The sequence below is a fragment of the Acinonyx jubatus genome, chromosome E2, assembly GCF_027475565.1.
Source record: "Acinonyx jubatus isolate Ajub_Pintada_27869175 chromosome E2, VMU_Ajub_asm_v1.0, whole genome shotgun sequence".
NCBI classification, from domain to species: domain Eukaryota; kingdom Metazoa; phylum Chordata; class Mammalia; order Carnivora; family Felidae; genus Acinonyx; species Acinonyx jubatus.
Genome location: NC_069396.1, coordinates 54038598 through 54312882, shown reverse-complemented (window position 1 = coordinate 54312882; position 274285 = coordinate 54038598). Strand labels below are relative to the sequence as shown.

The following is a 274285-nucleotide window of genomic DNA, read 5'->3' as shown; positions in this document are numbered from 1 at the left end:
TCTCCTTAAGATCAGGAGGTCAGGTTTGGCCCGCCCGTGAATAAAATCTGGCCTCGCTTCTATTCGGCGTCTGGTGGTTTTTTCCGACAGCACCCTGTTTCAATTGGAAGTCTAATACAACAGGGGATTTAACTCCAAAATGGAAGGACTCCTACCGGGTCATATTATGTACTCCCTTCCACGGCAGTAAAATTAGAAGGACATTCCTCATGGACTCACATATCAGAAATTAAACCTGTACCTTCCTCAAAGGAATCTAGTATGCCAGCTGACGCACCTCCTTATTCCTGTGAACCTGTAGAAAACCTCAAATTTCTCTCTCTTCTAACGACAATGAAGGCCTTGAGGAAAGTTCAGATTAACTACCAAAGGCTGTTTTTATCAGGCTTCTTCTTATAATAATATTAGCCCTAATTTGTTGTCGTTTCTGGTGTCTCCCTGCCTGGTGCCCAGACTCCTAATACTGCTCTAACTTGTAGCTGACAGATGATCCTTTCTACTCCAGGAAGTTTATATATGTTGTCCACCTCGGAATGGCTGCCTCTGCCTTTGGTAATTGTATATAAATACCCCACTTGACCAACGTTGACCCATAGGTGGGGACATCTCTAGCCCCTTTTCAGCTGGAGGAAACTACAGATGAGACCTTCCACCCTCAGCAACCTTAAAGGTTTCAGGGTCAAAATGGTTCAGGGGGGAATGATGTGGGAAACAAAGACAGAAGGAAATGATAGGTAAAATTAAATTTCCTTATAACCTGCAGCCCATTGACAGATAGATACCTGAGGCAGTGGAGTAAAACATTTCTCCAGAAATCCCCACTGTTTTCATGTTAATGTCTTACTCAGGGAAAATACAACCTTAGGTTGACAATAGCAAGGCCTCTAGTATCTTGTGAGTCTTCTTTTTTTGGTTGTTGTTTTGTTTTGTTTTTGCGTTTTTCAGGTTTATTTGTTTTGAGAGAGTGTGTGAGTGGGGGAGGGGCAGAGAGAGAGAGGAAGAGGGAAAGAGAGAGAATCTTAAGCAGGCTGTGCACAGTGTGGAGCTCAATGATGAGCTCGAACTCACAAACGCTGAGATCATGACCTGAGCTGAGGTCAGACTCAACCAACTGAGCCACCCCCGAGTGCCCCTCTTGTGAGTCTTCTTTAGCGTATGAAAGTCCTTTTGGAAACTTCCCTTTTGCCTTTCCCTCCCCCAAGGCCACAGTATATAACCAGTCACTCCTCACAACCCCAGCACATCTCTTTCTGCCCACAGGTTCTATCCCTGTGCTTTAATAAAATCACTTTTTTGCACCAAAGACATTTCAAGAATTCTTTCTTGACTGTTGGCTCTGGACCCCCACCTCCACTCCCAAACGCATCGTCTCCAGCTGTAACACAGGGCTTGGCACATGGGAGGTGTCCAGGAAACAGAATTTGGATGAACAAATACCCAGTGCCAGCCACTGCCCTAGGCATCTGATACACGTGAACTCATTTAAGGTCACATAGCATGTGCAGTAGTGGCCCCATTTTATGGATGAGCAAACTGAGGCACTGCGAGGCTAACTAATTTTGGCCAAGTTGAGCAGGTGGCAGGAGAAGTGGTAGGTAGATAGCTGTCTGGGCTCCAACCTGGTGACTCCAGCCCTCAACCCGCACACTCCAAATGCCCGGCTCTCGGGTCAACTCTGCGTCAACACCAGGGCCAGAGTCTGAGGCGGCCTGGGATGAGGACAGTGGTGGGAAGGGGGACCCATATGCAAGGGGTCAGGAGGCCACAGGGTCACTGGTGGCAACCACATCTCTAGGGACTGCTGGGGACCGAGTGACGTCTACCTGATGTATTTGTACCTGAGAACTTACCTTCCCTGATGCCGCCTGGCTTCTCAGCCTGGGAGCCTCTCCTTAGAGCCCCGTCGTGTGATAATGCATTTGTCTGATCTCTTCCAGCGCCCATGGGCTCCCATCCCAGGGAGCTAGCCAGGTGGTGTTCCCTTCTCTTCCCTGTGCAAACATGGTGCCCGAGGAAAGGGCTACTACCGTTCTGGGGCCTTATCCGCCTAGACAGGCCTCGGTCCATCTCCAGTAACTCCCGGGCTCCCCTGCAACAGGCAGGGAGGCAGGAGGAGATGATTTCTCAGCCCCGGTCTACTCCGCCCACCCCACGGCCTGTGCTGCCCAAGTTCCCCTTCCGTGGTGACCACAGCTCTGTCACACACGGCTTCCCGTTGGGGCTTCCTTGGCCTCACCCCACATTTGGGGCATTTCCCTCCCTGACAGAAGGACCTGGATCCGGGCTCCTGCCCTGGCCGGTGCAGACATGGTGCCCCTGCTGCTGCTGCCCCTGCTGTTGGGGGGTGAGTGGGCCTCGGGAGGAGGGCTGGGCACAGGTGGGAGGGGCTGGAGCCCCGGCTGAGCCTCCGTGTCTCCCCCAGGGGAGGATCAGGAGTACCAGCTCCAAGTGAAGGAGTCCGTGACCGTGCAGGAGGGTCTGTGTGTCCATGTGCCCTGTTCCTTCTCCTACCCCTGGAAGCCGGGGTATTCCCGGACGATGCTCTACATATACTGGTTCCGGGATAGGGACACCTCAAGCAACCGTTATCTGGTGGCTACAAACAACCCACAGAGAGCAGTGAGGACAGAGGCCCGGGGCCGATTCCGCCTCGTCGGGGACCCCTGGGCCAAGAACTGCTCCCTGAGAATCAGAGACGCCATGAGGAGTGACGAGGGAGTCTACTTTTTCCGAGTGGAGAAAGGAGAAGACGTGAAATATACTTACACACATACGACGATGACTCTGCGGGTGGCAGGTACAGCAGGGGCCCCAGGGGAGGGCTCTGGGAGGTGGACACCCCCTCTTAGAGCAGGCACAGGACGCCGGAACATTCCCTGCTCCGGGTCTTGTGGCTGGGATGGTTGGAAGGGATAACGGGGCCCGGGGTCAGCTTGGGCCCTGAGGCCCGGACCCTCTCAGGGTCACCCCGTGGGTCCCCACCTCCCTGGGGCCCGGGCACCTCCCTGTCTCCTCCTCAGCCCTGACACAGGAACCCGACATCCACTTCCCGGAGCCCCTCAAGTCTGGCTGGCCCGCAGAGCTGACCTGCAGCCTGCCGGGGTCCTGCGAAGGGGGAAGACCTCTCACATTCTCCTGGGTGGGGGCTGCTCTGGACTCGCTGGACCCCGAGACCCTGCACTCCTCGGTGCTGGCCTTCACCCCGAGGCCGCAGGACCATGGCACCAACCTCACCTGTCAGGTGAAACTGCCAGAAGTTCAGGCCACCGTGGAAAGAACCATCTGGCTCAATGTCTCCTGTGAGTGCTTGGGGGGGGAGGCCTGGGTCCCTCAGGGCAGTGGGGTTTGAGCAGTTCTGGGAGTAGAGGGAAGGGAGACAGCAAGGACGGCCATCCCCACCTTCTCAGTGCTCCCTACCCCTTTCCAGTGCTCCCCTACCCATTTTCTGTGCTCCCCCACCCCTTCCCAATGCTCCCTACCCCTTCTTAGTGCTCCCACCACTTCCAAGTGCTCCCTACATTCTCAGTGTCTCTACCCCTTCCCAGTGCGCCCCTACCCCTTCTCAGTGCTCCCCACCCCCTCACAGTGCTCCCCACCCCTCTGGGGGTGCTGGGTCAGCTTCCATCCCAATCCTCATCTCTGAAGCAGGACCATATCTTTCTACCCCAGATGCCCCCCACAACCTCACCATCAGCATCTTCTTCAGCAATGTCACAGGTAGGAAAGAACTGTCTTCTTGGGGGCTGGGGCCAGGCCTGGGGTGGGGGTGAGGGTTCAGCTCCCAGCAAGGGACCATCTGGCTTACTGTCTCCCATGAGTGCTGGAGGGAGGGCTGGGTCCCAGAGGGCAATGGGGGGAAGAGGGATCCTTTTCCCGGAGGACATTGGGGGAAGTCTGAACACCCCGTCCAAGGTTTTCACTTACGGGGCTTCTGGAACAAAGGGCAAAAGCCCACCCCTCTCAGCCACACGGCAGTTGATGACCACCCACAATTTGCAGGGACACAACACAGGCAGGAAAGATCCTCTCTTCCCTGGGGCTGTGATAGGAACTGGGTCTCTGCGTGCTCAGGGCTCATGGTTCAGGGCTTGGGGATTGAGACCCTCGCCCACTCCTCAGCCCTGTGGTCTGGGTCTGCCCCCCCACCCACCTCACCAGCGTCTCCCATCGTGGACCCTGTATTGCTTTTGGCTGCTGCCTCTTCTTTTCTCTGGTTTGTATGTATTGTTTATGTCTTACTTTGGCTGAGGACTAATCGACACATAACGTTGTATTGTTGTGTTCGTTTTAGCTATACAACATAATGATTTGTATTGTGACATGATCATCACCACAGCAAGTTCAGTTAACATCCCTCATCACATGTAGTTACTGTTCTTTTTTCCTGTGGTGAGAACATCTAAGATCTGAGCTCCTAGCAGCTTTCTTTTTTTTTTTTTTAATTTTTTTTTAACGTTGATTTATTTTTGAGACAGAGAGAGACAGAGCATGAACGGGGGAGGGGCAGAGAGAGAGAGGGAGACACAGAATCGGAAACAGGCTCCAGGCTCCGAGCCATCAGCCCAGAGCCTGACGCGGGGCTCGAACTCACGGTCCGCGAGATCGTGACCTGAGTCGAAGTCGGATGCTTCACCGACTGAGCCATCCAGGCGCCGCAACAGCTTTCAAGTCTGGGGTACCGCTATTACTTATGGTCTCTGTGCCTGCGCGTTACATCCCGTGACTTATTTGTTCTATAACTGGACGTTAGTTCCTTTTGACCTTCTCCATTGTTCCTTAGTTTTAAGGTCTGTGGTTTTTTAAGTTCATTTTAGGTTTTATTTTAGCGAGAGAGAGAGAGAGAGAGAGGGAGGGAGGGGCAGAGGGAGAGAGAGAATCTCAAGCAGGCTCCGAGCTCAGCCCAGAGCCCTACGCGGGGCTCGATCCCACCACCCTGGGTTCAAGATCTGAGCTGAAATCGAGAGTCAGACACTCAACCAACAGAGCCACTCAGGCTCCCCAAAGTCTATGTTACTTGTAGTGAAACAGACACAGGTAACACTACCTTCCGGGTGTTTAAGGGTAGAGCTCAGCAATGTCCAGTCCATTTGTGGTGTTGTGCAACCGGTCTGCAGGGCTCCCACCAGCTCCCAGAACCGAAACTGTGTCCATCGGGGCACCAACTCCCCTCGCCTCCCCTCCCACACCTCCCCTCCCCTCCCCCGCTCCCTGGCAGCCTCCATTCTACCTTCTGACTCTCCAGGTTCTGTTCCCTGGGCTGGAGTTGCTGTCTGCTCTCCTGCCTCTCTGATCTGGTGGACCCTTCCATGTTCCCCTTCCCCACAGCTCCAGCCTGGACCCCTGTTTCTCTCTGTCTCCACTCTCATGGGCTTGCTCATTCTGTCCCTGTCTCCACCTGTGCCCCCGTCCCTATCCTGACCCTATCCTGGTGCCTCCCACAACTTTCTAGTCCCCTCCTTGCCAGCATCCCCCCACGAGTCGGGGAGTCTCGAGGACCTCACTTCCCAAATCATTCCCCTCTTCTTGCCCTTGGCCCCAGACCCAGCTCCAGTCTACTCCTGGACCCTGAACCCTCGCCTCAGCCTCCCTGCCTCCTGGTTAATCTCTTCCCTGCACTCCCCACTTGGCCCCAGCAGGATCTCTCTAGAACTAGTGCTGATTCTGCATTTCCCCTGCTTTTACAGCCCCTACTGCTTCCCAGTAACCTCAGGGCAAATCTCAAGGCGCTCTGTCCGGCCCTCAAGGCTCACCCCACCTTCTCTCCCACCGGGATCCATCGGGACGGTGTCTGTCCTGGTTCTCCCTGCCCAGGCGCAGGCGTTCCTCCCCTCACGTGCCAGGCCCTCAAGTCTTGGCACATCTCCACGGGAGCTGCCCGCCCACGGCTCACCCTCCCCACCTCAGCGCAGCCCCCCTTCTTTCTGGTGGCCTCACTTGACCGCCAGGGTCGTTAATCAGCCACGAGTAGCCCCGCCGTCAGCCCTTGTGGCATGGCCCTGTCTTTCCACTGCTGGCTCTGCGGGCACCATCCGGAAGGGACTCATGTCCCGGCTCCACCCGCCTCGTGGTGAATCTCTTACCCAGTCCCCAAGACGCTGTGCAACGGTATGTCGCTGCCGGTCCTGGAGGGCCAGTTCCTGCGGCTGGTCTGCGTGGCTGACAGCAATCCCCCTGCTGAGCTGAGCTGGTCCCGGGAGGGGAAAGCCCTGAGCCCCTCCCAGCCCTCCGCACCCGGGGTCCTGGAGCTGCCCCACGTAGGGGCTGGAGATGAAGGGGAATTCACCTGCCAGGCTCGGCACCCGCTGGGCTCCCAGCACATTTCCTTCAGCCTCTCTGTGCAGAGTGAGTCGCAACACGGGTTGTGGGGGTGGACAGCCTGGCCGGGTGTTTGGGATGTGGAAGGGCCTGGGGCCTGCGGGCAGGACTTCATCCTCTGTCCCCCGCTTCGCCAGGAAGCCTGTCTTCCTGCAACTGTGTGACTGACGAGCAAGAGGGCTCCTGGCCCCTGGTCCTCACCCTGCTCAGAGGGGCCCTCATGGGGGCTGGCTTCCTCCTCACCTATGGCCTCACCTGGATCTACTACACCAGGTGAGCGGGCCTGTCCCCCCCCCCCCCAGGGCAGTCTCCAGGAAGTCCCTGAGTTCCAGGTGGGACGCAGCTGTCCCACCCGCCTGGAGTTAGAATGAAAGGGACAACTCTCTGATCTGAGACCCATGTTGTCCCTGCAGGTGTGGAGGCCGCCAGGAAGCAGGGCTGAGAGTCCAGACCGAGCCTCCCTCCCTCTGGAGACGGGACTGAGGTGTGGCCCTGGAGCCCAGAGGGACAGATATGGGGCCCTCGTGGTCAGCTTCTTCCTGGAAGCTCTCAACTCAAGCCTGCTCAGTTCCTGGGAGTTTAATTTGGAGAGCGGACTGAGTGACAATGTGGGGAGGCCGCGCCATCAGAAGAAGGGACTACTTAGGTTTCAGCAGGGGCTGTGGCACGCCACGCCATTCAGGGCCACAGGGGCAGAAGCAGGTGCAGGGAAGCCTCGCCAGAGACGACAGAGACCTGTGGGAAAGGCCAGGCCGGGAGGGCAGCTCGGGACCAGCTAGTTTGAGTCATTCTGGGGGGGCCTTAGCCTAGAGGGGGGGCTCTAGGTGTCTGGTTCCTGTCCTGAGTGTCTTAGGGCAGGGGAAACGGTGGCCTGGCGTGGGAGTGAGAGAAAAGGGGTGTTTGGGGGACACGCTGGGGATTGGTTGGTTTGCTCTGAAGGGACTGAGCCCTCTGCTACCTTTAAGACCCGGCCCGGCCTGGAGGGGCCGTCTCCCCAGGGATGGCAAGATTTTTAACACATCAAAAGTCACAAGATACAGGAAACAAACAATCTGACTAGTACACACCCCACGGGCACCCCCTCTCCCCCGTCTGTGCCTGTGGGTGTCTCCTTCTGTTCAGCCTGCTCCTCCTTGCTGGTGTCACCCCTCCCACCCTCCTGCTCTCCATCCCCAGCCCTGCCCCTGCGAAGGGAATGAGCTTCATTCAGGCTTATGTTCATGACCCAGAAGTTACCTGCCTAACCCCCGACTTTCTGGTCTCCCAGATTTCCTGCTCAGTGTAGACGTCAATGCACGGTGGAGTCAGGAACACGTCTTTCCCACCCGAAAGACGCCTACCTCATAATAATTGCAAGAGAATATCACAGGATTTTTTAAGTTTATTTATTTATTTTGAGAAAGAGAGAGGGAGAGAGAGAATCCCAAGCAGCCTCTGCACTGGCAGTGCAGAGCCCGATGTAGGGCTTGAACTCATGAACCTTGAGGTCATTGACCTGAGCCTCAGTCAAGAGTGGCACGTTTAACCGACTGAGCCACCCAGGCACCCCCAGAACATCACGTGTAATTATAAATACAAGTCAGTGGCACCTGGGTGGCCCAGTGCATTCGTTGGGCGTCTGACTTGGCTCAGGTCATAATCTCAGTTTGTGGGTTCGAGTTCCAAGTCAATCTCTGTGCTGACAGCTCAGAGCCTGGAGCCTGCTTCTGACTGTGTGTCTCCCTCGCTCTCTGGCCCTCCCTGCTCACACACTCTCTCTCTCTCTCTCTCTCTCTCTCTCTCTCTCTCTCTCTCTCTGAAAAATAAATGAACATTAAAAAAATAAAAAATTGTATATACGAGTTTGATTAAAAGTGAGACGTAACTATTGATTTTATCATTTAATGTCTATAGAAATTTCTAGAGCAAAACTATGTTTTAATCTTCTTTTTTGTCGAACAGTTTCTAACCAAGACTTTTCGTTCATTCGTTGTGTTTGGGGGCCTAACTTAAATAGAGTAAAATATGCAGATCTAAAGAGTGCAACTCGATCAGTGCTTACCTGTGTCAACACCCTTGCTTCTCCCACCAAGTTCAACCTACAGATTCTTTCCACTTCCTCCTGGAGGTCAGGTTCCACCACTAAGGTGGGGAGGGTGAGCGGTGGGCGGGCAGTCAGGGTGGAGATGTGCCAAGACCTGAGACGGCCCTGGCAGATGAAGGGGAGGGCCCCTTGCCCGCCGCGCAGCAGGAGTTCCAGAAGCACCAGAGACAGGATCACCGTGGGAGAGAAGGCAGCGTGAGCAATGTTGGAGCCTTGAGTGCCCAGCTGAAGGCATTGGGCTTTGTCTTAGGCCCCTTCAAGTCACACATTTACAACTGTATGGCCTCCCTCTCTTCTGTCCCTGCAGATCCTCAGCGCCTGTTTTTTGTGCGCTACGAATGGGGGCTCAGATGCTACACAAGCTTTAGGGTCTGACTTCTTTCTCTCAGCTTTAAGTTTTTCAGGTGTGTCCATGTTGTTCCACGCATCAGTAATTCATTTTTGGTCTTGGTATTCTTTTTGCTTGTTTTAATGTTTATTTATTTATTTTGAGAGAGCAGGGGAGGGATAGAGAGAGAGAGGGGGGGGAGAGAGAGAATCCCAAGAAAGCTCCGCAGTGTCAGCCCAGAACCCAATGCAGGGCTCAAACCCACAAACCATGAGAACGTGACCTGAGCCGAAATCAAGAGTCCGACACTTAACCGACGGAGCCACACCGGCACCCCAGTGTTTGCTTTTAATTAGTATCGTAGGTTGGACATCCTGCCATCTGTTTATTCTAAAATACAGTGACTGCATTTGTTCCCGGGGTTTGGCTTTTATTTGTGATGATTTATTTATATGATTTTTTAAATTTGTTTAAGTAGGGTCCATGCCCAACGTGGGGTGTGAACTCATGACCCTAAGGTTGTAGGCTCTACCGACTGAGCCAGCCAGGCGCCCCCGATAGGAAAGTTTCGCTGAAAAAGAAGGAACGCTAGCACTCTGCTCCATCACGAGGTAGGCGTGTAATCAGCTGCAGAGAATATCATGAAAGCCTTCTCCCGAATAGTCACGTGAATTCACATCCCCATCACCATGTTCATGTTTTCTTTTAATATTTTAATTTTTCCAGCCTTTATTGAGTTTCTGTATTTGTTTTCAGAGAGAGAGAGAGAGGGAACGCTCAGGGGCCAGGGGAGAAGGGGACAGAAGATCCAAAGTAGGCTCTTGCCGACAGCAGAGAACCCGATGTGGGGCTTGAACTCACTAACTGTGAGATCATGACCTGAGCCAAAGTCAGACGCGTAACCACCAGAGCCACCCAGGTGCCCCCCCGTGTGCATGTTTCAAAGTTCTAACCTTACTCCATCCAGCAATTTCCCTTCTAGGTAGATAGATGCCCAGAGGATGGAAAGCAGGGACTTTCACGGATCTTTGTGCATCGGTGTTCACAGCTCCTTCTCCCTCAATAGCTGGCAGCCGACCAGCGTCCATCCGTGGCTCCATGGATAAACCACATGAGGTGTATACACACGATGGGACCTTATTCAGTCGTGAAACGGAGGAACTTTCGAACACGTGCCACGGCGTGGGTGAATTTGAGGACGTTATGCTAAGGGAGAGAAGTCAGACAGAAAATGTGAGGTACATGGACCGTGGTCAAAGTCACAGAAACAGAAAGTAGAATGGCGGCTGTCAGGGGCTGGGAGAGGGGGAAATGGGGAGTTGGTGTTTATTGGGTACAGAGTTTCAGTTTGGGAACTTGAGGAAGTGCTCGAAATGCACGATGGTGATGGTTACACAACAGGCTGAGTGTACTGAATACTGCTGAAGTGTATACTTCATGTATTATTATGTTTTGAAACAGTTGCTTATTTTTGAGAAAGTACAGCAGGGGAGGTGCAGAGAGAGAGGGAGACGCAGAATCTGAAGCAGGCTCCAGGCTCCAGGCTCGGAGCTGTCGGCACAGAGCCCGACGCGGGGCTCGAACTCACGAGCCGTGAGGTCATGACCTGAGCCGAAGTGGGACCCTTAACCCGCTGAACCACCCTGGTGCCACTTGAAGTGTATACTTTAAAATGGTCCAGGGGTAGGGGCGCCTGGGTGGCTCAGTCGGTTGAGCGGCCGGCTTCGGCTCAGGTCACGATCTCAGGGTTGGTGAGTTCAAGCCCCCCATCGGGCTCTGTGCTGACAGCTCGGAGCCTGGAGCCTGTTTCAGATTCTGTGTCTCCCTCTCTCTCTGACCCTCCCCCGTTCATGCTCTGTCTCTCTCTGTCTCAAAAATAAATAAATGTTAAAAAAAATTTTTTTTTAAATAAAATAAAATGGTCCAGGGGCACCTGGGTGGTTCCAACGGTTAAGCGTCTCTTGATTTCGCTTCAGGTCATGATCTGGAGGCTGTGGGACTGAGTCCCGTGGTGGGCTCTGTGCAGACTGGGGACCCTGCTTGGGGTTCTCTCTCTCCCTCTCTGTCTCTGTCCCTCCCCCACCTCAAAAATAAATAACTTTACAAAAGAATAAAACAAAAAGGTCAAGATGGGCAAAATGGTCGTTTTTGTGTTCTGTCTTCCGTACCCAAACGAAAGCCTTCTATAAACCTAGTCAAGACAGACAGAATGGGAACAGGAGACGGATAATGCCGCCCAGTGGAAGCCAGACGAGAAAGCAGGCACAGCCCCCTGGGTTTTCTCTCTTCTTGCCCGTGGTGCACAGCTGTCGTGGTTGGAGCCCTTGAGAATCGCTTCCCCCTACCTCGGCCCGGCCGCACGGCACCATACGCTCAGGCACGGGGGTTACCACTCCGTTCCCAGCGCCTCTGTCTCACTGAAATGTTGGCAAGTTGTGCTGCACCTGACTGTCTTATTTCAGTTTTATGCTACAGCGGCAGATTTGAGTTTTGTGGTACAAACCAGCACAGCAAATCCCGCACCCTGCTCAGACTTTTTTATTAAAAAAATTTTTTTTTCTAATTTTAGAGAGAGAGTGGGAGAGGGCAGAAGAGAGAGACAGAGAATCTTTTTCTTTTTTAATGTTTATTTTTGAGAGAGAGAGAGAGCACAGGGAAGGGGCAGAGAGACGGAGATAGAGCACACGAAGGAGGCTCTGCACTGAGAACAGAGAGCCCGACGTGGGGCTCGAACTTACAAACTGTGAGACCGTGACCTGAGCCAGAGTCGGACGCTTACGTGCCCAAGCCACCCAGCCGCCCAGAGAGAATCTTAAGCAGGCTCCGCGGTCGGCGCGGAGCCCAATGCAGGGCTCAATCCGGAGACACTGGGATCGCGACTTGAGCCAAAATCAGGAGTTGGATGCTCAACTGACTGAGCCACCCAGGCGCCCCTCATCCTTCTCAGATTTAACATCCACAGAAGGTGACTGGATCTCTCACACTTACTCATTGCAGAGAACCCAAAGCTGCCAACCCAGCATGATACGTGGGAGGCTTCCTGAGGGTGATGTGTGATTGTCACAGGCAAGCTGATGTCCTTTCCCTCAGCGTGAGAACAAAAGCTTCTTCCCCGCATCCCCAGCACTCAACCCAAGGGTGTTTTGTGTCAGGCGTAGGTTCCAAGGCCCCCAGGGGATGCCTGAACCAATAATCCTATATATATTATGTTTCTTCTCTCTCTACAAACCTATCATAAAGTTACATACGAAGCACAGTGAGATATGAGCCAGCGGAAGTAATAACAAAGCATAACTGTGGTAACCATATACTGTCCTATAAGGTATGTGAATGTGATCTCTCAGGCTCTCTCTCAGAATTTCCACTTGTGCTGTCCTCACCCTTCTTCTGAATGCGACGATGCAGATGATAAAGCGCTACTTTCTGAGACGAAGCGAGGGGAATGAGGTAGGCTTGTGATGTAGCGCTATGGTGCCATTGACCTTCTGGTTGTCCTAAGGAAAAAGCATCCAGACCGCAGCTGACCTCAGGGGAACTGAAACCACACAAAGTGAAACTGTGGACTAAGGGGACCCGCTGTCCTGTCAGGCAGTTTTGCAAAGTGACCGTGCTCATTGACATTCTCACCAGCAGGGTCTGAAGAGGTCTGGGTCCCCTGCATTCTGTCCAACACTGGATAAAACCAGGCCTTTCAACTTTAGCCCCCCCTGGTGTGTGCAGATGTATGTTTTTTTTCATGAGTCTTAGTAAGAACTGTGATTTAGGTCTCAGGACTTGACTTTATTTTTTCAAATGTTTATTTATTTTGAGAGACAGAGAGCGAGTGCACCCAGGGGAGGGGCAGAGAGAGAGAGAGAGAGAGAGAGAGGATCCCAGGCAGTCTTCACACTGTCAACTCAGAGCCCGATGTGGGGTTTGAACCCAGGAACTGCGAGATCATGACCTGAGCCAAATCATGAGTCAACGCTTAAGTGACTGAGCCACCTAGTGCCCCTAAAGATATTTTCATTTTTAAGTATTCTCTACACTCAATGTGGGGCTCAGACTCACAACCCCGAGATCAAGAGTCCCATGCTCTACTGACTCAGTCAGCCACGGATCCCTACTCCAATATAAATTTTATAATGAAAATATCAAGTTCTTCAAAAATCACTCCGGGGGATTGGTTGATATATGGCTCTGATTCTGCATATGAATTTAGGTAGACTTGACTTTTATACAGTATTATTTTAAACCCATTAACATGACATATTTTTCGATTTACTCACACATTTAAAAATATTTTTTAAAGATATTATTTTTATTTTATTTTATTTTTTTGAGAGAGACAGGGCACAAAAGCAAGGGTAAGAGACAGAGGAGAGGAGAAGAGAGAGAGAATCCCACCAGGGACAGAGAGAGAGTGGGTGGAGAGAGAGAGAGAGAGAAAGAAGCAGGGCTCATGTTCATCTGATGTGGGACTTGAACTCACAAACCGTGAGATCATGACCTGAGCCGAAATCAGATGCTTAATGACTAAGACACCGAGGCACCCTTAAAAAAATTTTTTTTTAACTTTTATTTCTTTCTGAGAGACAGAGCATGAGCAGGGGAGGAGCAGAGAAAGAGAGAGGGAGACACAGAATTCAAAGCAGACTCCAGGCTCTGGGCTGTCAGCTCAGAGCCCAACGAAGGGGTCCGAACTCCCAAACTGGGAGATCATGACCTGAGCCGAAGTCGGACGCTGAACCGACCGAGCCACCCAGGAGCCCCCGGATCTTCGCTATTGTAAATGCTGCTGCAATGAACACACAGGTGCACATATGTTTCTGAGTGAGTGCTTTCATTTCCTTCATATACAGACCAGAAGTCCATTGCTGGATCATGTGGTAGTTCTGGTTTTAATTTCTTGAGGAACCTCTGGACTGTGTTTCAGAGTGGCTGCACCAATTCACATTCCTTCCCATCAACAGTGCACAACAGTTCTGTCTTTTCCACATCCTTGTCAACACTTGTTGTTTCTTGTCTTTTTGGTCATCACAGCTTGAGATTTGTCAGACCGACAGCTGTCGGCACAGAGCCTGATGCGGGGCTCGAACCACTGAACTGTGAGATCGAGACCTGAGCTGAAGTCAGGGGGAGGGGTGCGTTGGGGAGGGGCAGAGAGAGAAGGGGGCAGAGAATCCCAAGTAGGCTCCATGCTGTCAGCAGATTTACCATGCAGGTCTCAAACCCATGAACCATGAGATCATGACCTGAGCTGAAGCCAGAGGCTCAACCCACTGAGCCATCCAGGGGCCCCCACATATGAATTTTTTTTTTAAATGCACCATGTCAAATTGCAAAAGCAAAAATGCTCAAAATCCAAAAATAAGATATCTCACAAGCATTAGAGACTCCTTTCATCAGTCGTTTGCGATACCTCTCTGGCGTGTATATATGTGTGTGTGTGTGTGTGTGTGTGTGTGTATTAGGTTTCTATGTATTGATTTTTGTAACCTCTACACCCAACGTGGGGCTCAGAATCATGACCCTGAGATCAAGAGTGGCACGCTCTTCCTACTGAGCCAGCCAGGAGCCCCAAGAACTTGACTTTCAATCCTACAGCCTGCTACGGGAATGTCTAAAGTGTTTATGATCATGGTGCAATTTGAGGAACGCTTTATCAAGGTTGAGCCCCTCCCAGTGCTTTCAGAAAGGGTCCCTGAAAGGTAGAGCCTCATTACCTTCATGGCAGCAGGGTAATGCTGCTTCTCTGCTAAAGTCACAGATTTGGGGTGTCCCTGCCCAGTGGGGTCCCGATCTCCCTTGATCTGTCATTTTGTGCGGCCTGGGCCATCAAGACCCTCAGATCCGCAAAGACAATCATTTGAGGATGCCGTGTTCCCAAAACCCGTCAGGGCAGAAGGGCTTTGACCCTGAGCCTTCCCCTGCTTCCCCCCCTCCCCTGGATTTGGGTCCGGAAATGCCTTCCTTCCTGGCCTGCACTTGAATGGTTTTAAGGAAATGGTAAATGATCCTTTTCCAGAACCAGCAGTGGTTTTCAGCTGGAGGGTGAGTCACACTGAATCTCTAGGACTTTCCCCTTTCTCTCTTTAGAAAGGATTAATTACAAGACAGCAATCTTTTTTTTTTTTAAGAGACTAAACACGATCAGAGGGGAGGGGCAGAGGGAGAGAGAGAAAATATCAAGCAGGCTCCAGGCTCAACGTGACGGGGCTCCATCCCACCACCCTGGAATCATGACCTGAGCCAAAATCAAGGGCCGGGCATTTAACCGACTGAGCCACTCAGGTGCCCCAAGACAGCAATGTTTTATTGAAACTTCTTTTTTTTTTTAGTCTAAAACAATGGGAGGAGAAACTAATCTCTTCATATGTTCCTAGGAACATAAGCCTAATATCACTATTCCAAACCAGTATTATTTACAAAAATGACTCTTTACTTTCTTGCCAGGTTCACAAGGACTAGTTTTTTTTTGGGGGGGGGGTGGGGAGTAAGCGAGAAATACAGAGAGAGAGAGAGAGATTGGGAATTGGGGCTTATACTCACGAACCATGAGATCATGACCTCAGCCAAAGTTGGACGCTTAATCGACTAAGCCACCCAGGTGCCCCACGAGGACAAAATTTTAAGCCCACCTCAGCGTAGCTTTGCGAATCTCCCTGCCATCAAATGCCCGACAGTCCTTACGGTGGAAAGGTCGGCCTTTTCATGGCCATGGCAATATTCACCGTGCACCGGGACCACAGAACCCCAGGCAGCAGCAACAAGATGAAACCCCTCCACACCATTCCTGTTTGCCTTCCAAAAGCATGCTGTGTCTAAATCTCCCTTGTCTATCCAGACTGAGGCAGATGAACCCCAGAGGGTTTTTTTGTTTCCTTTTTTTTTTGAGGTCTGTGCTCAAATGTCGCCTTATCGCCATGGGTTCCTCGGAAGGATCTCTCTCAGAAGATGCCCTCCCCTCTCCCCCGGGGCTCACCACTTCCTCATCTGATTTTCTATCAGCGTTTAGCAAAATTTTCCTTAAAGGGCCAGGGCCAGTATTTGCAGCCATCGTGTCTCCGCATACAGTTTTTCAACTCTTACTGTAGCACAGAAGCAGCCGTAGGCCACGACCGGATGGGTAAGTCAGACTTGTACACAAAGTGGTTGGCCAGATTTGGCCACATGCCCGCATTCCGGACCCCTGTTCTAGATGAAGGCGACTACGGATCATCTCGGGTCCTGTCCTTTCCCGTTACGGAATTGCAAGCTTCGCGAGAGAAGCCACACGCTTTTGTTCACTGGATCTTCAATGCCAAGAGCGACTGGCATCGACCCCAATGTTCACGGGATAACAGAAATCCATACTTGCAATACCTTCTGGTCCTACTGTGTCTCTTTCCCTCCTCCAGTGGAGGAGGTGCTCCTTCTGCTCCGTCTGTCCCCTCAGGATGCTTCCCTTGTATTTACTCCAACTAGACTCCACCCTCCTCTAGAGCAGAGGTGGGTCTCTTCCATTCTGGAAGCCCCGGGCGCATCAGAATACTTAACCGAACACACTCTATAGATCTGCACGGAAAGAAGAAATCGGTCACCACAAGAAGATGGGGGTAAGAATCGAGAAGGCTAAGCGGTGATGGGAGAGGAGCTTCTAGGGAAAAAGAGGATCGTGGGAGTGAGTGCTGGCCATTTTCTCTGAGTATAGAAAACAGGGACGATGTTCTGCGGTACGATTTGTCAGCCAAACGCTACCCACAGGGCTTTGTTCTACGGCTGGTGCCCGTACTTTAAGATGGAACATTGTGTGGTCCCCCAAGAGAAATTTAGTGTTAACTAAATTCACCACTTCAGAAAGTGAAGTGTGCATATGGGTGAGCTGCTATGGACACCAGCAGATAATATAGAAAACTTCAGGGGCGCCTGGGTGGCTCAGTCGGTTGAGCATCCGACTTCGGCTCAGGTCATGATCTTGTGGTCCGTGAGTTCGAGCCCCACATCGGGCTCTGTGCTGACAGCTCGGAGCCTGGAGCCTGCTTCTGATTCTGTGTCTCCCTCTCTCTCTGCCCTTCCCCTGTTCACGCTCTGTCTCTGTCTCAAGAATAAATAAACATTAAAAACAAAAATTAAAAAAAAAAGAAAACTTCAGGGGTGCCTGAGCTACTCAGTTGGTTAAGCGACCAACTCTTGATCTCGGCTCAGCCCACGACCCCAAGGTTCGTGAGATCAAGCCCCGTGTCCAGCTCTCAGCTCAAGAAAGCCTACTTGGGATTCTCTCTCTCTCTGCCCCTCCCCTGCTCGTGTGCCCACTCGTGCTCTCTCAAAATAAAGAAATAAACGTTTCTTAAAAGAGAAAAGAAACTGCCTTCCAGTTAAACACATTGCTAAAAATCTTTCAAAGCAGATAAATAAATTCAAATGAAAAGGTTCCATAATGAAAAGTGCTGGCTTATTATATAGTTTCTGCCAGACTCCGAGATCCTGGGTGCCAGAGAGTAATTCTATCCCAGTTGTTGGTAAAAAGATGAATCTCGTTTACACTAAAAGGGCGGTATTACAAGACCCTGGTGTCACCTGTCAAAACAAGAATGTCTAGAATGGAAATTCCAGTAAACCCTTGGGACGAAGGGCACTCAGAATACAAGAGCAAGCAAAATGCACGTAAATTAACTCCTAATTTGAGAAATCAATAGAGTGTGTGTGTAAATTGATACACACTGTCTAGTGGGTAGCTAGTTTCTAACTCAATTATGACGATCCGGCCTCTGCTCTCTTCCCCGGATCAGTCTGTTCCAGAAGGACCCCCTACAGCTAAGCAGAGGGTAGCTCCGAGGCGATCGCTTCATGTATAAATCTGTCAGATACTAAGTACCAAGGGAACAGTGATAACCAACAGGACAAGCACCAGAATACAGACGTTCTTGCGAGATTTTCTTTTCTGATCGTAAGCAGCTTGCGGAAACTGACCGGCGTGGCTCTGTCTGCACGCACCTCTGGGCCTTCTCCGTCGGCCTCCGTGCTGTCAGCGGGGTCTCCTTGGTCACGGATCATCACGGGCAAATCTTTAAACCTCTGACGGACGTCCAAAGTGTGAGCCTGCAGCTGCCGAATTGCCCTTTCCCTCTCTTTAATGAGTTCCAGTTCCTGCTCCGAGGTGGCCACATCATCCCCCTGGTTCTGCCTCTGGTCCCACTCGTCGTGGCCATCAAAGGACAGGCGCTGCTCTTTCGTGGCCTCCCCTCTGCAGGGAGACAGGCGGCTCTCGCTCTGGCAATCTTCTTTTCCTTTGCAGACCCTCCTCCCCACCCAGCCTGGAAATCCTTTAAGGCTGCAGAGAAGTCATTCAGTTGGCGTCCTTTGTTCTTTCCGAGCGACCAGTTCCTAACTATTGTATTTCCTGGGCAAGGTGCTTTGTGGACTGTTACAACTGTTGCAAATTTTCCTCCTGTTGCTTGAGTCCTGCTGACTTCCTGGTAGGCTCAGCAAATTCTTTGAGCAGTGGCTGGGCGTCCCCGCCCACCCGTGACTGCTGAAGTCCCGGGGCTGGGGCTCGGAGGGCCCCAGGTTTGGTAAAAGGGACTGTAGGGCATGAGGAGGACCTAAGACCCACTGGTCTTGCACGAAACTCCTTGAAGCAGCCCCCACCTGGTTGCACAGGCTGATGGGGATCTGGGAAGAGAAAGGGCTGGGGGAAGGGGCTGAGGCTGCCCACAGGCTCCCTGTTTCTCTTTCCCAGCTGCTCTTGCCCTTCGCTCACCTCACTCTTGACTTAAATGGCATTGGCCGGGTGACCACCCTCAGATTCAGATCTGGATAGCACCCCAGCCTCCGGGGCCCTCGGTATTTTCACGGGCTGTGTCAGATGCAGAGATGAGACAAGATAATTTCTTAGTTCCCAACTCACCGCACCCCCCTACCCCCCCACAGCCTGTGCTGCCCAAGTTCCCCTTCTGTGGTGACCACAGCTCTGTCAGACACGGCTTCCTGTTGGGGCTTCCTTGACCTCACCCCACATTTGGGGCATTTCCCTCCCTGACAGAAGGACCTGGATCCGGGCTCCTGCCCTGGCCGGTGCAGACATGGTGCCCCTGCTGCTGCTGCCCCTGCTGCTGCTGCCCCTGCTGTTGGGGGGTGAGTGGGCCTCGGGAGGAGGGCTGGGCACAGGTGGGAGGGGCTGGAGCCCCGGCTGAGCCTCCGTGTCCCCCAGGGGAGGATCCAGAGTACCAGCTCCGAGTGAAGGAATCCGTGACCGTGCAGGAGGGTCTGTGTGTCCATGTGCCCTGTTCCTTCTCCTACCCCAGAAAGCGGTGGTATTCCCGGACGATGCTCTACATATACTGGTTCCAGGATAGGGACACCTCAAGCAACCGTTATCTGGTGGCTACAAACAACCCACAGAGAGCAGTGGGGACAGAGGCTCAGGGCCGATTCCGCCTCATCGGGGACCCCTGGGCCTACAACTGCTCCCTGAGGATCAGAGACGCCATGAGGAGTGACGAGGGAGTCTACTTTTTCCGAGTGGAGAGAGAAGACATGAAATATACTTACACACATACGACGATGACTCTGAGGGTGGCAGGTACAGCAGGGGCCCCAGGGGAGGGCTCTGGGAGGTGGACACCCCCTCTTAGAGCAGGCACAGGACGCCGGAACATTCCCTGCTCCGGGTCTTGTGGCTGGGATGGTTGGAAGAGATAACGGGGCCCGGGGTCAGCTTGGGCCCTGAGGCCCGGACCCTCTCAGGGTCACCCCGTGGGTCCCCACCTCCCTGGGGCCCGGGCACCTCCCTGTCTCTTCCTCAGCCCTGACACAGGAACCCGACATCCACTTCCCGGAGCCCCTCAAGTCTGGCTGGCCCGCAGAGCTGACCTGCAGCCTGCCGGGGTCCTGCGAAGGGGGAAGACCTCTCACATTCTCCTGGATGGGGGCTGCTCTGGACTCGCTGGACCCCGAGACCCTGCACTCCTCGGTGGTGACCTTCACCCCGAGGCCGCAGGACCATGGCACCAACCTCACCTGTCAGGTGAAACTGCCAGAAGTTCAGGCCACCGTGGAACGAACCATCTGGCTCAATGTCTCCTGTGAGTGCTGGGGAGAGGGCAGGGTCCCCCAGGGTAGTGGGGTTTGAGCTGGTGTGGGGCAAGGAGAGAGAGCAAGGACAGCCATCTTTACCTTCTCAGTGTTCCCCTACCCCTTCCCAATGCTCCCCACCCCTTGTCAGTGCTCCCCTATGCTTTTCCAGTGCTCCCTACCCCTTCCCAGTGCTCCCCACCCTTTCCTGATGCTCCCCACCCTTTCCCAATGCTCCCGGCCCTTTCCCAATGCACCCACCCCTTCCAAGTGCTCCCCTATGCCTTTCCAGTGCTCCCTACCTGTTTCTAGGGCTTCCTACCCCTTCTCAGTGCTCCCCTACCCCTTCCCAGTGCTCCCCACCCCTCCGTGGGTGCTGGGTCAGCTTCCATCCCAATCCTCACCTCTGAAGCAGGACCATATCTTTCTACCCCAGATGCCCCCCACAACCTCACCATCAGCATCGTCAGCAATGTCACAGGTAGGAAAGAACTGTCCTCTTGGGGGCTGGGACCTGGCCTTGGATGGGGGGGGGGCGGCTTCCACCATGTGGGATGGGGATCGTAGCTGGAATGGGACCAGATAAGGGAAGAGCACGGATAAAGATCACCACCCTCCCTCCTCCACCTTGCCTGGGTGCAAAAGTGGCTGCTCAGGCACACTCTGTTCACCTCTACGGGGCGCTGCTGTGGTTTTCCTCCTCCCCTCCCGCCCCAGCCTCCTCCATCCTGTTTCCTGCCGAGTTCACTGACCAAGGCCACCAAAAGATCCAGGCGTGTCCCAGTGGGGGCACCGAGCCCTCTCGGAAGATGTGAAGCCCGGACACTTGAGGTCAACCTCTTTTGGGCGTAAAGCCCAGCCTTTGAGCCCTGTTGGACCCAAGTCAGTGGGCCAGGGATGGCGAGGGAGATGCCAACCAGATCCTGGGACGGAGGGAGACGTGGAGACTGCCGGTCTCCAGCGGCTGTCTCAATGTCTCTCTCTCCTCTCTCTACATCTCTCCCCCAAAGCCCTCAGCATTCTGGAAAACACCTCATCCCTTCTCATCTGGGAGGGCCAAGCTTTGCGGCTGCTCTGTGCTGCTGCCGGCAACCCCCCCGCCGAGCTGAGCTGGTTCCGGGGGTCCCCTGCCCTGAATGCCACCCCCATGTACAGGACCCACATCCTGGAGCTGCCTCAAGTCGGGGCTGCGGAGGAAGGAGTCCTCACCTGCCGAGCTCAGAACTCGCTGGGCTCCCAGCACGTCTCCCTGCGTCTCTCTGTGGTCTGTGAGTGTGGGGACCCCCGGGGGGGGGGGCGGGACACCCGGGGCCTGGGGAGCAGAGGCGTCGCTGACCCTGCCCCTCCCCCACCCTGCAGGCCCCCCGCGGCTGCTCGGCCCCTCCTGCTCCTGGGAGGGCGAGGCGCTGGGCTGCACCTGCTCCGCCCGAGCCCGGCCGGCCCCCACCCTGCGCTGGCGGCTGGGGGAGGGGCTGCTAGAGGGGAACCACAGCGACGCCTCCTTGACCGTCACCTCCAGCTCCGAGGGGCCCTGGGCCAACAGCTCCCTGAGCCTCAGGAGGCCTCTGGGTTCCGACCTCAGACTCAGCTGCGAGGCCCGGAATGAGCACGGGGCCCAGAGCACCGACGCCGTCCTGGTGTTGCTGCCAGGTCTGGGGGCTGTGGGGGAAGGGTGGGCAGAGCCGGGGGTGGGGGGTGGGGGTGGGGGTAGGGGTGGGGAAGGAGTCTGCATCCTAGAGAAGATGGTCTGGGTAGGCGTGGGGCGGAGGGCGATTGGTGGGACAGGGTGGTCCATCTTGGGCCTCAGCAGGCCCTTCAGTGAGTTCTGCAAGGAGCTAGGAAGGCAAGAGACTGAGTCCTGCAATTCGGTCTCCCTCTCTCCGCAGGGAAGTCGCTGTCCCTGGCAGAAGCCGCGACTGCAGCTGTGGGAGGCGCCGGAGCCATGGCTCTGCTGTGCCTGTGTCTGTGTCTCCTCCTCTTCTGGGTGTAAGTCTGTGCGGGGAGGTCCCTCATCCCAGAAGTACAGGGCTGAGTAGGGCAGCTCGAGAGAAGAAATGTACTCCTTCATTTTCATCCTGTGCCCATCCTCCCCCAGTCCTAGGGGACCACCAGTCTATTTTCCATCTCTCTAGATTTGCCTCTTCTGGACTTAAACAAAAATGTTAACGTTTATTTATTATTGAGAAACAGAGAGAGACCGAACATGAGCAGGGGGAGAGCAGAGAGAGGGGGAGACACAGACTCCGAAGCAGGCTCCGGGCTCTGAGCTGTCAGCACAGAGCCCGATGCAGGCTTCGGACTCACGAACCGCGAGATCACGACCTGAGCTTAACCGACAGAGCCACCCAGGTGCCCTGGCGTGTACAAGTTTTTCTGTGTTAGACGGATCTTTCGTGATGGAAGTTCAGTCTGGCCAAACCTCTGGTCACCCAGGGGGATGGAGTGCTTCCTGGCCTGTCTGGTTCCAGACCGGATACCTCAGCGGATTGGCCGGGGAGCAGACAGCCTGCCCACGGGAACCTTCGTGGCTGCAGTGTGCTGCTTTCTCCTTTTAGGGTGAAAGCCCGCAGGAAGCAAGCGTCTAGGAGTCAAGAGGGCATGGCTAATGAAGACCCTGTCATGGGTACAGTCGACTGGGTGAGTGATGCCGGGGTCTTCTCGTGCAGTGGGGGGGCTCTGGACCTGTCCATTGGGACTCCACACGGAGCTCCTCAGCATTTCCCCGCCCCTGCCCCAGCCTGGTCACCTGAGCAGTCACCTGGGAGGTGACTTCCCTACTCCACTCTTCCCTACTTCCCTTCCAGCCCTTCTGGAGTTTCAATGATGCTTGTTCCCAGTGCTTTGAGAATCAAGTCACATTCCTTGTCCCATGTTTGAAGTCCTTCAGGAGGTGTCCCTTGATGGCCACTCCAGCCCTGGTCTGGCTATGGTGCAGCCACACTGGCTTTCTCGTGGTCTCCCCTACCGCTTGGACCCTTTGCGCATACAGCTCCTCCCACCAGAAATGCCCTTCTGTCCCCATTTCCGTCACCCCACTTCACGTATCAACATCTTCTGCTCTGGGAAAGCTTTGCCATTTCCTTCCCTGCCAACGCCCACGCCTCCCTCCTCTACGTCCCCAGAGCTCTGTGTCCAGCCCCGTCTCAAGGGGCACATCCCACAACACCACTGCATTTCCTCATGTTTGGGATGTCTTTGCCGGCGGGGGCTGCAGTTGTCTCTCACTCCGCCCCTGTCCACCATGTCCCTTCTGCCCTTTTATGAAACTGGGGCCGTGTTGCCCTACATGGAGTTATCCGGAATGCGTTGTTCATGACCAGTCCCTGGAACGGGCATTGTTTGCTTGCACGTACTCGTTTTGTCCATAATATGATGAGCAACGATGAACCCGGTTGCCACTGTTACCCCATATATGTGTGTATACCTGAGATACGCGCTGTTTCGTGTAACTATTTCTGAACCTACAAAGGGTGGCACCCTCTGTGCCCGCTTCTCCGGCTCCCTTTGTGGACTCATCAACCCTGCAAATTAGGTCCTGGAGATTCATGCCTGTTGTTAGCTGCGGTTACCTGTTTACGGTGTTTCGTTTTATGATCGTGTCTATTGCCTAAGCTCCTCTTGCTGGACATTTGAGTTGCTCCAGATCTCATTGGATTCACATACGAGCGTTCGTTTTTTTTTTTTGTTTTTTTGGCAACATTATGTAAGAATTTAATTACTAGGTCAGAGGGTGTGTGAATGTTCCTATCATGACAAATGTTTTCCAAAGCAGTCGCATCCATGTGTACACCTGTCTGTGCCTCTTGGATCCTGTTGACCTATACAGTCTCTGTGCTTGGTTTTCTCAATTTTTTGGGTCGTCTCACTCTCCCGCTATGGTTTTGATTTGCGTTTCGTTAGTTGTCAAGGAGCATGACAATCTCTGTCTTCAGTGGCATATGAACACCTCCTCTCTAAAATGCTTGGTCCCGGGACACCTGGGTGGCTCAGTCAGGTAAGCGTCCGGCTTTGGCTCAGGTCATGATCTCACCGTTCAGAGTTCGAGCCCCGCATTGGGCATAGAGCCCACTTTGGATCTTCTCTCAGAGCCCCTCCCCTGCCCTCTCTCTCTCTTTGTCTCTCAAAAATAAAATAAATGTTAAAAAAATAAAATTCCTGGTCTCATCTGCTGCCCATTTCCCTGCAGCCCATAGGGTGTTTGACTTTCTTACTGAATTGATTGGTGAGCTTTATACATTTTCATACTGGTTTCTTTTTTTTAGTTATATGCACTGTAAATATCTTCCAGTGAGTAATTTGTCTTCTCTTTTTAAAGGTGACCTTTGATGAACATAAGTTCTTAATTGCAATATAACCATATTCACTAACCTTCTCTGTTCTTTTTTTTAAAAGATAGATTGACATAGCTTTCTTTTTTTTTTAATTATTTATTTATTTATTTTGAAAGAGAGAGAGAGAGAGAGAGAGAGCAGGGGAGGGGCAGAGAGAGAGGGAGAATCCCAAGCAGGTTCTTCCCTGTCAGCACAGAGCCCGATGTGGGCCTCGAACTCACAAACCATGAGATCATGACCTGAGCCGAAATCAAGAGTTGGTGGCTTAACCAACTGAGCCACCTGGGAGCCCCTGATCTTCTCTTTTCTGTTGAATGCCTTTTGGGTTTCATTTAAGACAATCTTTCTTTTTTAATTTTAATTTTTTTTAACTATTTGTTAAAGTTTATTTATTTGTTTTGAGAGAGAGAGAGAGAGAGAGAGAGCACGCAAGCATGAGCAGGGGAGGGCCCGCACTGTCAGCGCGGAGCTCAACGCAGGGCTCCAACTCAGGAACCTCGAGATCATGACCTGAGCAGAAATCAAGAGTTGGACGTTTAACCGACTGAGCCACCCGGGTGCCCCTAAACAAGTCTTTCTTCTCCTAAGATTAGAATGATATTCAAGTATAGTTTCACTAAAAGTTTTACGTATTCCTTTGGACATGTGAAGCCTTAATCTACCCGGAGTTGATTTGTGTGTGGTGTGCAGTGTTGATCTATGTATGTTCCTCCTCGACGTGTGGAATAATGTCTCTCTCTCCTCTCTGCTGATCTGCCATCTACTCTGTCAGACATCAGAAGTCTATACATGCGTGGCCTCTGTCTGTGGCCTTCTATTCTGTTCCAGTGGTCGATTTTACTGTCCCTGAGTCAGAACTGTCTATAGAGGCAATAGAATCTACAGACTCAAAACTAAGTCCTACTGTCTGATAGAGCAGGATCATCTCCTTAATCTTCTTTAAAATAGTGTCTTGGCTATACCTGGACTTTTGCTGTTCTATTAAATATTAGAATCGGTTTATCAAGTTCCAAAAAACACTCCTGTTAGTGTTTTGGCTGGAATGACATTGCATCTGTAGATCACCTTGGGAAGAATATACTTCTTTATAAACTCAAGTCTCCTTGTCCGCAAAAAAAACAGGTTATCTATTAGTTTAAGGTTTTTTTCCCCAAGAAAGATGTAGAAATCCTTCAACACATCTTGCGAACCTTTTGTCAGTTTTCTTCCTTAATACTAGTTTTGTTACTGTTATAAATGCCATCTTTTTAAAAGTGCATTTTCTGATCACTTATCGCTGATATGCGGAATGAAAACATTAAAAAAATTACAAATTGGTCTTAGATGTCATTTAGAGTCTTGCTGGTTTGGTAGCTGGAGCATTCTTAGATATGATTCATAAGCCTGCTGAACCATTCTTTTACAGAGATATGGATACTGTCTGAAAAGTTTGTGATATTCTTGTTTTAAATTGTCGTGGCTTTGGGGCGCCTGGTGGCTCAGTCGGTTAAGCGTCCACTTCGGCTGATCTTGCAGTTCATGAGTTCGAACCCTGCGTCAGGCTCTGTGCTGACAGCTCAGAGCCTGGAACCTGCTTGGGATTCTGTGGCTCCCTCTCTGCCCGTCCCCTGCCCGTAGTCTGTCTTTCTCTCTGTCAAAAATAAGTAAAATATTAAAAAAATTAAAAATTAAAAGCATTGCCATGGCTGCTGAATCAAAGCAGCTGATTTCATGCAAATATAGTGTCATTTCCTTCAAAAATCAACTCATCCTTTTAGACTTTAGATACAGAAGAAGAAACACCTGATCTCATGCATTCTCTGCGGATGTATTTTTCTTCTAAGATATTTCTTTTTTTTTTAACTTGAGAGAGAGAGAGAGAGCGCACATGCACAAGTGAGGGAGAGAGAGAGAGAAGTGAGGGAGAGGGGGAGAGAGAGAGAATCTTTCTTTTTTCATGTTTATTTATTTTGAGAGAGAACACGCAACAGCATGAGTGGGGGAAGGTCAGAGAGAGAAAGAGAGAGAGAGAGAGAGAGAGAGAGAGAATCCCAAGCAGGCTCCGCATGTCCGTGCAGAACCCGATGTGGGGCTCCATCCCGTGAACCGTGAGATCATGACCTGAGCTGAAATCAAGAGTTGGACGCTTAACCGACTGAGCCACCCTGGCGCCCCAAGATTCCATATTTCAACAAATGACTCACTCCCCTGAATAAGTGATGGGGAAAGTAAGCACACTCAGACTCTGGCCTCTGGTAAACAGAGGTCTGTGGAGCACGGATTGTGGGCAGTAAGTGACTAAAGACTGAACACCAGCCAGTTCCTTCATTTGTTCAGAGAGCTCCTCCTACTACTTTCCCCCTTATGGGGCCAAACCGCCCCACAGATTCTTCTGGGGCTTCGCTGTAAATGTTCACGTCTTTTCAGTGACACCCGCCCCTTCAGGGGGTTAGTGGTCTGGATCCTAAGCATTGTCTTCAGTCTCTCAGTAGATGCAGCAACGTATGAAACGCAATTATGTGCTTGTCGATCTTATGTTCTTCCAGCTTGCTAAGCTCTCTTGTTTGTTCTCATCATTTGTATGTAGACATTGAACTATTTTTAATAGGGTTTTTTTTTTTTTTTTGATTTAACAAATATCACAGGGGTGCCTGGCTGGTTCAGTTGGAAGAGCATGTGACTCTTGATCTTGGGGTGGTGAGTTCCAGCCCCCACGTTGGGTGTGGAACCTACTTAAAAAATTAAAAAGGGGGGTTGTGGGAGGGGGGATGGGCTAAATGGGGAAGGGGCACTAAGGAACCTACTCCTGAAATCATTGTTGCACTATATGCTAACTAATTTGGATGTAAATTTTTAAAAATAAAAAATAAAATAAGTTAAAAGTAAAAAAATTTGTAAAGGATCCTAGGTTGGGGTGCCTGGCTGGCTCGGTTGGTGGAGCTTGGTTGATCAGAGCATTAAATAAATGTTCTCAAACCCACAAGTCCTCAGAAGTCTTAATACAAGAAAACCCAAACTGAAAACACATTACACTTTCCCTTTGGTTCTGATATTCTCTTTTTTCTTCTTAAAGCTTTTTTTTTTAAGTTTATTTATTTATTTTGAGGGAGAGCAGGAGAGGGCAGAGAGAGAATCCCAAGCATGCTCTCCGTCCAGCAGTGCTGAGCCTGATGCGGGGATCAAACTCACGAACCATGAGATCGTGACCTGAGCCCAAACCAAGAGTCGGACACTTAACTGAGTCACCCAGGCGCCCTGGTTTTGATATTCTTAAAATTTACTATACTGTATTGGTGTGTGAGGTTTCCCTGGTCTTTTTTCTTGTGCTTGTGGGCCCTTTCAGCTGGAATGGTTTACCTCTCTTCAATTCAATTTTATCTCCACTATTTTTGTTCACATATTTTCTTCTCTTTTTATTTCCAATAACACAAAAGACCTGAGTTTGGTTCCTGGCTCTGTCTGTTACTAGATGAGTAATCTTGGGCCTCCCACCTCAGTCTACCATGTCTGTAAAATGGGAATAAGTATCATTCATACTGTGTGTGTGTGTGTGTGTGTGTGTGTGAATTAAATGTAATTAGTAAGCCTTCAGTATGGCCTAATCAGTCATAGCGTTACAGAATTTTAAATGGATGCGTGAAGGGCACCTGGGTAGCTCAGTCGGGTAGGTGTCTCTTGACTTCAGGTCAGGTCAGGCCAGGTCATGATCTCACGGTTCGTGAGTTTGAGCCCAGCATCGGGCTCCACACTATCAGCTTGGGGTTCTCTCTCTCACTCCCTCTGGCCCTCCCCTGTTCTCTCTCTCTCTCTCTCTCTCTCTCAAAATAAATAAGTAAACTTAAAAAAATAAATGGATGAGTGAATCATTGGGTTCGTAGGAAATGTGTGTGAATAGGAGGATGAATGAACAAATGTCCCATTAGCCCAACCTCCCTTGAGGGGGACCACGTCTGCCTCATTCCTTCTCCGACTCTCTCGTTTCTCTTTCACTCAGGGTTCCAGGAAGAAGCCCTGGCCAGACAGCCCTCCAGATCAAACGACCCCTGCCGGGGATGACCCTCCCTCGGGGGAGCAGCAGGAGCTCCATTACGCCTCCTTCAGCTTTCACGGGATAAAGATGAGGGAACCTCAGGACCAGGAGGCCACCAGCACCAGTGAGTACTCGGAGATCAGGACGAGCAAGTGAGGGCCACCTGGAGCCAGGAATCCCAGCCCCTGCGGGGAGAGGAGAAGTCAGGCGCCAACTGATGAAGCGCGTGGAGCCCTGTGGCGATATAAAGGAGCAGGACTGTCCGGGTGTCCCCGGGTAGAGCAGATCTGGGCTCAAACGTAGCCTGTCAAGCAAGTCGCTTCATCTCTGCGTGCTTCAGTTTCCCGTTCCGTAAATCAGAGATCATGCCTTCTGCCTCAAAGGTGGTTGTGAACAGTAAAGAAATTAACACAGAGAAATCAGCCAACAGAGGTCCTATCGCACCATGGGGCTCAGTGCCTACTGATCTGTCTTCTTTGGACAGAATGGTCCTGCTGGAAAGTGACCCTGGGGCTGAGGGTGACCGCCCCAGCACACAGTAGCAACCGGCTGGTGTCATTCTCCTTCAAAGCCTCCCCAGGGAAAGACCAGCCCCTCAGCCTGGGTTTTGGTTTCACGATACAGCATCTTATCATCTCTGTGGGGTCTTCTCTGCGTCCCACTTGTATCTGTCCATTCTTCCAGCACATTCCATCACCTCCTGACCTCCAGTCCCTTCCCTGTCTCATTTATGGGCCCCCACAGGGATCCGTCCAACAGCCAGAGAGCTGACCCTGAGTCTCCTCCACAAACCCATTCAAGGCTCCCTAGGCTTAGACAATACATCACAAACATCTGCCCCCACCCCTGGCATTTGAAGTCCACCAACCACCCCCCCCAACCCCTGCTAACTACTGTTGGAAAAGAAACAATGGGCCCCGAGTGGAGGCACTTACCCCCACAACAGCAAACCCAAGACTCACTGAGGTTTCAACCTCTCCCAGAAATGTGACCTTTAAACAGTCGGTCTGAAATTTCCTGATCAGCACTGGTGAGGTCACCTGCAGGGTAAGATCTTCCCCCAAAAAGATGGCCCGATCTGGGGGGCAAAAATCCTTCCTTTGTTTTGAGAATACTTCCTCATGCCACCCTCCTGCCTTTAAACACCGTCTGCTACTTACAACTCCTCAGGGCACCCATCTCCTTACTGGAAGGGACACTGCCAAACTTATGAGCCTTTGAATAGAGCCAATTACATGCCCAGATTTCCTCGGTTGAGTTTTTATTCTTTTTCAAAAATGTTTATTTATTTTTGAGAGAGTGTGCGAGTGAGGGAGGGGCAGAGGATTCAAAGTGGGCTCTACACTGAGAGCCAGATGCGGGACTTGACCTGTGAGATCATGACCTGAGCTGAAGTCAAGAGTTGGATGCTTAACCAACTGAGCCACCCAGGTGCCTTCAACAAGCTTTTCTGATCCCAGCTGCCTGACACTATGCTTTTGATTGCCGTACAAAAGAAAAGTTTTTCTAGAAGGAGGCGAGCAAGAAGGTTATCAGCTACAGGAAAGGATTGTTTCAGGCAAGACTGCTCTCCTCCTGTGTGTGGGGTAAAGATAAGGGGTCTTCTTGTGCAGATGACCTCGTCTTCCTTTAGGGGATGGAGAGGTCCTTGTGGCCAACTCATTGGCACTGATTGTCAATAGCCAAAGTATAGAAAGAGCCCAAATGTCCATTGATGGATAAATGGATAAAGAATATATATATATATAGAATATATGTATAGAATATATGTATAGAATATATGTATAGAATATATATATATATATATTGCGTGTGTGTGTATACACACACACACACACACAATGGAGTATTACTTGGCAATCAAAAGGAATGAAATCTTGCCATTTGCAACAATGTGAGTGGAACTAGAGGGTATTATGCTAAGTGAAATTAGTCAAAAAAAGACAAATACCATATGACTTCACTCACATAAGGAAAAGATATAAAACAGATGAACATAAGGGAAGGGAAACAAAAATAATACAAAAATGGGAAGGGCGACAAAACATAAGAGACTCTTAAATACAGAGAACAAACTGAGGGTTGCTGGAGGGGTTGTGGGAGGGCAGATGGGCTAAATTGGCAAGGGGGCATTAAGGAAGACACTTGTTGGGATGAGCACTGGGTGTTATATGCAGGGGATGAACCACTGCATTCTACTCCTGATATTATTAGTGCGCTATATGCTAACTAACTTGGATGTAAATTTAAAAAAAATAAATGATTAAAAAAATTCCTGACTATAAAATAGTTCAATGTCTACATACAAATGATGAGAACGAACAAGAGAGCTTAGCAAGCTGGAAGAACATAAGATCGACAAGCACGTAATTGCGTTTCATACGTTGCTGCATCTACTGAGAGACTGAAGACAATGCTTAGGATCCAGACCCCTAACCCCGTGAAGGGGCGGGTGTCACTGAAAAGACGTGAACATTTACAGCGAAGCCCCAGGAGAATCTGCAGGGCGGTTTGGCCCCATAAGGGGGAAAGTAGAAGGAGGAACTCTCTGAACAAATGAGGTTAAGACTGTATTTCTGGGAGAGAACAAGGACTTTAATCATCTCCACTTTGACTTTGGTCTGTACTTTCTAATTAAGTTCTTCTTTCCAGCGTATTTCTTCACTCAGGCAAAAGACCTTGCAGGCAAAGCATCCCTCGTTGGGAACTGAAACTACTCCCTCAAGCAATAAAAAGACTGCCCTGGGCCAGCAAGACCCAGCATGACTAATCCCGAGACCGTGATCAACCTGACCTTTACTGCCCAGCCACATGTCCCCACTGCCCTTCATCCCACATTTTCCTTATATAAACCTATGAATATTTTCAGCACTCAGGAGACAGAGTGAGACGTTAGTCCTGCGTCTTCCCTGGGGTTGGCCTCACTGGAGTAAATCCCTTTCTTGTCCACCTCTGCTTATGTCTCTGCCTTCAGATTTTGTCAGCATGTGGCCAACCCAGTCTGTTTGGGATCCTCAGAGCAGGTGCACTTGTGACTCTGTGCCTTGGTTATAGGAGGTTGAAACTGAAGTTAGGTATGTGTTAATTTAAGTGATGCCATTTTGGGCCTGTGGGTTTTCTTTTCTATTTTGTCTTTTCTTTTCTTTTCCTTTCCTTTATATTTTATTTTACTTTAGTTTTTAGTTTAATTCCAGTATAGTTAACATACAATGTTGTATTAATTTCAGCCGGTACAATGTGGTGACTCAACAGTTCTATATCTTAGTGCTCATCATGAGGATACGTGTACTCTTAATCCCCATCACCTATTTCCCCCATCTCCCCCACCTCCCCTCTGGTAACCATCTGTTCGTTCTCTAGAGTTAAGAGTCTGTTTTTCAATTTGTCTCTTTTCTTCTTTGTTCATTTGTTTTGTTTCTTAAATTCCACACATGAGTGAAATCATATGGTATTTGTCTTTCTCTGGCTGACTTACTTTGCTTAGCTTTATTCCGTCTAGATCCATCCATGTTGTTGTAAATGACAAGATTTCATTCTTGTTTATGGCTGAGCAATATTCCATTGTGCATGTATACCACGTCTTTCTTACCCACGTATCTCTGGATGAACACTTCTCTCTTCCATAATTTGCCTATTGTAAATAATGTTGCAATAAACATCGAGGTGTGTATATCTTTTGGAATTAGTGGTTTTTGTATTCTTTGGGTAAATACTCAGTAGAATTACTGGATCATATGGTAGTTCTATTTTTAATTTTTTTAAGGAACCTACGTACTGTCTTCTCACCGTGGCTGTGCCAGTTTGCATTCCCACCAACAGCTCATGAGGGTTCCTTTTTCTCCACAGCCTCACCAACATTTGTTGTTTCTTGTGTTTTTGTTTTTTGGTTTTTTTTTTTTTGAGAGAGAGAGAGAATGACAATGCAAGTGGGGGATGGGCAGAGAGAGAGGGAAAGAGAGAATCCCAAGCAGGCTGCATGCCTAGTGTCGAACCCGACATGGGGCTCGATCTCACGACAATGAGATCATGACCTGAGCCGAAATCAAGAGTTGGACACTTAAGTAACTGAGCTACCCAGGCACCCCTGTTTTTTTCTGACGTTTATCTTGTTTTAGATAATCTCTACACCCAACGTGGGGCTCAAATTCAAGACACTGGGATCTAGAGTCACATGCTCTTATGACTGAGCCAACCAGGCACCCCTCTTTTTGATTTTAGCCATTCTGACAGCTGTAAGATGATGTGTGTGGGTTTTTAAAAAAGATTTTAAAGTAATCTCTACACCCAACACGAAGCTTGAACTCACAACCCCAAGATCAAGAACCTCATGCTCCACCAACTGAACCAGTCAGGTGCCTGGTTTTTGTTTTGTTTTAAAATCTCTGCACATTCTTCCCCATTATGCCCGGCTTCTTCCCCAGTTCCCTGCTCCGTTATAGCTGACTTAACATTCTCAAAAACTACCCTCTCTATAGATCACACCGAGATCTTAATTCTTAGTGGAGGCCTGACAAACTTGGTAGCTTCTCTAAAATATTGAGTTCACAGGAGAACTTCCTCTTCTAGGGACATTCCACTGGCAAATGCTAAGTGAAATCCACTCTGTCACTAATAGCGAGCATGTTGCATGTCCACTAGGGCAGAGTCTCCTGAAATTGTTAGAAGATGACATGGGGACTGGTCCTTGGAGACACGATCTTGATACCTTTAGATTCCCCCACCCCATGGTGGTCTCTCCTTCTGCTGTCTGCTGTCACCATCAGTCCCGGACTATTGTCTGATGGTCTCCATCCCTTATAAATAAAACCCCTTCCCAGTGTGCATCATCTGCTTTCCCGGGACCAGGGTACAGTGGGTTCAGGAGTCACTATCTATGGTGTCAGGTTTGTGTGGATCACAACCCCAGCCCCCAAACGTACAGTGATCTCGCAGTGATGTGAGACCCTGTGAAGGTGGCTTATCACATCAAGTCTCAGTTTCCCACTGGATGAGGAGAATTGTTAGCCAGTCTTCTCTAGGATTGGTTGTGAGGGTTCAACAGGGCAATATGTAGAAAGGTACAACCCTGAGTCAGCACATGAGGACCTCCAGTGAATCTCCATCTCTTTCCTAATCCTCTGCTCGGAGGGAGATCCGGGCACAGGGTTGCTTCTTAAAGTGTGGTCCAAGGGCCAGCAGCATGACATAACCTGGAACCCCAGAGAAGACCTTGTCCCTCCCTGTCCCTCCGCCAGCAGACACCACAAGGTGAAAAGCAAGGTGAAAAGGCAACAAGAGGGTTGAGGGGAAAAGCACAGAGATGAGCCCAGTCCACTCCACCCCTTCTTCTGGCTTCTCCTTCCTAAGAAGGCCCCGGAGTTTCAGAAATTGCTGCGACCTAGGTGCCCTGCTAGCCTAGAGCTCGGGACCTTGCACCTATGGATTGGGGTCCTTGGCAGAGTTGGGGTTTCCTGAACTCACCCAGCTTTGCTCCAGAACCATGGACAGCACCAACCCTTGGGCTGGGAGGTCCCCAGGTCTGGCAGGATGGGCGGAGCGCCCCCTGGAGGTAGTTCCCTGACTTGCCTCAGATGCAGAGATCAGAAGTCAGGGGACTGACTGGCGTGATATTCTGTCCTAGGGGACAGAGATGCTGGCCAGAGCACGTCCAAGCTTCTCCTTAGTCACCCTCTGAAAATCCACTCATCCTGGGGACTCAGCTTCAGAGACACAGTGCATTTCTCACAGAACACTGGATGCCTTGCCCCTCAGGGCTGACTCTGCCCTCACCCTATCCAGAAAACCCTCCCTCTCCTCACTTTCCAGCGGGTTATTTGCTGTTGCACTTTTTAAAGTTTATTTATTTTTGAGAAGGGAGGGAGGGGCAGAGAAAAGGAGGGAGAGAGAGAATCCCAAGCAGGCCCTGAACTGTCAACACAGAGCCTGATGTGGGGCTTGAACTCATAGTGAGATCATGACCTGAGTTGAAATCAAGAGTCGGCCGCTTAACTGACTGAGTCACCCAGGCGCTCCCGGAGTCGGGAATCTTCTTAATCCGCTCTGGGATTGAGTGTGTTTGAAGCTGGGTTCTGGTGTTTTTGTGGATGGCCTACTTCCGGGTGACCCTTACTTCAAATTTGTAACCCTACTTGGGTCCTAACAGGTGCTTACCGGGCCTCTACTTTTTAGGAGACCCTGAACTTCAGACTGTGTTTATCCTGTTTCATGAGGCTGCTCAGGGGACAAGAGCAGGTGTTGGGCTGACTCAACACTGTTCCCTCCCCCCAGATTCTGGCCCTTCTAGTCCCTGCCCACATAGCTCTGCACTCCAATTCTGTGTCCGGTCCCATGACACCGTTGAAAGTTCTGCTCAGATCCCCAGCCTCTTTACCCTGTTTTCTGCCTGCTTCCGCTTCTGGCCCCTCCAGCAGAATGAGCCTCTTTTCTGTGGGATCCTGGCTGCCTTTCCCGTTGGCCTCAGTGGAAAAGTTCTGGCATGATATACTCTGTCGTGGCTGGAAACCTCCCTTGCTTTATTTTGGTCTCCTGAGTCACTTTCTCAAAAAGGCCCTGACCTCCCAAACTGAAACAGCACCCCCTTCACACTTTTGCGTTAAGTTCTTTGTTATTCATACATAGCTCACATCATCAGAGGTCAGATTGCATACTGATTTGTCTATGCCTCTCTCCCAAATACTAGAAGTTCCACGGCTGATAGTTGGTTTTTTTGTTGTTGTTGTTTTTTATTTGAGAGAGAGAGAGAGAGTGCGCGCGCGTGCACGAAACCAGAGGAGAAGGGCACAGGGGGAGAGAGAATCCCAAGCAGGCTCCTTGCTCGTGGATCATGACCTGAGCCGAAATCAAGAGTCTGTTGCTCAACTGAGCCACCCAGGCACCTTGGAGAGTTCTTTTTTAAGTTTTCTTTTCTTTTTTCTTCCAGTAATCTCTGCACCCAACGTGAGGTCGAACTCACGACCCCGAGATCAAGAGTCGAATGCTCTTCTGACTGAGCCAACCAGGTGCGGGGAATGAGGGTTTTTTGTCCACCCGCCCCCCCCCCCACCTTTGTTTCCTCAAAGGTAAACATCAAGGTTACTGGAAATGAGAGTCCCTCAAGTGAAGCGGTTTTGCTTATGGTGCAACAGGCAGACATGACACATAGTAGGTCCTACAGAAGCGTTAGACTCTCCTGAGCATGCCCAGAACCTGGCAGAGTATGAGGCAAGCAGCCCCCTAATTCCTACCGGCTCTGAGACACAGGAGTACTGGCCCCTCCAGCCCCTTTGCCAGGCCCCCAGCCCCTCCTCCCTCAGACCCGAGAGTCCTGATCCCCAGCCCCTCCTCCTTCAGACCCAGGGGTCCCGGCCCCCAACCCCTACTCCCTCAGACCCAGTTCAGGCCCCCAGCCCCTCCTCCCTCAGACCCGGAAGTCCCGGCCCCCAGCCCCTCCTCCCTCAGACCCGAGAGTCCCGGCCCCCAGCCCCTCCTCCCTCAGACCCAGGAGTCCCGGCCCCCAGCCCCTCCTCCCTCAGACCCGGAAGTCCCGGCCCCCAGCCCCTCCTCCCTCAGACCCGAGAGTCCCGGCCCCCAGCCCCTCCGCCCTCAGACCCGAGAGTCCCGGCCCCCAGCCCCTCCGCCCTCAGACCCGAGAGTCCCGGCCCCCAGCCCCTCCGCCCTCAGACCCGAGAGTCCCGGCCCCCAGCCCCTCCTCCCTCAGACCCAGGAGTCCCGGCCCCCAGCTTCTGCGGGGTCGGCGGTGACCGGTCACCCTCCCAGCCTCGCACCGAAGCCCGGGCGGAGGTCCCTTGGGTTTATTCGCAGCGCTCTTTACAGGTAGCCCCGCACCCCCCGGCGGCAGGGCCCGGCGCAGAGCCGGGGTCGCTGGGAGGCGGGGGTGGCGGCCCCGACGACCCCTCCTCGTCGCGCCCCCCGCGGCCCTTGCCGATGGCCAGGCGGGGCCGGCCGCGCTGCAGCCCGTCCAGGAGGGCGCAGGCCTGGCAGAGCGCGCGGCTGGCCAGCGCCCCGCAGCGGGAGCAGGCGCCGGGGGGCGGGGGCCGCGCGGCCGGGGCCAAGGCCAGGCGCTCGGCCGAGTGCACCAGGTCCAGCGCCGCCGACGGCCGCGCCGCCTCCAGCAGCTTGAGCAGGTGGCGCGCGTGGCCGCGGAAGGCCTCGGGCGCGTAGACGCACTCCTCCGAGAAGTAGTCGAGGCGGCGGAAGTGCGCGTACAGCACCACCTCCTTCTGCGAGGCCAGCTGCAGGGGGCGGCAGCGCGGCAGCGCGCCCCCCTCGCCCCGCGAGCCCAGGCCCCCGCCCCGGGCCAGCCGCCCCGCGTCGCCCCGCAGGAAGTTCATGAGCACGGTCTCCGCCATGTCGTCGGCGTTGTGGCCTGGGGGAGAGAGACGGGGAGCCGGTGAGATGGGGGCGCCGCCGTGGGGCAGCAGGGACCCAGACGGACGGGGAGGGGCCCTGGAGAGCGGCACAGAGTGGGCGACCCGGGCTGGAGACCCCCACCCCACCCCACCCCCAGACACTGCAGGACGCCAGGACCAGGAGAGAGATGGGGGGGGGGGGGGGAGAACAGTAGGGAGGGCCGGACAGGGCCATGGAGACCCCTGGGCACCGCGCGACAGCCTGGTGGAGGTGGGTGGTGGGCACAGTGAGAAATGAGAGGGGACACACAGGCCTCCAGGAGGCAACCCGGGGGGCCCTCATTTGCCACCCACTTATCGCCAACCAGGCCCTGTGCCAGTTGCTTTTTCAGGAGGGTCGTAGAAGTGCTTTATGCTACAAATATCTTTTCAGTCTCAGTTGAAGGTGTTCGTCACACGGCACCGGAGAAGTCAAAGCGGCCGCTAACGGTCAGTGGAGGTTGTCAAGTAGGCTGCTGTCCCAGTGCCGGGGAATGCGGATCACCGCGTGCAGGAAGGCCAGCGAGAGCTTCAGTATTTACTCAACAGTCACCATAAACGTCACCTAAACGTCTACCTATTCTGCATCTTGTCGTCTTATACTTGGGTCTGTCTGGTCCGACAGACACTGGTCTTCTTGGGGCTTCTCCAGTCGGCCACCCTTCCCCTCCTCAGGGCCTTTGCACCAGCCACCTCCTCTGCTCAGACCCCAACAACTGGGTCTGCCCTTCACTGGTTACTCAGGCGGCCTTCAGGTCAGGCTCACTCAGGAACCACTTCCTAACTCCAGGCTTCCCCCTTCACTGGGTCCTCCTGTTATAAACTGGCAAAGTCTGTGTGATTTTTCCTTAGCAGCACTTACCGGGTTATAATTATGGACATGATGGGAGGGCAGGGGCAGAGGCTGTCTTGGGCAGCATCAGGACGCAAACATCTCTGTGAGGCCTGCTGTTTGCCAGTCTCTGGTCTAAGTGCCTCACACAGCACTCACTTTATTCCCAACGACCCTGGGACCTCGATATTATTAATAACCCCGTTTTACAGATGAGGTAACCGAGGTTAGGTGTTGCTCGAGGCTACAAAGCGTCTGGTACAGAGGAGATGGTCAACAATCACGTGTTGAAGCAACGGTTGGGAGAGAGTAAGTTCTCAAGTTCTCAGAGAGAAGAGGCCGACAGAGAAGGGGGGGGGGTCTAAAGAGTTGCGTTTCAGACTACAGATGGCTTCTGATGGGTGGTGTCACTTCACTCGCCTCCTTTTGTGAAGGGACACAGAGAATGTCATTTTGAAAACTGCAGGGAACACAGCCCCAACCCCCGGAGAGCACCCCTGCACCCCTCCACGGCCAAAGCGAAGGCAGTGACTCAAAGCTTGCCGCGCCCAGCCCCGGCGCGCGCACACTCTGCCCACGCACCTTCAGCGGACGTGCGCACCCCCTTCTCGTGGAGATCCCCCACTGCGGGCACCCCCGGCGTCTCCTTCACCCCTTGCTGGGCACGCGCCCAGCCCCCTTGCAGCGCCCGCCCCGCGCCCCTCGGCTGCGGCGCCAGCGCTCACCCGTCACGATGTGCGTGGCTCCCACGAGGCGCGCCCCTTCCTCCAGCGCGCGGCGCCGCAGGACCCCGCAGAAGGTGCAGCAGGCGCGGCTGCGGCCGGAGCCGGCCGTGCTGCGGGCCACGGCGTCCATTGTCCAGCCCCCGAAGAGGTCGGCGTAGGCCACGACGGTGAGCGGGAGGTCCCAGCGCGCCGCCTGGCGCCGCACGGCCGCCAGCGCCGCGTCCCGGTAGCCGCCGATGCCCTCGTCCACGGCCACCAGGCGCAGCGAGACGCCCAGGCGCGGCGCCAGCTCGCGCAGCACGTGCGCCAGCACCGTGGAGTCCTTGCCGCCGGAGGCGCCCACGGCCACCACGGCGCCGGGCGGCAGCAGGCGGCCCGCCAGCACCGTGTGCAGCACCTCGGCCTCGAAGGCGGCGCAGAAGCAGGCGCCGCACAGCGCTTGGCCGGAGCGCGGGCGGCGGAGGGCGGCCCGCGCCGCGTGGCAGGAGGCGCACTGCGGGGCGGGCATCGTGGGTTCCGGGCGGGCGGGCGGGGAGGAGTTGGCTGCCCCTGGACAGGGAGAGAGGGGAGGCAGGTTACGTGCGGATTCCGGATTGCGGGGTCGATGCCTCTGGGAAGCCTGCCTGAATAGCGCCCAGAGTGCATATACCCATTGCCTGGAACCCTCTCCCAGCACATGTGCAGGATTGGCACCTTCAAGTCTCAGCGTAAGCTTTTCATCATTCATTCCTTCATTCGACAGGTATCCATTCATTGCCTCCCATCTACCCAAAATGCGTTCGATACTGGAACAGCAGTGAACAAAATAGGAAAGGTTGCAGGCACGACGTTCTAGGGGAGGAGCCAACCCATGATAAGTAAATAACCAAGACACTTGACAAATATAAGGAGTAATATGAGGGAATTATCCTCTGAACTGGGGCCAGAAGGATGAGAAGGAGTCAGGCAATTAGATCAGGGTGGGAAGAATGTTCCAGATAGTTAATAGCAAAGGCAAAGGACCTGAAGGGAAGGGCCTATATTCAGTTGTTTGGAAAGTGAGTTATGGGTGAGGACAAGAGAAGATCGGGGACTTGGAGGTTGGCAGGGTGAAAAGGTTGGATTTTATTCTGAATCAGCTGAGAACCGTTAGATGGTTGAAAGCTGTGGAGTGATAGGATGTGATTTATATTTTGACAGGATGCCTCAGGCTGCTGCGTGGGAACAGAGAGTGGAGTGGCGCGGGGCAGACACCGGTAGACCAGTGAGGAGGCTCCTACAATGGTCCAGATGAGCCGTAATGTGGCTAAGGGCTGAGTAGAGGCAGTGGAGAGAAGTGGTCAGATTCTGGATCTCTTCTGGAAATAGAGTAGGTTGGACTCACACGAGACTTGGTTGAACGAGGCAACAGATGAGAGAAACAGAGGACTGACGACTTCAAGGTTCTGCCTTCAGCACTTGCAAGGATAGTGGGACCATTTCATGGGGAGGACGTGGGAAAGAAGGAAGAATAGGGGAATATTGCGAAAGGTGTAGGTTTAGTCCAGAGAACCTGTAACTTTGTTTGGGCATGGTAATTTGGAGGTCCTTTGTTTGCTCTGAAGTCTTTCCTGAAACCTGATCTGGGTCTGGCGCCTCCTCTGGGCTCTCATGGCCGCCTGACACCCCCCCGGGCCAGCCCTGATCACTCTAGATTGTAACCAGGGCAGAGGAGGCTGCGTTCGAACCGCCCTCAGGTTGAGGGTGGAAGCTAGGAATCAGAACCTAGACAGGCTCCAAAGCGGGTCAGCAGGGGCACCGGACACAGGCGTTGGAGGATCGCGGAGAGCGGTGCCATCTCTCCAGGGATGCCTACCGGAATGCGTGGGAAGGTAAGATGGAGACCCTCAACTCCTACACCGCAGCACGACGAAGAGCGGAGATCGGCCCGCTGAGGAGGGGAAACTCACGTGAGTAGAACCCGCGCTGGGAAGTCCAGGCTCCGAGAAAACGCGGAAGCCTGTGGAGGGACTACGATTCCCAGAAGGCTTTGGGTTTACCCGCCTACGACTCCCAGGTGCCGGCGCGGCGGCTTGGCCCGCATCGCCTTCAGCTGCGAGACCAGCTGGGCACACACGCTGCCAACCTCGCCGTGACGTCACGCTCTCCGCCCAAGGCTCCCAGAGTGCTCCCGGCCAGGCCGGCACGTCTCCCGTCTGCGCCTGCGCAAAAACAGGTGGGCCGTCTGATTTCTGTGTGCCGCCGTACACTGTGCACTTTATTCTAGAGAAGGAATGAATGCTTTCCAGATTTTCTGCTCTTATGGAAGTATGATAGAATTTATGGTGCGACTGGAGAGTTGTCGGGGTGGGGGGAAGAGAGGGATAAGGGCACGCAAGGGAGAGGCCGCGCGTGCAACCGCACATTGCAAAGCTTGGGCTGCGGCGCCCGGCGCAGGGTGCACGAAGTGGGCTTTTATGCGCTCCGCCCGCAGGCGTGGGAGTGGGTGCGCGCGGGTTCCCAGAGCCGCGGCGGTGCGGGCTGGGGGCGCCTTGCGTCCGCGGAGCCGACAACGGGCGGTTTGCGGTTCCCCACGCGGGTACCGGGCTGGGGGCGGAACCCAGTGGGCAGCTACGCTCAGGTGTAGCGCACGGACGAGTGCGCGCACCTCCAGCCTTGTGGAGTTGAAGGCAGAGCTCGAGATGGAGGACAGGTGAGCCCCAAGACACGGAGGGTTTCCGAGGGCACAAGCCTCCGAAAGCAAAAAACCGAGCACTCTCCCGGGTGCTGGGGCACATTTGAGTATCTGAAGCTGTCGCGAGGGTTGAACCCTGGTTATCGGGCTCCTACGTTAGTGATTTCCTGAGGCTTCCTGTGTGCCGGGTCCTGCCCTCGGGGACACAGGAGTGTCATGCCTGGGTGGGGAGTTGAGGGTGATGAAGCTTGATGTGGAGGGACCAGATGTCAGGGGCTGCGGGAACCCAGAGGTTACAAGTGCCGCTAGCCAGGACATGGAAAGAACTGCGCTCGCTGAGCAATTAGCAGGTGCTCGGCACGTACCGTCTCACATTCCTCCTCTGTAAAGGGCGCCTAACAACAGAGGCTGCCCCACAGGCTGTTTGTGAACATAAATGAGTTAATATGGCACGTGTGTATGCGCCAAACAGTAAACTTTCATTATTCTCCTCCCATTTAATTCTCCTAATCAAGGTCAGCTTCTCTTTGGGGACCAAGCCTAATAGTTCTTTTCAAGAAAGGAGATGAAGTTTCAAAACTGACAGGTTTTAAGCCAGTCCTCAGTTTGGGGTGGTTTTGTGCCCCAGGGAACATTTGGCACTATCTGGAGACGTGTTTGGTTGTCACAACCACGGACCAGGGCAGGGGTGGGACTGGTGTTTGGTAGGTAGAGGCCAAGTGTGGTGCTGAATACAGTGTGCACAGGCTGGCCTCTTACTGCAAAGAATTATCCAGTTTGAAACGATAGTGCCAAAGCCGAGGAACGCTGGCCTGAGTGGTGTTCTTCTGTGATGTGCATTCATTTTTCTGCCCCAAAACTAGTATACAAATTCAGGTGTTTCTGTGTTGGTTTTAGTCTCCTACTTTGCAAGTCTCTCTAATTAAATGTTTGAGTAGATCTCAACACCACCTGTATACTTTTGAGTGAGACGTTAATAACAAGGATTACCCTCAAGACTAGACGTCATTGGCAACAAGAGGATGTGAAAGCCAGCCTGCGCCACTTACTTAGTCATGCGACCTTGAACCTTTCTGTGCCTCAGTGTCCTCTGTGGGGGTGATAAAGCAGTTGTTGGGATAAAGAGGTAAATGAGTTAACGTGTAAAGCTTGGGAGTGCCTGGGTGGCTCAGTCGGTTAAGCGACCGATTTCGGCTCAGGTCATGATCTTGCGATTCGTGAGTGCGAGCTCCGCGTCAGGCTCTGTGCTGACAGCTCAGAGCCTGGAGCCTGCTTCAGATTCTGTGTCTCCCTCTCTCTCTCTGCCCCTGCCCCACTTGTGCTCTGTCTCTCCTTTTCTTTCTCTCAAAAGTAAATAAACATTAAAAAGTATATTTAAAAACATCATATAAAGCATGAAGGTCAGTGCTTGGTGCTTAATAAGTGTTTGGGGTGGGGGTGTGCTGGTCCCTTATGTCACTTCCCTGGAGTGGCAGTGGTTGGGAGTGTTGAGAATGGGACCAGTCCCTGTAGTCCTTAGTGGCCACATTCACCAGCAAGCTGGCACAGTTTGGGCAGAGGTTCCTCACCGATGTTTTGCAAACATTTTTATGTTTTGTTTGCTGCAACATGTTAATTAATATTCCAGTGGAAAAGACTGTAAGTTGGTGTTGGGGGTTTCTGGAGATGGCAGATGACTAGCTCTCATCACCTGCAGGGTAAGGTCGAATCCCTCAGCCTGGTGTTTGCAACCATGCCCTTGATGACTTTTTAGCCTCTCCCATCCCCGAGATTCTGGCAGGTCCCCCACAATCGCCAGCGAAGTAACTTTTCTGCCAAGTGTTTGCACGTTTTGTCCGCTCTTCCTGAAGACCCTCCCTCCCTCACCCCTCCTCCCCACCACACTGATTCCTGTTTGTCATCCGAGTAGCCATGTGGATGTACTTTTTCCAGGTAGACTTCGGGACCCATCCTACCTTGCACTGCGTTAACAAGCCACCTCTAGGCTCACTTTGTCAGAGGCCCTGTCACCTTGGGCTGTGACTGTGACTGTTTCAGTGTCTCTTTGGGTTGGGAGCTCCTTGAAAGAGGGCTTCGGTTGGATTTGCATCTGGGTCCCAGCGTCTAGGCACAAGGCCTCGTACAGAACAGGCAAGGTACTCAAGGCCCTTGCTGAGCTGTTGCTGGCTTACCTCTCCTTTCTTGTCCCCTACTGTGATCTGTACCCCAGTGAGCATGAAGCCCAGGCAGGAAACTTGCCACGTGGTATTGTGGTTAAAGACAGAACAGCTTGGTTCTGATCGTGGGATTACCAACCTGGTTGTGTAACTGTGGACAGCTTACATATTCTCACCTGTAAGGTAGAAATAATAATGGTACAGCCTTCACATGATGAGAGCAGTGGTTCTCAATCTGAGATGATTTTGGCCCCCAGAGGACATTTGGCAGGGACAGTTTTGGTTGTCACACCTGGGGTTGAGGCATACTGGCATCCAGCGTGTTATAAATCTCAAACACACAGGACAGCCCCAATAGCAAAGAACTAACATGCCCAAAATGTCAGTAGTCCTGAGGTTGAAAAGAGGGCACACTTGATGAATACTTGTAACAGCTCTTGGGCCACAGTAAGTGCTCCGTAGATCTGGCTGCCATCACCTCCGCTACTTACGCGTGCCAAGCTCTCTGGTGACTCCTTCTCCCTCTGCCTAGAGTGCCTTTCCATCACTTGGCATTGGTGTTGAATGCCTACTTACCCTTCTGGAACTACCCAGAATGCTACCTCTTTGGGGAAGCCTTTCCTGACCTCTGTCACCTTCAGCCCCCAAGACATCCTCAACCAGGCAGTGGAAAGAACTTTGGAATCACACATAGGCCTAGACTCAGATTCATGCTCTTTTCTTACATCTGAGTGACTTTAGACCTCAGTGCCCTTATCTGTGAAATCAAAGGGTGGCTTTGAAGATGAAATGGATCCACACTGGATTAGTGTTCGATTAAGGTCAGGACTCCCTTTGTGGATTACATTAGTTTATAAAACCTAGAAGCTTAGTGTTGGTTTAGATTAGGGGAAATTGTTGGGGTGCCTGGGTGGCTCAGGTAGTTGAATGTCCGACTCTTGATTTCGGCTCAAGTCGTGATCCCAGGGTTGTGAGATCGAGCCCCGCATCTGGCTCTGCGCTGACAGCACAGAGCCTGCTTGGAATTCTCTCTGCCCCTTCCCTGCACACGCATGCACTCTTTCTCTCTCTCTTTTAAAATAAATGAATAGAGGGGCACCTGGGTGGCTTAGTCGGTTAAGCAGCTGACTTCAGCTCAGGTCATGATCTCGCGGTCCGTGAGTTCGAGCCCCGCATCAGGCTCTGTGCTGACAACTCAGAGCCTGGAGCCTGTTTCAGATTCTGTGTCTCCCTCTCTCTGACCCTTCCCCGTTCATGCTCCGTCTCTCTCTGTCTCAAAAATAAATAAATGTATTTAAAAAATAGGATAAAATAAATAGATAAACAAATATTTTTAAAAATTTAAATTGACATCTGACATTTTTCAACATTAAATTTTTTTCTTGTCACTCAGAGCCAGAAGTCATTATACATTGTATGAGGTGACAGGAGATGGGGATTGTTTGTTAATAGAATGACTATTTTATGACATGATTCACATAAGCTTTAAGTACCTAAGAGAAAAATGCACACCATGTCTAATGGGGGATCATTAGTTTTTTACCTGAATGTTTTATTCGGTGTCACTTGAAAACTTTGTCCCTGAAAACATTCCAGTTAATTTTTTTTTTTTTTTTAAATTAGCTCCTCTAAGCTGTAATGCTTTGGTTGTTCTGAATACAGGATGTCCCGACATGGACCAGGAGTCACCTTCGAGGAGTAGAGTAGACGTACAGTCCTGTGTGGGGAGTTGTGTATACCCCCCACTCTCAAGACCTCTTTTAGACAAAACAGGGTCTGTACATACAGATACGTTTCCCACCTTCTTGGACGTACGTCAAGAAGCTCAGGGGTTGCTTTAGAGCGAACACACAGTCTGGTCTGGGGCATGTATGTCTGAGCCTATCAGATCCAGCCCGAAAGAGAACTTCCCCGTGAAGAAGAAAATAGGTTTCATTCTTACAGAAGAACCACATTTCTAATGTTAGAGTTTCTTGGGAATGAGGGGCTTCCGGACGACTTGGTTTCAGCATCCTCCCTCTGGTTGGCCATGTGTTTTCTGGAGAGTGTGGGCCTGGGAGGGTCAGTAGTGTGTGTGACAGGTCAGCCAGAGGCCCTCTCCCTTTTCGTGAAAGAGGGACCTGATGAATGTGGGTTGGGGCAGAGAGAATGCTAGGCATTGTCATCCTCAAACCATAGCCCCCCTCAGCCTGACTCCAAAAACAGAGCTGGGGGCGGGGAGTATGTTAGGAACCCTCCAGGATGAAGGGACTACTTCCTGGGCGGAACCAGAGAGTCCAGACTCCTTGGGGGAGACTCTGGGTCTCCTGGGTCATAATAGGCTCTTAAGGGATGTACAGACACAACATGGCAGCCAGACAGCCTGCTTTCTCCAAACGCACATACACCTTATTAAATGAAACTTGGAAACCTGTCACTTGGAAAATGTGGGTGTGCTAATTTGAGTCACATAACATGCGTGAAGGTTGCTGTTTAAGACGTTAGACTTTTTTTCTTGAAATCTTACATAACTTTGGGAAACCATATGCAATTGATTTTATACTAGCTGGTTCACCTTTCAACACTAGTGGAATGGATCCTTTTCTGTTTTTTGAAGAAGTAACAGGAACACACTCTTAGGCTTTCACACCTATAGTCACACAGTTATGCTGCCAAGTTCTTTTTTAAAAAAAAAATAATTGTTCAGGGGCACCTAGGTGGCTCACTTGGTTAAGCATCTGACTTCGGCTCAGGTCATGATCTCAACGGTTCCTGAGTTCAAGCCCCGAGTCGTGCTCTGTGCTGACAGCTCAGAGCCTGGAGCCTTCTTTTGGATTCTGTGTCTCCCTGTCTCTCTGCCCTTCCCCAGCTGACACTCTGTCTCTGTCTCTCTCTCAAAAATAAACATTAAAAAAAATAATTGGTCATAGTTGGGGCGCCTGGGTGGCTCAGTTGTTTACCCGTCTGACTCTTGATTTTTGCTTAGGTCATGATCTCACGGTCGTGAGATCGAGCCCCGAGTCGGACTCTGCTGAGCATGAAGCCTCCTTGGGATTCTCTCTCTTCCTCCCTCTCTGTGTCTCTCTCTTTCTCTCAAAATAAAAATAAAGGAAATCATTGTTCACAGTTAAATTTTTGCCACCAAGAGCCCAAATAACAGTAACACCCTGTCTTAAGTCATAACCTCTGTACTTGCAATAGGGATTTGTGATAAAACGAGGAATGAGAAAATGATGGCTCATAGTCTACAAAACTCGCAGGCTCTACAGTGCCTGTGGAGAGGGAGGGGTTATGTTTACTGGGCACTCCAGGAGACAAACCACACTTCTGGGCAGCCTTTCCTGTCCCGCAGGAGGAGGAGGAAGTGTGGAAATGTGGGTCTGAGGGGGTCTGGGTGTTCTGACATCAGATGGTACGTATCCACGCTTGCTTAGTTGCGGGCTCCACAGAAACCACCAGATGCAGCTGAATCCTGTGTGAAGAATCATGTCTGGGGCGCCTGGGTGGCTCAGTCGGTTGAGCATCCAGCTTAGGCTCAGGTCGTGATCTCACGGTTGGTGAGTTCAAGCCCTGCATCAAGCTCGCTGTCAGCGCAAAGCCTGCTTCGGATCCTGTGTCCACCCCCACTCTCTCTCTCTGCTCTTCCCCCACTTGTGCTCTCTCTCTCTCAAAAATAAACAAACATTAAAAAAAATAATAATAGGGGTGCCTGGGTGGCTCAGTCGGTTAAGCGTCTGGCTATGGCTCAGGTCATGATCTCGCGGTTTGTAAGTTCGAGCCTTGCGTCGGGCTCTGTTGCTGACAGCTCAGAGCCTGGAACCTGCTTTGGATTCTGTATCTCCCTCTCTCTCCGCCCCTCCCCTACTTTTGCTCTTTGTCTCTCTCTCAAAAATAAATAAACATTAAAAATAATAATAATAATCATGCTCCCAAGAGCACATATACCGTGGAAAACTCCTCGTTCCTACAAGTTCGCTGACCCCCTGCCTAGAAAGGGGAAACAGTCACCTCCAAGTCTCTGTTGGCACCTGCTCGGTTTACATAGCAGCTGGACACCAGCCAGCATGGCAGGACTAGGGCACCGTCCACACCTGCAGCATTCCCAGCTGGGAAACAGGCATTAGGTGAGCCCTGCTGTTTTGAGCCCAGCAAATACATTCATAAATGGCTGCTGGGGCAAGTCTACCAGGATGCTTCAGACACTGGTTTTGGTCCCAAAGGGCAGCACCAAATCCAGCTGAGGTTCCCGAGAGGCACTTGATGATCCGTTGTCTTCTATGTGTGAATGGGATGCTTTTCCGCCATGTTTGGGGGTTTTGTTTCTTCTCGCTTTGCTTAAAGGAGGGGTGTCCGAATCCAGGAGTGGTTTTCTATCAACAACGCTCCTTTGTAAGCTGTCTTTCCAGCTGGAAAGCTGAAGAGAAATTCTGCCGGTGGGTAGCTCTTTCTGCCTGTCCCACAACAGAGAGTTTGCAGCTGAAATTGGACTCTCGTTTCAGGGCTCCAAAATTTTAAGGATTTTCTGTCGCTGATGACATTCGTGTCTTGCCCCACATTTGAGATCCCATGAGATAATGTTTTGCTTCATCTAAAAGTGTGCTTGTGGACTGACTGACAAGGACACCGGCCTGTGTGTAACCATTCAATGCCCCTTGACCCTCTCCCTGCCCACCTCTGGACCTTTCCACCTCCTCCTCGTCCTCCAGGGCTCCATTTAAGTGTTACTGCCCAGAGTTAGTCTCTGTTTCTTTACTCTTGATCCGTTTCCTCCTCCACCCCCTTTTTTTTAAAGTTTATTTTGAAGTGGGGTGCAGAGAGAGAGAAAGCAAGCAGGAGAGAGAATCCACAGCCAGATCCCCCCTGTGGACACCAGTAAGGAGGACCTGCCCAGCTGCCCCCTCATCCCACCCTACATCAGTAAGCTTGTTGGGGCATCCCACACTCCCCAGCCCTGCCTCTGGCTGGCAGGACTCCCTGGGGAGCAGGGCAGGACCTGGAAGCAGAAGTTACAGGGCTGGTGGCCCCAGAGGTGATGGAGAGTTTTTGCTGATCATGTGTTGCTGCATCAGAACCACCGACCCCAGAACTTAGTGTCTTTGTTTTTTTTGTAATTAAAAACAAAATTTAAATGTATTTTTAAAAAGTTGCATTATTTTTGAGAGAGGGAGAGTGGGGGAGGGGCAGAGAGAGAGGGGGACAGAGGATCCAAAGCAGGCTCTGCGCTGTCAGTGCATAACCCAGCGTGGGGTTCGAACTCGCGAACCACGAGATCATGACCTGAGCCGAAGTTGGATGCACAACTGGCTGAGCCACCCAGGCGCCCCAGAACTTAGGGTCTTTAAACAGTCATCAGCTCTCAACTTGTATCTGGGTCGGGAGTTTCGGGAAGGGTCCAGCTGTAAGAAGGGCATTTTGGCTAGGAGATACTGGTGTGGCATCTTTGGCAAAAATACTGGCTGCTAGAGAGAGGGGGAAGAGCCACAGCGGGGGGCTGGGTGGGTCACCCCTCGAACCCCCTCAGTGAAAGGGAACCGAGGAGGGCAGTCTAAATGTAGGGAGAGTGGGTGGTCTGAGAACCATCCCAGGGGAGGCACCCTTAAAACAATAGAAAATTGGGGTGCCTGGGTGGCTCAGTCGATTAAGCGTCTGACTTCGGCTTGGGTCATGATCTCACAATTCGTGAGTTCAAGCCCCGCATCGAGCTTGCTGCTGTCGGTGCAGAGCCCCCTTCAGATCCTCTGTCCCCCTCTCTGTGCCCCTCCTCCATTTACACTTGCTCTATCATAAATAAACCTTTAAAAAAAAAAAGTTACTCTCCCACAGTTCTGGAGGCCAGAAGTCCAAGGTCAAGATGTCAGCAGGGTGTTCCTTCTGGATGCTCAGAGAGAAACCATCCTATGTCCCTCCCCTAGCTTCTGATGGCTGTTGGCTTTCCTTGGCTTGTATGCTCATCACTTTAATTTTCGCCTCCATGGCCGTCTTCTCTCCAGGTCTTCACATGGCCTTCTTATGAGGACACCAGTCGTTGCATTTAGGGTCCACCCCAATCCGATACTTCCGCATTTTAATGTCTACATCTGTGTAGACCCAGTTTCCAAATAAGGTCACATTTCGAAGCTCTGGTGGACGTGGTTTTGGGGGGACATGATTGAACCCAGCTAGGTTGTGGGGGTTGTGGGACGGGGCCCTGACCATCCCTGCCACTCTCAGATGGCCCCTTGAAGGGGACGATCCCAGAGAACCTGATGGTGGAGGTGACGATGGAGGTGGTGGGAAAGAACCTGCTGGTTGGAGCTGGGAGGCCAGTACTGGCCACTTGGTTGCTGGACGTGGCTGCACACAGTTGCGGTGCCCTACTACGGGCAAGTCTGGCACCAGCAGCACCTGCCCTTCCACCCGCACCCCTTCCCACAGAGTGCCATACACATGGTGAATCAGGTGCAGTCGGAAAGGGGAGGGTCGGAGGCGAGAAGATGGGTCTGAACATGGCTGTGGAGTCAACACTGAAGTCTTCAGTCTCTGGGCTGACAGCGTCTGGGCCAGAGAGTGCCTGTGGGGCTGGATTTATGAGCCAAGAAGAACTTGAACTGGGGGAAGTCAGAGCCTGAGCTATAGACTGGCCGAGTGCGGGATCAGCTTAAATGACTCTCTGAAAGGCTCAGTCCTGCCGAGTCTGAGTCTCCCTGAGACCAGGGCTGGCCAGGTTGGGCAGTGAAGCCAAGCGGTCACTTAAAGCACTGGGTTTGGAGTCCCTTAGATGTTTGTTTGAATCCCAGCCTTGCCCATTACTACTTGTATGGTCAGTGTGTGGGACCAGTCATCTGTCCATCCGTTTGTCCATCCGTCCATACATCCGTCTGTCCACTCATCCATCATCCACCCATCACATTGTCACTTAGTATAATCATGTATGAACTTGGGGAACTTCTCTGCACCACTGTTTTCTCATTCATGAGACAAGGATGATCATAACACCTCCATCACTGGGCTGCAGGAGGGATTCATTGAGTTAATGACATTATAAAGCTGTGAGGCCAAGGCCTGGCCCATGGTAGGTGCTCAGTAACGATAGTGCTAATGGTCATGGTGATTCTGTTGGTGGTGATGATTGAGATGCTGCTGCTGTCGGCGGTGAGGATGGCGATGGTAATAGTGATGGAGGGAGGGGACTGTGTCGATGGTGTTGGAGATGATGAAGATAGTGGTGACAGTGCTAATTAGCGCTGATGATGAACATGACAGTGGTGATGGTAATGATTAAGGTGGTCATGATGGGGGCGCCTGGTGGCTCAGTTGGTTAAGCGTCTGAATCTTGATTTCGGCTTAGGTCATGATGTCACGGTTTGTGGGATTGAGCCCCGAGTCAGGTTCTATGCTGACAGCGTGGGGCCTGCTTGGGATTTTCTCTCTGCCCCTGTCCCACTTGTGCGTTCTCTCTCTCTCGCTCTCTCTCAAACAAACTTAAATGTAGGTGGTTCCTGCTCACCCTAATCTCTGCCTCCATCAGATGATCTCTTGCAGGGGATCATCCTTGAGAACCCTGAACATGGCCAAGGAGGCAGAGCTGGGTGGCTAAAGATAGTGACCCTGCCCAGGATGGGGGTGGGAATCCAAGGAAAGTTTTCCATGGGAGGGAACCTTTGAACTGTGCCCTTGTGGACGGGTCTGGGTTTGCCAGCTCTGGTGGGAAGAGAGTCCAGGCAAGAGAATGGTACTTGGAAAGGGGAGAAGAGGGGCCTGGCAGGTGGGGGCATGCTCCTGCCTGCTGGTGAGGAAGCATTGAGCATCTCCGTCCATCCCAGGTACACAATACCGCCTTCAGCGCTGGGCAGGCTGCACAGTGTGGGCTTCTGGGAGGCCGCACAGAGGAATAAGACTGCCTCCTTCCACCATGTGAACCTCCTCCCAGAGGATGACAGCGACCTCTACATCTGTGACATCTTCCCCACCCTTGTGTCTGTTGGTATAGACGAGTCCAGCTATGAGTGGATGGAGGGAGGGGGCCGCCTGTGGGGGACGGTTGGCCAGACCCTGCGCTTCCCTGGACGCCACCCTGCCTATCTGTAAGGTCCAGGCCCTGATCCCTGGGGCCGACTCTGGGACGATGGGGCGGGGAAAATCCTGGGAGACAGGGAAGAACCTTCCTTTTGGATGCAGGTGTCACAGGGGTCCAGTGGTAGACAGAGGGGGTCATGACAAAAGCCAGAGAAGAGGAATGTATGAAAGGAGGGGCTGGCCAGGGGGCAGGAAAGGGTGTTCTTAGGGATCTGGGGAGAAAGGGCCATCAAGTGGTCATCAGGTGGGCCTGTCAGAGGATTTAGAGGAGGGGATATCCCAGGGGTCGAGGACCTGTCTGAAGAGGCAGAGGAAGGGCAACCGCAAGATCAGGGAAGGGGACACCCGAAGGGTCAGGGGAGAGGTTATCACCGGGGTGAATGGAGAAGGGGGAATGCAGAAATAAAGCTTAGGGATAGAAAGCCAGGGCCAGGGCCCTGTTGCCTGAAACTCCTGGCTTCCAGCTCTCTCTGCCTCTCCAGGCTCCCCTACTGTGGCTTCCTTGGAGGCATGTTTGCCCCGTGCCCCATTCGCTACCTGAGGATAAACGGCTTCCCCAACTCCCACCGGGGCTGGGATCATGAGGATGAGGACATGGCTGCCAGGGAGGGGGGTGCTGCTTGAGGAGCCCACAGGGAGCCGCAGGTCCCTCCACGGCGTGGGGGGCGCAGGCCACCTGGCCTCCCTGCCCTCCCCCCTGTAAGGCTGCAAAGACGCTCCTCTTACCACCCCGTCTGTTCTCCGGCCACCACCGTTTGCCGGAGGGCCGGGACCTCTGCCAGGAGCAGAGCCACCAGAGGTAAACTGGGGTTGGAGGCAGAATGTTCTGTCTTGGGCGGTCCTTAAGTCCTGGGCTCCTGTGGCTGCCCCTCCCCCCATCCTGGCTTTTTGGCCCCAGTCAGCTGCAGATGGCATGAACTCCTAGGGCTCCAGGCTGCTCTCCAAGGAGCTACAGCCCGTCCACACCAGCCTCCCCATGGACATCAACTTCACAGCCCTAGGAGCCCCAGTGCCAAGCCGAGGGTTTGCTGGAGGCTGGAACAGAATCCCCGGGACCAGAGCTCCCACCTGGTTTCTTACTAAGGAGGGCTGATTTTACTCACTTCTCCCCACCAGCCTTATTCCCCCGCCTTTCACTTCCACGCATCTGTTTTGTCCAAGTGCTTAACACGGACCTACCTGTTTACTTCTCACAAAAGGACGTTGGCATCGTCCTTCTGAAACCCAGGAATTAAACACTTGCCCAACTGACGTAGGATCAGATACAGGTGCCTGGCTCCTGGGCCTGTGTCCGACAACACTATGCTATTCTTTCTTGTAGCAAAAAAAAAAAGTGGGGAAGAGAGTAAAACCTGTGAGGCTGGTTGAATAGGTTAGAGCGTGTTCACCCTACAGCATATGGTGCAGCCACCGAACGGACGTGTTGCAGCTCGAGAAGAACGAGGCACACACGCCTGTGACAGGATCCGATACTGACAGAACCAAGGACAGAGCTCCGACACAAGTGTAGGATTATGAGCATAGGGATGAGTGTGTGCGGACACCAGGTGCTGGCAATCTCCCGTAAGGGCCGGAGGGTAAGTATTCTCGGCTTTGCGGGCCACGTGGGCTCCGCCACGGGTTACTCACGCCCGCCATACACAAACAGATGAACGTGGCTGTGTCCGGTAAAATTTTTATTTAAAAAACCCGGGTGGCCAACGGCCAGTTTGCTGACCCTGGGGAGGTGACCAGGAGGCTGTATAAAAATGGGGAAAAGTCCACACCGAAAGGTTGACGCTGGTTATTTACGGAGATGCTCGCCAGAAGTGGTGGGGGTGGAAAGAAGTGGGGAGGGGAGAGCTGGGCTAGTCGTGTAAGAGAAGAGGTGCCCCGTGAAGACCAGTATACATCGCAAAATTTTATCTTGTACTACTTTATTTTTTTAACGTTTATTTATTTTTGACACAGAGACAGAGCATGAACGGGGGAGGGGCAGAGAGAGAGGGAGACACAGATTCTGAAACAGGCTCCAGGCTCTGAGCTGTCAGCCCAGAGCCCGACATGGGGCTCGAACTCACGGACCGCGAGATCATGACCTGAGCCGAAGTCAGATGCTTGACTGACTGAGCCACCCAGGCGCCCCTCTTGTACTACTTTCTACAGAGACACTTTTCTCAAGGTTAGTCCGGGTTTCTTCCCAAGAGAGTTTTATAATCCTTGACGAGGTTAGTACGAATATGGACACTTCCCCTCATTCTTAAATGTTCTTGTCTAAATGACTTCCTTCATATAAAACAAGGTGTACCTTTGCAACAATGCAGCGCATTCCGGGGGTCCTTCTGAATCGTGGATTCTGTAACATACAATTGAATCAGACTCTACAGAGATTTTTTTTTTCCTTCGAGAAATTTAGACTTTGTTTCACTTTATGTTATTGCTGATGCATACTGGGAACGGATGTCTGGGTAATGCCTTTCATGCAGTAACTGCTCTCGTAAGGTCTGTCTCTGGTATGAGTTGTTTGGTGTTTATTAAAATTGGATCTGTTGTTGAAGGCCTTCCCACACTGAGGACACGCATAGGGCGTCTCTCCCGTGTGAATTCGCCGGTGCACTTGGAGCTGTGGTTTCTTACTGAAGGATTTCCCGCAGTCCCCGCATTCGTGAGGCCTCTGTCCGACGTGAGTTCTCCGATGTGCCATCAGCTCTGATTTCTGGCCAAAGGCGGTCCCGCATGTGTGGCAGGCAAAGGTCTTCCCTCTCGTGTGAGTCATCTGATGTTTGTGGAAATTGGACCTGCCGTTGAAAGCCTTCCCACACTCGGCGCACACGTAGGGTTTCTCACCCGTGTGGACCCGCTGGTGCTCTCTGAACTGTGACTTGGAGGTGAAGGCTCTCCCGCAGTCGCTGCACTTGTAGGGCTTCTCTCCAGTGTGGGTGCGCTGGTGCATGTTGAGGATGGACTTCTGGGTGAAGGCCTTGCCGCAGTCACGGCACACATGCTGTCTCTCTCCCGTGTGGATCTTCCGGTGCATGTTGAGGTGTGACTTCTGCGTGAAGGCTTTTGCACAGTCACGGCACTCGTACGGCTTCTCGCCGGTGTGGATGCGGCGATGTATGTCGAGCTGCGACTTGCAAATGAAGGCTCTCCCGCAGTCGCTGCACTTGTAGGGCTTCTCTCCGGTGTGGCTTCTCTGATGCACGGTCAGGTGGGCCTTCTGCACGAAGGCCTGGCCGCACGCGAGGCACGCGTAGGCCTTCTCCCCCGAGTGGATCCTCCGGTGCAGGCTGAGCGCGGACTTCTGGGTGAAGGCCTTCCCACACTCGCCGCACGCATACTGCCGCTCGCCGGCGTGGATTTTCTGATGGATGGCAAGGGTGGACTTCTGGGAGAAGCCTTTCCCACACTCGCCGCACTCGTAGAGCTTCCCTCGAGTGTGGGTTCTCTGGTGTCTGAAGAGAGATAATGCCTGGAAAAAGGCTTTTCCACATTCCTGGCATTTGTGGGGCTTCTGTCTGGCGTGGCTTTTCTGGTGTGTCGTCAGTTCCGACCTCTGAGCGAAGACTTTCCCGCACTCCTTACATATGTACGGAACGTGTCCTGCATGAGCGGGCAGATACGCGCCGAGGTCTGGCCACAGGGCAAGGCTCGTCGTGCATTTCCCGCTCTCCTGGAGGTTTTCCACGCTGTGGAATCTCTGCTGCTCGAGGGGTGGCTTCTGGCCGAAGCCCCTGCCACATTCGGCACATTTATCGGGTTTCTCCCAGGTATGAACTCGATGTTGTGCGTGTGGCGGTTTACGGCTGCCGACTTTCATATGTGGATTCCCTTCACACAGGTTCTCTCCTGGACGAACGTTCTCGTAGCCAGGACCGGAAGGGCTATGGGGGAGTAGCCGGCCAGAGCCGACAGTCCCATCGAGGTGTTCTGTGCCGTCGCTTTGCTTTTGAGGACTTCCTTCTAGGTTGGGCTTCAAACTTTTCGCAAATGAGCCACGTTTAGGAGGTCTTTTTTGTGGAGAAACAAGATGGGGCCTCACAGGAGCGATTTTTCCCGGGTCTTTACACCCGCGGTCTCTCTCTGTATCCGGTGTTTCCCTACTGAGGAGAGCCCCGTGCCGCGAAGGTTTCCCTTGCTTCTGCAGACCCCTCGTTGTGGGGTTCACATCTCCCAAGACGGAGCACCCTGACCCGCCTCCCGGGGCCGCAAGTTCCTTACCGTCGCGAAACGAAGCTTTTTCAAAAATTTTCTGTCGTGAGGTTTTGAGTCCAAACTCCCCTTCTAGAAGGAGAAAAAGATGAAGAGGTAGGCACAAGTTAACAGAGGAAGGAGGACACGTCAGAGGAGCGGATGGAGACCGAACACAGAAATTGCAAGTCGCAGGATAATGACGGGGGCGAGGCTGGTGATGACGAGGAAACAGCCACAGACTTTACTGCGTGTCAGCCTGTCTGCGGACAGCACGACCGCGTGCCAGACCGTGCGACATCGTGCCACAGAAACTCCTTCAACCCTCACACCCCTCCATGCGTAACGGCACTTACTACCCCTGTCTCACGGAGGAGGAGGTGCAGCATAAGGAACTGACCACAGTCACCTCGCTGAGCTCTGGCGGGAGTCAGATTCAAACAAGGGCAGCCTGGCTCCACTTCCGCGGGCAGACGGTCCAGAGACCCACAGATACGCACACCTATGGACGACTCCAGGAAACACGGACACGGGCAGCATGGGGCAACGGCCGGGGCGGGCCGGAGGGGCTCGGCGGCCAGCTCTTCGTTAGCTTTCGGATCTAAGTCGTGACTCATCCCCCATCTCCCCCCGCTTGTCAGAAGGTGGATTTGGTGAGTCCACCCGCCCTACGTGTCGTCTGCAAAACGGAGACGGCACCAGCCCTGACATGGCCAAGCAGCAAGAGGGTACCGCTGCCCAAAGGCAACTCTCCAGGAAGCTGAAATCTGTTTGCTTGAACCTAGAAATGAACTTACAACCCAGGAAAGGAACACTGGAAGAGTGGACAAGCAAGCTGTCCCCCGAAATCTGTGTCACCGTCTTTCATAGAAGTTAACCGTGACCAGGTACGTGCCTGCCAAGCTACGTAACCGTTCTCAACGTCCTTTGTGATGAGATGTGACCGGGAGACAGTTTTGGCTGATGGAATACGCATACGACATGATGCACCAATTCCGGCCCCGGGGGGAAAGACCACAGCTTCTCGATACCCCGCACCCCCCTTCTGCCTCACAGAACCTGCCTTGGGATGCAGTGCACATTCAGTTGCGCACATCGACAGAAAAACTGAGAGCTTTCCCCCGAGATCAGGGACGCGACAGGGATGTCCACTCTCACTGTTGCTGTTTAACATAGTGTTGGAAGTCCGAGCCTCAGCAATCAGACAACAAGACAAAATATTAGGCATCCAACTTGGCAAAGAAGTCAAACTTGCACTCTTCACGGATGACAGGACACTCTACGTGGAAAACCCAAAAGACTCCACCAGTCATGCACATGGACAGTGTAATAAAGCACAGTGCAACAGCTAGGGAAAACCTTAAACACCCGGAGAATACAAGAAGTGAGGCTTCCTGCTCAACTGCCTTTTGAACTTTTTACAGGAGAGAAAAGTATTCTAGAAATTACTAAACTGAACCTTGGTCTCTTTGTAGAACTTTCAGCCTTATGCTAACCTAATGTATCGTTTTTTATCCACCAAGAACAGGAGTCATCGCTCATTCAGTTGACTAGTATAGAACACAAGATGCAAGAGATGCTGAACAGAAAAGGAAGGAGCGCCTGGGTGGCTCAGTCACTTACGTGTCCAACTTCGGCTCAGGTCATGATCTCATGGTTTGTGAGTTCAAGCCCCGCGTCAGGCTCTGTGCTGACAGCTCAGAGCCTGGAGCCTGCTTCGGATTCTGTGTCTCCCTCTCTCTCTGCCCCTTCCCTACTCGTGCTCTCTCTCTCTCTGTCTCTCTCAAAAATAAACATCAAAAATTTTTTAAAAAAAAATACAAAAAGAGTGATGGCATTTTATTATTCATCTGCCCTGAGATTTAAATACCAACTGTGAAGAGAACATCATATCTTATTTCTTCTGTCAGTCCCCTGGAGAAACTGTATCTCAGACCTTTGTCCTGTCCCCAAACCTCACTCATCATTCACTTATTTATTTAAAAAAATTTTTTAACGTTTATTTACTTTTGAGACAGAGACAGAGCATGAACCGGGGAGGGTCAGAGAGAGGGAGACACAGATTCTGAAACAGGCTCCAGGCTCTGAGCTGTCAGCCCAGAGCCCGACGTGGGGCTCGAACTCACGGACCGTGAGATCATGACCTGAGCCGAAGTCGGACGCTTAACCCACTGAGCCACCCAGGCGCACCCAGGCTTAGTTTTCTGAGGAATCACCGTACCGTCTTCCATAGTAGCTGCATCATTTTACATTCTCAACAACAGTGTGAGGGTCACATCCTTGCCAACACTTACTATTTTGATTTTTTAACAGTAGCCAGTCTAGCAGGTGAGTTGGTTACCGCTGTGGTTTTGCTTTGCCTCACCCTAATACTGAGCATCTTTTCATATACTTGTTGGCCACTCATATGTCACCTCTGGAGAAACGTCTACTCGAGTCCCTGACTTTTTATATCAGGCTATTTGGTTTTTTCTTTCATTTTGCGCTCTTATATAGCAATTTTACCTAAACACTGGCTTTCACGTTTTCTGAAGACATTCTACTTTGAGTTCCCAGACAGTGATTTGACCATTTTGAACGGTTCATTCAGATCATAAAACTCTTGGAGAACCCAATGAAATGTACATCACTACTGAAGATGCTCAATGTAAAATATCAGCACTATGCTGAAAAGCTTGTCCATAATTCTCCAAGGCAGCTTAACGTTAATAATGCTGTTCCGGGGCGCCTGGGTGGCTCAGTCGGTTAAGCACCCAACTTCGGCTCAAGTGACAGAATCAGAGTTTGTGAGTTAGAGCTCTGCATCAGGCTCTCTGCACAGAGCCCACTTCGGGTCCTCTGTCCCCCCACTCTGCCCCTCTCCTGGTCACTCTCTCTCAAAAATAAATAAACATGTAAAAAACAAATAGGAACACTTGGGTGGCTCAGTTGGTTAAGCGTCCGACTTTGGCTCAAGTCATGATCTCATGGTTTGTGGGTTTGAGCCCCATGTTGGGCTCTGTGCTGACAGCCCAGAACCTGAAGCCTGCTTCAGATCCTGTGTCTCCCTCTCTCTCTAACCCTCCACCAGTTGGATTCTCTCTCTTTCTCCCTCAAATATTAAAAAAAACAAAACAAAAAAAAACCCCACAAAGCTGTTTCCAAAAAAAGTCTAATTTATTCCCAAATCCAAGCATATTCTCACCTCTTCTACCCCAATTTAGCTTTAGAGCTCACAGCTGCCATGCAGAACAGTTACAAGTACCATGTCCTTCACGTTACCCCCAATGCCACTCCTCTGGGCTGATGCCATCGCCTTGGACCTTCACAAGCAGTCACTCCCTACACCCTTCATCCTGATATGTATTTTTTGAGTTGGCCTCCATTAAACAGACAACATTAATGCCAAAAGGCTGATGGTTTTAACATCTCATGTTGTTACCCACTCTGTCTAATGATGAACTCGGTGTCTTTGTTTTTGAGACACAGGAGAGAGAGAGAGAACAAACAGGGAAGGGGCAAAGGAGAGGGAGTCGAAGTCAGACGTTTCACCGACTGAGCCACACAGGTGCCCCAATCTTGGTGTCTTTGAATTTACCTCAGCAGGTATTTTGTTTCCTTCCAAAGTAGAAAAAAGTATTATTTTTTGCCTATCTTCAGAAATTCAATAATTTTTATATCCTGAATGGTTTCCTCACGCTCGATACTGACATAACGAAGATTAAGTACGGAAAGTGGAGATCAATCAGACCACGCAGACAGGATCATTCTACAGACAGTATATACTGTCTATACTGATGTATATCCATCTCTGTAGTAGACAAGAAAATAGGAACACTAGGTACAGCACAAGCAATGAAACTCTCTAGATACATTTGAATGTAGAAATACGTGAAGCACCTGGGTGGCTGGCTCAGTCAGTTGAGTGTCTGACTTTATTTTTTTTTTTAATGCTTTTATTTATTTTTGAGAGAGACAGAGTGTGAGCAGGGGAGGAGCAGAGAGAGGGAGACACAGAATCTGAAACAGGTTCCAGGCTCTGAGCTGACAGTGCGGAGCCTGCGTGGGATTCTTTCTCTGCTCTTCCCCACTCGCTGGCTCTAATAAACTTTAATGTTTTTTATTTATTTTTGAGAGAGAGAAAGAGAGAGAGTATGAGCAGGGGAAGGGCAGAGAGAGAGGAGACACAGAATCCTAAGCAAGCTCCAGTCTCTGAGCTGTCAGCACAGAGCCCGATGTGGGGCTCGAACTCATGAGCATGAGATCATGACCTGAGCCGAAGTCAGACGCTTAACTGACTGAGCCACCCACGTGCCCTGCTCTAATAAACTTAAAAAAAAAAAAAAAAAAAAAAAAGAATCTAACAAAATGTAAAAGGCTGAGAAAAATGTTTGATTTGGTAAGGATTCCAATTTCTGATCTCCAGCAAATAAGGTAAGTGAGCCATCCTGCAGGAATTGTCCACCACACCACTGAATAAGGTAAGAGAAGGGTTTAGGCACAGGAACTGGAGGGGTTGATCTAGAGATCACCAGAAAAAAACCCCTGAGGCTTGGTGTTGTGAAGAGAAGGGCCCTTCAAGGGAATTACCATATGAAGGGATGACCAGAGGGTAAGCCTGGGGCTCTGCGGGGGAGGAGCCACAACTAGGGGAAAAGAAGAAAAATATCCACCATAGAAAAGACAAACCAGTGAATTCAGGGGGCAAATAAAAAAGAAAAAGGGCCTTACGAAAACTCCATGGACACAAAAGGACCGAACAAGATGTAGAAGCAACGTATAGACGGAAAGCCCGATCGTGAAGGATATGAGGAGATACTCTAACTCGGTATTAGCTAAATGACGTTAAAACAAGAAACAGCCCAATGGCCTATCACATGGGCCAGGAGAAACCTGATCAAGGCCACGCTGGCAAGCAAGGCGTACAAGGGTGGGTCCTTGAGCCTTCTCACGCCAGAGCACGGATTCTGTAGCCCATCAGAAGAGTCTATGGTTTACTTAGTCACACTAAGTACGCTTGTGTCCAGGGATCAGGGAAGCCCGCTCCTGTCTAGTCACCTCTGAGAAATTCTTACGCCTGCCCCCACGGCCATCACAGCGTTAGTTGTAGAAACCGGGAGAGCACAGGGCGTGTGGTCCACCCACCGGGGGATGGGTAGGGTGGCAGGCTGAATAATGCCCCCCCTCCCCTGCCCAGAGATGTCCACGTGTCTGCCAGGTAACAGTCACTCACTTGGACGCCACTGATGTGGGAGCTGAGCCTCCCTTATCCATGGCTCCTCTTCCTTTTCCATCCTGAAAATCATCTCTGGCCTGGGAATGGGGTACCCTGTTCGTGAGAAAGAGTATCGGATTTGGATGTGGTCTTGGGCTTTACAGGCCATTCAGTGAAGCTTTGCATTGGCCCCTCGGAAAAGTCAACATCTTTTACTTAGGAACTAAGTACTATTCGAAAGGGCCCTAAAGGAACGACAAGACGGGGACAAATCAAAGGCAAACAGATAACATACTTCATTTGCCCTGCTGCGTCCCACAACAAGGAGGGAAATCTCGACGAGGTCTGTCCGAGATTCGGGCGGGTGGGAGGGCAGGGGTGCTCACCCAGGGAGAGGAGGTGGCTGCAGATCTCCAGCATCACGTCCCAGTACAGGCATCTCTGGGCGGGGCCCAGCTGCTCCCACTCCTCCCTGCTGAAGTCCATGGTCACATCCTCAAATGACACTGATACCTGTAACATCAAACCCCAGGTCAATGCGAAATTACTCCTTATTGGAAAGAGGTCACCTGCAAACCTGTTCTTAATGATTTTTCCCCATGATGTACATGGCTCTCCACTAACCACCCACTTCATGTCGTATTTTGGGGGATTAAAACTTTTTAGAAATACCCTGCAATCTTACTACATACTCGTGATTGAAAGGGCGGGCCTACGCCAGCCGACTCCATCTTGTTCTGTGTCCTTCACCTTGACCACACCTCCTCCCCTTGAGTAACCCCCCCCTCACCTGCCTAACTGGACTCGGACCCTTCCCCAGGACCCTTCCCCAGCCAATCGGCTGAGGCCACAGCCATTACCTCACCAACTGCCCCAGGCCCCAATAAAACCTTTGTCCTTTTGAAACTCGCTCTCTTTCCCTGGTATCTCACCGCTGCGTCAGTGCAGGTAGGGGATTGAGCTCGAGCTAGCTCGAATAAAGGCTCTTTGCTTTTGCATCGGACTCGGCTCCCTAGTGGTCTTTGGGGATCACGAATTCTGGGCATAACAGTGATACTGTGGTTAGTTCCAGCTGTCTGGCACAGAGCTCTTAAAACACTTGAAAAATTTTTTGGCACAAAAACAGACACTCAGATCAATGCAACAGAATAGAGAACCCAGAAATGGACCCACAAACATATGGCCAACTCATCTTTGACAAAGCCGGAAAGAATATCCAATGGAATACAGTCTCCTCAGCAAGTGGTGCTGGGAAAACTGGACAGTGACATGCAGAAGAACGAACCTGGACCACTTTCTTACACCATACACAAAAAGAAACTCAAAATGGAGGAAAGACTTAAATGTAAGACAGGAAACCATCAAAATCCTCGAGGAGAGAGCAGGCAAAAACCTCTTTGATCTTGGCCACAGCAACCTCTTACTCAACACATCTCCGGGGGCAAGGGAAACGAAAGCAAAAATGAACTACTGGGACCTCGTCAAAACAAAAAGCTTCTGCACAGCAAAGGAAACAATCAACAAAACTAAAAGGCAACCGACAGAATGGGAGAAGAGATTTGCAAACAACATATCAGATAAAGGGTTAGTATCCAAAATCTATAAAGAACTTATCAAACTCAACACCCAAAACATAATCCAGTGAAGAAATGGGCAAAAGACATGAATAGACACTTCTCCAAAGACGACATCCAGATGGCCAACCAACACATGAAAAAATGCTCCACATCACTCATCATCAGGGAAATACAGATCAAAACCACAATGAGATACCACCTCACGATAAAGGCTTGAGGAAGAAGATGGTGGCGTAGAAGGACGCTGGGCTCACCGCGTCCTGCTGAACACTTAGATTCCACCCACACCTGCCTAAATAACCCAGAAAACCACCAGAAGACTAGCAGAATGGATTCTCCGGAGCCAAGTGTAGACGAGAGGCCCACGGAAGAGGGTAGAAAGGGTGGAGAGGCAGTGTGCACTACACGGACTGGGGGGAGGGAGCCGGGGCAGAGGGGCAGCCCGCCGGCCGCGCAGAGACCCTGAGTCTGGCTTGCAAAAACGGAGGGGCTGGATGGAGTGTGTTCGGACAGCAAGCGGGACTTAACATCTGGAAGGTTATAAGCTAACAGCTCTGCTTGGAGAAGGACAACGGGAGGGAGAGTTGTTGAGCCCCGGACGACAGAGCTCAGTTTGGCGGGGAACAAAGGACCTCGCCAGTGCCATCTCCCTCGCCCATCCCCCACCAAAATCCCAAAGGGAACCAGTTTCTGCCAGGGAACTTGCTTGCACCGCGCAAACATCCAGCGCTGTGCTTCTGCGGATCCATCCCTCCGGTGGCGGGTCTGATTCCCTCCCGGTGCTGCAGGGCCCCTCCTGAAGCAGACCACCAAAGGAAAAGCAAGCTGAGCCTGCCCCTCCTGCCCCCGTGCACCTTGCCGATCCACCCTGGCTGATAAGCCAGATCCCCAGCACCACAAGCCTGGCAGTGTGCAAGTAGCCCAGACGGGCCACGCCACCCCACAGTGAATCCCACCCTTAGGAGAGGGGAAGAGAAGGCACACACCAGTCTGACTGTGGCCCCAGCGGTGGGCTGGGGGCAGACATCAGGTCTGACTGCGGCCCCGCCCACCAACGCAAGTTACTCAAGACAGCACAGGGGAAGTGCCCTGCAGGTCCGCACCACTCCAGGGACTATCCAAAATGATGAAACGGATGAATTCCCCTCAAAAGAATCTCCAGGAAATAACGACAGCTAACGAACTGATCAAAAAGGATTTAAACAATATAACAGAAAGTGAATTTAGAATAATAGTCAGAAAATTAATCGCTGGGCTTGAAAACAGTATAGAGGACAGCAGAGAATCTATTGCTACAGAGATCAAGGGAATAAGGAACAGCCAGGAGGAGCTTTTAAAAATGCTATAAATAGCTGCAAAATAAAATGGAGACAACCACAGCTCGGATTGAAGAGTCAGAGGAGAGAATAGGTGAACTAGAAGATAAAATTATGGAAAAAGAGGAAGCTGAGAAAAAGAGAAATAAAAAAATCCAGGAGTATGAGTGGAAAATTAGAGAACTAAGTGATGCACTAAAGAGAAATAATCTATGCATAATTGGTATTCCAGAGGAGGAAGAGAGAGGGAAAGGTGCTGAAGGTGTACTTGAAGAAATCATAGCTGAGAACTTCCCTGATCTGGGGAAGGAAAAGGGCACTGAAATCCAAGAGGCACAGAGAATTCCCTTCAGACATAACTTGAATCGATCTTCTGCATGACATATCATAGTGAAACTGACAAAATACAAGGATAAAGAAAATTCTGAAAGCACCTAGGGATAAACGTGCTCTAACATATACAGGGAGACCGATAAGACGCGTGACAGATCTCTCTACTGAAACTTGGCAGGCCAGAAAGGAATGGCAGGAAATCTTCAATGTGATGAACAGAAAAAATATGCACCCAAGAATCCTTTATCCAGCAAACCTGTCATTTAGAATAGGAGAGATAAAGGTCTTCCCAAACAAAAACTGAAGGAATTCATCACCACTAAACCAGCCTTACGAGAGATCCTAAGGGGGATCCTGTGAGACAAAGTACCAGAGACACCACTACAAGCATGAAACCTACAGATATCACAATGACTCTAAACCCCTATCTTTCAATAATAACACTGAATTGTAAATGGACTAAATGCTCCAAGCAAAAGACACAGGGTATCAGAATGGATAAAAAAACAAGACCCATCTATTTGCTGTCTACAAGAGACTCATTTTAGACCTGAGGACACCTTCAGATTGAAAGTGAGGGGATGGAGAACTATCTATCATGCAACTGGAAGTCAAAAGAAAGTTGGAGTAGCCATACTTATATCAGACAAACTAGACTTTAAATTAAAGGCTGTAACAAGAGTTGAAGAAGGGCATTATATAATAATTACAGGGTCTATCCATCAGGAAGAGCTAACAATTATAAATGTCTATGCACCGAATACGGGAGCCCCAAATATGTAACAATTACTCACAAACATAAGCAACCTTATTGATAAGAATGTGGTAATTGCAGGGGACTTTAACACTCCACTTACAGAAATGGATCATCTAGACACACGGTCAATAAAGAAACAAGGGCCCTGAATGATACATTGGATCAGATGGACTTGACAGATATATTTAGAACTCTGCATCCCAAAGCAACAGAATATACTTTCTTCTCAAGTGCACACGAACATTCTCCAAGATAGATCACATACTGGGTCACAAAAGAGCCCTTCATAAGTATACAAGAATTGACATCGTACCATGTATACTTTCAGACCACAATGCTATGAAGCTTGAAATCAACCACAGGAAAAAATCTGGAAAACCTCCAAAAATATGGAGGTTAAAGAACACCCTACTAAAGAATGAGTGGGTCAACCAGGCAATTAGAGAAGAAATTAAAAAAATATATGGAAACAAACGAAAATGAAAATACAACAATCCAAATGCTTTGGGATGCAGTGAAGGCAGTCCTGAGAGGAAAATACATTGCAATCCAGGCCTATCTCAAGCAACAAGAAAAATCCCAAATACAAAATCTAACAGAATACCTAAAAGAAATAGAAGCAGAACAGCAAAGACACCATAAACCCAGCAGAAGAGAAATAATAAAGATCAGAGCAGAAATAAACAATAAAGAATCTAAAAAAAACTGTAGAGCAGATCAATGAAACCAAGAGTTGCCTTTTTGAAAAAATAAAATTGATAAACCTCTAGCTAGGCTTCTCAAAAAGAAAAGGGAGACGGCCCAAATAGATAAAATCACGAATGAAAATGGAATTATTACAACCAATCCCTCAGAGATACAAGCAATTATCAGGGAATACTATGAAAAATTATATGCCAACAAACTGGACAACCTGGAAGAAATGGACAAATTCCTAAGCACCCACACACTTCCAAAACTCAATCAGGAGGAAATAGAAAGCTTGAACAGACCCATAACCAGCGAAGAAATTGAATCAGTTATCAAAAATCTCCCAACAAATAAGAGTCCAGGCCTAGATGGCTTCCCAGGGGATTTCTACCAGACGTTTAAAGCAGAGATAATACCTATCCTTCTCAAGCTATTCCAAAAAACAGAAAGGGAAGGAAAACTTCCAGACTCATTCTATGAAGCCAGTATTACTTTGATTCCTAAACCAGAGAGACCCAGTAAAAAAAGAGAACTACAGGCCAATATCCCTGATGAATATGGATGCAAAAATTCTCAATATGATACTAGCAAATCGAATTCAACAGCATATAAAAAGAATTATTCACCATGGTCAAGCGGAATTCATTCCTGGGCTGCAGGGCTGGTTCAACATTCACAAATCAATCAACATGATACATCACATTAATAAAAGAAAAGAACCATATGATCCTGTCAATCGATGCAGAAAAAGCATTTGACAAAATTCAGCATCCTTTCTTAATAAAAACCCTCGAGAATGTCGGGATAGAAGGAACATACTTAAACATCATAAAAGCCATTTATGAAAAGCCCACAGCTAACATCATCCTCAATGGGGAAAAACTGAGAGCTTTTTCCCTGAGATCAGGAACACGACAGGGATGTCCACTCTCACCGCTGTTGTTTAACATAGTGTTGTAAGTTCTAGCATCAGCAATCAGACAACAAAAGGAAATCAAAAGGAAATTGGGAAAGATGAAGTTTTCACTTTTTGCAGATGACATGATAGTATACATGGAAAATCCAACAGACTCCACCATAAGTCTGCTAGAACTGATATATGAATTCAGCAAAGTCGCAGGATACAAAATCAATGTACAGAAATCAGTTACATTCTTATACACTAATAATGAAGCAACAGAAAGACAGATAAAGAAACTGATCCCATTCACAATTGCACCAAGAAGCATAAAATACCTAGGAATAAATCTAACCAAAGATGTACAAGATCTGTATACTGAAAACTATAGAAAGCTTATGAAGGAAACTGAAGAAGATATAAAGAAATGGAAAAGCATTCCGTGCTCATGGGTTGGAAGAATAAATATTGTCAAAATGTCAGTACTACCCAAAGCTATCTACATATTCAATGCAATCCCAATCAAAATTGCACCAGCATTCTTCTCGAAGCTAGAACAAGCCATCCTAAAATTCATATGGAACCACAAAAGGCCCCAAATAGCCAAAGGAATTTTGAAGAAGAAGACCAAAGCAGGAGGCATCACAATCCCCGACTTCAGCCTCTACTACAAAGCTGTCATCATCAAGACAGCATGGTATTGGCACAAAAACAGACACATAGACCAATGGAATAGAATAGAAACCCCGGAACTAGACCCACAAAAGTAGGGCCAACTAATTTTTGACAAAGCAGCAAAGAATATCCAATGGAAAAAAGACAGTCTCTTTAACAAATGGTGCTGGGAGAACCGGACAGCAACGTGCAGAAGGTTGAAACTAGACCACTTTCTCACACCATTCACAAAAATAAACTCAAAATGGATAAAGGACCTGAATGTGAGCCAGGAAACCATCAAAATCCTAGAGGAGAAAGCAGGAAAAAACCTCTCTGACCTCAGCCACAGCAATTTCTTACTTGACACATCCCGAAAGGCCAGGGAATTAAAAGCAAAAATGAACTATTGGGACCTCATGAAGATAAAAAGCTTCTGCACAGCAAAGGAAACAATTAACAAAACTAAAAGGCAACCAACGGAATGGGAAAAGATATTTGCAAATGACATACCGGACAAAGGGCTAGTATCCAAAATCTATAAAGAGCTCACCAAACTCCACACCCGAAAAACAAATAATCCAGTGAAGAAATGGGCAGAAAACATGAATAGACACTTCTCTAAAGAAGACATCCGGATGGCCAACAGGCACATGAAAAGATGCTCAACGTTGCTCCTCATCAGGGAAATACAAATCAAAACCACACTCAGATATCACCTCACGCCAGTCAGAGTGGCCAAGATGAACAAATCAGGAGACTATAGATGCTGGAGAGGATGTGGAGAAACGGGAACCCTCTTGCACTGTTGGTGGGAATACAAACTGGTGCAGCCGCTCTGGAAAACAGTGTGGAGGTTCCTCAAAAAATTAGAAATAGACCTACGCTATGACCCAGCTGTAGCACTGCTAGGAATTTACCCAAGGGATACAGGAGTGCTGATGCATAGGGGCACTTGTACCCCAATGTTTATAGCAGCACTCTCAACAATAGCCAAATTATGGAAAGAGCCTGAATGTCCATCAACTGATGAATGGATAAAGAAACTGTGGTTTATATACACAATGGAGTACTATGTGGCAATGAGAAAGAATGAAATATGGCCCTTTGTAGCAACGTGGATGGAACTGGAGAGTGTGATGCTAAGTGAAATAAGCCATACAGAGAAAGACAGATACCATATGTTTTCACTCTTATGTGGATCCTGAGAAACTTAACAGGAACCCATGGGGGAGGGGAAGGAAAAAAAAAAAAAGGAGGTTAGAGTGGGAGAGAGCCAAAGCATAAGAGACTCTTAAAAACTGAGGACAAACTGAGGGCTGATGGGGGTGGGAGGGAGGGGAGGGTGGGCGATGGGTATTGAGGAAGGCATCTTTTGGGATGAGCACTGGGTGTTGTATGAAAACCAATTTGACAATAAATTTCATATATTTAAAAAAAAGTGTAAAAAAAATATATACCACCTCACACCTGTCAGAATGGCTAACATTAACAACTCAGGCAACAACAGATGTTGGCAAGGACGGGGAGAAAGAGGACCTCTTTTGCACTGCTGGTGAGAATGCAAACTAGTGCAGCCACTCAGGAAAACAGTATGGAGGTTCCTCAAAAAATTAAAAATAGAACTACCCTACGACCCAGCAATTGCACTACTAGGCATTTATCCACGGGATACAGGTATGCTGTTTCGAAGGGACACATGCACCCCATGTTTATAGCAGCACTATCAACAATAGCCAAAGTATGGAAAGAGCCCTAATGTCCATCGATGGATGAATGGATAAAGAAGATGTGATATATATATATACAATGGAGTATTACTCGGCAATCAAAAAGAATGAAATCTTGCCATTTGCAACTACATGAATGGAACTGGAGGGTATTATGCTAAGCGAACTTAGAGCAAGACAAATATGACTTCACTCGTATGGGGAATTTAAGACAGAACAGATGAAGGGAAGGGAAGCAAAAATATAAAAACAGGGAGGGGGACAAAACAGAAGAGACTCATAAACATGGAGAACAAACTGAGGGTTACTGGAGGGGTTGTGGGAGGCTAAATGGGTAAGGGGCAGTAAGGATTCTGCTCCTGAAATCATTGTTGCACTATATGCTAACTAATTTGGATGTAAATTAAAAAAAAACAAACAAAAGAACCTTGAAAACTTTTTAACTTTTTTTAATGTTGATTTTATTTTTGATAGAGAGAAAGAGAGAGTGCAAGCAGGGGCGGGGCAAGGAGACAGGGAGACACAGAATCCGAAGGAGGCTCCAGGGTCTGAGCTGTCAGCACAAAGCCCGATGCGGGGCTCGAACCCATGAGCTGTGAGATCATGACCTGAGCAAAAATTTGATACTCAAGTGACTGAGCCACCCATGTGCCCCAAACCCTTGAAATTTCTTAAGTGAGGAAGAGTGATAAAGGTGTCTCTTACTATGTTGATGAGATGAGTTTTCGGAATGGGGGGCTGGTTGCCAGGGGAACCAGAGCAGTGACTGGAGGGTTAGAACTGACCCCCAACGTCCAGGGGGGAGAGAGGGGCTGGAGGTGGACAATGGCCAATCACCGATGATTCCGTGCACGCTGCCTGTGTCATGAAGCCTCCATAAACACCCACAAGGGCGGGGTCTGGACAGCTTCCCGACTGTGGAACCAGATCCAGTACCCAGGGCACCCTTCAGGGCCTCTGACTGGGGACAGAAGCTCCTTTGGAATCTCACCTGATGGATCTCTTCATCTGGCTGTTGATTCTTATTAGTTAATATCCTTTGCAGCAAACGGGTATCGTAGTAATGGTTTCCTGAATTCTGGGGGCTACTCCTGAAAATTAACTAAACCCAAGGCGGGGATCCTAGGAACCTCCGAAGGCCACTGGAGTTTTGGTTGGCATCTGAAGTTGGGGGAGAGGGGCTGCCTTGTAGGGTGAGCCCTTACCCTGTGGGATATGACCCTATCTATGGTTAGACAGTGCCAGAATGGAGTTCAATTTGATAACAAAAGGTGCACCTGGGTGGCTCAGTTGATTAAGCGTCTGACTCTTGATTTCTACTCAGGTCACGATCTCACAATTCATGAGTTTGAGCCCCACGCCAGGTTCTGTGCTCACAGCACAAAGCCTGCTTAGGATTCTCTCTCTGCCTCTCTCTCTCCGCCCCCCCCTTACTCATGCTTGCTCTCTCTCAAAATAAATACACTTAAAGAAAAAAAAATTTTTTTAACCTTTATTCATTTTTGAGAGACAGAGACAAAGCATGAGTGGGGAAGGGGCAGAGAGAGAGGGAGACACAGATTCTGAAGCAAGCTCCAGGCTCTGAGCTGTCAGTACGGAGCCCAACCTGGGGCTTGAACTCATGAACTGCGAGATCATGACCTGAGCCGAAGTCGGACACTCAACCGACTGAGCCACCCAGGCGCCCCAAGAAAAAAAAATTTTTTTAACGTTGAGAACAAAAGACCCTAATAATCAGACAGCAACAGCTAACGGACAAGATGGGTTCCCTCATGGCAAGGGAGAGAAAACAGAAATTTTCACCAGGCCAGATGACCCTGAAGAATAAAAGCACGGCCTGTGGCAATGGGCCCGCACAAAATTCAGCAAAATTCACGGGAAGACACATGGTATCGTGCTCCTCCTCAGCTGCCACACCCTGGAGCCACTGCCAGAAACGGAGGGCTGGGTCCTGCTTGTCGTCTGCTCCTGAAGTTGAAGTCTGGGGTCGGACCACCCTCGACAAGGGGACAAACTTGCGGGTTTTGCCTATTTAAGCCTAAACCTTCCCCTCTGGAGTGGGCTTTCCGTTCACAGCCGAAGGCTGTGGTCTCCCCAGTCTGCAAATCGTGGCAGCAAAGCTTCCCCTTGCCTGTGACCAAATCGTGGCATCCCAGGAGTTTCTGCTGACTAACTGCAGGACACCCAGCTGGTGTCACAGGGAAATGAGTGGCTGTGGGGAAAAATCTCCACGCATTTGGTGACCAGGAGAGTCAGAGGCGCCGTGTTCTGTGTGGGTAAAGGAGCCACACAGGAGAAGCGATTTCCCTTTACAACAGGGACTGTGAGGGCGCCTGGGTGGCTCAGTCAGTTAAGCGTCACAGTTCATGAGTTCAAGCCCCGCGTCAGGCTCCGAGCTGCCAGTGCAGAGCCTGCCTGGGAGTCTCTCTCAAAAATAAACAAACTTGCAAAGAAAACAAAACACGGAATACTACTCTGAGCAGAAGCTGACCTCTAGGAAGAGTAGGCATGAAGGCATGCCCGTGAGTGCTGCAGGTGGGAAGAACACAAAAGATGCCAGGCGCCTGGGTGGCTCAGGCAGTTAAGCCTCTGACTTCAGCTCAGGTCATGATCTCAGGTTCATGGGTTCGAGCCCCACATTGGGCTCTGTGCTGATGGCACCCAGCCTAGAGCCTAGGGCCTGCTTTGGATAGTGTGTGTGTGTGTGTGTGTGTGTGTGTGTGTGTGTGTGCGCGCGCCCCACCCCCACTCACTCTCTCTCAAAAATAAACATTAAACTTTTTTTTAATTAAAAAAATAAAGAGGCTCAATGGCAACCTGAGCAGACTCTGAGGTAGTGCTTTTTTTTTTTTTCTGGACCAAGTTCCACCATATGGGTGGAGGAAGGGGGATCCCCTCACACCACCAGGCGGGATCCCTACAGTGGGGTGGCCTACAGCTCAACTTAATTCTGACACCATCTACCTGGAGGTGGCATCAGATCCCACAGGTGAGGGCACTCTCCTGGAAGCCCCGGCTATCACCCATGCTTCTGATCAGCAAGCAGGTGGGGGGCTGGAATTAGAGGTTCCCATGACCCCCTTCTTGGGCTCAATTAACATGCTAGAGAAGGGGCGCCTGGGTGGCTCAGTGGGTTAAGCGTCCGACTTTCGCTCAGGTCATGAGCTCATGGTTTGTGAGTTCGAGCCCCACGTCGGGCTCTGTGCTGACAGCTTGGAGCCTGGAGCCTGGAAGCTGCTTCGGATTCTGTGTCTCCCTCTCTCTCTACCCCTCCCCTTTTCATGCTGTTTCTCTCTCTCTCAAAAATAAGCAAACATTACAAAAAAGCAAAACAAAAAACCATGCTAGAGCAGCTCGAAGAATTAAGGAAACCCATTTACTCCATTGGATCACTCACTATAAAGATAGTAAAAGATATGAATTAACAGCCAGGTGAAGACATGCCCTGGACAGGGGGTGTGGGGGAAGGAGGCTAGGGCTCCCATGCTCCCCTCCAGTGAGCCACTCTCGGGGCACCTCCACCCCACTAGCAGCTCCCAAACCCCACCCTCTTGGGTGTTTCTGGAAGCTTTATTACATAGCTGTGATTGACTTGGAGTGTATCACTGGCCTTGGGTCACTGATTCCACCTGCAGCCCCTCCCCCATCTCTGGAGGTGAAGAGGTGGGGCTGGAAGCCCCGACCCTCCAATCCCAGGGCTGGTTCCCTTGGCAACCACCATCCTTAGGGGATTTCCAAAATTCCCCTTACTTGTATAAACCCAATAGTGGTGGACAGGGGCTGACACACACCAGGGTTATGGCTCTAAAGGGTTTGGTTTTTTTGCCAGGAACTGAAGACAAGACCAAATATTATGACAGAAGATGCCCCTGCTGCTTAGGGCTCAGGAAAATTCCAAGGATCTGGGGGGCTGTGAGCCAGGAACCATGGATGAAGACCAAATATCCTCATTTCTCCTAAATCTCAGCATCCCACAGCTTTGTAAGAGTGTCATTAAAAGATCAGGAAGTGAATACCAAAATATTTAGTTAACAGGGTAAAAGTTCATTGCCTCTAAGGAGAAGAGACAATGTTGACAGCTGTTTGTTTGCTTTTTCAAGCTGGAACACTGTGTAAGTCTATGTAACAGCTGGTCTTTGGGAGGAGAGGTAAGTGGAACAGGACAGACCTTCCAGCGAGAGGAAGCTTATACTGTGTCACACAATTTCCATCATCTTCCACACAGCGGTGCTTGCAAAGACAGCTGTTATTATTTACAAGCCTAGCAAAACAATCTTTTTTATGTACAAATAAAACCAAAACCACCTGCAAAGGAAAAAGTGCCAAATGCCTCAGAAATGTACGTATATGGGTGATGAGTATTATAAAATATATTTGAAAACCAGAGGCTAAGACAAACAAAAATATACAACACAAACATAAATTATAAATCAAAGGGCAAGAAAGAAGTTAATTCACACCCAAAAAATATGCCTGACACCTGTCAGGATGGCTAGTATCAAGAAGACAGTAACAGGAAGATGGCGGTGTAGGAGGATGCTGGGCTCACCTCGTCCTGCCGATCACGTATATTCCACCCACATCTGCTTAAATAACCCACAAAACCGCCAGAAGACGAGCAGAACGGAGACTCTGGAGCCAAGCGTAGAGGAGAGGCCCACGGAAGAAGGTAGGAAGAGCAGAGAGGCGGTGCGCTACCCGGACTGGCGGGAGGGAGCCGGGGCAGTGGAGGGGCAGCCCGCCCGGCAAGGCAGAGCCCCTGAGTCTGGCTTGCAAAAGTGGAGGGGCCGGACGGAGTGTGTTCTGACAGCCAGCGGGCCTTAACATCTGGAATGTTAAAAGTCAACAGCTCTGCTCTCGGAGAGCGGGGAGAGCAGGGAGAGCGGGGAGGGCAAGAGGACACCGGGAGGGAGAGTTGTTGAGCCCCGGAGGACAGAGCCCAGCATGGTGGGGAACAAAGGCGCTGGCAAGCGCCATCTCCCTCTCCCATCCCCCGGCCAAAATCCCAAAGGGAACCAGTTCCCCTCACCGAACTTGCTTGCACCACGCAAACACCCAACGCTATGCTTCTGGGGAATCCATCCCTCTGACAGGTCTGCCTCCCTCCCGAAGCGGACCGCCGAAGGCAAAGCGAGCCGAGCCTGCCCCTCCCACCCCTGTGCACCTTGCGGATCCACCCCAGCTAATACGCCAGATCCCATCGAAGCAGCACCACAAGCCTGGGAGTGTGCAAGTAGCCCAGACAGGGGCCACACCACTCCACAGTGAGTCCTGCCCCTGGGAGAGGGGAAGATAAGGTACACACCAGTCTGACTGTGACGCCAGCGGTGGGCTGGGGACAGACATCAGGTCTCACCGCAGCCCCGCCCACCAACACAAGTTACTCCACACAGCACAGGGGAAGTGCCCTGCAGTTTGGAGCCACCACAGGGACTACCCAAAATGACGAAACAGAAGAATTCTCCTCAAAAGAAACTCCAGGAAGTAGCGACAGCTAACGAATTGATCAAAAACGATTTAAGCAATACGACGGAACAAGAATTTAGAATAACAGTCATAAAATTAATCACTGGGCTTGAAAAAAGCATAGAGGACAGCAGAGAATCTACTGCTACAGAGATCAAGGGACTAAGAAAGAGTCACAAGGAGCTAAACAATGCTATAAATGAGGTGAAAAATAAAATGGAGGCGGCCATAGCACGGATTGAAGAGGCAGAGGGGAGACTAGGTGAATTAGAAGACAAAATTATGGAAAAAGAGGAAGCTGAGAAAAAGATTTAAAAAATCCAGGAGTATGAGGGGAGAATTAGAGAACTGAGTGATGCAATCAAATGGAACAATATCCATATCATAGGAATTCCAGAAGAAGAGAGAGAAGGGACTGAAGGTGTACTTGAACAAATCATAGCTGAGAACTTCCCTGCTCTGGGGATGGAAAAAGGCATTGAAATCCAAGAGGCGCAGAGAACTCCCTTCAGACGTGATTTCAATCGATCTTCTGCACGACATATAGTGAAACTGGAAAAATACAAGGATAAAGAGAAAATTCTGAAAGCAGCTAGGGATAAACACGCTCTAACTTATAAAGGGAGACCCATAAGACTAGTGGCAGACCTATCTACTGAAACTTGGCAGGCCAGAAAAGAATGGCAGGAAATCTTCAATGTGATGAACACGAAAAATCTGCAGCCGAGAATCCTTTACCCAACAAGTCTGTCATTCAGAATACAAGGAAAAATAAAGGTTTTCCCAAACAAAAACTGAAGGAATTCATCGCCACTAAACCAGCCCTACAAGAGATCCTAAGGGGGACTCTGTGAGTGAAATGTTGCAAGGACCACAAAGGACCAGAGACATCACTACAAGCATGAAACCTACAGACATCACAATGACTCTAAACCCCTATCTTTCAATAATAACACTGAATTGTAAATGGACTAAATGCTCCAACCAAAAGACACAGGGTATCAGAATGGATAAAAAAAATAAGACCCATCTAATTGCTGTTTACAAGAGACTCATTTTAGACCTGAGGACACCTTTAGATTGAAAGTGAGAGGATGGAGAACTATCTATCATGCTACTGGAAGTCAAAAGAAAGCCGGAGTACCCATACTTATATCAGACAAACTAGACTTTAAATTAAAGGCTGTAACAAGAGATGAAGAAGGGCATTATATAATAATTACAGGGTCTATCCATCAGGAAGAGCTAACAATTAAAGGTCTATGCACTGAATACGGGAGCCTTCAAATATATAAAACAATTAATCACAAACATATGCAAGCTTATTGATAAGAATGTAGTAATTGCAAGGGACTTTAATACCCCACTAACAACAATGGATAGATAGATCATCTAGACACAGGATCAATAAAGAAACAAGGGCCCTGAACGATACATTGGACCAGATGGAACTGACAGATACATTTAGAACTCTGTATCCCAAAGCAACAGAATATACTTTCTTCTCAAGTGCACATGGGACATTCTCCAAGATCACACACTGGGTCACAAAACAGCCCTTCATAAGTATAAAAGAATTGAGATCGTACCATGCATACTTTCAGACCACAATGCTATGAAACTTGAAATCAACTTCAGGAAAATGTCTGGAAAACCTCCAAAAATATGGAGGTTAAAGAACACCCTACTAAAGAATGAGTGGGTCAACCAGGCAATTAGAGAAGAAATTAAAAATATATATGGAAACAAAAGAAAATGAAAATACAACAATCCAAACCTTTGGGATGCAGTGAAGGCAGTCCTGAGAGGAAAATACATTGTAATCCAGGCCTATCTCAAGAAACAAGAAAAATCCCAAATACAAAATCTAACAGCACACCTAAGGGAAATAGAAGCAGAACAGCAAAGACACCCCAAACCCAGCAGAAGAGAAATAATAAAGATCAGAGCAAAAATAAACAATATAGAATCTAAAAAAAATGTAGAGCAGATCAATGAAACCAAGAGTTGGCTTTTTGAAAAAATAAACAAAATTGATAAACCTCTAACCAGGCTTCTCAAAAAGAAAAGGGAGATGACCCAAATAGATAAAATCATGAATGAAAATGGAATTATTACAACCAATCCCTCAGAGATACAAGCAATTATCAGGGAATATTATGAAAAATTATATGCCAACAAACTGGACAACCTGGAAGAAATGGACAAATTCCTAAGCACCCACACACTTCCAAAACTCAAACAGGAAGAAATAGAAAGCTTGAACAGACCCATAACCAGCGAAGAAATTGAATCAGTTAACAAAAATCTCCCACAAATAAGAGATGGTTGTCTCCCAATAACCAACCAGATGGTTTCCCTGGGGAATTCTACCAGACATTTAAAGCAGATAATACCTATCCTTCTCAAGCTGTTCCAAAAAATAGAAAGGGAAGCAAAACTTCCAGACTCATTCCATGAAACCAGCATTACTTTGATTCCCAAACCAGAGACCCAGCAAAAAAAGAGAACTACAGGCCAATATCCCTGATGAATATGGATGCAAAAATTCTCAACAAGATACTAGCAAATTGAGTTCAACAGCATATAAAAAGAATTATTCACCATGATCAAGTGGGATTCATTCCTGGGCTACAAGGCTGGTTCAACATTCACAAATCAATGTGATACATTACATTAATAAAAGAAAAGATAAGAACCATATGATCCCATCAATCGATGCAGAAAAAGCATTTGACAAAATTCAGTATCCTTTCTTAATAAAAACCCTTGAGAAAGTTGGGATAAAAGGAACATACTTAAACACCATAAAAGTCATTTATGAAAAGCCCTCAGCTAATACCATCCTCAATGGAGAAAAACTCAGAGCTTTCTCCCTGAGATCAGGAACACGACAGGGATGTCCACTCTCACCGCTGTTGTTTAACATACTGTTGTAAGTTCTAGCATCAGCAATCAGACAACAAAAGGAAATCAAAGGCATCAAAATTGGCAAAGATGAAGTTAAGCTTTCACTTTTTGCAGATGACATGATAGTATACATGGAAAACCCGACAGACTCCACCATAAGTCTGCTAGAACTGATATATGAATTCAGCAAAGTCGCAGGATACAAAATCAATGTACAGAAATCAGTTACATTCTTATACACTAATAATGAAGCAACAGAAAGACAAAGAAACTGATCCCATCTACAATTGCACCAAGAATCATAAAATACCTAGGAATTAACCTAAGATGTAAAAGATCTGTATGCTGAAAACTATAGAAAACTTATGAAGGAAACTGAAGAAGATACAAAAAAATGGAAAAGCATTCCGTGCTCATGGGTTGGAAGAATAAATATTGTCAAAATGTCAATACTAGCCAAAGCTATGTACACATTCAATACAATCCCAATAAAACTGCACCAGCATTCTTCTCAAAGCTAGAACAAGCAATCCTAACATTTGTATGGAACCACAAAAGACCCCGAATAGCCAAAGTAATTTTGAAGAAGAAGACCGAAGTGGGAGGCATCACAATCCCTGACTTCAGCCTCTACTACAAAGCTGTCATCATCAAGACAGCGTGGTATTGGCACAAAAACAGACATATAGACCAATGGAATAGAATAGAAACCCCAGAACTAGACCCACAAAAGTAGGGCCAACTAATTTTTGACAAAGCAGCAAAGAATATCCAATGGAAAAAAGACAGTCTCTTTAACAAATGGTGCTGGGAGAACTGGACAGCAACATGCAGAAGGTTGAAACTAGACCACTTTCTCACACCATTCACAAAAATAAACTCAAATGGATAAAGGACCTGAATGTGAGCCAGGAAACCATCAAAATCCTAGAGGAGAAAGCAGGAAAAAACCTCTCTGACCTCAGCCACAGCAATTTCTTACTTGACACATCCCCAAAGGCAAGCGAATTAAAAGTAAAAATGAACTACTGGGACCTCATGAAGATAAAAAGCTTCTGCACAGCAAAGGAAACAATCAACAAAACTAAAAGGCAACTGATGGAATGGGAAAAGACATTTGCAAATGACATATCAGACAAAGGGCTAGTATCCAAAACTTATAAAGAACTCACCAAACTCCACACCCGAAAAACAAATAATCCAGTGAAGAAATGGGCAGAAAACATGAATAGACACCTCTCTAAAGAAGATGACCAACAGGCACATGAAAAGATGCTCAACGTTGCTCCTCATCAGGGAAATACAAATCAAAACCACACTCAGATACCACCTCATGCCGGTCAGAGTGGCTAAAATGAACAAATCAGGAGACTATAGATGGTGGTGAGGATGTGGAGAAACAGGAACCCTCTTGCACTGTCGGTAGGAATGCAAACTGGTGCAGCTGCTCTGGAAAACAGTGTGGAGGAGGTTCCTGAAAATGTTAAAAATAGATCTACCCTATGACCCAGCAATAGCACTGCTAGGAATTTACCCAAGGGATACAGGAGTGCTGATGCATAGGGGCACTTGTACCCCAATGTTTATAGCAGCACTCTCAACAATAGCTAAATTATGGAAAGAGCCTAAATGTCCATCAACTGATGAATGGATAAAGAAATTGTGGTTTATATACACAATGGAGTACTACGTGGCAATGAGAAAGAACGAAATATGGCCCTTTGTAGCAACGTGGATGGAACTGGAGAGTGTGATGCTAAGTGAAATAAGCCATACAGAGAAAGACAGATACCATATGTTTTCACTCTTATGTGGATCCTGAGAAACTTAACAGAAACCCATGGGGGAGGGAAAGGGAAGAAAAAAAAAGTTAGAGAGGGAGGGAGCCAAACCATAAGAGACTCTTAAAAACTGAGAATAAACTGAGGGTTGATGGGGGGGGGGAGGGGAGGGTGGGCGATGGGCATTGAGGAGGGCACCTGTTGGGATGAACACTGGGTGTTGTATGGAAACCAAGTTGACAATAACTTTCATATAAAAAGACAAAACAAAAAAACAAAAAGACAGTAACAAGTGTTGGCAAGGATGTGGAGACCAAAGGACCTTCACGCACTGTGGGTGGAAATGTAAATGGGTGCAGCCACTGTGGAAAACAGCATGAAGGTCCCCTAAAAATTAAAAATAGAAATACCACACAATCCAGTATTTCTGCTACTGGATATTTACCCAAAGAAAATGGAAACACTGACTTGAAAAGGTTAGGACTTGTCGAAGTCCTAACCCCCAGTACCTCAGAGTGTGCCTGTATTTGGAGACACAGTCTTTTAAGAGGTAACCTATGTTTATTGCAGCATTATTTACACCAGCCAAGATATGGAAGCAACCTAAGTATCTATCAACAGGTGAACGGATAAAGAAGATGTGGGGTGCGTATAAATGTTAGACATACGTGTGTGTATATACCGTGTATAGACCGGGAAGGTCTTGTGCTAAGTGAAATAAGTCAGAGACAAATACTGTATGATTTCACCTGTATCTGAAATCTAAAAAACAAAACGAATGAACAAGCAAAGCAGAAACAGACCCATAAACACAGAGAACCAGTGGTTGCCGAAGGGGAGGAGGTTGGGGAGATCGGCAAAGGTGGGGAGTGGGGAGTACAGGCTTCCAGCTATGGAACCAGTGAGTCTCAAGGATAAAAGATACAGCGTAGGGAACACTTGTGGTGACAGATGATAGCACTTGTCAATTTAATATGTTGTACGCTTGTTACCAACGTAACATTGTGTCACTATACTCCAATTTAAAAAAAGACCAATAAAACAACGTAAAAAATACAAATTAAAGCAGCCGTGGCATCTATTTATTTTTGATCAGACTAACAGGCTTAAAAAGTAGAGAATAACAACACAATATTGGCAGAAGCCGAGGGAAGACCACGATGAAAAGACTGCGAATGTTGGTGGCAAATAGCCTAACACGAACAGAGAAGCTGAGTGAAAATCTGAATTAGCAACGGGAGGATCTACTGAAACGGCAAAACGAAAACCAGGGCAAGCCGGCAAAATTATTTTCATCATCTAAAAGGAAATGAGCCGATATGAAGTAACATGTGTCATAACACCCACTTGAACACGCTTTCAATCCTGCTCTTAACAGTTCAACACATATCAAGGCAAAAGGAAAGGCATTTACCTACGATGTACTGTTTGTCACCGTTTATGGGCTTAACTGTGTCTCCCCTCCAAGCTCCCCGCACCCAAGAAAATTCTTATGGCCAAGTCCTAACCCCCAGTACCATGGAGACATGGTCTTTTAAAAGCCTGGGTGTCTCAAGGGGCGCCTGGGTGGCTCAGTCGGTTAAGCGTCAAACTTCAGCTCAGGTCACGATCTCGCGGTCCGTGAGTTCGAGCCCCACGTCGGGCTCTGGGCTGATGGCTCAGAGCCTGGAGCCTGCTTCCCATTCTGTGTCTCCCTCTCTCTCTGCCCCTCCCCCATTCATGCTCTGTCTCTCTCTGTCTCAAAAATAAATAAAAAGGTAAAAAAAAAAATTAAAAAAAAAAAATAAAAGCCTGGGTGTCTCAGTTGGTTGTCTGTCTGTCTGACTTTGGCTCAGGTCATGATCTCGTGGTTTGTGGGTTCAGAGCCTGGAACCTGCTACGGATTCTGTGTACGTGTGTGTGTGTCTCTCTCTCTCTCTCTCTCTCTCTCTCTGCCCCACCCTCCTCCGCTCGCACTGTCTCTACCTCTCTCTCAAAAATAAAGAAACATTCAAAAAAATAAATAAAAGAGGTAACCAAGTTAAAATGAGGTCAGTAGAGTGGGCTCTGATCCTGTATGACTGGGGGTCCTGATAAAAGATTAAGGGGCACCTGGGTGGCTCAGCTGGTTAAGCCGCTAGTTTAGCAGCTGACTTGATTTCAGCTCAGGTCTCGATCTCAGTTCATGAAATCGAGCTCCTCCCCAGTGAGGAGCCGGCTGTGGATCCTCTCTCCCTCTCTCAAAATAAATAAGTAAACATGAAGGGAAAAAAAGAAAAAGAAAAAAAAAAAAAAAAAAGGAAAGGAAATGAGACAGACCCCCACAGAGGGCAGATCACACGAGGACAGTCAGAAGCCATCCATCTACAAGCCAGGGAGAGAGGCCTCAGAAGGAAGAACCCTGCTGACGTCTTGACTTTGCATTTCCAGCCCCTAGAATCATGAGAAAATACATTTCTGTTGTTTATGCCACCCAGGCTGTAGCACTTGGTGACGGCAGCCCGAGAAAACTAACAGTCACACAACAAAGATCTTGGACAGTTCTGGGTGAAATTAGGATGTTTTACCTTTTCATTTTTGGCATGCCTTTTAGGGGGCACCTGGGTGGCTCAGTAGGTTAAGCGTCTGACTCCTGATTTCAGGTCATTACTTCACGGTTTGGGAGTTCAAGCCCCACATCAGGCTCTGTGTGGACAGTGCAGAGCCTGCTTGGGATTCTGTCTTCCTCTCTCTGCCCCTTCCCTGCTCATGCTCTCACTCTCAAAAAGAAATAAACATTTTAAGTTTTTATTTATGTACTTGAGAGACAGACAGTGCAAACGGGAGGGGCAGAGAGAGAGCCAAAGAATCAGAAGCAGGCTCCAGGCTCTGAGCTGTCAGCACAGAGCCCGATGAGGGGCTCAAACCCTCAAACCCCGACATCATGACCTCAAAGTCAGATATTTAACCGACGGAGCCACCCAGATCCCCCCAAAATAAACATTTTTAAAAAAAAGAATGACTTTTAAATATCTGCGGCAATATCTTTTAATTTTTAAATGATTTTTACTCGGCATTTATTTTTAATAGTGTTAATGTTCTTCGATGTTTTCTATTATCAAATGTTTCTGTCAGGTGGAGTAGATTTTAAACATAATTGAAATATATAATCTTCTCACAGTATGTTGGTTCACAGTGGTAATAACCCATGCATTTACTATACTTAAAAAACAGGACATCTCTCTGTAACTGATTATAAACCCATCACAAGGCAGTGACACACGGTTTATTATTATGGCCACCCATTACTGTTTTTTTTTTTTTTTTAATTTTTTTTTTCAACGTCTATTTATTTTTGGGACAGAGAGAGACAGAGCATGAACGGGGGAGGCGCAGAGAGAGAGGGAGACACAGAATGGGAAGCAGGCTCCAGGCTCTGAGCCATCAGCCCAGAGCCCGATGCGGGGCTCGAACTCCTGGACCGTGAGATCATGACCTGAGGCGAAGTCGGCCGCTTAACCGACTGCGCCACCCAGGCGCCCCCCATTACTGTTTTAAAACACAATGTCATGGGGCGCCTGGGTGGCTCAGCTGGTTAAGCGGCCGACTTCGGCTCAGGTCATGATCTCGCGGTCCGTGAGTTCGAGCCCCGCGTCAGGCTCTGTGCTGATAGCTCAGAGCCTGAGCCTGCTTCAGATTCTGTGTCTCCCTCTCTCTCTGACCCTCCTCCGTTCATGCTCTGTCTCTCTGTCTCAAAAATAAATAAACGTTAAAAAAAAAAATTAAAAAAAAACAACACACACAATGTCTTTTTTTTTTTTTAATTTTTTTTTCAATGTTTATTTATTTTTGGGACAGAGAGAGACAGAGCATGAACGGGGGAGGGGCAGAGAGAGAGGGAGACACAGAATCGGAAGCAGGCTCCAGGCTCTGAGCCATCAGCCCAGAGCCCGATGCGGGGCTCGAACTCCTGGACCGCGAGATCGTGACCTGGCTGAAAAGTGGGACGCTTAACCGACTGCGCCACCCAGGCGCCCCCACAATGTCTTTAAATACACAGACTAACTTGTAATTTAGGAAGTCTTGAGTATACCCAAGAATCTTTCTTTCTTATTTCCATATATTAAATATTAATATCTGGGGGCAACTTAGAAACACTATTCTCTGGCATTTTTATTCATCTTGAAAACAGGAAAACCCACACGTGTCCTTAAAAGGCAGTTCTCACTCTAGTATCCTATGTTCCTGTAACCCATGCGGAGACGGGAAACCAAGCAAACCCCTGCCAGCAGGTAAAGAGAAGTCAGGTAGGGGGCAAGCGGCTGAGAACATGCGGACACACCCAGTGGTGGATGAAGTTTCGCATTTCCCAGCCAGTGGCTGGGGCTTCTCACCTGGATCAGGAGCTACCTTTTCCTCTCCCTCTGCCCCAGGGCCAAGCCTCCCCTCCATCAGCCCGGTTTGGTTTCCTCTACAATACAGATGGCCTGTGAACGAGGGGACATCAGCCCCCGCGGCCCGCTCTCAGCAGGCGGATGCACATGTTCTGAGCGACACAAAGTCCAGAATCTGCTGCTTTCTGTGTCTGCCCTCAATTTCTGGAAACTGTCCCTGGAGTGGCTCCTGCTTACCTCGCATGGTCCATCCTGCTCCTCTGAACCCAGGGCCTGGGACCTCTGGGACAAATCCTCACCAGCAGTCATGTCTCCTCTGGGCTTCACTTCTCGGTCTCTCTTGTGGGCAAGTCCTTTCTTCCCGGGAGCCCAAAGCTGGGCGGGCATCTGGAGGCTTCAGTCAGAGCTGCGGGGGAGAGTCTGGCTGGGCTTCTAAGGAGACCAGCAGCGTCACTGGTGTGGTCTGATCCGGGGGCTCTGCAGAGCCACCGGGAAGTCCTGGAGAGGGAACACCCACACAGTCATTCATCGAACATTTGCTCCGTGCAAGTATTTTCGAGAGTCCTTCGGGGAAGGCCACTGTGCTAGACATAATTTTTTTTTTAATGTTTATTTATTTATTTTGAGAAAGAGAGGGAAACAGAATCCCAAGCGGGCTCCAAGCTGTCAGCACAGAGCCTGATGCGGGGCTCGATCCCACGACCCTGGGATCATGACCTGAGCCACGCTTAACTGACTGAGCCACCCAGGTGCCCCTATGCTAGATACTATTGATGTGGGATCATAAGGCAAGCTAACATCCGCAACCCCCACCCCCACCAGGTGGGATACATGTGATATCCCTCAGGCACTCGTGGCTGCCCAAAAACAAAGGAAAGGGGCAAACGAATGGTTAACTGACCTGGTTGACTGACCGAGGTCACAGTCAAGCAGGACAGGAATCCCGTGGGTTTACGTAGGTCTTGGTAAATTACAAGAAAAAGACAATCTTATCAATAGCCTAACCTCCAGAAACCCAGACTCAGTCTCCTGGAGCCTTAACATCACCCTCCCCTGCATAAAGATGCGGGGAACAAAGGCAAGAAGGAAACGGTAAATAAGATTAAATTTCCTTATAACCTGCAGTGCATGGAGGCCAGAGTGAAACATTCCTCCCAGAACTCCCTACAGTCTTAACGTTAATGCTTTGCTAGAGAAAAAACAACTTTAGCTTAACAACAGCTAGGCTTCTAGTATCTTATGAGTCTTCTTTTCTTTAGCACATGAAAATCGTTTTTGGAAACCTCCCTTTTGCCTTTCCCTCCCCCAACTCCATAGCATATAACCAGTCACCTGTCACAGCCCCAGTGCGGCTCTTTCTGCCCACGGGTCCTGTTCCCATGCTTTAATAAAATCACCATTGTGTATCAAAGACATCTGTCTCAAGATTTTTTTTTTTTAATGTTTATTTTTGAGAGAGAGAGAGAGAGAGAGAGAGAGAGAACACGTGCGTGCGTGCACCAGCAGGGGAGGGGCAGAGAGAGAGAAAGAGGGAGACACAGAATCCGCAGCAGGCTGCAGGCTCTGAGCTGTCAGCACTGAGCCCGACGCGGGGTTCGAATCCAGAAACAAGACCATGACCTGAGCCGAAGTCAGACGCTCAACCAAATGAGCCACACAGGCGCCCCTGAAGATTTCTTGGCCGTCAGCTCTGAACCCCCACCACCACTCCAAAACCACACTGCTATGGAATAAAAGCTCAGAAGATCCCAATTATTTTTTTTGAGGTTTTTTCTTTTATTTTTTTTTTCTAACGTTTATTTTTGAGACAGAGAGAGACAGAGCATGAATGGGGGGAGGGTCAGAGAGAGAGGAAGACACAGAATCAGAAGCAGGCTCCAGGGTCTGAGCTGTCAGCCCAGAGCCCGACGCGGGACTCGAACTCACGGACCGCGAGATCATGACCTGAGCCGAAGTCGGGACGCTTAACCGACTGAGCCACCCAGGCGCCCCAAGATCCTAATCACAGTAAGAGTCTGCTCTAGAGGACGGTTGAATTGTAGCTCTGCCACCTTTTAGCTGTGAGAATATGAAGATGTTACTTTAACTGCAGTTTCCAAAATGGAAATGCAAGTTTTTATCACAGGCGACGGGAAACTGGTACATGCTGATGAGGCTTACGACGCCTCCAGCACCTGCGCGGCATGCGGTGAACGCTGGATAAAAATCAGCAAGTAAGGTTATCAGGTACCTGGTTCTACTTGCATGTAACCCTGTCAACTAAACATTACCATCACGATTATACCCATTTTGTGGATGAGGAAACTGAAGCTGAGTACTGTTACATAATTTGCCTTGCGGTCACTCAGTCCGCAGAAGGAAGGAAGGAAAGAGAACCAGACTTTCCTCCGCCTTTTTTTTTTTTAACATATATTTTTCAATGTTTATTTATATTTGAGAGAGAGAGGGAGGCAGAGAGTGAGCGGGGAAGCGGGCAGAGAGAGAGAGGGAGACACAGAATCCAAAGCAGGATCCAGGCTCCGAGCTGTCAGCACAGAGGCCGACTCGGGGCTCAAACTCACCAACTGTGAGATAATGACCCGAGCCGAAGTCAGATGCTTAACCGACTGAGCGCCCCAGGTGCCCCTCTCTTGTGCCTCCTAAATTGCACACAGCTGCCTCTATCCCACGTGGTCCCCTACCCGGTCAGCTTCCATAAACACCATCCATCTCTATCTCCCGTTGCCTTCAGAGAGCTGAGGCTTTGAGCCAGCCACGCTGATGTGTCTAAGCTTCTGGACATTTCCGTGCCCATCCATAACACCCTAGACAGCCCGGACTTTTCTAACAAAGATAAAACTTAAATTTACTATACTTATGGGGCGCCTGCGTGGCTCAGGCGGTTAAGCGCCTGACTCTTGGGTTTCGGTTCAGGTCATGATCTCAATGTTTTTGCGTTCGAGCCCAGCATCCGGCTACATGCTGACCGAGCAGAGCCTGCTTGGGATTCTCTCTCCGCCCCTCCCCTGCTTGCTCTCTACCTCTCCCTCCCAAAATAAAGTAAGTTTACTGCACTTAACCCCTACCTTCACCCCAAAACCTGCAGACATGCATCAGGACCCCGATCACCTACCATGTCTTGACAATACATAATAAATTGCCTTCCAACGCTGCACCCAAATGCAGTCATGACAGCAAGGACCTCCAGATATCCCCGAAGAGTGAACCACAGGATGGCCAGAAGGTCGCCTAATGCCTCCCCCGACACAACACGGTCACAGCCAGGCTCCACAGGCTGCCAAGAAAGGTCTCTCTCCCAGGCACTGAGTTGCACAGAACCTGGAATAATCCCCAACACCGGCTTCCAATTAATGCATCCCAAGAGGAGATCCTCATCCATCTGTTCCACTGCCAATTTCTGACCCTTATCACGTCCACAAGGACCTAAGGAGAGACCTTGGAAACCCCCATAACAGATTCCCTAGGCCTCCAGTCGATAGGGTCCCATATGCTACCCTCAGCGCCCCACTCTACCGATTTCTATAGGTCCGCAAGTACACTGGTCCCCGATGTTACAATGGGACCCTCCAAGTCCCCCAATCCCTGAAGCCGCTTGCCCCTGCATCAATCACTGCCTCCAGGGAGTCACTCCCCCAGCGTCCCCAGTGCTACCTGAGGCCCGTCCAAGAAGCCAGTTCGCCGTCCTCAAATGAACGACTGTCAAGGACCAACAGTATAAAAGTTGGTATTAAAACACACTTGGAATTTAAGTTCCCCCCAAATACTTACACACACGGAAAACACGCAAAGACTGACAATGACGGAGCCAATCACCCAACTCAGATTAGCAGCCACCGCCTACCGCACAGCTCCCGTCACTAAAGACCCCATCACTCGCAGACCCTCGCCACTCGTCCCCCGAGCCCGTCACACTCACCGCAAGCCGAGTTCCCCTCATTGGCCCCACAGGACGTCCACTGCTGACATCCTAAATCACCGCAGCGTCCCACGCAGGCGACGGACAGGTTAGAACCAGTTAACAACCTAAGCGAAATGGCCGCGCTGGGCCACTTCCGGCCTGGGTTCGATTCCCGTGGGCGTTTCTTGGCGCCCCGGCGATTGAATGGTGCGCAGACTCAGTAGAAGCCGTGAGGCCACGCCCTGCCAGTAGTTATCATGGCGTACTACAGTCTATTCGGCGGGTCATCTTCTTACAGCGGTTGTCAAGGGAAGGACATGGCCGCGTCCATGAGGATTATGATACCGGAGGCCGCCATTTTCCAAAGACTTCCATTCCGTACAGCCAGGGAGGGCGTTTGCAACCTCACCAAGTCTTGGGATCCATCCCACCTTGGCAGATGTATTACTTACTTGTTTGTGTATGTATTTCTAGGAGAAACTGGCATTGCATATCCCGAAAAATACCTTTTCTTTGTATTTTCACACTGATTTAAAACTCCACACTCAGGAGGTGCCTGGCTGGCTCAGTTGGTGGAGCATGCGACTCTTAATCTCTGGGTTGTGAGTTGGAGTCCCACACTGAGTGTAGAGTTTACTTAAAAATAAAATCTTAAGAAATAAACAATTTTAAAGAAAGCTTAAAAAAATGAAAAATAAATAAATGCTCAAAATCCAGGTGTTCTGCTCCCTCTTCCCTACCACAACTCACCCTGCAACAGAGATGCTAATGGTGAGAGGCAAATGGGATCCCAGAGGGTGTTGAGTCTGGCACTCAAACTCTCCATCCATCACCAGATTTCCCTGGAGGCAGCTGGGACACCAGGCTCTGAGGACTGGGTAGGCTGGGGGCTTGCTTCTCAAGGGTCCAGCTTAGTCTGGCAGGAGTTGCTGACAATCACGGAGACCAAACACAGGGACTGGCTCTTCAGGACTGATAGAGAGGAGCCATTCCCCAGTGTGGTGCAGCTGTGGTAAGAAAATGGTAGAGACAGAAAGAAAGAGACAAAGCCAGACCTAGTGTTCAGAAGGAATTCCTCTCTTTCTGTTTCTCAGTCCCCATTTTCTAATTATTTATTTACAAAGTTCTGTAGGCTTTGCTGTTGTGGGGAACAAAGGCAGAAGGAAAAGTAGATAAAATTAAATTTCCTTATAACCTGCAGCCCATAGACAGATACTTGAGACAGGTGAGTAGGATGTTCCTCTAGGAACTCCCGACTGTTTTAATGTTACTGCTTTGCTAGAGGGAAAAACAATCTTAGCTTGCCGGTAGCTAAGACTTCCGGGATCCCGCACATCTTCTTTAGCATATGAAAATCCTTTTGGAAACTTCCCCAATCTTTACTTCTCCCAATTCCCAAGTATGTAATCAGTCACTCCTCACAACCCCAACGCAGCTCTTTCTGCCCTTGGGTCCTGTCCCCGTGCTTTAATATAAAAACCCTTTTGTGCCCCAAAGACATCTCAAGAATTCTTGGTGATCAGCTCCAAACCCCAACATTTCCACATCATTTACTGCAGTATGTATAATAATTCAGTACAAAGGTTCTGGAGCTGGACTCCCTGGGTTTGAAGCCAGCTGTTCAGATTTGGGCAAGTTAGTTAACCCCTCTGTTCTTCAGTTTCTTGTTTCATAAAGTTGTGCTTTTGGCGGGGTACCTAACCCGATTTGTGTGAGAGCCGGCGGCGGCATGGGTAGTGAAAGAATCCACCCAAGGCAGAACAAGGAAATAGAAGTTTAATGAATACACCAGAAGGGGACTGGGGAAAGACAGTGAGGGAGACACTGTCTGCAGGGAGGTAGTGGGTGGAGGCTGTATTTAAAGGGGTAAGACCCTTGGGGCGTCTGGGTGGCTCAGTCGGTTGAGAGGCTCAGGTCATGATCTAGCAGTCTGTGAGCTGGAGCCCTGCGTCAGGCTCTGTGCTGGCAGCTCAGAGCCTGGAGCCTGCTTCCGATTCTGTGTCTCCCTCTCTCTCTCTGCCCCTCCCCTGCTTGCTCTCTGTCTCTCTCCCTCTCAAAAATAATAAACATTAAAAAAGAATTTTAAGGGGGAAACCCCTTTTGGTATTTGGTAACTGTGCCTGGTTGTAAGTAACCCATTGATTAGTTAGCGCCTGTGGATATTTTGAGGTGGGTCACCTTGATGTGGGAGCAGAAGGCAAGCCTTCACCCCACAAACACCCTGCCAGGTGGGATATGTGTGATATCCCTCAGGGACTCCCGGCTGCCCAAGAACAAAGGAAAGGGGGAAATGAATGGTTAACTGACAGAGAGCACAGTCATGCAGGACAGGAGTCTCCATCAGTTTACCTATGTCTTAGTAAATTACAAGAAAAAGGCAATCTTCCAGAAACCCATAGACTCAGTTCCCTGGAGCCCTAACATCACCCTCCTCTCCATAGTGATGTGGGGAACAAAGGCAAGAAGGAAATGGGAGGTAAAATTAGATTTCCTCATAACCTACAGCCCATTGACAAATACTTGAGGCAAATACAGAGTAGAACATTTCTCCAGGAACCCCCTACTGTCCAAAAGTTAATGTCCTACAGGAGGGAAAACAACCTTAGCTTAACAATAGCAAGGCCTCCCTTATCTTAGGAGTCCTCTTTAGCACATGAAAGTCCTGGAGTCCTCCCTTTTGTCTTCCCTCCCCCAATTCCATAGTATATAATCAGTCACTCTTCACAATCCCAGAGTGGCTCTTTCTGCCCAAGGGTCCTGTCCTTTAATAAGTCACCTTTTTGCACCAAGGATGTCTCAAGAATTCTTTCTTGGCCATCAGCTCCGGACCCCCACCACCACTGCCAAACCCCATCAGCCTGATGGGCCTGATTGTTTTCAGTTGATGCTCTGTTGGTCTCTGTGGGCCGTTTCTCTATTCCATTGCTGTTGCCTAAAAGCAGCCTCTACAATGATCATATTCAAAATGTTTGAAACAGTGATTTTACATAATAAGAATGAGCTGTCACTGGAGAAAAATATTCTATTTCATTCATTCAACAAATATTAGGTTCCTATGATATGCCCAAGGAAAAAAAAGTTAAGGATTTTATTTTTAAGTAATCTCTACACCCAACATGGTGCTAGACCTCACAACCCCAAGATCAAGAGTTGCACGCTCCACTAACTGAGCAAGCCAGGAGGCCTCCAAGAAAGACTTGTTGAATTTTTTTTAATGTATATTTATTTTTGAGAGATTGAGACAGAGTGTGAGCAGGCGAGGGGCAGAGAGAGAGGGAGACACAGAATCCGAAGCAGGTTCCAGGCTCTGAGCTGTCAGCACAGAGCCCGACGTGGGGCTCAAACCCACTAACTGTGAGATCGTGACCTGAGCTGAAATCAAGAATTGAATGCTTCACTGACTGAGCCCCCCAGGTATCCCTGTAGTTTAGTTTATAAGTCAACTTCTAATGCTGTCATTCCCAACTCTGAGATTATATATAACGTATATATAATACACAATGTATGTGTGTATAAACACACATATTTCACATATTTATATTTATGCTTATATTTATATCCTGCCAAGTTTTCCTCTTTTCACCTCTGCCCTCCAGATTTCCACACACACTCCTTCCCTCTTGCCTTACAGGATTAATTTCCACAACCTGAAAATCCAAGGCCATTTCGATCCACAGTTGTCTTTGCTCTGCTCTTCCTTCTTCCTAGCATGCTTTTCTACTCCAAAATCATCAGATGTACACTTCTACTTGTCCATCTTACTCTGCTTAAGTCCCTCTTCCTCCAGGAAGCCCCTCTTGATTGTTGTCTCATTGAGCTGCCTCCTTAGCCTGAGTTACTACATCACAACACTCGTCGTCATCATAAATTTCATTAAGCTTAGTCCAAATCTCCTGGTATTTTCTTTCTTTTTTCTTTCTTTTTCTTAGTAGTAGAGTTTGATTTTTCTGAGTTTGAGCCTTGACTACTCTCCCTGTCTAGCACAATGACCTTTACCTGAGGGTGCCCGGAAATTTTACGTGGAGACCATGTGGGTGTTGCCTCTCCAGGACTTTTTGGTGTCTCTGCAGAACCCCCAGGTCAGACCACATCACTGAGGCTGCAGGTCTCTTCACACCCCAGCCAGACTCTTCCCAGCAGCTCTGATGGGAGCCATCAGATGCTCACCTGGCCTGGGGGAAGTGGAGTTGTCAGCAAGAGAGACTGAGAGATAAAGCCCAGAGGACATGCCTGCTGAGGCCCCAGAGGAGCAGGATGGACCATACAAGGTATGCAGAAGCTCCGGGAACAGTTCTCTAGAACTTGAGGGCAGACATAGGAAGCAGCAGATTCTGGGTTCCCTGCTCCTGAGATACTACTCAGCAATAAAACAAGTGACCCACTGATGTATACGATAGCATGCAGGCATCACAAGAAGCCAGATGTAAAAGAGTCTACCATATGATTCCATCTTATGAAGTCCTAGTGTGACCCAAACTAAGCTATGGCGATAGAAATCAGTAAAGGCTGCCTCAGGGAGGGAGCAGTATGATGGAAATGTGTGTAGAGATGAAAATATTCTACATCTTGATTGGGGGGGGGTGAATACATTTATCAAAACTCATTAAAACCTGGGTACTATATATAAATACACTATACAAAATGTATTTATTATACACAAATATATTTGCATGTTATATATGATGAGTATATGTCATGCATATATGATAACATGTATGTAAGATAGGGTAATGGTGGATACATGATATTATGCTTTTGTCCAAACCCATAAGACTGTACAATACACTAACAGAACCTTAGTTTGAACTATGGACTTTAGTTCATAATGATGTATCAATATTGAGTCCTTAATTGTAATAAATGTATTATGCTAATGCAAGATGTTAATAATAGGGGAGACCGTGATGAGAAGTGGGTATATATGGGAACTCTCTGTACCATCTGCTCAATTTTCTGTAAAATGAAAACTGTTCTAAAAAATAGTCTATGGGGGGGGGGGGCAGTGCGCCTGGATGGCTCAGTCGGTTAAGTGTCCAACTTCAGCTCAGGTCATGATCTCATAGTTTGTGAGTTTGAGCCCTGCGTCAGGCTCTGTGCTGACAGCTCAGAGCCTGGAGCCTGTTTCAGATGCTGTGCCTCCCTCTCTCTGCCCTCTTCTGCTCATGCTCTCTCTCTCTCTGTCTCTCTCAAAAATAAATAAACATAAAAAAATTAAAAAAGAAACGGATGGGAAAAGTTGTTATAATCACACCAATGCAAAATAAAGAAAATATAAATATAAAACTACTTTTCTAATCTTGAATTAGCAAAAGTGAAAGAAAGTCCATCATACCAGGCACTCTTATGGGGTGTCTGCAGATTTAAATGCATTGGAAAATGTCATGTTGGCTTCAAATAGAATTGGAAGAATCATCTCCACTTTCCACATAATGTATCAATGAGGAATGCATTTTGCTCTAAATTACGAGGCAGACTTTCAGGAACCTTAATAAATAAGGTTTTATTTTTCTTTCTTTCTTTCTTTTTTTATGTTTATTTATTTTTGAGGGGGGCGGGGAGAGATGAACAGGGGAGGGGAAGAGAGAGAGAAAGACACAGAATCTGAAGCAGGCTCCGAGCTATCAGCACAGAGCCAGACGCGGGGCTCGGACCCATGAATCCTGAGATCATGCCCTGAGCCAAAGTTGGCCGTTTAACCGACTGAGCCACCCAGGCGCCCCAAGGGGCCTTTATTTTTCTCACAGAACACGATGTCTAGAGATGGGCTGCTAGGAGCTTTGATTTCAGCGGCTTGGCAGAGCCTACTAGACATTCTCCGGGGCAAATAAGGAGGAGGGAGAGGGGCCGGCTCCTCCCTGGTTTTCTCACTCCTAGGTGGGCCCAGTCCTGACTCAGCAGCTTTCCTGGACTGAGACCCTTCCACACCGCCCAGATAGTCCTGAACTCGGGACCGAATCCTGCTTCAGCACCACGGACAGCGCCACATCCAGCTTTGGGCGGGAGAGCGCGCTCCCCGGTGGGCAGGTGCTGGGAGAATTGAGAGGCTTGCGGACGGATTTGAACGGGATAGGTGCCCACCACCCCCGCTCCAGTCTAGCTGTGCCCTTCCTAGACTCCTTGACACCGCCGGAAAATTAGGGCCTTAGGGTCAGTCATACCCTTCGTGTGGGACTGCTCACATGCCCTTGGTTTCTTGCCTCTCAGGGCCAACTCCACCCCCAATCTCTTCAGAGATCCCTCCTTGTCTGGGATAAACCTTTATTCTCTTCCTCACCTCTTACAGGCAGGAAGGGATTCTCTCCCCAAGAAGCTGATCTCTTCCTCCTCCTTCCCCTCCCCCTTCTCTTTCCCTCCCCTCCTGCTGTATCTCTCTCCCTCTTCCTCTCCACGTGTCCCTCTTTCCTCCTCCTCCTCCTCCCCCTTTCCTCCTCCTCCTCCTCCCCCTTTCCTCCTCCTCCTCCTCCTCCTCCTCCTCCTCCTTCTTCTCTTTCTGTCTCTCTCGCTCAGTCTCTGGCCAATACCCAAATGGAGCTCTGGAGGACTGAGAACAAGACTCACCACCCTTTCCTGATTCTAGCTGTGTCCCAAATCCTGAAAGATGGTTTAAAAATATGCCTCTGTGTCTGTCAGATAAATGAAGGAATGGAATATCAGGAGCTGACTGAGGCATTGTCTTTGGGAGCCAAGGAAGACATTCAAAGTGTTTAGGCACATGTGGGACCTTGCTTAGATTGGGAAGAGTTCTGTGACCTCAGAGATGGAGCACTGTCCATGGGAGACTGGGAGGCTAAGTGAGCCTCCATGGAGGAGAGGAATTGTGGCACCTGGAAGAGTGTGGGGGAAAAGGGGGGAGAGAGATTCTGTATGTGCAGAGCTCAAGGGAAATGTGAGAAGAGGTAAAGACCCAGTCACAAGTTCTACCTCACCCTGAACCCAGGCTACAGATTCAAGTCTGGAGCTGGAGTCAGGGCTCCAGGCTCAGTCCCAACCTCTATGCCTGCAGACGAATTCAACAGTTCAGCCAGTACTTCCTGAGGTCTCCAGGGTGGGTCTGACATGGAGAGGATTTGTTCTCAGGAGTGTCTTGGTGTTCTGTTCCTCCATCTTCATAAGAGGGTCTCCAAGAGGGGTGCCTGGAAGGCTCAGTCGGTTAAGCATCTGACTTCAGCTCAGGTCATGATCTCATTATCTGTGGGTTTGAACCCCACATCAGGCTCTCTGCTGGCAGCATAGAGCCTGCTTCAGATCCTCTGTCTCCCTCTCTCTAACCTGTTCAAGCTCTCTCTCTTTCAAAACTAAACATTAAAAAAAAAAAAGAGGGTCTCCCAGAAACCTATCTGGGGAAAACAGACATTTAAACTCCACATCTCTCTTGAAGGAAGTGGACTGGTCTTCAGAAGTTGAGAGGCAGGGTTCTGGGGCACAGGAGGAAGGAAACCCCCTGCCCCCCCCCCACAATGTGGTTCAGAGAGTTAAGGGCTCCACTTTCACTTCCTCTGCAGTGGCCTGAGGGAGAGAGAGGTCTCCCTGTTGAAGGGAGAAGCTGGGGACAGAAACCATCCATTGAATCCAGAAAGCATCCCCCCCTTCTACCATCCCTCAGATGCCTCCCCCTCCAAGCTGGGAGAGGATAATCATAGTGTTAAGGGAATCTATCTAGACTATTCTCTGCATCCCAGAGATGCCAATGCTGCTGTGGTGGCCACAACTGTGAGGGCAAGAGACGTCTGAGGAAGAGGTCTGAGTGGGGCTGTGGTCAGACACTCTGCTTGCTACCATGGTCCCCGGAGGATGGTGTAAGTATGATTTATATCCTTCCATCAGTGACAGTGAAGGAGGCCTGTGCCTCCTATCCCATTCTGGACCGACTTTGACCCATCCACACCCACCTTCAGATCCGAAAAACATCATAATCCTTCTCTGGCCACAGACCCTATCAAAACCAAAAAGTGAGAACCTCCTCTTGGAGGGGCCCCCAGTTGGTCTCTGAGCATCAGATTTCCCCAAATTCAGACGAGTGGAAATAGTTTAGGATACAGAAATATGGGGGCGCCTGGCTGGCTCAGTTAGTGGAGCATACAACTCTTGATCTCGGGATTGTGGGTTTGAGCCCTATGTTGGGTGTAGAGATTACTTCTTTAATTGCACTCTTAGTGAGGAGCCCAATGAGGGGGTTGGAACTCATGAACTGTGAGATCATGACCTGAGCGGAAAGTAAGAGTCAGATGCTTAACTGACTGAACCACCCAGCCACCCCTGTGTAGAGATTACTTAAAAAAAAAAAAAAAAAAAAAAGGAAAGGATAGAGAAATATGGTTTCCAATATATGAGACTGTCTCTGAACATGACAAATAGCCAAAGCTCCCCAGGAAAGAACCCCAGAGATGGGAACTCATCTCCTTATCTAGAGGGTGGGGAAGATGTACAGAGCCCCGAGGCTCATAGAAGAAGAGGACACTGTAGAGGTTGTACCCAGGATCACACTCCAGGGTCTGAGTCTTTTCCTCTTCTCCAGCTTGTACCAGATACCCCAAGTCTACACCCTTCTAACATGTAGTGCAGAGTCAATTCAGAATATAATTAGCACTTTGCCAGGAGCTTGCGTAAGAGGATGATTCTCTCCTCCCCAGACCCCAAGACCCCCACCCCTGAGTACTCATTCATGTCTTCAGATCCCAAGATCACAACCCCAGCACTACACATCAGGTGACCTCCCTAGGTCTGTGACGGACAGAACCATCTGAGAAGGTCAGCCCATGGGTAAAACATGTATGTGATTTTCCAGGCCTGATCATAGGCAAATATGAAGGCTTTCCCTGGAGGGCAGACCCCTGCGGGTGGGGGTGGGGGGCTGGGAAGCTGCCCTCCCCACTCCAGACTTGGTGACAGCCAGTGCATCAAAATCCCAGAAGGGAGTTCCTCCCGTCGAGGACTCAGACATCTCTGGCTGGCCATATGCTTTGCACCCTGGGCCAGCTGCCTTCATTCCTACCTCTCTTTATCTGGGTTCTTCAGGTGCCTCTACTGAGGCCTCCTGATGGGGGAAGGAGGAGGAAAACTTGAAGACACTTTCCCCACCCAGACTCTGCACTTTCCACCCCTAGCTCCCCACCCCCATCCCTTGCAGTCATTTCCTCTCAGTAATTCTCCTTCCACTGACCCACCCCCTGCTCCTTGGTGATAAATTCCCACTTTTCCTTACTGTATTCAGAGTGGAGTACTGGCCTCTCTCCCCTCCTGCCACACCCCATTGTGGTGGTTCCTGTGGCCCCAAATACAGTCTTTACCTTTCCTTAATAAGTGTCACAAATAATTTTTTCCTTGACAATCCTATTTTTTTCCCTTTAGCACCCAACCACCTTTCTCTGGGGGGGAGGAAATGGAAAGGGGAGGTGCTTTCTCTGATTTAGCTTCTTACCATCGCAGTGTGTGATTAAAGGCCTTGTTGTTACCTTTCATTTTGACTCATTGTTGCTTCAATTGCCTACTTAGGTATCTCGCTTAGCTAAGCTCCAGCCACCACCTGGCTCAGCACCTACTACTGTTGCTGGTCAGGACACCTGGGTCCCCGAGGGCCTATGTGACTTGATGCCTGGCCAAAGACCTGGCTTGAGGAAGGAGAAAAAAGCCCACAGACAGCCTCCCCTCACCACCCCTCTGTGGATCCAAACAAAGGATTAAAACCAGCCCCTTCCCACCATTGAATTAGAACATGTTGTCATTCTCTGGTCCAAATATTGATAAGAATCTCGCTGTTGGGCCCTGGTAGGAAATGGCGCAGGTAGGGAAGAAAGACTCTGCTCTGGGGCAGTGATGCAAGTGGAGTTTCTGCTGCTCAGGGCAGAGGTGGGGTCTCAGACCTCCAAGTCAGGGTGAAGTTGGGGTGGGGCTCCGGGAGTCACTCCAGTAGTCCCTCCCCCACCCACCGCACCTGTCTTTCATTTTCAGTTCCTGAAAGTGTCTTAAATCACTCTTGCTTCCATTACCAAGGCTGCTGTCTCCACGTGGGCTTGGGTTTTCCTTTTCCCCAAAGTCACAACAGTTTCCTCTCTGACCTTTTGGCCTCCAGCCTCTCCCTTCCGGCTCTTCCCTACACTGGCCTCAGAGGGATCATGTTGATTACTATATGATCCTGCCCCTTTCCTGCTCAAGAACCTCCCATGGCTCCCCATTGCCTTCAGATAAAGCTCAAGCTTGTCTGTCTTCCCCCACTGCTTGAACTAGTTGAGGGTCAGGACTGATTCAAATCTGTCCTTTTTTTTTTTTCTATGATAGTTTGTGAGTGAATGAATGAATGAACGACATAAGTGAGGGTGTGTGTTACTTGTCCAGATGAGGACTCTTTCATACCTCTGACACTATGTAGGCTAGCCTGAGAGAGCCATCCCGAGAAGGGCACCTCCACGAGGGTCCCAAGGCTCTGACTCTCCGGAGGGGCTGGCCAGGTGAGATTGTAACAACACTCCGACCTGCTGGAAGGGTGAACTTGCTTCAAGCTAATGCACTCCTTGCTTGCTGACTTCAGACCCTTTATCTGTACCAGAACTAGCTTGCTTTCTTTGAGGTTTGCAGCTCACTGACCTTAAGCAGTGAAGGACCAGACTTTCCCAGAAGAGAGGCGGGACTCCATTCGAAGACAGCTGCCGTGGATGCCAGCCAGTCTGTTCAGGGTCATGTATCAGGTCCATGACCAACCACTTGGGCACCTGCTTCTCCTGCACTCAGCTCCCCTCCCTTTTCCTGTGCCGTCTTCCCAGGTTGCCAGCTTCCTGAATAAAGCACCATCGACTCATCTCTCGAGTATTGATTTTTTTTCTTTTCTTTTGATTCCAGTATAGTTAACATGCAGTATTATATTAGTTTCAGTTATACTGGTTTACATGACTATTATTTATTTCCAAGCGGTGAGCGGCTGCACCTGACTTCAGGACCAGCTTTCTGTCCAGTTAACAGCTCTCGGCTACAGACAACTGGGCATGAGCCCAGGAGGCAGGGCTTGGGGGCTCCTGTCCTTCCTTACTGCCTTACTTGAGCAAGACCCTTGCCTCCTCTGAGTCTCAGGACCCACCTGCCCCACGCAGAAAGGGGACCAGATTATCTCAAAGATTAATCACAGCTGACTGTGAGTCTGAAGTTCTCTTTTCTAGGTTTGTGGCCTCTTGTACCTACCACAGGCTTCCTGTCTGAACTTCCTCTGTCCTCCCACAGCCCACGGATTCCTTTCTCTGTCAGAGGGGCCACAGAAGGCAAACTGTCCCAGGGCATGACAGAGGGATGCCGCTGTGGCTGCTGCTGCTGTGTGGAGGTGAGTAAACTGAGGGGAGAGGGAACCCCATTTGGGGGAGGCATCGAAGCTCCGAGCTGAGTCTTTCCCTCTCTCTCCAGGGCCCCTGCTTCGGGTTCTGGGCTACCAGCTGGAGCTACAGGAGTCCGTGACTGTCCAGGAGGGCTTGTGTGTCCACGTGCGCTGCAAAATTTTTTTGCCCTGGTTTAGCTTTGGATTCATCTCCATATCTTGGTTCCAGAAAGGGGCAGATGTTTACTACGATCCTCCAGTGGCCACAAACAAACCAGACAGGAAGCTGCATGAGAGGACCCAGGGCCGGTTCTTCCTCCTTGGGGACCCCCAGACCGAGGACTGCTCCCTGTACATCACAGATGTCAACATGGGGGACAGTGGGACTTACTTCTTACATGTCGAAACACACTCCTATCTATATAATATGCTTTCTCTGAATGTGACAGGTATGGGAGGGGCCCAGGGAAAGACCCCAGGGTGTGGGGCATCAGAGATGGGAAAATGAAGGTTCTGTGCCTTTTGGGGGTGGTGTGGAGTGGAGACGGGCATGACAAGACACTGGGGCGGGCTGACAAAACACCGAGGGGCCCCAACATTGTGTCTGTCCTCACCAGCTCTGACCCACACACCTCACATCCTTACCCCGGGGACCCTGGAGTCCGGCCGCCCCGGGGACCTGAACTGCTCTGTGCCCTGGGCCTGCGAGCAGGGAATGCCCCCCATCTTCTCCTGGACGTCAGCCGCCTTCACCTCCCTGGGTCCCAGGACGCGCCTCTCCTCAGTGCTCACCCTCACCCCACGGCCCCAGGACCACGGCACCAACCTCACCTGTCAAGTGCAATTCCCTGCAATTGGTGTGATGGTGGAAAGGACCATCCAGCTCAATGTCACCTGTGAGTGGAGGGCCAGGAGCACCCAGGTGCCTGAGAGGTGGGGCCAGGGCAGAGCTAGGCTGTGGTTTAACAATGGGGTCTTGGTAGCTAAGCGGGAAGGGAATCCCCTTATCTGTGGCCCCGGGTCCTGGGGGAATGGCCCACCACCCACTCCTCCGTTGCCATGAAAGCCGAGGCAGCCTCATCCTTCTGTCCAGATGCTCCACAGAACACGGCCATCAGGATCTTCCAAGGAAACAGAATAGGTAGGAAAGAACCTCTTTTCTCCGGGGCTGGGGTGGAAACCCGGGCTCTGCCAGGACAGCCCTACTTGGCTCTCGAGCTTCTGCTGGCCAGGAACAGGCCTGAGACACACATACAAGAAGCCGGACACTGAGTTCAGACAAAGGGAGCGGTGGGCCGGCCAGAGGCCTGCACAAACTTGGACTCCCTGAAGTTAATGTTTGTGCACCATATGTATCCCCTGTCTCAGCCCTCGGGCCTCCATCTGCTGGACGGTGGGGGCAGCTCCCGGGCAAATCATCCCCGCCTCGACTGCAGGCCTGCTGCTTGGACTCTGCCAGTCCCCTCCTCAGAGCGAGTGTGGACATCACAAGAGGAGAGAGTCACCGGCCTCACCCAACTCCTCTCTCCCTCTCTGCATCTCTCTCCCCCAAAGCCCTAGAGATTCTGCAAAACACCTCGTCCCTTCTCATCAGGGAGGGCCAGGACCTGCGGCTGCTCTGTGCTGCTGCTGGCAACCCCCCCGCCGAGCTGAGCTGGTTCCGGGGGTCCCCTGCCCTGAATGCCACCCCCATGCGCACGACCCACATCCTGGAGCTGCCTCAAGTCGGGGCTGCGGAGGAAGGAACGCTCACCTGCCGAGCTCAGAACTCGCTGGGCTCCCAGCACGTCTCCCTGCGTCTCTCTGTGGTCTGTGAGTGTGGGAACCCCCGAGGGGGGGGGGGGCGGGACGCCCGGGGCCTGGGGAGCAGAGGCGCCGCTGACCCTGCCCCTCCCCCCCTGCAGGCTCCCCGCGGCTGCTCGGCCCCTCCTGTTCCTGGGTGGGCCAGGCGCTGGGCTGCACCTGCTCCGCCCGAGCCCGGCCGGCCCCCACCCTGCGCTGGCGGCTGGGGGAGGGGCTGCTGGAGGGGAACCACAGCGACGCCTCCTTGACCGTCACCTCCAGCTCCGAGGGGCCCTGGGCCAACAGCTCCCTGAGCCTCAGGGGGCCGCTGGGCTCTGACCTCAGACTCAGCTGCGAGGCCCGGAATGAGCACGGGGCCCAGAGCACCGCCGTCCTGGTGCTGCGGCCAGGTCTGGGGGCTGTGGGGAGGTGGGGTGGGTGGGGGGTGTTACCTGGAGGACTAGGAGCTTGGTCCTTGCACTACATCCCTTGCTAGAGAAGCTGTGACAAAGTCCCTCACACTGGGCAGTTCAAACAATGGAGATTTACTCTCTCCCAGTTCTGGATAGAATCAAGGTGTCCACAGATCAGTTCCTTCTGAGACTGTGAGAACCTGTTCCAGCCCCCCCCTGGCTTCTGGTGTTTGCTGGCAATCTTTGATGCTCCTCAGCTTGTGCAAGCATCACCCCTCCTCCGCCTTCATGGTTTCCTGGCACCCTCTTGGGTGTGCGTCTGTGTCCAAATGTCCCCATTTTATGAGGACACTTGTCATATTGGGTTAGGACCCACCCTAGCGATCCCATTTTAACTTGATTACCTTTGTAAAGACCCTGTTGCAAGGAAAGTCACATTGTGAGGGTGGAGGGGTGTACCAGAGGGCTGGGACTTCAGCATAGGAATTTGGCAGGGGACACAATTCAGCCCCCAAGAGCCTCAGAGAGATGGGGCTGGGGTGGGGAGGCACCTAAGGCCCCAAATGGAGCAGCTGTAGGCTTAAGATCTTTAGTCCTGAGGCCAGGGGAAGGGGCCAGTCCAGCGTCCACAGGGCACTGGAATGCCATGTGATGGGTGGCGGGTTATACTAAAGGGACACAGAGGGAGAGAAGTGGAGGGTTGGAGGATGTCATGTATTGGAACTGGAGCTTACACAGAACTCCAATTTTCTGCAGATAAGCCAGAACCCAGGGCCAGTGGCGTCCTGGGAGCCGTCGGGGGAGCGGGCATCATGACCCTGCTACTTTCTCTCTGCCTTTGTCTCATCTTCAGGTGAGAGTGGGCTCCAGGGATGGAGGGAGAGGCCTGGAGTGGAAAGGGCATGAGGTCATGGAATCTTAGAGAGCCTGAGCTAGAGGCACTCGGGCTGCTGGGAACTCCAAGAGCCAGGGAAGGAGGCTGCGTGGTGGAGTGAAGCATCCCGTAGCCAATCGGGCCAAGCCTGGGTTCTCTTCCCAGCCCCTGGTCCAGCTCTTGGATTAGGGGAAGCACTTGGAGACTGGACCCACACCCACCTGCCTCCTTCTATGCTCTTCGTGGGATGCAGGGGATGCTCTGCCCGCTGCACGCCCCAAATAACCAGGCTGAAAGTCCCGGGGCTGTTCCCTTAGAGTGAAGACCCTCAGGAAGAGAGCAGCCCAGCCAGTGCAAATCATGGATTTGAACCCAGCCGGTGACTCAGGCTCTGGGGTGAGTGACAGACCACGAGCTCCTATCCAGCCTATGCCCTTTGGAAGCTGCCCTCAGTGAATAGTCGAGCATTTCCCTTTTTAACATCTAACACTTGCTCCAGTTCCAGTTTTAAATTATTGATTCAACTGCTCTAATCCTTCTGCTTCTGATGGAGTGTGGATATAATCCGGTTGCTCATCGAGGGGCATTTATGCCTCCTATGTCAGAGTATTGCATTCCCCTGGAATATTAGCCTTTTTCTTGTGGTGTTGGTTACCCAGAAGCGTAAGGGCCCTAGCTTAGTGTGGGTCAGACCCACTGAGTAGGGAAGTGGTGACTCGAGCCCTAGGGTAGAGACTGGGGCACCCCGAAGTCACACTTTGCGCATCACTCCCATTTTGCATCCTTCAAATCTACCACTGTCAATGGTAGATAAATATCAACCTCATTTATTATATGCACTTTACGTATAATAAAACACACCCATTTGAATGTGAATTTTGACAAACGTGAATGTTTTTTTTTTTTTATTAAAAAAAATTTTTTTTTCAACGTTTTTATTTATTTTTGGGACAGAGAGAGACAGAGCATGAATGGGGGAGGGGCAGAGAGAGAGGGAGACACAGAATCGGAAGCAGGCTCCAGGCTCTGAGCCATCAGCCCAGAGCCCGACACGGGGCTCAAACTCACGGACCACGAGATTGTGACCTGGCTGAAGTCGGACGCTTAACCGACTGCACCACCCAGGCGCCCCTTGACAAACATGAAAGTTAAGAGCATATGTAACCATGTTCTCGATCAAGATGTGGAACATTTCCAGGGCACCTGGGAGGCTCAGGTGGTTAAGCGTCTGACTCTTGGGTTGGCTCAGGGCATGATCTCACAGTTCATGGGTTCGAGCCCCATGGGTCCGAGCCCCGTGCTATCAGCTGCTTGGGATTCTCTGACTCTCTCTTTTTCTGCCCCTCCCCTGCTCTCTCTCTAGCTCTCTCTCAAAATAAATAAATAAACTTAAAAGAAATAAACCATTAAAAAAAAAAAAAGATGTAGAACATTTCCATCATGTCCCTAAATTCCTTTGTTCCCCTGCCCAGTCAGTTCAACCTTTCCAGAAATCACTGATTTTTATCATTGTGGATTACTTTTGTCCCTCTGGGACTTTATATAAAAGGAATCATGCAGGGGCACGTGGGTGGCTCAGTCAGTTATGTGTCCGACTTCGGCTCAGGTCATGATCTTGCAGTTTGTGAGTTCTAGCCCCGTGTCAGGCTCTGTGCTAACAGCTTGGAACCTGGAGCCTGTTTCGGATTCTGTGTCTTCCTCTCTCTGCCCCTCCCCTGCTCATGCTCCCTCTCTGTCTCTCAATAGTGAATAAACATTAAAAAAAAAAAACTAAAAACAAAAAAAGGAATCATGCAATATTTACTAATTTATCTGGTTTCTATCACTTCATGAAAAGACACAAAAATCCTAAACATGTATTCCTTCCATAACAGAGCACCATTGATCAGAATAAGTATATTTGAAAACTGACAGAACAGCAAGGAAAAATAGACATACTGGCAATCGTAGCTGATTATTTCAAACTCTTCTTTCCGTAACTGGTAGAACAAGTACACACAAAATCTTTTTTTTAAGTTTATTTATTTACTTCTAAAGGGAGGGAGAGCACAAGCAGGGGAGGGGCAGAGAGAGGGGGGGGAGAGAGAGAATCCCAAGCAAGCTCCATGCTGTCAGCACAGAGCCCAACATGGGGCTCGATCCCATGAACTGTGAGATCCTGACCTGAGCCGAAACCAAGAGTTGGACGCTTAACTGACTGAGCCACCCAGGTGCGCCCCCCCCCCATATCATTTTAAAAGCTTAATTTACGTAATTCCCTGTCTTGTTTCTCCTTGGTGGATCTTGGGGAACGGAACCCTTAACATGAACTAAATCCCCATCTTGTCGTGAATCACGACATATATCTTCCATTTCTTTACCTTCAAATTCTCAATTTTTTTTCCTTTAAGCGAACGTCTCTTGTGGTCAGTACAGTATAGTGGTTCAAAGCATGGACTCCGGAGCCGGACTCCTGCCTTCAAATCCCATCTTTCCCTACGGACAAACTGGGTGACCTTGGGCAAGTGGCACACACCTCCGTTTATTTTTGGTGACATGGGAATGTTAAGAGTATAGAGGGTAGTTACAAGAAGTGTCTAGAACACTAGCTGGCACGGGGTAAGCACCGCGTTCATTACTACAGTCAGAGTCGTTACCTCCTCTAGCGAGTAAGTCCTAAGAGCGGTTTGTTTTGTAGCTATTGTTTTATTCCCGCTTGTGTCCCCAGAGACCAGAGAAATGCCCAACAGTTTCCTCTTAATCCGAGAATTATTTCTCGTTTTGCCTCTCTCAGCGCCTGTGTGAGGGCTTGTTTCTTTTTTCTTTTTTCTTAAGCTTATTTATTTATTTTTGAGAGAGAAAGAGAGCTAAAGCTTGCAAGTGGGGGAAGAGCATAGAGGGAGGGAGAGAGTGAATCCCAAGCAGCCTCTGCACTGTCAGCGAGGAGCCAGATGCAAGGCTCGAACTCACGAACTTCGAGATCATGACCTGAGCCAAAACCAAGAGCTGGACGCCCAACCGACTGAGTAACCCAGGCGCCCCTGTGAGAACTTGTTTCTTGCTGCTGTCGCCTGGGGGTGTCACGGGCAGGGAGCAGGTGTGGGCGAGGGTGTCTGGTTGCCATCTTGACTGTGGGAACTGACCTCTGCGCCGTCTTCTAGAGCTTGTCCAGAAACGGGATATGTCATCCCTGCCTTGCTTCATATTTCTAAATGTCTCCTAACCCAGATGTAGAACTTGGAACGTATTTGTTTTCTATTTGTTTAGTAATTGCCTCTCCTAGGAAACCATAAGCTGTGTGGTACCAGGAAGTGTTATCTGCTTTCTTTGTCACCCCACGCACTGCACCTCACACACTGGCTGGACAAAGGACGGTACTATCATTGGAAAGAATTGGTTTTGAGTCCTGGCTCAGTGGTGCCTTTATTTTATTTTATTTTATTTTATTTTATTTTATTTTATTTTATTTTAATTTAATTTAATTTAATTTAATTTAATTTTACTTTATTTTGAGAGAGTGATCAGGGGAAGGGCAGAGAGAGAGAGGGAGGGAAAGAATCTTAAGCAGGCTCTGTGCTGAGCACAAAGCCTGCTGACGCTGGGTTCCATCTCACGACCCTGAGATCATGACCTGAGCCCAAATCAAGATCTGATGCTTAATTAACTGACTGAGCCACCCAGGAGCCCCAGTGGTGCATTTATATAGATAGGTGTCTTTCTCTTTTTTTTTTCTTTTTTTTTAAATTTTTTTTTAACGTTTTATTTATTTTTGAGACAGAGAGAGATAGAACATGAACGGGGGAGGGTCAGAGAGAGAGGGAGACACAGAATCTGAAACAGGCTCCAGGTTTTGAGCTGTTAGCACAGAGCCCGACGCGGGGCTCGAACTCACGGACCGCGAGATCATGACCTGAGCGGAAGTCGGCCGCTTAACCGACTGAACCACCCAGGCGCCCCTAGATAGGTGTCTTTAGGACAATGTATGTATATAATCTCTCTTAGCCTTGGTTTTACTATTTGTGTGATGAATGTGATAATAATATCTTCTCCCAGCCTTTAAAAAAAAATGTAGGGGCACCTGGGTGGCCCAGTTGGTTAAGCACCTGACTTTGACTTTGGTTCAGGTTGTGGTCTCACAGGTCATGGGTTCAAGCCCCTCACTGGGCTCTCTGCTGTCAGTGTGGAGTCCACTGTTCCCTTCTGTCTCTGCCCCTCCCCTGCTCTCATTCCCTCAAAAATAAATACATTAAAAAAAAAAACAAAAAAAATTTAAAAACGTAATGCAGTTAAGATAAACACTGACTAAGGGCTGGCCAACCTTAATTATTAAATATTCAAAAATAAATGAATGGGTGAATGATAAAAATTCCATCAGGGCCCGTCCCCTTCTGGCCCTTGGCTGCTTTCTCCCAGACCCTGCTGACTGGCTCCAAATTCCTCCTCTTCCTTCCACTCAGGCGCATCGGCACCAGGTCTGGACAGACATCCCTGCAGACCCCCCAGCTCCTGCTGGGACTAGCCCCGTTTCAGGAGAACAGGAACTCCACTATGCTTTCCTCCGATTTCCCAAGCTGAAGCCTCGGGAACAGGAAGGCATCAACACCGAGTACTCAGAGATCAAGACATACAAGTGAGGAATTGTTTGTCTCCTAGTTCTGGAGCCTGGAAGTCTGAGATCACGTGTCAGCAGAGGTCTCTCTCCTTGGCTTGTAGATGGCTGTCTTCTCCCTGTGAACTTACCTGGTCTTCCCTCTGTGTGTCCGTGTCTCAATTTCTTCTTCTTCTTTTTATTTTTTTAAACATTTTTTAATGTGTTTTTTTTTTTTTTTTTGAGAGAGAGAGAGTGCAAGCAGGGGAGCGGGAGAGAGAGAGAGAGAGAAGGACAGAGGATTCGAAGCAGGTTCTGCTGATAGCACAGAGCCCAGTGCAGGGCTCCAACTCATGAACCATGAGATCATGACCGGAGCTGAAGTTGGAGGCTCAACCAACTGAGCCACCCAGGTGCCCCTCAATTTCTTCTTCTTAAAAAAAATTTTTTTGGGGGCGCCTGGGTGGCGCAGTTGGTTAAGCGTCCGACTTCAGCCAGGTCACGATCTCGCGGTCCGTGGGTTCGAGCCCCGCGTCGGGCTCTGGGCTGATGGCTCGGAGCCTGGAGCCTGTTTCCGATTCTGTGTCTCCCTCTCTCTCTGCCCCTCCCCCGTTCATGCTCTGTCTCTCTCTGTCCCAAAAATAAAAAAGAATTAAAAAAAAAAAACATTGAAAAGCATCTTTTAAAAAAAAATTTTTTTTAATGTTTATTTATTTTTGGGAGAGACAGAGACAGAGTGTGAACAGGGGAGGGGCAGAGAGAGGGAGACGCAGAATCCGAAACAGGCTCCAGGCTCCGAGCCATCAGCACAGAGCCTGACGCGGGGCCCGAACTCACAAGCCATGAGATCATGACCTGAGCCGAAGTCGGACGCTTAACCGACTGAGCCACCCAGGCTCCCCAATTTCTTCTTCTTATAAGGACGCCAGATATACTGGATTAGGGCCCACCCTAGCGACCTCATTTTATCTGAAATTGTCCCTTTAAAGACCCTACTCCTGTAGTCACCTTGAGAGTCCTGGTCGTATCCCTTCTGCCAATTCCTTCTAGTTTCCTAGTGTCCTGGTGTCTTGTCCAGCTTCCCACTGGACAGTAAGTGGTGTGTCCTGGCCGGTCAAATTTCCACCCCCCCCCCATCTCCTTCAGAAGAGAGTGGACTTCTCCCTATGTGTTTGGAGAATGCAAGGCAACATAAGTTAATGAAAGACTGCCTCCCCATGTTTAGAGAAACACAACTAAAATGTAAGGATTCAGGGGCGCCTGGGTGGCTCAGTCAGTTGAGCGTCCAACTCTTATTTCGGTTCAGGTCATGATCTCACAGTTTCATCAGTTCGAGCCCCATGTCGGGCTCTGCACTGGAGTCTACTTGGGATTTTCTCTCTCTCTCTCTCTCTGTCTCTCTCTGCCCCTCTCCCCTGCTTGTGCATCCCCTCTCTCTCAAATAAAATAAAAATTAATTAAAAAAAAATAAAATGTAGGGGCGCCTGGGTGGCTCAGTCAGTTGGGCATCTGACTTCAGCTCAGGTCATGATCTCACAGTCTGTGAGTTCGAGTCCTGCATCAGGCTCTGTGCTGACAGCTCGGAGCCTGGAGCCTGCTTTGGATTCTGTGTCTCCCTCTCTCTGTGCCCCTCCCCTGCTCATGGTCTATCTCTCTCTGTCTCTCAAAAATGAATAAATGTTAAAAAATTATAAAAATAAAATAAAATAAAATAAAATAAAATAAAATAAAATAAAATAAAATAAAATGTAGGGGTACCTAGATGGCCCAGTTGGTTAAGCTTCCAAAATTGACTTAGGTTGTGATCTCACGGTTCATGAATTCAAGCCCCGTATCAGGCTCTGTGCTGACAGGGCAGAGCCCGCTTGGGATTCTCTCTCCCTCTCTCCCTGCCCCGCCCTGCATGGTATCTCTCTCTCTCTCTCTTCCTCTCAAATATATAGGCTTAAAAAAATAAAATGGAAAGATTCAGAAAGGTTGAAATGACAAGATATCGAAAGAGATACCATGCACCATGCAAGCACTAAACAAAAGAAAGCTAGTGTTGGTGTCCTAAAAGCAGATGAATGAGTCTTTGAGGCAAAAGGCATTAAGAATGGGCACTTTGTAGGGCGCCTGCGTGGCTCAGTCAGTTTAGCGTCCTACTTGTGCTCAGGTCATGATCTCAAGGTTCGTGAGTTCCAGCCTGCTTCAGATCCTCTGCCCACCTCTCTCTCTGCCCCTCCCCCTCTCGTGCGGGCACCCTCTCTCTCAAAAATAAATAAACATTCGGGGCGCCTGGGTGGCTCAGTCGGTTGAGCGTCTGACTTCAGCTCAGGTCATGATCTCACGGTCCGTGAGTTCGAGCCCCGCGTCGGGCTCTGTGCTGACAGCTCAGAGCCTGGAGCCTGCTTCAGATTCTGTGTCTCCCTCTCTCTCTGACCCTCCCCCGTTCATGCTCTGTCTCTCTCTGTCTCAAAAATAAATAAACATTAATAAATAAATAAATAAACAAACAAACATTAAAAACAATGGGCACTTCATAAAGATCAAAGGCTTAATTCACACACACCCCAAATATACAAGTGTAATATGTAGGCATCTACAAATGGAATTTTGAAACACACAAAGCACATATAATCACAGAATTACAGTTACTTGTCACAGAGAGCTCCAGGTGCTGGACACTTACTGTTTTACAGTGACTCTTGAGGCCGTGCCCGGGGCTAGTGTGTGACCTCGTGAGCAGGGAAGGGATGCCCACTACGTGGATTCCGAGGGAGGGAGGACAGTGGGCCTCCTCACACCCCCTTCTAGCCTCCCCCATCTCCCAGGTCCTGATGTCCACCCCACCCCCCCCGCCCCACCGGCAACACTGACTTCCACAGACATGTACGGCCTGTGATTCAGGTGGTCTGGCCCAAAGGAAGGAACCCTTTTTCACTTTGCAAAAAAATGACCCCAGAAGGGAGGGGCATTGGCAGGAAGGCGGGAGATGGGGCTCGAGCCCTGCACAGGGTGTGAATTTGGGCGAGGCTCTCACCCTCTCTGGCCTTTAGGCCCAGGGTCCCCAGCAGTGGAGATGCGATGGTGGATGGCTGATTCCCAAGGGCTGTCCCGGCCCTGACAGCGTCTGCGTGCGAGGTTCCTTCTCTGACGAGGGCCACTGTTCTGACATCACTGTCACCTTCCTGTCGGGGCCTCCTCTCAATCTTGCAGCTCTTAGCTTCTGAGAGACAGACCCGGAGAAACAGGCTACCCGGGGACCTGGCACCTCCAAGCTCAGACATGCTTCTGATGCTGTTGGTCCTGCTCTGGGGGACGGAGGGGGCCGAGGGCCAGAGGGGGGCCGGGAGGGGGCCACAGGGGGATTACTGGCTGCAAGTGCAGGACGCAAAGGGGCAGGAGGGCCTGTGTGTGCGAGTGCCCTGCAGATGCTTCTATCCCCGGGAAGGCTGGTCTGAGTCTACCCCAGCTCTCAGCTACTGGTTCCGGAAAGGGGCCGGTGTACAACAGGATGTTCTAGTGGCCACAAACAACCCAGATGGAAAAGTGTGGCAGGAGTCCCAGGGCCGATTCCGCCTCCTCGGAAACCCCCAGGACTACGACTGCTCCCTGGACATCAGAGATGTACGGAGAGGGGACTCGGGGACATACGTCTTTAGGGTGGAGAGAGGGCCTTCTGTGAGATATACTTACACACGGGACCAGCTCTCCGTGCGTGTGACAGGTAAGGAGCAGATTGTGGGAGAGGCCACAGGGGAAGGTTGGGGGTCCCAGGACAACCCGGGAGGGGCTGGGGGTAATGCATGTTGGGGCTCAGAGGCAGGGGCTGGACCAAAGCTTGAGGCTTCTCTCAAGGCTGCACCTCAGACCCTCCTCCTGATCCCCGTGTCTCCCCATCTCCCCCCAGCCCTGACCCAGACACCTGACATCCTTATCTCGGGGACCCTGGAGTCTGGACGCCCCAGTAACCTGACCTGCTCTGTGCCCTGGGCCTGTGCGTGGGGCACGCCCCCCATCTTCTCCTGGACATCAGCAGCCCTCACCGCCCTGGGCCCCAAGACCCACCTCTCCTCTGTGCTCACCCTCACCCCACGGCTCCAGGACCACGGCACCGACCTCACCTGTCAGGTGACCTTGCCTGGGACCGGAGTGACCACAATGAGGACCATTCACCTCAACGTGTCCTGTGAGAACCGGGCCAGGGCCACCGGATCCCTGATGGGGTCCTGAGGGCAGTTGGCTGGGGGGGTCAGGGCCTGGGACCTTGGGTGTCGGGTCCTGGAATGTGGGCTGGGAGGGGGTCAGGAGGATCTCCACCCTCTTCCATTTCTGCAGCTCCCGTGGGGCCAATGTCCACCAGCCCTCTCCGTTGACGCCAATCTGCCATGTCTTTCTGTCCCAGATTCTCCGTGGAACTTGACCGTCACTGTCTTCCAAGAAAACGGCACAGGTAGGATAGGGGCTCCTCCTAGGGTGCAGGGAGCAAGGGCAGGGCCGGGTCCCTCTTGTGGGTCCCCCAGGGGCCCTCCCCCTCCCCGGCCCCCATGGCCCTGTGAGCAGCTGTCCCCTTCGGCCCCTCCCTCCCCCACTTCTGCCCTCCCCCTTGTTATCAGGAGAGCAAGCACAGGGCGACACTCACCTGGCAGAACTGCCCCTTATCGTGCTCCTCCGGACGCCCTCACCTTTTATCTTCCTACCAACCGTTTATCTGAGTGCTTTTGAACAGCTAATCTCTTCACACGGACACGTATTCATAACGCCCGGCAAAGTCGGCCTCAGATGTCCAGTTCCCTCCCGGAAAGTGTCTCGTGTCCAGAGGTTGCTCTGAGCCTCAGTGTGTTTGCTAAGGATCTAAGGGGCCCTTTGCCGTCAGTAGCACAGACTGTCCTCCTTCTGCTCTGTGACTGCGCACTGTTCCTTCACGTGGGCGGGTTCTGCTTCTGCGTGCGCCTTCCACTAACGGGACATCACGGCGTTCGTTTTATTCTATTAACGGAAACGCTGCAATGGATAATCTCGTACTCTTACCCACTTTCTCAGGTGTGTGTCTATGCCTTTGGGATAAATTCCTGAAAGTTAAGTAGCTGGGTCACGTGTTCAATTTTTTTCTTATTGAGGCATAACAACTTGACATATAACAACTTATTAGTTTCAGGTGTGTAACGTCACGATTGGATATTTGTATATGTTGCAAAATGATCACCTTGGTAAAACTGGGAACATCATCGTCCATAGTTACAATTTTCTTTTCTTGTTTTGAGGGCTTCAAGATTTATTCTCTCGGCAGCTTTCTAATATGCAATGCGGTATTGTTAACTATAATCACCTTGTTGTACATTACATCCCCAGGATTTATTTATTTTATAACTGGAAGTTTTTACCTTTATAAAAAACCTTTAATGTTTGTTTTATGTTATTTTTAAAAAAACGTTTAATGGTTGTTTATTTTTGAGAGAAAAAGAGAGACAGAATGCAAGTAGTGGAGGGGCCGAGAGAGAGGGAGACACAGAATCCGAAGCAGGCTCCGGGCTGTGAGCTGTCAGCACAGAGCCTGATGCAGGGCTCAAACTCACGAGCTGTGAGATCATGACCTGAGCCGAAGTCGGACGCTTAACCGACTGAGCCACCCAGGCACCCCAGTTTGTACCTTTTTAAAATGTTTATTTATTTATTAGGGGGGGCAGGGAGGGGCAGACAGAGAGGGAGAGGGAGAGAATCCCAAGCAGGCTCCGAGCTGTCAGCTCAGAGCCAGATGTGGGGCTCGAACGCACAAACTTCGAGATCATGACCTGAACCCAAGTCAGTGGCTTAACCAACTGAGCCGCCCAGGTGCCACCCCCACACACACCACTTTGAGTTTGTAAAAATAAACTGTCTGCCTTTCCTCCTGTGGTGTCCTCTCTGAAGGCCTTCTTCTATCCTACACTCCTTAGCGCCGATTCGGTAGGTCCTCTTAGATGTTCTTTGGACGTGTTCTGTCCTTGGTTGTCTTTGCACTCTCTGTTCCTCCTTCTTGCCGTGCCCTTCCCAGCCCTGTCATCATTTTGCCGCCCCTGCTTGCCTCTCACACTTGACTTCAGAAGCTGCCTCCTCCAGGAGGCCCTCCTGGATCTGCCAGTCTCATTTACATTGCCAGCTCCAAGGCTGCCCAGCCCAGTGTCCCCACCACCTCAACATGAGTCAGGTGGTGTTGGGAGCTCCTGTTCCTGGGTCCTTGTTCCCCACCAGACCATGAGTTTCTACGAGTAAGACCCCTTGGGGTACCCCTTGGGGTACGGTTCGTGAGTTCAAGCCTCGCGTCGGGCTCAGTGCTGACAGCTCAGAGCCTGGAGCCCGCTTCAGATTCTGTGTCTCCCTCTCTCTCGCTGCCCCTCCCCCCGCCTCGTGCTCTGTCTCTCTCTGTCTCTCAAAACTAAATAAATGTAAAAAAAAAAAAATGTAAGACTAAGTCCCCTTGGAGATGACTTGTTAAGTCAGTAAACAGAAGTGGAAATCCGAAGAAAGGACAGAGTTTGCTGGGTCAGTGTGGGTCCTGATGGAAGGACGCGGCATTTAGGGCAGGAATGACCACGTGCACGGGTGTCCTGAAGGCCCAGGACCCTCTGTTTGTGCTTCCTGGGGCCTGAATCCGGCCAGACAGAGTCCATCAGGGCAGAGATAAAGCTATGTCAGAGATAAAGTGCAGAGAAAGAAAGGGCCTGAGCAGCCTCTGGGCTTATGCTCAGTGCCTCTCCCTGGGTCCCTCTCCCAAAGGGAGACGCCCAGAGTCTCGATCTCAGTCCATGTCTGTGTGTCTGAGTCTGCCCCTCTCTGCTGGTGTCCACCTGTATCAATTTCTTTGTGATTCTGACCCTCAGTCTCTTTTTCTCCGCCACCACAGCCCTTGGAGAATGGCTCATCTCTTTCAGTCCTGGAGGACCAGTCCCTGCACCTGGTCTGTGTCAACAGCAACCCCCCCCCCAGTCAGGCTGAGCTGGGCCCCGGGGAGCTGACCCTGTGCTCCTCAAAGCCCTGGAACCCTGGGGTGCTGGCGCTGCCTCGGACACAGGAGAGAGATGAAGAGGAATACACCTGCTGAGCTCGGAGTGCGGTGGGCTCCCAGCACGCCTCCCTGAGCCTCTCTCTGCAGGGTGAGTGTCCAGGGGCTGCACAGTGGACCCTAATCCCTCAATGCCATTTGGCTCACTGGTCCCCGAGCAGGCAGCCCCAGAGCCCGCCGTCCAGCTGCCGGAAGGCTAGGGCACGGGGTAGTGTGCGGCTCAGGAACATGGGGTGCCACAGCAGTGACGCAGGGGGGCCTGGGGGACCGATGTCCAGAGACCAGCCGGGAGCAGAGGACACAGTGTAGCAGTCAAGCTCATGAATCCACGAATCCATCGTCCTTCGCCTCATCGTCCTCGTGTGAGCACTGCCCCAGGGGGAGGGGAGGCCTGAGGAGGGTGGGGATTGTGGCCGAGTCCCAGAACCGGCGCAGGAGGGACTGAACAGGTCAGAGGGCAGGGCAGGGGGAGGCTGACCAGGTGTGAGGATTCCACAGCGTCCAGAACAGGACGGGCTGCGCCTGCTGTGCTCATAGCCGTCTACGGGGCCAGACCTGCACTCTCCCACCTCGTCTGCCCTCCAGCCCCTTAACTGGGAACCGGAGTGAATCAGTTGGCCCTGCATTCCCAGGACCAGACCGAAAGGCCCCGGTGTCTTCTCTCAGACTGAGATTCGTCAGGAAGGAGAAGCTAGGCCTGCAGGGGGTGTGGAGGAGGCCAACACCACCCCCAGTTAATCCCTCAGGTGAGTGACGTGGGCAGCTCACCACCCAACATCCCACCATCACCTCCTCCAGGATGGCCCCAGGATTGCTTCACTCAGCACGGCCGAGGTTGAGCTGCCACGTTCCTCTTGAACCTTCTTCTCTGCGGGGATTCCCTCACATGGCTGGCATGGTCTCATCTCTAAGGCCAGAACCGGGGGTGTGGTTCTCCACCGTGACCTCCCTCTGTTCTGCCTGGTCCACTACATCACCTGGTCTTGTCCATCCTCCCTCTAAGCTCATCCTAGCTCCCGTCTCCTCCCCATCCTGACCCTGCTTGTTCCTGCGGCCTCCTCTTTTCCCCGGGCCTCTAATGCACCTGTCTCTTGCCTCCCCCTCCGTCCTCAACACTGAGTCTCAGGACACCATTATCATCCACTTTCTCCACAGTATGAAGACCTAGGATTCCTCTCCACAGTCCAAACTGAGGGGCAAACAGGCTAGATTTGAAGACCTGACGTGGTCTCTTTCCCACTGAACTCTCCACCCAGGTCCCTACTTCTCCCTGCATCTTACGTCTCCACACCCAGCTGGGTTAGGGTTTTCCTGACTCTGAGACTTTGCCTATGCTGTTCCTTCTCCTGAAATGCCGTTCCCTCCCCATTCCTGCCTCTCCAAGTCCTAATTACCTTCAGGATCAGTCTTAAATGCCACTCACCTGTGTGTGTGTGTGTGTGTGTGTGTGTGCATATGTGCGCACCTGTGTCCATATGTGTGGTTGTATGGTTTTGAGTGGAAGAGTGATAGCCAGTCATTTACTCATAGACTTATTTTTTAAAAATATTTGTTTCTTTTTTTTTTAAAGTTCATTTACTTATTTATTTTGAGAGACAGAGGGAGAGAGCACAAGCAGGGGAGGGCAGAGAGAAGGAAAGACAGAATCCCAAGCAGGCTCCACGCCATCAGCGCAGAACCCGATGCGGGGCTCGAACTCACCAACTGTGAGATCACGACCCGAGCCAAGATCAAGAGTTGGAGGCTTAACCAAGGAGCCCCACTCATAGACTCGTCCGGAAGTATCGTGGAACACCTGCTACGTGCCAGCATTTTCATGGGTGCCAGGGTACAACCATGAACACAACTTCAAAATCTCTGTCATCCAAAGGACTTGAGTCGGGGCGCCTGGGGGGCTCAGTCGGTTGAGCATCCGACTCCAGCTAAGGTCATGCTCTTGCTCATCCCCAGTTCAAGCCCCACCTTGGGCTCTGTGCTGACAGCTCAGAGCCTGGAGCCTGTTTCTGATTTTGTGTCTCCCCCTCTTTCTCTGCCCCTCATCCACTCACACTCTGTCTCTGTCTCTCAAAAATAAATACACGTTAAAAAATTTTTCAAAGGACTTGAATAGACACTTCGGCAAAGAAGATACACAAACCCCCAAGGAGCACATGAAAAAAATAATCAACATCATTAGTCACTAGCGAGATGCAAGTCTAAACCACATCTGTTAGGACAGATGTTCTACTTAAAAGAAGAAAGAAGGAAACCAGTATTGGCAAGGATGTGGACACATGGGAACCCATGACATGGCTTGCAGGAATGAAAAATGGTGCAGCCTTGTGGAAAACTCTTTGGACTTTCCTTCAAGAGTTAAACACGGGGGCACCGGGGTGGGCTCATTCAGTCAGTCGAGTGTCTGACTCTTGATTTTGGCTCAGGTCATGATCTCACCCTTGTGGGATCGAGCTCTGCATCAGACTCCACGCTGACAATGCAGAGCCTGCCTGGGATTCTCTCTCTCTCTCTCTCTCCTTCTCTATCTGCCCCTCCCCCTCCCCTGTGTGTGTGTGTGTGTGTGTGTGTGTGTGTGTGTGTGTAATTAGTATTAGAATTACCATATGATCCAGTGGCCCCACCTCTGGGTGCATATGCAGGATCGAGAGCAGGGGCCAAGAGATATTTACACACCCATGTTCGTAGCAGTATTATTCACGATAGCCAGGTAAAAAGCAGCCCAAGTGTCCCTCAACAGCTGAACAGATAGACGAAATGTGTTCTAACCCATCATGGAATATTATTCAGCCTTAAAAAGGGCAGAAATTCTGACACATGCCGCCACACAGATGAACCCTGAGGACGTTATGGCCGATTGAAATGATTCCACTTATATGAGGTCTCTAAAGTAGTCAAATTCCTGGAGACAGGAAGTACAACAGTGGTTTCCGGGGCTGGGGGGAGGGGGAAATGGGGGGTGGTTCCTTAACGGGAACCGCTTTAAGTTCTGCAACTTGAAAAGAGTTGTTCCTGTTTACCGCAAGTCCAAAATAATCCTGCCCTTGGATTTTTAGAAAATAACCAGTAGGCCACCAGGACACATAGCAAAGTCACAGATGCCTGCAGCTCTGCACCCCACGGGGACAGCACCGTCGTCTAGGGAGGAAGTGGTACGGGTGGGGACCCTGTCACCGGATTGACCTGGTCAGGCTCATCTGTCGTGTTTCCAGCTCCCCCAACACAGATGTTCACTAAGCATTTGGGGAATGGATGAATGAATGAATGGTTCCTGCCTTCACTTCACCCAGCATCCCTTCTTTCCTTCTACCCCGGATGTTCACAGACCTCAAGAGTCCTCCACCTTGCAGGACCGACCACTCGAGGGTCTGGATGAGGCGCTGACCCTCCAGGTGTAGACAGCAGTTGACTAGCTCCCTGGTGTAGACAGCACTGCTCAGACAAGCACCTCAGATGGGAAGATCTTAGGAGACTCACCGTGTCCCATGCCTCACATGCTCTCAGAGGTCCTGGTCCAGGCCCCGTTGGTGGAGGGAAGAGTGGAGATGGGGGGCAGGACACAGCGTTCTGCTCCTGGTCTCTCCTGTGGGGGTCTCCAGGAGAGAGTGCGGGGGGTCAGCAGCACCTTGCAGATGGGAGGTGAGCTCCGCAGCCGCAGTTCCCCTTTTGCAAAATCGTGAGGCCTCGTGCTCCTCCCCAGCTTCCCGTGGGCCCCCCTCAGCCTCCCTCTGCCTTCCCTTCCTCACCCACAGGAAGCCCAGACATCTGTCTCTAAGATGTTGTGGCCTCTGCTGCTGCCCCTGTTGTGGGCAGGTGAGTGGGCGGAGGGGAGAGGGCCGGGCTACTCTGGGAATCGAGGGCGGGGCCGCTACTGACCCTCGATTCCCTGCAGGGTCCCGGGCTCAGGAGAGGAGATACTGGCTGCAGGTTCTGGAGTCACTGGTGGTGCAGGAGGGTCTGTGCGTCTCTGTGCCCTGCAATTTCCTCTATCCCCTGAATAGTTGGAATGACTCTTACCCTGTGCATGGCTACTGGTTCCGGGAAGGGGCCAATGTAGCACAGGATGCTCCAGTGGCCACAAACAACCCAGGTCGAAAAGTGCAGAAGGAGACCCAGGGTCGATTCCGCCTCCTTGGAAACCCCCGGGACTACGACTGCTCCCTGGACATCAGAGACGCACGGAGAAGGGACTCGGGGACGTACTTCTTTAGGGTGGAGAGAGGGCCTTCTGTGAGATATAATTTCCTACAGAACCGGCTCTCTGTGCGAGTGACAGGTAAGGAGTGGGGTCAAGGAGAGGACATGCATGGGTCCTGAGGGCCCCAGGGCAGGCCCGGGAGGGGACCCCCTGATTTCCATCCTGGCTGGGAGGAAACGGCTGGCCTGGTGTAGAGGCTGCTTCTGGGGGCACACGCAGGGCCTGGGTCTCTGTCTCTCTTTCTCCCTCAGCTCTCACACGGACACCTGACATCCACATCCAGGGGCCCCTAGAATCTGGCCAGCCCAAGAAGATTACCTGTAGCGTGCCCTGGGCCTGTAAGAGGGGGACGCCGCCGACCTTCTCCTGGATCGGGGATGCCCTCACCTCCCTGGGCCACAGGACACACTTCTCCTCGGTGCTCACCCTCACCCCGTGGCCCCAGGACCACGGCACCGACCTCACCTGTCGAGTGAGATTCCCCGGAGCTAACGTTAGCACAGAGAGGACCATCCAGCTCAACGTGTCCTGTGAGTGCCAGGCCAGGACGCCAGGGTCCCTGAGGACAGTGGGTGCTGGGGGTGGGGGAGGCAGGGCTTGGGTGGGATACTTGGGGAGTATTCTTGGAAGCACAGTTTCAAATGGAGAGAATACCCGGCACCCCCCCCCCCGCCCCCGCTCATGACCACCTCACAATACTGCAGGTGACCAATTATTTGTTCCTGTTCCAGATGCTCCGCAGAAACCGATCATCCGCATCTTCAGGGGAAATAGCACAGGTGGGAGAGACCTGGGGCACAACTGATGTCTCAGAGGTCAGATAAGGGAATGTTGTAAGGGTCTGATGGAATGAAACCCCGTGGCTCCTTATCCCCTCCCTGGTCCCGCCCCCTGGCCAGACTCTCTAGAATCACTGTGAGTCCTATTCCACCATGTGCTGTCACCACGGCTGCCTCCTCTCCCCTGACCTCTCTCCCCTCCTTGCCATCATTCCCTTTTCCTGATTCTCCGCTTCTCCTGTGACCATGACATTGCACTGTCCCACAAGGCATCTTAAATACAGCTTCCTGTTGCCAGGCTCCGGGCCTCTGGCTGCTTCCTGCGTGACCCCGTGGGTAAGCCCGTCCCCTGGTGCTTCCAGTCGTACGTCTGCCCTGAAGACCCTCACAGATCTCTGTCCCGTCCCGATCGTCCTGAGTGCACTCCCCTGCCACTGGTGGGAGGGCCTTCCTCCTGAACTACCTGAGTCAATATCCTGGAAGTCACTTTAGACATTTCTGTGCCTCGCCCAACACTCCCCATGACTCAGTGAGTTTTGCAAACTGGACTTCCTGAAAATGTCACAGTGGCTCTCTTCCTCCACCCCCACAGCAGCAGCCCCGCCTCGGGCCTCTGTCTCTCTTACCTGGACACAGTGAGACCACCTGCACCCTGGTCCAGCCTTCTCTGTTCAGTCTCTGTCCCCTCCCTGTCCTGCCCGCTGCAGTTGGGCCCAAATGCATCTCTACATGCCCCAGATCGGACCCTGTTCCTCCCCTGCTCCAAACCCTCCCATGGCTCCCCGTGGCCCTCAGAGGAAAGGCTGAGAGCATCACCTGTGTGTGAGCCTCCGAATCTTCCCTGCAAGTGGTCAGACCTACCTGTGTCCACACCCCTCCTCGGTATCACGCACCAAAGTCCACGTCCTGGGATGTTCTCTGCCAGGTCTAGACATGGCCAACTCTTGCTCAGAGGTCCATCTGCCCGTCCTGGGATCACCGGGTACCTGTCCTCACTTCCCCTGATGGGTCTTCACTCTTACTTGCCTTAGCTTGGAACACTTGTCTGTGAGACACTATATTCCACCCCCCGTGTCTGTGGAAGGACAGAGGGAGAGAAGGGGCTCCCAGTCCTGCCCTTCTGACTCTCTCTGTCCCCTAGTCCCAGAGGCCCTGGGCAATGCCACCTCTCTGCGAGTTGAGGAGGGCCAGTCCCTACGCCTGGTCTGTGACACTGACAGCCACTTCCCCGCCAGGCTGAGCTGGTCCCGGGGAAGCCTGACCCTGAGCCCCTCCCAGCCTTCAGATCCCGGGGTCTTAGTGCTGCCCCGGCTGGTCTTGGGGGATGGAGGAGAATTCACCTGCCGAGCTCAGCACCCGTGGGGCTCCAACCACGTCTCCCTGAACCTAATTGTGCAGGGTGAGTGCACGCAGGACACCTGCATTCCGAGGTGGGGCTGTGGACAGGACCAAGGTGTGGACTTAAGGAAATTCACTCCCACCCTCTTGCCCCAGGAATCTCCTGTTCCTGCCCCCCGCTATCTGGGGAACCGTGGAACACCTGGCCTCTTGTCCTCACCCTGCTCAGAGGGGCCCTCATGGGGGCTGGCTTCCTTCTCACCTATGGCCTCACCTGCATCTACTACACCAGGTGAGAAGCCCTTTCTCAAGACGTCCCAGATTTGGGTGACCCCTCGGGTGACGTCACATTCCTTGTCCTCTCCAGAGCAAACCCTCCACGGAACTGGTCTCTCATTTCGGAACTGTGTTTTCCACCAGGTTCAGAGGCTCCAAAGAGGATCAGGCTGCAGGTTGTAAGTGAGCCCCCTTCCTCGCCGTGATGCCGATGCCTGACGGCTGAAGATCCACCCAACTATCAGATCCCGACATTCACCCTGGCACAGCTCTTGTGGAGCCCGGCGGGGCTGGATGGCGTGGCCCTGCCTCTTCTCCAGAACTACAGTCTCTTCACCTCCGCTGCCCGAGAAGCTCCCTGGTGGTTCTGCACCAATGGCGGGAGAGGGCAAGTGAGGGGATGGATAAATCTTTGTTATTATTAATTGGAATTATGTAGCCCCTTTGTAACATTTTGCTTCTACCTTAATGTGGTTGGGATAAGCCCATAACTCAACCCCACACTATATTGTTATAAATCTCATAATATTATTATTTTGAAAACAGCGAACGTTAAAGAGATCTTTTTTCTCTCTTTTTCGATGTTTCCTTTCTTTTTTTTCTTGCTTCTTTTTGAATCCAAATTGGTTAACATATAGCATAATAATAATTTCAGGAATAGAATTTAGCGATTCATCGCCCACATAGAACACTCAGTGCTCATCCCAACAGGTGCCCTCCTTAATGTCCCTTGCCCATTTAACTCCCACCCCCACCCAATACCTCACCAGCAACCCTCAGATTGTTCTCTGTATCTAAGAGTCTCCTAAGATTTGTCTCCCTTTCTGCTTTTGTCTTACTTTTGCTTCCCTTCCCTTATGTTCATCTGTTTTGTCTCTTAAAGTCCTCCTATGAGTGAAGTCATAGGATATTTGTCTTTCTATGACTGACTAATTTTGCTTAGCATAATACCCTCCAGTTCCATCCACGTAGTTACAAATGGCAAGATTTCATCCCTTTTGATTGCCGAGTAATACTCCATTGTATATATAGACCACATCTTCTTTATCCGTTCATCCATCGATGGACATTTGGGCTCTTTCCATACTTCGGCTATTGTTGATAGTGCTGCTATTAACATTGGGGTGTACATGCCCCTTCGAAACAGCACACCTGTATCCTTTGGATAAATACCTAGTAGTGCAATTGCTGGGTCATAGGGTAGTTCTATATTTTTAATTTTTTGAGAAACCTCCATACTGTTTTCCAGAGCAGCTGCACCAGTTTGCATTCTCCACAGCAGTGCAGGAGGGTTCTTCTTTCTCCACATCCTCGCCAACATCTGTTGTTTCCTGAGTTGTTATAAAGAGATCTCTTTCATTAGAAAAAGAAACCATTTCATGTTTATCCACATATTAACCACTCGATTGCTCTTAATTTCTTTGTATACATTAAGATTTCTCTACAGCATCACTTTCCTTGTGCCTGAAATATTTTCTTATATTTCTTGTGGCATAGGTAGGCTGGTGATGAATTCTCTCAGCTCTTTTTTGTCTAAAAGCTTCTGTTTACATTAGCTTGGAAAGATATTTTTTATTGGGTAAAGAATTTTAGGATAACATTGTCTTCCCTTTCAGTTCTTCAAATTCTTTTGGTTTTCATAGTTTCTGGTGAGAATTCTGTAATTCTTATCTTTCTTTGTTTGTAGTTTGTCTTTTTCTAGGGCTGGTTTTAATATTTTCTCTTTTTCCCTGGGTTTAAATCATTTGGTTAATATATGCCTTCGGGTGTGTGTGTGTGTGTGTGTGTGTGTGAAGGAAGAGACAGGAAGATGGGGGGAGTGGTAGAGGGGAAAACAAAGAGAGAGAAAATATTATCCTGTTTGGAATTTGTTGAGTACCTTGGATCCGTGGATTTATAACACTGATCAAACTTGTAAAAATTGAAGCCAATATTTATTTCAATTTTTATTTTCTTCTTTAAAAGTTGCATTTCCTTTGGGGCGCCTCGCCTGGGTGACTCAGTCGGTTAGGCGTCTGACTCTTGATCTCAGCTCAGGTCTTGATCTCACGGTTCGTGAATTCAAGCCCTGCATTTGGGCTCTGCACTCATGGTGCAGACCCTGCTTGGGATTCTGTCTCTCCTTCAGTCTGCCCCTCCCCATTTGTTCTCTCTCACTCTCTCAAAATAAGTAAATGAACTTAAAAAAATTTTTTTAAGTTACATTTCCTTTCTTTTTAATCTTACACTCCTCCATATAATGGTGATGTTTTCCTTTACATCCTTGAGTATATATGGCACATACTTATAATAAGTTTTTTAATGTCTTTGTCTCCTGGATCTGCCTCCTGTGTCATGTCTGACCCTGATCCCATTGGATGAATTTTTCTGTTGAGTGTCACGTGTTCATAATTCTTTGTATGTCTGGTAAGTTTTCACTGAGTGCTGGACACTGTCAGTTTTATGTGGCTGACTGCATGCTTTTGTTGTATTTCTTTAAAAACATTGGTCTTTTTTTTTTTTTTAAAGGCAGTTAGGTTACTAGCATGTTGGGCCAATATTTTTAAGACTTTTTAATTTTAGCCCCTCCTAAGATAGGTCTAGTGTTGGGCTAATTTTCTTTCACTTGAATGCCATCACCCTGTTGGAGCTTTCACTGAATACTCCATAGATTCAAGAAGGTATCTTTACTCTGGTTGGAGGGAATATACACATGTCCAAGCCCTTTGTGAGCTCTGGGAATCTTCCAACTAATAACTCTCTGGTAATTGCTCTCTCCTTAGAAATTGTTCTCATTTGGGTTCATGGGGTTTCACCCTATGCTTGTGCAGATCCAACGACTCCAGGACCTTTCATGGAGACTCTGAACCCTTTCTCCACAATACCCCCGTCTGAAACTCTGACCTACATATTTTAGCCACATCAGCTTCCTAACCTTCAAAGTCTGGCTGCTCAACTCAGTGAAATTTCAGTCCCTTTTATGGTGCCCTTACCCTTTTTCTTACTCTGCTATCTACAAACAAACTCCTCACAGAAAACCTCAGTGATTATGTGGTTCACCTCATTTTTGTCCTTCTCTCAAGGATCACCATTCTTCCATGTATGAAAAGAGAAGTTTCTTGTATTTTGTTTGATATTCTAGTTGTTTACAGGAGGATAATTCTGGACCCTATGACTCTCTCATGCTCAGAAGCAGAAGTCTCCAGCAGACTGTTTGTTTGTTTATTTATTTAATTTTAAAAATATCTTTATTTCTTTTTTAAATTAATTAATCAATCAATTTTTAAATTTACATCCAAGTTAGTTAGCATATAGTGCAACAATGATTTCAGGAGTAGATTCCAGTGATTCATCCCCTATGTATAACATCCAGTGCTCATCCCAACAAGTGTCTTCCTTAATGCCCCTTATACATTTAGCCATCCTCCCTCCCACAACCTCTCCAGTAAACCTCTGTTTGTTCTTCATAATTAAGAGTCTCTTATGTTTTGTCCCCCTCCCTGTTTTTATATTATTTTTGCTTCCTTTCCCTGTGATCGTCTGTTCTGTGTCTTAAATTCCTCATATGAGTGAAGTCATATGATATTTGTCTTTTTCTGACTAATTTTGCTTAACATAATACCCCTAGTTTCATCCACGTAGTTGCAAATGGCAAGATTTCATTCTTTTTGATTGTCGAGTAATACTCCATTGTATGTGTATACCACATCCTCTTTATCCATCCATCCATTGATGGACACTTGGGTTCTTTCCATACTTTGGCTATTGTTGATAGTGCTGCTATTAACATTGGGGTGCGTGTGTCTCTTTCAAACACTACACCTGTATCCTTTGGATAGATAACTACTAGTTCAATTGCTGGGTCATAGGATAGTTCTATATTTTTAATTTTTTGAGTAACCTCCATACTGTTTTCCAGAGTGGCTGCACCGGTTTGCATTCCCACCAGCAGTGCAAAAGGGTTCCTCTTTCTCCACATCCTCGCCAACATCTGTTGTTGCCTGAGTTGTTAATGTTAGCCATTCTGACTGATGTGAGGGGGTATCTCATTGTGGTTTTAACTTGTATTTCCCTGATGATGAGTGATGTGGAGCATTTTTTCATGTGTCGGTTGGCCATCTGGACGTCTTTGGAGAAGTGTCTATTCATGTCTTTTTGCCCATTGCTTCACTGGATTATTTGTCTTTTGGATGTCGAGTTTGATAAGTTCTTTATAGATTTTGGATACTAACCCTTTATCTGATATGTCACTTGCAAATATCTTCTCCCATTCCGTTGGTTGCCTTTTAGTTTTACTGACTGTTTCCTTCTCTGTGTGGAACCTTTTTGTTTTGATGAGGTCCCAATAGTTCATTTTTGCTTTTGTTCCCCTTGCCTCTGGAGATGTGTTGAGTAAGAAGTTGCTGCGGCCAAGATCAAACAGGTTTTTGCCAGCTTTCTCCTCTAGGATTTTGAAGGCTTCCTGTCTTCTGTTTAGGTCTTTCATCCATTTTGAGTTTCTTTTTGTGTCTGGTGTAAGAAAGTGGTCCAGGTTCATTCTTCTGCATGCCGCTGTCCAGTTTTCCCAGCACCACTTGCTGAAGAGACTGTCTTTATTCCATTGGGTATTCTTTCCTGCTTTGTCAAAGATTAGTTGGCCATACGTTTGTGGGTCCATTTCTGGGTTCTCTATTCTATTCCATTGATCTGAGTGTCTGTTTTTGTGCCAGTACCATACTGTCTTGATACTTATAGCTTTGTAATACAGCTTGACATCCAGGATTGTGATGCCTCCAGCTTTGGTTTTCTTTTTCGGGATTGCTTTGGCTATTTGGGGTCTTTTCTGGTTCCATACAAATTTTAGGAGTGTTTGTTCTAGCTCTGTGAAGAATGCTGGTGTTATTTTGATAGGGATTGCATTGAATATGTAGATTGCTTTGGGTAGTATTGACAGTTTAACAATATTTGTTCTTCCAATCCAAGAGCTTGGAATATTTTTCCATTTTTTGGTGTGTCTTCTTCAATTTCTCTCATAAGCTTTCTATAGTTTTCAGTGTGTAGACTTTTCACCTCTTTGGTTAGGTTTATTCCTAGGTCTTTTATGTTTTTTATTTATTTATTTTAAAGATTTTAATTTTTGTAAGTAATCTCTACACCCAACTCTCAACCCCAAGATTAAGAGTTACATAATCTACTGACTGAGCCAGCCAGGTGCTCCCCCACCCCCTTGAAGTTTTAATAACTGTTTTATTAAGATACAACTTATATAACACAAAATTAATTCATTGTAAGTGTACAGTTCAATGGCTTTTTTAGTAAATTTATAGAGTTGTGTAGTCATTGTCACACATTTTTATTAGCCTAAAGAGGACCCTTGTGCCCATTTGTAATCAATACCAGTCCTTTCACAGCTCCAGGAACTCATTGATCTGCTTTCAGTCTCTAATGAACTATTTTATGAATATTTCATATACATCGAATCACATAATATAAAGTCTGTTGTGCCTGATATCTTTCACCAGACATTAGGTTTTTGAGGTCCAAACATGTTAGAGCACATGCCATTAGTTAGTGGCATTTTATTCTCAATGTTATTACATTCTATGAATATACACCACATTTCATTTATGCATTCACCAGCCGAGGGACATTTCAATCATTCCCAGTTTTGGCTTTTAAGAATAATGTTGCTGATTCCACTCTCATTCCTATTCTGGTTCAGGATGATAGAAACTCCATTCCAGTGGGATGAAGCAAGAATACAGGCGCCCTCTCCTCCAAGTCTGAAGTTGAGGGCCACGGCACCCTCCTATGAAAGGGCAGGTGGCTACCCCACTTCTCATCCCCTGCCAGCTACGTGTTGAAGACCCTAAATTCCAGGTGAACACAGCTGAGAAGTTAGAGGCTCTCTTCTTCGAGCTGCCCCCTATCCACAGGGCAGAGGCTCTAACTCTGAATACTGGTACTGGTAGGGAAGAGCATGATGGATAGTATTTTCTAGAATGACAGAAATGTTTAATAGCTTGACAAGGGTTTTAGTTACATGAATAAATGCCAGCTCACCAAGTGATGTCTCTGAGCTCCCAGGGGTATCTGTTTTAGTCTGTTCGGGCCACTATAACAAAGCACCACACACTTGGTAGCTTATGGACAACAGAAATTTATTTCTCACAGTTCGGAAGGCTGAGAAATTCAAGACCAAGACACCAACATATCCGGTGTCTTGTGAGAACACACGTCCTGGTTCACGGAGGGCTTTTCACTTGTCCTCATGTGGCGTGAGGGGTAAGGGTGCCGTCTAGGGTCTCTTTTATAAGGGCACACAAATCTCATTCAGGAAACTCTACCCTCCTAACCTAATCACCTCCCAAAGGCCGCACCTCCAAATACCACGGCACCGGGGATTCGGGCCTCAGCACTTGAATGTTGGGGGGAAGATACAGCATTCAGTCCATAGCAAAGGCTAAAGCCACATTTGGTAAATATTCGCGCAGTCATTCATGTTACTCTGGATTAGGGGCGGGGTGGGGGTGGGGCTGCTGTGTGGTCATTTTGTAGCTTAGACAGTGTTCTTGTTTATGTCTGTGTTAAGACAGGACAATGGAGAATTCTCATCCTTAGCTTGTTCCATCTCAGTCACAGAGTGGACTCGTCTGGTGTGATATCCTGTGAGATCATGAAAAAAAAATTTTTTTTAGGTTTTTTATTTTGAGAGAGAGAGAAAGAGACAGAGCACGAGTGGGGAGGGGCAGAGAGAGAGGGAGACATAGAATCTGAAGCAGGCTCCAGGCTCTGAGCTGTCAGCACAGAGCCCGATGTGTGGCTTGAACTCGTGAACCTCGAGATCATGACCTGAGCCAAGGTCGGATGCTTAACCGACTGAGCCACCCAAGTGTCCCATGATCATTTATATTTATTTTATTTTATTTTATTTTATTATTTTATTTTATTATGTTTTTAAATTTATATCCAAATTAGTTAGCATACAGTGCAACAATGATTTCAGGAGTAGATTCCTTAATGCCCCTTACCTATTTAGCCCATCCCCTTCTCCCACAACCCCTCCAGTGACCCTCTGTTTGTTCTCCATAATTAAGAGTCTCTTGTGTTTTGTCCCCCTCCCTGTTTTTATATTATTTTTGCTTCCTTTCCCTTGTGTTCATCTGTTCTGTGTCTTAAATTCCTCATATGAGTGAAGTCATATGATATGTCTTTCACTAATTTTGCTTAGCATAATACCCTCCAGTTCCATCCACGTAGTTGCAAATGGCAAGATTTCATTCTTTTTGATTGCTGAGTAATACTTCATTGTATGTATATACCACATCCTCTTTATCCATTCATCCATTGATGGGCTTTTGGGCTCTTTCCATACTTTGGCTATTGTTGATAGTGCTGCTATAAACATGGGGGTGCATGTGTCCCTTCGAAACAGCATACCAGTATCCTTTGGATAAACACCTAGTACTGCAATTGCTGGGTCTAGGGTAGTTCTATTTTTAGTCTTTTGAGTAACCTCCATACTGTTTTCCAGAGTGGCTGCACCAGTTTGCATTCCCACCAGCAGTGCAAAAGGGTTCCTCTTTCTCCGCATCCTCGCCAACATCTGTTGTTGCCTGAGTTGTTAATGTTAGCCATTCTGACTGATGTGAGGTGGTATCTCATTGTGGTTTTAACTTGTATTTCCCTGATGATGAGTGATGTTGAGCATTGTTTCATGTGTCGGTTGGCCATCAGGATGTCTTCCTTGGAGAAGTGTCTATTCATGTCTTTTGCCCATTGCTTCACTGGATTATTTGTTTTTTGGGTGTCGAGTTTGATAAGTTCTTTATAGATTTTAAATACTAACCCTTTATCTGATATGTCGTTTGCAAATATCTTCTGTCGGTTGTTTTTTAGTTTTACTGATGATCATTTATATTTAATAGGAGAACACCGGGGCCTGGCTGTGAATGCCAGCACGGTCTGCTTTACTCTTTATCAAAGGGGAAAAAATGAAGATAATAGAGTAAAAAGATAGGAAGTTGAGAAGTAAATGGGGATCACATCACCGATAGTCTTGGTTCTTCACGTAAAGAGCTGGCATTTCACTTTGGAAAATGGATACTTCACACTGAGTGTCAAAACACACACCAGTGAGTAGCAATCACATCTAGTAATAAAATACTGAACCTGCAGCATTTTCCCTTTACTAGAAATTAGCGAATCCAAATGTATCCTAGATCAGTATTTCTCTCAGCATCTTGCTTTTTAATATGCCATCTTGACTTGAAGAGAAAAGGGAAGGCCCAGCTGAGGCTGCCTGTGTGTGATATTACACGACCCCAACCTAGACAGTGGGACCTGAGTAAGACCACATGCTATAGACTGGGTCCCCCCAAAACCTGTATGTTCAAACCTACCCACCAATGTGATGATAGTAAGAGGTGGTACCTTTAGGATGTGATTAGGTCATGAGGGTGGCGCCCTCATGAATGGGATTAGTGCCCTTGTGTAAAAGAGGCCCCAGAGACTCCCTTGCCCTTTCCACCACATGAGGGCATGGCATTTTAGAAAATGGTCATCTGTGAACTAGAAAGTGGGCTCTCACCAGACATGGGATCTGCCAGCGCCTAGATCTTGGATTTCCAGCCTCCAGGACTAAGAGAAGTGAGTGTTCCTTCCTTAAACCACCCGGTCTGTGGTAATTCTGTTATAGCGGCTGGACGGATGAAGACACCACAGGAATGTGTTTTCTTATGCGGCCATCACATGGTGAGTGTGCCCGGGTGGGACTCCATTTGAGAACACTGTGTGAGCAGGGGCAGTACTGAAGTGTTTTAAATTTGGGGGAGGGTAGGGGCCCCTGGGCCGCTCAGTTGGTTGGGCCTCTGACTCCTGACTTTGGCTCAGGTGAGTTCGGCTCGTGAGTTCGAGCCCTGAGTTGGGCTCTGCGTTGACAATGTAGAGCCTGGTTGGGATTCTCTCTCCCTGCCTCTGCCTCTGCCCCTCCTCCACTTGCTCTCTATTTTTCCCTCTCAAAATAAATAAAAATAAACTTAAAAAAAATTGGAGGGGGGGTTAGGGGCACCTGTGTGGCTCAGTCAGCTGAATGTCTGGCTTCAGCTCAAGTTGTGATCTCATGGTTCATGGGTTTGAGCCCCATGTTGGGCTTTGGGCTGACAGGCAGGAAGCTTTCTTCCTCTCTCTCTCTCTCTCTCTCTCCCTCTCTCTCCGCCCCTCCCCCACTCTCCCTTTCTCTCTCAAAAATAAATAAACATTAAATAAAAAAAAAATAAAATTATTTTGTGGCAGGGGAAGGAAGAAGAGTGGTTCCCGTGACTGCTTTAGTAGGCTCTCCCTGGCAGAGACTGTGTTTATTGAGGTGCAGTGAAAGGAGCAGTCATAATTTCTAGGCGCAGTGAGAACGAATGCAGCCTTTTGGGAAGAGCCCCGTTTGCAAGTGTGTGCGGCAGCGGAGAAATATTCCCCGAGTTCTCCAGGACCAAGACCGCACAGACCCTGGTGCCTGGGGCTCCAGAGGGGTCGGTCGGAGCTGCGGGGACGGAGCGCCTCCTGGGGGCTACGTGAGGAGCTGCAGTAGAGGCAACTGAAGCCCCTGGGACAGGTCGCGTGCGGGACAAGCGGCAGGAAGAGGCTGGTGTGTGTGCGTGTTGGGGGGCGGGTTTGTCTAAGATGCCCCCTTCCCCAGATAAAGGCTCCTCACCACCCTCAGGGCCTCCACTACAGCCAGACCCGGATTCTTCATCCTGCACTGGACCCCGCCCCGCATGGCTCTGGTCCTCAGGTCCACATCCCTGCACCCTCCTGGGGCAGAATCCTGAACTCTCTCTCTCTCTCCCCTCCCCAACCTCTCCCGCCCCTTTACCTACCCCCCACCCCCACCCATCCACCTATCTACCTTTGACCCCATTGTGAGTTCAGGGGCGGAGGGAGCCTGAGCCCATGCTCAACATCTATTAATGAAACGAGAGGGGAGGCTTGCAGGGCTGGGTGTTTGTTCTAAAGGAATCCGTTCAGGGGTGCCTTGGGGGCTCAGTCAGTTGATTTCTGCTGTGGTCAAGATGAGTTCAAGACCTAGGTGAGGCTCTGTGCTGACAGCCCGGAGCCTGCTTGGGATTCTCTCTCTCCCTCCCTCTCTGCCCCTCACCAGCTCTCCTTCTCCCAAAAATAAACATTTTCTTTTTTTAACGTTTATTTATTTTTGAGAGCGAGAGAGAGACAGAGTACAAGAAGGGATGGGGCAGAGAGAGAAGGAGGGAGACCCAGAATCCGACGCAGGGTCCAAGCTCCAAGCTGTCAGCACAGAGCTTGGTGCCAGGCTCAAACTCACAAACTGGGAGATCGTGACCTCAGCTGAAGTCAGACGCTCAACAGAAGGAGCCACCCAGGTGCTCCTAAAATAAATAAACATTTTTTTTAATTTATTTTTTTTAATTTTTTTAATGTTTATTTATTTCTGAGACAGAGACAGAGCATGAATGGGGGAGGGTCAGAGAGAGGGAGACACAGAATCTGAAGCAGGCTCCAGGCTCTGAGCTGTCAGCCCAGAGCCTGACGCGGGGCTCGAACTCCCGGACCGCGAGATCATGACCTGGCTGAAGTCGGACGCTCAACCGACTGCACCACCCAGGCGCCCCAAACATTTTTTTTTAAATAAAGGAATACTTTCAGAAAAAATCTGAACATTCTTTGGCCCAAAAAAGATTCTCGTGGCCCAGCTAGCTGCTTGACCCTTGTCTGGCCAAGGCTAGGGGATGGGCAGAGGTGATCTGGTCACACTGAGGAAGGGTGGAGAATTCTGAGGGGGGCCCAAGAAGCCACAGGAAATTCAGAAGGGTGTGGGGGTGGGGAAATGTTGGGGACAACTCTGAACTGAGAACAGTGGGAGGGGCAGCCATGGGAAGAGCATTCCTGGAAGTGACAACCCCAAGTGTCACACATCACTGCCCCCCAAGTGGGAACAAACTTAGTAAATGTGAGAAACAGAGCTGGGATCACTGGTGGAATGCAAAAGCAAAGCAAAAGAGGGTTCAGAGTGAGTTTGGGGAGGTCATCGGGAGATAGGGTGAGCAGTTTGGATTTTCTCCTAAATATAACAGGACACCACTGCAACTTTTAAGTAAGAGAGGGACTCGGTCTGATTTATATTTGAAAACATTTTTTAATGTTTATTTATTTCTGGGAAAGAGAAAGAGAGAGCATGGGAGCAGGGGAGGGGCAGAGAGAGAGAGAGGGAGACACAGAATTGGAAGCAGCCTCCAGGCTCTGAGCTGTCAGCACAGAGCTTAACTCGGGGCTCGAACTCACGAACCACGAGATCATGACCTGAGTTGAAGTCAGATGGGTAACTGACTGAGTCACCCAGGTGTCCCTAATTGAAAAGTAACTCTGGCTGCTGTGTTGACAAGGCACCATGGAGAGAGCAAACTAGAAGCAGGAATAATCAATCAGTCACTGCTGTCCTACAGATGAGCGAGGGTGATGGCTTGGACCCAGGAAGTGACTCTCCATTGAGGGTGATTCTGCCATCCAGGGGACAGGTGGCAATGTCTGGGGTGTTTTTAGTTGTCACAGCTAGGGTGGACGGGGTGCTACTGGCATCTGAAGGCTGGAGGCCAGGGCTACTGATGAACATCCTGCCAGGGACCCCACCCCTCAGGAACTATTTGACTCAAAATGTCAGTAGTGCTGGTCAGCCTGGGTGGCTCAGTCTGTTGAGCAACCAACTCTTGATTTCGGCTCAGGTCATGATCTCATAGTCATGAGATTGAGCTCCAAGTGGGGGCTGCTTGAAATTCTCTCTCTCTGTTTCCCTTTGCCTTTCCCCTGTGCTCACTCTCTCTCTAAAAAAAATTTTTTTTAATTTTTGAGAGAGCGAGAGAGAGAGATAAGCAAGGGAGGGGCAGAGACAGAGGGAGAGAGAGGATCCTAAGCAGGCTCCCGTGCTGTCAGTGTGGAGTCCAACACAGGGCTCATCCCACAAATTGTGAAATCATGACCTGAGCCCAAATGAAGTGTCAGATGCTTAGCCAACTGAGCCACCCAGGCAACTGCCCCAAATTGAAAAAAAAAAAAAAAAGTGTCAATGGTGCTAAGATTGAGACATCTTGGATGAGAGTAATGAATGGTAGTGGGGTGGGGATAAGTGGATGGGATTTTTTTAATACCTAAGAAGTTGAGCTGATGGGTCTTGTGGGTAATTGTACATGGGAGTAAAGAAAGTAAAGGAAGCCGTCAGGCCAATGCTCATGTGTGGGCAGGGCTTGGTGCCGCATAATATTTAGAGAGATGAAAAGCAGGCTTGTGGTGAGAAATAGTGCTGCATGATGCATGTTAAGCTTCAAATGCACACTGCAGATTCCTGAGTAGGTGTCTAATAGACAGGGAAGGGTCAGGGCTGAGATACAATTTACAGTCATCAGCTCGTTTATTGTTGTTGTGTTTTGTGGTTATCTATTTTGGCTTGCTTTTTATTTTTATTTTTGAAAGAGAGAGATAAAGAGAGTGAGCTGGGGAGAGGAACAGAAGGAAGGAGAGAGAGAGAGAATCCCAGGCAGTTTCCATGCTCAGCATGGAGCCCAACACAGAGCTCAATCCCGTGATCGTGAGATCATGACCTGAGCTGAAATCAAGAGTCAGACCTGGGTGCCTGGGTGGCTCAGTCATTTAAGTGTCTGACTTTAGCTCAGGTCATGATCTCATGGTTCGTGGGTTTGAGCCCAGCATCAGGCTCTGTGCTGACAGCTCAGAGTCTGGAGTCTGCTTCCAATTTTGTGTCTCCCTCTCTCTCTGCTCATGCTCTCTGTGTCTCTTTCTCTCAAAAATAATTTAAAAAAGGGGCACCTGGGTGGCTTAGTCGGCTAAGCATCTGACTTCGGCCCAGGTCATGATCTCACCACTCGTGAGTTTGAGCCCGCATCAGGCTCTCTACGGTCAGCATGGAGCCCGCTTTGGTTCCTGTCTCCCTCTCTCTCTGCACCCATTCCCCCAGCTCATGCTTTCTCGCTGTCTCAAAAATAAACAAAAACATTAAAATAATAATAATTTTTTAAAAAAGAGTCAGACACTCAACTGGCTGAGCCACCCAGGCTTTTAATCTCATTTTGAAGAAACTTTAGACTCACAGGAGTTGCAAAGAAACGTACAGGGACATCCCGTGGACTCAAATCTCCCCCCTCCTCCGTGTTATCATCTTCCACAACTAAGTACAATCTGAAAATCAAAGAATTTTCTGCACACAATCAGGGCAAGCCCATGTCAAGACCCAGGCCTCCCTCCTCTCTGGGAGGCCCCTCCTCTGTGAGCTCCATGCTGTGATATCTCTAGACAAGAGCCTCCCCTGGGAAAAGGGACCCTGGCTCTCCCCCGATAGAGCCCAGGTTGGGCAGTGGGGACCCGGATCAGAGTGCAGAAGGAGGTGGGTATTAGGGGCTGGGTTGTGCCCCCTTTGCCCCGTTCATATGTTGAAGCCTTAACCCCAGTACCTGCGAATGTGACTGTATGTGGAGATAGGGCCTTTAAATGGGTAATTCAGTTAAAGCAAGGCCATAGAGCAAGCTCAAATCCAGTAGGCTGGTGTCCTTCTTTTTTTTTTTTTTATGTTTATCTATTTTGAGAGAGAGTGCAAGCAGAGAGGAGGCAGAGAGAGAGGGAGAGAGAAAGCATCCCAAGCAGGCTCCGTGCTGCCAGCCCAGAGCCTGACTTGGGGCTCGATCTCACAAACTGTGAAATCATGACCTGAGCTGAGATCAAGAGTTGGCCGACTGAGCCACCCAGGCGCCCCAGGACTGGTGTCCTTCTACGAAGAGATCAGGACACAGGTACACAAAGAGAGATGGCTACGTGAGAGCTCAGTGGGAAGATGATGTCTACACCCCAGGGAGAGAGGCCTGGGAAGCAACCAACCTGTTCTTCCAGCCTTACTGACACCTTCATCTTGGACTCCAGCCTCCGAACTGCGGGCAAGATGTTTTCTGTCATTTGAGCTGTTCTGTCTGTGGTGCTTTGTTACGGCAGCCCAAGCACGTGACACGAGAGCAAGGACAGAGGTGGCCACAGGTCACCTCCTCCAGGAGGCCTCTTCCGGTTTCCCAGGAAGAAGTGACCACGCCTTTGTCATGAACATCTGTCCCAGCATCGGCTGGGGGGTGGCAGCGAGGGGGAGCAGTTATGAGCACTTCAGTGCTTTTTCATTTCTCAGAAGCTTCATTTACCAAACTGGGTCCCCTTCAGGTCAGACACCGTGACTGATTTGCCTGTGTCCTCAGGAGGCCGCGTGGCACCTGCACACACAAGGTCCCAGGCACGGAGGTTGACTGTGGGGGCAGATGCTCCCATCACAACAGGTATTACCAGCAGGTGCATCCAACCTTAGGGCAGAAGAAGAAGGGGAGCTTGAGAGGTGGACTGAGGTCTTGGCATGGGTGCTTCCGGTGGACCTGGGGGCGGAAATCAGCAAGCCCTCCCAGTGAGGAGGAAGGTGTGGGACTGACACCAGCCTAGGGGTACCAGATTTGGCAAATAAAAACACAAAGGCGCCCAGTTAAATTTGCATTTCGGATATGAACGCTGAATAATTTTAGTATAACAATGTCCCGTTGCGATATTCGGGACATACTTCTAAAAAAAAAAAAAAATCATTCATCGTTTAACTGAAAGTCAACTTTAACTGGGGCACCTGGGTGGCCCAGTCAGTTAAGTGTCTGGCTTCAACTAGGGTCATGATGGCACGGTTCGTGAGTTGGAGCCCCTGATGGGGCTTTCTGCTGTCAGCACAGAGCCCGCTCCAGATCCTTTGTCCCCCTCTCTCTCTGGCCCTCCCCTGCTCTCTAAAGTCAACTTTAACTGGAGATTCTGAATTTTAACTGGCAAGACCCATCAGCCCCCCACCCCCCACAACCCCCTTCCTGCATCCACTCTTGCTGTTCCCCACTGCCCTCCTTCCCCAGGGGCCCCTCTGTCTGAAGAAAGGCTCATTGTACACTTTCACTTCTGCTTCCTCAGCCACCTAAGGCCCAGCGGGAGAGCCCCGACCCTCCACCCACCCAGCCCCCATGGCCTCACCCACCTTCCACTCCCTCCTCCCCCCAGGGGACCCCCAGAAGGACCAGCTCTGCCATCCCGAGCACCAGGCAGCCTCCCCCCCGCCCTGCCCCGCCCCCCCCCCAGGAAAGATTCAGAGTCCTAGCGGAGGGTGAGGTGGGGCTGGAGTGACAAGATGGGGCGGGGGGGGGGCGGGAGCGAGTGGGGGTGGGGCTCAGGACCGGTCACCTGGCCCGGGGTACAGCTTTCGCAACTGGCGGTTCCCCTTCCTCAGTGGAGGCGTCCGGGGGACGAGCCTGTGTGAGGGCAGGTCCAAGTGCACCCTCGTGCAGAGATGGCCCTGTCACTGCTGTTGGCCCTGCTGTGGGGCGGTGAGTGGGCCACGGGGCCAGAAGGGGCCTGGGTGGGGGCGCGGGCTGGGCTTGCAGCTTGAGCCCTCTGTCTCCTTCAGGGTCTCAGGCTCAGGCCCCAGGATTCTCCCTGCAAGTGCAGAGCGTGGTGATGGTGCAGGAGGGCCTGTGTGTGCACGTGCCCTGCACCCTCTCCTACCCCCGGATAGGCTGGACGGAGGACACCCCGGCCCTCGGCTCCTGGTTCGTGGTCGGGACAGACACGAACAAGGGAAGACCGGTGGCCACAAACAAGCGGGATCAAGTGCAAGGTGGCTCCGGGGGCCGATTCCAGCTCACTGGGGATCCCCGGAACCACAGCTGCTCCTTGCTGATCAGAGACGCCCAGGTGGAGGACTCGGCACAGTACTTCTTTCGGGTGGAGAGAGGCAGTTACGTGCGGTATAATTTCGTGGAAAGCCCGCTCTATCTGGAAGTGACAGGTATGGACTGGGCTCCAGCAGGACTGGGCGGAAAACTCTCCTCCTCCCTGCTGTTCCCCACCCCCCCCCACACACACACTGTGGGGAGCAGATCAGGGGTCACCCCTGTAGCACCCCCTCCCAGGGCTAGGATTGTGCCCTCTCTTTGCCCCAGCCCTGACACAGAAGCCCGATGTCTACGTCCCAGAGACCCTGGAAGCAGGGCGCCGGGCGACACTCATCTGTGTGTTTAACTGGGCCTTTGAGGAATGTCCAGCCCCTACTTTCTCCTGGATGGGGGCCGCCGTCACCACCCCAGGGCCCGGACGCAAATCCTCCTACTTCTCAGTGCTTTCTCTCACACCGAGACCCCAGGACCACGGCACCCACCTCACGTGCCGGGTAGACTTCTCCAGAAAGGGCGTGAGCACAGAGACAACCGTTCGACTTAACGTCACCCGTGAGTCTGGTGGCCAGGGCATCAGGGTGTGCAGACGGGCACGGCGGGATGTGGCCGGCGGGGCATCCAGACAGGTCGGTGGGGAGTCGCATCACGCTGCCTCGGCCCTGGGAGGGGCTTGGGGACGCCATCTGCTCCCCAGCCACAAGCATCTTTGACACCAGTTTGTCACTCGCCTCCCGGAGGATATCACGCTTTCTTTTCCCCCCCGAGGGGGTTCCCTCTTACTGCCAGGAGCCCCACGGTCCTCCCCCAAGCCAGGTCTCAATCTTGTTGCAGATGTCCCCAAAGACCTAGTTATCAGCGTTTCCAGAGCCAAGGCATCAGGTACGTATTGAGGGCCTGGGAGGGTGGGGCTGGTCCTCTGCGGAGGGTGGAGGCGAGGGAGACAGAGGGCGAGGGAGACTCTGTTCCTCCTTCAGCTTCTCTCTCTCTCTCCCGGCTTCTGTCTCTGCAGCCCCAGAGCCCCAGGGAGACAGCCCGGATCTGGAAGTCCAGAAAGGCCAGTTCCTGCAGCTGGTCTGTGCTTCCGAGAGCCAGTCCCCTGCCACCCTGAGCTGGGCCCTGGAGGACAGAATCCTTTCTTGGTCTCACCCCTGGACCCCCGGCCCCCTGGCTCTGGTGCTGACCCGGGTGATGCCTGGGGATTCAGGCTGCTACACCTGCCGAGCGGAGAACGGGCGTGGCTCCCAGAGCCGCACCCTGAACCTCTCCGTGCAGTGTGAGTGCGACCATCAGGAGCCTGGTTTCCAGAAAGGGAGAAGGAAGAGGGGGGCTGGGGCTGGGGGGCAGGGCCCCGGAGCTCGAAAGGGACCTGGAACCCCAGGCCGAGGGGGCTAACAATTCTGATTCCAACTCCAACGTGGGTTTTCCACCACACCACCAAACAATTCTCTGATGCCAGCTGGGTGTTCTGCAACTCAACCCGGTTGAACACTGTCTACCTGGAGGTGGTGGCAGATCTCACAGGTGAAGGGCTCGGTCCCGCAAGGTCCCCCCCGCTCCTTGGGCCCCCACCTCAGAGGCCAGTCACAAGCCAAGTTGACCAACTGGCTGTAGATCGGAGTTTCCCATGACCCCCCCCCCCACCTTGAATTCAATCGATTTGATAAAATGGGGCACAGAACTCAGAGGAACACTGCACTTACTGGATGGGGGGTTATTATAAAATGATACAACAGCAGACAGAAGAGATGCGTGGGGGGCAAGGCCGTTGCCCGTGTACCTCCCCGTGTTCACCAGTAGGGAGGCTCTTCAAACCCCATTCTCTTGGGTTTTTATGGAGGCTTCAACACGGAGGCAGGATTGACCAAAGCTTTGGCCACTGCCGTCCGATCCCACCTGCAATTGCTCTCCCTTCCCCGGAAGTCAGGGCAGGGATGGAAAGTCCCAAAGCTTCAGTCACCGAGGTTGGTTCTCTGGCCACCAGCCACCGCCCCCCCCCCCCCAGGTGCTTTCCAACGGTCCCCTCATTTACATCAACCCAGTTGTGGTTTGAAAGGGGTTTGTTATGAATATCAAGACACCTTTATCGCTCCTGTCTTTTAGGAAATTCCGAGGGTTTTAGGAACTCTGTGCCAGGAAGGGGAGAGATATGTATATTTATTTAATTTTTTTAAGTTTATTTATTTTGAGAGAGAGAGAGAGAGAGAGAGAGTGTGTACGTGTGTGTGTGTGTGTGTGTGTGTGTGAGAGCAGGGGAAGGGCAGAGACAGAAGGAGACAGAGAATCCCAAGCAGGCTCCATGCTGTCAGCGGAGAGCCCGATGTGGGGCTTGAACTCACAAACCGTGAGCTCACGACCTGAGCCAAAACCAAGAGGCAGACACTTAACTGACCGAGCCGCTCACGTGCCCTTAAATATTTTATTATAAATCACAAGCATAGAGACCAGCCCTTCTTACCAGTCTGTTCCCTTGGGCCACTCAGTGGAGAATCAGTCACTAGGTGATTCCATGCTCGGCCGGCAGCCCTGCCCTCTTTGTCTCCAAGGACCGTTCTCTGCCCTGAGGGAACCCCCCCTCCCCACCCTTCTAGAGCCGGCACCCTGTCTCTGTTTCAGATGCCCCAGAGAACCTGAGAGTGATGGCCCTACAAGCAAACAGGACAGGTATGAAGGGGGACAGAGAACCTGGGGCCTCTCGGTGCCACACTGGGGGCCTCGGCGTCTGGAATGCTGCCATGCAAAAGGGTCCCTGTGCCCTCAGCTGGGCCTCTGAGCTTGCCTCTTCCTTCCCGCAGTCCTGGAAAACCTTGGGAATGGCACGTCCCTCCCAGCCCTGGAGGGCCAAAGCTTGCGTCTGCTCTGTGTCGCCCACAGCAACCCCCCAGCCCAGCTGAGCTGGGCCCTGCGGGGACAGACTCTGAGCCCCTCCCAGCCCGCAGACCCCGGGATCCTGGAGCTGCCTCAGATACAAACGGAGCATGAAGGAGTCCTCACCTGCCGAGCTCAGAACTCGCTGGGCTCCCAGCACGTCTCCCTGCTTCTCTCTGTGGTCTGTGAGTGTGGGGACCCCCGGGGGCGAGACGCCCGGGGCCTGGGGAGCAGAGGCGCCGCTGACCCTGCCCCTCCCCCCCCCTGCAGGCCCCCCGCGGCTGCTCGGCCCCTCCTGCTCCTGGGAGGGCGAGGCGCTGGGCTGCACCTGCTCCGCCCGAGCCCGGCCGGCCCCCACCCTGCGCTGGCGGCTGGGGGAGGGGCTGCTGGAGGGGAACCACAGCGACGCTTCCTTGACCGTCACCTCCAGCTCCGAGGGGCCCTGGGCCAACAGCTCCCTGAGCCTCAGGGGACCGCTGGGCTCTGGTCTCAGACTCAGCTGCGAGGCCCGGAATGCACATGGGGAACAGAGCGCCGCGGTCCTGCTGTTGCCAGGTCTGCGGGCCAGCTGGAGGCCCCACCCCCACCCCCGACGAGTGGAGGCTGAGTGGGGGCAGGGGCAAGGTCCTGTGGTTGGAGCAGGACCTGGGAAGGTGCACGTGGCACCTGCGGCTGGGAACGCAGAGGGCAATCCAAACTGGAAGGCCTGTCGCCTGGGTGCGGGGCGCAGAGGGGTTTCCAAAACTTGGACAGAAGGGGTTGCAGATAAAACTCCTGGAATGGGAGCTGGAACCTGAGAGCCCGGTGGCAGGTGGGCGTGAGGCCCCACGTTAACGGGGGAGGCTCAGAGCTGGCTGACCGTCTCCTTGCACAGATAAGAAGGGACTACTCTCAAAGGCGTTGGGTAGCGGAATATTTCTGGGAATGGGCATCACGACGCTCCTTTTCCTCTGCCTCATCCTGGTCACGTGAGTTAGGAGCCTGCGCGATGGGGTGTGGGATCCGGGGCTGGGGACCGGGGAGGTGCCAGGGCGCACAATCACGGGGCTTGTTCCCCGGGCAGGAAGACTCTGAGGAAGAAACAGGCCCAGGCAGGGACTCCGGCCCACGCAGGGACTCCGGCCCAGGCAGGGGCTCCGCCGAAGCCCAAGGCCACGCGGAGAAGCACGATCCTGGACTACATCAACGTGGTCCCCAATCCTGGTCCCCTGGTGAGTGGCTCCGTGTGCTGTCTCTACTTTCCCTGCTCAGACTCCCGGCCCTCGCCCCTCCCCTGCCCTGTCCCAACCCTTTTCCCCCAAGGGACATCAAGGTGGAAAAGGTATGGGTGTTGGATTCGAGTCCTGTGAGATCTTGACCAAATCACTCGCTCTCTCTGAGCCTCCATTTCTTCCTCTGCTTCCTTCGAGAGCTGGTTTGAGGATGAGAACACATCATGCACTTGCTCAAAATGTAGCGGCTCGCCCGTTCTTATCACCCCGATGAGGTTACTAATTCTAATTAATGATGTGATCATTCTTAATATCATGGAAAGTCCGTGTATTTAGTGATTAAGAGCGCGGCTCTGAAGTCAGCTCGTCCGGGTACAATCTTGGTTTTATCGCAGTGTGTTCTTGGACAAGTCTCTTAACTTCTCTGTGCCTTAGTTTAAAATGGGGGAAATGGGGGCGCCTGGGTGGCTCAGTCCTTAAGAGTCTGACCTCAGCTCAGGTCATGATCTCATGGTCTGCGAGTTTGGGCCCTGCATCGGGCTCTGTGCTGACAGCTCAGAGCCTGGAGCCTACTTCGGATTCTGTGCCTCCCTCTCTCTCTGCCCCTCCCCTGCTTGCTCTCTCTCTCTCTCTCTCTCTCTCTCTCAAAAATAAACATTAAAAAAAATTTTTTTAAAGAAAATGGGAGAACTAGTAGTATCTATTACGTAGGGTCATTCTAAGTACTCACTATGCTCATGGTACCTGTAAACATTTAGAATAGTAGCCGGCACCTAGTAAGTGTTCTACAAATGCCGGATAGTTTTAGGAGAGAACATTTATTTGTTTATTTACTTATTTATTTTTATTTTTAGTTTTTTTAAGTTTATTTAGAGGGGAGGTGCGCATGCGCACAAGCAGGGGAGGGGGCAGAGAGAGAGAGAGAGAGAGAGAGAGAGAATCCCAAGCAGGCTCCCTGCTGTCAGCACAGAGCCTGGTGCGGGGCTCGAACCCACATCAGATCATGACCTGAGCCAAAACCAACCGGGCCCCCCCCCCAGGCACCCCCAGGAGAGAACATTTGTATGCTGATGACTCCAAAACTTGCATCTCTCAAACTCACCCTTGACCTTTAGACTCCTATCCAACGGTCCGGGCGGCATGTCTGTCAGGCGTCTCGGATTTAGCCCGTCCGAGTCGAGTTTAGGACTAACTCCACTGCTTATGCTCTCCACGCGGCCCGGCTCGGCAAACAGCACCACGTCCGCCCGGCTGCCCAAGCCCGTCTTTCGCTCCTCTGTCCTCCACCACCCCACGATCAACCCATTAGCAAGACCCCTTCCAAATACACCCAAACCGCCTCTGCCGGTTCTGCCACTTCCTGTGTGTGCCCCCCTGCTTCCGCTCTCGCCGCCCCAGCTCTCTTTCCGTGTGCATGGTATCCTTTAAAAACCCAAATAGGGAGGCCCCTGGGTGGCTCAGTCGGTTAAGCGCCTGAGTCCTGATTTCAGCTCATCATGATCTCACCTTTGGTGAGTTTGAGCCCAGCATCAGGCCCTGTGCTGACGGTGCAGAGCCTGCTTGGGCTTCTCTCTCTCTCCCTCTGTCTGCCCCTCCCCTTCTTTCTCTCTTTAAATAAACTTAAAAAAAAAAAAACCCCAAATAGGGACAACTAACCCCCGTGGAATACTACTCAGCCATCACAAGGAACAAATGATTGAAAGAAGCTACTGGTTGAAAAAACCTTAGAGACCAAAAAAAAAAAAATGCCGATCTCCAATGGTCACATATGCAGGATTCCATGTTTATAACACCCTGCAAACGATCAGATTGTAGAGACCAAGGACAGATTAGTAGTGGCCAGGGTTAGGGACGGGAGGGCAGTGAGGACTAGAGAGGAGCAGCAGGTGGGGAGAGCTTTGTGGGGAGGAACAGTTCTGTCTTGACTGTGCTGTGGGCTGCACGGATCCGCCTGTGTGTGTTCGCTCTGGCTGCCATAGCAAAGGGCTGCAGCCGGGGTGACTTAAGCCACAGACGTCGTTTATTGTTTGTTCCTGCCCCAAGATGTAATCCTAGTTCTTTTTTTTTTTTTAATTTTTTTAATGTTTATATATTTTTGAGAGAGAGAGAGTGCCAGCAGGGGAGGGTCAGAGAGAGAGGGAGACCCAGAATCCGAAGCAGGCTCCAGGCTCTGAGCTGTCAGCACAGGGCCCGAGGCGGGGCTCGAACTCACCAACCGCGAGATCACGACCTTAGCCGATGTCGGTCGCTTAACTGACTAAGCCACCCAGGCGCCCCAATCCCAGTTCTTAATTAGTGTCTGGTGCATGGTGAGCTCTCGAGTATTTGTGGAAGGAGGGAAGGAAGGAAGGAAGGAAGGAAGGAGAGAGGGAGAGGAGGGGAGGGAGGGAAGGGAGGAAGGAGGGGAAAGAGAGAGGGAGGAAGGAGAGGAGGGAGGGAAGGAAGGGGGAGGGAGGGAGGAAAGAGGGGAGGCGGGAAGGAAGAATAGGAGGGAAGGAAGCCTGGCTGTTTCTCTCCCAGGCTCGCAATCGCAATCGGAACCAGAACCGGAAGGCCATGCCGAGCAGTCCTTCCCAGGCCTCTCCTCCAGGTGCTCCCTCCCAGGAATGTAAGAAAAACCAGAAGGAGCTACATGCTGCTCCCCACACTTGTCCAGGACCCAGATCATCCACGCAAGCCTCAGAATCAGAGAGTAACCAAGAGAATCTCCATTATGCTGCCCTCACCTTCTCAGGCCTCAGACCCTGGGACACCCGGGAGTCCAAGGACACAGGCCCGGAGTACGAGGACATCAAGTTTCACTGACGGTCTCCCGGGCTGCAGGGCTGGGATCCGGGGTAGGCGGAATGGAGAGGGTGAGGAAGACGAGCATCCTCTCTCTCTCTCTCTGTCTCTCTCACCCTCTTGGTCTCCAAGCATGGGTCCTCCCATTCCAGCATTCCAGACCCGATCATTTGGAAAAGCTGGACGCATCTCTCTGGATGCACTATGAGAGGCAAGAGAAATCTTCTCTGCCACCCCCCCCCCCCCCCGCAGCTGATCACACAGGCTCAGTTTCTCAAAGGTGGGAGGGACTTTAAAGGCAATTAACCTATCATCTTTGTGGGGTCAGCCAGCTAACCTCACAGGTCAGGTCTGACCCGCCGCCTAATTTCGAGCCAAGAGTGTTTTCCACATTTTAAATGGTTGTGGGAAGGGGCCAGCTCAGATGGGAGAGCTTACAACGCCTGATCTCCAGGGTGGTGAGTTCAAGCCCCAGGTCAGGTGTAGAGATTACTAAAATAATACTAATAAACTTAAAAAAATAAATGGGAGCGGGGAATCGAAAGCAGAAAAATGTTTCCTGATATGTGCTAAGGATATGAAATTCCAATTCCGGTGTCCATAAATAAAGTTTTATTGGATCACAGTTGTGCCCATTCTTTTATGCAGGACTCTGGCCCACGGCAGGCAGAGCTGAGTCCGAGATGTCTGCTGTCTGGGCGTCTGCAGGAAGAGTTTGCAGAATCTTCACCTAAAGTAAACACAGCCACTTATTTTTACAGAAGAGGAACAGAAGCAGATGTTCAGAGTGAGTTCAAGAGCAGCCACCGCAAAGATGTCCTGCTGGGCGACAAGACAGGAAGTCCCTCAGGGCAAGGACACCACGTGGAGACTGGGCGCCAATTGTGCCCTCCAACCCATGAACCTGAGGAAGAACGATCGCAGGAGGGCATGGGAACCCTCTCAAAATGTAATGGCAAGCAAAGCTCACCATGTACTCTGAATCGACCAGCCGGTGAAGAGAGAAGATGGGTCTATTTCTCCGAGGGGAGCAGGTCCTTCCTCCTTCCCCGGAGGTCAGAGTCCTAATTGCTTCACAGAAAGCTCTCATGGGGGATGGTTGCTACTTGCCAGGCACAAAATTGAGGAGCCCAGAAGAGATGTTGGCCTTTGCATTAAAAAAAAAAACCAAAAAACGTTGGGGGCACCTGGGTGGCTCAGTCGGTTGAGCGGCCGACTCTTGGTTTTGGTTCAGGTCATGATCTCCCGGGTTGTGGGTTCAAGCCTGGCATGGGGCTCTGTGCTGACAGAGCGAAGCCTGCTTGGGATTCTCTCTGCCCTCTCCCCTGGCTCTCACCCTCTCTCTCTCTGTCTCTCTCAGAAATAAATAAATAAACATTTAATAAATAAAGAAATAACAGGGCGCCTGGGTGGCTCAGTTGGTTAAGCGTCCAACTTCAGCTCAGGTCACGATCTCACGGTTCGTGAGTTTGAGACCCACGTGGGGCTCCATGCTGACAGCTCAGAGCCTGGAGCCTGCTTCGGATTCTGGGTCTCCCTCTCTGTCTGCCCCTCCCCTGCTTGCACTCTGTCTCTCTCTCTGTCTCAAAAATAAATAAACATTTTAAAAATTTGATAAATAAATAAATAACAATAATAATAAAAATAAAGCCACACTGGAGAAATCTGTGGAACTGAAAGCGTGTCCACACCCCAACAGCTGCCTGGCTCTAAAAATCTTTCCCCACTGCTGTGCCATCCTGCCTGAAGGGGGCGCTCTTGAGCGAAAGGACTCGGAGCCTTGGAGAGCTTTTGGCTGGACTGGGACATAAAAGGCCCATCTCTGACCATGCTTGTGGTCCACAGGGTCAAGAGCTAAAGAGCAGGGAAAGGGTTAGAGGGGAGGGCATATCATTTCAAAGGGTGACAACTTCCACGAAGAGGAAGGAGCTGGTGGTTCATGTTTTCCCAGGTATTTGGCTAAGGTCCTGAGGCTTTGTGTCCTGAGAGAGAATAACCGGATGTTCGCAGACAAGCCCTGCTTCACCTAAACCCTCTCAAATTCCAGAGCTATTGATCTGTGGAGACATTTGTAACACGGACTAACACATATTGAGCACTTGCGCCAGGCGCTTTGGTGAATGCTTATTATATTATCCCACTCAACGCAGAAACTCTTAAGGGAATTTTTGACTGGGGAAGTCTCCCTTCATCTTGCCAGATCCCAATTAACTGGTTCATATAAGGCAGCCCGAAAAGGTTCAGAACTTTAAGAAAGAAAAGATGTTAATCCAGAAGAATTTAACAAAACCTCTTAATTTGTCTACCCAAGGTAATCGTCAGTACTAATGAGCTGAGGGGTGCCTGGGTGGCAAGAAAGTTGAGCATCTGATGTTTTTTTTTGTTAAGTTTATTTGTTTATTTATTTATTTAGAGAGAGTGTGTGGGAGGGGCAGAAAGAGAGGGAGGGAGAGAGAGAATCCACACTGTCAGCGCAGGGCCTGATGCGAGGCTCGAACTCACGAACCGTCAGAACGTGACCTGAGCTGAAACCAAGAGTCGGATGTTTAACCCACTGAGCCACCCGGGCACCCCAGGCATCTGCCTCTTGATTTTGGCTCAGGTCATGATCTCAGGGTCGTGGGATCGAGCTCTGTGCGGGGCTCCACATTGAGCATGGAGCTGGCTTAAAATTCTCTTTTTCTCTCCCTCTGCCTCCCTTCCCTATTCATGCTCTCTCTCTCTCTCTCTAAAATAAAGTAATAATAATATAATAATAATAAGCTGATTCTTGCACTGGTTTCTTAGCCACTACTGGCAAGATTTATCTAATTCTGTTCATCCTTTTAGGGACTAAAGATCCCTTCTCTCCACCCACCCCCCCCCCCCACCATAATCTTAGAAAGACAAAAACAAAAAACAAAAAGCAAATCGTCCACGGTGGCCAGCTGCGTGGACACAGTCTGGCCGCTGCTTCCTCCAGAGATGAGGTGACAGACTTTCTCCCTCTCTCTTTTTTATTGTTTATTTACTTTTTTTGAGAGAGAGAGAGACAGAGACAGAGTGTGAGTGGGGGAGGACAGAGTGAAAGGAGACACAGAATCTGAAGCAGGCTCCAGGCTCCGAGCTGTCAGCACAGAACCTGAAGCAGGGCTTGAACTCACAGACCTCGAGATCATGACCTGAGCCAAAGTCAGTCGCTTAACAGACTGAGCCACCCAGGTGCCCCTGGGCTCTCCTCTCTTTATACCTGAAATGATTGACAGGACTCCTGTCCAATCACAACTTTTCTCCTCATTCCAGCCACTAAGAGGCAGGTTCTGACTTTTCTCTAATACAAATGTTACAAAGAAGTTAGCATGTAAAAATTTTGATGACTTAGGGCCAGATGTAAAAACTGAAGACCAGCTCATAACTTTTTTCCTTTTATTAATCACAGCTTACAAAACTTCCTTCTTGTGAATGAAATGGCCTGAGCTTTGTGGTACCAAGATCTCCTGGTGACAGTTTAACAAATCACTCTGGTTCTCAGATGAAGATCACTGTGCAGCAAATAATGAAGAGGGAGAAAGAAAGGGGAGGGGGGAGATTTTGAGATGGAATTTTCCAAGGGTTTCGTGATGCAGATATTATGATCTCTGCTTTATAGCTGAGCAGACTGAGGCACCGGAAGGCTCCAGCCGTGCCCAACACCACACGATTAGTAAGATTCAATCCCAGGCAATCTGATTCCCGAGCCCAGGCTCTTAGTCATGATCCTATATGGGCCTCCTGGTGAATTGTTGACCGGAGGTGTGGCTGGGCACCTGGGTGGCTCGGTCAGTTAAGAGATTCTTGGTTTCAGCTCAGGTCATGATCTCACGGTTCATGAGTTGGAGTTTCTCTCTCTCCCTCTCTCTGCCCCTTCACTCTCTCTAGAGCTCTCTCTCTCTCAAAGCAAATAAATAAGCTTAAAAAAAAAAGAGGTGTGGCAGGTACAGCACATGGGAAGGACAAAGGATTTGTCCTTGTGTCCAGATTCTACCACTTACTAGCAGAGTAAGTGTAGGCCAAGTGATTTTCCCTCTCGGAGCCTCTATTTCCCCCTGCATTCAAATGGCGGTAACACCCTTGCTCAAAAGCGGGTTGTAATGACTGAATAGAGACTGTAAATATAGTGTATAAACTGTAAAGCATCATTTAGACATTAACTATGCTTATCTGAGTACAACGAAGTAGGATTATTTAAGTATGGTGGAGAGCCTTCAGAAGAACAGAGAATTTATCTATCGGGATCCAAATCTCACGTTTGTTGAATGGCAACTATAATATGTGAAATCTTCTCAGCTCGTAAGAGGCTGCCCATTTGCATTAGCCATGGCGCCCCAGTCTGCAGGGGGGTTGCAAACAGCTTTGGAGAATAAGATACAGAGCGAGGGCGAGCACTGTGGTCACTGTCTCCCGTGCTTTCTGTTCTTCCTCCCATAGTCACCGTAGGAGCCCCGATTGGGCTGTTATTGGGTAGCTGGTGATATACCAGGGAGACCCCCTCAGACCTGTTTTGCCTTCTTCAGTGAGCCAACGCTCCTGGGGACAGCATGAAGTACAACAGTGAATTAGGTGCAAGGATTCAAGTTGGCCACTAGGAGCCAGTATACACAGAGTGAGGGAATTAGGATCACCCAATGCAATCCCCTCATTTTAGAGACGGGGCTTAGAAAGAGGGACAGGGTCTTGCCTAAGGCCATGCGGCAAAATGGCGGAAGTGAAACTCATACCCAGCCAGGTCCTAGAATGGATGAGTATTGATTGCACAGCATGAATCCCTTTTAACAAATTTGGAGCGGGGAGGATGCCGGAGGGGCTTCTGTTTCCATTCCTGTACCCCCAAATCCTGCTATGAGAGCCACCTTTCAAAGTTTGTATGACCTAGGAAATTTCTTTTTTTTGTAAGTTATTTATTTATTTACTTACTTATTTATTTATTTTGAGAGAGAGAGAGAGCGCGAGAGAGAGAGAGAGAGAGAGAGAGAGAGAGAACAAGTGGGGAAGAGGCAGAGAGAGAGAATCCCAAGCAGGTTGGGCACTTTCAGCTCAGAGACCAACTCGGAGGGCTCAGTCTCGCAAACCGTGTGATCATGACCTGAGCTGAAATCAAGAGTTAGATGCTTCACCGACTGAACCACCCAGGCGCCCTGACTTGGGAAATTTCAAGAGTGCGTTGCTAGGGCAACAGGTTTGGCCAGGGGTCACTAACTTTGAAATATGTGAGCTAAGGTCCTGACTTACCAATAACGATTTGGGACTCGGAGGGAGCGAGGACGGTGTTATCCGGGACTCTGGGGAAGGGCAACGTTGTGTAAATGAAAATATGAGTGACAACAGGCTTGGAGGCAGAAGACCCAGCCTGGACTTTCCCCCTTGTCACGTAGTCTCTATAACCAATTCATTAGGAGCTATCAGCCCCAGGAAGTATAAATACAAAATAGCTCTATGTTTCTGATCACTGATCCGATCATTCTCTCTCAAAACATTTTTTTCTCAGGTCATCTGACTGACTCAGTCAGTGGAGCATGTGACTTTTGATCTCAGGGTCATGAGTTCAAGTCCCTATTGGGCATAGGGCCTGCTTTGAAAAAAAAAAAAAAAAAGAATATTTTTCTTCTCAGCTCCTAACTATGTCTCAGATACTCTGCTCAGCCTGGTCTTAAGCCTTCCCCTCAGATTCCTCTCCATCCAGTAGCGGTTCAAGCTGGGACTTGCCTCCTTGGAGAAGAGAGGGACACCAATCATCCTGGACACATCTTTTCTCCATCCCCATTTAAAGCCCCGATTTCCCAAAGTTTGGGGGCCTAGAGGAGGGATGGGCATGGGGACAAGTGACTCTTGACCTGACTGGCCACAGCAGTAGCTTCTTGTTGGCTGAAGCCTTCTCCGGGCTAACACTGGATGCGTCCAAAGACTGGCTGTCTTGCGGAGCAAGAATGTGAGAACCTGGGTGGGTCCAGTGAGGTTTTCTGAACTCCTCCGTTTTGTTTTGTTTTGCTTTTTTAATTTTATTTTTTTTAAGTAATCTCTACGTGTTGGGGCGCCTGGGTGGCTAAGTCAGTTAAATGTCTGGCTCTTGGTTTTGGTTCAGGTCGTGATCTCACGGTTCATGAGTTAAGCACTGTGTCGGGCTCCGCACTGACAGTGAAAAGCCTGCTTGGGATTCTCTCTCTCTGCCCCTCCCCCCACTCGTGCTTCTCTCAATTAAAAAAAAAAAAAACCCTTAAAAAAAGTAATCTCTAGGGGCGCCTGGGTGGCTCAGTCGGTTGTGCGTCCGACTTCAGCTCAGGTCATGATCTCATGGTCCATGAGTTCAAACCCCACATCCGGCTCTGTGCTGACAGCTCGGAGCCTGGAGCCTGCTTCAGATTCTGTGTCTCCCTCTTTCTCTGACCCTCCCCTGTTCATGCTCTGTCTCTCTCTGTCTCAAAAATAAATAAACATTTAAAAAATTAAAAAAAAAAAGTAATCTCTACATACAACCTGTGGCTCAAACTTACAACCCCAAGATCCACAGTCACATGCTCTAATGACTGAGCTAGCCAGGAGCCCCTGGACTCCTCTGTTTCTTTTTTTTTTCTTTTTAATATATACCCCTTTAAATTTTTTTAAATGTTTATTTTGGAGAGACAGACAGAGAGAGAAAGAGATAGAGACAGAGCATGAGCAGGGGAAGGGCAGAGAGAGACTGAACCCAGAGCAGGCTCCAGGCTCTGAGCTATCAGCACAGATCCCCACACGGGGCTCAAATTCACAAACTGTGAGATCATAACCCGAGCACATCTGAAGTCGGATGCTTAACCGACTGCGCCACCCAGGCGCCCCTGCAGGGTTCTGATTAGAAAGAAGGTATAACTTCTGGGTCAAAGTCTAAAGGTGAGCAGTCCCCCACCGCTACCTTTAAGGGTATGGGAAGAAAGCAGTGAGGTCAGAGCCTCTAGAGGTGGGGAGAGTCTCCAAGGGAGGCAAGAAAGGCGGCGGGGGAGTGGGGGTGTCGGGGGGGGGGGAAGGGGGGGTATTAAGGGTGGGACGGCAGGGAGAGAAGCCCTCAAGACCAGGAGGCCCTGGTGCCTAACGGCACTTGGAAAGGCCCCCAAGTTGGAAGGGTCCCCTGGAGGGGGACAGAAGTGGGGACTTAAGGGAACCCGTGAGCCCAGTAGGCTGGGAGGCCCTGAAAGTCCAGTCTTGGGACTGCGCCCGAGGCCTTTGGGGGGGGGGCAGTGGAAGGAAGGGGCTGAACCTAAGGCGGGGATGGGGCAACGGGGCTCCCTGGTGGGCCATGAAGACGCCTGCGCGGGATTCCCTCCCTCAGCCCGGGGTCCTGTCGCCCCTCCAAGCTTCGCTCGGCATCTCCAGGCCTGGGCTAGGTATCCCCGGACGCAGCAGACGCCACCCTGCGGAAGCAATAGCCATCGACTCCATTGAATTCCATAGCAAAAAAGTCCGGAGTAAGCCCTGAGAGAGGACAGCCAATCAGAGAGCGAGCCGAGTTCGCGCTCAGAAATATAGCCAATTAAAGAGCGAGGGTGCCGGCTCGCGGATCTGCGGAATGCGGGGAGGGGACTCGGCGCCAACGCGAGCTCACTCACCAATCAGAGCCGAGAATGACTGTATCGCGCGGCTGTCTAACACGGAGTGGGCGGAGCTCAAACGCAACGCTGCTGGAGTTTCCCCACGAATCGGAAGTTTCGCTGCCCCCGACGCAGGAGTTGATTGGTCACTTGCAGAACTTGCCTCCCAATGTTGGAAAACGGATGCAGGACATTCCCTTAGAGACACTAGAGCCCGCCTCCGCTCCCTAGCGTGGGAGGAGGGCCTTAAAGGGCCAGGTTCTTGGTAAGTCGACGTCGGACCTCTTCACAGAAATAGAAACAGTAGCAGAACAAAATCGAAAGCCATTCCATTATGTTGGAATTGACCAGGAAGGGCTATCTCTCGAAGAAACAGGGGACCCCAAAAGTTTAAGCAGTTTGCTTTAGGTCACGGACTTGTAAGTAGCGGAGCGGGGATTCGAACGTTCATTTCCAAGGCCTGTGTCTCGACAAAATAGCCACGCCTCTCTGGGATACGACAGAACCAAAGGATGAGACCCAAATCCTAATCACACTCGCTGAGAAAGTCTTGGCTTCAATGATCAAATCTTTTCGGTCCAGCCACCTGGCCTTTGCTCACACCATTTCTTCTCACTCTAGACCTAGCCCAAAAGCCACCTCCCCTAAACAAAACAAAACACACAAAAAACCAAAAACGAAACCAACCAACCAACCAACCAACCCTGCCCCTCGCTGGCAGGCAGCAAAGTTTTCCTGACCCCCTTCCCTCACGTCACCCCTTTGCCCCCAGGCAGCATTCCCTTCCCTCCCGGGCTTGGGGCTCTCACTGGCCTGTTCCAGTGTCCCGGCTCTGATCGCCCTGGAATGTTACCGTCGTCCATCTCTGTGCCTGTCCCCCACCCCTCAAGTCAGCCCTTCAAGGACCAGTGATACCTCCGAGCCATCAGCATCATCCAGCACAGGACCTGGATTGGATAGAAGGGCAAAAAGTGAAAGCTCGTATCTGGGCTTTCCCTTCCCTAAGGTGGGATGTCGTGAACCTTCTAGTTAAAAAAAGAAAAAGAAAAGAAAAGAAAAAGAAAGAAAAGAAAAATCATATTCACTGGTCTGGCTGAAAACTTTGCATTATCCTCGATTCCTCATTAACTTATCACCCCCAGCAGCCCTGCTTGCTACAGGTTCTAACAAAATACCTTCTAAATCCCTTCACATCTTCCCATTCCCACTCCCCTCCCTACAAGTCACTGCCACCCCTTGCCTGGAGGATAGCAGCAATTTCCCTGGGCTTCCTGCAACCACTCTTGGCGTTCACCACAGCCTATTATTCTCCAAGCCGCTGACACTGTGCTTTGCTTAAAACATAAATCAAATTATGTCACACTTCTGCTTACAAATGTTCAAAGTCATCTCAATGTTCTAAGGAAAAAAAAAAAAAAAAATCCAGTGTCTCCACTGCAGCCTACCGGGTCCTACATAATCTGGCTCCTGCTCGTGTCTCCCATCAACAGCCCAGATATGAGTCAGGCTGTGGAGTTCAGATCTCACTTGTGCCACTGACTAGCTCTGTGACCTCGAGTACCTTACTTAGACCCCTTGAGGCAAGGTCTGATCACCTGTGAAGTGAGGATTAAATGACTTAGAATTACTAATTAAAACGGACCTCTACTGTATAAAATGACTAACTAGCATTCCTCAAAATGGTCAAGGTTGTGAAAAGCCAGCAAAGACGAGAAGCTGCTGTACCACAGACGAGTCTGGTAAATGGTATCCTGCATCAGTTCTAGAACAGAAAATAGAGGACATTAGTGTGGGAACTGGTAAAATCCAGTAAGTCTGGAGTATGGTTAAGTCATGTTAGTTTCTTAGTTGCAGTGAATGTCCCACGACAACCACAGACGAGTCTGGTAAATGGTATCCTGCATCAGTTCTAGAACAGAAAATAGAGGACATTAGTGTGGGAACTGGTAAAATCCAGTAAGTCTGGAGTATGGTTAAGTCATGTTAGTTTCTTAGTTGCAGTGAATGTTCCACGACAACCACAGACGAGTCTGGTAAATGGTATCCTGCATCAGTTCTAGAACAGAAAATAGAGGACATTAGTGTGGGAACTGGTAAAATCCAGTAAGTCTGGAGTATGGTTAAGTCATGTTAGTTTCTTAGTTGCAGTGAATGTTCCACGACAATGGAAGAAGATACACAGTAAGCAAAGCTGGGTGAGGGACTATATGGGAGCTCTCCTTATGATCTTTATAATTTTTCTGTAAATATAAAAGTATTCCAGGGGCTCCTGGGTGGCTCAGTCGGTTAAGCAGATGACTCCGGCTCAGGTCATGATCTCGAAGTTCATGCGTTCGGGCCCCGTGTAATGACAGCTTGGAGTCTGGAGCCTGCTCCGGATTCTGTGTCTCCTTCGCCCTCTGCTCCTCCCGGGATCATGCTCTGTGTCTCTCTCAAAAATAGATAAACATTAAACAAATTTTAAATAAAAGTATTCCAAAAGAAAAATTGTATTTAAAAGCAAAGAGACCTATCCCTCACCCCCTCCAAGCTCTGCCCTTCCCAGTGCCTCAAACACTGTGTTCCTTCCACCCTCAGACATTTGAACTTCCTGTTCCCTCCACTAGGAATACTCAACACCAACGTCTTCTGGCTCCTTCCACAGTAGCCTTCCCTGACCATCTTATTCAACTAAACTCACTGCCCCCTGTGCTTCTCTGTCCCCTTGCCCTGTCTTCACACTTTCACCGTCCTTATTCTTTTAAAAACATTTTTTTTTTAGATGTGCCTGTATGGCTCAGTTTGTTAAGCATCTGACTTCGGCTCAGGTTATAATCTCAGGGTTGGTGAATTCAAGCCTCCTGCTCTGTCAGCACAGAACCTGCTTCAGATCCTCTGTCTCTCTCTCTCTCTCTCTCTCTCTCTGCCCCTCCCCCACTCATGTTCTTTCTCTCTCTCTCTCTCTCAGAAATAAACTTAAAATTTTTTTTAATGTTTAATTTATTTCTGACATAGAGAGAGAGTGAGAAAGGGGCAGAGAGAGGAGAGAGAGAGAGAATCCTGAACAGGCTCTGAACTATCAGCGTGGAGCCCGACACGGGGTTTGAACCTGCAGTGAGATCATATCCTGAGCTGAAACCAAGAGCTGGATGCTTAACCGACTGTGCCATCCAGGCGTCCCCACAGAACTTATTCTAGGAAATGTATACTTGTGTCTTGTCCCTCTTGTTCTCTCTTAAGAATATGGGCTGTGTCTATTTTGTCCCGGGGCTCCACCCCCAAAGCCCAGTATGGGGCCTAGCATACAGTAGGCACTGAATACATATTTATTTTTTGAATACATACTTCTTAAATGAAGAGATTAAGAATGACTATTGTTTCCCAATAAAATACTACCAACACTCGCAGCAATAATGATAAGTAACTCTCATTTGTTGAAACAAATTAGTCTAGACTCTGTGTTGACTATTTTACACAAGTAGTATCTTTAAACCTCACAAGAACCTGGAAGGTAATATTCGCCCCATTTCTCAGATGGAGAAACGGAAGCACAGAGTCTAGAAGGACTGAAGGTCACAAAGTCAGAGACAGGGCCTGGGTGGAATCCACCTCTCGACTCCAGCCCATTGACGATCCCCTCTGCCCTGAGGGATGTCCAGATGTCCAGAATTCCCTATCTAAATGCCCCTTTAGTCCTAAAGAACCATGGGCCCCCTGAGGAAACGGCCAGAAATGCAGGTGGAAAGAGAGGAGGGGACTAATGCCCTGACTCCTGGGTCTGAGAGGAGGGGCCTGGGGGGCTGGACTCCTGGGTCTGAGGGAGGAGGGGCTGGGGGCTTGGACCCCTGGGTCTGGGGGTGGAAGAAGCTCAGGGGCTGTACTCTTGGGACTCAGGAGGTAGAGAGCTGCGACCCCAGATACGTGGGGTTGAGAAATTAGGTCCTGAGACCCCAGCGCCCTTTCCCGCGGCTCCGCACGCCCCGAAGGCCACGCCCCACTTTGAACAAAGTCCCTCCCACTTTCTTCCAGACCTCTCTCCGCCTCTCAGGGCCCTGAAGAAATTCAGGCGAAGGTGCTAGAAGAAACTCGGGAGATCTCTGCAAAGATGGAACAGCAGGAGGAAGGGACTGGGCCCGAAGGGTAAGAGACACGAGACCCTTCCCACGGGGAGAACAGAGACCAGAGAGGGAAGGGAACAGAGAAAATCAGAGACAGAGTGGACAGACTCAGAGAGACTATCAGGAAAAAAAATTTTTTTTTCCAGTGTCATCAGTTGTTAGAAACAGAATCTTGAGATCTTGTGGTCAGATCTGAGCGAGATACTTAGGGATAGGGACACAGATATTTGTGGAACAGGGAGAAATTTCAAGAAGGAATGAGAAGAAATCGGTGATGTCAGGAACAGTCACAGGGCTGTTATATTACTGAAATAGTAATAATAATCGTCAGACCCAGGTCTTTAACATGCACCTTTGCTACTATGCGAGGCCATCTTTTGGTGTGAAAAAATTAAGGTTCAGCACAAGGAAATGATTAGCCCAGAAACACACCATGAGCGAGGCAGCCTGGAGCTGGGTTCTGTCTGATGCTGAAGTTCTGGTAGAGCTGTCTGTCTGTCTGTCTGTCTGTAAAGAGAGACGGGAAGAAAGAATGAGACAGAGATAGAAAGAGGGCACCTGGGTGCCTCAGTCGGGTAAGCGTCTGACTCCATTTCAGCTCAGGTCATGATCTCAGTTTAGTGAATTCGAGCCCCACGTGGGGCTCTGTGCTGACAGTGCGGAGCCTGCTTGAGATCCTCCTCCTCTCTCAAAAATAAATAAATAAACTAAATAAAAAAATAAATAAAAGGAGGGGGGAGGGGGAGAGAAATGGAGAGAAGGGGATAAGGGGGTCAGAGGTGGATGCCCAGCTCAGTGGACTCCCAGAAGTGCGGGACCACAGTAGGAAGGACGTAAAGAGATGCCGAGATCTGCTGACCTGTCCTCTTGTCGTTCTAGGAACAACCCGTCCCTGCCATCACCTGGGCCTGAGCCGTGGCCCTCTGGGCCATTCCCAGCCTTGCCACCTTTTCCCCTGGGGACCCCAGATCCAGCCCACCTGGGGCTCCCTGAGAGCTTGGCCTCTGTCACCGTCCCCATCCGTCTGGACGCCCTCTCCTACCTCCTGCACAGTGCCCTGCTGGGGGCCTACACCTTTCAACAGTCCTTGCCCTCCTGCCCCTGCAACTCACAGGCATGCTGCTCCCAGCCAGGCACCGCCACGAGGCCATCCAGGGGACGTGGGGGCTGGGACGTCCGACGCAGGCCAGGCCGGGGCCAAGGCCAGCCGCGATGGGGACCCAGAAGGGTGGAACAGCCGGAGAAGGGCTGGCGGGGGGGGTCTGGGGCTGGCCCCAAGACTCCCCCGGTGATGCCAGCCTCACCACCAAGGCTGCCTGCCCAGGATGGGAAGACGGAAGCTGGAGGTCGGGAGACACCCCAGGACATGCCAGCTGCTGCAGCAGAAAACTGGGACTCAGAATACTAGGACCCTGAGGGTCCAGCTCCCCAAACTCCTGAGAGGGCCCCTCAGGGTCACCAGGAGGGTTTTCCTGGAGCCCCAGGGTGACCTCAGCTATGGCAGAGATGCCCCAAGAAACATCGTGCTCCCATCTCTTTTCCCCCAAAACCATAGCCTCCTGCCAGTCACCCCATGAAACATGGACCCGACCTAGGATCCCACACCAGAGAAAACCCTGAGCCTCACCCCCGTGCCCCAAGCCATCCCCAACTCCCCACCCCCCATTCCAACCCCATCTACAGTGACAACCTCAGTCCCTCCCATCCCCACCTTCCCCTGCAAGCCCTTTCCGGTCCCCACTCTCAATACCACCTTCCCAATCCCACTCATTGCCATTTCTGTCCCCATCTGCACCCTTGCTCCCAGCTTCTCTACCCACCTCAGGCCCAACCCAACCCTCAACTGTGTCCTATACTTGAGCCCTAGTCCAGTCCACCTTCAACCCCAGCCAGCCCCATCCCGTCCTGTTTCCCAGCCCCAACCGTGACATGCCCTGTGACCCACCGGCAGAGAACCCCATTGGCCCAACAGACCTGCAACCTCCCACCCCTTTTCCTGCCCTTCGGTGCGGGGAGCCTGGTTGAAAAATAAATGGAAGACTTGCCCCATATCTTGTGTCTCTGTGTGTGTGCTTACGCAGCTCAGGCTAACCCAGCGGGTGCTGTGAGCAAGGCCTGTGAAAGGGGTTAGGTCGTGGGGAGGGTCACAGAGAGAGGCCAGGGTGGCCGGGGCCACCGGGAGGGAGGGCCTGGATCCCTGTTTCAGCGAATTCTATTTGGGGCCTCTGCCACCGGCCTTTGCCACCACTGCACTTCTAGCTGCTGGAAGCTTCTGGGCCACAGGGCCATTGTGTGGGGAGGCTTAAGGGATTTGGGGGACCCAGGCAGCAGAGAAGCCAGCAACCTGGCTCGGCTCAGTCTGCACAGAAGGGCCGAGGCAGACAGAAGGCTTGTCACAGGCTCTGCCACTCAGGTAGGGACCAGGCATCAGACCTGTAGACCCCTCCTCCCCCAAGATCTAGGGGTCCATCCTTCAGCTCCTTCCTCTCCCAGGGGCCTCATGGGGTCCCAGTCCCTAGCCCCCTCCTCACCTGGGATCTGGGAGTCCAGGCCTCCAGCCCCTCCTCCCGGGACCCAAGGGCCCAGCCCCCAGCTCCTTCCTCTCCCAGGGAACTGTTGTCCCAGCTCCTAGCCCCCTGGTCACCTGGGATCTGGGAGTCCAGGCCCCCAGTCCCTTCCTCTGCCAGGACCCAGGAGTCCAGCTCCTGACCCCACCTCTCGCCTTCTCCATAGATCACCATGTACAGCTTCATGGGTGGCGGCCTCTTCTGTGCCTGGGTGGGGACCATCCTCCTGGTGGTGGCCACAGCGACAGATCACTGGATGCAGTACCGGCTGTCCGGGTCCTTTGCCCACCAGGGCCTGTGGCGGTACTGTCTGGGCAACAAGTGCTACCTGCAGACAGAGAGCATCGGTAAGGCTCCGGGGCCGGGTCGAGGCCGTGCCTGGGGTCACAGGCCCTCTCGGGACAGGGGGCAGAACCCCCCACAGGGCAGAACCTCTCCACCTGTTTTGCAGGTGGAGAACTGTGTGGTTCAGAGAGGGAAAGGGACCAGCCAAAGATCACTCAGCATGGAAGGGGCAGAATTGGGATTTCAGTATTTTCTTTTAGTACAGTTAGGAGATGTACGAGAAGTTAAGTAGAGAGGTGGCATTTCCTGGCACGAAATAGATGTCGGGTACAGCACTTGGGGCTGAGGTTGTCAGAACAGCATTTTCTAAGCATCTACTGTGTATCAAGAACCAGGTTAAGGGAGCGCCTGGGTGGCTCAGCCGGTTGAGCATCCGACACTTGATTTGGGCTCAGGTCATGAACTCACGGCTCGTCAGTTCGAGCCCCGAGTCAGGGTCTGCACTGACAGCACAGAGCCTGCTTGGGATTCTCTTTCTCCCTCTTTCTCTGCCTCTCCCCTGCTCTCTCTCTCTCTCTTTCAAAAATAAATAAACGTTAAAAAAAATAAAGCGTTCATTGTTAAAAAAAAAAAAAAAGAACTAGGTTAGGTGCTATGGGATACAGAAGTAATATGGACCCTAAATTTGCTAAGTACTGGATGGTAGTTTTTAATACCTACTGGGTGCCAGGCTATGTAATATATATGCCTCTAAGTACATGCATATGTATATATGTGCCTGTATATGTGCATATTATAATATATATTGCAAAAATGGGGATAAGAAAAGCTCTTCCAGCCTAGGGTTCTTGAAAGCTATATTATAATCATATATATTACATATATAAAATAATGTTATATGATATACTATAGATCTCTATTATCTCTCTCCATATATATGTATACAAAATATATGTACATCCATGCACGTATACATATATATTTGGAGAGAGATGCTCGCGTGTATTGTATGCCACTTTACATAATATATATTGTATAACATGCATTATATATTAACAAATTAATAATATATAATGTTACATATTTTATAGGTACCAAATTCTAGTGGTAGTAGTAATAATGACCGGTATTTATTGAATGTTGTTGTGTCCTACACGCTGTTCTAAATGCTTGACATGGATTAATGCCCTTTGGTCTCCCGACAACACTGAGGGTGACACTTCTGCAAAGAAGACATGAGATGCGCCCTCAGAAAACCAACCATTCTCTTTACGGGGCTCGGGAGGAGGAGACAACCCTCCTGAGCCCTTCCACCCGGATTTCAGCCACCCCGGCTCACTGAACCTGCCTAGGGGAGGCAGCCGGAGGCCCATTTTGCAGGAGGGGTAAACTGAAGCAGGAAGCAGGGGAAAGATTTGCCCCGGCCTCAGGCTCCAGAGCCGGGGTCTGCCTCCTGACTTCACGTGCCCCTTTCATTCCTGGCGGTCTCCTTCATCACATGTCTACCATTTCTCCTGCTTCAGCCTGGGAAAGCCCCGGGGACAGCCCCCCCCCCCCCATCTTATCTGTGTTGGGGGTGGGGGAGAGGGAGGCACGACGGATCACATCGATAGATCGATAGATGGGTGCAGCTTCATCTGACCTCAACGCTGAAATCCTCAGGGACATCCCTCACCCTGACTGATTGCCAGGGAGCTGTCCAAGCAGCTGGCTCGACTTGCCCATCAACTGTAACTGGCTCGCCAAAATCAGAGCAGGGGACGCGAGCTTGCAAGGGGCCAAACCCAGCCACAGACGCGTGTGTCTGGCGGTTTGAAGGTTTCTGAAGCGTCTGCCAGGATTTTTTTTTTTTTTAACTTAAAAAACATTGTTTTTGAGTATTTATTTTTGACACACACACACACACACACACACACACACACACGTAGAGAGCTAGCAGGGGAGGGGCAGAGAGAGAGGGAGACACAGAATCCGAAGCAGGTTCCAAGCTCTGAGCTGTCAGCACAGAGCCCGGGGCGGGGCTGAACTCATGACCTGAGCGGGTTTACCGACTGAGCCACCCAGGCGCCCCAGCGTCTGCCAGGATTTAAAAATTTGGAGATTTGGGCGCCCCCAGTCCTCAGGCTTTTATCTTAATTAAAAAAAAAAGTTTATTTACTTATTTTTGAAAGAATGAGAGATAGCACATGAGCGGGGGTGGGGCGGAGAGCGAGACGGAGACAGAGAATCCCAAGCAGACTCTTCAAGCTCTCAGCATAGAACCCCATGCGGGGCTCGAACCCAGGCACCGTGAGATCATGACCTGACCTTTCACGGACCGAGCCACCCAGGTGCCCCCGGACTTTAAAATACCCAGCGGGCATCTGTAACTTCCTGGGGCTGCCATTACAAAGGACCACACACTAAGTGGCTTAAACAACAGAAATATACTGTCTCACGGCTCTAGAGGCTGGAAGTCTAATATCAAGGTGTCAGTAGAAGCGGGTCCTTCCGAGGCTGTGAGGGAGAATCTGTTGCCTGCCTCTCTCTCCCGGCTTCTGCTGGTCATCTGGCAGTCTTTGGCATTCCTTGGCGTGTCCGAGCATCATCCGGATCTCTGCCCTCACCTTCACACGGTGCCCCCTGCGTGTCTGTCTTCCTCCAAACCTCCCCATTTTAAGAGGCTACAAGTCATTTTGCATTAGGAATCCACTCTACTCCGGTATGACCTCATCTTCACTAATTACAGCTGCAATGACCCTATTTCCAAATAAGGTCATATTCTGGGGGGGGAGGGGGTTAGAGGTTCAACACATGAATTTGGGGGTTCGGGGAGAGACCCGAATGGACCCCACACAGCATCCACGGAGAAACAGCCAGCCGTTTTTCTTGGTGGCGTTCGCACAAGACAAAAAGACTGCATTCTGCAAAGACCCGGACTTTGTACTTTTCGGTGGCAGGATCCAAGCTCTGCCCCGGGAGCACAGCTGTTCTCCGTGCTCCCAGAGACAGAAGAGACAAGCAGTTAAGAGCAAGGGCTTTGGTGCCTGGGTTTCAAGGCCAGTCCTACTGCTAATTATGGGACTCTGGGCACGTGGCTGTACCTCCGAGCCTTGGTTCCTTCACCTGAGAAATGGGGATAAAAATAGAACGTCCAGCTTAGGGAGGGAAACCAATAGACTCATGCATGGAATGCATGCCCGGCACGCACTTGGCAGCTGCTAAGTGGAGAATGAGATCATAACTGTTATTCCCAGGGCATATCCTAAAGGGCCAACACAGAGCCAAGCACCGAAGAAGAATAGTGCTCAGTGCCCCACATTCATTTGTTCAGCGGGTGCGAGGGGTGTTGCGGTGAATGAGAAAGCAAGACCTTTGTCCTCACGTAACTGAGAAACCAGCAGGGAGACAGATATAAACAAGTTAAAGAATAAATAGACAGGGGCGCCTGGGTGGCTCGGTCGGTTGGGCGTCCGACTTGGCTCAGGTCGTGGTCTCGCGCGGTTCGTGAGTTTGAGCCCCGCGTCGCGCTCTGTGCCGACAGCTTGGAGCCTGAAGCCTGCTTCAGATTCTGTGTCTCCCCCTCTTTCTGCTCGTGCTCTGTCTCTCTCTGTCTCTCAATTATAAATAAAAGTTAACAAAATAAAAATAAATAGACCATTTTCTTTTTCTTTAAAGTTTATTTATTTGAGAGAGAGAGAGAGAGAGGGAGGGAGGGAGGGAGGGAGGAGGGGGAGGGGCAGACAGAGATTCCCAAGCAGACTCCCCAAGGTCAGTACAGACACTCATGCAGGACTTGAACCCACGAACCATGAGGTCATGACCTGAGCTGAAACCAAGAGTGGGACGCTCAACTGACTGAGCCACCCGGGTGCCCCTAAACAGGCCACTTTTAGATATGGGCAAGTGGTGTTAAGGAAATGAAAGAGAGCGATGGGAGGGAGGACAGGAAGTGATCAGGAGGCTTTCATTCGTTCTTGTACGTTCATTCATCCACCCAGTGAACGTTGTGCTGGGGGGTATTTGTGATGTAGAATCCTATCCTCAGGGAACCATCATGCTGGAAGGGGAAACCACCTGGGGGGGGGGGGAGGATGGATGTTGCCTGAGGGCTGAAAGGGTGCTTCCTAGAGGGGATTTGGGAGCTGGGCTGTGGAGGACCAATGGGAGTTTGCCAGGTGAAGAGGACAGTGTTTGTTTGCAAAGAGGTGCGGGACGAGCTGGGTCAGGCATGTGGAGAGAGGCAAGGCATTCAGGCCTCAGAGGCAGCCCCGTTCACCGCTGAGGGCGGGGGTGGCAGGGGAGTGACCTTCTGGTGCTACCACAGCTTACTGGAACGCCACCCGGGCCTTCATGATCCTGTCGTCCCTGTGCGCCACCTCGGGCATCATCATGGGTATCCTGGCCTTTGCTCAGCAGCCCGCTTTCACACGCCTCTCCCGGCCCTTCTCCGCGGGCATCCTGTTTTTCGCCTCCAGTGAGTGGCCCCCCCTTCACCCCCCCCCCCCGTCCCCTTCCCCACTCCCACCCACTCCCATTCCCTGCCCGTTTCCGTCCCGAACTCCACTCTCATCCGGGGTTCCACACCCATCCTAGTCTCAGCCCGGCCCCAACCCCCACTCCGAGACGGGTTCTAATTAATGCCTCCTGCCAGTCAGCCTCTTCTGACCCCAGCTGCGACCCTGCGGCTCAGTTCTGGCACTTAACCACCCAGAGCCAGCATCACACCCCACTGGTTTGAGGGTGCCATTCCCAACCAGGCTGCCCCTACGTGGGTTGCGGGTGGAGTCCCCAGGCCATCTGCCCTTTGGACCAACTGCTGCACATTCAGGGGTTCCTGGGACCCGGTCAGGTTCAAACATTCGCCAGAACTCAGGCACTCAGGAAAGCACTAAGCTCCCGATCATGGATTTATTATGAAGGATACAACTCAGCACCAGCTAAATCAAGAGATGCGTAGGGGTGGAGCCTGAGAGGGTCTTGAAGGCAGGACCCCAGCCACCCACCCCAATAGCCTCCCCGGGGGATCAGAGCACACCGTGGAGCACATTGAAGTGTTCCCCAGCCAGAAAGCTCCAGCACTCCACGATGGAGTCGCTGGTCACATGACTGAGCTTAACCTCTAGCTTCCTTCCCCCGAGGTTCTTCGTCTGATGCCCGGTGACTCAAAGCCCCACCTGTCTGTTCTGTTCCCGAGGCTGGTCTTTCTGGTGACCAGTTCCTACCTAGGGTCATCTCAGCTCATCAACATAAATTCGTGTTGACCGGAGGGGCTCAGCAAGAACAAAGACACTCCTATTACCCAGAAAGTTCCAAGGATTTAGCGTCTCCCTTCCAGGAACCAGAGCCCCAGACCAGCCCAGGCAAATTCTTTATTGCACAGCACAGCCCTGGCCCATCCTCGCCCCAACCCTACTCCCCTCGAATACTTAACTTTTTCCTTTCCCACCCCCACCCGGCCCTCCCCCTTCCTCAATCTCATTCCCACCCTCACCTGCAAACCCTACCCCACCCCTTTCCCCTCCCTCCTCCCCCCACCTTCTCTCTCTAGCCTTTTTTGTCCTGTTGGCCTTGGCCATTTACACTGGAGTCACTGTCAGCTTCCTCGGTCGCCGCTTCGGGGACTGGCGTTTTTCCTGGTCTTACATCCTGGGCTGGGTGGCCTTGCTCATGACCTTCTTCGCAGGTAAGGGGGCTTGGGGGTGGCAAGGTCAGTATCCGTGGCAGAGTGGGCGGCACTCTAGAGGGTGAGATGATGGGGTGTCCCGCACGGGCCTCCCAGCACAGCACGGAGCCAGAAGGCAGACTGCAGGCCTGCAGACACGCAGGGAGGAAGAGAGTGCTGTGTTGGGGTCTTGGGTTGGGAGCCCAGCCTAGAAGGACTTGGGGGGTCAACTGGGATCTCTTCTCACACAGGGATTTTCTACATGTGTGCCTACCGGATGCACGAATGTCGGCGCCTGTCTGCTCCCCGCTGAGCCCAATGTACCCCGACTTCATCTGGAAGTGAAAATAGGACCGCTGAAAAAGAGGGGGAGGGTCTAGAGGCTACAATCCTGGTTCCTTGTGGGCAGGAGGGGGCCCAGTCCTGGACTCTGGGTGGGGGGGCCTCTGATTTCTGCATCCCAAGGGGGAAGGAGGAAGAGTGGGGCCTAGTGGGAGGCAGTTGAGAAGACCCGAGGTCCAGCCCATGATGGGGGGTGTTAGAGAAATGGAATCTCCATTAGAGCGACTTTTTGAGAGTCTAATAAAACTGATGTGAAACGACTGACGTGTGGTTCCTGAGGGGTTGGGGTGGTGACAGGTGTGAGCGGTGGATGGGGTGGGGGTAATTGTACTACTGAGGCCTAACCCGCTCAGTTTGTGTGGGGACAGGCACAGACATCAACCACACAGTCCCCACCCAGGTGTTAACTACCCTTCAACTTCTAGGAAACTGATGTGTCGGGCCGATTCTGACAGCAATTCTGATGTGTGTGTGTGTGTGTGTGTGTGTGTGTGTTTAATGTTTATTTAGAGAGACAGAGCATGCGCACAAACTGAGAAGGGGCAGAGAGAGAGGGAGACAGAGCATCTGAAGCAGGCTCCACGCTGACAGCACAGAGCCCAGTGCGGGGCTTGAACCCACAAACCGCAAGATCGTGACCTGAGCTGAAGTTGGACACTTAAACGACTGAGCCCCGGGCGCATCTGAAGCTTTTTATCCCACATCACCAAGTAACTCACTTCTGACACTGTCTGGTGGAGGTAGCATCAGATCCCTCAGGTGAAGGGCTCAGTCCTACAGACCAGCCCCCCAGCCCTGCCTCATGCTGTCACAAGTGCAGGGGGTCACCCAGGCTTCTGGTCGACCAGCAGAGTGGAGTTTTCCCCCCACTATCCTGGGGTTTGGTTAATTTGCCAGAGCGGCTCACAGAACTCAGAGAAACATTTTACTTACCAGATCACCAGTTTACTATCAGAGGGTATAACTCAGGGACAGCCAGACAGAAGGGATGCACAGGGCAAGGTGTGGGGAAAGGGCATGCTCTCCAGGGGGCCACCCTCCCCATTTTCCACGCGATCACCGACCTAGACGCCCTCTGAACCCAGTCCTCTTGGGTTTTTCTGGCGACTTCATTGAACAGGCGTCATCACTGACCACTGGTGATTCTCAGTCTCCAGCCCCTCCCTCCCCAGGTTGGGGGCAGGGGCTGAAACTTCCAACCATCTAGTCACGTGGTTGGTTCCCCTGACAACCTGCCCCTACCCTCCGGTGCTTGCTGTGAGTCGCCTCATTAGCGTAACAAATACACCTTCAAGGCTCTCCTCACCTATGAAATTCCAAGGCTTTTTAGCAGCTTTGTGCCAGGAACGGGACGAAGACCAACTATGTACACGTTTCTTATTATGAATCAGCAAAGCGGTGCGAAAACAGGATAAATGAAAAGATCTGTACAGAAAAACCACCTCGCTGTCCGCTCACACCGTCTCCACGGAACTCTCCCAGCCGCCCCTCCCCTCCCCGTGTGGGTCCCTCCAGTGGAAACACTCCATCTCCGATCGGCACCCCCTCCTGCACCTGCCTGTTCACACACCGTTCATGACCTTGATCTTCTCATTCATTCACTCATTACCTCATTCAAGAAGCTGATGCCTATTGCCTTGAGATTTACGGATATCTATCATAAAATAATAAGACTCTTTAGCAAGGCCGGTACTAATGATAAGAATATTAATTAGAACCTATGCTCAAACTGTCATGTTAATAGAGGCTTACTCCCTGGAAATATTTATTGGGCCCTCCACAAATAACAATAGTACCGTATTTATAGAGGCTTGCTCTGATAATAGTGGCAATTGAGGCCATCTCTAATAATAATTTATTGAGGCCTATTTAAGTGGACATATTTACTGAGGTTTATGCCAGTAGTCATATTTATAGGTGTTTTTTTTTTTTCTGGCAATACTAATGATGTTGTAACTCCAGACTCCTCTCTAATATCCACTTGAAAGGAAGAGGCGTCGCAGATCTCGGATCTCACGTATCCTGGTCTCTCCCACGTCCCTAACGGCCTCCCCATCTTGCTCCATTGTCATCCGTCTGTTCCAGCCAGGAATGTTGGGATCATTCTCAGATGCTTTGTTTCGTCCCACACCCCATGTCTGATTCGTCAGCAGGTAGCCTTGGCTCTACCTTAAAAGTGTGTCCAGAATTTGACTCCTTGCTCATCCAGTCACCCTGCTGATCTGGCCTCACCTGGCTTAGGGTCACAGTCCCTCAACCAGCTCTATCAGTGCCCCTACCCATGGCCTGTCCACTGTGGTCCTTTCTCTACGCAGCATTAAAAAAAATTTTTTTTTTCAGTTTATTTATTTTGAAAGAGAGAGAGAGAGCACGAGAGAGAGCATGCAAGCAGGGTGGGGGCAGAGAGAGAGGGAGAGAGAATCCCAAGCAGACTCTGCATTGACAGTATGAAGCCCGATGTGGGTCTTAAGCTCACAAACCTTGAGATCATGACCTGAGCTGAAATCAAGGGCCGAATGCCTAATTGACTGAGCCACCCAGTTGCCCCTCTACACAGCATTTAGAGGGATTTTTGTGAAAGCATGATTCAAATCACGTTATCCTCTCAATCGCCTCCCCCCCTTCCCCAGGTGGCTCCCAGTTCAGATGAACAGCTAGCCGATCAAGGTCATACAAGGTGCCACGTGTTCCAGACCCTGCCACCTCTTTGACTTAATCCTCCTTCTCTGACTACACTGACAGCATGGAACCTATTTGGGATTCCCTCTCTCTCTCTCTCTCTCTCTCTCTCTCTCTCTTTCTCCCCCTCTGCCCCTTCCCTGCTTGTGTGCATGTGAGCGCTCACTCTCTCTTTTCTCAAAATGAATATTAAAAAAATAATAAAATAAAGGGAAAGAGCATATAACCCATTTGTAAATTATAGGCTACACAACTGGAAAGCATTACTTTTCCATGGATAATATACACAACACATGTATTGCCTGCTTTACATATGGTAGCAGGTATTTTTCTTTTAATTTTTAAAATTTATTTATTTTTGAGAATGAGAGAGACAGAGCACGAGCAGGGGAGGGGCAGAGAGAGAGGGAGACACAGAATCCGAAGCAGGCTCCAGGCTCTGAGCTGTCAGCACAGAGCCCCATGTGGGGCTCGAACCCATGAACTGTAAGATCATGACCTGAGCTGAAATCAGATGCTCAACTGACTGAGCCCCCCCCCCCCAGGCGCCCCTGGTAGCAGATATTTTTATTACTTTTTTTTTAAAGTTTACTTATTTTGAGAGAGAGAGAGAGAGAGAGAGAGAGAGAGAGAATCCCAAGCTGGCTCCATGCCATCAATGCAGAGCCAGACATGGGGCTAGATCTCATGAACCCGTGAGATCATGACCCGAGTGAAATGAAGAGTCAGATGCTTAACCAACTGAGCCACCCAAGTGTGCCAAGATTTGTATTTTTTATTTCTTTATTTTTTATTTTTTAAAGTAATCTCTACCTATGGTGTGGGGCTTGAACTTGTAACCCCAAGATCAAGAGTTGCATGCCCTTCGGACTGAGCCAGCCAGGAGCCCTTCAGCTCACTATTTTTAGCTGACAGTTTCCATCTAACATTCTTTATTTTTTATGTCTTTATTTTTCTTTATTTTAATGTATCAGAGTGGATACATTAAGCTAGATTCTACTCAGCAAGGAGACTAACAGACTTAGTACCTTTTTATCATCATAATAGACTGCATTAAATATTATTAATAGAGTAAGCCTCAGTAGAAATGGGGGCATCTTCCATAATAACCGTTTATAAACAGCATTCACTTCTTTACTACAGTGTAGGTTCAGTGAGAGTGAGGGTCTCGTGTGCCTTCTACACCAGTGTTTCCCCGGAGCCTGGCATACTGCCTGACCTATAAGAGGCACTGGTTGGATTATTTCCAGAAGCCTCCTATGGGCCAGGCCCTTTGCTGGGCCCTGGGGGCCCCCAAATTAATCAGGCCTCGTTCCTGCCTTGGAGTTCTTGACGTCTGAGCATGTGTGGAAAGTGGTGGAAGGAGAGACACTTTGGATCACGCCAAGTAAAGGTGGTCCCGGGAGATAATAATTGGGCTAGGGGTGTGGGAATAGCATCCAGGACTGAGGGTGGAGGCTTCGGATTGGAGGACCTCAGCTCTGAAGACAGAACCAATAGAATAGAAAGACCAGGTGTCTAGGTGATCCAGGTGGGCCCGAGGACTGGGCAGAGTTTCTGCAGGATGGAGCCTCAGAAGGAATTCCCTGGGGCTGGGAGAGGCTGGAGAAAGTTAGAAGGGACTGGGATGACCTGGAAACACTGGTGGCACTTGGGCAAGACTGGCAGAGACCCAAGGAGACCAAAAACTGGGACAGTGTCAGGGAGCCAGGGACCTGAGGTCTTGGGAAAATCTTCAACACACATGTCTTGTCAAGAAAAAGGATGGAGGTTCTGGAGGACAGTTCCATTTTCAACGTCACGTCAGCTGATTCAGGCTCTCCTGGAGGCTGTAGTCTATCCTTATTGGCTTGAGGGGCATGTGCTGGAGGGCACCAAGAACCTGGGCCCACAGTCAGCCTTTGATGCCAACAACTGCGGAAGCCTGTTGGAGCCTGGTGCAGCCACGTGTGTGTGCACACGCGCGTGCCTGTGCCTGTGTGTGCATGTGCCGTGGTGAGGGTGGCACTCAGGGAGATGAAGCAGGAGGGGTGTCTGGTTGGTTCAGTTGGGAGAGCATGTGACTCTTGATCTTGAGATCGTGAGTTTGAGCCCCATGTTGGGTTAGACATTAAATCAATAAACTTAAAAAAAAAAAAAAAAAGAGATGAACCAGGGTTAAAGGCTGGAGACTGGAGGTGGAATGTAAATGAAAATGAGTGGGATTGAGGTAGGATTTATAGGACTTGGGGTGGAGTAGGAGGAAGAGGGGCATGGGGCCAGAAATATGATCTGGCACGGGGATGGGAGTGAGGATAAGGTTGAGTCTCAGGATGAGGATGGGTTTGAGTTGGGGATTGAGCTTGGTTTTGGAGATGGGGTTGGGGTTGAGTTTGGGGCTGGGTTTGTGAGTAAGAGGATGGAGGTTAGGTCAGGTGGCAGGACAGGGTTAAGGAGTAGGTTGTGCTTGTGCTTGGGGATGGGACTGACCTTAGCGTTGGTGTTGGTGATGAAAGTGGGGTCTGGTTTAGGAATTGAGGTGGAGTTGAGTTTGTTAGAGCTGGGTAGAGCTGGGTTATAAATGGGGCTGGGTTTGGGGTTAGGGATGAAGTTATGGATTGGGTTGAGTTGGGGTCAGGTTTGGGAATGAGAATAGGGTTGGGTGGGAGGATAGGGATGGAGTTCAGGATGGGGTTGGGTTTGAAATGGGGTAGAGACTGCAGATGGGCTCTGTGATCTGACACCTCCTTCATCACACCTCCACGGCCCAGACTTCCTGAAGCCTGTCTGTTGCTCTCCGCTAGAGCTACATCCACCACCATTTTTGTGTCGGCGCCCTGTCGCTTATGATCTGAATCTCTCTCTGGGAGCCTGCCCTTCTGAGCATGTTCTCAGGAGTGGCCAGCTATCTCAGTGGTGAGGGTCTGGGGGAAGGATGGGGGTTTGCAAACTGGAGTCTCCGATAATGGAAGAGGACCTGGGCTCTTGAGTCACTGTGTTGTGGGGCTGCTGGCTCAAGGTCATCTTCATGACAGAGGTCCTCTTCTAGGCCATTCCCCGGTTCATAGAGGTCAAGTGTGCCTGAGCCTTCTACCTGGGCTGCCACACCTTCACCTGACACTTGCTCATCTGTGAGGCATTACCTAGGACCTGGTATTGGTATGGGCGGAGGGGGCTTGCTCTTGGAGGGTGGGAGGGTCCTGTGCCCTTGCCCCTGCCACTCAGGCACCCCGATGAAGGCCACTGGACTGGAGGCCCTGCTCAAAGCAGAGCTGTGTGTGAACTCTTCTTACCAGATAAGGATGTGGGCATGTCTTTCTCCCCACAAACTTTCAGAATTGTGATTCTCCACCCTCTGCTTGCCTTGGGTATAAGCTCCAAGCCATCGATCCAGGAATCTGAGCCCCTGCCTGCCTGCCTCTTCCTCGAGACCTGAGTCCAGGCCTCCAGACCTTGCCCCCTCAGCCCCAAGTATCTTGGCCTCCGGCCCCCTCTTTCTGCAGAGACGCCAAAGTCGGGGCCCCTCTCTTCCAGGATGGAAGGTTGCAGAACCCACAGGAAAGCATGACACAACCCTCAACTGTCCCCTCTGGCCACATCCCCCATTTAACTCACACCCTGGCCTCACTTGCCACCTCCCACCTTGAGGCCCCCAAGCCTCTCACACCTCTTCCAGGAAGCATCTTCTGATGTTAAGGGCTCTAAGGGTGGGAGGTACAGAACCTAAAACAGACAGGCAAGTTCTGAACCACCCCTCAAACCACTGATGAGGTGACACTCTCCACCACACACTATGAGGGGACTTGAATCTCCTTGGGGGGAGGGCGTTGTCAGGGTAACCAGGAAGGGAGGGCTTACTGCAAGAGTCAGCTACTGGGAACTGCAGGAGACCACACCAGCCTGGTTTCAAAGGCTTAAAGGCTTCTCTTTCTGGAGCTCAGAGGACCCACGATCACCAGCTTCTTCATCTCCCAGGCCCCAGACACCCAACTGCTCATCTCCATGGAGCTCTGTCGGTCCTTGGCCTTATTCACTGGCTGCCTGGGCCTGGTGTCCATCCTGATCGCTTTGAGCACGGATTTCTGGTTCGTGGCCGTGGGGCCTAACTTTTCATTTCACTCGGGCCTCTGGCCAGAGGGGTTTCACAATATGGTGGCAGGTAAGGGATGGCAGTCTCTTTTGGTGGGGGGGAGAGGGGCTGCGTGAGGGGCAGGCACCCAAATCTTCTCTCTTGCACAGCCTACATCCACGTGACACAGAGCTTCAGCATTCTGGCCGCCCTGTGTGGCCTGGTGTCGGTGATCCTCATGGTCCTGTCCTACATCCCCTCAGTGTCCATTCCAGGCCGCGGGCCCCTTGCCTCCTCTGTCACAGCCTTTGTTGCAGGTAGACTCCAGGCTGTACCTGGGGACTGGGGACTGGTGAGTTCCCACAGAGGTGCTGAGCAGTCTCTCCTGTCTTCATCCTCAGCCATCTTCGTGATGGTGGCCATGGTCGTCTACACCAGTGAGCGGTGGAACCAGCCCCAACACCCCCAGATCCAGTCCTTCTTCTCCTGGTCTTTCTACCTGGGCTGGGTTTCGATGATTCTCTTGCTCTGTGCAGGTAACCGCTGCTCCAGGAACTGGAGAGGCCGGCTGGGGGGCCTCTGAGAGAGCAGGGTGGGGCAGGTGTTAACCTCTCTCTGTCACCCCAGGTAGCCTGAGTCTGGGTGCTCATTGCAGTGCCCCCCGGCCTGGCTATGACACCTTGTGAGCGAGAGAGGCGACAACAGCAAGATGAGGCGCTATTCTCTGAAGACACCATCAGGAGCCTCAGGCCCCCGTAGCCCCCTCTCCGGCCCTCACCCCCAGCCCTCCCCCAACCCCTTCATTTGCTTCTTTACCCATTCAACAAACATTTGCTGGGATCTGGTAATTCTGGGATTAATTCCGTCATGACATAAGCTGAGGGCAAGCCAGCTCCATGCTGGGTGACAGAAAGGACTCAGAGCCCTTACCTGTCATCCATCTGCTACCAGCCGGTATAGGGGCCACTGTGGCCCCGTGTCAGCTCCCTTCTCCAGGCCTTGCTTTTCTCCCTGTTTCCATCTCAAGACCCTGTCCTTTGTCTTTCCCACATTAGTGCTCTTTCCTTCTTACTCCCTGCTTTTGCCACCCCTGTCTTCACTCTGGTCCTCCTCGCTCATTTCATTCACTCATTCACTCATTCATTCATTCACTCCTTCAGCTGACTTCTCCTGAGTTCATCCTTTCTGTTGGGTCTCCCTGGGGATGCTGATGGGAACCTGAGACCTGGGCCTTGCCCACTGGGGGCTGCACGTCTGGTGGGGGAATTGAGACAGCAGTCAGGCGGTGGCGGGGGGGAGGTGAGCTTTCTGGGGAGAGGGTGTTTAGGGGTTTCTCGAGGGCCAAGGCAAAGTCATCCGGGCAGTGGGGCCCAAAGGTGTGGAGAGGCTGGAGGTTTTCAGGGGATGGAGAACAGTGCTCTGTGGCAGAATGTGGAATGCAGAGGTCATTGGGGTGTGAGGGTGGAGAGGTGGGTGAGAGCCAGGCCCCTAAGGCCACAGTGACTCTCTCTTGAGAGCAATGGGGGGCTAGAAGAAGGTTGTGAGGTGGGGAGGGACAGCGCCAGCTGTAGGTGCCCTATAGATCCCTCTGGGATATGCAGGGATGTCAGAAAGGACAAAGGAGCTTGGCAATGCAATGGGTATGACTGGGACCGGAGCATGAGACGGAAAAGAGGGAAGGGGCCAGAAAGATTCAGGGGCCGGAAGGAATGGGACACAGGGATCCAAGGGCTTTGTGGAGTGATGGGCAGGAGGGGGCCAGGTTAGTGCCCAGGGTTCTGGTGCAACCAACTTGGGTGGGATGGTGGGGTCATCCCTGTTTTGGTGGGAGATGTTGAGCTCAGTTGGGATGTGGTTGGCAGGGGTCTGGGACAGAGAAGTGGGCTGGAGATGGTTTGGGTTGCTATCAGAGAATCGGTGGCCGAGGGAGCCATGGCTGCAAAGAAACTCATCGGGTAAGAAGGTGCAGGATGGAGATTCCAGGAAAACTAGCCCTGGGAAGTGGAGGGAAGATCAAGAACAGGAGCCTGCATGGGGGTCTGAGAGGGCACAGCCAGAGAGTTGGGGGCCTGGAGAGCTTCTGGGGTCAAGGGAAGAATTTTCAGAAGGATATGGTCTATCATGTCATGGCCATCTGACTCTGAGCTGTCACTTTGTTAGAAAAGCTGTGTGTGTGTGGGTTTATGTGTGTGTGGGGGTGTGTGTGGGTGTGGGTGGGTGGTTATCTCTTTAAGTGGCTGATGGGAGAGGGGGTTCTGGAACTCCTCCTGCCTCACAGAGACCCAGTCTCCCTTCCCCCACACCTCTGGACTCTGTGTCTAAGAAGCCCCCCTGAGCTGGGTGTCAGTCATTTAGGTGAGTGTGTGCATGGGGGTTGGGGGAGGGCACTGGACAGGTTAGAGGCACACTCCACTGGAGGATGGAGATCTTTGAAAGACAGAGAGGTCCTTAAGCTGTGACTCCCTGTGGGTAAGGTCTCAAGGTGCCCAATAGTAGCAGTAGGACATGGGAGAAGGAGGTCTTGGGTTTGGGAAGGGCCTGAGGAAGGGGTCCCCAGACAGGGGTGCTGGGGTGAAGTCTGGGATATGTAGGGACATGTGTGTGTGGGTCTCAAGGGCTTGAAAGGGCTGAGAGAGGGGCCTGGGGGTGGGAGGGGTGGTGGCCAATCTTGCGTGTGTGACCCTCCGCAGCAGCTTCCCTGGCATGGGGGTGAAGCGGCGCCTTCAGAGCGGGGGCACCTTGCTGGGCTTCTTGGCCCAAATCCTCACGATTCTCTCCACTGCCACCAACTACTGGATCCACTACCCTGGGGGCCACAGTGGCCTGTGGCAGGAGTGTAATGGCGGCATCTGCTCCAACATCCCCTGCCAGAGTGAGGCCCCGCCCGCCCAGATGTCCCCCACTGGACAGACAGCACCCCCCCCCCCCCCCGGCACTGAGCACAGCTGGCCCCCTCGCCTCACACAACAGCTGGGCACATCCTGCGGCGCCCCCACCCTCACCCCTTCCTCTCCAGTCTCAGATCCACCTGCTCCTCCGCGACAAAGACTACCACGAACCCCCACTTTGGGATCTGCTTCCCTGTTGGGACATTAACCGCCCCTCATGAAGCAACTTGCGAGTCCCTATCCAAACTAGACCGGCGGGTGGGGGTGGTGGCCCGGGGCGGCACCAGCGCGCGGCTGAGGCGGCAGCTCTCCCCAGCCATGCTGGCGGTGGTGGGCGCGTGCATGGTGCTGGCGGCGTGCTCCGCCGTCGTGGGTTTGGTGATGGGGCTGCGGATTCTGTGCCACGAGGGTGACTCACGGGGCCAGACTATGAGCGGCACCTTCTTCCTCTGCGGTGAGATGGTAGCGGGCCCCCAGGCATAGGGCGGGCTTGGGAGTTGCGGGGGGCAGGGACCCAGGGTCTTGCACTTGGAGGCGCTCGGAAGGGAATGAGGGGAGGGGCCGGAGACCCAGAGGAGGGCGTGGCTGGGAGGAGGGGGCGTGGCCTGGGCGACGGGCGCGGTCTAGGGGCGCCTCCGCGCTGCGCCCTGGCTACGCTCACCCCGGGCGCGGGGCCCAGGGCTGCTGCTGCTGATCGCCCTGACAGGCTACACCGTCAAGAACGCGTGGAAAAATGACGTCTTCTTCTCATGGTCCTATTTTTCGGGGTGGCTGGCTTTACCCTTCTCTATTCTTGCGGGTAACCTGGACAGCGGGAAGAGGGTGGAGGAGACTGCCCTGAGCACCCTCCTCCCCATAGACTCCCCGTCGCCCTCCCAGGGACTCCCCAGCACACTCCGCTCCCGACTCCCGCACACCCGGCAGGATCGCCCTTAGAGCTCCGGACCCCCGTCCCCGGGGCGCTCCCCGTCATCCGCCCCAGGACCCACCGTCCCCCACCCGCCCTCCGCTCCTCTCCCGCCAGGCTTCTGCTTTCTGCTGGCGGACATGATCGTGCAGAGCACGGACGCCATCAGCGGATTCCCCGTGTGCTTGTGACCGCAGCCTGCCTGGGGCAGAATAAAGGAACGGCTTTCACCGCCGCGGCTCGTGTGCCTTTCTGGGGGACACGAACGCACGTGGGAACACGTGGGGGACACGAACGCACGAACGCACGTGGGAACATGGATATGAAGAGGACGGGGGACCGGGACACGGGGATCCCTGGGGCCTCAGGGAGGACATAAGCACATGAACCTACAGGGAACGTGGAACATGGGGACATGAGCTTGGAGTGGACAAGGCACACGGACTGGGAGGGGGAACGGGAATCAGGGGTAGTGGGGTCAGGAGCGCACAAGGTCGTTTGGAGGGGATGTAGGGACTTGCAGGGAAAACGAGTATAGGGGAACATAAGGGGCATGATCATGGGACGAGGAACATGGCAAAAAGAAAATGGGGAGACACAAGAGGACGTAGGGGACACGAGCATGGCGACTTGTACAGTTGAGGAAAAGGCGGGGGACTGGGGAAGGGGATAAATCGAGGACACTGGGAAAAGTTTAGCATTCATGGGAGGAACGACGCTCCACTCCGGGAGCATCTCCCTACGCTCCCGGCCTTTCCCCTAGTTCCCGGCCACGCCCCCTCCTCTAGGTCAGTTTCCTTTCCCCTCGGGTCCCGCCTCTTTGTCCAAGATTCGTTCCCTATTGGCCCCGATCCTCTTGCCACACCTGCCTCCCTTCCGGGCCTCCGGTTGGTCCTCTGTTGGGGCGGAGGCGGGCACCATAGCGGTTGACTGGCTGGCTGCGTGGAGCGCAGGCGCAGAGAGGGGCGGGGTGCGGGGTGCGGGGGCGGAACGAGAAGTCTCGATCTGGGCGCCCAGCGAGCTCACTGACCCCGGCAGGTGGCAGAGGCAGGAAGATGGCGGAGCTGCGTGCCCTCGTGGCTGTCAAGAGGGTCATCGACTTCGCTGTGAAGGTGACCGCCCCCCCCCAACCTCCCCGAATCCCGCGGCCGTGTGCTTCCGGGGTCACTGTATGGGAGGTCTTCTCGTACTTCTGATCTCTCCCGCTCTTCCCCCAAACGTCAAAGTACACCAGAGGGCAAAGATCAAGGACTGTGAGGTTCAGACCTCAGATCTCTCTTCATTCAGACCAGGCCCCTCTGGGGTCATGACCCCGTTCCCTTTTCTCGAGTCTGGATTCGCTGTCTTCATAAGGTGCAGTGCGAGTCACCTTCTCTATTTCTTACCTGCTGGAGGTGTCATGGCCCCTATTTATTAACACATGGAGAAACTGAGGCACAGAGAGGTCACTCAGCTAGGATGGGATAGAGCTGAGATTTCCGCTCCAGGTCTGTCTGACTCCTCAACCCAACTAAATGCTTTGCACACAAGCCACACTTTAACCTTTAGGCTGCTTTGCACACTCCGTTGATTATTCCAATACCGGGCGCTGTGGGAACCCAGAAACTGTCTTTTACCCTACGTAGCCACAGGGTGAGTGAAGAGGTCCTGCTGGGAAGGGAGGGTGAAGTGTTTGCTGGAGACGGAATCCCGTCGGACTGAGCTGGTGGAATGACTCACATTCTCCATGAGGGGGCTGGGGGCAGCGTCTCTGAGGGCCTGGCTTGCCCCCAGAGAGAAGCTGGTCTGGACAGAGGTGAATCAGACGCAGTCTCGCAGGCCCGTGTCTCCTATTACTTGGCTTAAAGCAGACTGAAGGTGGTGACTGCCCATCCACGTGTGTCCCCACCATCAGACTGGGGTTCCACCTCTGCGTCTCCAGCATTGCCCAGCATAGGGCCTAGCTTGCCAGAGGCCTCGGGATGCATGAAACCAGGGCCCCTGCCAGTTTGGGGGGTGGGGTGGGCAGGAGGTCCCGGCAGCCGGGCTTGGCGTGGAAGCTTCAGTGATCATAACTGCCCATGTGTAGTGAGCGATTACTACGATTACTACGGAGGAGCAGGGCTCCAAGTCCTTGGCAGAGATTAACCCATTCAGCGCTTTCAAAAGCCGCTAGGTATTATCAGTCCCGTTAGACAGGTGAGGAAACTGGGAACCGTGGAGGTTCTGTTACTTGCCAGGTCACCCCACTCCAGGCAGCCAGAGTCAGAATCACAAGTGCAGGCAAGTCCCGCTCTGGTCTCTCCTCCTCCCCTTTTCACTCAGCAGCTGGGAGGCCTGATGACAGCAAATGGCAGGGATGTTGCTCGGGGTTCTGGGACCTGCCCTCCTGGTTTCCTCCGACCTGTAACTGTTCCTTCAGGCTCCGTCGCCCCCTGGCTCTCCTTCTGCCCCAGTCCTGGTCTCCATGGCCTGAGATGCCTAGGTCGTATCCGTCTCCCTGACCCGGCAGGCTCCAGTTTCATGGGCTTTGGGTCGCAGCCGCATCCAGCACGGGGACTGGCATGGGTGTGTGCCGAATGAGAGAACAAAGAGGGGGGTGTCAGTTGCTGTCCTGTCCCTCTGGTCCATCCTCTCCCAGCCTCACAGCTCTTCCTGCACCGGGAGCTGCCCCAAGGCTCCCCAGCACCCTCAGGACAAAGTCCCAGCCCCTCAGTGTTTGAGACCCTTCGTGGTCTGGCCTTGGCCCCTGTTCTTCCGTCCACAGTGCCCTGTTCCTCCCTTACCCCTTGTGCTTCCATAGCTCCCACCTAATCTTTCCTGACAGACAGGGCCCCTTCTTGGCTTGGGCCCTTGTCCCCGCTGGGCCTTCTGCTTGGATACCCTTCCCTCTCCAGCCCTACTTGTACCTCCCTTGTCCTGCTTAACGCTGATCTGTCAATCGCTTCGGCATTTAGTGATTCTCTGGTATCCCCTGTCCCAACCCTCTCATGCTCCTTGTTGTGTCCTTGGACACTCCTGCAGCCCCCTGGGCTTGCCTCTCTGCACTCTTCTCCCACACTGGATTGGGATCCTCTGTCCACCCAGATGTCCCCTCCCCCCACTGGTGGCTCCTCAGGATGCATGCACTTCGTTCCGCTCTTGCCTCACTTGTCACCTTCTCTGGGAGGCCTGCCTTGGATCCTGACTTAAAGTTGCAACCCCCATTGTTCCCGTCCCCTCCCTGGCTGTAATTTCACCCATACTCTTGTCTCTTTGTAATCTCCTCTCATTTACTGATTGCTCTCTTTAGTGTCTGTCTCTCCTTCCAGAATTCCAGCTCCAGGCTGGGGAGGAGGGTCTCTCTGATGTAGTCACTGCTGTCTTAGTTATTGGTTCCCTCACAAGAACGGTTCAGAGCCAACTCCAGGCCAGCTGCCTGGGTCAGCTTCCTACTATGTGACCTTGGGGAGCTGCGTAACCACTCTGAGCCTTATTTTCCTCCACCCTACAACGGGGATAACAAGAGTACCTCCTGAATTGGGTGGCGGTGAAGATCGGATAAGCTCTTAGAGTAGTGCCTGGCTATGGGGCGCCAGGGTGGCTCCGTCGGTTGAGCGTCCAACCTCAGCTCAGGCCATAATCTCACGGTTTGTGAGTTTGAGCCCTGCCTTGGGCTCTGTGCCGACAGCTTGGAGCCTGCTTTGGATTCTGTGTCTCCCCATCTCCCCACTTGCACTCTGTCTCTCTCTCTCTCTCTCTCTCTCTCAAAAACAACTGTTGGCTGGCACGCAGTGAGTATTGTTATTATTGATAGTACTAGTAATGCAAGTTTATTTAGTCATTTGTTCAGAAACAGATGCCGTGCTCAGTGTGTGTCCGTGTGCACGTCTGCGATTGTGTGTTTAGGGTATTACTCAATAGGCAACCAGCGACACTCAGTTCTGGCCCATGAGGCTGTACCCTTCAGAGTTTCTTTCAAGGCCCGGGGAGAGGCCGAGTCGATTTTGCATTCGTGATTTGGTATGCATTTTCTATTTATTTATTTATTTTTATTTTTCTTATTTTTTATTTTATTTTATTATTTTTTTTTCAATATATGAAATTTATTGTCAAATTGGTTTCCATACAACACCCAGTGCTCATCCCAAAAGGTGCCCTCCTCAATACCCATCACCCACCCTCCCCTCCCTCCCACCCCCCATCAACCCTCAGTTTGTTCTCAGTTTTTAAGAGTCTCTTATGCTTTGGCTCTCTCCCACTCTAACCTCTTTTTTTGTTTTTTTTCTTCCCCTCCCCCATGGGTTTCTGTTAAGTTTCTCAGGATCCACATAAGAGTGAAAACATATGGTATCTGTCGTTCTCTGTATGGCTTATTTCACTTATCATCACACTCTCCAGTTCCATCCACGTTGCTACAAAGGGCCATATTTCGTTCTTTCTCATTGCCACATAGTACTCCATTGTGTGTATAAACCACAATTTCTTTATCCATTCATCAGTTGATGGACATTTAGGCTCTTTCCATAATTTGGCTATTGTTGAGAGTGCTGCTATAAACATTGGGGTATAAGTGCCCCTATGCATCCGTACTCCTGTATCCCTTGGGTAAATTCCTAGCAGTGCTATTGCTGGGTCATAGGGTAGGTCTATTTTTAATTTTCTGAGGAACCTCCACACTGCTTTCCAGAGCGGCTGCACCAATTTGCATTCCCACCAACAGTGCAAGAGGGTTCCCGTTTCTCCACATCCTCTCCAGCATCTATAGTCTCCTGTTTTGTTCATTTTGGCCACTCTGACTGGCGTGAGGTGATATCTGAGTGTGGTTCTGATTTGTATTTCCCTGATGAGGAGCGACGTTGAGCATCTTTTCATGTGCCTGTTGGCCATCCGGATGTCTTCTTTAGAGAAGTGTCTATTCATGTTTTCTGCCCATTTCTTCACTGGGTTATTTGTTTTTCGGGTGTGAAGTTTGGTGAGCTCTTTATAGATTTTGGATACTAGCCCTTTGTCTGATATGTCATTTGCAAATATCTTTTCCCATTCCGTTGGTTGCCTTTTAGTTTTGTTGGTTGTTTCCTTTGCTGTGCAGAAGCTTTTTATCTTCATAAGGTCCCAGTAATTCACTTTTGCTTTTAATTCCCTTGCCTTTGGGGATGTGTCGAGTAAGAGATTGCTACGGCTGAGGTCAGAGAGGTCTTTTTCTGTTTTCTCCTCTAGGGTTTGGATGGTTTCCTGTCTCACATTCAGGTCCTTTATCCATTTGAGTTTATTTTTGTGAATGGTGTGAGAAAGTGGTCTAGTTTCAACCTTCTGCATGTTGCTGTCCAGTTCTCCCAGCACCATTTGTTAAAGAGACTGTCTTTTTTCCATTGGATGTTCTTTCCTGCTTTGTCATACGTTTGTGGGTCTAGTTCTGGGGTTTCTATTCTATTCCATTGGTCTATGTGTCTGTTTTTGTGCCATAGTTTATTTTATTCTTTTTTTTTTTTAATTTTTTTTTCAACGTTTATTTATTTTTGGGACAGAGAGAGACAGAGCATGAACGGGGGAGGGGCAGAGAGAGAGGGAGACACAGAATCGGAAGCAGGCTCCAGGCTCTGAGCCATCAGCCCAGAGCCCGACGCGGGGCTCGAACTCACGTACCGCGAGATCGTGACCTGGCTGAAGTTGGACGCTTAACCGACTGCGCCACCCAGGCGCCCCTATTTTATTCTTAAAAAAATTTTTTTCAATGTTTATTTATTTTTGAGAGAGAGAGACACACAGAGTACGAGTGGAGGAGGGGCAGAGAGAGAGGGAGACACAGAATCCGAAGTGGGCTCCGGGCTTTGAGCCGTCAGCACAGAGCCCAAGGCTGAACCCACGATCCGTGAGATCATGACCTGAGCTGAAGTTGGACACTTAACTGTCCGAGCCACCCAGGCACCCCTATTTTTTATTTTTTTAAATATTTACTTATTTTTGAGAGAGACCGAGAGAGAGACAGAGAGACAGAGAGAGAGGCAGAGCACACGTGGGGGAGGAGCAGAGAGAGGGAGGGAGACACAGAATTGAAAGCAGGCTCCAGGCTCTGAGCTGTCAGCACAGAGCCCGACGTGGGGCTCAAACTCATGAACCGTGAGATCATGACCTGAGCCGAAATCGGACACTCAACCAGCTGAGCCACCCAGGTGCCCCAGCTGCATTTTCTTAAAGCAGATCCTCCAAAGGATGGAAACTTCAGGCCCCAGAAAACCTGTTTCCATCTCTGGGCCTTACCTCAACCAGCCATGTGTTCCTCGGTTCTGGGAGGACACGGCCTTTTCCCTTTCCCCTTGTTCCTTCTGCGCTTGGGACGGCTGGCACCTCCTCTTCCTTCAGGTCACACCTGTCACCTCCGTGAGGATGTTGGTCCTCTTTGCCTGCCCCAGACGCGATCTCCCGTAGAAGGGTCTCAGCCCTGACCACCACCTTGACCGTCGGTTGTGGGCATCTCTCCCTGCCCACCGCCTCACTGTCTGGCCTTGGCTGTCCTGAATCACAAAGAAGTCCTTGAGCTGTGTCAGGAGTTCAGGGACGGCTTTCAGAAGTCACTTTACGAACACCTGCTCCTGTGTCGTGGGCCACGGATAGTAGGACCGGCTCTCCTACCTCTCGAGGGCCCATCTGGCAGCCTGGAGAGTCTCACGATTCCCAAGTCAGACTTGGAGTGAGGCTCTACTTCCTTGTGGTGTCATCCTGGGCAAGGCCCTTGGCCTCTCTGTGCCTCAGTTGGCCCATCTGTACAATAGGGATGGGAATGGCAGTAACTAACCTCCTAGGCTGTCAGGACAGTTACATGAGTTCATGCACGTAATAAAGCCCTCGGGGCAGTCGATGCCTGCCGGGGTCATGGCTGTTTCTGTTGAACGTTAATAGTTTGCATCTTTAAGAGACACACGTCCTGACTCATCTCCTTTGACTGATAAAACCTCATTATTTAAAATAATTTGGGAAAAAAAAAAAAAAAAAGACCGGCACTGAATTTTGAGACCATCCTGACTTAGATAATTGAACTCAACAGTGTTTTCGAAGCTTCAAATCTCTGGCTTGAAAGGTCTTCTGTGGAGAAGATGAGCGGGCACCTTTCCCTGGTGCCGGTGCCAGAGGGCTCTCATCCCCTTCTGCTTGGGCGTGGGCAGCTTGGTGCCCGGAGTCTTGCCAGAGCGAGAGTGGGCTCGGGGCCCTCCACCAGCCCCCTGGCCCCTCAGCCAGCCTCTTACTGCGGGGGGCTGCTTTCCTGTTTAAAGGGGAGACCTATGTCTTGGATTTTATTTTTGTAACAAGAGGGCTTTTGTGGTTTTTTTTTTTCATGTTTTTATTTATTTTTGAGAGAGAGAGACTGAGAACGAGAGGGGGAGGGAGAGGGAGACACAGAATCCGAAGCAGGCTCCGGGCTCTGAGCTGTCACAACAGAGCCCGATGTGGGTCTCGAACTCACAAATCATGAGATCATGACCTGAGCCGAGGCTGGACGCTTAACTGACTGAGCCACCCAGTTGCCCCTTTTGTGTTTTAGTTTCTATGCTGTTTACAAGTGTTTGAGCAGTTCTTTTTTTTTTTTTTTTAATGTTTATTCATTTTCGAGAGAAAGAGAGACACTTCGTGAGAGGGGAAAGGGCAGAGAGAGAGGGAGACACAGAATCCAAAGCAGGCTCCAGGCTCCGAGCTGTCAGCATGGAGTCCCACGCGTAGCTCGAACTCACGAACTGTGAGATCACGACTTGAGCCGAAGTCGGACACTTAACCGACTGAGCCACCCAGGCGCCCCTACAAGTGTTTGAGCGGTTTTAATGCAGGTTCTCACACGTGCATCTGCCAAGTTCTTTTTTGTGCAGGAACCTACAATATGCCAGGTGCTACGCTAGGCCTGTGAGTACAGTCGTGAACAGAGCTGACAGAAATCCCTGTCCTCAGGGACTTGACATTCTAAGGGAGAGAAGATTGATAGTAAATCTATATAAGTACAGCATAGGGGCGCCTGGGTGGCTCAGTCAGTTAAGCGTCCGACTTTGGCTCAGGTAATGATCTCGTGGTTCGTGAGTTCGAGCCTTATGTCGGGCTTGTGCTGACAGCTCAGAGCCTGGAGCCCGCTTCGGGTTCTGTGTCTTCCTCTCTCTCTTCCCCTCCCCCACTCACACGCTGTCTCTCCCCCTCTCTCTCTCAAATATAAATTAAAGCCTTAAAAAAATTAAAAGGAAATGTCAGGGTATGGTGTGCAAAGTAAGGGTAAGTATTGTTCAGCAAACCTTCTGGTGGCGTTCGTATTTGTATGCAAGTATATGTTACGTATTTGTAATATACTCCCAAGTATCGAAGATGCATTTCTCACCGTGGGTTATGGTAAACAGAAATTGGCGAAACATGCTTTCAAGGCCCAAGGAACAGAGCAGTGGCGGATCAGGATGAGATGTCAGAGGTCCCCGGTGCTTAGCACATGTCTGAATGACACAATGAGAAGGTGACCCTCCACCTGCCTGTGGGACCCTGGGCAAGGCCCTGCCCCTTTCCCTGTCGTCCCCATCCGGCCCTTGCCTTCCCCATCCCCTGACCCTGGCCCTTCCCTTCCTGGCTGGGCAGATCCGGGTAAAGCCTGACAAGACGGGCGTGGTCACAGATGGCGTGAAGCACTCCATGAACCCTTTCTGTGAGATCGCCGTGGAGGAGGCCGTGCGGCTCAAGGAGAAAAAGCTGGTGAAAGAGGTCATCGCTGTCAGCTGTGGGCCTGCCCAGTGCCAGGTGGGAGAGGGTGCTGGGACCCTGAGTCCCGGGTCTGAGGGAGGAGGGACGGGACCAGGCTCCTGGGTACCCCTCGGGGCTACAAGCCAAGCCGAGTCCCTTCTGCTGGCAGGAGACCATCCGCACTGCTCTGGCCATGGGCGCAGACCGAGGCATCCACGTGGAGGTGCCAGCTGCAGAGGCAGATCGCCTGGGTCCCCTGCAGGTGGCCCGGGTCCTGGCCAAGCTGGCAGAGAAGGAGAAGGTAGACCTGGTGCTGCTGGGCAAGCAGGTAAGTGTGCCCATCCCTCCCCCTCCCCCCCCCCCCCCCCCCCCCCGTCCCCATCCCTGCTCAGGACTGGCGGCGGGGTGGGCAGGAGCTGAGGCTTCAGGGGACCCAGGCTGGGTGGAGAGTTTGAGCAGGGTGGGCAGGGTGACGGGTGGTGGTGGGGGGGGGGTCCTATGGGGTAAAGTGGGAGCCCTGGGGGCTGTGGCGATGGTCTGGGTGGGGGAAAGAGAGGCTTGATGGGACAGAGCAGAGAGACCTGTGGCCGGAGGGGCAGCGCTTGAGCTGCAGGGAGTGAGGGGAGGCGGAGAGGAGGTGAAGGTGGTGCTGGGGTCTGGCTGGCAGGGACAGAGAGGAAAGTTGTGGGAGAACTGAGGAATAGGCTGGAAGGGGAGAGACTGGAAGCCAGGGGCTTGGGGAGGAGCTTGGGGGCTAACATTGAGCTAGAACGCTACCTGCCACCTGAGGTGGGTATGAGTCTGGCTCAGCTGTTCCCTCTGGAGGCCGGGCAAACGACAGCCTTCCTTTGGGTAGCCTGCCCACACCCTCCCATTTGAGATAGACATTGTGGCCTCACCCAGGGAGGGGCAGAGGATCTTCAGAAGAGACCCAGAAGACAGTAGTGGGAAGGGAGAGATCTGGGGCGGCGGGGGGGGGGGGGGGGGGGGTGTTAGGGACGAAGGCTGAGAAAGAATGTGAGAGACTGAGAGATCAGACAGGGCACTGGGATCGCACGGGAGACTCAGAGGTAGAGCCAGGGCCCTGGTGGGAAAAGACAGGGATCCCAGCAGGCTGGATCGGTCCCTGGGGAGAGGCGGAGGCTGATGAGTCTATATAGGTTGTGGGGTGTCCTGCCCAAGTCAGACAGTGGAAAACGAGAGATGACAAACAGCAAAGGAATCAGTAGAAGTCAGTAAGCTGAGGCAGGGGGCCTAACCAGAGAACAGGCCAAAAAGGCATGGTCTGGGTAGGCTCAGGGCTCTGGGGACCCAGGTCTCTCACCAGCGCCCCAGGACACTGGTGCTGGCATCATGGCCTCTTGATGCCCCCTCCGTTCTCTGGTGGGTCTCAGACTCATGTCCTGCCTGTCCTGGTTGTCAGGGACAGTTTCTGGGACCAGGGCCTCCAACTGGGAAGATGCAGGATAAACTGGTCAGGACAGTCTTTATTATAGGTGGCAGGGTCAGAATCAAACTGGCAGAAGCCAAAAAGTGAACCTGTTAGCTCATATAATTCAAGCTTCAGGCATGGCTTGATCCAGGTTCACATGTCAGCTCTAGGCTCCGCTCCTCTGTCTTGTTTTTACCTTCTGCACCTCCAGGCCCATATCTCAGGAGCCCAGCAACCTCAGCAGAAACAAAAGAGCCTCTTTCCCAAGAGCTTCAGGAACACTTCCAGAGCTGACTCTTCATTGGTCCAGCTTGAGTCAAGTACCAATCCCTGAACCAATCACTAGGGCCAGGGGATAGTTCCTACTCACTCAGTTCCCCAGTGCAGCTGGCCCAGGTCCTGGCTCATGGGAGGCTTCTGTGAATTATACAGGGGGCAAAGATTTGGCACTGGGGATGCCAGATGTCCTTGTGTGCCCCTGGACAGGTGACTGCCTCTCACCAGGCCCAAGTGAAGGGATGGGATCATTCTAGGCCAGGAGTCAGCAAACTATGGCCCGTGGTCACCGCTGGTTTTATAAAGCTTTATAAACAACCACCACGCTTGTTGCTTTATACAGGCACATTTCTATCTGTGGCTGCTTGTGTACCACCGTGACAGAGTTGCATCGCTGTGACTGAGACCGCATGATATTGAGAAAATGTTTGCTAATCCCCGTCTAGACAAAGGCCCAAACGGTGTGTGAAAAGACCCACTGTCATACAGTCTTCTCTCTTTCTCCACTCAGGCCATCGATGATGACTGTAACCAGACGGGGCAGATGACCGCTGGATTTCTAGACTGGCCACAGGTGAGGCTGGAGTGAGGAGTCCCTTCTGGGGGCTAGACCTGGGGGAGCTCAGAACAGGGCCACCCTTGTCCCTGCCTTTCTGGAGGAAGGCATGTGCAAGGATGGCTACTCCTGCTGGCAGGAAGGAGCAGTGCACAGCCAGGACGCCAGGCCTCGTCCAGGCCTTTGGTGCTCTGTCTCCAGCCCTGTCACTCTCCAACCACACACCAACGTCATCCCTGCCTCAGGGCCTTTGCACTTGCTCAACCCAGAACATGGTTCCCTCAGATTGCCTCATGCCTTTCCCACTCTCTCCTTCAGGTCTGTGCCCAGTTATTACCTCTTTAGAGAGGCCTTCCTTACTGACCCTGTATGAAATCCTCATGTCCCCTCCTCAGTTCCAGATTCCCCACTCCCCACCTCTGCCAGTCCAGTAGAAACACGAGCCACCTAGGTAATTTAGAATTTTTCACAGCCAGATTAAAAAAGTAAAAAGAATCAGGCAAAATGAATTGCAATAATATTTTATTTAATCTAACACATCTAAAATATTATCATCTCAATATATAATCAATATAAAAACTCCTGAGCTCTGTCATATTCTTTTTTCTTTTTGTATGACGTCTTCAGAATCCAGTGTGGATTTTATTTCATTTTATTTTATTTTAAATTATTTTATTTTATTTTATTATTTTTTAAGTTTAGTTATGTTTTGAGAGAGAGTGAGAGTGGAGGAGGGACAGAGAGAGAGGAAGAGCAAGAGAATCCCAAGCAGGCTCCCTGCTGTCAGCACAGAACCCAACATGGGGCTCAAACTCACAGACCACGAGATTATGACCTGAGCTGAAATCAAGAGTCAGATGAGTACTCGACTGAACCACCCAGGCACCCCTCCAGGGTGGATTTTATATCTACAGCACATCTCCATTCAGATGCTGAATTTTCATCAGAAATACTTAATTTAGATTCCTAAAATCCACAGTTGAAAATGTAAATTCACACACCCAGGTTGTCCCAAACACACTTCAAAGTTTTCCAGTGATCGCATTGAGTATTTTTTTAAATAGCTTTGTTGAGACGTAAGTGGTCTACAATAAACTGCACATTTTTTTCCTTTTTAATTTTATTTTTTATTTTTTAAAATTCACATCAAACATACGGAACCCTTCACGAATTTGTGTGTCATCCTTGCGCAGGGGTGGTGCTAATCTGTCGGTTCGTAGGATTGAGCCCGGCATCCAGCTCTGCACTGACAACCTGCTAGGGATTCTCTCCTCCTCTCTCTGTCCCTCCCCCGCTTGCATGCATGCACGCACATGCTCTCTAAACAAACAAACAAACAAACAAGCGAACGAACAAACTTAAAAAAAAAATAAAGTAAGATGAAAAATTCCATCCCTCAATCACACGAGCCACATTTCACATGCTCAGAAGACGCATGAGTCCGCTTGATTACCGTTATTACTTGGTTACCGGTCACTTGGTTACCAGCAGTCTTCCCGGCCAGGATAAATGCCCCCGAAAGCCCAGGCCTTGTTGGTCATGTTCACTGTGTATCCTCAGGGCTGGCTCATGGGGTGTTCGGATGAGACTAGGGGTGACGGAACATCCCGGCTAAGACTTGAAAGGTTTGTCCAGTGAGTGAGCAAATGGAGACAACGGGCCGATTAGACAGAGAGGGTGTAGGTACGTCAGGAAATGTTGATTCAGGACTGAGGCACAGAGGGGCGTTGGCGAGAGTGTGGGCGTGGGCACTGAGCAAAGAAGATGGGGTCCCAGCAGATGTTTCCAGGGTCAAGGTGAGTACATGAGTCTGTTCTTGCCCCAGCAGAGGGGCCTCGAAGGGAACTCCTGGGGACAGAATGGTGGGTAGTGGGAGCATGACATGGAGCTTAGAGCCAGACTGCCAGCTCTTGGGTGACAGCACATTTTTGAGCCTCGCCCTGCCTCAATTTTCCTCATCTGTAAAGTGGGGATAATAGCGTTTCCCGTATAGAGTTCCTGAGGGCCTGATGACTTAGTGCGTGGAAGTTGTTTACATGCAATACGTGTTCATCATTATTAAGGAAGGTTAATAATAGGTCGGAACCTAACTGGCAGGTTCAGGTCATTAAGACCTACACGTTGGCTGCCAGTGAAAGTACAGATTTTTGAGGTTCCCTTTCTGTGGCATCTTCCTGTTTGTGAACTTGATGTCTAAAGGTTACCTTGCAGGACTCTCTTCTGTTCTCTCATTCATTCGCTCACCTGTGCATGTGCTCACGTCGCTCTGTGCCTGCCGTGAATTAACCTCATCCACCCTCCCATCTCCCCAGGGCACATTCGCCTCCCAGGTGACACTGGAAGGGGACAAGGTGAAAGTGGAGCGGGAGATTGACGGGGGTCTGGAGACCCTGCGCCTGAAGCTGCCTGCCGTGGTGACCGCCGACCTGCGGCTCAACGAACCTCGCTATGCCACGTTGCCCAACATCATGGTGAGCACTTAGCAGATGGGTCACCGAGGGCCCAAGGATGCATGAGTGCATTGCACGCCCAGGGACTTCTTGTACGAAGGAAGGGATCATCACCCTGCGGAAAGGAAGAGTTTACTGTTCATCTTGGCTTGTAGGATGGGTTCATTGGGTCATTTTAGCCAATAGGGAGAGTTTAGTGTGCCATCTCAGCCAATAGGAAGGGCATCATCTCAGCCAATAGGAAGGGTTCAGTGGGTCGTCTCAGAAGGGTGGGTTCCGTGGGTCAGATGGGCCGGACTCATTAAGCTAGAAGGTTGAGTTTGGGAGTCCATTTCAGCCCGTGAAGGGCTTCTCAAGACAGCTAACTAAACAGGGACCCTCAGCAGAAGGGCTTCCCAGTAGGTCACGTCTGTCTGGCTAGCGGGGTCCAGAAAAGTTCGGGCAATGGGATTGGTTCTGCAGACATGGCACTCGTGGGTGGGAGGCTGTGGGAGGCTGGGCAGGGCTTCAGCAGCCCTGTGAACTGTCACTGCCCATGTGCAGAAAGCCAAGAAAAAGAAGATTGAGGTCATCAAGCCCGGAGACCTGGGTGTGGACCTTACCTCCAAGCTCTCCGTGGTTAGTGTGGAGGACCCGCCCCAGCGCACGGCCGGCGTCAAGGTGGAGACCACGGAGGACCTGGTGGCCAAGCTGAGGGAGATTGGGCGGATTTGAGCCCCTTCCCTGACACTCAGCAATAAAACTATGACCCTCCCGACGACCGTCTCTGTTAACTCATTCCGTGGAGACCTGTTCTTTGATTCATTCAACAAACATTTACTTAAGTCTCCCGTGTGCCAGGCCCTGTGCTGGGTGACGCCGGGGACCCAGGTGAGTCACATCCAGTCCCTGAGAAGCTTCCATGTTGGTGGGGGGGGGGGGCTGGGATGGACGTGGGCAGAGCCAGCTGTAAGCAGAGGTGACACCACACACTGAGGAGCCCACCTGGGGCGTCTGACCTGGAATGTGGGGTCGGAGACTTCCCAGGTAGATGGCATCCTAGTTGAATTCCTGAAAGACGAAGATCAGTGAGGGGGTGTCACGCTGCAGAGCTTTTGCTGGGAACTCGCAGGTGCCAGGCCCCCGTGGAGACTTGGGGAACAGGAGACAGCAAGCCTGCAAGTTCTGGTTCTGGTTGGGGACACAGACAACATGTAAGGTGGGGATGAGGAGCCGGGGCCTGGAGTCACACTCTGATTTTATGATTTTATTTTTTTTAAGTGTATTTATTTATTTTTGAGAGAGAGCGCATGTGCACGTGCCCGGAGGAGGGGCAGAGAGGGAGGGAGAGAATCCCAAGCGGGCTCTGCGCTGTCAGCACGGAGCCCGACGCGGGGCTCAATCCCACGAACCGTGAGATCGTGACCTGAGCCGAAATCAAGAGTCAGATGCTCAACCGACTGAGCCCCCCCAGGCGCCCCCAGACTCAGTGATTTTAGATCCTCCCTCAACTTTCCCAGCTGTGGGATCCTGAGTGAGTTACCTTGCATCTCTGAGTTCCGGTTTCCTCATCCGGCTGATCAAAATAGTAAGAGCTTAGTGTAGTGGTTAAGGGCTTGGGGTTTGGATCCTGAGGCCCTGGCAAGTTCCTACTCTCCGAACGCCAATTTCCTCCTCCCTCAGGTGGCGTTAGTAATAATACCCGTGTTCTGGTTGGTTGATGTGACATAACGAGACACCCCAAAACTTGCTGACTTAAACCACCAATCATTAGTTTGCCCATACATCTGAAAGCTGGGCAGGGCTTGGCAGGAGAGCTCGCCTCTCCTCCACGCGGCGTCAGCTGGGGTCTCAAATGGGGCCCGGGGATACATGTCCGAGATGGCTCAGTCACCTGGCCTGCATGCTGGCTGGCTGGGGTTGTTGGCTTGAGCTGGCCGTCGACCAGGGGCCATGATTCCTTTCCGTGGGCTGCTCGAGCTTCTTCACGGCATGGTGGCTGGCTTCCAGGAGGGAGTGTTCTACGACCCGTGAGGTGGGTTATGCCCGTCTCCGGGCCTCCATGCAGACACTGGCACGGGATCACTTCTGCTGTAGTCTCTTGGTCTGGTAGTAAGAGTCTACCTGGATCCACGGGGAGGGGACATAGACTCCGTAAGGGAGGAATTTGCTGGCATCTTTAAGTTACAAAACTTCCCCCATGAGGTTTTGAGGGAATTAATGTAGCACCTCCAGAACCACACCTAACGCACAGAAAATGCTCACTATGTATTATTACCCTCGTCATTACCATCAGCATGGTGAGAACTCCCTGGGTGAGCTCAGGGGACTGGATGCTGAGCAGAGATCCTGAGCCCAGCATGGGGTTGTAGCTTTCTTTCTTTCTGTTTTCGTTGTGTGTGTGTTTTTTTTAATGTTATTTATTTATTTATTTATTTATTTATTTATGTTATTTTTTTTATTTTTTTTATTTTTGAGAGATGGAGCATGAGTGGGGGAGAGACAGAGAGGGAGATACAGAATCTGAAGCAGGCTCCAGGCTCTGAGCTGTCAGCACAGAGCCTGATGCAGGGCTCGAACCCACGAATTGTGAAATCATGACCTGAACCGAAGTTGGATACTTAACCGACTGAGCCACCCAGATGCCCCATGGGGTGGTAGCTTTCTGAAGGAGTGAGCAGTCTGGCCATCCTGAGCCAAAGCCCAACTCCTCTCTCTGTCTGTGCAACCTCCTCCAGGTCCCTTGACCTCTCTGAGCCATAGTCTCCTAGCCTGTAACACGAGGATAATGACACCCAGCTCACAGGGTGTTTGGAAGTGTTTGGCCAGATAATGCCTGGGAAGCATTTCGCATGGTTCCTGGCACGGGAGAAGTGGTAATTATTATTATGATTCTTAATCAGGTGAGGCTGCAGGACAAGTTGTTGGCGGGGGGGCGGGGGCAGGGAGTGAGCAGAACATTCCAGGTAGAGAAGAGTGCCCACAAATCTGGGAGGGGAGAGATGGGGCATGAGAATGGCAAGGTATTCAAAGAGTGAGAGGGTGGAGGGTGTGGCTGGAGTGGGTGGGTCTGGGACACTCAGGGTCTGGAAGGGTCCTTGGATGTCTCCTGAGGGCACAGGGGAGCTGTGGGAGGGGCAGGGGCAGAAAGAGGGGCCATGTGAGGATCCAGGGACTGGCACTGGTGGAGATTTGGAGGCTGGAGGGAGGAGGCAGAGAGAGCAGATAGGGCCTGTGCTATGGTCTGGCCAGTGGGAACCCAGAGGAAAGGCTGTGACAGAGATTCAGGGGGCAGAGCAGGAGGGGATGGGGAGAGAGGAGGGAAGACGCCCCACAGCCTCTGGGTAGATGGTGCAACGGCACTTGAGATGGAGAGCCCGGGAAGGGGGTTGTGTTGGAGGGAAGACGCTGAGTTTAGGGGGATGCAGGGCACTTGAGGCCCTGGGGGGCTCGGAGATGCAGCTGTGGGTCTCTGGAGAGGGACTGGGTGGGAGGGAGCCAATTGAGACTTGGTTCTGAGGGCAGCAGGGAGCCATGGGAGGAGTTGGAGCAGAGCAGGAGCAGGGTCAAATGCAGGTGCTGCAGGCAGGACAGAGTGGACTCGAAGCCGAAGCTGAGGAGGAGGAAGCCCGAACTGAGGCCAAGGCCATCAGAGGTGGGACTCTCTGAAGGGTCACCTCACCCGCCTCCAAGAAGTCTTCCTGGCTGCCTTCCCCACGGGTTTGCTACCACCACGTTTCCACTGGGACTCCTTTCTCGCCATCTTCACCTCGCATGTGGGGAGTGCAGAGTCAGATGGGACCAGCTGACGAGGACCAGTGGGGTGGGGGTGGCTGGCTCTGCCACTAGATTGGGGATGGGGGCACCTCCCTCTGGGTCTGGCTTCCTTCCCCGCCCAGGAAGCTACCAGTCCTGTCGGACTTGTCGACCTGGGAGGCACAGGTGCAGGTCCTGGAGTCTCGCTGCAGTGTCCTCACAGGTGCGGCCAGCACCATGGACACCTCACGGGCTCTGCTGCTCTTCCTGCTCCTGGGTAAGTCCCCTGCGCAGCCCCTTCCCCACCAGTCCGCCCTCTTGGCAGCTCCCCAACGCCCTCCCCTCCTCTTCTTGCAGCCTCCGGAGCAGGGGTCGTCACCCACAGAGCCTCTTCTGGAGTTCAGCAAACCAATTTCTCCTTGGACTCAGAAAGCTCTTTCCAGGGCCCAGGTTCGAAAGTCTCCTCCATCAACCCCCCCGACTGGAAACTTCCAGAGCAGTCTCCAGGTTCAAAAACCACTGCTGCTATCCCTCATTCCAAACGGTTTCCTGAGGCCTCAAATTTTAACGACGTGCCTAGGTCAAACGTTTCTGCTGAGGGCCAAAAGTTGAGCCCGGATCCTCCTACCTTCCCTGAGGTCCCTGGTTCCGAAGTATTTTCTGATATCTTGGGTTCTCAAGTTCCTGCCGAAAACTCAGAGCCGTCCTCGGTTAAGACCCCAGCTTCAAACATTTCTGCTCAGGCCCTGGAGACTGAAGTTGAGACCCCAGGTTCACAATTCTCCCCTAAGGATCAGGATCTTAAAATATCTGCCCAGAAGCCCGAATCCAAAGTAACTGCAGTAGCCCACCCAGTGGAAAGCTTCCCCCAGCAGGTGGGGAGGCCTCTGTCGGTGCTAGTGGGGACCACCATCCAGCTCCCTCTGGTGCCAGTTCCCAGCCTTGGCCCTCCTGCGCCTCTGGTGGTCTGGCGCCGAGGCTCCAAGGTGCTGGCAGCTGGAGGCCTGGGGCCGGGGGCCCCCCTGATCAGCTTGGATCCTGCTCACCGGGACCGCTTACGATTTGACCAGGCCCAGGGGGGCCTGGAACTTGCCTCTGCCCAGCTAGAGGATGCTGGGGTCTACACTGCTGAGGTCATTCGGGCTGGGGTCTCCCGGCAGATTCGAGAGTTCATGGTGGGTGTATATGGTAAGTGGGCACTGAGGTCCAGAGTGCAGGCCACAGGGTCTGCTCTGCCAGACCCTTGGGCAGATCACTGCTGTCTGACCTGTTTTCTCCCCTGAGGAAGGGGTTCCTGGACAGGGGAGAGAGGACTTCTAGGCTAGAGGGAGGAAGGATAATAGGGGCTGGGGGCCAAGACAGGGGTTCTTGAGAGAAGTTGGGCCTGGGGATCAAGACTCATGGGGGCTTGGAATCACGGGTCTCTGGGAGAAGAGGGGGTGGGGGAAGGGAGGGGGGGGCCGGGCGCTGGGGGACTTAGTGGGTCCCTGAGAAGGAGAAATCCTGGGCTTGGGGCCCTGAAGTCCTGGGTGTGAGGAGTGAAGGCCGGGGCCTGCAGTCCTGGATCTGGGGGATGAGGGGGCCAGGGACCGGGTCCTGAGCCCATTCCCCTTCTCCCAGAGCCCCTGCCCCAGCTGTCTGTGCAGCCCGAGGCCCCGGAGATAGAGGAGGGGGCGGCCGAACTCCAGCTGCGCTGCAGAGGGTGGGGGCCGGGTCGCGGGGAGCTGAGCTGGAGCCGGGACGGACGCACCCTGGAGGCAGCGGACCCTGAGGGAGCGGAGCCACCGCGGATCCGCACAGAGGGCGACCAGCTGCTCATCGGGCACCCTGTGCGCAGCGACCACGCCCGGTACACTTGTCGCGTCCGCAGCCCCTTCGGCCACGCGGAGGCTGCGGCCGACGTCAGTGTCTTCTGTGAGTCGGGGTATGCCTCCGGTCGGGGGCTAGGATCTGGGCGCTCGGGGTCCCGACTCCCTGGAGAGGAGGGGGTTGTTGGAGGTCCAGTCCTCGCGGGTCGTGGCGGAGTCCCGGGTGACCCCAACTCTCCCGGTTGCGACCCCTTCCCCTACCCAGACGGCCCGGATCCTCCGGTCATCAAGGTCTCCTCGGACCGCGACGCCACCCCCGCCCTCTATGTCACCAAGGGCAGTAACGTGACCCTGCGCTGCTCCGCCGCCTCGCGGCCGCCCGCCGACATCGCGTGGAGCCTGGCCGACCCGACAGAGGCCGCCGTGCCCGCCGGCCCGCGTCTCCTGCTGCCCGCGGTCGGACCGGGCCACGCCGGCGCCTACGCCTGCCTCGCCGCGAACCCGCGCACGGGCCGCCGCCGCCGCTCTCTGCTCAACCTCACCGTGGCAGGTGAGCGGGCCCGGGCGGGCCCGAGCGGGCTTCGCCGAGGGGGCGGGGCCGCAGCAGAGGGGCGGGGCCAGCAAGGGAGGGAGGAGACTCCCCGTAAAAGGGGCGGGGATGCCCGGGATAAGCGGCGGGGCCAAAGAGGGCCTGCGGGACTTGCTCGACTGGGTGAGGAAGGTCACGAGAGGGGAGGGGGCCAGATTCCCGGGCCAGGAGCAATCTCAACAAATTAAGAGGAAGATCAAATGGTGAAGAGCGGAGGCCGGAAAGGGACGGCGTTTCAGTTGCTTGGGCCTGTTAAGTGGGATCAGCAAATAAGTTACCTGAGGGCCCCTGGGTGGTTAAGTCAATGAGCTACCGACTCTTCATTTCAACTGACGTCATGATCTCACAGTCAGGGAGATCGAGCCCCACCTTGGGCTCGTGCTGACAGCGCAGAACCTGCTTGGGAACCTTTCCCTCTCTCTTTCCCCTACCTCCGCTCATGCTCTCTCTCTCAAAATAAATAAATATTTTTTAAAAATTACCTGGGGAAAGGGGAGGAGTCATAAGAGAAGGGGGCTGGGCCATTCTAGAAAGGGCCGAGTTATCTTAGAAGAGGTCGGGGGGAGGGGTGTCGCATCCGTAGGGGCATAGATGTCTGGTTGATGGCTCCCAGTAACTTGGTGGAAGGGGTAGGACTAGAAAGGAAGGGGGGGGGGTTCTGTTTGCAAGGAAAGAAATCCGTGCAAAGATGTTTTTCTAGGAGAGAGGGGCAGTCAGTGGGGCTGCCGCTGCCCACTCAGCCCGGAAGTTTCTGGGAAAAGGGACGCCTAGGGGGCGGGTCCAGGTGAAGAGGGGTGGGCGTGAACGCGCGGAGATGAGGGGCTCGAGGGGCGAGGGGAGAGAGGCCGAGCCACTGTTCTCTCCCTCTGCTCCACAGATCTGCCTCCGGGGTCCCCACAGTGCTCAGTCGAAGGCGGTCCAGGGGACCGCAGCCTCCGCTTCCGCTGCTCGTGGCCCGGCGGGGTCCCCGCGGCCTCCCTGCAGTTCCAGGGTCTCCCTGAAGGCGTCCGCGCAGGGCCGGCGCCCTCTGCGCTCCAGGCGGCTGTCCCTGCTCACCCCCGGCTCAGCGGCGTCCCTGTCACCTGCCTCGCTCGCCACCTGGTGACCACGCGCACCTGCACGGTTACCCCGGGTGAGAGCTGGTGGGGTTTCTTTCCTGTTTCCTGGGGAAGGGGTATACATTTTAGCTCCTTTAGGAAATGAGAAAGGTGGACTTCTAACTCCAGGAAAAGAGATTTCCTTTGTCTTCAAACCTACAGAAGCACCAATACCTCAAGCAGGGGAAGGGGCCACAGTTTCTTTCCTGGACCCAGGAAGAGGGCTGACCTCTTCCTACGTGTCCAGAGCAATAAATGGTTGAGAATAATATGAGTTCCTCAGTCCAGCACCTGGGCCATAGTATGTATCTAATAAGTCCTTGCTAAGGAGATCAGGTGATGATGGACTGAGACATGGGCAGTGCTTCCTCATTTGGCTGACGTGTTGGGGTTTCACAGCTCTTTGCTTCACCAAAGCGGGCAGGACTTGGTCTTTGACTCCAGGGTCAGGTCTGGACTCGGCCCGGTTTCTTCTACCTGCAGAGGCCCCTCGGGAGGTGCTGCTGCGTCCTGCAGTGGAGGAAACACGGTCGGGGGAGGCAGAGGTGGCGCTGGAGGTCACTGGCTGTCCTCCACCATCCAGAGCATCTTGGGCCCGGGAAGGGCGGCCCGTGGCCCCAGGAGGAGGGGGTCGCCTGCGGCTCAGCCCAGATGGGCGCAGGCTCCTCATTAGCAACTTCAGCCTGGATTGGGACCTGGGAAATTACTCCGTGTTGTGCAGCGGGGCGCTGGGTGCCGGGGGCAACCAGATCACCCTCATTGGTGAGTCCATTCCTTTCCCAGAACCCAGAAGTCCTCTCTTCCCTCAAACCCGGTCCCCAGCCCCTTCTCCATCAGATCCAAGAGTCCAAGCCCTCAGTCCCCTTCCTCTTGTAGGCCTAGAAGTCTGGATCTCCAGACCCTCTACCCCAGGACCTATGGGTCCAGGTCCACGGCCCCCTTCCCTCTCCCATCTAGGACCCACAAATCCAGCCCCCACCTTAATTCCCCCAGGACCTTCCATCTCCTCGTGGAGGCTGCAGAGAACCCGGGATGCAGCAGTGCTGACTTGGGATGTGGAACGCGGGACCCTGATCAGTGGTTTTGAGGTCCAGGCACGAACAGAAGGCCCCAACCTGGGTAGAGCCACCACCTACAGGGACTGGATCACCCTGCTCACCCTGGAGCCTCAGGAGCGGTCAGCTGTGGTGCCCCTTCCTCATCGGAACCCTGAGACCTGGGCCTTCCGTATCCTGCCCACCCTGGGGGGCCAGCCAGGGACCCCATCACAAAGCCAAGTCTACCAGGCCCGTGAGTTGGGGCTGCTGGAGGCTTCTCCTGGGCTGCTACCCTCAGTCTGTTTCGTTTATCCCCCTTCTCTGCTTGTATCCATTTTCTGGGGCTCCTTTAACAAAGTACCATGAACCGGGTGGCTTGGACCAATAGAAAGATACTCTCTCACAACTCGGCACTCCTCCTTCTAATGGAAATGAGGGCCGTGCTCCCTCTGGGACTCTGGGTAGATGCTTTTCTGGCCTCTTCCAGCTTCTGATAATGGCCATTAGTCCTTGGATTGAATCCTTGGAGTTCCTTGGCTTGTAGCTGCAGCGCCCTGGTCTCTGCCTCCAGTTTTCCACAGCCTCCGCCTCCCTGTGCACACCTCTGTCTTCTTCTTGTAAGGACACTAGTCCGGTTGGGTCCGGGCCCATCCTCATGATCTCATCTTGACTTGATTGGTTGAATTGTGTCTCCCCCAGAAAGCTATATTGACATCTTAACCCTCAGTACCTGTGAATGTGACCTTATTTGGAAATAAGAGTCTTTGCCGAAGATTGACTCTATATCTATGATAGCACATTATTTCTGTCATAGCACATTTAGTTTTTGTCATAGCATAACCCATAATTAGGATATTAATTTGTGCCTTCATTTCTGATTTCCCTGAAAATGAATCCCCATGAGAGTAGGTATCTGGGTTTGCTCACCAATGGATCGTTACCAGTAGAGTGCCAGGCACACCACAGTTACTCAGTAAATGCACAATGAATCAAGGTTCTTGGGTCCTATAAAAGAGTTGGAGCAGGGAGCTTAGGAAACTTGGCTCCAGCTCTAGTTCTTCCTGCTTCTAATGACCCTCTCTGGTCTTCCAGGCCCCACCCTGAGCCCAGGGGCCATTGCTGGCATCGTCCTGGGTTCCCTACTGGGCCTGGCGCTCCTGGCAGCACTTCTCTACCTGTGCATCTGCTGCCTGTGCAGCTTTAGGGGTAAGTGAGGGGCCACCTGGGAGGGTCCCTAGGAAGAGACCCGCTGGAGACCTGGCTGAACCAATCAGCGCAGTCACAGGTCATTCATCCCGCCTCAACCTCCATATCAGCCAATCAGAGTAAGGCTCCGCCTCTCAGCCTTGCTTCCCTGCTCATTGGCTGGGTTAGTATGTTGGTACAGCCAATTGCGTGTTTCTGTTTCTCCTCCTCTTTCCAGGAGACTCTCTGAAGAAAAAGAAGCATCCCCCCTCTTTGCCACCTGTGGTTCCCCCACTGGAAAAGAAGATGCAGAGTGTAACCCCAGTGCAGACGCCACTGCCTCTGCCCCTCAAAGTCCCGCTGGAGGACCCTAGCCCAAACAAGGCTCACCAGGTGAGTGGTGCCCCAGTGTCCTTCTGGAATAGGGGTGGAACTTTTTATGGTTTTTGTTTGTTTGCTTTTGTATTTAAAAAAAAATTTTTTTTAATGTTGATTCACTTTTTGAGAGAAAGAGAGAGAGACAGAAACCGAAGCAAACTCCAGGCTCTGTGCTGTCAGCCCAGAGCCTGTCGCGGGGCTCAAACCCATGAACTGTGAGATCATGACCTGAGCCAAAGTCGGATGCTTAACCGACTGAGCCACCGGTCTCCCCATTTATGTTTTAATCAGGGAGAGGAGACGGTCTGAGTTCTCTTCCTCCAGGTTTACTTGTTGGTTTACAAAATTAGTAAATTCCCCCCCACACTTTTTTTTTAATATATAGAAATCGGACAGGAATTCTCACCCAATTTTTGTCATGTTAAGAGTGAAATTCCAGCTTACCCCCAAAGGAGAGAATACTCCTTTACTCTTCCATAAAAATTGGCAAAACTCCCATTTTCTTTCTGTAGTGGGAGGGAACGTCTTCTTCCCTGAAAAAGCTGGGTTGTTGCATGTCTTGTCTCTCCCAAGGGTGGGTGAACATTTTTTTATTCTCCTTTTGCAACTGGAGGGAACCCGGCTAATTTCTGAATAGCGTGAGCTAGCGCTAGAAAAGCGTGAGTCATGTCACATTCAGCATGTCACATTCAGGATAACCTCTGAGGTTGTCTCCTTCCCTTCCTTTCTCTTCCAGGCCACTGGCCCCAGTCCAGTCATCTCTCTGGGTGGGGGCCCAAGGACTGTTCGGGCAGCCACACAGGTGTGACCTGCTTTGCACAGGATTTTTTGGGTAGGACTTCCTGGTAGGCAGGGCCATCCTGTCCTCCTGTGACTAAAGACTGGACCCTGAAAGTGGGACTTCCTGTCTCCTTCTCAGTGCAGAAGACTCCACTTGTATTTGCACAACCAAGCCGCTGTGGCTCCTGGGCTGGGAGAGACCCCCGCTGATCTACCACTGTGGTTTGCACACCCTCTAGGCAAGCGAGGGGCCTTCCTACATCCACTTGCTTCTCCAGGCCACCCCCATGCAGCTCCCAGGGTCTTTGTCTTTTTTTGTTTTTTAATGTTTACTTTTGAGAGAGAGCGTGTGCAAGTGGGGGTGGGGTAGAGAGAGAAGGAGGCAGGGTCCCAAGCGGGCTCCACACCGACAGCAGAGACCCCAATGCAGGGCTCAAACTCATGAACCGTGAGATCGTGACCTGAGCTGAAGTCAGACACTTAACTGACTGAGCTCGCTAAGGCGTCCCCAGGATCTTCATCTTAAAACAGCTCAGACTGGGTCCTTTTCTCTTTAAACCCTTCCGTGGCTGCCCTTTGCCCTTCAGAAATCTTCCTGAATCCTCACTGTGATTTTCAAAGCCTTATGGTTTGGCCTCTTGGCCTCTGACCACCCCCTCCTGCACTTTCACCCCTGCTACTTGATTAACACAAGGCTTTTTCTTCACCAGATGCTGGATTTGGCCTCCAGGGCTTTGCCCCAGAGGTTGCTCTGCTTGAAATACCACTTTTTGCCCTGTGCCGTCCACTTCAGTGATTTATAGGAAATATATATTTGGTCATTCAGATGACCAAAATATGTTTTGCAGATATATCTGGTCTTGATCCACGGTTTCTGAAAATGATTCAGAGCCATAAAAGCAAAATACCCATTTCTTGCTATTAATGAAGGTGACTTTTGGATGCCCCCAAAGGCAGGGCTGGTTGCCTGGAGGGTCAAACCTGCAAATGGGGGATCTGGAACTTTCAGACCCATATCCGCCCCCCCCCCCATCTCCAGGAGGGGGAAGGACTGGAGGTTGAATCAGCCAATGGCCAGTGACTTAGTCAATCATAATTATATAATGAAGCCTCCATGAAAACCCAAGGGAACAGTGCTTTGGTCCATTTTGGGAGGGCTTCCACTCTTGGTGAACCAGAGTGCTCCCACGTACCACTAAGCTGGACTCCAAGATCCACAGGGACAGAAGTTCCTTTGTTTGGGAGCTTGCCCTGTGTATCTCTTTGTCTGGCTGTTGATTCCTGTCCTTTATCATATCCTTTAATAAACTGATCAATGTAAATAACTGTTTCCCTGAGTTCTGTGAGCCACTCTAGCAAATTAACCAAATCTAAGGAAGAGGTCTTTGGAACTTCCGATGTGTAGCCAGTCGGTCAGGAGCACAGGTAGCAGTTTGGGGCTTGCAGCTGGTGTCTGAAGTGGGGTATGGAGGTGGTAATCTCGTAGAACTGCACCCTTCACCTGGAGAATCTGATGCTACCTCTGGGTAGAGTGTCAGAATTGAGTTGGTGTCCGAGAATTGCTTGGTGTTGGGCTGCTAGAAAGAAGCCCATCAACCCAATCAAAGGAGGGATGTGGAGATTCAGAGCACAGTGAAGCGAGGCTTTAATCAACGTTCTTGCAAGAGGGACTATCTGACGGACAGGCACACTCTGGGCAGTTACAGCAGACGATTTATCTCCTAGCATGCAAGTCCCTCCCCTAGTTCCTCATTGGCTGAGTACTACAGAGGTTACAGCCTGACCCGGAAGTTGCCTTTGCCCATATAAGGCAAACAGTAGACTGATTGGAATAAATGTACATTCCCTGAGGTGATGCAGAGACTTTCAGTCCCTTCTCCCTTTGTTCTTTGGCGCATGCCCATTGCATGCCCATTGCAAAGCCCGCAAAGCGGAGAGGGGAAGAACCAGGAAGTGAAGTGTCTACGAGTTTGGGAGTCCATTGTGGTGGTGGGGGAGGTGCGTACATATTTCCAATAGGTTGTAAATCTATTGTTAATTAGACAGCACAGCTTTTATTTGATATTTCTGAAAATGAATCATCTCCTTTACTTCTCACAGGGGGAACCCTCCAATGTTGGGATCAGGTCCAGAAACCCTAAAAATGTAACTATTACAAGCTTAGGAGACCCTTTCCTAACCCATGACCCTAACCTGCCTTGACCCTGACCCTTCTGCTCCTCGAACATAAATACAGAAGTACTTGTTTAGCCTCTGACTCCGTCTCTAAACTGAGAACTTCAGGAAGGCAGAGACTGTGTGTGTCATTTTATCCCCAGCACTTAACACAGAGCCTGGCACATAGCAGGCAATCAATAAATACTGCACATGTTTCGGTGCCAGCGAAAGGCTGGGCTTGCAGCTGCTGTCCCCAATGATGTCTTTCTTTTTTAGCTGGGTTTCTCATTGGAAATTTAGGGAGTGCATCAATGAAGATTCCCTTGGCCGCAAGAAACAAAATAAATGCTGGCAAAATGGATGGTGGTTTCAGGCTGGCTCAGCAACTTAGTGACCCCATCAAGGACCTGAGCTCTCTACATCCTGCTCGGCCACCCCCAGTGGGTTGGCATATTGTCTTATGTAGCAAGATGGCTGCCACAGTGCCAGGCATCACCTCTTCACACAACTGTATCTGAAGGCAAAAGGAAGGGAGCAAGGTTCCCTTCCCACACCCCTTCCCTCGACCAACCTCACTAGTGAGGAAAAAACTTTCCTGGAAGCCTACTGGCAAAGTCCCCTTATTGACCCCAAACTAGCCACGTCACTGCAAGTGAGGCTGGGAAACCAAGTATCTCAGCCTGTGTCGTGGGAGGCGGGTCTGAGAGCAAAGAAGGAGGAAACAACCAAAGCAAGGGCAACCAGCATCTGTCTCAGGGAAGGAAAGGATGTGAGGTATTCTGGTTAAAGATTGGGGTGAAAGAGGCCTTTGGGAAATAGAGCTCTTAGATCTTTTTGGAAAGGTGAAGCCTGGGGTCCTGGGTACCTGGATCCTTGATATAATTTCTGTATCAGAGCTTTCATTTCCTTTTTTTTTTTTTTTAATTTTTTTTCAACGTTTTTTATTTATTTTTGGGACAGAGAGAGACAGAGCATGAACGGGGAAGGGGCAGAGAGAGAGGGAGACACAGAATGGGAAGCAGGCTCCAGGCTCTGAGCCATCAGCCCAGAGCCCGACGCGGGGCTCGAACTCACGGACCGCAAGATCGTGACCTGGCTGAAGTCAGACGCTTAACCGACTGCGCCACCCAGGCGCCCCTCATTTCCTTTTTAATCACTAGAGTGAGGAACCTAACACACGTTGGCTTCTACATACAGGGGGCTGTGTTGCTTATGTAAGTGAAAGCGGGCATCAGGTAAATTTTGATCCAGCTACTCAAATGATGGCATCGTGGACTCAGTTTCTTTAGCTCGCTCCCCCCTCCCCCCGCCACTCTGTATTTCAGTGTTTGTATCATTCTCAGGCTCTACATGCTATCTTCCCCACCATTGCTATCCCCACAGACCCAAGATCTTCCATGTAATGGAGAAAAGCAACTCATCTAGATACACCTCACACCATTGAGCTACATTATCCAGTGGAATAGCATCTTGTGAATCCATACAGCTCTGGAACTCATTAGCCGAGGGGCTGAAGCCAATCAAAATCTACCAAAGACAGAGAAGGCAGAAATGATGCTGGAGAGGCACCACCAATGACCATGACCCTTTGCCCTCCACTCACTCAAATCCTTAATGACACGGATACTTGCAGGCAGAGACTTTGGAAAAAGGCGTTTATTGGTGTGGTGGTCTCAACACTCCCCATGAATCGGAACACACGGCCCCCAGGGCCCCCCGCCCCCTCCCTTGCATCCCTCCCCCTCCCCTCCCCATCCCCTGGACCCTGGGAATGGAAGACAATGTGGGATGGGGCCCACGCCCCCGTCTGAGGTACAGTCACTGCCCCTTGCCCCCCTGCCCCTGCTCTGAGCTCCCCCCCCCCACCAAGCTCTGGGTAGTGTGGTTTGGGGCGAGTGTTTATAGCGGGTCCCCCAGGAGTCGGAGCTGGAGACTTGACATCTTGGACTGGACTGGGGATGCCTGTGTGACGCCTCTCTCTCCCCCACTTTGTGTGATGTGTGCCAAGATCGTGTCTTCCCACCTCAGAGCTGGGGTTACAGCCTCTCAGCACGCCCTCCTGACAAGTTGCCCACCCTCGGGGGGAACACAGCCGGTCACCAGCTGCAGTGCAGCCGGAGCCGGGGGGCCTATTGCTGGCCACGGTCGCTGGTATGTGTGTGTGTGTCTATGTGAGTGTGTGTGAGGGCGGTCAGGTCAGCCTTTGGGAGAGAGGCCAGGGAGTGGGGGAGTGGGGGACCAGCAAGCCCACACCCGTGGGAAGCTGCGGGGGCATGGAGGGCAGCTGGTTGGTGCTGCGGGTGGCCAAGGGGAGTCGGGGGTCGGGGAGGGCAAAGCACTGAGACAGACAGGTGGCCACAGGCACCGGTCCGACAGTTGGATGGAAGCACCGATTGGCCCAGAGGGGGCCAGAAAGTCGGGGTGGGGGGCAGGGAAAGTGGGAAGGTCTCAGGCTGCTGAGCCAGCGATGGGACCTCTGGCTACAGGCAGCTGGTGGTTGACAGCAATGAGGCCCCGGGCCAAGATGGAGATCGCTCACCTGCTCACAGAGGCTGAATGATAGATAGCTTGACAGGCGAGCGTGACACCCCTCCCCACCCCCAACCTGCCCAGGAGACGCTCTTTTAACAGGGAGGGGAAGGGGTGGGGTGCGTGCATACACTGGGGAAGCAGGGGGCCTGGAAAACCTCCCCTCACAGCTCCAGCCGCGAAGCCCACATACCTACCTCCAGCCAGAGGAGAGAGGCAGCAGCACTGGGGGGCAGTGGGCATGGGGGTGTTAGGGGAGGGAAGATTGCTGAGCCCCTCCCCCCACACATACACACACGTGCAGGCTCATGCTCACACACACCCACTACATACACACGATCCAGTTGACAGCCTGAGCTAAGAGAGGGGTGTGGGGTGGCCGGGGGTGGGTCGCAATCGGAAACGTGAACGGTGGCGAAAATGGCTGTAGAAAGATGCATAATTTTGCGTTATCCCTCACAGTGATGGGTTCTCTAAAGAGCTTTCCTCCTCCTCCTCCTCCTCCTGCTTCTCCTCCTCTCTTCTTCCTCCTCGGTGGCAGAGAGCTCTTCCGCCCCCTCGAGACCCACGGCGCTGGCTCTCCCTTTTTCTCTCGCTCTCCGCCTCAGGCCCCTCGCAGGGGGGAGGCGAGCTGCGCTGGGTTCTTCCTACATCCTCCACCACAGCCAGCCCAGGGCGGAGAGGAGGGTCAGGGGCCCCGGGGGCCTCGGGGCTGAGTTCTCCAGGGATCCTGGGCCTGGGGAAAGACAGAGGGTCGCGGGGGTGGCCTGGGAAGGGGAGACCCCATGTGTGTTTCCCGGTGCCTTGTGTCTGCCCTGTCTCTGGGGGCAGAGACGCTAAGACACTTAGCGACACTTGTTTCTGTCTGCCACTCAGTCCCTCTCTCTTTTTCCGTTTTTCCCAGATGTTCTTTTTCACCGCCTCAGCCCGGGGCTCTCTCCACGTCGGTCTCTCCGTCGTACAGTTTCGGTCTATCCAGTATGGCCACCAAGGGTCTTGCAGTCGGCACGTCCAAAATGGTCCTCTTGACTTTCCTCCCCGAGACTGGCTACCGCACCCGTCCCAGCATCTCTCCACTTCAATACTTTACTACTACGTGCCCATCCACCCAGATGCTCAAGCTGAAACCTGTGATCGCCTCGACCCCCACTTCCTTCTTCCTCCACCTTCAAAACTCTCGGCATACAGAGACTTTGTGCCACAGAGCGGGGGCCTCCTGCCTCCATTTTACACCCCCCCTACAGGCCATTCTTTAAATAGCAGTCAAAGTGATTTCTCTTTTGAAGCACCAACCACTGGGTCATTCCCTTGCTTAATAGCCTCTGGTGGCCTCACTCTGCAGTAGAATAAAATCCAAAATCCTTTCCATGGCCCATGAGACTCTGCCCCTCCCTTCCTCTTTCGTCTCAGCCTCCATGTGATCACTGTGCTCAGGTCATGCTAGCCTTTCTCACTGTGCCCTTCCATATACGTTCCCTCTGCCTGCAAAGCTCTTCCCGCAGAGCTTGGCCGGGCTGGCTGCTTCTGACCATTCAGGTCTCAGTTCAAATGTTATCCTCTCTAGGAAACTTCTGATGATGAGCTTATCTAACGCTACCATTTCCAATCCTTATTTATTTTCTCCGTCACCCTTATCGATATCCACTTTTTTTTTTTTTTGGTGCTTCTTTATGTACGTTTTTGTTTGCTTTTTATTATATTTAAGTGTCTACTTATTTACTGCCTTTCTACTACTACTAGGCCATAAGCTCTGCGAGTCCCCAGACCTTGTCTCCTTTGGGCACTGCGATGTCCCCAGCGCCGAAAGCCCTCCCCTTAGGGGGCACTCAGTGAATCGACATTCATTGAGGGAATGGGTTTCTTGCTCAGTCGCCTTGCTTGGGTCTCAGGGTCGACCTCTTTCCTAAGTTGGCAGTCGGTCTGGGGGACAGTCCCGGCCCCGCCCCTCGCCGACCCCGGCCCCGCCCCCCGCCGATCCCCGCCCCCTCGCCCCGGCCCCGCCCCTCCCTCTCGGACTCACGCAGGAGCCTCATAGAAGCGCTGGACGCTCCGAGCCGGTTGGCGGCGCGACACGTGTAGTTGCCGTAATGCCGGGCGCTCACGTTGGCGAAGAGAAGCATCGAGCGGGTGCGCTCCGTCTGCACCTTCAGGCCCTCGGCTGTGCCGCTGATCAGCCTGCCGGGGACCCGGGTCAGGGACCGGGCCTTGGAACCCTGGCCTGGGACCCCCTCAGGGCGCAGATCCCACTGCACGCAGCTCTCAGGCTCCCTGATTTCCCAGAGACCCCGTATTCTGCCCCCTACCCCAGAGGCCCCTAGCCTCAGGCTCTAGCCCCCTATGGATCTCTGGGCCATTCGTACTGACACCCCTCTCTCCAGGCACCCCTAGGGGCCCCTCAGGGACACTGGACTCTCCTGGCGTGGGCCCCCAATCTCTACGGGCTCCCAGATTCTGCTGGACCCCAGCCCCAATGGTCCTCTGAAGCTTCCCTGCCACAGCCTCAGCATCGACCCCTGAACTTCTCCCTGAACAGCCTGAGACCAGGCTCCAACGCTCATCATTGTGACACCCAAGTTTTCAGCAAGTCCCCACAGTCTCGCTAGAAGCTGGGCCCCATCCCCCAGAAGCTGGACTCCCCCAGTTCTCGAGACCTAGGGCTCGGCCACCTCCCCACCCCCACCCGGGCCGGACCCGGTGCTGTCCTCACAGTCTGTCATCCTTGTACCACTGGAAGTCCGCGGGGGGCACCGCCATAGCTTCGCAGCGCAGGAGGGCGGCCCGGCCCAGGGCTGTGCGGGCGCTGGTCACGTCCGTGATGGTCGGAGGATCTGGCGAGGGGTGAGAGTCAGCGAATTCTCCTAGCCAGGTGGGGACTCGGGGGTTCCGTCCCCATCCCCCTCCTCCCTCCTTCCCAGGAGTCCAGCACTCCCCTTCCCCCTCCCCAGAGACCCAGGGCCTGCCCCCCTTTTGTGCCCAGTGCCAAGGGGCTCACAGTTGACTGTGACCAGCACACGGCGGCTGTCTGGCGCAGAGTTAACGCCGTTGTGAGTCACGCACTCATATTCGCCGGCCTGGCCCCGCTGGATGTCCGAAATCTCCAGGATCTCGCCCTCTGAGGTGAAGCCGTCTGTGCGGGGAGGAAGGGGTGGGGGCGGGGCCGGACACAAACACTTAACACGGGACAACACGGGCACAACACGGACACACATCAGCGGGGCAGGCACCGCAGGGCCTGGAGTGCCCGGGTCAGTGGGAGCCAGGAAGGGTTTGCAGGAGGTTTGGGGGTGGGGTGTGGATCAGCAGCCTGGGATCTCTTGCTAGGGGTCTGGCAGAGAATGAGGGTGTGGGGCTTAGTAACTAGAACCCAACGGGGAGGGTCCTAGAATTGGGGGGTGCATGGGAGGATCCAGGGATCTGGGAGCTCATGATTCAGATCATGAGGCTTAGAGCACCCAGTGGGGACAGTCCCAGGACCTTGGTGCTCGGAAAGCTCCAGATAATACGGACCCAAGGCAGGGGTGAGGGTGGAAGGTGGGGGGCAGATCCAGAGCTCTGGGATCTAGTTCTTGGGTTCAGTGAATCAGGATCTAGTGATTGGGATCAGCAATCCGGGTATTTGGGGTCTTATGACACATCACTGGGCTCAGAAGACATTTTGGACTAAGGGCATCCAGGAAGCCAGGATCTCAAGCCCAGGCTTGTGGGGCTCAGATGACCCAGCAGGAAAGGATCCAGGATCTGACACCTAGTTATTGGGCTGAGTGATAAGCACCATTGGTCTCCAAAGACCCAGTCAGTGAGGATCTAGGGATCTGGGGAATGGTGGTGGAGATCCAGGTGAAAACGGTGGTGAGAGAGATCCAGCGATCTGGAATACCAGATTCAGGTACCTTGCTGCTATGTTTGGGGCTAGTCTAGAGCAGTGGTTCTCAGCTCGAGCACCAGAATCACCCCAAGGGCTTGTTAAAACGGACTGGTGGTGGTATGGGCGGGGAGCTGGGGATCAGGTGGGGTGAGGTGGGGTTCTCATTCATTAGGTCTGGGATGGGTCCAGGATGTGCGTTTCTGGCAAGCTCCCAGGTGATGCTGCTGTTGCTGGTCTGGGGACCAAACTTTGAGAACTGATGGGCTAGAGAATCCAGCGAGATGTAGTGAGGTGACCAGGAGATGGGAATAGGGATAGGGGCCACTGGCCATCGCTTGACTTAGGGTTAGTGGTAGGGATTCAGAACCCAGAATTATGTGAGCTGCTGGGGGGAGACCAGGGATACTAGCGGTGGGGACAGGGGGCAGGCTGGAATCTAGCAGGTGATTTAGAGGAAAGGGCCCAGGCCTGGGACGGCAGGTGGTGAAGGCTCTAAAGCTCTGGGGGCTGTTGGTAAAATAATGGGATCAGGTGGGGGTGAGGGAATCAAACCATGACAAAGGTTAGGGGGACCAGGGAAGGGGGAAAGGAGGAGTCCGGGAGTCTAGCTAGGGATATGGGGAATCGAGGGGCCCAGATTGTGGAGTGGGGAAAGGGGCTTTGGGTCAGGGGAGGGGTCCTCACCTCGGAGCTGCCTCCAGGTCACTGTGGGCTCCGGCCGTCCCACGGCCAGGCAAAGCAGGTTCACGTTGCCTCCCTCGTTCACCGTCACGGGTGAGGAGATGTTCACGATGCGGGCGGGGACTGCAGGCCGGGAGGGGAGAGGTCGCGAGAGGGTGAATACGGCCTCCCAGGGCCCAGGAGTCCGGACCCCCAGCCCCTCCTCCCTCAGACCCAGGAGTCCAGCCAATTATTTCCTCTGTCTTTCTGTAACAATTCCTCTGTTTCTCCTCTGCCTCTGGGTCTGGCTCCTTGTCTAACTCCTGATCTCTGCCTTTCTCGTTCTTTCTCAGTCTCTGTCTCTCTCTCTCTACCTTCCTCCTAACTTGGTTCTTCTGCCCTCTGGTTTGACTTTCTCCCTTATCTCTGTCTACGTTTATTTATTAATTATTATTCTTATATTAAACAATTAGTTGATATAACAAATACTCATATGGTGCTTCCAGCGTGGTAACCCCGTTCTAAATGTTGTACAAAAGTTAGCTCATTAAACCTTCACTACCCTACCACCCTCTGAGGTTAATGTTGCTATTTAAAAAAAAAAAAAAAGTTTACTTATTTATTTATTTAGAGAGAGAGAGAGAGAGAGAGGGAGAGAGAATCCCAAGCAGGCTGTGCAGTGTCAGCACAGAGCCCAACGTGGGGCTCGATCCCATGAACCGTGAGATCGTGACCGGAGCGGAAATCAAGAGTCGGACCCTTAACCGACTGAGCCGCCCAGGCGCCCCAGAGATTGCCAGGGTCGGCAGCTCGAATGTGTACGGCTATTTCTTCCAGCTATTTGAACGTGGCTCCAATCAGACCACATGAGAGGCCAGCGTTTAAATGACAGGGTGCTTTCTCTCTGTCTTTTCTGGCAGAGCGTAAAATGAAGCTGCCCCTTCCAGTTGACGAAGTCTTGGGTTTGACGTGTGACAGTCCTCCCCGCTCTGCAGATGGCGAGTCCGAGGCCTCCTCGGATGCTCAGGGTCCCTCAGCAGGGGGGGTGGTCTGGCTCCTGAGTCGGGCCTCGTCGTGGCCCTGTTGGGCTGTCTCCATCTCTGGGTTCCTGTCTGTCCACCGGCCCCCGGCCCTCCAGACCATTTCTGGTGCCACGTGGGGCAGCCCCCTGAGCTCTGTCCCGTTACTCTCTCTGTCTCCTGCCCCCTTGAGCCCCAGGGCCTGGAGCAGTGCCTTCACGTGGCAGGCGCTCAACCAACAGAGCTGAGCGAATGACCGCGATCTTCCTCGGAGCACCCCCTCACCCCTGTAGCTCTCCTGTCCTAGCAGCTGTCATGCTGAAGGGTCACTTTCCGGGTGCCTGTCCCTCCTTCTGCTCGGCTGAAATCTGCGAGGGCAGGGGGTGTGTCCGCCTCGCACACCACGTGTCCCCAGGGTCGGGGAGCGGGCACTTGGCGAGGATACGGACAGTCTCCCCCCCCCACCCCCCCCCCCCCCGGTGCCCTCCACCCTCTCCGCCACCCAGGGTCCCGCTGAGGGCTCACCGTGGACGATGAGGTAGACCTGAGTGGTGTATGGCTGGTGGCGGGTCTGGAAGGAGCAGGTGTAGAGGCCCTCGTCGCCGAGCCCCACCTGGGTGATGAGAATGGAGAACTCCTCGGGCGTGTTGATGAGCAGCCGCACCCGCGGGTCACTGGTCCAGCGGTCATTGCCAGCGTACAGGATGTTGGAGCGGTTCAGCCAGGCCACGCGAGTCACGTGCTCGTCGATGAAGCAGCTTCAGGGAGGACACGGGAGGACGGTTTTTGTCTCCCCCACCCCAGCCTGCCCCCCCAGGTTCTACCGTCGTGGGGGCTCGGAGGTGGGGGGAGGAAGGCCTCCTGCACGGTCAGTTCCCACTGAAGCCCCGTGAGGCCGAGGTGACTGTGCCCACTTTCCAGGTGGGTAAACTGAGCCTCAGAGAGGGAAAGTGTGAGCCTAAGTGCACAATGAAATGGTAGCTGATGGTTATTGAGTGATTGTTGGGTGCTAGAAACTGGAAAAGTATCTGGGGCACTCTGGGAGAGGGGGAGACGGAAATGCAGAGAGATGAGGCACAGGGACCCAGAGGGGGGGACAGAGATCCAGAGGGAGGGGGACAGAGACCCAGAGGGAGGGGGACAGAGATCCAGAGGGAGGGGGACAGGGACCTGAGGAGAGGGGACAGAGACCTGGGGGGGGGGGCAGAGACCCAGAGAGTGGGGATAGAGACCCAGAGAGTGGGGACAGAGATCCAGAGGGAGGGGGACAGGGACCTGAGGAGAGGGGACAGAGACCCGGGGGGTGGAACAGAGACCCAGAGAGTGGGGACAGGGATCCAGAAGGAGGGGGACAGAGATCCAGGGGGAGGGGGACAAGGACCCGGGGAGAAGGGAAAGAGACCCGGGGGGGGGGCAGAGAGACCCGGGGGGGGGCGGACAGAGAGATCCAGAGAGAGGGAGACAGAGATCCAGAGAAGGGGACAGAGGCCTGGAGAGGGGGGCAGACCCAGTATGGGGAGCAGCATTGATCTGGCGGGAAATAAGGCTGGCTCTCATTTGCTAAGCAGTCACAATGTGCCTTGCTTTCTAAACTCAGAGAGTGTGTGCAAAATCTTGAATCTCCACAACAGCCTCTACAGTGGTTATCGTTCCTCTACCTATTTGGCAGATGGGGACACGGAGGCCCAGACAGGAAGCCAGGCCCAGAGTCCGTGCCCCTCACCACCTCTCCTGAGTGACAGGGACCAGGCTGCTTCTGCAGGTGAGGACTGGCTTCCCCTAAGGAAGGTGAAGAGTCGGACTGGGTGATCTTCTGAGTCCCCGAGATGGGGGGGGGGGGGGGGGGGGGAGGGGAGGTACCTGAGGGTGGCGTTGTCACCTTCGCACACCGTGTAGTTGTCCGCGGGAGAGCTGAACTCCAGGCTCTGGGACAGCAGCCCTGGGGACGGGAGGGCCAGTTCGGCTCGGCAGCTCAGCGGGGACCGTACACATGTGCACACACACGCACGTGCCCTGGCCCACACAGGCATCTCCCAACCCCGCGGGCACACGCATCCTTCGGTGTTTCCCGAGACGCACGGCAGACGCGCACAGAGCAAGCACATGCAACGTGTTCCTTCCCATAAGCCCACACTGATCCAGACGGACCTGGACACACAGACCTACACGCCTCCAGATACTAAGACAGCACCCCGGTGACAGCGCATAAACACGTGTGGATATACGCACACTCACACTCACAGATACTGCACGCAGACACATACATACACATGCACAGACTCACAAGTACCTAAATGTATATGCACAGACACACACGTGCAGATACACAGACAGCCGTGTACCTGGGCGCTCGCACACATGTTCAGACACGTTCACGTGCTCGCGCGTAGGCACACGAATTCAGAAATACACGGAAACGCACACAGAGCCACCCACACATGCGGATGCAGACACCCAGACGCGTAAACGCAGACACAGACGCACGCGTATATCCACTTGACGCACATCTATCACAGACGCACAAATACACCCCCTGGGCATCGTGTACAGCCACACGCAGACCTCGGCAGACACACGCGTCTGCAGACACGCCCGCCTGCCCGTGGCCACGGGGCACACTTGCAGGGGCCCGCCCACGCCTGCCCGCCCCCCCTCCCCCCCCCAGCGCCGCTCATGGGCACCGTCGCCCGGCACAGCCCCCACCCCCACCCATTCATCTCTCTGTGGACCGTGTCCACCGGGCTGGACTGGGGCCAGGGAGTGGGGGCTGGGCATTCGGAGGCGGCGGCTGGAGACGGCATCAGGCGGGGGAGAGGAGGCCGGATGACCTTGGACGCCTGGGGAAGGAGGGCCTCGCAACGGGGCCGCCCTGCCCCCGCCCTGGCATGAGGAGCTAATTAATCTAATGAATTAATTGCCCGTGCCGTCCCCAATGACTCCCGGGGGCCCTCTCCATCAGCAGCCCCTCAGGACCGGGTTGGGGCAGAGCCAGTGCGGTGGGCTCCCCGGGTCGTGGGGTTTGGGGTGGACCCTGCAGCCCCTTAGCCCGGCCAGAGTCACTCCCCGAGCTGCGTGCGGTGGACGCTGCCACACGGCCCTGGTGACAGCAGGAGACGGCCAGGGGACGGACGCACACAGGGACAGACACAGCACCAGGGCCCGGGGAAGGCACACTGAGCCAGGGCCGGAGGGGGAAACGGTCCCGCACTCCGACACAGGAACGGCGATGGGGCCTGCTCAGAGGCACGGGGGCGCACACAGTCCCACTGACACGCAGCCCAGGACACGCAGCCAGCCCAAGGTCACCCTACCACACACAACTGGACCCACACAATCGTGCTGATGCCAACAGCCCCCCACACGCAGGTGCAGTCTACGCAGGAGCGGTTACAGCCCCATCCAGGGGGCCACCTCTCTCTCTTTCTCTCTCTCTCTCTCACCCGCCCCCCACGCCGGCCCAATCAGTCACACTGACACTGCCAGCCTGAGGGCCATGCTCAGCAGCCCACGCCCCCGCCCTCTGGAAAGTCGTGCAGAAAGCTACGGTGTGCAATGAGACAGTTACACGGCCACAGCCTCGCAACACAAAGGGGCTGCCCTGGGCCAAGAATCGGGTGCACACAGTCACGCTGTCACCTACGATCGGATCACACACACACACACACACACACACACACACACAGGATTGGTCACACTCCTGCTCATACACTCCCAAGCCGGGGCCGGACAATTCTTCCCCGTGGGGACTGCGCAGTGCGGGATGTTCAGCAGCATCTCTGGCTTCTACCCACCAGATGACAGTAGCTTCCCCCCTCTTCACAGCGGTGACAACCATACATGCCTCAGGTATCGCCGGATGCCCCTTAGAAGGCAAAAACCCCCCCTCCGCCCCCTGTGACAACCACTGTCCAAGGTTACAAGAGAAACGTGGGCTTAGGGGTGAGGACGGAACTGTCCCAGGTCCCCTGGGAACTGAGGGCTCCTGGGCTGAGCCCCTGACCGCAGCCAGGAGCCACCCAGAGGAGCTAGGCCCACAGACACAGGCAGGCAGGACCTTAATCATATGTCCTGACAGACACAGGCACACACTCCTTCCAGAGGGAAGTCCCCGACCCTCAGAGCTGCCCGGGGCCCCTCCCGTGGCTCCCTGCTGCCTCCAGGACAAAGGCCCAGCCCCGCAACCTGGATCCGGGGCCCTGGGGTCCTTCTCCTGCTTTGTCTCCCCTCGTGCATGCGTGGCCCAGCTCTGTGTTCCCCACCTTTCTCTTCATCGTGCCACCGTTTATGGCAAAATGTTTCTCCTTCTCCAGGGGTCTGGAATAATGAGGCCTCTCCTCGGAGACACAGCCCATATGTGCCGGGATGAGCTCCTGCCCCGCTCCCAGGGCACCTTGGATCAGACTCAGCTGCCTCCCCAACCTGCTCCTCCCGGCCAGAGCCTGGCTCAGACCATCTGTGTCCCCGGCACACCCAGCTCCGGGCTCAGCCGAGGGCAGTCCCAGGAGACTTCGTGATGAAGGACTCCACGTCTCAGGTGGGTCTTGGATTCCTGGTCCCCGTGTCTATAAATCTGGATGTCTTGGGTCCGTGAATCTGTCTCACACAATTCCCAGACTCCAGGATCAGGAACCCCCTCCCTGCTGTGTGACCTTGGGCAAGTCCCTTCCCTTTTCTGGGCTTTAGTAAGTGGAGGTGGGGGTGGGAATAGTCATTTCACACCCAGTTGGTCACTGAGCACGGCTCCTGCCTCTCTCTCTCTCTCTCTCTCTCTCGGTCCTGATCACCCTGGATCCTGCCTGAGCCTGCTTCCCTCACCAGATGGGAGCCCCTCCAGGTGGGGCCTGTGTCTGACCCACCTCCAGGGTTCCAGCATTGCTGGCTCTGGGCCTGGCCCATAGGAGGCTTCGCGAGATGTTTAATATATAAGCAAGCTGGTGCACATGAGATCCACTCGGTAGGAATTCTGCTTGGAAAACTCTCTCTCAATTCTGGGGAGCCCTCCCTACCCCTCCAAGCCTGGTCTGTTTTCCCACAATGCCTGGACTACCTCCCTTAGAGCTCATATCACACACTGTGGTGACCATCTGTGTCTGTTTCCCCCATCAGACTAGAAGTTTCTCGAGGGCAGAGCCTGGGTCTGACTCAGGTCTGTATGTACCCTCAGCATCTCCCAGCACAGGGCCTGACCCTGGAAGGCCTTGGGAAATACTTACTGGAAGGATGAATGTAAAGAGATACCTACAACATGTGTCTCCAGCTCTTGAACTCCTACTCCTTCTTCAAGACCCAAACTCAAATGCCCCCTCCTCCGGGAGGACCTCCCTGACTGTTCAAGACCGAGAGTGTCTCCACTCTCTACTGGATCCTCTCTGACTCGGCTGGGGCAGTGTTCAAGGGCGCCTCCCCCACCTGACCAGGTGTTCCCCAGGGGGCCCAATTCTTGGCTGTGTCCCCCAGAGCTGGGCTTAGCTCAGACCAGGGACGTGTTTGTAGGGAGAATGACTGGTCTTGAGAGGCTGGATAAGAAAGCCCCGAGGAATCCGTGCCACGAGATCAAATGTCTGTGCCACCGTTTCCTGGCCGGGGGACCCCCAGGCAGCCTGAGCCTCAGTTTCCTCATCTCTGAAAAGGGGTAAAAGAGCAGCTCTTCCTTCTGAGGGTTTTGTGAAGGATTTCATGGGAACATGCAAGAAAAACGTTTAACTCAGCGCTTAGCATGCAGAAAGGGCCCAATAAATGCGAGCTGCTCCTAACAGTACCTTCTTTTTTAGGAAACATCTATTGCTATCCCTGGTTCGGTGTCAGTCCCCTGGGGGTGGGGGTGGGGGTGGGGGCAGGGTGTAGGTCGCTCTATGCCCAGCACCCCCGAGTCAGCGACTGGTATACAGGTGCCCTGTCAGCATCTGCTCTCACACCACCACGCCAGCATGGCCAGGCCGCTGAAAGAACAGACTGGAGAACCCGGCTGCTCGGGGTTCGAGTCCCAGCTCTGCCGTTTGGTTGCACAAATTACTTTCAGGTCCCTGGGACTCAGGGTTCCCACCCCCGAGTTGTGGTGGTGAGGATGAAAGGAGGTCACCCAAGCAACAGGTTCAACGCAGAGCCTGCTGGTTAGGTGCTAGCCAACAGCTACAGGTGTGCCGGCTGTTGGGGTGATGAGGCAGCAGGTGCCAGCCTGTCCTGGGGGTGGGGCCGGTGGTGACCAGAAGGACCACTCGGGTCTCTGCCAGTCTGGACTAGTAGCTGGCCAGGGAGCAGGTATGAGGGCTTGATTGATCAAGCGATGAAGGTCATGGCTAGGTGAGTTTCCTCTCCTTAAGAGAGAAGGAGATTTCTAACAAGATGGAGGCCCCTGGGCCACCCCTCAAAGGGACATAAGTGCAGCTGGGACCCTCCAATGGGGGGATGCTTGGATTCCCCCGACAGGAAGCCAAGGCCCGCAAGCGTGTGTGACTTTGCAAAGGTCACTCTGGGAGCTGTGGCAGAGGGGAGGCTGGCCCGAGGGAGGGGTGGGGGAGGTGTTGGGAGGGGTGTGGCTCCGGCAGGGAAGAGCCGGTGAGAAGACCCCCTCTTCCTCTGAGCTGAGCTTGAAGTGTAGAGGCCTTCCCAGCACGGATGCCCCGGACTCCCGGAGTCTGGACGCTGAGCCAAGAGCCCTGGAACTTTCCACAATGTGTTGGCTGCTCCTTTCTGCTGGTTCCCACCTCAGGACCTTTGCCTCCACTGTTCCCTGGGGATCTGCGAAAGGCTGACTGCTCTCCTTTTAGTTCAAACTCCCCTCCCAGCGGCTCAGAGAGGGCTTCCTCAACCACCAGAGACCACATGCGCAGCGCGTCCCGAGTCAGTCTTACTGTTTTAGGCTACCCGTCACTCTCTGAAATTACCTGTTGCCTTCCATGCTTGTTTTGAGGTTTTGATCTCTCTCCGTCCCACTGGGATGGAAGCTCCTTGAGAGCTCCTTGAGTTCGTCTGGCTTGCTCACTGCTGTGTACGTATAGATAGATCCCCAGTGCCCAGAACGGAGACTTTGTGCTCAGTAAATATTTGTCAAATATCCAGTCCAGACAGACCGGGGGTCCGGAGGGCCCCGTGGACAGTAGCTGGCACGCCTCATTCCGCTGGCCCCACGCCACCTAATACCCCACGCCAGCCGGCCAGGAAGCAAAGGAACCGCCTGCACCATCTCTGGAAGTGAATACATATGTGTGGGTGTGGGTGTGTCGGCGTGGGTGTGAGTGTGTGTGTTGGCATAAAGAATTTAGGAAAGAAATGAAAAACAGAATGATATCTATGGATGCCAGGGAACTAAGGTTAAGTGGAAAAAAGCCAGTGGCAGAGAAATGGGCTTATTTTGTTTCTATCTCGGGAGAAACATCCACAAACAAACCAGTACCTTGCGTATAAGTGCAACTCTGCGTGTCTGACTTCGCACGAGCGAGGGGGAGAGCCGGGACGGCTCTCTCCGGAGTGTGGAGTGTGCCTTTTGGGAGGGGCGGGGCGGGGACAAGGTGGATTTACAGACTCGTGGTGGATTGCTCCCTTGCAGGCATTCCTTCCGGAATTTGGAAACCAGCAAGTGAATCAAAGAGGAGAGAAGATGCAGTTTTGTAGACATGGACCCAGGCTTTTTCTCAGAGCGCCCCAAATGACAGTGGGTGGGGCTGTCTGGCTGCCACCTGGCTCTGTCTCAGCCCACATTCCCCCGCCCCGTCCCTTGTTGTCCCCAGATCTCCCCCGGGGACCCCAAGGCCCAGGAGTGGGAAAGGACTTGACCTAGGTCACAGACCGCCTCCTGGCTCCAAGAAGCTCCCAGCCCAGGATGTGCATACAACAGTGATTTCTGGGATCTGCAAGACTCAGGGTGGAAAATGGGAAGTTATCTTGAGATCAAAGGAAAAGAGGGGGTGGGAAAGGGAAGGGGGGGAGGAAGGGAGTCATGAGGGTACAGGGTACGAGGAGTGGGGGAAGGAGAAGCAGAAGGCAAGAGGCAAGGGGAGGACAAGGACAAAAATGAGAGGTGCCAGTGGGGACGTGAATTCCCAGAAGTGAAAGGCACACGGACAGACCAAGGCGCACGTGAGGGGGGCTAGGAAGAGACAGGGACACGCGTGTGTGACAATGAGAAACAGTTCTCCAGGCAGGGAGGGACAGATGTCAAATTGTGCTGAGACCAGCAGGGATGGAGAGACAGAGACCCCGAGAAAGAGACAAATGGGATGTCCCCCAGAGCTAGGGAGCCTCTGGAAATGACCTAGAGAGACGAGAGTCAGAGACAGAGAGGCAGACAGGCAGTCAGAGAGTCAGACGGTGATTCAGACAGGTCAGGCTGGAGGAACGCTCCGACCTCAGACCCAATGAGCCTCCAGCCAGCTGAGGCCCGGGGGCTGGGGGTCCCGAGTGCGGAAACAGGCGTCCTGAACACACGGGGCCATGTCTGTGAGACCGTGGGTGTCTGCGGGTGCGGCTCTGGGTCAGACTCGGTGACGGGTGTTTATGTGTTTGTGTGTGACCCGCTGTGTGTGGGTGGAAGGCTGAGAGTGGCTGCCTCCCTGAGACTGTTGCGGACTCTATGTTGTCCCCGATTGTGTCCCAGACTCTGTGATCCTCGGTTCGGGGCAGGGCCTGGGGGAATCCTCCAGAAGCACTGAATTAACCCTGGTGCCTGCCTCCTGCCTCTTTGCTCTCTCTCCTGTCCTCAGGGGGCACCTCCTGGACCATCTCTGGGCTGCTGGCCCAACGGGGACACACAAAGTCCAGCTGCACACTTGCTATCCAGAGATGGCCCAGGTCACCCCTCCCCATTCCACACAAACAGCCCCCAGCCCCCTGCTCCTGCACCACCAGGACTGAGATTAACCCTTTGACCCCATGTTAACCCTTCCTTTCCCTTGCTTCTCCATCTGCCTCTTCCATTCTCAGTCCAGCTTCTGAACCCTGCTACCCAGCAGGGGCTTCCCACATCTGAGTCCCCAGCCGGGGTCCCCAACTTCCTGGATCACCAGCTCCTTTCTCCCACGTAACTGCAACCTTCCAAACACCAACACTTTCTCCCCACCTAGATGGCCCACCTGGGAGCCCAGAGCCCCCCTTCTTCTCCTGGCCCTGGTCTGGAGCTCTGCGGACACCCCTGCCGCCTTCTCTTACAGATCCTGGGAAGGCACCATCCCCCCACCCTTGCCCAGAAACGCCTACCCCAGCCCTCAGGCCACGACCCCCCTCAGGGACCGTCTTCACTCAGAGACGAAGACCCCCGACGGGGCATCTCACTTCCCCTCCGCACCCCAACTCAGTTCAGAGATCCTGACCAGGGACCCTTACTTTAGCGTTTGATCCCCCCCTCCCTGGTAGGGAGCCGCAGACTCCCGCCCCCAGGCCGAGATCAGGTGTCCGCGACCCCTCTCTCGCCGGCCGGGAGAAGCCGACCTCCGCCCCTAGGCCCAGGCTCGAGCCCCCGGGACGCGGAACCCTGCCCCCGGGCACGAATCCAGACGTCCGAGACCCCCTTCCCGGCCAGGGGGTGCAGCCCCCGCCCCGGGGCCCAGACCTCGGCGTCCGGGGCCCTCCCCTTCCTCGCCCGGGAGGCGGCCCCCCCCCCACCCCCAGTCCCCTCTCGGGACCCCGGCGTCCCGGCCGAGCCCCCCGCCCCCGACGCTGCGGTACCTCGGCTGATGACGGCCAGGCCGGCCAGGGCGGCGGCGGCGAGAAGCCGGAGCCGGGCCCCGGGCGCAGGGGGGGGCATCGCGGCAGCGGCGGCGCGAAGGGGGAGGGGAAAGGGGGGGCCGGTCCGGGGCGCGCGAGGCCGGGGGGAGAGGGGGAGGGGGAGGGGGACCCCGCCTGCGGCTGCACCGGCCCGGGGGGCGGCGGGGGCGGGGGGAGGGGGCTGGGGGGGCGCGACGAGGCGGCCGGAGCTGCTGCAGACCCGGGGAGGGGGGCGGCGCTGACGGGCAGGAAGGCCGACCAATCAGGGGAGGCGGGGGGCCGGGGAGGCGGGGCCGAGGGGGGGTTGCTTGTTGGAGGGAGAGGCCTTTGTTACTGCGGCCCGGCCCCTACCCCCTCCCGCCCGGGGCGTCCCCACGTCTTCCCACCTCGGATCCCCAGAACCCCGGGTCGGGGACACTTCCGGAGCCCACCTCCCTTCTGCTTCGGGGCCCAATATCATCATCCCTCAGACCCTGGAGTCCTGCCCCAGCCCCCTCCTCCCTCAGACCCAGGAGTCCTGCCCCCAGCCCCCTCCTCCCTCAGACGCAGGAGTCCTGCTCCCAGCCCCCTCCTCCCTCAGACCCAGGAGTCCTGCCCCCAGCCCCCTCCTCCCTCAGACCCTGGAGTCCTGCCCCCAGCCTCCTCCTCCCTCAGACCCAGGAGTCGTGCCCCCAGCCCCCTCCTCCCTCAGACCCTGGAGTCCTGCTCCCAGCCCCCTCCTCCCTCAGACCCTGGAGTCCTGCCCCAGCCTCCTCCTCCCTCAGACCCTGGAGTCCTGCCCCCAGCCCCCTCCTCCCTCAGACCCTGGAGTCCTGCTCCCAGCCCCCTCCTCCCTCAGACCCTGGAGTCCTGCTTCCAGCCCCTCCTTCCTCAGACCCAGGAGTACAGGCCCCCAGCCCCCTCCTCCCTCAGACCCAAGAGTCCTGCCCCCAGCCCCCTCCTCCCTTAGTCTTAGGAGTCCGGGGCCCCTAGCCCCCTCCTCCCTCAGACCCAGGAGTACAGGCCCCCAGCCCCCTCTTCCCTCAGACCCAGGGGTCCAAGCCCACAGCCCCTCCTCCCTCAGACCCAGGAGTCCTGCCCCCAGGACCCTCCTCCCTCAGACCCAGGAGTCCTGCCCCAGCCTCCTCCTCCCTCAGACCCTGGAGTCCTGCCCCCAGCCCCCTCCTCCCTCAGACCCAGGAGTCCTGCCCCAGCCCCCTCCTCCCTCAGACCCTGGAGTCCTGCTCCCAGCCCCCTCCTCCCTCAGACCCAGGAGTCCTGCCCCAGCCTCCTCCTCCCTCAGACCCAGGAATACAGGCCCCCAGCCCCCTCCTCCCTCAGACCCAGGAGTCCTGCCCCAGCCCCCTCCTCCCTCAGACCCAGGAGTCCAGGATCCCAGTTCCTCTTATTTCACGAATAACACTGCCTTTGGGGTGAAATTTCCTTTTTCTCTTCACTCCAGTCCTCATCCTCAGGATAGTAGGGGGAATGGGGCAGGACCAGGACCTGATCATGAGTGGGGAGGAGATGGTAACCCAGGGCTTAGGGCTTAGGTGCAGAAACTCTAGACTCCCTATTCTTTCACTTGGCTGTGTGAACTTAGATGAGTCCCTTCTCTTCCCAGAACCTCGGTGTCTCCCAACTACGTGTGATTAGTTCTTTCCTCCTGGTCCCACCATATACTCACTTCCTAGGTACTGTCCTCCCTCTCGGGTCCTCTCTCCCTGGGCCCACCAGGAGAGGCTTGCTTGTCCCCATCCGCCCTCCCCCCACCCCTCCGCCACAGGCCTCTGAAGCAAGGGAAGTCTCAGCCTCCCAGTCTGTGACATTTGGAGTCAGGAGTTTCTAAGTCACCCCACAGGGGCTGTTTTACTTCACAAGCACATCTATCCTCCCTTCCTGCCCCCACATCCAGTCTTTCTGCAAGAGCCTCCGGTTTTGCCTTTAAAACGGTTTCTACTCTGTCCCCTCCTCCCTGTCCCTGTCCTCAGCACTCTCCCCAGTTAGAGCTGCCACCCCCCACCCCCACCCCAGCACTGCTCTGACCACAGCGGTGCCCTGGTCTACCTTTGTCTCCACCTTCAGATCAAAAACCACTAAGCACACAAGCCAGCACACTGATGCCGCTGCCGGCCTCAAACATTCACTTCAGCTCCGGCTGCCGCGGCCCTCATTCTGTTCCTCAAGCCAAACTTGCTGTGGCCTCAGGACTTTGCATCGGCTGTTCCCTCTGCTGAAATGCTCTTCCCACCGGGTTGGCACTAGACTGTTTCTGATCAGATGTCACATTTGAGAAGCCAAAGTAATCCCCCTCCTAACACCACAGCTCCCTTGTTGTCTCTGTAGCTCTTGGGATTCTTTTATTTCACGTGTTCCCTTGTTTATCTCAGTCACTCCTCTCCGCCGCCTCCGCGGGTCCCCCCCCACCCCCCCAGCGTATCTTGGCTAGGGAGGGTCTTGTTGTCTGCTTCTGCGAGCCGGATATGAAACCACGTTAGTTTCAAAGTGGCCATGAAGGGAGTATTTACACCATGGCAATTAGCAAACACCGCAGAGCAGAACTTTCTTTTTGGAGGGCCATTGTCCCAGGGCACCTCTGTACAAAATCGTTGTCGCCCTGGCAAAAGACCATTTATTGCTCCCCTTGAATTCAGGACCATCCAAGGAGCTCCCTCTTCCTGGATTGGCCTGGATGCCAGGCCTGATGACAACACGAGTACTTACCACATGCGGGGAACTTTCTGAGCACTTTTTCGACATTATCTCCTTGAAGCCTCATGACATCCTTATGAGGTGTGTCTTGTCTTTATCTCTATTTCACAGATGAGGAAACAGAGACACAGAGAAGCGACAAAATTTCCCAAAGCCTTAGACACGGCTGAAGATCTTTGTCATATGTGTATCTGACAATGAACTGGTAGCCAGAATATACAAAGAGCCACTACAAATCAACAAGAGACAACTCATTTTTTAAAATTGGCAGGAACGGGGCTCCTGGGTGACTCAGTCAGTTAAGCGTCTGACTCTTGATTTCTGCTCAGGTCATGATCTCACAGGTCTTGAGTTGAGCCCCCCGTCGGGCTCTGTGCTGGTGGCACGGACCCTGCTTGGGATTCTTTCTCTCCGTCTCTCTGCCCCTCCCCTTCTATCAAAATAAATAAACATTTTAAAAAATTGGCAAAAAGACTTGAACAAGCACTTCACACACACACACACACACACACACACACACACACACAAGGAAATCTGCCAATCACGTAAAAAGAATACCCCACTCCTCCCAGAACTGACAGAATGAATGGATAATCATACTACTTGGCTATTGCCTCTATGCTCCAAAGCCATCCTTTATTACCTGTTCTGCAAAAATAGAGCTGCAACCTTTAAACATTCCCCCTTTGCGGTAAGCAGGTTGCTAAGCTTTGTCAGTAGAGGGAAACTGAGGGACCCTGCAGGAGGAACAGGGCTTCTGCCTTGTTCTGATTTTTCCTTGGGCTTCTTCTTGCTCTTACCACGTGGTCACCAGTGACACGTGTGGGGTGCATTCAGTGGCGCTCACCTCCGTCAGGTTTCGGGGGTGCCCACGGCGATGGCGTCTCATCAAGTTTCAGTGCTGTCCCAGTTGATGGCTTCCCAGTGTGTCCTAGAAGCTGGCTTCCCAGCTTCACCCGCTGGCCCTTGGGTGGGGTATTCTCTGCTTACTCAGTATCTGTGGACCAGCTCCGGTCTGGGCAAGCCAGCCAACTTCCCCGCAGTCCAAGGGTCCACACCCACATCTCTTGCAGTGTGGGCTCAACTCCAGCCTTGGTGGGGAGGGCCCTTTCCAGGCTCATTCCTTCCTCCGGCTTCCTCCCTGAGTCCCACAGTATTCCTTTACCCCTTTAGAGATTATTACCTGTTATAGTTAATAACTCCTTATATTAAAATTTCCCTGTTCAAATTAGAAAAGAAAATGCTCGGTTGGACCACTTACTTTACAGTTTCTGTGCCTTAGTTGTGTCATCCAAAACACTGAGGGTAAGAATAATTTCTCTACGCCTTCCCCATCCGCCAGGGCTCCCTAGGGCTGCTGGAACAAATTGCCAAAAACATGGAAGCTTAGAACCACACACGCTGTTCCCTCCCGGTTTTGGAGACCAGCAGTCTGACACTGATGTCCCCCCGGGGCCAAAATCAAGATGTCGACAGGGCCATACTCCCTCCGGAGGCTTCTGGGGCTGGGTGGGGGAGAATCTGTCCCCTGCCTCTGTCAGCTTCTGGTCACCACCTGCACGTTCCTTGGCTTGTGGCTGTGTGGCTCCAAGCTCCGCCCCTCACGTAAGGGTAACTGTGATTGTATTTAGGGCCCACTTGGATCATCCAGGATAATCCCCTCAGGATCCTTCATTCAATCACATCTGAAAAGACCATTTTTCCTTCGTGGAGTAGCGTCCATGGGTTCCAGGGATTAGGATCTGGTATCTTTGGGGGCCATTACTCGGCCTCACACTACATGTCCCCACTATCCTCCACGCCCCTGGTCCATGCCTGGGAGGCTGACCTCTACTGACCACATCAGCAAGCTCCCCTGCCCTTTGACCTCAAGGTGGGTTTGGCCAGAGAGAGGCACAGGCTGAATGCCGGAGGGTGGGTGGCCAGAGAATGCTGTCTTCCCTGCCTGCTAGCAGCCTTCCTTGGTTCCTGTCTGGTGGCCCCTGGGGGCCACAGCGCTGCTTCTCAGCGGTGGGGGGAAACACAGGCACGGGGGGCAACGGGTTGTCTCTGGGCACTGGGATGAGGCCAGGGTTTTGCTTTTTCGTTCTGTTCCCCTTTGTAACTTGCTCCCGCAAAACCTCTTTGAAAATGAGTAATTCGTTAAAGCCCAAAGTTGGAAGTTCAAATAAAAGTAATGTGGTCTTGGAAGGGGCCCACGCCTCGTGTTTGTGGGTTCTCAAGGGGCTCTTGGTTGGGTCCTGAGGGAACTGCAGCATCCTTCTGGAGATTTTTTTTTTTTTTAAGTTTACTTTGAGAGAGAGAGAGAGAGTGCACAAGGGGGGGACGGCAGAGAGAGAGGGAGAGAAAGGATCCCAAGTAGGCTCCACGCTGTCAGCACAGAGCCCGATGTGGGGCTCGAACCCATGAATCATGAGATTATGACCTGAGCTGAAATCAAGAGTGGGATGCTTAACCCACACTGAGCCACCCAGGCACCCCCCCCCCCGCCGCCCCCACTTCTGGAGAATTCTTGCATTGGCGTTTTCCTCTCTGCAGACACACCAGGCACTCAGCCCCCAGGCCTTTGCTCACCTCTGTTCTCTGCCTGGATTCTCTTCTTCCAAGATCTTCACCTCCTCTGAGAGGCCTTCCACGGCCACCCTTGGCCAAGCAGGGACACCCACTGTTTTCCCTATCTCCCTTACCTGTCATGCATCCTGCTTACTTATTCTAGTCTGCTTACCTTGCCCAGTCTTTCTCCCTTACCAGGCTCTAAGCTCCCCAAGGGAGCTCTGTCTCATTCAGCACCACGTCCCAAGTCCCTTACACATAGCAGGCTCTCAATACACTTTTTGAAAGTTTTTAAATTTATTTTGAGAAAGAGCCTGAGCGGGGGAGGGGCAGAGAGGGAGGGAGACGGAGGATCCCAAGCAGGCTCTGTGCTGACAGCAGAGAGCCTGATGTGGGGCTCGAACTCACGAACCATGCGATCATGACCTGAGCCGAAATCGAAAGTTGGATGCTTAACTGACTGAGCCACCCAGGAGCTCCTCTATACATTTTTTAAAAGAATAAATAACCCCTGGGGCTCCTGAGTGGCTCAGTTGGCTAAATATCCAACTCTTGGTTTCAGCTCAGGTCATGATCTCTCAGTTTATGGGTTCGAGCCCTGCATTGGGCTCTGTGCTGACAGTGTAGAGCCTGCTTGGGATTCTCTCTTTCTCAAAGGAAAAAAAAAAAAAAAAAGAATAACTCCTTACCCTCTTCACCAGCTTCCTCCCCACGAAAGGTCAGGTACGATCACCCACTCTGTAACTGCCACTGTCATGTCCCTGGAAATGTGCTGGGTGTTATTAACATCAGTTGAAGATACTCACTGCCCCAGGCAGGGCGGGTAGGGGGTGTCCGAGCACTGGCTCCCATGTCTCTATCTGTGCTCATCAGGCAGGCTCCTTAACCTGTCTGAGTCTCGTTGTCCCTCCCCACAGCATGGAAATAATAATAGCGTCCACCTCCCAGCACTGGGGTGGGGATCAAACGGTGGGGTCAGTTTTACGCGCGAACTTGGCTAGGGCCAGAGGTCCCCATCAGTCAAACCTCCACCTAGTGTTGCCCGAAAGGTATTCCATGGGTGTGACTGACATCTTTAATCAGTCAAGATAGTTCTCAATAATCTGGGTGGGCTTGATTCAATCAGTTGAAAGGTCTTCAGAGCAGATTGGATTCCCAGGAGACGAAATTCGGCTGGGGGACAATAGCTTCACAAGCCTGAGAGCCTCCTGACAGCCTGCACTCCGGATGTCAGGCGTGCCTAGCCAGCCCCACAGCCACATAAGCCAATTCCTTGCAATACATCTCTCTTTTTCTCAATGTTTGTTTATTTTTGAGAGAGAGAGAGAGACAGAGTGTGAGTGGGGGAGGGACAGAGAGAGAGAGGGAGACCCAGAATCCGAAGCAGGGTCCGGGCACAGAGCCCGATGCGGGGCTCGAACCCACCAACTGCGAGATCATGACCTGAGCCGAAGTCGGGCGCTTAACCAACGGAGCCACCCAGGCGCCCCACAATAAATCTCTTCATATGGACCGGCTACTGGTTGTTTCCTGGGCTGGACTCTGGTGGATACAAATGGGAGGATGTTGATGGGCTTAGAACAGGACCTGGAGCAAAGAGCTCAAACCGACGAGAGCTGCCAGCCGGGGCCCTCAACGTCCCGCGGTGCCAGGTAGCCGGGAACACGTTCCCCCCTCACAGCGACGCAGGAGGTTATGGTCCCATTCCGCAGGTGAAGCTGGGGATAGGGCAGCGCTGGGGTCCCGGCACAGGTAGCCCAGCCCCGGCGGCGCGCGGCGGCTGATCCCGAAGCTCCATGCTCTCTCGGCCCTGCTGCAGTGACCGCGGGGGATCCCTCCGCTGGAGAGGCAGGGACAGTGGCAGCCCTGTCCTCCATCCTCCAAGCGCAGCTCGGTGCGGGCACACCAGGGGTTAACTGAGCCTGGAACCGGGCTGGGGGAGGGCGTGTGAGATGGATGGGGAGCCAGGGACTCTGGAGAAAGAGGTCGGCCCTGCAGCCTCTCCTTGGCCGGGGATGCGTTTTCCAACCTCATCTTTGTTTGTGGAGCTGCTGCGGGCTCCCGCCCCCGCCACCCCCACCCTGCCACTCCCCCACGGGGACAGTCCGTTTTTCCTGAACTAGGTATCGCCGTGTCTGGGAGTCCTTAACCCGCTGGCCGCTGAAGTTGAACTTGCCATGTGTGCCCTCCAAGCATCAGTCCTTCTAGCTTCTCTGGAGAGCGGGCTGGGTGACTCCTCGGGCCCAGCCGGTGGCGTTTTGCCCGGCTCCTTTCTCCCTGTCGTCGCCCCCTTGCGGGAGCGCAAGGGCTCCTGCCTCCTAGCTTCCCTCCTGTGGCTCCCCTGCCCCCAGCACGTCTGCCCAGCGCGACGGCAATGCTCCGGCTCCCAGCTGGGGCCACACGCTCTCTTCCCAGGGCTGGCCCCTGTCCCTCCCCCTTCCAGAGGCTCCCCCTATGCAGCCCTGGCTGCGCAGCACCTGGACCTCACTCATCTGTGTCCCCAGCCCAGGGCCTGGCACACGAGGCCACTGCAGTCATTTGTGGCAGACGAGTGGACGAATTCCTGGAACGTCCTTCTCCACCCAAATAATTCTTCCTCATTCTTCCAGACCCAAGCCTCTTCCCAAGGTCTGGGGATTGTTTCCACTGGGCAAGGTGCTCGCATTCTGAATGACCACACCTCCTTTGGGCAGGAGGTGTGTTTAGACAAAAGGTGTCTCCTCCAGGTCTATGCTTCTGATCAGACTTGCAAGTGATAGGTCCACACGGGGCTTTACATGGATCTATGCTGTCTTTTTTTTTTTTTTAAGTTTACTTATTTTTAGAGAGAGAGAGTGTACGAGCGGGAAAGGACAGAGAGGGAGAGAGAGAATCCCAACACTGTCAGCACAGAGCCTGACGAACCATGAGATCACAACCTGAGCCAAAATCGAGTTGGATGCCTAAATGACTGAGCCACGCAGGCGCCCCAGGACCCAAGGTGCTTTTTAAACACTGTTACTAACGTGTGTGAATCCAGAAATTTCACACTAGAACCTAGGTGTCTGGATTCTTCTGAAAATACAGAGATAGATAGATAGAGGATGGATAGATGATAGATATAGATAGATAGATAGATAGACAGACAGACAGACAGAGGTAGAGGACAGATACATTAAAACAAAAACCAGAAGACCCAGCAGTTCAGATCTCATTCCTGTCGGGAGGTAAGAGTTGGAGCTGAGTTCGCTGTTGCTGGCACCCCCTTCAGGTGGGGAGCCTGCTCTCAAGATGGACCAGGTCCCCACCAGGCCAACGGCACCCATTTTGTTACCTGCGGGGCCAATGTGGGCTTTTGATTTTGCAACCTGTGCACTAGAATCTTAGTGCAGGAGAAAATGGCCAGGGATGGGGAGAGCTGCTCCAGGGATCAAAGGTCCTGGGATGGAGGGGTCCTGAGCAGTGCACAGTGTTGCTGTGTGGCCTGAGGCACTCTGAGGCTCGGTTTCCCTGTTTGCAATGTCGGGGTGTGGAGGATGGGCTTCATGATCCCCAGTGTCCCTGCAGAGAGGCCTCTGGGGCTTCTTTAGTGTTTCAGGCGCTTCCCTCCCACAGCTCCCTGTTTCTCTCTGCAGAACGCCGAGGGCGGATTTGCTTGGCAGCGCCCGAGGCCTCAGGAGGGTGACTGGTCACTCTGGGTCACAGTGCCCGTGTGGCCTCTGCCACAGCATTAGCCCATTTCCTAGCGCTGCCTCCCCCCAGGCTCCTCTGTCCGTCCTCCGTGCTCCTGCACATTCGCCTGCCGGCCCAGACCGTGTGGCTCAAGGGCAGGAAGCAGGTGTGTCCCTGGTGGGGGCTGACCAAGAGGCCCAGCACCCAGGAGTCTTTGGGGGATGTCTGCCCAGGGAATGCGTGAGCTCCTAGCAGTGGTCTCCGGTCTTAGGGTCTCAGACAAAGTGGCTGCTCCTGCCCTGTAGGTCTGTGAGGTCTGGCTGAGCCGGTCGGTCTCCACATCTTCGATCCATGCCTGTGTCTTGATCCGTCTGGGAGTCTGTCTGTCCATGGTCTGTCCTCTCTCGGGAGCCCTAGACTGTGAGAAAACCAGGTCCTGGTGTTCCCCTGCCCTGGCCAAGCCCTTCCCCTTTCTGGGTCCCCATCAACAGAGGATACAAATAGCTGAATTGTGCCCGCCCACTGCCAAATTCATATGTTGAAGCCCTAATCCCCAGCACCAGGCGACTGCATTTGGAAACAGGGCCTTTATAAAGAGATGATTAAGTTAACATGAGGCCATTAGGGTGGGCCCTAATCCATTATGACTGGTGGCCTCATACAAAGAGGAGACTAGGACACAGATGCACACAGGGAAGGCCACGTGAGGACGCAGGGAGAAGGTGGCCGTCTGTAAGTCAGGGAGAGAGGCCTCCAAAGGAGCCAGCCCTGCGGACGCTTTGATCTTGGCCTTCTGGCCTCTGGCACTGTGAAGATAAACCTGTGTGGTTTAAGCTCCCTAGTCTGTGGCACTCTGTTAGGGCAGCTCCGAGCAGACTGAGAAGGCCCCACTCTCTGGTACTGACTGTTCTCTCCTGGCAGGGCAGCAGCCACTTGTGGCCAAGGGTGCCTCCCCAGGTGGGGCAGGGGCTGGGCCTGGAGCCCCTCAGGGTCCTCACCATCCATGGCACGGACTTGGCTTGAGGAACTAGACAGACCTCTGTTCAGGCCCAGCCCTGCCAATGGCCACGACTCGCAATGCGCAGGAGAGATTGCTGCCCTCTGGGCTCTGACCCTGGGGGGCTGGGTTCACAGGTCCAGGGACCCCTGAGAATCCTTGTTTCTAACCAGTGTTCCCCAGTGGTGCTGCTAGGCAGTGGGTGAGTTCCGGCAGCTTGTGGAGATCAGCTGGCGTCAGCTGTGCAGCAGCCTGGCTGGTGGCCCTGTCGAGCCCAGGGACTTACTTCCAATTGAGGCCCAGGGGTTTTGGCTTCAGACTCCACGGCTGTTTCTGGCTCCTCCGGCAGCTCTGGCTTCTGGATAATTGGGGTCTCTCTGGCCTTGGGAATGTGACTGTCCTCCCACCATTTAAGAATCTTCATTCTAGGGCAACAAGCCTTGTGGTTAATACTGTGCTTAGTCTTCCCCCACCCCCTCCCCGTTCCCTGGGCTGGGGGTCAGAAGACCAATTTTCCCTCCATTTGCTGGTTCTGTGACCTGCACTGCACTGCCCTCATCAAATGCAGATACAAATCCCTATTCTCTTGAGCTGGATCCTCTTCCTAGCCTCTTTCCTGGCCTCATGCCCCAGAGATAGCTTGCAACTCCCCTGCTCCCGGCCCTCCCATGGCTCCCCAGCACTCCCAGCACAAAGTCCCAGCCCTCCCGCTCAGTGGCCCTCCACAGCTGTGCCTCTCCTCAGCTTCGCTTCCAGCCCTCTAATGTCTCAATACGTATACGATTTTTTTTTCCTAGACAAATCTTTTTTGCACCTTTCCTCTTAGTATTTTTGGCATATGTGTGCATATTAGTACACAGAGAGCTTCCTTCGCCTTTTTTACAGCTGCATAGTGCTCTGTCGTTAAGATGCACCATTGATTACACGACTGGTCCCTTCCTTTCTTGCCCTGGCAATGGCAACCACCCTGCTCACTGGTTCCCCTGCTGTGCCCAGTCTGGCTCTTCCCAAGGAGTGGGCATGCACGTGGGATTTTGTTTGTATTCAGGTATGGTGAAGCCAACAAATTGAGGGATGACTGCCATTGAAGACACTTTGTTATTCAAAGTTTCTGAGAGGGGGCACCCTGTGCCACACAAGGCCACACGGGGAAGCACTGGGGTCAGTCAGGAAGGGGAAGGAGTGAGGGGGAAGCATGTGTAGGAGCTTTAATTATGGTTTCCATGGGACTGGAGCAGCACAGTACACAGATTTAGGACTGGCCCACCAAAGTACTTTATCCACCTGGACAGGCCATTAGTTGAGGATGGGCCTGTGACTCAAGCAGGGACAATCAGAGTCTTCTCTGGGATTGATGTATCACCAAGAGGAAGACAAGTTCTATTTCAGCTAGAGTCGCTGAGATCAGAGAATATAATCATGGGGCTGCTTTGGCCATCTTGCCACTAGGTGGAAGGAAAGAGCCTCCAGAGGTCAAGTGAACACAGAAGGAAGCAGAACAAAGACACGGAGACAGCAGACTCTTAATAACGTCATGTGTAGGGTGCCTGGGTGGCTCAGTTGGTTAAGCATCTAACTCTTGATTTGGCTCAGGTCATGATCTCATGGTTTGTGAGACTGAGCCCCACATCAGGCTCTGTGCTGACAGTGTGGAACCTGCTTGGGATTCTCTCTCTCCCTTCTCTCTCTCTGCTCCTCCCCTGCTTGCTCTCTGTCTCAAAATAAATAAATACACATTAAAAAATTAGAAGAAAAAAAAGTAACTGAGGTAAAATGAGCTCATATGGATGGGCCCTAACTGATAGGGCTGTATTTGGATAGGGGCTTCAATGAGGTGTAAGTTAAATTGAGGCACCCAATTTCAATTATGAGGCCCTCATAATCCAATATGACTGGTGTCCTTGTAAGAGGGACAGACAGGGGTGTGCTTGTACACAGGGATGACCAGGTGAAGAGGCAAGAGGGTGGCCATCTGCAAGCCAAGGAGAAGAGTCTCAGGAGAAACCAATCCTGCTGGCACTTTGATCTTGGACTTTCAGCCTCCAGAACCATGAGAAAATGAATCTCTGCTGTTGAAGTCTTCGACTTAACAGATGGTCAATATGTTCCTGTAGCAGATTACAGATGGCTGCAAGTTTCTGGCACTCTTCCCATGGAGAAATGGGGTCTCAAGTTTTCTCTTCCCCTTGAATCTTGGCTAGGTTATGACTTGCTCAAAGAGAATATGATGGAAGTGACACTCTGTTAATTCCAGGCATAGCCTTAAAGAGGGCTGGTGACTTCTGCCTTGGAGAGACCATGATAAAAGAGGCCCTGATACTCCATGGAAAGTGAGAGGGGCCCAGATGAGCCCAGCCTTCTGGCTGTCCCCAGAAAAATGTCAGGCACATGAATGAAGGCACCTTGGACTTTCCAGCCCAGCCAGCCCAGCCGCTAGATAAATACCAAGTGACCTCTGTGGATACCACGGAAGCTGAAGAATCATTCAGGTGGGACCCCATTGTTTAAGGTCGCTAAGTTTAGGGGACTGTGATATAGCAACAAATAACTGTTCTTCGTTCCTTGAGCTTGCTGAATTCAGCTCTCGTCACTCACAACTGGAAGAATCCTGACTAATGTGACTTATCTCCTTAAACCATTATCCCATATGCATCATCTGTCGAAACTTCCACCTATGACAGTTTAAACCATAATAAACCCATGGTATGCCTAGTTCTGTTCTATTCAGCTTTCTTTTTAAGTTTATTTATTTTGAGAGAGAGTAGAAACGTGCACATGAGCAGGGGAGGGGCAGAAAGTTGGGAGGGCGAAGAGAGAGAATCCCAAGCAAGCTCCACGCTGGCAGCACAGAGTCCAATGTGGGGCTCAGTCTCATGAACCATGAGATCATGACCTGAGCCGAAACCAAGAGTCAGACAACTGACTGAGCCACCCAGAATCCCCTGTTCTGTTCAGCTTTCTTGGGCTCTTATCTAGTCTTGTGTTTCTGTTTTTTGATCTCACAGATGGAGGCTTCAGATCCAAGACGCCACACTCTATGCCTGTGAAGGCCCTCCTGGTTTCTCTTCCTTATCGCCCGCCCCACCGGGTACAACAGCTGTCCACTTGAGTGCCCTCTCCCTCCAGCTTCCACAGTCTCTTTGGTCTCCCATCCTGTCACCCTTCCATGGCACCCTGCCTGTAAAGACCCGAACCCAGATCAATGCTGCCATTCACCCCTTTTCTTCCAATGACAGCTGCTGGGAGGAAACATGACATAGCAATGATGCTTGGTGCTGCTAACAATGAGCAACCTGCAGTCACCACTGGGCCTCTGTTGCTGGTCACCAATTGTTTTCCTTGCTCTTGTGTGGATCCCACTCATTCTCTTCAGTGGCCATTCCAACCACCTCACCATCATTACCATTCTTCCTGATCCCTTCCCCCCACCCCTGCCCCCACCCACGTCATTTTCAGCAGATAGCCTCGCCATACTTCTTCGCTGTGAAAAAAAAACAAACCCATGTGTAGGAGGGCCTTACCCCCACCCCAACCAGAATCATAAACGCCACCTAAAGTGAACAAGAAAGATATAGAACATCTGCCATTGGATCCTGAGAATAATTTTGAGAGCAAGGATAACTGGCTGCCTCAGACAGTGCCATTTCAGTGGCTTGGTGCTGGAGAGCAGACAGCAAGGGATTGAAGAATGTAAGAGTGAGGAGAATCAGGTAGCGGGTATAAGCTATTCTCTCTCAAAAAAATTGGATGGTACATAGGAGGAGTTTGTGGGGCTGACGCAGGAGAGATTTGGGCATGTTTATATCTTTCAGAGAAAGAGCCAGTAAAGAAAGAATGATTGAAAATTTAAGAGACAGAAGGGATGATTAATGGAGTGTGGAGGAGATGGATTCCCAGGCAAAGGAGGTGAGGCTAACCTTGGACAGGAAGAGGGATGCCTCTTCTCTGAAAAAGGCAAGGAGTAAATCACCAGTGCCAGTGGCAATAACTGTAGGTGTTGGGGAGTTGCTTTTTTTTCCTATGAAGTAGGTAAAACTTATTGCTGAGAGTGAGGGGGAGGAGATAAGAGAGTTGGGGAAAGAAAGAAAACATCTGTGATACTGACAGAGTTGTCTGTTGGGGAAAGCTCCCCAAGGGTGGGTGGGAAGATTTCTAGGCGGTATGGATGCTACCCTCCCCTACAAAGATGGAGATTCTGAAGCAGTGGGGTCCTCTTGGTATCTCCCTTGTATGGACCTCTAACCTAGCACTTGTTCACTTGTCTACGTCCCTGGAAAATACGGGACACAGGGCAAGAGGTAAAACAGAGAAAAAAAAAAGTCTGAGAAATATTAAATGAGAAGCCCACAGTGAAAGGAAAGGGTGGATGCAGTAATGGCTGAAAAATTTCCAGAATTGATAAAATACACCAGATCACAGATGAAAAAGGCCAGATGTACACAACAACAAACAAACAAACAAAAAAAGATATCCACACTTAGTCACAATAGAGTAGAACCATTAGCACTGACAATATCTGAAAGCCCAGTTGCCTGGGGGGGGGGGCCTTGAAAACGCACCCAGTCCAGGTGCCAGGGAAAGTTTCCTGGAGTGCATGATGGGAGGGCTGTGAGCTGAGCCCTAAGCGATGACTAAATTTCAGCCAGGTGAGAGAAAGGGGCAGAGATGCGAGGTGACGTGCAGAGAAGGGCATCGAGTAGAGGTCACAGTACAACTAGAGAAGATGTAAACATGATCAGTAAACTTGATTTAAAGGCTATATATCAATGGAACACTTCCTTCAACAAATATAGAATATACATTTCTTAAGCCTATGTGGAATATTTATAAAAACTACACAAAAATTGTGCCACAAAGAAAATAAAGAATTGAAATCATGCATAGTATATTCTTTCCACTTACTGGATTTAAGGTAGAAATAAAGAAAAGAGAATTATTAGAGAATGCTGTTGTGCCTGAGGAAAAAACCCATGGGTCAAAAAATCGTAATGGAAATTAGAAATATTTTAACCAAGTGATACTAAAATACTTTATATTAAAATTTGTGAGATGCAGCTATAGTTGTGCTTAGAGGGAAATTTATAGCCTTAAGGCAAATACTGGAGAAGAATGGAAGGGAATAAGGGACATAAATAAATGTAGTAGGTGTTGGAAAAGGCTTGATGATGAATTTCAACCTGATACTCACGCAAGGAGGACAAGGAAGAAGAAGAACAGTGCCGATGCAATGGATCCATACACAATGCCCTGGATCAGCCCCTTCATGAACACACTGTAAACTGAACGTTTATCTGGAATCAGAGGGAAGTGAGAGTGTTTTTTCTTCTAAGGCTGTGAAGTCTGAGCTACTCCTCTTCCCTCTGGCCCTGTGCCCATCCTCATCTTGGTCCCCAGGTGCTGTCATTCTAGCTCAGTCAGTAGTCCCCTGTGTACTTACCTGGTAGGAGGAAGATGCTTGAAGTATGGGTTCCAAACTGGTTCTTCCCCTCACAGCGGAGACTCATGACTATTTCTGGCTCCCCTATGAGGCTGATAGTGCTGTTGGTCCAGGGGCCAATTATGGTGGAAGTCACCTGGAAGATGTTGTCTGTGCTGTTCACATCCACAGGAACACCTTCCATCAACCACTGCACAGAGGGTGTAGGGATCCCATGGAAGGAACAGTTGCACTGTAGAGTCTTCTCCAAGGAGCAAGATGAATAGAGCAGCCTAGTGGGTGCTACGGGAAGGGAAGGTCAGCAATCAGCAAGGTATCCTGACTTCCCTTTTCTACGTCCTTCAGGACCCAGCCTTTTCCTTATTCATGATTCTCAAGGAGCTTTGGAAAGAGTTTCTGGAAGCCCAGAGGAGTAGGACTTCACAGACCAGTTACCCTACATCCTCTTTCCTCATCTATCTCTGACTCTGGCTCAGCTCTTACCTCTGGCCTTCCAGCCATAGAAGCCCTGAGAAGATGTGACAGCTTCCCAGACTCCTCCCACCCAGCCCCACCCCAGGACTCAGGAATTTCTCTTGAGCCCACCAGTTCTCTGAGACTCTGCATCTTCCTTTGCCCACCAGCACTTACAGACCGCCTGGAACATGACCATGCTACTTCTGGTCAACTTAGCTAGGGAGAAGTTCAAATAACATCTGAGAGTGGTGCCATAATCCTGAGGCTTTGGGGTGAAGTGCGGCACCAGGAGGAGGAGTTGCTGGAGCCGTCTGTGTTGGAGGACAGAGTGGGCCAATTCCAGGAAAGGAAAAGGGCTTTGGTTTCTCTGCACAGGTGCCTTTGATGGTACAGGTCAAGGTCACAGGATCTCCAGCCACAAGAATCTCTAGGTCGTGGAGCTCTGCTTTCTGGGTCTGGTCTGAAGGGAAAGACAGACTGGGACTGAAACAAGGGATCCTCATGGACATTTAACTGATGCACAGTATTTCCAAGTTACAAAGTGGTTTCTCACCCATTAGCTTACTTGGTACTCCTCCCCGCCACCCCAATAACCTCATGGAACCCGGGATTGTTGCATTTTCACAAGTATATTTCCCTTCTCTGCACTTTGTAGGTGAGCAAATGGAGGAGACTTGCTGAAAGAGGAAGAGCTTGAACCTGGACACTGCACTCTGAAGACTGAGGGTGAGTGCATTTTCTGAGGATCTACATTGCCTATGATTCCTTACCTGTCCCCCCATCCAGACCTCCTAGGGCCAGCTCCTATGCTGTCTTCCTTCCCAATCCAACTCTCCCCTCAAGCTCTGCCCCTTCCCAGCAGATCTGTGATCATTTCCCGCCTCCACCTCTTATCTGCTGGATGTTGTTGGCTAAGTCACTTCCTTTCTCTTTGCCATTTCTACTTAGAAACATAAGTTATCAATTATACCTATGTCATTGTATTATTGTTGTAAAAATGAAATACCTAAGGTTTAAAAAGCCCAGTGCCCTGTGAGGTAAAAACCACACAATTACCAATATGTCTTCTTGGAGTTCTTCCTTTACAAACCACCCACTGCATGAGACTGAATATCACCTGATATGGAGAGTTCAATATCCTCCCACAGGAAGAACTCTTGTGTTCTATATCTGTACAGAATAAGTGTGTCATGATGTCCCTTTTAAGTACATTATGGATCAGCAGGGTACACTCTTCAAGATTCCAAATAGTGTGGAATGTGCCTTTGGTGTTATCATCTATGGTAGCACTGAGTTGATTTATAGCTATGGGGGACATGATATTTTTATTAAGCCAGTAGGCCACAGGCACAGAATTGCTTGGGGATTCCTTGGGAAGTTCAAATATTCAAAAGATTATACTTCTTCCACTGGTACCTTCTTGACTTCCACCAAAACACAGAATGTAACCCCATAGGAGAGAGATTCACGTTGAAAAACTGACGCTAGTGCCCTCCAATATCCTACGTGTACATTAAAGGATTAACCTTACCCTAGAAAGGTTTGGCCCTTGCCCAGCTCCAGGGAGGTAACCTCTAAGCCCTTGGGATGTCTTACCTGATAAGAGTGTCTATTTACTTAGGGGAATGGACCATGCCAGGTAGTCTACGTGAACAGTGTGATTTTTGGTGGGGACCTTGGGTCACATGTGGTATCAGCTTGACCTCTGAAGTAGCTGGAGACTAAGGTCACCCATGCCTGTGGGACCAGGCTCCCAATAAAAACCCTGGACACTAAAGCTCGGTGAGTTTCTCTGCTTGGCAATACTATGCATATCGCCAAGCATTACTGCCAAGAGAAGTAAATACTGTATGCACAACTCTACTGGGAAAAGACAACTGAAAGCTCATTCTTGGTCTCTCCTAGATACTGCCCTACATGCCTTTTCCCTTGCTGATTTCAATCTCCATTTGTTTGCTATAATAAACCGTAACTAAATATAACAGTTTTTGCTGAGTTCTGGGAATCTTTCTTGTGAATCATTGAACCTGAGGGTGGTCTCGTGGACCCCTAACTGCACCACCCCAATTTAGTCTTCTGGGTTTTTTGTTGTTCTTATTGTTGGTAGTAATTGTATCTTGTGAAGTTGGCCATGTAGCCCCACTTCTGAATCTTGGTTTCTCAATCAGAAAAACAGGCACAACATTACCAATGCTGCAATGTTGTGAGAATGAGATACATTAACCAGATGCACATGGTGCCTTATAATAATTGTAGATTGGAACTTAGCTGTTGGCTCTTAGGTGAACAATTATTCTCTTCCCTTCTTCATTTACCAGATGACAGCTCTCTCTTGTACAAAATGGATGGGTGGTGAACTTCACGGTTCTTGAGGCCACTTCTAGCAATGCCATCTTAAAATTACGGTAGTAATACTGACTTGTGTAAGTGTTTACAGATTTCTCAATACCTTCATAGAAATCAGCTTAAGCCATCCTCATGATGATTTTATTATAGTCCCTTAGACACATTGGGTAACTGGGGCTCAGAGAGGTTAAAGGCATTGGTCCAGGTTACAGAGAAAGGAGTAACAGCATCAAGCCTGGGACTGGCTTTTCACATGTTATTCACCATGCTATTTCTCTGCTCTAAGATGTGACTTAATGACACCCACCACACAGATGATGGTGTTGAGAGAGAAGATGTATATACATTTATTATCACTAAAGTTCTAGAGTGGTGTGGCACTAAAATGGCACTAGGAGTCAGAACACCTGGGTACTCCAACAGAGAAATTTCTAGGCAAGTTGCTGAATCTCCCAGAGCCTGCTTCCTCATCTGTGAAATGAGGACAATAATTCCTCATGGAGTTATTGGGTAGATGAAATGGGACCCGCAGTGGGTCACAGAATATGCACATGGAAGAGGTCTATTATTTAGTATTTATAAAGTACTTAATTCTCTATGTCTAACCTCTTCACCTTACTTCAGCCCTGCCTGTCTTCCACCCCCCACCCATACCCACCTCACCCCTACCCTTTCTTGGCTTCCTCAGACACTTCCCACCCTACCTCTCATTGCACTTACTGAACCATGACAGTGGCAATGTCATCAGCACTAACGGTCTCAGGGAAAAGAGAGGGCCAGGTCCTAGCCTGCTGCTAACTCTGACCTCAGATCTGTATGTTGTGGAGGGCAAGATTTGGAATTGATGAGGAGAGAGTCAGCAGGAAGTGGCATGAGGTGGAGGTAGAGGTAAATTCATAGCCCACTAGGGGTTTTTGTCTCTTCAATCACTCTTAGGTTCCATTTGCCTAAAGAATCAGGAGTCTCATGGAAACAGAGGCTGAGGAGCTTCAAGGATAGAGCAGTGTCTCCATGAGTCTCTCTAGAGTCCAAATACCATGTCTTTCTTCTTTCCCCTCCAGCTGTCACCTCTGAGTCCTCCCCCTTTGAAGGACCTCAAATGCCAGGCTGAGAAGCTTGGCCTCTCTCCCAAGTTGATTAGGAAATCATGGGAACCACAGAAAGTTTTTGAACCATGGGGGAACAGGTTTGAACCATGGGGTGTCATAAAGATCACTATGGATCTGCATCAAGGAGAAAGAAATAGTTTAACAGAAAGATAATGCATCCTGAGCTGGAACCGTGGCTATGGAGGTGGAGAGGACGGGATATATTTAAGAGGTATTTGAACAATGGGGCACTGGGGTGGCTTAGTTGGTTAAGCATTTTGATTTCAGCTGAGGTCATGATCTCACTGTTCGTGAGATGGAGCCCCACATTGGGCTCTACGCTAATAGCACAGAGCCTGCTTGGGATTCTCTTTCTCTTCCTCTCTCTCTGCCTCCACCCGACTCTCTTTCTCTCTCTCAAAATAAATAATAAATAAACTAAAAAAAAAAGGTATTTGAGCAATAAAAGACATTTCTATGGCTGACAGGATAAATTCCAAACCCCTTTGCCTTGCATTTGAGGCTGTCCATGATTTTGTCCCATATTTGGCCTATCTCCACTGCTCCCTTCCCTATGCTCTGCCATTCTTTGCCAGACAAAGAGAAAAGTATCTTTCCACATATGGTCCATACATTCCTGTCTCTGTATATTTACTCAGGCCACTCCCCTTTTCATGGCATCCTTCTGCAACTCTCCCTTCTGCCCACATTCAAATCCTGTCTCTCTGAATTTCTAAGTCCAGGTCAAATTTAACTTCTTTCAAGTAGCCTTCTAGGATCTCCAGAACCACAAAGAAGTCTCCCTTCCCAGACTCTCTTAAGCACCCCTATATGTCTATCTCTTTTACGGCAATGTCTCAGACAAACTCTGAGAACTGTCCTCCCTGATAACCACTCTCCTGTGTATCCCTTTATTTCAAATTTGTTCAGGTGATTAATTCCCCAGTTTAAAAAAACCCAACAACTATATTTCTGCCTCCTGTACATCCAGAGGTGGCTCTATGACAAAGCTGTGGCCAGTGGGCCAAGCACAAGAAAAAGGCTATTAAAATATCGACAGCAAATAAAAGCCTATCCAGCCTTTACCACATTTTCTTTACCGTCACAATTGAGCTCTGAAGAACTGTTTTCTGCATATAATCCTAGCTAATGGAATTCCAGAGCCTGGTTTTAAAAAAATAAGTTTTCATAATAAAGGAAACAAGTCTCAGAAAGAATTGAAAAAGATGTTCACTTCCCCTGCAGCTATAAATCAAAAGATATTGTTCTGTGTTATAAAAGGGCTCAAGGAATCTGATTTGATATTGTACAAAACCGAGAATGTTTATAAGAATATAATTTATGTTCTCCTTTGCAATATACAGTTTTGTATGAATATTCATGACTGTTACTGACTTGTTCTGTTCTCTGTTGATACAAATCCGCCCTTGGAAGAACAATTTAAACAAAGTGGTCTTATGAGACTCTAAAGACATTAGAAATTATTCCATGTCTTATGAAAATGATATCCAAATAAAATGAAATTCTGACCAGTTGTCTTACTTGATAATTTCTTGCTCTGGTAACAATAACATTATAACTGACAACTCTGTTTTCTTAAATTGTATACCTATCGGTTAGGATTGTACTCTTCTCTTCTCCCAAATGTACGATGCAAAATAAAAACCTTGGACTCTGCTAGATTTATTATTAAGCAAATACTTTGAGAGACTTGTTTTCTTAAAATATCAACCATGCTGAAGACTTTGGGGAGTTCTGCTTTTCTGATACTAACACCACTTTCTGCTTGTTGCTTTCTTGTCCTTCCCCTTCCCCTCTTGCTCCTCCTCCTCCTCCTTCTCTTTCCCTGGAATATGGATGTGATGCTGGAGGTGGAGCAGCCATCTGGCAACCATGAGATAGCCATAAGGATCAAAACCACAGACTGAGGATGTTGTTGACAACAGCATGAGGGTTCTGGTTCCCTGCCAGCCTGATGGAGCCACTACATTCACCACACATGCTTCCTCTTCATTTGGTTGTTTGTCTAGTTGGGAAGTTGATGAAATATCCTACCAGGGGAACTATCCAAGAGTGAGATCCTTGAGAGAAAGCCCTACATCAAACAGATCTTTGTGTCCTCCACAGAGCTTAGAAAGGTTCTTGTCTGATAAATATTCACTGAAGAAAAATGTACAAGCACAAATCGTAATGATTTTCCAACTATTTGTTTCTAGTTTAATTCCACTGTGGTTAGAAAACATACTTTATACGACTTCAATTCATTTACATTTGTTGAGACTTGTTTTATAGCTCAGAACATAGTCTAAGTGTTCCATGAGCCCTTGACTAGAATATGTATTCTATTATTATTGGATGGAATATTCTGTAAATGTCACTTAAGTCAATTTGGTTGATGGTATCTATATCCTTACTAATTTTTTCATCTGCTTGCTCAGTTACTGAAAGGGGAGATTTGCATTGTCTAGTTCTTTCTTCGATTAGATTTTTTTTAAATTTTTTACATTAAAAATTCTAGTTTTAAATTACTTCTCAGAATCTAATTGAATATAGTGATTTATTTACAACTTCAGGTCGAAGACTGAGGAGAGCTCTGTGGTGGTTCCACACTGGGCTTTGCAGGTTACTCGCTGGAAGTTTTAGGCAAGTGCTGTTCCCTTTCTGGTTTCCCTCCCATTTCTCCCATCTATAAAATGAGAAGGTGTTATAGCCCAGTGTGTAATGGTCCTTCTGACTTTAAAATTCCGATCTCTCCCAATTTCTCATTCCCTTCTCCAGGGCCTGGTGCAGCCACGGGTTGTCTCCACAGGAAACCTCTTTCCCCTCCCGCTAAATGATCATTTCCTTTTCCAGACTTACCCCTTGTCTTGGGTTCCCACAGCGCCAACCCGGGCCCGCCTCAGCAGGTCTCTGCTAGGCTACTTTCCAGACCACTGAACATCCTCATCGAGTTTGGCCGAGTGCATCACGTGATCGATTGGCCGACTCACTATCTACGGGAACTTCCTGTTCCCATAAGGGACGAACTGATTGGCTGATTTAAAGCCTCCCGACCCGCCGGATCCACCCACTGATGCGTGGAATAAGCATGTGTACAACTACTGGATGACTCATCGTGAAGGGACGAAGGGAGAGGAAGGCTAACGCATCAGGCTGACTCATAACAAGTTCAGTAGGCGGCCTGGGAATCCCCAGCCTCACCAACGTCCGACCAGGCAGAGGTCACGTGTGGAAGCCGCCCCGCGAAGTCCCGCCCCTCAGGCATGCCGTTAGCACACGTGAATCCGTCTGGAGCCAATCAGGGCCTAATGATGCACGCGGGGGCTGCTGGGACGGGGAGGGTCCGTGCAGTAGAACCCTTGAGTCTCCCGCGCCTGAGGCAGTCTGGAGCAAGCGGCAGTTCGTTTATCTTGAGCAGAAGGTTCTAAAACCCTACCAGCCCTGGGAACTGCAGGCCTAATCAGCCTTTAAGAGACACTCCTTCCTCAAGCCAGTACTGTGGGCAAGCAGGTGATGGGCGGTGAATTGAAAGCCATCGACCAAGGAACAAAATGCCATGTGCTCGACCCTCAGGGACGATGAGAAGGCATCTTGTGCCCCATTTCCCTTCCCGCAAGCAAGATCCCTATCACGAACAAAGCGAGACACGTGAGGAAGACCCAGCTCTTCATTCTCTTGTCCAAACCCATCCCTGACCTGTTCCCAACCCAGTTCCCATCCTCTCTCCCATTTCTCGTCTAGATGGCATTCTCTGCCGCTTAGGACCACACGTTCCGAAGTTACAGAGCACATGAGGAAATAACCCTCTGTGAGTGAGGATAGAACTTAAAACTTCTCAGCAGAGCCTTTGAGGCCCTGAAAGATCTGGCACGTCCGGAGCTCACCCTTCCACCTGAGTTCCGGGGCATAGACCTGGGCTCTTAGACTCACTAAACTTCTCCCATCACAGAGCCTAGAATCTGCTGTCCCTCCGAGTAGCCCCTGATAATCCTTTTGGTCTCTCAGCCCAAATGTCACTTTCTCAGAGAGGCCTTCTCTGATTCTCTAATCCAAACTGGGTTCTTCCCCTTGTTCCTCATACTTTCTCATAGTATTATATCCTTTTTCTTCCTAGCACTTGTCAACATTGTAAGCTGCAGTTTTGTGTTTATTTCATTGTTGTTTGTGTACCTGTGTGGACCACGAGCTCCACGGAGGCAGGGCCAGTGTCTGTCTGGTTCACTCCACTACCCGGCACAAGGTGGATGCTTATATTTTTGTGGAATGTGTGAACTGCATGCCAAAGGAGTGACCGTGCATGGGGGCCTATATAAACATCTGCTCTTGAGTACGGGATGACCATCACATTGGTGCTGGATGGAGAACCATTGGATTTATGCACAAATAATGCTTCAGGGAAGAGATGACCCCTTTTTGCAACCTCTGAAAATTACCAGCATCTGGCTCCAGAAGGGAGGATGCCATCCACTCAGAGGGGAACAATACACAGCCATTGTCCATCCTCTTGCCAGATCCCTGTTCTCATTTCTTGTATGCCTGTCTTTCAGCCAAGAAATACTGCACTAACCTCTTAACTAGGCTCTTTGCCTCCGGTCTTCTATCTTCTGAGTTCCATAACTACTCCTAGCACGATTTCACTATGTATCATTCTTTGCTTCAAACCTTGCAACAGCTTATCATTCATTCATTCATTCATTCATCCATTCAGTTATTCAACAAACATCTTTGAGAGTCTTATATTTTAGGAACCATTCTAGGTGCTGGTGGTTCAAGTAGAAACCAAGACAGAGAAGATACCTGTTCTTGTGGAACTTACATTCTAAGGGAGTCAAGATTAAGGCTCCAATGCCTTGTCTTGGCATTCAGGGATGGTCTTTGTGTCTTTTCTCCACCTGGACCTCTGGATACCACTTTTCACTCACTATCTACCTACATATGCCTCGGGTCAGGATACCGAAGTTCAAAGGGTGCAGTGGTGAAAAGGTTTCATCCAAAGACATATAGCCACTAAGCATTAAAGTTGGGATTCAATCCATATATGATGGCTCCAAAGCCTGGTGCTCTTGTATGTATATTCCAGGTTCTGGGCATACAGTAGGGGCTCCAAAGCTACTTCTGGACCATAGTCTCACATTTATTTTTCCTTTCGTTGATACCATTCTAGGCCAGAGCATACTTCTGGTTAACCCGAACAACAGATCATAGAGTTTGCTTGTAAAGATTCTAAGACCAGGTCCCAGAGTAACCCTACTCAATGGAGAACCAGTCCGTGTGAGGGACAGGTGGGGCTTGAGAGGGCTTTGTGAGCTGAGGAGGCTCCAGGGATCCGGGTTTGTTATAGACTCCAGGGTTTCTGGGGTGCCTAAGGATTCCGTGGACTTTGGTAATCCCGCAGATATTGGGGACTCCAGGTAGGCACGTAGTTTTCATAGGTTTCATGAGCTCCACTTTATCTTGCTTTTTCTGGAAGTTTAAGGTAAGCGGTGCTACAGAGCAGGGCAAAGAAAGAAGAATATTGGAATAAGTCGAGAGGTGAGGTATCCAGTTCTTAAATGGACAGAATCCTGTCTCTCCCTATGAGCACAGAATTACAGCAATGTGGAGCAGACATTGGCTTCACCTTTTCTCAGAACCCCATGACTGGAGCCTGCAACCTGTCTTCTCTCAGTGCCCCTCCCTGTGCATTCCTAGCACTGGGAGCCGCCCAATGTTCCCCAGACTCTTCTGGGGAGTTCTGCCTGACTTCCCCAGGGAGGGTCAATCCCTCCCTCCTCAACTATAACTCCTGTCCCAGCCCTGTTGCTGCAAGGCTACCTTCCCACCAGCCTGCTTGCTCTCTGAGGACAGGGGCCTGGGTCTGACCCATTTCTGAGACCCCGGCATTGCCCAGCATGGAGGTTGGGAGATACTGCAGGATATCTTGGTGGAATTTAACAGCTTCTTGGTTTATCCGCAAAGGGACACCAGCTCCAATGCAGGGTTTAAGGAGGGCAGCAGGGCATTTCCAGTCCTCGAGGATTGTAAATGGTACATAACACTGAGGCCTGTCTCTTCCAAGCCCTGCTGAGGATATGGGGTGCAAGGTAAATGAAGACCTTGTCTTTGTTCTGGTCTCTAAGCACTTCAGGCTAACTTGGGCCTGTGGTATCTACAGACCGTGTTTTCTACAATCTGCCAAACACTCAGAGACCAAAGCCTTTGGCTTCCACTCTGATGCCACAAACACTGTTAGGGATTCTTTCAACCCCGTTCTCAATGGGGACTCAGTGTGAAGGTGTGTGTGTGTGTGTGTGTGTGTGTGTGTGTGTGTACATTGCTGATTCTAATGCCCTTTAAGTTATTTGTCTTAATTTTCATCCTTCTTCCCCTCTCTGGGCCTTGGCTTCACCATCTATAAGATGATCTGCAAGCACATTCTGGCATTCTAGGTGCCCCATAGGACTGATGACGGTAATTCCTTTAAACACTGTATGTGCCTCTCCTCGTGAGTCTTACTGCCATTATGCTGATAGTCTAGACTCCAGACGCAGTGGGTACCCACCAATATCTCACTCTCTGAAGATGGAGTGATTGTGGATTTTTCTGGCTCCTTAGGCTTCAGAGACAGCTTGGGTTCTTGGCATGCTCTGACTTTTGGGCTCTTTTCTGCTTTGACCGCTGCAATTTTCTTTGCCAGCTTCATTCTGATATGTTTCACCCTAAGGAAATGACCCCCCCCCCCATCAGTTCCGGCTCTCTGCCCCCACTGGGCTCTGGTCTCCACCAGAAGTTCTGGTTTAGAGCTTCAGCGATACCACTGGCTTGCTGTGTTATCTGGGGCAAGCCACACAGCCTCTCTGGGAATTGGTTCCATCCTCTGTACAATTGGGAAACCTTGCTTATTGGGCTGTGAGGCTCAGATGAGGTCAGCCATGAAAGGGCTTTGCAAACTGTAAAGGATTGTTATTGGTCTTTAGGTGCAGCTGATTATACTTTAAAAATAGCTCCCCGGTTTGCCCTGCCACCTTGTGGCTCTTCTTTCTCATTCCTGATAGCCAGTCGATCCCAAGTGTCCCATCATCTCTCTGACTGCCCTTCATCACTTAAACCCAGCTCAAACTGGGCTCTTTATTATGTAGTCTTCCTGCCTGGCCTCATGCCTCTGGCTCTTGCCCTCTGGTCTGTGTACAGACACCTTGCACTAGGAGCTTTTCTTCCCTGCTTAACACTGTTCCTCGGCTCCCAACTGAGGATCAAGTCCAAGACACTTGGACTGGCCAGAGCCCCCCTTCCCCCCCCACCCTCTCTCCCCCCACTGAAGTCTCTGGCCTGACCTCTGGCGGCTCTGCCCTTCTCACTCTGGGCTTCTAGCCAATACATTTAGCCAAGTTTCGAGAGTCTTTATGAACTAACACCAAGAAGCTTTCTCAACTTCATGTTCAGCCATTTCCCATCACTGTCAATGCATCTGACATTGCACACAGACACCGGCAATTCCTCAAATGTGTCTCTGGGGTCCGCATATGCTACTTTCCACCCAGCAAATGAGCACTCAGCCCCTCAGGGCCGCTTTAGACAGCACCCCGGGGAGCTCCACTGGCTTCTCCGGGGCTGCCACTTCCTCCTTTGCTTTCTCCTTTATGAAATTCACTGAAAGCCTCTGTCCCTTGGGCCTTGTTTGTGGCTGAGCATAGTCCTGAGGGCCCTGGACTGTGGTGACCATGTTTGGTGCCTCCTTCCCTTACCAGACCCTGAGCTCCTTGGACGCAGGGGTTCTGTCTTTCCCTTTCCCCGCCAGCACCCAGGCCAGGGCCTGCTGGGTACGGTTTTAGCCCTGGTACTCACATGAGTGGGATGAGGCAGAAAAACAGCAGTGAGGCTGCAATGGCTCCATAGACAACACCCTGGATCAGCCCTTTCATGAAAGTCTGGGGAAGAAAATAACTCTTTCCTGGAAGGAGAGAGCATGTGAGAAAGTCTTCTGTCCTGAAAGCTTGGAGTTGGAGTCCGAGCTCTGCTCCCTCCCCAGCTCACTCCCTCACCCAGATACCGGGCCCCCTCTACCCTCACTTGGCATCAGTAGGATGCTCAAAGCATGGGTTCCATTTTGGTTCTTCCCCTCACAGAGAAGGCTTGTGCTCATTTTTGGCTGCTCTGTCAGGCTGATGGTGCTGTTGGCCCAGGGGGCAAGTATGGTGGAAGTCACGTGGACACTGCTATCCACACTGTTCGCACCCACGGGAGCCCCTCCCATCCACCACTGCACGGAGGGTGTGGGGATGCCATAGAAGGAACAGCTGCACAGAAGAGTCTTCTCCAAGGAACAAGAAGAATAGAGCAGCCTGGCAGGTGCTGTGGGGAGGAAGGATCAATCAGCAAGCATCCTGACTTCCTTTCTCCACTTCCTCCAGGACCCAGCCTTCTCCTTATTTGTGACTCCCAAAGGAGCTTCCAAAAGACTTTCTGGAAGCCCAGAGGAGCTGGGCTTCACAGACAAGTTCCCCTTCATCCTTTCTCCTCACCTGGCCTCAAAGTGAATGCTGGACCTGACTAATGGCAAGGGAACTTTCTGAGGATCTACATTGCCTCTGAGCCGTTACCTGACCCCCACCTCCACCCCCAGGCTCTTCCTCCCATCCCTCAGGCTCTGCTCCTTCCCAGTTCCATCTGTGATCAATTTCTTCCTCTCTCTCTCTTACTGTCCAGATGCTGTTGGGCAAGTCACTTCCGTTTCTTTATGCTTTCTCAGTTTGGAAAATGGGGGTATTTGCTGAACTGTATCATGCTATTATCGATGTAAGAATAAATGCCCTAGAGCACCTGGGTGAATCAGTCGGTTAAGCATCTGAGTCTTGATTTTGGCTCAGGTCATGATCTCACGGTTCCTGAGTTCGAGCCCTACACTGAGCTCTGTGCTGACGGTGTGGAGCCTGCTTGGGATTCTCTCACTCCCTCTTTCTCTCTCTCCCCCCAGTAAGTAAATAAACTTAAAAAAAAAAAAAAAAGAATGAATGCCCTATGGTTGGCAGTGTTCCTAGCTGAGTACATGGTAAAATGTTCCCCATTCAATAAATAGAGCACCTTTCTAGATTTTCTTCTTCCCAGTCCCAAGTGGCCTTTGAGCACTCATCCTAAGCAGAGATTGCTATGGTGTTTTCTGAGTAAGAACATTTGAGCCTGCTTCACTCTACACAGAATGGGTGGGATATGTTATCCACTTGGTGACTTTCATCGGTTGATAAATAAGGAACAGTCACCCTCTTCAGGGTCTTCAACAAGGAATCAGTTCTTAGCGTTACTGACAAAGCATACGTTGTCACCGGGAGTCATTTGAGATTACTGGAAGAAAGGGGTAATTTTCTCTTAAAGAGTACCCCTTGATCTTGGACTTTTCATCTGGGTCACATGGAGGCAGGGGGATGAGGAAGTTTCAGGGACTCTCCCTGACTGCTGTCCTCTGGATTATGTATTTTTACCATCTGGGAAAGCGTGCCTGTGGACAGTGACTGACAGACACGGGAAAACTGACTACCCCTGGGTTTTCCAGCATTTTGTGCTTCTCGTACCTTCAACCTCCTTGGCTGAGCACCCACCCTCACCCCTAACTCCGCTCCCCAACCCAGTCTGCTCTTTGCCCCAGACATCCCCAGCCCTGCCGGGACCCGACACACAGATGTCTAATCCATGTTGGTTATTTGGTACCCTAACCCTTATGTCCTCTTCTCAGACCTCTGCAGCCTAGCCCCCCCTGGTCCTGGCACCTCAGACACCTCCAGCACTGCCCCTCACCCCACTCACCCATCTGCAGCAGCAGTGGTCCTCAGGAAGAGGAGGGGCCCAGGGTCTTTGCCTCAGCTGGCTCTCGCGTCAGAGCCATGTGGTTCAGAAGGGACGAGACGGCAGGTAACTGAAAGGATGTGGGTGGGAGAGCAGAAAGTATTCTTAGCAAGCCAGGGGCTTCTGTTTCTGGTCATCCTGGAGGTCTGTTCATCCTCAGAAGCAGGAATTACATGGGGTGAGACGTTCAAGAGCATCTAGGGACAGGAAGCACCCCGATGACCTCCGGGGGGGGGGGTGCCCAATGCTGCATCTCCTTCTTTCTCCCCTGGTCTTTCCCTCCCAGACCCAGCCCACTTGGGAGAAACTCAGTTACCATGTCCCTTGGGTTCTCTCTCAAAGCAAATGGGGTTTCATGGAAGGGCTGTGTGCCTCAGAGGCACAGGACCAGTCCGGGTGTTTGGCATAACCCACAGGAACCATGAGAGGAATTGCCTAGAGCAGGAGCGACTCAGGCCAGGTGGCCAGGGAGGAGTGAAGGTCCAGAAGGACAGGCTCTGCATCAACAGCAGCGAGCCGGATGCAGGGCTCTAACTCACGAACCATGAGATCACGACCTGAGCTGAAGTCAGATACTCAACTGACTGAGCTGCCAGGCGACCCAAGGATGGGACAACCTTAACACATCCTTTGGGAAAATGGGAATGGACAAGAATTCCTACCTCTGATAGAAGTTCCAAACTTCCTTGCTTTGCAAATGAGATTCTCCACAATTTTGCCTCACCTTTGCTGTTCCCCCCTGCGCCTTTCCCAACATTTTCCACACCAAAGGGAAAGTGCTGCCTTCTCCAATGTTCACCTTACACATCCTTTCCCCTTTCACAGCTTTTCCTCTGGCAACTCTGCTCCGCCCACCTTCAAATCCTACTCCAGTTTCAAAGCTGAGTTGAGTGCCACTTCCTGCATGCAGCCTCTCCTGATCTCCCTGCCCGGTCAAAAGTGCAGAAATCTCTCCCCTTTCCAGAAGGACCCAGTTATTTCCTTTGTTGTTTCTTGAGGAAAGAGTCAGTTTTTCCCTCCTAGTAGAGTTATTTGTTTTTATGCAGCCAAACAACAACTCCTTATCCTGCTCTTCATTACTAACAAACCCAACTTTGTTTAGCGGTGCGTTGTTGCAAGTTAAAGCACTACTTTGTCCTCCTTTGCAGGTAACTTGGGGCACGTGACATTGTTTTATTGGAACTGGGCTGAGGGTTCCCGGGAAAGTCTTCCTTTCCTGATATTGTCATTTCTTTCCTCCTTGTCGCTTTCTTCTCCTTCCTCCCTAGAATATGGATGTGATCCTGGAGGTAGAGCAGCCATTTGGCAGCCATGAGGTAACCACGAGGATGAACGCCACTCATGAAGGATATTCTAGCAGAATAGTTTGAGGAGCCCAATCCCTGATGGCCTTGTGTTACTGCTACACCAGCTCTGCACAGCCTATCTCTGTTCATCTCTTTGGATGAGGAAGACAAATTTTTATTTGGTTAGGTCATTCTAGTTGGGAAACTAACACAATATCTTAGTAAAGAATCTACCTGAGACTGAGCCCTTTAAGGGAAGGCCCTACATCAAACAGACCTTTGTGACCTCAGAAGAGCTTAGAAAATGACCTTGCTTAGGGTGCCTGGGTGGCTCAGTCTGTTAAGCATCTGACTCTTTTTCTGTTTTTTAAGCTTATTTATTTTGAAAGAGAGAGAGAGGGAGGGGGAGAGAGAGAGAGAGAGAGAGAGAGAGAGAGAGAGAGAGAGAGAGAATCCCAAGGAGGCTGCATGTGGGCAGCTTGGAGCCCAATGTGGGGCTCGCTCTCACAAACTGTGAGATTGTGACCTGAGCTGAAATCAAGAGATGGACACTTAAACTGAGCCCCCCAGGCACCCCAAGGGTCTGACTTTTGATCTTGGCTCAGGTCATGATCTCACAGTTTGTGAGAGCGAGCCCTGTGTCAGGCTCTGTGCTGACAGTGCAGAGGCTACTTGGGATTCTCTCTCTCCCTATCTGCTCCTCCCCACTCAAAATAAATAGGTAAACATTAAAAAAGAAAGAAAGAAAGTGACCTTGTTTGGTGGTCACTGACAACATGTTCAACTGTCAGTTTTATCTTTTGTGAAACTATCCCCCCCCTTTTTTTTTTAAATAAAGCATTGACTTGAGAGCAGGGGCCCTGGATTTGAGTACTGATTATATAAGCTATGTCACTGATTCACTGGAGGACCACAGACAAGTCCTTTCCCTCTTTGGCCACGAGTCCTCCATTTCTGCACAAATTCCTGGAAAAGGCAGGATGAGGGGACGTGTCCCTAGTCTATAATACCTTGTGGCAGACACTTCTGGCTTCTGACCCAACAGGTATCCCAGCACCATTATCCCTGTTGCCTCTACTACAGAGCCTTACAATAACAAATATTAATGTTCCCAGGTTCCCTTACATGAATGTCCTGGTAGCCAGGTGACACAGTTTTGGTCAAGGGAAGAAAAAAACCTTTCCAACCATATTGATATTTTACTGTTCAGAAAGGAACCTAGAAGGGAAAAAGAAAGCAAAACCCTAAAATTGAATACAAACGAGATCTAGTAAACAAATGAAAACAATGATAACAGAACCATTCTGGAAGAATGTCTATTTCAAGTAACCTTTGAACACAGTGCTCTGACTCTACTGTCTTGAGGGAGACAAAGAGAGTTATCAATACAAACCCTTGGCTTTAAAGAACAAATGCTATTTCCATATTCTGTTCATTGAAAGAGCCTAGAAGCAACGACATATCCCTAGTGATAAACATGCCTAGCACCTATATCTTGGTTTCTAAACAATATCCATCATTGGGCTGGAGCCTGCATAAACCAGCTTTAAAAAGCTGATTATTAAATTTTCAAAAATGTTACAAGCTGGTTGTCAAACACGGCCATTATTAAAAATTAAATTATATAAACTTATAAACAAATTATATTAAAAGCAAAGATGGTAATCACTCAAAACTGATTACTCCCTAATTTTTCTAGTGCATTTTACTGTTATCTGTGTCCTTGAGATTATTTGCATCTATTGTACCTGTATGATGGAAATACCACATAACAGTGTGCTATTGTATCTCTTCCTAACTCTATATGATGAGTTGGTAGCTTGAGACTATCTCCAGTGAGAGTGTCTACACAGCAGAGGTTGGTAATACTACAATTCAGGGCTTCTTTTTCCCTTTGGAGGTCCGGCTAGTAAATATTTACTAGCATTCCATTGCTAGTATTTCCCACTCAAAGGAACCCCTTCATGTTGGAACAGCCTTCCATAAACCAAGCAGCTCTTTGTTGGTCAACTGAGAGCTATTCACTGTCACCACCCAAGTGGCAATAGGATCTGGCAGCTCCTCGGGTGGTAAAAGGAGGGGAAAGAGGCCATCTGCTCCCTAATATGATGACTACCTTCTCACATTCCCATGGTACCAGGTTCCCCTATAAACCATTTCCATTTTATTACAGAACTCTTCTGGGCACGGTCTTCCTTATTATCGTGTTTACCCAAATTACCAAAGATATCACGGATATTTCAGGTTTCAGGATTATTGTACTTCCCTCCGTCCTGTGGGCATTTTCAATCAAAGCTCAATAGCCAGCTAGTTGTCTGTCTCAAATGGAAATTTCCTGATTAAAAAAAAAAATCCCAGTGGTTGCCACTGGGTGGTGCTAGCTGGCTTTTGCCATAAACTGCAGTCTGCATAGACTCCCAAGACTTCACTCTAGTGGTTTTATGGTTAGGAGCTGGCCATATTCCCAAATGTAGAATGTGTGCCATCCAAAATCCAAATCAATCAAACGCTGGGCTTCTGACATGGTTTTTTTTTTTTTTTTTTTCCTCACCAGATATCCTATATTCTTCAAATTAACAGCCTGTGTGGGCCTGGGCAATTTTATTGGTTCCCATCTAGCATATACTGGCTGAAGGGAGGATTTACATGCCTCCTATTTCATAATACTAGGTAAGGGAGGTGTTTCCTAGTCAGACACGGTATGTACTTACATTCAGATAAAGGAGGAGACACAATGGCTTTACATAAAATCTGTTCAAGTATTCTATTTTTCATCTAAACAAACCCTCACTTTAACTCCTTCAATCCCTCTATTCCCATATCTTCCCAATCTAACTATAACTCCCACTAGCCTCCAGCTTAAGGAGTCCCAGAAACATCTCTTCTCCTGACCATTTTACCACTAATGTGCATGTGGCTTTGAGTCTCCAGCTAGGCATGGAGCCAAAGAACTGAGGCCCTTTTATTTACTTTTTTAAAAATTAAAAAAAGTGTTTTTATTTATTTTTGAGAGACAGAGAGCACAAGCAGGGGAGGGGCAGAGAGAGAGGGAGACACAGAATCCAAAGCAGGCTCCAAGCTCCAAGCTGTCAGCACAGAGCCTGATGTGGGGCTCAAGCTCGTGAACTGTGATATTGTGACCTGAAATCAGACGTTTGACCGATTAAACCACCCAGGTGCCCCAATCATCATCTTTTTTTAAAAGAATACTTATTTATTTTGAGAGAGCGAGCACGAGTTGGGGAGGGGCCACCCAAGAACCCCTGACCAATCAACCTTGATTAGGTCATGGGACCATCACCTCAAGCCATTTGAAGTTCAGGTCCCATTGTCATATTTGCCTTTGGACTTTTGAAATTCCTCGAAACTAGGGTAACTAGAACAGATTTTATTAGGATCCTTCAAAGTTGGGGGGGAGGTATCTGAGGCTCCCCCTGGCCTACCCAAACTCCAAAAGCACTGTACTCAGACCTTTGTTTTGATCCCATCAATTTCCATTTTATTCATTTATTTTATTTTTTTAATGTTTATTTTTGAGAGAGAAAGAGACAGAGACAGAGCGCTAGTGGCGGAGGGGCAGAGAGAGAGAGAGAGAGAAAGAGAGAGACAGAGAGAGAGAGACAGAATCTGAAGCAGGTTCCAGGCTCTGGGCTGTCAGCACAGAGCCTGATGTGGGGCTCAAACCCACGAACTGCGAAATATTGACCTGAGCCGAAGTTGGACACTTAACTGACTGAGCCACCCAGGCGCCCTGATTCATAACTATTTAAAGATTTTTCTCTCTGTTGGGATGAGTCCCTTTGACACTCCCTTCATCTTTCTCCGTTCTCTTGTGAATCACTCACTCTAATTTTCTTTGCTACCTATTGTTCCAACATGACTTTTCCCTTTAGTAGCAGCCCTGAGGCCAGCAGCCATAGCTCAGACTGAACAGAACCCAAGCTTGGACCAGCGTTAGGATCCACTCCAGCTCTTTTCTTTCATTATAACTCTTACAGATAAAAGCAACCAAGGGATTGTTATATTTGGCTGGTTTCTTGAGATTTTGAATTTCCTTATGCACCTAGTGAGTCAATTCCTTCAGAGTTGGATCCATAATTTAAAAAAAAAGAAACACTGGTAACTTTAACTTCCTGTAACTAATTGCAGAACAGTTGCATTTTCATGCCCATGAGTGACTTTGGGGACATGTAGGAATCAAAGGTTCCTCATCCCCTGATTTCACATCTTTGTTCTTCCCAAACCATATGTTTCACTGAGTCAGGTTCTCACAAATCTCATTTCTGAGGCCAACTGCAAAGTTAGGGAACAGTTCCAAAAAGATGGCCTCACTTCTGACACCAACTGCAGATTTCAGAGGTCTCTAAAACCACCCTCACTTCTAACACCAATTGCAAGTGTTAGGGTCCCCATGACTACTCATAGGTTCGATAATTCACTAGAAATATTCACAGAATTCCTGAAAGCTGTTATACTCATGGTTATTATTACAACTGAAGGATTCGTATTAAAATCTAGCCAGGGAAGAAGCACATAGGGCAGAGTCCAGGAAAGTTCCAACCAGAGTTCCCAGCTGTCTTCTCCCTGTGGAGTCATGGACAGTATAACTCATATTTCCTGGTAATGATGTGTGACAATATGCATGGAATATGACGACCTGAGAAGTTCACCCAAGCCTTGTGTCCACAGTTTTTATTGGGCCTTCATCACATGGGCCCGACTGACTGCTCCCAGTCAGTCCCATCACATGGGCTTGGGTCTCCGTCTGTAGGTCCTTCTGAAGTTGAGCTGGTACCACATGATCCAAAGACCTTAAATCACATTGTTACATGATCTGGTGTGGCCGGCCCCTGCCTTGAATCACATTTGCAGACTATTCAGTGTGATGCAAGGCCCCCAGGCAAACAAAGACACTCCTGTCAGGCATGGCATCCTAGGGGCTTAGATATTATTTCCCAGAAGCCAAGGGCGAAGGCCAGATCTTTCTTCAAGCTGGGTTAAATACCTTACCACAAAGAATGATAAATGCCAAATCCAGGGTAGCAGTAATTTCTAGGTTTGAGTGGGAAATGTTTCTGGGGAAAGGGTATATAAGAGGTATAACACACATTCCTTTTATACCATTTTCACACCTTTCAATATGTCTAAAATATTTCACAATATTTAAATGAAAATCTGATCATTTGTCATTTATGTAAAAGCTTTATATATGTGTATTACATGAAAATATATATGTTCACATATAATAGTTATATGTTCATATATAACACATTCATAAATGCACAAACATAAATGAAACAAAGATCTGGAAAGATACATAATAAGCTGGTACCAGTACTTACCTATGGGTAGAGCAGTGATAAGAGGAAAGATGAAGTAGGATTTTCAGTTTTTATTCTATACACGTTGGCATTGTTTGACACGTAAGTTTGCATTCATGTATTACATTGGGGAACAAATTCTTTTCATAAAGATGAATTAGTAAATGAAAACAAAGACAGGATTGCATAATTAGACCATAATGAAATGTTGAAAATCTTTGACTGAGATAAATATTTATTTATGTACTAATACCTGCCAATTCCACCTGTACATCATCTCATTTACTACTCCCAAGAACCTGAGAGACTGAATATACAATGTCCATACCATATATGGCCCTCAAGCCTCAACTGTATGACATGACTCTGATCCTCACTTTGCAGCAACAAATACAAGAAGCCAAACCACAACCTCTGTGGCAATCGACCCAGTACGGTCAGAACTTGGTCAATGAATGCTAGCTTCCCTTTTTTTTGCCCCTGCTTCCAGCTCAGAACCAACCAAAGAAAGTAGACTCTGCTCCCCAATTCAACCACATAAGATACCCCCACTCTTTCTTTCTTTCTCTTTCTTTCTTTCTTTCTTTCTTTCTTTCTTTCTTTCTTTTTCGAGCAAGAGGGGCAGAGGAAGAGAGAGAGAGGGAGAGAATCTTAATCTTAAGCAGGTGTGGAGCCTGACGTGGGGCTTGATTTCCATAACTCTGGGATCGTGACCAGAGCCGAAACCAAGAGTCAGACGCTCAACTGACTGAGCCACCCAAGTGCCCCTAAATTGCCCCCACTTCGAATTAGCTAACCTCCAGCTTCCCCATGATAACACTCTCCTGTCAGACCCTATCTGAAACTCTTTTTCCCACTATGCTGCTTCCCTTTGAGTTGTTGCCACATGCAAGTGATGATGGCTGACTCTCCTGTTACAGCTCTGAATAAGCAACTTGTTTGTTCTCACTTGGGTAGTCTTGGCTTATTTCCAGGAACCCTGAGGAATTAAGTCTTACAAAGGCCTCCTTATGGAGGAGGAAACTGAAGTGCAAGGTAGTAAGTGATTTCCTTAAATAAGTTAGAGATGGATCTAAAAGTCAAGTTCTGGGGCGCCTGGGTGGCTCCGTCGGTTGAGCGTCCGACTTCGGCTCAGGTCATGATCTCAAGGTTTGCGAGTTTGGGCCCCGCGTTGGGCTGTGTGCTGACAGCTCAGAGCCTGGGTTCTGCTTCACATTCTGTGTCTCCCTCTCTCTCTGCCCCTCCTCTGCTCATGCTCTGGCCCTCTCTGTCTCAAAAATAAATAAAACATTTTTAAAAAATAAAATAAAATATAACTCAAGTTCCTCTTGCTCCACACCAACCTCCCAAGGAGCAGAAAAATGTTTATAAACTACCTACATTCTTTGGCCAACAGGCAACAGAGCAAGGGTAGAAAGTAATATTAAAAGTTTAAACATCCTTGCTCTCATCTCAGAAAAATAAAAATAAAAACCAATCACCTAAAACTTAGGAAACATGTCTCTAAATCAAATGAACTAGCACCTAGGAAGAAATCAAGAGTTGAAAGCTCAGAGTCCTTTGTGACTACCCTCTTTTCTCTCATGGCCTGCAGCCATGTCGGAAAATCCTGTGGGCACTGATTTCAAAATACACTTCCCAGTCACCTGCACTGCTGTCACCCTGGCCCAAGACACCAGGCTCACTCACCCAGATGGCTGCAGGAACCGACTCACTGGCCTTGCTGCTCTACCTTAGTCCCTGCCCATTTTATTCCCCGTGCTGTGGCCAGAGGGAACCTATCAACACTTCAGTAAGATCCTGCCCCTTCTCTGCTCAAAATTCTCCAGTGCCTCTCATCTCACTCCAAGTATAAGCCAAAGTTCTGCACGAGGTAGGTAGCCCCTCTCCCTTTACCTCTCTGACCTCACCTCGTGCCACTCTACAGAGGCCCTGCTCTCTACTTCAGAGCACAGTCTGGGGGCGCCTGGGTGGCTCAGTCAGTTAAGCACCTGACTCTTGGTTTCAGCTCAGGTCACGATCCCACAATCTCACAGTTTGTGAGATCGAGCCCTGCGTCAGGTTCTGCGCTGACAGCTTGGAGCCTGTTTGGGATTCTCTCTCTGCCCCTCCCCTTCTCCCTCTCTCTCTCTTTCTCTCTCTCTCTAAAAACAAATAAATAGGGGCACCTGGGTGGCGCAGTCGGTTGAGCGTCCAACTTCAGCTCAGGTCACGATCTCGCGGTCCGTGAGTTCGAGCCCCGCGTCGGGCTCTGGGCTGATGGCTCAGAGCGTGGAGCCTGCTTCCGATTCTGTGTCTCCCTCTCTCTCTGCCCCTCCCCCGTTCATGCTCTGTCTCTCTCTGTCTCAAAAATAAATAAAACGTTAAAAAAATTTTTTTTAAAAACAAATAAATAAACTAAAAAAAAAGTACAGTCTGCTTCCTCTAATGAGTCTCAAGAAGCACATTCCTTAGTGGTGGCACTCTCACTCATTCTCTCTAGCAACCAACATTGTGAGCACCTTGTTTACGCCAGGCACTGTTTTAGGGAAAGGGAATTAAATAAGAATAAGAATCCTTGTCTTCATTCTAGTAGGGAGGGAAGGCAGACAATGAATGAGTTGGCAATCAAGATAATTTGATAGCTAGGAAGTACCATGAAGAAAAATAACGCAGGATAATAGGATAGCGGGTTATGGGATGGGGGGGGGGGGCAATGGAGAAACAGCTTAGGTAGAGTGGTCAGAGAAAGCCTCTTTGAGGAAGTGACATTTGAGCAGATACCCAGAGGGAGGAAATCCATATCGGCTCCCCTTTTTCCATTGCCAATATATTCCCCCCTTCTCCGATTTAAAACCACATTTGGGGGCGCCTGGGTGGCTCAGTCAGTTAAGTGTCTGACTTTGGCTCAGGTCATGATCTCGTGATTCGTGAGCTCGAGCATGTGACGGGCTCTGTGCTGACAGCTCAGCCAGGAACCTGCTTCCGAATCTGTGTCTCCCTCCCTCTCTGCCCCTACCCCCCCCCATCCCCCCCACACACTCTGTCTCTGTCTCTCAAAAATAAATAAACATTAAAAAACAAACAAACAAACCACATTTGGATGTTGGAATGAGCCCTGTCTGGGTCCAGGCCCAGGCTTTGCTAGTAAATCACTGAATAACCTTGGTCAAATATTTTCTCCTCTCTAGTTTTCCTTTGATTTCCTCATCTGTAACATGAGTGCATTTTCTGATTTGAGGTGTAGTGATCCATCTAGCTCTAAAATTCTGATTTCTTCTTGCTTTTCTCCTGTAAGGCTTTAGAGATACAGGGATGGCTCTTCATGCACCCTCTTTTTTCCTCCCCCTTATACTTCCCTTTGCCCATCTTTTCTCCTCTGCATTTTACCTTTGGCTCTCGTTGCAAGGGCTCCAGGATATTTTTCCTCCTCAGCACGCTTCCGACCGTGTATGACCTTGGCAGAGTCTAAATGCTACAAACGGCTTTTCCGACTCGCTGCGGGAAGCACCCCACTTTTGGACGACTGGCCTACTTATGCTGACTGGAAAGCTGATTTTCTAGGGACACCAAGGACAAACAGTGAAACTGATTAACCCGCTTACACTCGGGATAACCGTGGGACTAATGACTGAACGCCTCACAGGGGGATTAATTTATTAAGAGACGGATTCAGAGGGAGCATAATTAACAGATGAGCAGGGCAGTCTACCAAGTGGGTGGATTATCAGATTCACTGATTAATTGGTTTGCAAGGGGACTACCTTTTCGACTCATAAGGACGCTAATCTGATCCTTAATCAACAGACCGCTTGGTGGGCTTATTAGACTGGTGACCCCCCCTGGCTGCCCTTGAGGCCGACCCGGTAACCGACTTGGTGGCGGGCTGAATGCACACAGGCTCCTGGTGAACTGAGCCTCCCCAGACGAGCAACCCAGAAGTAGTCTCTGTCCCACCGACAGGCTCCAGGGGGCCTCTCAGGTTGGAGAGCCGTCCTGGCACCCAACCGACCCCCCCAGTGACTGCCAAGCCCAGGGCCGTCTGACTGCCAGAGAAGCCCTGCGTTATGGAAGCCCAGGTGGCGGTTCCAACGCGTCAGGCCGCGCATTCAACGGTAGCCAGGAAAGAGAAGAGGCCAGGAGAGGGCGCCCGACGCCAGCCGGCTTCCGTCGGTGGCGCGGGGAAGGTCGGAGAGCAACAGGAGTCCCCTGATCCCGCCTTCCAGCCTTGCATGGGGCGTGTCTACCCTGCAGCCAGTCACCGGCTGCATGGGCGTATCCCGCAGCCAATCAGCGGCTGCACGTGCCTTTCCGCCGCACCCAATCAAGGAGGCCGCTGAAGCTTGGCACCCCCCCCCCCCCCCCCCCCCAGAAATAGTCTTGAGGACTTGAACCGGTTGTGGTGGGAATGTGGGTGCCCGTTTTCCTTTTAGAGAGGCCTTTCTTCATGATGCTAGTGAAAACTCTTCTACCCTGCCTGATTCTGCTGGCTCAAGCTCCTTGTTGCACTCATGAAACACTTTCTTAGCCATTAAACATTTTCACGGGTCGCCTGATTGGCTCAGACAGGTGGAGCATCCACTCTTGATCTAGAGGGTGTGAGTTGGAGCCCCACACTGGGGGTAGATATTACTTAAAAATAAAATCTTTTTTTTTTTTTTTCAGGACTGCCTGGGTGGCTCAGCCGATTGAGCCTCCTACTCTTGATTTCTACTGGTCGTGATCTCACGGTTAGTGGGTGGGTTAGAGCCCTGTCTGTGGCTCTGTGTTGGCAAGGGGAGCCTGCTTGGGATTCTCTCTCTCCCTGTCTCTCTGCCCCTCACCTGCTTTCGTGCTGTCTCTGTCTCTCAAAAATAAATAAAAACATTAAAAATTTTTTTAAAAAAACTGGGGCGCCTGGGTGGCTCAGTCCGTTAAGTGTCCGTCTTTGGCTCAGGTCATGATCTCATGGTGCGTGGGTTGGAGCCCCCATCCAGCTCTGTGCTGAACGCTTGCTCAGAGCCTGGGGCCTGCTTCAGATTATGTGTCTCCTCTCTCTGCCCCTCCTCCACTCATGCTCTGTCTCACTCTGTCTTTCAAAAATACATAAATGTAAAATTAAAAATAAATAAAAGTAAATAGAGTTATCGTATTTGTTGTTGAGTTGCAGGACCTTCTTTTATTATCTGTTAATCCTTTATCAGATATCTGACTTGCAAATGTTTTTTTCCATTCTGTGGATTGCTTTTTCACAATGTCAAAAGTGTCATTAGATGCACAAAAATTTTCAATTCTCATGAAGTCCAATTTATCTACTTTGTTGCCTGAGTTTTGGTGCCATATCTAAAGGATGTTGGTCTGTAGTTTCATTTTCTTGTAGTGTCTTTGTCTGGCTTTGGTATAAAGATAAAGTTCGTCTCATAGAATGAGTTAGGAAGTGTTCCCTCCTCTTTGATTTTTTGGAAGAGTTTGAGAAGGGGTGGTATTAATTCTTTATTTATTATGTTTTTCTAAAGATTTTATTTTTAAGTAATCTCTACAGCCAATGTAGGGCTTGAGCTTGCAACCCTGAGATCAAGAGCCACACGTTCTACCAACTGAGCAAGCCAGGTGCCCCTAATTCTTCTTTAAATGTTTGTTAGAACTCACCCATGAAACCATGTGGTCCTGAGATTTTCTTTGTTGGAAGGTTTTTGATTCCTGATTCAATCTTACTAGTTATAGTGTAAGGGTTAAATTGTACTGTAGGGCTAACACTTAGCTTGAAAGATTACAACTTTGTTCTGACACTGAAGGTCAAAAGATAACAACTTTGCTTTTACTCTTGTAAATCATACTTCATACTCTTGTGAATCAGGCTTTACCAATGAAGGAAACAAAACCTCAAAAAAGAGCATCAGAGACAAGGTCAAAGAGATCCACTGGTTGCAACTTAGCAGCAGAAAATCTAAAATAATCACCTCATTCGATAACTGTTTCTGACTCATCTGGCAACTGTTTCTAACTCATCTGGGAACTATTTATCTGTTCTGTTCCCAGATAATGATAAAACGATGTGATCGGCTTTAAAAACTCTGTACCCCGGCTGTTCAGCGCCACACTCTTATCAAGAGTGTTGGTCCCGATCGGTCAGCCTTGCCTCTCATTTTAATAAACTTTGTTGTGACTGTCACTGGTGCCCGTAGCATTCTGTTTCAGGAGTCGTGTGGATGCAACAATAGGTCTATCAGATTTTTTGTTTCTGATTGAGTCCTGCTAGATTGTGTGTTTCTAGGAACGTGTTCATTTACCTAGGTTACCCAATTTGTTGGCGTACAATTGATCATAGTACTCTCTTATAATCTTTTAAAAATATTTCTTAGTTGATCTAGCTAAAAGTTGGCCAATTTTGTTGATCTCTTCAAAGAACCAACTTTTGGTCTTGTTGATTTTCTTTATATTGTTATTCTATTTCATCATCTCCATTATAATTTTTATTATTTCGTTCCTTCTGCTAGCTTGGGGCTTAGTCCATTTTTCTTTGTCTTCCTTAATATGTGAAGTTAGGCAGTTTATTTGAAATCCTTCTTCCTTTTTAACATAAGCATTTACAGCTTTATATTTCTCTCTAAGCACTGCTTTCACTGCATCCCATGAATTTTGGCAGGCTGTATTTTAGTTTTCATTTGTCTGCAGTATTTTCTGGTTTTCCTTGTGATTTCTTCATTGATCAAATGGTTGCTTAGGAGCATGTTGTTTTGATTTCCACATATTTGTGAGTTTTCCAGTTTTCCTTCTTATCATCAATTTCTAGTTTTGCTCCACAGGGATCAGAAAAGATGCTTTGCATCATTTCCATCTTTTCAGATTCATTCAGACTAGTTTTGTAGCAAGAGGAGTCCTTCCCCTTTTGCAACAGTCTCCTTTTCTTATGGCAATAATCCTTTTGAACAAAGTCTTGCTTTGTCTAAATCCAGGTTCATTTTTTTTTTTTTTTTAATGTGGCAGACTGAAGGATGAAGTCCAGCCTCCTCAGCCTGGAGACAGGGCCCTTGGAGAGCAGACTCCAGCCAGAGTTTTGGGGAGGAAATTAATCTTGTCTCTTTCACCCCAGGTTACAGCTAGTGCAGACTGTCTGCTCTTGCCCAAAAGCTACCAGGTCATCTCCCACTTCCTTGTGCCTGATGTTATCACTCCCCGGGCTGCTTTTCCTCTTCTCTGCTTGGCCAACTCCTGCTTGCCCCTCAAGGTGTGGCTTAAAAGTGGTTTCCTCTGAAAAGCTTTCTCTTTTTTTCTTTTTCTTCTTTTCTTAAATAAATAAAGTTTATTTATTTTGGGAGAGAGAGTAAGACAGCATGAGTGGGGGAGGGGGAGAGAGAGACAGACAGAGAGAGAATCCCAAGTAGGCTCTGCACCATCAGTGCAGAGCCTGATACAGGGCTTGAACCCATGAACTGTGAGATTATGACCTGAGCCAAAATTGAGAGTTGGACATTTAACTGACTGAGCCACCCACCTGCACTTGGAAAGCTTTTTCTAATCCTTTTCCCACCCCTGAGGCAGAGGTCAGAGCTTTTGCCCTTGGGTCCTCAGACCATGGGCTCTGCTTATCTGTTTAATATCCCATGTCCATCTTTATACGAGCCTCATCACACTGTGGTTTTTTTTTTAAGTTTATTTATTCATTTTGAGAGAGAGTGTGTGTGCCTATAAGTGGGAGAGAGGCACACACACACACACACACACACACACACACACGGACAGACAGAGTCCCAAGCAGGCTCCACTCTGTCATTGCAGATCCTGATGTGGTGCTCAAACTCACAAGATCATGACCTAAGTCAAAGTTGGACACTGAAAACCTGAGCCACCCAGGAGCCCCCACACTGTGTTTTAATAGGTTGCATATTTCTGTCTCTTCCCCAAACCCTGAACTTGAGCTTTTCTGAGGCAGGAACTGTATGTATCTTCTTCCTCTTGGAAGAAGTGTTCCCATCATATAATGGGCATGCAGCAAAAGTGTAGAGAACAAAGAAATGGAGAGAAAAGCAAGGATTTCCCAAGGTTCCCCTTGTGAATGTGATGTAAAGCTGCAGAAATGTACTTAATTGCTTTGTAACTGGCCAGGAGTCAAGCAGTGTCTGCGGTCACCTTGAAAAGAAGAACTGGGGAAAGTTGTCGGTCATTCTGCATGTGTGAGTGCATAGGAGCTCAACCCTAACCCAGTGGTTCTCAACTGAGCACATTTGTGCACCCTCGCCATGGACATTTTGAAATGTCTGGAGACATTTTTGGTTGTCAAAAATAGGTGTGGGAAGCCCCTGGCATCATGTGGGTAGAGACTAGGGCTGCTGCTTAACATTCTACAATGCACAGGACAGCCCCCTGCCCTCCCACACAATGAAGAACGATTCATCTCCTAATGCCCACATATCAATAGTGCTGAGGTTGGTTAGCAATGCCCTAACCCAACCCATGGGAGAATGCAGGGTTGGGGGTGGGGCCCAGGTAGGAAATGCAGCTTGTCTGAGGAAGTGGTATTTGAGCCAGATCTCAAAGGGTAAGTGCGCACTGTGAAGATGGAGAAAGGGGACAATATCACAGTGAGGTGGAACCATGTGAATAAATCATGGAGAACACAAGGGGCTGGGGATGTTCAGGAAGTGGCAAGGATGTGGCCAATATGTGTGAGGGGTGGTGGCTGAGGGAAAAGGGTGAGGCAGGTGACTGTGGGATTGTGGCAATTCTTGAGCAGCCCTCGTTGGAGTGGACACCATCTGGAGGGAGAGGGGCAAGGAAGTTAGCAAGTTAGGGACAGATGTGCTGATGGGGAACTCAGAGGCTGGGGAACTGGCTGTTTCAATGGTCCGGGGGTTGGGGAGAGAAGTCAAATGAGATCTGATCTGGGCATGCAGAGGAGGGGACAAACTGGGAACTTGGTGACTCATGGAAATGGTCACTGAGAGAGGTGGAAGTGAAACTAAATCCTGGCAATGAAGACTTGAAATAAGCCTTACACTTCTTCTTTGCTCACTTGTCTTTCTCTGGAACCACGGGGTTGCCTGCTGGATCCGGGTGTGGGCGGAGAATCTGACATCACATGTTCTATACAGGTTGAAGCCTAGAGATGTGTAGCCAGTGGAATGATTACTGGGCAGCGTTTGGCCCTTGGCTGAGTGGACTTTGACCAGCCTCCCGAGGCTGCTCACCACACACTGGGCACAATGCCACCCTGTGCTCATTAATTGCCTGCATTCTCAAATGAGTGAGCTAGAGAGTATTGTTATCCTCACTTGATGGAGGAGCAAGGGGAAACAGCAAGAGGTCAAATGGTGAAGTGGGCATTCGAATCCCAGCAGAATGACTGAAGAACATAAACTATTTTTTTTTAGTCAAGGGGAAATTCATGTAACAAAAAATTAACAAAATTTAAAATTAATTCATTTTGGGGCGCCTGGGTGGCGCAGTCGGTTAAGCGTCCGACTTCAGCCAGGTCACTATCTCGCGGTCCGTGAGTTCGAGCCCCGCGTCGGGCTCTGGGCTGATGGCTCAGAGCCTGGAGCCTGTTTCCGATTCTGTGTCTCCCTCTCTCTCTGCCCCTCCCCCGTTCATGCTCTGTCTCTCTCTGTCCCAAAAATAAATAAACGTTGAAAAAAAAATTTTTTTTAAATAAAATTAATTCATTTAAAAAATATCTCTTTTGAGAGAGACAGAGAGAGATCAGGGGAGGGGCAGACAAAGAGGGGGGCAGAGGATCCAAAGTGGACTCTGTGACAGCAGAGAGCCCAGTGTGGGGCTTGATCTCACGAACTGTGAGATCATGACCTGAGCTGAATTTGGACACTTTACTGACAGAGCCACCCAGGAACCCCAAAATTAACGATTTTAAAGTGAATGATTCAGTGGCGTTTGGTACATTCACAATGTTGTGTAACCTCTGCCTCTATCTGATTCCAGAACATTTTTATCACCCCAAAAAGAAACCCTTACACCCATTAAAGCAGTCATTCTCCCTTCCCCCCTTTCCACAGCCCCTGGCAGTCCCTCATCTGCTCTCTGTCTCTATGAATTTACCTATTTTGTATATTTCATATAAATGGAATAATATAATATGTGACCTTTGTGTCTGGTGTATTTCATTTAACGTATTTTTGAGGTTTGTGCATGTTGTATGTATCAGGGCTTCGGTCCTTTTTATGGCTGAATAAAATTCCATTACATGGATAGACCACATTTTGTTCACCCATTCATCCATTGATGGACATTTGGGTTGCTTCTACCTTTTGGCTACTATGAAGGGCCTTAAACATTCAACTGCTTTCCCCTACCACCTTCATAAAGACCACTTAGACAGTCTCTAGATCCTGTGATTAAACTACGGTGGAGAGATGAACAGGGTTTCTGGGGTTCCAGAGGAGGGAGTTCCAGAATCTTTTCCAAGATAGCAGGAAGGGGTGGAAGAAGGTTTCATGCTGGAAGTTGGGCCTTGAGTACTAGTGGGCCTTAGGGACACTTTAAACCATGGCCAAGGGGACCTCATTGCCTCCAATGGGGGAGGAGAGGATGTGGACTCACCAGGTTCAAGAAGTGGTTCAGACAGTGGCTTCTTAAAGGAACAGGCAGAGAAGACCCTAGATTGGGGCCTGTGAGTGTGGAGAAGGGGAAGAGGTCTGTTTTGCAAGATACCACTGAGGGCCAGATCAGAAGTTGTGCCCTGGTGGGAAGTTGCAGCTAATACAAGCACAGGAGTATGAGGCTCTCCTTGAAGAGATAGCAGGCACCATGCCAGCGGATGGACATTCCCACACCCTGGGTGGAGATTGAAGGGAGAAGCCGACTTGAGGGAAGGCACGGAGCCAGTTTGGGATGCATTGGAAGTGAGGAGCCTGTGGTCCTTCAGGGAGAGATGTCCAGGAAAACATAGGGATTTAGAGTCTAGGAGAAAGTCTTGGGCTGGAAATACAAGTTGAAGGCCCTATGCACATCATCCCCTTGCATTCAAGTGCAAAGCATTTCAGAGCTTTCCTGAGCCCACTGCATGTGCTGTGTCCAAGGCTGGGCTCTGAAAACATAGGGCCAGACATAGTGCTGTCCTTGCCTTGGGGGAGCTTATAGTCTGGAGAAATCAGAGTTAGATATTTGCAAGGATAATCTTTTTAAAAAATGTGAACGTAGGGGCACCTGGTTGGCTCAGTCAGTTAAACATCTGATTCTTGGTTTCAGCTCAGGTCATGATCTCTTGGTTTCATGAGATCAAGCCCCACGTTGGGTTCTGGGCTGGCAGCACAGCACCTGCTTGGGATTCTCTCTCTCTCTCTCTCTCTCTCTCTCTCTCTCTCTCTCTCTCTCTCTCCCGTCCTCCCTCCCTCCCCCGCTCACGTGTCTCTACCTCTCAAGAAAGAAAGAAAGAACGATGAATGCAAATTTTGTTAAAGAGTACTATTCACGTAGAAAAGGACACAAATCATAGTGTGTTACTCAAAAATGTTGCACAGAGTGACCACATCTGAGCAGTTAGGACCCAGATCAAGACACAGATCTTACCTGGAGCCCTCACGACACCCCCACTGTCCCCTTCCAGTCACTACCCACCCCCCCCCAACAGTAGCCAGTATCTTGACTTCTAACAACAAAGATTAGTTTTGTCTGTTTCTGAACCTTATAACAAGGCTGTCACATAGTGGGGACTCTTGCGTCTGGGTTCTTCCACTCCACATTATGTTTCTAAGATTCTCCCTTGTTGTATGGGTTGCTCGTTTCCTTCTTTCTTCCACTGCATGGATACTCTGTCGACTATCTACCTGTCTTAGTGCTGGTGGGCATTTGGACAGGTTCCATTTTTCAGCCATTACAACCACAGCTGCCATGAACTTTCTCACACGCATTTGGTGAAATGTTTGTGCGCCCTTCTGTCGGATACACACGTTGCAGTGAAATTGCTGGCTCCTGTGCTCAGTGTTAGTAGAGAGTGACAAACATTTTTCCAAATGGTTGTACCAAGTCTCACTCCCCACCCTGGCCCAGCGATATATGAGAGTTTCAGTAACCCTCTCCACATCCTCACCGACACTTGCTATTCTTGTCCACGGGCCATGCTAATAATCTTCTCTGAATCTTCCCAGTTTTAGTATATGTGCTGCTGAAGCACACTTGGTATTCTTCAAGAAAAAAATTTTTTTTAAGTTTATTTATTTATTTAGTAATCTCTACACCCAACGTAGAGCTCAAACTCACGATCCCGACATCAAGAGCCGCATGCTCTTCCGACTGAGCCAGCCAGGTGCCCCAAGGAAAAAAAAACATGTTTATTGTGGTAAAGTATACTGTTTTAAAGGTACAGTTAGTGGCATTAAGTACATTCACATTGTGTAACCATCCCCATCATCCATCCCTAGAACTTTTTAAAGTGAAATTCTGTGCCTATTAAATACTAACTGTCCACCCACTCTCCCAACCTCTCAGCTCTTTGGTAACCACTATGTACATCACTTATTTGTATTGTGGTAAAAAAACAAACCAAAACAAAACAACATAAATGTCTACCATCTTCAACATTTTTTTAGAGAGAGAGAGAGAGAGAGAGAGAAAGCACACACATGCAAGAGGGGGACGGGCAGAGAGAGAGAGAGAGAAAGACGGAGAAAGGGAGAGAGGGAGAGAGGGAGAGAATGTTAAGCAGGCTCCATGCTCAGCTAGGAGCTGGGGCCCCATCCCACATCTGTGAGGTCATGACCTGAGCTGAAATCAAAAGTCAGACAACCGTCTGAGCCACCCAGGCGCCCCATTCTTAAACATTTTTAAGTGTACTAGCTGCATGCACATCATTGATCTCTAGAAAATCTTCATCTTGCAGAACTAAAACTCTACCTATTACATAGCAGCTTCCTATTTCCCCCTCCCTGGGGGTTCCCCAGATTTCTAAGAATTTGATCACTTTAGATACTTTGTATAACTGGAATCATGCAGTATTTGTCTTTTGATGGTGGTTTATTTCCCTTAATGTAATGTCTCCAACACTTGATATTCTTGATATTGTTATTATTTTAGCCAATGTGGTCGTTGTGCTGTGGCACAGCATTGGGGGTTTTATTTGCATTTCCTTGGCAGCTACTGAAGTTAAACACCTTTCTATCTGCTAATTGGCCCTTTGACTTTCTTTCCTTTTTATTGAGTTGTCTGCTTTTTTCTTACTGATTTTTGGAAGATCCCTATATATTCTTTTTATACTGTGGATGGATCCTTCGTTAGATACATGTATTGGGAAATATCTTCTCCTGTTAGTTACATGCAAAAAGAGACTTACAAGGTGCCTGGGTGGCTCTGTCAGTTAAAATCTAACTTCAGCTCAGATCATGATCTCACTGTTTGTGGGTTCAAGCCCCATGTCGGGCTCCGTGCTGACAGCTCAGAACCTGGACCCTGCTTTGGATTCTGTGTCTCCCTCTCTCTCTGCCCCTCCGCTGCTCACGCTCTCTCTCTCTCCTTCAAAATTATTAAACATTAAAAAAATTTAGGGGCACCTGGGTGGCTCAATCGGTTGAGCATCTGACTTTGGCTCTGGTCATGATCTTGTGGTTCATGGGTTTGAGCCCCGCGTCGGGCTCTGTGCTGACAGTTCAGACCCTGGAACCTGATTCAGACTCTGTGTCTCCCTCTCTCTGTTCCCTTCCCCCGCTCATCTGTGCGCTCTCTCTCTCTCTCTCTCAATAAATAAATAAACATTAAAAAAGTTTTAAAATAAAAATAAAAACATCAGTGCCTGACACGCATTTCCTCAGAGATGCCCTGTCTGGGCTCCGTGGGTGAGGTCGTCATTTCTGGGTCTTGATCTCTGCATACTCGGTGGTCTCCCGGTCCTGAAAGTTGTGTGGCCTCAGCCCGTGGAATGTGAGGGAGGCGTAGTGGAGCTTCCCCTCTTTCTCTGAAGGGAAGGCAGCTGAGGCTGGGGAAAGGGGGTCTGACCGGCTGTCTGACTGGCTGTGATCCTGAGTGGGAGGAAAGAAAGGCATTTGAGCTGGCCTTTGGGTCTGGAGAAGGGAAGTAGGGGCTTGGGGAACACTTAACCATTTATCCACTCCATGCCCATTTCCTGAGCATTCACTCACTCACTCACTCATTCATTTGTAGCTTTAACAAATTTTCATCATAATGGCATTGATTCCTTGCAAATCCTCTCACCACTCCCCTATGGATGCTATAACTGTGTCATTCCATTCTATAGACAGAGTGTGCAAGGCCAAGAAACTCTTTAGGACACACCATCTCTGACCTCAGACAGACAATCCCAAGAGAGGACCTTGCCTATCAGAGCAAGGAGACAGTATCACATTGTCTCCCTCACACACACATGCAAATTATCTAATTGCACATTGTGATTTGGTGGGCAGAAGAAGGGTGCTAAGGGTGTGGGTGAGAATCACTGAGGCATGTAGGAGCTCTGCCTCACCCCCTGCCCCCACCCAGAGGCTCACAGGGTGCTGGGGACAGGCCTGTGGTTATTACAGGGAGGCATGATGACAGTCTCCCTGCATGAGGCAGGGGAATATTGAAACTGGAGTGCGAAAGGCGATTAGGGGTCTGGCTGGTACACATGGGGAGGCACAGAGGAAATCATGCATGCAAACGCACAAAGTCACAGAGAATGAGTCCTGCCTGGGGATAGGGAGCTCCTTTTGAGGGCGTGGGACAGATCACAGAACACCAGCCCAAGGAAATTGTGTAAAATACGGTCGCTCCTAGCCACATGTGGCTACTGAGTACGTGAATCATGGCGATTCCTCATGGAGGTGTGCCATGAGTGTGAAATAAACCTTGGATTTCAAAGACTTGGTACCAAAGGAAGGAGAAGAAGAATTAGAAGAAGAAGAAGAAGAAGAAGAAGAAGAAGAAGAAGAAGAAAGAAGAATGCAAACTATCTCATTAATAACCTATACATTGATTACTGATGATGTGATGGTGAAGTAATATTTTGAATATACTGGGTTAAATAAACATATTAAAATAGATCTCATGCTTCTCTCTATTTAAAATTTTTTAGTGTTTATTTATTTTTGAGAGAGAGAGAGAGAGAAACAGAGCACGAGGAGGGAGGGTCAGAGGGAGAGGGAGACACCGAATCTGAAGCAGGATCCAGGCTCTGAGCTGTCAGCACAGAGCCCGACATGGGACTCGAATGCAGGAACTGTGAGATCGTGGCCTGAGCCAAAGTCGGATGCTTAAACGACTGAGCCACCCAGGTGCCCCTCTCTACCTTTTAAATGTGGCCATTAGTAACTTTTAAGCTACGCACATGGTTCACATTATATTTTTGTTGGACTGTGCTGATCTAAACAGTGGGGGGGGGGGCAGGCACAGGGGTGACAGCTGTTTGGGAATTTCTTGCCCAAAGCTTGGTAGGAGAGGTGGAGTTGTGGAGAGTGAGGCCAGTGCCCCAAGAGGGGGACAGTGGGGGCTCAGCAGGGAAGGGTCTAAATGGAGGAGAGGGGAGAGGAAAAGGTGTCTCTCCAGTCTTTGAGATGAGAGCAGCCAGAAATCCCAAGAGAGGACCAAATTTGGTGGGGGGAGGGGTGGTCAAGGAGGGACTCATTTTTGGCATGCCGAGTGAGCCACCTCATGGCCCAGCCCAGGACACCGGATAGAAAGATGCCCACGCCACTCACCTGGGAGACTGTATTCAATGTGGGATGGACGTCATTCCTGTGCACTGCTTTCCCGGTTGATTTCTGCCTGTAGGTCTTCACTCTGAGGAGAGAGATCAGGGCCTTTCAGCCTGGCTGGCTCACTGCTGGGACCCCGGAACTGTCTGGCTGCAGGGACCACAATGAGAACACATCTTCCCTCCTTGCAGACAGCAACCACCCACCCCATATGGGGAACAGACTACTAGCCCAGGGGTCAGGAGGCTGAATTCCTGATGCAGCTTCAACCCACTGCGCTCCTCCAGCTCTGGGCTTTGAGTCTGGGAGATTTTTCTGAGTCTCTTCCCTGACCCAAACTCGCGAGGCCCTCGCCCAAACCGGGGCCACCACTCACGCGAAGAAGATGATGAGGCAGAGACACAGAGCAAGCAGGGCCGTGACACCAGCTCCCCCAATCGCCCCCTGAAGCACACCTGTCCTGGGCCCTGGTCTCCCTGCAGGTAAGAGGCACCCGGGGTGAACTCCAGCACCATGAAGCAGGCACCTAAGCCTCCAGCCTTCTGGAATCCATTACCCCGGGTTGTGCCCACTTCTATCCAGGACTGGCTCCTCTGTCCCCCTGTCCCTCTATGGGATCCCAGCCACCTATTCCCCCCAGCCCCTCCCCCACCAACCTTCCGGTGACTTGGACCTCTGGCGCCCCTTGGCCCAGAGTCAGAAGCACTCCTCTGCTCGATCCTGCCTCGTGCACCTCCTTCCTCCAGGCATCACCCTCCCCTCACCCCGACACAGCCCCCTGACCTGGCAACAGCAGGACGGTGGCGCTCTGTTCCCCATGCACATTCCTGGCCTCGCAGCTGAGTCTGAGGCTGGAGCCCAGCGGCTCCATGAAGCTCAGGTTGCTGTTTGCCCAGGGCCCCTCGGAGCTGGAGGTGACGGTCAAGGAGGCATCGCTGTGGTTCCCCTCCAGCAGTCCCTCCCCCAGCCGCCAGTGCAGGGAGGGGGGCAGCTGGGATTGAGCAGAGCAGGTGCAGTGCAACCCCTCACCCTCCCAGGAGCAGGAGGGACCAAACAGCTTCGGGGGTTCTGCAGGACGACAGGAGAGGGATCAGAGGAGCCCCACCTCCCAGGACCCAGGCATCCTTCCCAGGTGTGCTCCAACTCACTCTTCACAAGGAGGCTCAGGGATGCTTCCAAAGAGCCCAGCGGGTGCTGAGCTCGGCAGACGTATATCCCATGGTCCCCCAGTTCCGCCCGGGGCAGTTGCAGGATCCCGGGATTTGAGGGTTGTGAGGGCTTCAGGGTCAGGCTGCCCCGGGTCCAGCTCACCTTGGCAGGAGGGTTACTGTTGTGGTCACAGACCAGGTGTAGGGACTGGCCCTCCTGGACTGGGAGAGATGAACCGTTGCCCAGAGCCTCAGGTGCTGGCAAGACAGAGAACAAGTTAAGCCCCGGCCCTCACCAGGGGTATTCTGTCTCCGTCTCTGTCTGTGTCTGTGTCTCTCTCTGTCTCTTTCTTTTCCTCACATCATTTAAGTCTGTTTCTTCTCTTCCACAGCATGATGGGCTCTTACGTTTGGGGTCAGCCCAAGGGGACAGAGCTGGGAGCAGGCACTACAGCCTTTCTAAGAATCCCTCTTGTATTCGTCTGAATTGCCTTGTTTCTCACCCACCTACCTCAGCCATCTGTGCCAACGCAGATCCCAGATTTGCCTCTAAGAACCCGCCGTTCTGTCTTTCACTAAGTTCACAAAGACCCGTCTCATTTAGCCGGGTCTGAGCGTTCGCAGTCTTGTGAGCGAGATGCCCCCAAATCACTGTGATGTGTTTTGTGACAGGGGTCCGTTGTGCGGAGGGAGCCCTGAGGATGGGAGTTCGGTGACACTGTCAGGGCAGGGAGGGCTTCCTGGAGGAGGAGAGGCTACAGCAGAGCAGAAGAGGGGCTGGGAGCTGGCTGGAGGATGATGCTGGTAAGGAAGAGCAATTGAGGGAGGCAGACACAGAAAATGCAGCTACGGCTGGGGCGTGAGAAGGCCCTGCACGTCAGGGAAAATCAAATAGTCCTGTAAGGCTTGAGTGACTGTGTATGCTTGGGAGTGTTTACATATGAGGCTTCTGGAGGTTAAAAAAGTAATATCAGACGAAAGAAAGGCAGAGGTTTGAAAGGAAATATTGGTACACACAACATTACTGGTAAATGGTTAACAACCAGCTCATTGGGGAGGGAGGAGGGGAGGGGAAAAAAAAAAAACAACCAACCCTGACTTGTGATATTTGCCAATTTCCTTAGTGTAAACACATCCCTCCCGGCCAATTTCTAACACCCAACTAGATGTCACTGAACCCAGAGTTGAGGAAGCATGGACACAATTGGCTCCCGCCTACCAGTGAAAGCCAACTCCAGGAAACCAATGAATGCAACACTTCCCCTCAAAGGAAAAAAAAAAAACCATGTTTTTGCCTAACAAAGTCACCACACGCTAAGTCAAAGAGGCCATTATTAGGCTGCAAATAAATCCTTTCAACTAACATACAACTGATTTCCTTCATATAAAAAGAGCTTCTTCAAATCACTAAGAAAAAGTCCACAAAGAAATACAAATGATTCTTAAACGTAACGAAACATACACAACGTTGTTTACAAAATGATCATTCAAATTAAAATGGCAGTGAGTTCACGTAAGATATCAGCAAGGATGAAATGAAAATGTTCAGCAGTTTGGGATTATAAAAAAAACAACTTCCATACCAAATGATTTGGCAGTCTCTGTAGAAATTACAAACACACCCTTTGATCTGGGACTTTTCTTCTTGAGACAATTATCTTATAGACACATGTACACATATGGGGAATGTTTGTACGAGTTATTTGTTGCAGTATTATTTGTCTTATCAAAAGTCTGGAAACACCGTGGCTTTCCACCAATGGGGACTAATGAAGTACTTTACATTGCAATATACTTCAAATTAGAAGACCATGGAGTCGTCAGGAAGCATGAAGAAGGTTTCCTATGTACTCATAGACAGTCATGGACTAACGTCACTTAGTTGGCACAAATGCATCATGGCGATGTAAGACTTTTAACAACAAGCAAAGCTAGGTGAGGGCTTTATGGAAACTCTGTGTACTATATAAACCTAAAATTATGCCACGGTGAAAAGTCTATAAAAAATAATAGCCAAGTGAAATAAGTCAGTTTGAGAAAGACAAATACCATGTGATTTCACTCACATGTGGAATTTCAGAAGCAAAACAAACGAGCTAAGGGGAAAAAATAGAGAGAAAGACAAACCAAGAAACAGATTCTTAGCTATAGAGAACAAACTGATGGTTACTGGAGGGGAGGAGGTGGGCAATGGGGAAATAGGTGATGGGGATTAAGGAGGGCACTTGTGAGCATCAGGCGATGTATGCAAGTGTTGAATCACTATTTCATACACTTGAAACTAATATTACGCTATACGTTAACTAACTGGAATTTGAATAAAAACCTTAAAAAATAATAAAGATGTAGAGCAGCGTATACAATATGGTGTGTAGGTATGTGTGTGCTTTTAAGTGGAGATGCGTAGATTACGTTTAGAAAGATAACCAAGAGGGGAGATACACAGGTGCTGAACAGTATTTTATTCTTATTCAGTTTTGCCAGGTACTGGAATGGGTTCCCTTCAAGCTCAATGTCCAAGCCCTAACCCCCAATACGGTGGTATTTGGAGCCCTTTGGATGGGCCTTTGGGAGGTGATAGGGTTAGATGAGCTCATGAGAGTAGGGCACTCAGGATGGGGTTAGTGCTCTTATAAGAAGAGACACCAGACAGCTTTCTTTCTTGCTTTTTTTTTTAAATAATTTTTTAATGTTTATTTATTTCTGAGAGAGAAAGGGAGAGAGAGAGAATGAGCAGGGAAAGGGCAGAGAGAGAGAGAGAGAGAGAGAGAGAGAGAGGAAGACATAGAATCCGAAGCAGGCTCCGGGCTCTGAGCTGTCAGCACAGATCCTGATGCAGGACTTGAACCCACGACTGCAAGATCATGACCTGAGCCGAAGTCGGACACCCAACCGACTGAACCACCCGGGTGCCCCAGAAAGCATTCTTTCTCTCAGGTGCGCTAGAGAAAACACGGCCGAAAAGCAACCCCTCTCACCCGGAGTGAGCTCTCCCCTGGAACCATATTGGCTGGAACCTTGGAAGCTTGACCTTATATTTGCCAGTCTCCAGAAATGTGAGGAATGAATGTCTGATGCTGAAGTCCCTCAGTCTGTGGTATTTTGTTCTGGCTGCCTGAGCAGACCAACACACTTTATGCTTACTATTTTAAAGAATATCATGTGAATGTTGAAGGAAACTGCAGGAATAGGCAGGGTCCAGATCCTAAGGGAACAGGGCGAGATTTGGGAGGAGGACACAGCCCTCGCACCAGGGAGCGGCACACCCATCAGGCATGGAGGTTGTGCAAAACCCCTTGGGAACAGGGTCAGGAGTGGGAGGAAGCCAGTTTGTAAGCTGAGGATCCAGTGCGGGGGGGGGGCTGTCCCACCTCCGCTACCCCACACCTGGCCTGAGCCTTTCTCCCACCTGAGTTCTAAAACCCCAGCTCTGCTCTGAGGGGTGGAGACAGACGCCCCTTCCGCCAAAGCCTGAGAGAAGAGGTTGCGTCCTACCTGTGCCTTCTCTCGGGAAAACGCTGATGGTCAGGTTCTGGGGCGCATCTGGACAGATAGACATAATTGTTTTCAGAGACAGGAAGATGAGGGTTGGCCCTATTCTCCCAGAAACTACAGAAATAGGAAAAGGGTGGAGTTGCGTGTTTCCTTTCCTTCCTCCCCAGAATTCTAGACCCTGCCTCCCCCACCCCCAGCACCCACTGTCCTCAGGGACCCTGGTGTCCTGGCCTGGCACTCACAGGACACGTTGAGCTGGATGGTCCTCTCTGTGCTCACGTTAGCTCCAGGGAAGGTCACTTGACAGGTGAGGTTGGTGCCATGGTCCTGGGGCCCCGGGGTGAGGGTGAGCACCGAGGAGAAGTGTGTCCCATGGCCCAGGGAGGTGAGGGCATCCCCGATCCAAGAGAAGATCGGGGGTGTCCCCCTCTTACAGGCCCAGGGCACACTACAGGTAATGTTCTTGGGCTGGCCAGATTCTAGGGGCCCCTGGATGTGGATGTCAGGTGTCCGTGTGAGAGCTGAGGGAGAAAGAGAGACAGAGACCCAGGCCCTGCGTGTGCCCCCAGAAGCAGCCTCTACACCAGGCCAGCCGTTTCCTCCCAGCCAGGATGGAAATCAGGGGGTCCCCTCCCGGGCCTGCCCTGGGGCCCTCAGGACCCATGCATGTCCTCTCTTTGACTCCACTCCTTACTTGTCACATGCAGGAAGAGCCGGTAGTTCTTGAAATGATATTTCCTCCCTATGTAATTGTATTTCACATAAGACCCTCTCTCCACCCTAAAGAAGTATGTCCCCGAGTCCCTTTTCTGTGCGTCTCTGATGTCCAGGGAGCAGTTGTAGTCCCTGAGGTCTTCAGGGAGGTGGAAACGGCCTTGGGTCTCCTGCTGCACTTCACGATTGGGGTTGTTTGTGGCCACTGGAGCACCCTGCTCTGTATTGGTCCCTTCCCGGAACCAGTAGCCGTGAGTTGGGTCCTCCTCAGTGTATTGGACTGAGGGGTAAGAGAAACTGCAGGGCACGAATGCACATAGGCCCTCCTGCACCATCATGGGTGTCTGCACTTGCAGCTGAAATCTGGAATCCTGAGACTGGGACCCTGTGGGGAATCAAGGGTGAGTGGCAGCCCCTGCCCGCCCGGTCCTCTCGCCTCCGGCCCTGTCCTCTCGCCTTGGCCCACTCACCTGCACACAGCAGCAGCAGCAGCAGCAGCAGCAAAGGTGGCATCTGTGGGGTAAGAGTCATGGTGCCTTGGTGTTAGAGGACGGGGAGGAAGCCCCGATAGGAAGCCCAGGGCTGATGTCTGAAAAGTGACTGCCCATAGAAGAGGAACTTGTCTCCAGCATGCTTTCGGAGGTGGCGTGACCCTTAAAGATTAACCACTCCTACTTTCCAGATGGGGTTCCAGCAATCCACTGCCCCCCGCCCCGGTCCCTGTCCGTGGCCTGTCCCTCCTGCCCCTCTGTCCCCACCAGGAGGGCAGGCACTACCCAGCCAATGACAGCTTCTAGAAGCCCAGAGGGTCAGTCCTGCCAGTTGTGGGGCTCAGGAAGGAGTTTAACCACTCTGCGCAGGGGAAGCTTGAGGCAAGAAGGACGGGGACAGGTCCCGCCCCCCCCCCACACCCAGGTGAGGGAGATGATGATTAATGAATGAATGAACATGACAACTGCATCATCACCATCTCCTTTCGGGGGAGTGGAGTCAAAGGGGAGAGTGTCAGA

At 51.1% G+C, this 274285-nt stretch overlaps 17 protein-coding genes, 4 long non-coding RNA genes, 2 other non-coding genes and 1 pseudogene across 57 annotated transcripts; 12 read left to right on the top strand and 12 right to left on the bottom strand.

Moving 5' to 3' along the window:
- Window positions 1-2188: 2188 nt before the first annotated feature.
- LOC106973014 (sialic acid-binding Ig-like lectin 14) lies at window positions 2189-8094 on the top strand. The gene is made up of 7 exons (XM_015070063.3): window positions 2189-2344; window positions 2423-2797; window positions 3021-3299; window positions 3670-3717; window positions 6085-6342; window positions 6453-6588; window positions 6729-8094. The coding sequence occupies exons 1-7, from the start codon at window positions 2308-2310 to the stop codon at window positions 6796-6798; spliced, it is 1203 nt and encodes a 400-aa protein (XP_014925549.3). The 5' UTR covers window positions 2189-2307; the 3' UTR covers window positions 6799-8094.
- Window positions 8095-15683: 7589 nt separating this feature from the next.
- On the top strand, window positions 15684-29842 carry LOC106972983 (sialic acid-binding Ig-like lectin 5). Of its 3 annotated transcripts, none has more exons than XM_053210948.1 (11): window positions 15700-16303; window positions 17983-18096; window positions 18730-18821; window positions 18898-19269; window positions 19493-19771; window positions 20197-20241; window positions 20771-21028; window positions 21120-21410; window positions 21647-21746; window positions 22316-22397; window positions 23661-24160. In XM_053210948.1, the coding sequence occupies exons 3-11, from the start codon at window positions 18770-18772 to the stop codon at window positions 23700-23702; spliced, it is 1521 nt and encodes a 506-aa protein (XP_053066923.1). In that variant the 5' UTR covers window positions 15700-16303; window positions 17983-18096; window positions 18730-18769; the 3' UTR covers window positions 23703-24160. The 3 variants fall into 3 exon arrangements, with proteins under 3 accessions (XP_053066922.1, XP_053066923.1, XP_026893032.1); XM_027037231.2 differs by lacking the exon at window positions 23661-24160 and adding an exon at window positions 28065-29842 and having other exon boundaries at window positions 15709-16303; XM_053210947.1 differs by lacking the exons at window positions 17983-18096; window positions 18730-18821; window positions 23661-24160 and adding an exon at window positions 22640-23143 and having other exon boundaries at window positions 15684-16303.
- On the bottom strand, window positions 16603-18419 carry LOC113593295 (syntaxin-12-like; annotated as a pseudogene).
- Window positions 18427-21385, bottom strand: LOC128313291 (uncharacterized). Its single transcript, XR_008293793.1, has 3 exons — window positions 20165-21385; window positions 19560-19706; window positions 18427-19366 (listed from the first exon to the last, which is right to left on the bottom strand). It is a non-coding gene; the product is annotated as an uncharacterized LOC128313291 (long non-coding RNA).
- Window positions 29843-35843: 6001 nt separating the features above from the next.
- LOC113593305 (cytoplasmic tRNA 2-thiolation protein 1) lies at window positions 35844-40089 on the bottom strand. 2 transcript variants are annotated; one of them, XM_027037148.2, is made up of 3 exons: window positions 39973-40089; window positions 38045-38593; window positions 35844-36465 (listed from the first exon to the last, which is right to left on the bottom strand). In XM_027037148.2, the coding sequence occupies exons 2-3, from the start codon at window positions 38550-38552 to the stop codon at window positions 35891-35893; spliced, it is 1083 nt and encodes a 360-aa protein (XP_026892949.1). In that variant the 5' UTR covers window positions 38553-38593; window positions 39973-40089; the 3' UTR covers window positions 35844-35890. The 2 variants fall into 2 exon arrangements, with proteins under 2 accessions (XP_026892949.1, XP_026892948.1); XM_027037147.2 differs by having other exon boundaries at window positions 39879-40007.
- Window positions 36350-56832, top strand: LOC113593314 (uncharacterized). The gene is made up of 3 exons (XR_003413413.2): window positions 36350-36489; window positions 36882-40238; window positions 53425-56832. It is a non-coding gene; the product is annotated as an uncharacterized LOC113593314 (long non-coding RNA).
- On the bottom strand, window positions 52853-86793 carry ZNF175 (zinc finger protein 175). 2 transcript variants are annotated; one of them, XM_015070064.3, is made up of 5 exons: window positions 86632-86793; window positions 82953-83213; window positions 60638-60764; window positions 60270-60365; window positions 52853-55150 (listed from the first exon to the last, which is right to left on the bottom strand). In XM_015070064.3, the coding sequence occupies exons 2-5, from the start codon at window positions 83100-83102 to the stop codon at window positions 53301-53303; spliced, it is 2223 nt and encodes a 740-aa protein (XP_014925550.3). In that variant the 5' UTR covers window positions 83103-83213; window positions 86632-86793; the 3' UTR covers window positions 52853-53300. The 2 variants fall into 2 exon arrangements, with proteins under 2 accessions (XP_014925550.3, XP_053066907.1); XM_053210932.1 differs by lacking the exons at window positions 82953-83213; window positions 86632-86793 and adding an exon at window positions 82716-82943 and having other exon boundaries at window positions 52869-55150.
- On the bottom strand, window positions 72314-72439 carry LOC113593482 (small nucleolar RNA SNORA28). Its single transcript, XR_003413658.1, has one exon. It is a non-coding gene; the product is annotated as a small nucleolar RNA SNORA28 (small nucleolar RNA).
- Window positions 86794-97025: 10232 nt separating the features above from the next.
- On the top strand, window positions 97026-146660 carry LOC106972985 (sialic acid-binding Ig-like lectin 10). Of its 15 annotated transcripts, none has more exons than XR_003413377.2 (12): window positions 134375-134528; window positions 134609-134989; window positions 135144-135428; window positions 135708-135755; window positions 135886-136149; window positions 137490-137537; window positions 137669-137926; window positions 138012-138296; window positions 138616-138709; window positions 138805-138952; window positions 141473-141807; window positions 142498-142627. XR_003413377.2 is itself a non-coding variant. In XM_027037055.2 (12 exons), the coding sequence occupies exons 1-12, from the start codon at window positions 134492-134494 to the stop codon at window positions 145189-145191; spliced, it is 2118 nt and encodes a 705-aa protein (XP_026892856.2). In that variant the 5' UTR covers window positions 134375-134491; the 3' UTR covers window positions 145192-146660. The 15 variants fall into 15 exon arrangements, 13 of the variants coding, with proteins under 13 accessions (XP_053066900.1, XP_053066899.1, XP_026892856.2 ...); XR_003413378.2 differs by having other exon boundaries at window positions 142385-142521; XM_027037055.2 differs by lacking the exon at window positions 141473-141807 and adding an exon at window positions 145155-146660 and having other exon boundaries at window positions 135318-135428; window positions 142385-142791.
- Window positions 106237-112533, top strand: LOC106989673 (sialic acid-binding Ig-like lectin 8). Of its 2 annotated transcripts, XM_027037175.2 has the most exons (4): window positions 107030-109254; window positions 109438-109716; window positions 109933-109980; window positions 112411-112533. In XM_027037175.2, exons 1-4 carry the CDS (start codon window positions 108813-108815, stop codon window positions 112500-112502), a joined length of 861 nt encoding a protein of 286 aa, XP_026892976.2. In that variant the 5' UTR covers window positions 107030-108812; the 3' UTR covers window positions 112503-112533. The 2 variants fall into 2 exon arrangements, with proteins under 2 accessions (XP_053066951.1, XP_026892976.2); XM_053210976.1 differs by lacking the exon at window positions 112411-112533 and having other exon boundaries at window positions 106237-109254; window positions 109933-111168.
- Window positions 115932-119730, top strand: LOC106973016 (sialic acid-binding Ig-like lectin 14). Its single transcript, XM_027037140.2, has 7 exons — window positions 115932-116376; window positions 116456-116839; window positions 117013-117291; window positions 117493-117540; window positions 118682-118939; window positions 119035-119170; window positions 119299-119730. Exons 1-7 carry the CDS (start codon window positions 116340-116342, stop codon window positions 119339-119341), a joined length of 1185 nt encoding a protein of 394 aa, XP_026892941.1. The 5' UTR covers window positions 115932-116339; the 3' UTR covers window positions 119342-119730.
- Window positions 142322-163443, bottom strand: LOC113593322 (uncharacterized). 5 transcript variants are annotated; one of them, XR_008293774.1, is made up of 7 exons: window positions 163182-163423; window positions 156126-156305; window positions 153843-153917; window positions 150229-150260; window positions 149332-149957; window positions 142707-142883; window positions 142322-142466 (listed from the first exon to the last, which is right to left on the bottom strand). It is a non-coding gene; the product is annotated as an uncharacterized LOC113593322 (long non-coding RNA). The 5 variants fall into 5 exon arrangements; XR_008293775.1 differs by having other exon boundaries at window positions 149332-150260; window positions 163313-163443; XR_003413425.2 differs by having other exon boundaries at window positions 149332-150260; window positions 163182-163424.
- On the top strand, window positions 148459-155459 carry CE2H19orf84 (chromosome E2 C19orf84 homolog). 2 transcript variants are annotated; one of them, XM_015070066.3, is made up of 3 exons: window positions 148459-148618; window positions 153322-153432; window positions 154290-155459. In XM_015070066.3, exons 2-3 carry the CDS (start codon window positions 153398-153400, stop codon window positions 154816-154818), a joined length of 564 nt encoding a protein of 187 aa, XP_014925552.2. In that variant the 5' UTR covers window positions 148459-148618; window positions 153322-153397; the 3' UTR covers window positions 154819-155459. The 2 variants fall into 2 exon arrangements, with proteins under 2 accessions (XP_014925552.2, XP_053066991.1); XM_053211016.1 differs by lacking the exon at window positions 148459-148618 and adding an exon at window positions 149444-149578.
- On the top strand, window positions 156127-162503 carry LIM2 (lens intrinsic membrane protein 2). The gene is made up of 5 exons (XM_053211022.1): window positions 156127-156367; window positions 156402-156459; window positions 160556-160718; window positions 161793-161927; window positions 162158-162503. Exons 1-5 carry the CDS (start codon window positions 156150-156152, stop codon window positions 162217-162219), a joined length of 636 nt encoding a protein of 211 aa, XP_053066997.1. The 5' UTR covers window positions 156127-156149; the 3' UTR covers window positions 162220-162503.
- Window positions 163444-168727: 5284 nt separating the features above from the next.
- Window positions 168728-173000, top strand: NKG7 (natural killer cell granule protein 7). Of its 3 annotated transcripts, XM_053211019.1 has the most exons (7): window positions 168728-169065; window positions 169146-169292; window positions 169377-169511; window positions 169603-171444; window positions 171666-172317; window positions 172570-172662; window positions 172888-173000. In XM_053211019.1, exons 1-4 carry the CDS (start codon window positions 168909-168911, stop codon window positions 169659-169661), a joined length of 498 nt encoding a protein of 165 aa, XP_053066994.1. In that variant the 5' UTR covers window positions 168728-168908; the 3' UTR covers window positions 169662-171444; window positions 171666-172317; window positions 172570-172662; window positions 172888-173000. The 3 variants fall into 3 exon arrangements, with proteins under 3 accessions (XP_053066994.1, XP_053066993.1, XP_014925517.1); XM_053211018.1 differs by having other exon boundaries at window positions 171666-172662; XM_015070031.3 differs by having other exon boundaries at window positions 171666-173000.
- On the top strand, window positions 171438-173000 carry CLDND2 (claudin domain containing 2). Its single transcript, XM_027037202.2, has 4 exons — window positions 171438-171847; window positions 172180-172317; window positions 172543-172662; window positions 172888-173000. Exons 1-4 carry the CDS (start codon window positions 171679-171681, stop codon window positions 172959-172961), a joined length of 501 nt encoding a protein of 166 aa, XP_026893003.1. The 5' UTR covers window positions 171438-171678; the 3' UTR covers window positions 172962-173000.
- Window positions 173001-173723: 723 nt separating this feature from the next.
- ETFB (electron transfer flavoprotein subunit beta) lies at window positions 173724-186902 on the top strand. The gene is made up of 6 exons (XM_027037190.2): window positions 173724-173882; window positions 181330-181488; window positions 181601-181759; window positions 183651-183713; window positions 186008-186166; window positions 186689-186902. Exons 1-6 carry the CDS (start codon window positions 173826-173828, stop codon window positions 186857-186859), a joined length of 768 nt encoding a protein of 255 aa, XP_026892991.1. The 5' UTR covers window positions 173724-173825; the 3' UTR covers window positions 186860-186902.
- On the top strand, window positions 186877-198079 carry VSIG10L (V-set and immunoglobulin domain containing 10 like). Its single transcript, XM_027037032.2, has 11 exons — window positions 186877-187015; window positions 190024-190157; window positions 190238-191068; window positions 191501-191794; window positions 191954-192238; window positions 193155-193409; window positions 193858-194136; window positions 194368-194664; window positions 195504-195617; window positions 195835-195989; window positions 196711-198079. The coding sequence occupies exons 2-11, from the start codon at window positions 190118-190120 to the stop codon at window positions 196780-196782; spliced, it is 2622 nt and encodes an 873-aa protein (XP_026892833.1). The 5' UTR covers window positions 186877-187015; window positions 190024-190117; the 3' UTR covers window positions 196783-198079.
- On the bottom strand, window positions 187382-192299 carry LOC128313290 (uncharacterized). Its single transcript, XR_008293792.1, has 2 exons — window positions 190509-192299; window positions 187382-188248 (listed from the first exon to the last, which is right to left on the bottom strand). It is a non-coding gene; the product is annotated as an uncharacterized LOC128313290 (long non-coding RNA).
- Window positions 198080-201295: 3216 nt separating the features above from the next.
- On the bottom strand, window positions 201296-216794 carry IGLON5 (IgLON family member 5). Its single transcript, XM_027036987.2, has 8 exons — window positions 216645-216794; window positions 208845-208923; window positions 207510-207742; window positions 205990-206109; window positions 204433-204567; window positions 204148-204268; window positions 203461-203615; window positions 201296-202176 (listed from the first exon to the last, which is right to left on the bottom strand). Exons 1-8 carry the CDS (start codon window positions 216721-216723, stop codon window positions 202088-202090), a joined length of 1011 nt encoding a protein of 336 aa, XP_026892788.2. The 5' UTR covers window positions 216724-216794; the 3' UTR covers window positions 201296-202087.
- Window positions 216795-224759: 7965 nt separating this feature from the next.
- On the bottom strand, window positions 224760-235343 carry LOC106973021 (SIGLEC family-like protein 1). 3 transcript variants are annotated; one of them, XM_053210991.1, is made up of 5 exons: window positions 232643-235343; window positions 232013-232294; window positions 231764-231854; window positions 226862-227000; window positions 224760-225996 (listed from the first exon to the last, which is right to left on the bottom strand). In XM_053210991.1, exons 1-5 carry the CDS (start codon window positions 232662-232664, stop codon window positions 225649-225651), a joined length of 882 nt encoding a protein of 293 aa, XP_053066966.1. In that variant the 5' UTR covers window positions 232665-235343; the 3' UTR covers window positions 224760-225648. The 3 variants fall into 3 exon arrangements, with proteins under 3 accessions (XP_053066966.1, XP_014925555.1, XP_053066967.1); XM_015070069.3 differs by having other exon boundaries at window positions 231764-231866; window positions 232643-233408; XM_053210992.1 differs by lacking the exons at window positions 224760-225996; window positions 226862-227000 and adding an exon at window positions 228114-228683 and having other exon boundaries at window positions 231764-231866; window positions 232643-233394.
- A 3035-nt stretch (window positions 235344-238378) lies between these two features.
- SIGLECL1 (SIGLEC family like 1) lies at window positions 238379-256578 on the bottom strand. Of its 6 annotated transcripts, XM_027037208.2 has the most exons (8): window positions 256168-256556; window positions 255695-255864; window positions 252347-252465; window positions 245680-245788; window positions 243952-244233; window positions 243727-243832; window positions 242444-242600; window positions 240625-241388 (listed from the first exon to the last, which is right to left on the bottom strand). In XM_027037208.2, exons 4-8 carry the CDS (start codon window positions 245681-245683, stop codon window positions 241374-241376), a joined length of 564 nt encoding a protein of 187 aa, XP_026893009.1. In that variant the 5' UTR covers window positions 245684-245788; window positions 252347-252465; window positions 255695-255864; window positions 256168-256556; the 3' UTR covers window positions 240625-241373. The 6 variants fall into 6 exon arrangements, 5 of the variants coding, with proteins under 5 accessions (XP_026893009.1, XP_053066989.1, XP_014925556.1 ...); XM_053211014.1 differs by lacking the exon at window positions 252347-252465 and having other exon boundaries at window positions 256069-256555; XM_015070070.3 differs by lacking the exon at window positions 252347-252465 and having other exon boundaries at window positions 256168-256555.
- A 7725-nt stretch (window positions 256579-264303) lies between these two features.
- LOC113593475 (U6 spliceosomal RNA) lies at window positions 264304-264410 on the bottom strand. Its single transcript, XR_003413652.1, has one exon. It is a non-coding gene; the product is annotated as a U6 spliceosomal RNA (small nuclear RNA).
- Window positions 264411-265969: 1559 nt separating this feature from the next.
- On the bottom strand, window positions 265970-273904 carry LOC106973025 (sialic acid-binding Ig-like lectin 13). 2 transcript variants are annotated; one of them, XM_053210966.1, is made up of 9 exons: window positions 273771-273904; window positions 273256-273676; window positions 272804-273082; window positions 272562-272609; window positions 269067-269324; window positions 268702-268986; window positions 268295-268394; window positions 267922-268003; window positions 265970-266247 (listed from the first exon to the last, which is right to left on the bottom strand). In XM_053210966.1, the coding sequence occupies exons 2-9, from the start codon at window positions 273611-273613 to the stop codon at window positions 266074-266076; spliced, it is 1584 nt and encodes a 527-aa protein (XP_053066941.1). In that variant the 5' UTR covers window positions 273614-273676; window positions 273771-273904; the 3' UTR covers window positions 265970-266073. The 2 variants fall into 2 exon arrangements, with proteins under 2 accessions (XP_053066941.1, XP_014925559.2); XM_015070073.3 differs by having other exon boundaries at window positions 273256-273660; window positions 273746-273901.
- Window positions 273905-274285: the final 381 nt, after the last annotated feature.

Excerpts from the sequence above, each read along its gene's own strand:
- ETFB (XM_027037190.2), top strand. The coding sequence starts at position 173,826 with ATGGCGGAGCTGCGTGCCCTCGTGGCTGTCAAGAGGGTCATCGACTTC. Across the intron at positions 173,883-181,329 it reads TCATCGACTTCGCTGTGAAG|ATCCGGGTAAAGCCTGACAA; the intron begins GTGACCGCCCCC and ends CTGGCTGGGCAG. Across the intron at positions 183,714-186,007 it reads GATTTCTAGACTGGCCACAG|GGCACATTCGCCTCCCAGGT; the intron begins GTGAGGCTGGAG and ends CCATCTCCCCAG.
- ZNF175 (XM_015070064.3), bottom strand. The coding sequence starts at position 83,102 with ATGCCCGCCCAGCTTTGGGCTCCCGGGAAGAAAGGACTTGCCCACAAG. Across the intron at positions 60,765-82,952 it reads AGCAGGATGGACCATGCGAG|GTATCAGTGTCATTTGAGGA; the intron begins GTAAGCAGGAGC and ends TTGATGTTACAG. Across the intron at positions 55,151-60,269 it reads CCCACATCAGTGGCGTCCAA|AAGGGGAGTTTGGACTCAAA; the intron begins GTGAGTGACTGT and ends TTCTCCTTCTAG.
- LOC106989673 (XM_053210976.1), top strand. The coding sequence starts at position 108,813 with ATGCTTCTGATGCTGTTGGTCCTGCTCTGGGGGACGGAGGGGGCCGAG. Across the intron at positions 109,255-109,437 it reads GCTCTCCGTGCGTGTGACAG|CCCTGACCCAGACACCTGAC; the intron begins GTAAGGAGCAGA and ends ATCTCCCCCCAG. Across the intron at positions 109,717-109,932 it reads CATTCACCTCAACGTGTCCT|ATTCTCCGTGGAACTTGACC; the intron begins GTGAGAACCGGG and ends TTTCTGTCCCAG.
- CLDND2 (XM_027037202.2), top strand. The coding sequence starts at position 171,679 with ATGGGGGTGAAGCGGCGCCTTCAGAGCGGGGGCACCTTGCTGGGCTTC. Across the intron at positions 171,848-172,179 it reads CTCCAACATCCCCTGCCAGA|CCATGCTGGCGGTGGTGGGC; the intron begins GTGAGGCCCCGC and ends AGCTCTCCCCAG. Across the intron at positions 172,663-172,887 it reads ACCCTTCTCTATTCTTGCGG|GCTTCTGCTTTCTGCTGGCG; the intron begins GTAACCTGGACA and ends CTCTCCCGCCAG.
- LOC106973025 (XM_015070073.3), bottom strand. The coding sequence starts at position 273,806 with ATGACTCTTACCCCACAGATGCCACCTTTGCTGCTGCTGCTGCTGCTG. Across the intron at positions 273,661-273,745 it reads GCTGCTGCTGCTGTGTGCAG|GGTCCCAGTCTCAGGATTCC; the intron begins GTGAGTGGGCCA and ends GATTCCCCACAG. Across the intron at positions 266,248-267,921 it reads CATTGAATACAGTCTCCCAG|GATCACAGCCAGTCAGACAG; the intron begins GTGAGTGGCGTG and ends CCTCCCACTCAG.
- IGLON5 (XM_027036987.2), bottom strand. The coding sequence starts at position 216,723 with ATGCCCCCCCCTGCGCCCGGGGCCCGGCTCCGGCTTCTCGCCGCCGCC. Across the intron at positions 208,924-216,644 it reads CCTGGCCGTCATCAGCCGAG|GGCTGCTGTCCCAGAGCCTG; the intron begins GTACCGCAGCGT and ends TCCCGTCCCCAG. Across the intron at positions 204,568-205,989 it reads GACCTGGAGGCAGCTCCGAG|ACGGCTTCACCTCAGAGGGC; the intron begins GTGAGGACCCCT and ends CTCCCCGCACAG.
- LOC106972983 (XM_053210947.1), top strand. The coding sequence starts at position 19,014 with ATGCTCTACATATACTGGTTCCAGGATAGGGACACCTCAAGCAACCGT. Across the intron at positions 19,270-19,492 it reads GATGACTCTGAGGGTGGCAG|CCCTGACACAGGAACCCGAC; the intron begins GTACAGCAGGGG and ends TCTCTTCCTCAG. Across the intron at positions 22,398-22,639 it reads TCATGGGTACAGTCGACTGG|TCCTTCAGGAGGTGTCCCTT; the intron begins GTGAGTGATGCC and ends CCATGTTTGAAG.
- VSIG10L (XM_027037032.2), top strand. The coding sequence starts at position 190,118 with ATGGACACCTCACGGGCTCTGCTGCTCTTCCTGCTCCTGG. Across the intron at positions 191,069-191,500 it reads GTTCATGGTGGGTGTATATG|AGCCCCTGCCCCAGCTGTCT; the intron begins GTAAGTGGGCAC and ends CCCTTCTCCCAG. Across the intron at positions 193,410-193,857 it reads CACCTGCACGGTTACCCCGG|AGGCCCCTCGGGAGGTGCTG; the intron begins GTGAGAGCTGGT and ends TTCTACCTGCAG.
- LOC106973016 (XM_027037140.2), top strand. The coding sequence starts at position 116,340 with ATGTTGTGGCCTCTGCTGCTGCCCCTGTTGTGGGCAG. Across the intron at positions 116,377-116,455 it reads GCTGCCCCTGTTGTGGGCAG|GGTCCCGGGCTCAGGAGAGG; the intron begins GTGAGTGGGCGG and ends GATTCCCTGCAG. Across the intron at positions 118,940-119,034 it reads CCTGAACCTAATTGTGCAGG|GAATCTCCTGTTCCTGCCCC; the intron begins GTGAGTGCACGC and ends CTCTTGCCCCAG.
- LIM2 (XM_053211022.1), top strand. The coding sequence starts at position 156,150 with ATGTACAGCTTCATGGGTGGCGGCCTCTTCTGTGCCTGGGTGGGGACC. Across the intron at positions 156,368-156,401 it reads GGCCGTGCCTGGGGTCACAG|GGCAGAACCTCTCCACCTGT; the intron begins GCCCTCTCGGGA and ends AACCCCCCACAG. Across the intron at positions 160,719-161,792 it reads CATCCTGTTTTTCGCCTCCA|CCTTTTTTGTCCTGTTGGCC; the intron begins GTGAGTGGCCCC and ends TTCTCTCTCTAG.
- LOC106973021 (XM_015070069.3), bottom strand. The coding sequence starts at position 232,664 with ATGGTCATGTTCCAGGCGGTCT. Across the intron at positions 231,867-232,012 it reads AAGCATCTTCCTCCTACCAG|ATAAACGTTCAGTTTACAGT; the intron begins GTAAGTACACAG and ends CTCTGATTCCAG. Across the intron at positions 227,001-231,763 it reads TTCTTCCTTGTCCTCCTTGC|AATGAAGATTCTTAAATGGT; the intron begins GTGAGTATCAGG and ends TTGTTGCCCTAG.
- SIGLECL1 (XM_027037208.2), bottom strand. Across the intron at positions 243,833-243,951 it reads GAGCATCCTACTGATGCCAA|GAAAGAGTTATTTTCTTCCC; the intron begins GTGAGGGTAGAG and ends CTCTCCTTCCAG. Across the intron at positions 242,601-243,726 it reads TTCTGCCTCATCCCACTCAT|GGTGAAACATATCAGAATGA; the intron begins GTGAGTACCAGG and ends TCATTTCCTTAG.
- LOC106973014 (XM_015070063.3), top strand. The coding sequence starts at position 2,308 with ATGGTGCCCCTGCTGCTGCTGCCCCTGCTGTTGGGGG. Across the intron at positions 6,343-6,452 it reads CTTCAGCCTCTCTGTGCAGA|GAAGCCTGTCTTCCTGCAAC; the intron begins GTGAGTCGCAAC and ends CCGCTTCGCCAG. Across the intron at positions 6,589-6,728 it reads ACCTGGATCTACTACACCAG|GTGTGGAGGCCGCCAGGAAG; the intron begins GTGAGCGGGCCT and ends TTGTCCCTGCAG.
- LOC113593305 (XM_027037148.2), bottom strand. The coding sequence starts at position 38,552 with ATGCCCGCCCCGCAGTGCGCCTCCTGCCACGCGGCGCGGGCCGCCCTC. Across the intron at positions 36,466-38,044 it reads AGCCACGCACATCGTGACGG|GCCACAACGCCGACGACATG; the intron begins GTGAGCGCTGGC and ends TCTCTCCCCCAG.
- NKG7 (XM_053211019.1), top strand. The coding sequence starts at position 168,909 with ATGGAGCTCTGTCGGTCCTTGGCCTTATTCACTGGCTGCCTGGGCCTG. Across the intron at positions 169,066-169,145 it reads GTTTCACAATATGGTGGCAG|CCTACATCCACGTGACACAG; the intron begins GTAAGGGATGGC and ends TCTCTTGCACAG. Across the intron at positions 169,512-169,602 it reads GATTCTCTTGCTCTGTGCAG|GTAGCCTGAGTCTGGGTGCT; the intron begins GTAACCGCTGCT and ends CTGTCACCCCAG.
- CE2H19orf84 (XM_015070066.3), top strand. The coding sequence starts at position 153,398 with ATGGAACAGCAGGAGGAAGGGACTGGGCCCGAAGG. Across the intron at positions 153,433-154,289 it reads GAAGGGACTGGGCCCGAAGG|GAACAACCCGTCCCTGCCAT; the intron begins GTAAGAGACACG and ends TTGTCGTTCTAG.
- LOC106972985 (XM_053210923.1), top strand. The coding sequence starts at position 134,492 with ATGGCCCTGTCACTGCTGTTGGCCCTGCTGTGGGGCG. Across the intron at positions 134,990-135,143 it reads GCTCTATCTGGAAGTGACAG|CCCTGACACAGAAGCCCGAT; the intron begins GTATGGACTGGG and ends TCTTTGCCCCAG. Across the intron at positions 138,710-138,804 it reads CTCTGCCTCATCCTGGTCAC|GAAGACTCTGAGGAAGAAAC; the intron begins GTGAGTTAGGAG and ends TTCCCCGGGCAG.